Source organism: Perognathus longimembris, chromosome 1 (assembly GCF_023159225.1).
Source record: "Perognathus longimembris pacificus isolate PPM17 chromosome 1, ASM2315922v1, whole genome shotgun sequence".
Taxonomy (NCBI): domain Eukaryota; kingdom Metazoa; phylum Chordata; class Mammalia; order Rodentia; family Heteromyidae; genus Perognathus; species Perognathus longimembris.
The window spans coordinates 42,607,157-42,895,514 of record NC_063161.1 but is presented as its reverse complement, the minus strand read 5'-3'; the positions used below and the strand labels follow the sequence as shown (position 1 = coordinate 42,895,514).

At 36.5% G+C, this 288,358-nt stretch overlaps 1 protein-coding gene and 1 long non-coding RNA gene across 7 annotated transcripts; one reads left to right on the top strand and one right to left on the bottom strand.

Moving 5' to 3' along the window:
• Positions 1–84,262: 84,262 nt before the first annotated feature.
• Positions 84,263–228,167, top strand: Slc16a7 (solute carrier family 16 member 7). 6 transcript variants are annotated; one of them, XM_048360620.1, is made up of 7 exons: positions 84,263–84,369; positions 134,355–134,452; positions 167,471–167,602; positions 172,565–172,807; positions 214,996–215,139; positions 218,615–219,427; positions 221,187–228,167. In XM_048360620.1, exons 4-7 carry the CDS (start codon positions 172,591–172,593, stop codon positions 221,456–221,458), a joined length of 1,446 nt encoding a protein of 481 aa, XP_048216577.1. In that variant the 5' UTR covers positions 84,263–84,369; positions 134,355–134,452; positions 167,471–167,602; positions 172,565–172,590; the 3' UTR covers positions 221,459–228,167. The 6 variants fall into 6 exon arrangements, with proteins under 6 accessions (XP_048216577.1, XP_048216537.1, XP_048216556.1 ...); XM_048360580.1 differs by having other exon boundaries at positions 84,264–84,369; positions 172,561–172,807; XM_048360599.1 differs by lacking the exon at positions 84,263–84,369 and adding an exon at positions 116,359–116,460 and having other exon boundaries at positions 172,561–172,807.
• Positions 228,168–273,691: 45,524 nt separating this feature from the next.
• On the bottom strand, positions 273,692–278,536 carry LOC125354235. Its single transcript, XR_007211468.1, has 3 exons — positions 278,468–278,536; positions 274,730–274,731; positions 273,692–273,729 (listed from the first exon to the last, which is right to left on the bottom strand). It is a non-coding gene; the product is annotated as an uncharacterized LOC125354235 (long non-coding RNA).
• Between the last annotated feature and the right edge of the window lie 9,822 nt (positions 278,537–288,358).

Below are 288,358 nucleotides of genomic sequence, written 5' to 3'. Positions count from 1 at the left end.
CATGGTAACTCATTAGTTCTAATGGAAGTCTTCTTCCATGACTACCCACCTCCAGTAAATACTGAACATACTTTTTTGGAACTTTTTTTTTTTTTTTTTTTTGTGGCCAGTCCTAGGCCGTGAACTCAGGGCCTGAGCACTGTCCCTGGCTTCTTTTTTGCTCAAGGCTAGCACTCTGCCACTTGAGCCACAGTGCCACTTCAGGCCATTTTCTGCATATGTGGTGCTGAGGAATCAAACCCAGGGCCTCATGTATATGAGGCAATCACTCTTGCCACTAGGCCATATTCCCAGCCCCAAACATAATTTTTTTGGAAAATGAGGATCATCAAAGTAAAATATGTATTCTTGGGAATGAAACCATTTTAATATACTCAGGATAATCTTATGCACTGCAGGACACAAATTGGAAATGCTCTCAGACGAAGTGAAAAGATACATGTTTTTTCATTCTCCACAAGAGCCACACAACACATTGTTTCATTAGCTAATAAAGCCTTATGACTTCCAAAAGTAAATTTGAAGAAAATGTCCATGCTCTTGGATTGGGGGAATTCTGGAGTAGCAATGAATCTACTCATTTTGTCAGTATTTATTTTAAAACATTTAATCTATTACAGTGGTGCAGTGTGAGCCAATGAAATCATCCTAGGAGTCAACAACCTAGTCTAGAAGAATATACTTTTCTTTGGATATATACTCTTTAGTAAATATTTGCTCAACTGACTTGATCTAAAAGTTTGGTTGCTCCACAAATGTAGTTATTGCACAAAATTTGGATTTAATTCAAGAAAATGAAACAATTGCTTGGGTCATTAGTTAAGCAAAACAAGTTTGAATTTTGAAAAACATGTCTCCAGAGTACATCTATCAGGAAAAAAAATCTACTAGATAATTGTTCAAGTTGCAAGTTTACTTTTAAACTGATTGGGAAATGCCATTCAAACAAGTTTATATAAAGAAATTACTTTTCTTGTTTTAGGTAAAACTACCTGTTCAACCGTGTGCCGGTGTCTCATGCCTGTAATCCCAGCTACTCAGGAGGTTGAGATCTGAGGATCATGGTTCAAATCCAGCCCAAGCAGAAAGGTTCCCATGAGACTCTTACCTTCAATTAACCACTCCAAAATGGGAAGTGGAGCTGTGACTCAAAGTGGTAGAGCATTAGCCTTGAGCAACAAAAGAGCTCAGGAGCAGTACCCAGACCCTGAATCCAAGCCCCACAACTGACAAAAAAAAAAAAAAATCTGTGGGCAAGTTGTCAAGGCTGGAACTAATTTTGTTTTTATGCCCTTAATGAAGGTAGCATAAGGATACCTTATGTTAAAGAAAAGCCTGTTCGTAATATTATCCTTATTAACTTTTAGAGTTTCAATGGTTTTGAAGATTACATAATTTGAGTTTTAATATGCTGAAACAGGACTCCTTTTGGTTTTGTCCCCTGTATAACCACATGTATATCACAGCGTATCTCTTATTCTCACTTAAGTAAACCCATATGCAAAATACTGCACATGAGAAATGTACAGAGCTGTGCTTTTAAACTTACTCCTTCTTTATAATCTTTATTTTTATTATCTTTAAGCAATTGTACAAAAGGATTTCGAGTCACATCAGTTTGTGAGGATTTATCAGTAGAATAAAAACCATACCAAATACAGATCAAGACAGAGACGCATGATTCCTGTACATATTTAAATAGCCAATGGTTTTTACACACACACACACACACACACACACACACACACACACTAAATAGCCCTATGTGGGTGTAATGCTACCTACTGACCTCTTTTCCCACCCCTGGTGTTTGGCTTAACATTTTGCAGCCAACAACATTGTGAAGAAAATAACGCATCAGATTACTTGTAAAACAAGATGATTCCTTCCTATTTTCCTTTCCCTGATAGTGAGCAATGATATGCTTCAAAGAGTACTTTGCTTGAGAAGAATTAGCAGCACTAAAGTAGAATTGGCATGTTATAATGAAGTCATCTATTTGCTATGCATCAAGGAGTTCACACAGGTTTTCTCATGAAATTCTCAGAATGACCTAATATCCCTCTTCTGTAAACAGGAAAACTCAAGTTCAGAGATGCTCAGTAATTTGATGAAGGTCACACAGCTCCTAGGTGGCAGAGGATGAATTCATTTCTCACCCCCATAGATCTGTGAGTTACTGACAGGTAGAATTGAAGACTAGGAAACAACCCTAGGGAAACCTGTAGGTGAATAACTACATCTGTCAGCAGCTAGGCAAGGTCTTGTTTCAATGACAGACATGATATTTACAGTGAAACTGACCTTTTTGTGTATGTAAGAGATTCAATACAGGATTCCACTTACTAAGGAAGGATATGAAATTGACTGGTGAGATTTGACCTTCTTAGTACTTTCAAGATAAGACCAGAAAATAAGAAAAGGAAATAAGACCTTGAAATTGACAATAAGCTTATTGGAAGCAGGGAGAGAAGTGTCATTGGGACAAAAAACTGTAGAGATGACACATTCTGACTGCCCTTTATGAAGCTTAGAATGCGAGATTTCAGTGGGAAGAGTGAGTTGATTTCACATCAGTGAAGTAGTATCTCACGAAAATTATGCCTAGGTTCAGTAATCCTATGAAATCAGATGTTTCTTGTTACCCAAACTAGAGCTGAGCTGAATGTATAAAAGCCTTTTCTCATAAAATACATAAATTTCAGTTTATAAGCATCTCTGCCCTTGAGTCAACTTCAAATGAACTTAGAATGTAAAATATAAATTCCTTATGTAGAATTCTGGTTTTAAAAACTAGTAATTATTGTGGCCTCAAAATATGGAGCCCACCAATCTGTCCCCTTTCTTCACTTCAGCTGTAAGAGAAAAGAAATCAAGGAAATTCATTGTTTAACTCTGGTTTATGCTTTTGTTATTTTTATGTTTTGTCTACTTGAAGTTTTTTTTTTTTTTTGTGGGTACTGGGGCTTGAACTCAGGGCCTAGGCTCTGTCCCTGAGCCTCTTTGTGCTCAAGGCTAGCACTCAATAACTTGAGCCACAGGGCCACTTCTGGCTTTTTCTAAGTAGTTTACTTGAGATAAGAGTCTCTCCTGGACTTTCCTTCCGGGCAGGATTTGAACCGTGATCCTCAGATCTTGGCCTTCTGAGTAGCTAGGATTACAGGTGTGAGCCATCTGACATTGGAGTTTCTATTCGTCTCATGTTTGAGAGTGAAAGCACACACACACACATACACGCACTCTCTCTCATACACACACATACACATCACACTGCCAAGTAGTCTTTAGAGTCTATCAGACAGATACATGTTGAAATCAATCGGTTCTGTCAGTCAAAGACAAACATTCTCAAGTATTACCTTATCACCCAGAGAAAACCCTATAATTTTCATTGTGGTCTCTTTGCCTCTGATTTTGGATAATCATTAAATTCCATCCATCATGGTAAAATTCATTATGATTTCAAGAAGTAATATTTGCTTTTTTGGAAATAACTGGTAATTGTTACTTTTGAGTCTCATCAGGTTTAACCTACCCAGCTAAGGAAAACGTGATAGTCAAAAATAGAAGTTCATCAAATCGATTTTTGAATTTATAGTTTGCTGAGAAAATTAATTTCCTTATTTCTTTCAATTTAATGAGGAACTGTCAGCTGAGCTCATTTTTAATAAAATGGTCACATAATGTAAAAAATGTAACATGCATTTTCTAAAGGAAGTATTTAAACTAATTTTGGTAATATGTTTTGCATCAAAGAAAATGAATTAGTAAATATAATTAACAATATTTAATGAAATTTGTTCTTACTACTTGTAATGTCTTAAGGAAGAGAAAGAATATTTTATAGAGCATACATCTATTTTATTATGAATAAGTAAGAAATGACACTTATACTAGGGATCATATACTATAAGCCAAGTATTCCCACTAAAAAATGATTCCTTGTATAAAGGCAGTGGGTAGACATTTCAGCAGCATAATTTAGATAAAGCCACGACATTTACTAAGAGGTTCATGCTGAAGGGTTCTCCTGCATGGGTGTTAATTAACAAGAAGTATTTACAAATGACTGCCAGATGTACAACCTTGCTCAAAAGCCATTGCAACTCTATATTAATATATGTGTATCTGTATATATATATGTGTGTGTGTATACATACATACATACATACACACACACACACCTGCAAATGTGTTCTTCCACCCCCTCTTAAACAAAAGCCTGCTTAACTTTTGACTGTGCCAGTCTTGCTCTGGCCCTTATGATGAAGTATTTTTCCAGTAGCTCATGTAATTCTCTTCATTTTGCCTCTGAAAGTTTCCCCTTGCCCCAGCCTCTGTGAACATTCTCACACTGCACACACCTTCACCTTGTAAAGCTCTGTTCTTCATGACGAAATGTCTTAACTGAAGAGAATCTTTCTCTGTATGCTATTTAAGTTGTCTGAAAATATTAAATGCAAAATTCCAGAAATAAGAAATTCATAGCTTAATTGTATACTACTTCACCCCACCTCACAGACTGGGAATCTACCTTTATCTAGCATGTCCATACTGTTTATCCTGGTGGCCTATTAGTTACTTAGTAGTTGTGACAACTATCAAATTAAATGACATGTTATTGAATTGTTGATGTTTTCTCTCTCCCTTCCTCCTTCTCTCCCTCCCTCCTCTCTCCTTTTCTTCTTCCCTTCTTTCCTCCAATCTTCACTCTCTCCCTAACTTGTATTCCTTCTTTTGTTTTCTTTTTGTTAGTGCTGAGTATTGAACTCCAGGGCCTTGTACATATTAGGGACATGCTCTATATTGAGCTACATACAATCTCAGACCATTGTTCCTGTGCTTTTGCTGTATATACCTCTCCCCATTCCATTGAGAATCTAGAAAACAGGTTAGCAAAAGACTATATTAGCATCACCATTTTCAATGAAAGTCTGCCTTTTTTTTTTTTTTGCCAGTCTCGGGCTTGGACTTGGCCTGAGCACTGTCCCTGGCTTTTTTTTTTTTTTTTTTTTGCTCAAGGATTGCACTCTGCCACTTGAGCCACAGCGCCACTTCTGGCTTTTTTTCTGTTTACGTGGTGCTGAGGAATTGAACCCAGGGCTTCATGCATGCTAGGCAAGCACTCTACCCCTAAGCCACATTCCCAGCCCAGGAAGTCTGCCATTTAATCTCATTAAATGTTAATGTCATTAAAAAAAAACACAGAAAAAAACCAGTAGAATGATCTTGAGAGATCACCTCCATTTAGCTTATACAGAGCATAGCATTTGCTGGATTTCAGTATTTTTGCTCATATCACATTTCGTGGGGCAGACACTCTTAGACCCATATTCCTGTATATTGTGGTAAGAATGGCATGTTATGTGGTTCGTATTTTTTTTCCACTTTTTATTTTGAACTTGTCAATATTCTATTGCTCAAATTTACCTTTTTCAAATAAATACTTTTAGAAGAAAAGAAAGTAATTATCAGTGAAAAAAGTGTACAAATAATTAAGGGTACTTTTTTAAATGTTAGAGGAAGAGCATCAGATTAATATACCTGGTGCTTTTCTTTTTTCTCTCTTGGCTTATATTGTCATTGTGCCCTAAAAGACTGAGGGGAAGGAGAGAAAAATTTACTAAGTGATGTTTTCCATTGCCCTCACTTTAATAGTTAATGTCAGCCCACTTCATTCATGCCACAGTAACTCATGTTGTTAACATGGTATGTAGATACTACAAATCCTTTCTAGGCCATAGGCCTCCTTGATTTTCCAGTTCTTATTCATTCCCTGACTTTCTCTTCTCCTTTTAGGTTCTGGTCACATACTCCCAGGTCACAATAAAATTGATTTCCCATGTTTCAATCCCTCTGCCTGTCTGAACACTCAGTACTTCTTCATCCTCTTTCTCCTGGTACAATATTCGTGTTGTTAGAATTGTATTTCTGATTCAGAGAACATGGACTACAAAGCTACACTGTCTGGATTGGAAACCTGGCTTTCAGCTGAGGATCCTGAGCAGTAACTTTACCTCTCTTGTTTACTTACATATAAATGAGAATGATAATAATATGAACCTCACAGGACTGTTTCAAAGAGAAAAGAAGTTAATATTTATGATGTGCTTAGTGTAGAGGCTGGCATGTGACAACTGCAAGAAATGTCTTATAATGAATCAAGATGAAATAGTGCATTAACTTGGTGTGGCTCTTACAAATGAGAAGTAAACACGACATCTGTTTTCAAATAGAAACGCCTGGTTCTTTAAGATAAAATAATGTTATTCTTTGAATTTATATTATTCCACATAAGTCTCTGGAGAGTGGCTTCTCTCTCATTCTTAATATGATGCGTCCAGAAAGTTTTAGACTTAGTCCTGAACAGAAATAAAAAGGAAAATTTATGATTTAGGAGTGTAGGTATCCCCCAAACTGCTTTGAAATGGTAAGAAGTTAGCATTTATGAAAAATCAAGAGGGGCATTTCCTAGGGAAAAGTTTTCCTTTTGTGCATTTGAAAGGCAGGGGAAAGGCTTCTAAATTTACCATGAGAGGAATAAGATACCTAGTTTCAAGCTGATTAACTCCATTTACTATGACATCAGCTTCCTTTGAGGAAGTTACTTTAAATGAACTGTTAGTTCAAATGTCTGAGAGACTATTCTCACCTTCTCTCATAGACTAGATCCGGGTGGAATTGCACTTGCTGTCATTTTGGATGATCTGATGATTTCTGCGGGCTGGAATGTTCTTCATCCCCATGATCTCTGTCTGTATCGCCAAGTTTCTGTTAGGGTCACCTTGACATTTTGTCATTCTTCCAAGTTCAGAAATTATCTCAAGTTTGAAAACCCCTTATACTTCAGATTCACTCAATTAGAATTTATTTTTTGTACATTTCTCATTAATTCCTTTGACTTTCGACCAAATGTTTGAATCCATAAATGTTTTCTTCCCATCTCTCTCTGCTGAGTTTTAATTTTCAATTGAAAGTATTTGTTTTACAAAAATTTCAGACTATTTCTCAAGATACATTCATTTGAGGAAAGAACATCTGTCTTTTATGATTAGCTGGGAAGAAACCGTGCCAATACTGATTTTTTCCATAAAAAGGAAGAAAATATATGTGAACCAAGAGTTTCAGCACGAGCTCTGTAAGATGTGTTTATAGTCAAATGTGAGATTAACACACTGTTGTCCTTTAGAGCTACAAAAAAGAAAGTGCAGGAGGAATGAGAGAACCAAGAGGTCTGATTCTGGCCTTTGGGGAAGACCTGCAAACTGTAGAAAAATGTCAACCTAAAAAGTTACAAGTAAATTCTTCTAAAATATATAAAAGAGAATCATGTGGCCCATGATGCAATCAACTTGGGAACTTTCTTGATAACTTAATGTATAAAGTTTTTTGTATGCAAAAAATAACTGTTGGGGCTGGGGATATAGCCTAGCGGCAAGAGTGCCTGCCTCGGATACACGAGGCCCTAGGTTCGATTCCCCAGCACCACATATACAGAAAACGGCCAGAAGCGGCGCTGTGGCTCAAGTGGCAGAGTGCTAGCCTTGAGCGGGAGGAAGCCAGGGACAGTGCTCAGGCCCTGAGTCCAAGGCCCACGACTGGCAAAAAAAAAAAAAAAAAAAAAACTGTTGAATTCTTTCAAATTTCTCATACACACTTAATATTTTTCTTATAAAAATCTATTTAATTCAAAACAGGTGTTTCCTTCCCTTGATTTATTAAGTGTCCCTGCCTCCAATCCTTCTAGTCCTGTGATTGTCAAATGATAGTCAATTTTCTAACCATAGAGCATCTGATAAGATTTGTGGGTACATTTGTTTTCTTTTGATAAGGTAGTGATGGCTACTGGTACCTACTGATAGAAAGCAAAGATGCTTGTAAACATCTACAATGAATATGCCATCTATCCACAACAGACTTATTCTACCCAAAATGTTACCAGTCCTAAAGTTGAAAACACTTGAATTAGACATGTAAAAGTAGAAAATCAAAGAAGCAAGGCTATTTGTAACTAAGAACTCACACCATATGTGGAAGTTAGATCTAGTTTATAAATATGTATGTATAACATATATAAACTTATACAGGCTCATGTGCATATATCTATATATACACAAAAATATTAACTAAAACACAGTATATTGATACCAGGAAACTGGAATATGGAGTACTGGATGGGGTGAGATCAAGGGGAGAGGAGTGCACAAATGAAGAGAGGAAGGGTAGGAAAAGGTAATTATAGTAGTCAGTATATATATATATATATATATTATATATATATGAATGACAATGGACTAGGATAATGGAGGGAATGGGTGGGGTTGGGAGAGATGGAGAAAAATAATGAAAAGAATTACATTGATCAAGATGCAATGTACTAATAAACTGACTTGCTAGATTCAAACCCCTTATTACAACTACTTAAAGATAGTAGTAGGAACTGGTAATGTGGCTCAAGTGGTAAAGTGCTAGCCTTGAGCACAGAGAGGCTTTGGGGCAGAGCCCAGGCCCTGAGTTCAAGTCCCAGAACTGGCAAAAAGAAATCATAATTAGCTGGGTGCTGGTGGCTCATGCCTATGATCCTAGCTACTCAGAAGGCTGAAATCTGAGGATTGCAGTTCAAAGCCAGCGTGGTCAGGAAAGTTCGTGAGACTCTTATCTCCAAATAACCACCAGAAAACTAGAAGGGGTGCTATGGCTCAAGCAGTGGAGCTCTAGTCTTGAGCTGATGAGCTCAGGGACAGCGCCCAAGCCCAATGACCAAAAAAGAAAAGGTAGCTGTAGTAGCAGTAGTAGAAGTGATAATAATAATATAACTCATATTTCAAAGTGCTTGGAGAAATCTTGATTGCCTTTCTATGGAGCAAAAGAGTCCGAAATTTCAAAATATCTTTACAGAAGGATGACATATTGTACCCACAATTATTTATTCCTCTTAAGATCTTGTTTTTCTGATGTAAGACTGCTCGGGAGGAGAGTATATGGGCTCCACGTGTCTGAAGTGCTTTGTAATGTGGAAGAAGCTCAGTGGTTTAAGGAGTTATTGTAAAGTTAAAAATCTGAGGCATCCTTGCAAAGAGCTCTTTATTGTGTGGTGCTGTTCTTGACTTTGTATATCACTACTCCTGGTTATTGTGTTTAACCTACAGGTCATTCTCTTTCAGAATAATCTTTATCCTTACTTTTATTTTTTAACCTAGTAGTTCTTTGTGGGATTTTCAATACAAAATGTACTGAGGCACTTTAAGTATTAAGCTCTATTTTTCTGAAATGTCAGAGATTGGGCTTCAAATTCCATAGAGATAAGTAAAACCAAGTTATTCTCTGGTGAAGCTTTTTTCTACAGAAGTACTTGCTGGCAGCTGGTAGAGCAGACAGCCACTGTTGGCTCAATCTGATAAAGTCATTTGAAAGGCCTTAGTAACTCCCAATTGTCTGTGGGCCTCTGAATTGTGATTTATTGCAGTCACACTTCCTATTGCTTACACAAGAAACTCACACAAATGGCATTGTGTTTCAGATGGATTTGGACAATCAACTTGGAGGAGCAGATGTCTAAACCTTTGCTTTGCCGATGATAGAAAGCAGAGAATATATAATCATCACAGCCAGAAATAGACATTCTTATTGTTTAGAGACTGGAGAAGTTTTAAGATCAACTGCAGCCTGTATAAGCAGTAAATATAATTATATTGACTGGTCTCAATTTCCTCAAGTTTGGAAACTATCTCCTATATCTGCTACTTCATAGACAGAATATGGACTTTATTGAGGTTTCTGTCCATTAAAATCACATGGGGACAGAGAAAAGAAATGATTCAAGTCTAGTAAAAATTGGTTATTCAAATGGTTACATTTCTTGAGTCTAGGTTTCTGATAAAACTTTGTGAATTAGATTATAAGCATATAAGAATAGTGAAGCCTGACTTATTCTAAATAAAGTTTTCCAAGACATTTCTCTTTTATGAAATCTAAGGCTGCTGAGCATGGGTAATTCACACCTGTAATCTTATCAACTCAAGAGGCTGAGATCTGAGGGCAGACATCTCTGGCAAGAAAGTCTGTGAAACTTATCTTTGATAAACTCCCCTAAAGCTGGAAGCAAAGCCATGGCTCAACTGGTAGAGAGCTACTGTTAAGCAAATAGCTTAAGAAAAGAAAGGTAAAGGACAGAGTCTAGGGTCAACTCCCAGAAGTGTGCATGCACATTCACACAGACACAAAGCAAAGGGAGATTCTCCGGTTTGTCTCTCATAATAGATAGTGAGTGTGTTCACTGAATATTTGTTAAGACAACTCATGTATATGTGAGCCTGACATTTAAGGTAGTCTTTTGTTCCATCTGTTAAATCCATAGAAAATATTCAGTTTTGGAAACTCCTAACTTTTTTATGTCTACCACTTGAAAAGGAAATAAATTAACAGTTAATTTTTTTATCATGGATATAATAAATATTTATTGAATTCCAAAGTAAGTGAAGGCTTCCTTATGTGTGATAAGTTCCAAGAAAACATTTGTAGAGCTGATATCCTTCATGATTTTAATACAATGCATCTAATTTTGACAGTACAATTAGCTATTGCAGGGTTCAATTTAGTTCCTGAGTAGTGTAGACATGTTGATATGACAAAGCCCACATTAATTTTTAGTAACTTCTTTAGATTACATTACATAGTAATAGGGGTGAAGATTTCATTGTTACATTTCCACACACATTTGCACTCTATTCCAATTTCACTCTTATATCACTCTTCCTGTTCCACTTCCCCTCTGTGCCAAAATACTTTCAATATGTCCCATTGTCCTGTGTTCACAGTTGCAAAAAAAAATCTATTTCAACACTATTCAGCTGCCTTCAAAATCCTATCTTCTGAGATGTTCTGGGTATGCTGTGTATGCTTTTCTAGGCCATTCTTCACTCTTGGAGCCATGGATTTGAAGTTAAGCATGGAGGAAAGCCTGTGAAAAACGGAACTAAATGAAACAGAAATGTAGGGCCTGGGAATGTGGCCTAGCGGCAAGAGTGCTTGCCTCATATACATGAAGCACTATGTTTGATTCCTCAGCACCACATATATAGAAAATGCCGGAAGTGGCGCTATGGCTCAAGTTGGCAGAGTGCTAGCCTTGAGCAAAAAGAAGCCAGGGACAGTGCTCAGGCCCTGAGTCCAAGCCCCAGTACTGGCCAAAAAAAAAAAAAAAAAAAAAAAAAAGAAATGGAAGTGGAAACATCTGATAAGGTTATGGTGGCATGATGTATCTTTTGCTTTTAAATGGTGAGTAGGATCAGTCTACAGAAGAGCTCAATAACATGAGAAAAGGGATAGTCATAGACATTCCCTAATATACAACAAAATATTATCGTTAGTTAATAATTAGCAATAAACTTATTCACACCTCGCCTCCAACTTCAGAGAAAGTGGCTTCCCCTTTTCAATTCAAATTCCTTCTTGTGTATTTAATCCCACCCTCTTCAGCCACTTCCACAGCCTTATCACAATTATTCTCTATTAGAATATCATGACATACATTGGAGTACACAACTTCATCAACAGTCCTTAACTGATATTTTCATATGAATACTCATGCGGTCAGCACGTTATATTTATAAATCAACACATTTATGCTGACCTAGCCTCTATCATTCATTATATACTGTTATATTTGGTTTTCAGTTTCATGCAAAGGCATGCATTCTCATGGTGAGCTTGGCATTAACTGTCTGAGAATGAAATCTATTATGGTGCAGGAGTAGACCATTCATTTGTCAGAACTCTGTGTTACATTGAATCTATCATGATTTACTTATCTATCCTACTATTGAGCAATAGGGAATTGTAATCAGCACAAATATTTTAGACATAGTGCTATCATGAATGTTATAATGCAATCTACTTTAAATTGTGATGGTAGGATTGAACTCAGGACCTTCCTTTGGCTAGGCTAGCATTCTATACCATGAGCCACCATCAGAGTCCTTAATTTTATCTGCTTGGTTTTTCTTCCAAGTAGAGCTTCATGCTTTTCCTTAGGTTGACATTAAACTGTGATCCTTCTGCCTCTACCAGCTCTCCCAACCCTAATGTTTGATGTACATACACTTACTTCTGTCTCAGATCTATTCAGAGTGGAATTCATGTGCATGCATACACACATATTTGCATATGTACATATATATGCATTTCCATATGTATATACACACATATATGTGTATAACATATGTGTATATATGTATATAAATGTGTGTGCATATATGTTTGCATACATATATGTATCTATATAAGTATATATAATGATATATGTGGGTTTACACACATATTTATGTAAAAACTACATAAATATATAAATATATATGAATACATACATTTATATAAATATACATGTATAACTATGCAACTAATTATATATACAAATGTGTGTTTCCATATATAGTTATATAGTTTTTACAGTGTGGAACCTTGATCCTTCAGATCTCAGTCTCATTAGTAGTTCAAAGAATTGCAAGTGTCTGAAGCCTGGCTACAATGCAATTTTCTTTATAGTACTTAAGTTAAAAAATATATAGTTTCAAAAGTCAAATCACTTCCACATTTCTTACAATTTGAAGAACAATAGGTCATTCATAAAGAAAATGGGCTTAAATACTTAAGAAAACAACTTAAATGGAGGAAAGGTTTCCTTTGCCTGCAGGTTCAATGGTTTCAGTCCCTGGCTGGTTCTTTCCATTGTGTGGGGTCTGAAGTGAGGTAGATCATCACAGTGTGGAGCATGTGGTGAAGGAGGCTGCTCTCTTCATGATGGCCAGGTAACCATGGAAGAGAGAGGGAGTAGAGTCTCAATATTCCCTACAAGAGCACCTCTGCTGTGACCCAGCGTCTCTTCACTATTGCTGAACTCCTAAAGGTCTCACCAGTTTCCAGCCCCACCATCAGCTGGGCCCAGGCCTTCCACAAAGGAGCCTTTGGGAGATATTTGAAATCCACACCACAACAACGTCTAATATTTATTACATATTAACCAGGTGATTAAGATGTACCAAAAGGCCAGATGCTTGTGTACATATCTGTAGTCTCAGTACTTGGGAGATTAAGAAAAGTGGATCAGAAATTCCAGACAAGCCTGGCCTTCTTCCTATTATATATCAAGACCCTCCCTCTCTCTCTCTTTCACACACACACACACACACACACACACACGTGGAAAACTAAATTATCTAGGGTCAATATCGTCAAAACATATTCATGTCATGGAAATGTTATGATACCCTTTCCTTTAGATAATTAATGTATGATAATAAAAATAATTTTAAATCCTAAGGAAAAAGGACTAAGCTACCTACTCTCAGATTAGGACCTCTATTATGAGATATAGAAGAATTAAGGAGGCCCGTGCTGATGGCACACGGCTGTAATCCTAGGTACTCAAGAGGCTGAGATCTGAAGACTGTGGTTCAAAGCCAGCCTGGGTAGAAAAGTCACCATGAGACTCTTATCTCCAATTAACCCCTCAAAAACTGGAAGTGGAATTGTGGCTCAAAGTAGCCTTGAGCAAAAGAGCTCAGAGACAGTGTCCAGGCCCTGAGTTCAAGCCCCACAACTGAAAAAAAAATTAAGGAAAGTGTCCAGGGTCACAGAGCACATTGAAGGAAAGGCCATTCACCTCAATGGTGGCTCATGATGCTACTCTTTCCTCCCTTTCCTGCTGGATAAACATAAAGTTCACACATGCCGCAGGAAGCCATAACAACAACGTAAAAAGATGGAACCGTTTTCACTATGTCATTTTCTATTACCCAACTGTCATAGGAAACAAGGATGTCCTGATATATTTAAAGCAAATCGAGTCCCCGGTTTTGTTAGTTTTCCTTGAGAAAAGGAGGACAGTCTATCAGATAAAGTGTCAGGAAAGTGGCCTCAAAATACATACTCATCAAAAGAACAGCCTGCCACTTCAACAAGAAAATAATGGTTGCCTTGTAAAAAGCCAGCTGGTAGTAGAGACTTCAAGCATTTGGGAAACAACCCCAGGCAGTTTAGGCAGAAGTGAAAAAAGTTATTTCATATAACATAAAATGACATTTCCACACTGTGTAAGTTTACCCCTAGCCTTCCTGCTTTTATGTCTAGTTAACTTCATTCAGAAAATATTTCATTTTTGTTGTTGTTAATGTTAGTTAACCCCAAATTATATTTATTTCTGATCTTCCCCAAAGGTTCTTAGAATTTCATCTTTGTGTTTCACAGCTTGGAGTGTTCATATTCAAGTTCTTTATAGGGGTTTGAATACTGCTTTTTTTTTCTTTTCTTTTTCAAAAAATTCAAAAGTACATTCCAGTTGAATTTAGAAAAGGCTGCCTTTTGAGGCTTAAACTAGTCAGGCTGGTTTCATGGTAATGGAATTAGGAGATTGTGTGTGTTTGTTGTTTTATCTGTGCTAGAGATAGAACCCAGAGCCTCCCTTATGCTAGGCAAGTATTCTGCCACTGAGCCACATACCCCACTCTGAGCCACACCCTATGCTAATCCAAACCCCACATAGAATCAAATTACAACCTGATACTGTGTTCCAATGAGATCCTCCCTTTGCTATCCTGATCAATTTAGCTTGTTCAGTTCAGCTTGATCACATAATCTCTAGAATATTTAGAAGAGCAATCCAGCTGTAAGGATATTGTTTCAAAACTTCTTTTAAGTATTAAATGTGCTTTAGGAAGTCAGCTCCTGATTGGTTATCCTGCTGGGAGGTTATAGGGAAAGGGGACTACCAAGTTCCCTTTGCCTTTACAAACATTTTACAAGAGTCTTCTCCTGCTAAACTGTTGATCACTCTGTGAGAAGCTAAACTAACGATTGGGTCAGAAATATGGGCATGACCACTGCCCATGTTTGGTTAGACAGCTGGTTCAAGATTAGTTAGTTCCTGGGCCACTAGTAGTGCCTAGCTCCATTCTCTCCAGTTGTCTCTACCTTGCAAACTCAAGAATTTCTTGTTATTCTTCCTACCTGGAGTTTGGAAACAAACCAAAACAAACCACCACCACCACAACAACAAAATAAAAAAGTAGATCAAGCAGTCTTCCAAAAACATTGTATTTTATATCTTGGCAAGAATTTATTTCCTGTTTTTCTCCTGCTTTTGTTATGACAACTCATTCTCAGGATAGATGTTTTGCAATAAGACAAAGGGTCTCCAGGCAGGGAATGTAGCTTAGTGGTAGAGTGCTTGCTTCCCATGCATGAAGCCCTGGGTTCAACTCCTCAGCACCACATTAAAAAAAAAAAAAAAAGAAGTCAGAAGTGGCGCTGTGACTCAAGTGGTAGAGTGCTAATCTTGAGCAAAAAGAAGCCAGAGACAAAGCTCAGGCTCTGAGTCCAAGCCCAGGACTGGCAAAACACACACACACACACACACACACACACACACACACACACACACACACGAAATACAACAACAAAAAACTGTGCTAATTGTTCCCTATGAGGGAAACCATAGGGTCCATGTTTCTTTGTGTCTGGCTCACTTCACTTAGTATAATTTTTTCCAAGTCCTTCCATTTCCTTGCGAATGGGGCAATGTCATTCTTTCTGATAGAGGCATAAAATTCCACTGTGTATGTGTATCAAATTTTCCTAAGTGAAATGAACTCCATGATATGGAAACAACTGTTATATCACTGTTGTAATTGCTTTCAACATGCCTTGTGATACCGTAGCTTTTTTTGTTGATGATCCTCTTGTATCCCCTTCCTGTGGTTGTTCCTGTGCTATCACTGTATCTCATCTGAGTACCCTGGATACTGTATATAGTGGTATTAGAACTAGGGAAGGGAAAGGAAATATAAAAATCGAGAGACAAAGGATAAAAAGACAAACGACTCCAAAAGCAATACTTACAAAGCCATTTGGTGTAAACCAACTGAACAATTCATGGGGGGAGAGGAAAAGGGGAAGAGGGGAGCGGGGAATGAAGGAGGAGGTAACAAGTTGTACAAGAAATGTACACACTGCCTTACGTATGAAACTGTAACCCCTCTGTACATCACTTTGACAATAAATAAATAATTATTTTAAAAAAGATAAAGGGTCTCAAGCTTGAAGTAAAAACATTGCTATTTCCAACAACTTTACACTTCTCACTAACTGGGAGTGAATACTATTTGGTCAGATAAATATTTGTTTATTCTTACTGTAGAGTGTTATCTTTCTTGACTAAGAAGGATAATTATTAAAACATACAACTAAATACAATTTTGAATGTGAGTCACTCGTATGACTAACTATAAGTGCTAAAGATGAGCTAATTAAACTTCTATTTTTTATTTTTATTATTATTTTTTTTTTAAATTTTTTTTTGGTGAGTCCTGGGGCTTGGACTCAGGGCCTGAGCACTGTCCCTGGTTTCCTTTTTGCTCAAGGCTAGCACTCTGCCACTTGAGCCACAGCGCTACCTCTGGCCATTTTCTGTATATGTGGTGCTGGGGAATTGAACCCAGGGCCTCATGTATATGAGGCAAGCTCTCTTGCCACTAGGCCATATCCCCAACCCCTTGTTTCAACTTCTAATTCTACAACCTCCATGACCCAGCCTAGGTCTTTCTTGGCCATTGTAATTATATGATTTAAAATTTGATTGGGATTTAAAGGGTGGAAAAGGAATTGAACCCACTTCTCTTGTTGAGTATACACTAGTACAGGCTGAGTTTTGTCTGTTGTTGCAAAACATTTATGATCCTAACACAGCTTCTGAACATTTCACTTTGCCTGGTTTCTAAAGGAAATAACCGTTTAATATCAAGAGCAATAGTTAATTGTGAAATTCAAATGTTCTGAGCATTTGTGTCTTGAAAGACCTGATTCCTAAGCAAATAAATCTTGGAAGTCATGCTTAAAGAGTCAACTATTTGTATCACTTATTTTAATTGACAAAATGTGTGGTGTACAAGATGGTATTTGAAAATTTGTAAACATCGTTGCATGGCTAAAGTAGGCCATTTGCAATATGCAATATTTAAAATACCTTTCATGTTTCTTGGTGAAAACATGTAAAAATTACACTCTTAGAAATCATGAAGTCAATAATAGGTTATTATTAACTTATTACCATTACACTTAATCCTTTTAAATGAAATTTTCATTTATTTGTATCTTTTGACTAGTATCTTTCTAGTCCTCTATGTCTCAGCCCCTGGTCAACATTGTGGCCACTTCTGCCTCTATGATTTCAACACATATTCTACATATAAGACAGTTCATGAGGTGTTTATCTTCTGGATATCTTATTGGGTAAAATAAATCAACAACATCTTCTGTCTTGGCTTATTTAACTCAATGTACTTTTAAGGTTCATCTCTGTTGTTGCAAATGATAGGATTTTAACAACATTGTTTTCTTTATCAGGTCATCATTCAATATACACTTGGATTGATTCCACACTGTGAATCTTGTGACTAGTGAGTTAAATGAACACAGAAGTGCAAATACTTCTTCAACTAATGCAAATAGGAATTCAGCAGCATGCCAAATACAGAAGCACTGCATTATCTTCAGTTTGAGAATAACTTTGATAGTCCACTCCTATCTGAGCATGAATAACTAGGAATCTTACTGAAAAGATACACACAAGCCATAATAAATAAAGCATAGTAAATGGCCATATAATTTGATATCTGACTTGACTAATAAAAATCCTGAAGTCTTGGTAATGAAAGCCATTTGTTCTTTGATTTCACAGCTCTCAAGAGTTCGAAAATGTTATGGGAGAGTGCCTAAAAGGGTTGAAACTGCAGAGAGACTGTCTGGGGTTGAGTGTTGGTTTCATCTTCACCAATTTCAGATTCCTCATTCTAAAAAAATCTGCTAGTTAGAGGTTTGAACTCAGGGCCTGGGCGCTGTCTCTGAGATTCTTTTGATCAAGGCTGGTGTTCTACTACTTGAGCCACATATCCATGTCATTCTTTTATTAATTTTTTTGGTGGTTATTTGGAGACAAGGGTCTGACAACCTTTTTCTGCCCAGGCTGGCTTTGAATTGCAATCCTCAGATCTCAGCTTCCTTCTGAGTTAGGATTGCAGGCATGAACCACTGGCATGTGGCTTAGTTTCCTCATTTTTACAAGTAGGGAGAATGATGGTGTCTGTTTCCTGGGTTACTGTAAGGATTAGGTAAGCTGCTGTAAGGAAAGTGCTCATCAAAATAAGCATTTGCATTTAATCCTTAACCGTGATATCTTGTTATTCGTTTCCCACTTACTGAGTCTGCAGTAGCCAGATTCTGAGGTATGAAAGGTCACTGTAGCAAGGGACCAGTTCTCAGTGAGTGCCCCTTGCAGCCACAATGATGGATTTACAAACAGCTGCTCATCACAGCAAATGGATAAGAGACCAATGCCAATGAAGTTACATTGAAGACATTGAAGCAGTGATATCCCTGAATCAGAAAACAGAAAGATAGGACAAAAAACAGCTTTACTGTGTGCTTGGTAACAAGTTGGATAAGAAATGTACTCACTGCCTTACGTATGAAATCGTAACACCTCTGTACATCACTTTAACAATAAAGAAATGAAAAAATAAATTAAAAAAGGCAAATGAATAGCTAATTGGACCTCTTGAAATGGATTGAGTCCATACTTTATCAAACTTGCATCTGAATAAGAAAAATTAATACTATAACATCAATTTTACATGTGATAATAAGAAGAGAAGTAAAATAGCCCACTCAGGTTTGGCAAAAAAATCATCCCATGTATGCAACAGGGTCAGGATTTATCAAGAATATTAATGAGACCAAGTTTACTGACAAGTTATGTTTTCCAGATAAGACAAGAAGTATTCCTCTGAAATCATGAAGAAAAGGGAGTTTCAAAACAGCATTTAGGAGAGAGTTTTTAGCCACAAATGCCAGTTTTATCTCAAATAGCTGAAAAATGGAAACACATGCTGGCAACAGAAATAGTGAATCAGTCATTTTGCTAGATGGAGGTCTTCAGCATGCAAAGAAGAGTGCTTAATGCCATATGGAGGGGATTTAATAGGAATTCTGCAATACCTGAGCAAGTATTGTCACCAGATCTGCTAAATGGAGTTACTGATTTTGTTTCTTTCAAGAATGATGATTTAGCTGTGCAATGGTGCTGTCATTGGATCGGATTAATCACAATAATGATTCAACTTTTTGCTAAGGACATTATCATAAATCACTAGAATACAGCCCAAGAGAAAAGGTATCTAGTTAAACTTTCTAAATGTTACAAAATGGTTATCAAGCATGAACTGGTGGAAATAGGCATTATTTTTATTTCAGTTTGGGGAACATATGGAAAAATGATTATTCATTACTGCTGAAGTGATTTAGCAAGCACACACAAACACACTCACACAAACACACACACACACACACACACACCATGCATACACAGAGATGTCTGTGTATCTTGAAAGGTATTGAAAATAATGGTATGCTACAGGACTGATTTCATGGCATTCCTATTACATTTACATGGCCTCAGTTAATTCATTTTAAAAGTAGGTCTTGCTTTCTTATCTACAAAACAGATAATATCTATGAATAAGGTTTTTACAATGTAGCATACTTCGAGTGCTCTCTGTAGCATAAAATAATTCACCTTATTTTTGTTTCCTTCTTTTTCCTCTGCCTGCTAGTTTTTCTCTCTCACTACATTTCTACTTTTTCTTCCTTTTCTTTTTCTATTACTAATCACAAGTTTACCTGGTCAAACAAGCTCCATGTATACCTCTAGGGAGATGTGTGACTTCCTTCATCATCACAGAGCTAATGTTGAACTCAAGGAAATTCTTCCTGTGCAAAAGTTTGACATAACAGTTTGCTCCACTTTTATTCCATGAGACTACTTTTCCTAAGAATCTGCACACCAGTTATAATAATATATTCTCATTGACTGTATAATGTTAGTTGAGAGCTTAATTTTCTTATCATTTAATATAACCCATTGAAACTATTGTGCATAAAATATGGTGTAAAATATTCAATTTGCACCTAATTGTAATCATGCAATCTGCAACATCTACTTTTCTCACAGCAGTATTGTAGAGATTACCTAGAAAAAATTACAAAAAAAATCTGCAAATTCTAATTGCTATTGCATTACTCTTACTGGAAAAGCACAAGAAATATTTGACTAGAATTTTCAGTTCCCAAATAGTTGGTGTTCCAGTTTTTGGTCATATTTTTGGCCATGTTTTTTAGTTGGTCTTTGATCTCTAATGGTAAGTATAATATCTAAATTACTCACTTAGAAGAAGAATAAAGAAAGAAGGCACTTAAATGAAAAGAAGGAAAGAATCCATTAAAAGAAAACCTTAGAGAAATAAGGTATTGAAAACCCTTTCTTATAATGACACAAATGGCATTTACTGAAAATCAAGAGAATGAAGTTAATTTTAATATTCTTAAAATGTCTTCCAATAGTTGCCTTTTTATATAGATAAGATTTGTCTTAGCTTGTTTTCTACTACTGTAATAAAATACCACACACAAGATAACTTATAATAACTGGGTGGTCCAAAAAACAAGTTCTTACCTCTGGTGTCTGGTGATGAGCTTCATGCTACAGTCTCCCATGCTGGAAGGTGTACAAAAGCAAATTTTAAAGAGATAATCTTCCTATATAAGGCCCTTTTATAAAGGCAATCACATCAAATTTAAAAGCCTCTGCACATCAAAATGAAGTTATTAGTATTAGAGATGACCCATCCGGTAGAAAAAAAACATTGTCATGTATTCAACAGACAAAGGAATATACAAAGAGTTAAAAATTAAGCAGCAAAGGAACAAATAATCAAATTAGTAAATGGGCAAATGAATTGAACCAACATTTCTCAGACAAACAAATATAAATGGTTACTGCTACATGAAGAAGTGTTCAACATCTTTAACCATAAGGAAATACAAATCAAAATGACAGTAAGATTCCATCTTACCCTAGTCAGAATGGCAACAGTCAATAGTGACAAGACTGAAAGGGAAAAGGAACCCTCAGGCACTCCTATGAGTACAAACGTGCAGCCATTACGGAAATCAACATGAAAGTTTCTGGACTGAACTTATGGTCTTCCCATACCACTCTTGGCTGTATAACTCAAAGAGAATAAATCAACAAATGAGAATGCACCTGCATAGCCATGTTCATAACAGTTCTTTTCCCACAGCTAAACTGTGGTAGCAGCTGAGGTGTCCACCAATTGATGAATTCATAATAAAATAAAAGGGATTAGGTATGCCTTGCAGTATAGCACAGCCATTGAAATTATCTCATTATCAAATTAGATGGAACTGGAACTCACTCTGCTGGGCAACATAAGCCAAGCTCAAAAAGCCAAATATTAAATGTTCTCATTTGTGGAACATATACCTAAAATGATGATGAAGATGAAGATGGTGATGATAATCATGATGAAGACAGCCATGATAATGGAATATGAAAGAAGTGTTGTCTAAGAGGAGATCAGTGAGAAGTGGAGAGAGAAATGACCACATATTAAGTGAAAGAATCAAAAAGTGTGTGTGTGTGTGTATGTGTGTGTGAGAGAGAGAGAGAAAGAGAGAGAGAGAGAGAGAGAGAACAGCAGCATAAGGAAAATCATCAAATACTGCATATAAGGAGGGAAAGCAGAAGGAGAGGAATGGAAGTATTTTGATAGAGTGGCTACTTTTAAAGTGTACGGTGTACATGCATGAAAAATCACTAGTGATGTCCTCTTATCATACAAATGTATGCACATTCAAAAATAAAATAAATTTAAAACATAAAGACAACTAGTCCTCTCCTGAAGGGGGAGGGGATGGGTTCCATGTGGCCCAGTCTCCTCTCAAACACCCCATTTCTTATTACTACCATTTGGGCAAAATCTAAATTTTATAAAGGGCTCATCTAAACATATCAGATGAGACCTAGTGATGGATCACACTGCAGGTTTCCCTCAGGGGATCAGGAGGAATAGTTTTATTTTATATAAAGAAATTGAGGCTCACAGACGAAAATCACTTGCTCATGTTTAGGAGGGAGATGAATGTCAAGGTAGAGAGGTGAACCCAGATGTTTATTTCTAGAGCCCTGTTCTGAATTTCCTTTATTTTTGTTTAAATGAATATGTTATATTTGTGATGTGAATTTTAATTTTTTTATTGTTGTTAAGTATAGTTATACAAAAGAGGTATCAAGTATCAAAGCAGTTTTTAAGTACAATGCATCTTGATCAGTGTCACTCCCTTCGAGCTTCTCTTCCCCCTGCGACCCACCCCTTCCCTTACTTTATTTTATGGCATATACAATGAATTCTCCCCTCTTTTCCCCATTTCATTTATCTATCACTCTCTCCTTGCCCCCTTTCCCCTCCCGGTTCCACCCCCTACCCCTGCTTTTAGATGTATTCATTTCCTGGTGTGGATTTTGTTGGGCTTTGACCTAGTCCTTCTAAAAGATTATACTATTTGAGCTGTCCATAGAGTCTATTATACTTCAGAGAATTCACTTGTAGCCACTTGCATAAGGCCCATCTTAACATGTTTACTTCTACTGTTACAGGTGCATTATATCTACCTTATTTCTCTGGGCCTGGCTTATTTCACAATATAATTTTCCTCCCAAGTCTTCCCATTTCTTTACAAATGGTAAACTATCATTTTTACATGAAGTTTTGTAGTTTCTTGCAGCAATTACTGAATGAAGTCTTCAACTGGGTTTCTATTTCGCTTGAAAGTTTTGTAAAAGACTGAGTAGGGTTGTGGTACAAACTGATTTTTATTTGTACATGCAGCTTCTTTCTCCCTTCCGTAAAGCATTTAGTTTTTCAATAGATTTGCCCTCTTTGACACTCCATCAGTTTTCTTCTCTGAATGAATCCTAACATACATTCTTTCTTGGTAGAGCATACCTATTGATGAGACCTCCCATTATATTCTGAGCAATATTCATCATTAATGATTCAAATGTGGATGAGTTCCTGGACATGTCTGAGTCATCTCAAGTGCAGGGGCTCAGGAATGCCATGATCATACCAGGGGGGGGGGGGGGGAACAATTCTCTGAAGGATAGCCAAGCTTTGGGTTGATGTCAGCCATGGTTAATAAAGTGAAAGCAGAAAGACAGAATATTTTAAGATAGGAAAGACCTCTTCTTTCTCTCTAAAGAAAAGCTATGTTTTGGGAGATTTTAAGTGTTTTGTTTTCTTTATCTTTAAGTACAGAATAGCAGTTTTCTTCATATGTGTTCTGAATACTGAGTAAAGCACCCCCCCCCCCCCGCCAGATATCTCTGTTCATGTAGAGATATTCTTGGAGGAAAACATAATCAGAGCATTCCTAAATTGCAGACAGGAACCAGGTATCTATTTGTGTTCTAAGGTCATTTTTGTTTGATTCATTGTGTAGCTAACCCTCCTAAAGAAATCAGTGGTACAGAGAATAGAAAGTGTTGTTTTCTCTATCTTCCATATGTGAAAGCAATTTATTTGAGTAGAAGAAATATTGGAAAATAGGGCTCCATTTATAAACAGATTTAGATCTACAGAAGTTATATCATCTGTAAAATTCTTCAGAGGCTGTAAAGACATTGTTATTTCTATAGTCAAACTGAAATATCAGCATTGAAACACTCAGGGAGGGGGATGGCTTAAGAAAACTAATGACAGCTTGCATTGTAGAAGATTAAACATTACATTTTCCATTTATATTTGACATTGAAATTGTATTTCACCTTACTGTAAAACCTTATTAAAACATTGCTAATAAACCTATAGTAATCTACAATTCAGTAATATGGTAGAAACTTCAAATGTGCAACTCAGTGAATTCTTTAATAAAAAATATAATGTTCAGAACTATATAGAGATCTATAAACCAAAATTGAGGTGGATGAAAATAAAAAAGGGAGAAAGATAAATACATTAAGTCATGAGAAAGTTACATTATTTTCAAGTAAATCATAGCTACAAAATATGTGCCAGCACTATTCTCTCCTTTTCTTTTTCTTCTATCCTTCCCCTACACCTTTGCTTCTCAAAGTGAACACCCTTTGTAGATCACAAATCAGTCAGTGCCCCCAGAAGGAGGAAGACAGAGCCGAAATTTAAAAAGGCCACTTCTTTTTCATCAATGCTTAATTGTTCACTATTCAGTTTATTGTACTTCAAAAATTGGGTAAGAAAATGATTTTACCTCAAATTAATTAATTGCATGTCCTTTCATTTGAACATTCAAATTACCACATTCAACGACAATTATAATGCACCCATGAAAAGGGAGCTTTAGAAAAGACATCTTTAAAAGTGTACTCCATAATCTAGTCTCTGTTCATGTTTGATCTTTGCATGAACAGAAAAAATGTTATTAATTGAACCATTTTTGTGACACCAAATAGCTTCCCTTTGCTTTCAATGACAACAGAAGATTAATATGACAATTGTAAAAGCTACAAGTGTTTTAGAGAATTTTCCATTACATGAAGAAGAATCTGTTTTTATCTGTTTGCAGCATAAGTGTAATATTCTATAGTAGATATTAGATACAATGTCAATCCCCACTAGTCTAGAATTTATAGTTGAAATATGTCTAGATTATCTCTTCCTTCTTATAATATTTTAGATATACTAGCCAATTTGAAATCTCAGGTGTACGGATCCTAAGCCACACGGTGGAATCTGTAACTAGTTATATTTTTATCTAATGGTCATTGGTGCTTCTTTTACCTAATAGTAATTACTTTTTCCTTTTTACCTAATAGTAATTGGTACGCCTTGGTTTAGCACTGAAACAACAAATTCAGCAGCCAATAGATGGCACTGGAAGTATTGAAAACATTTTCTTTGTCATTTCTCTTCCACGGAGTACAATTATCTTCAAAAAGCCAATGAAAATGTATGTGGTCAATTAAAAACAAAGGCACACTCAGAATGTCTATGCTGGGAAAACTCAAGTGTTTGATTGTTGCACATGAGTTGAAATGTTCAGCCATGAGAAGCCATGTGCTTGTAGCCCACCACGCTATGACATCCTGGTGTGTCATTCAGAGATGTGTGAGCAGCCCTGGCTAGGGTTTCTTGGGAAGCCTGTGAGCTCACTTGTTAAATGTGATGTCTGCAGAGATTTCATTTGTAAACGATTTTCCTGCTCGTGTGATCCTGTTGGGAAGAGTATTACTGAGAAACATAATCAAGTCTGTAAATTACTCATTGCCACCTGGACTTTTCTAAAGCCAACTTCTTGAGTAACCTCTTCATGCTCCCTAGTAAACAAGCCTGTAAAATGTGCAATGAGTTCACACAGGAGGAAAGAGAAAATGCCTGACAGCACTTCAGCACATACTACGGTAGAAGAGTAATCCATTTATTGGAACTGACAGTGGGTTTGGCTCTACAGACATGGTGAAAAAGACTCATTGTGGTGTTCTATGGGAATACTATGTGGCAATCAAGCCACTGACAGATTTGTCTGTTTTGTTAAGTGAGATTCCATAACAATGTCTTTTTTTTTTTTTAATCAGTCCTGGGCCTTGAATTCAGGACCTGGGCACTATCCCTGAGCTTTTTGTGCTCAAGGCTAGCATTCTGCCACTTGAGCCAGAGTACCACTTCTCGCTTTTTCTGTATATGCCGTGCTGAGGAATTAAACCTGGGGATTCACTCATGCCAGGCAAGCCCTCTACCACTAAGCCACATTCCCAGATGACATGTCTTAATTTTTATTTTTGCAGTTACAAGTGTCTCACAAAGGTAAGGGATATTTTTAGAAAAGAGTTGTCAGCATGATGTAGCATCCAATATTGTAACTATTTCATCTTCGGATCGATTACACTGCTTCGTAGCTCTGTCTTAATACCATTGACAAAGCCATTGGTTACTTTTTAAATATGTTTCAGTTATTGCTTTATGAAAATTCAGCCCCAAAGAAAACTTATACATAGCTAGAGAGAGACCACCCTTCAGTGTATTTGTTTATACATAAAGTAATGAAACATTTGAGTCATAAAAGTGTTACAATACTAAAATTATTTCTTTCATTCACCATGAAAATAAGTGTATATTTCCATATATTTATAGTCACATGTGTGTTTCACAATTATGTCTCTTATATAAGTCCATTTGAAATGAGTCCACATATCTGCAGGGTATAGTACAGTGCCTGCCTCTTTTGGAAGTGCTTACTAACTATAAAAGTTGTACAATAGCAATAAACTGAAATCAATTTACCTGTTTGTATAACTCTCACTTTACTGAAACAATTTTTCATTATTTGATGTTAAGAAATGCTCTACTTAGTATTCCTCTAGTGTCCTAGCAACCAAGGTGTAAAATGTGATTCTATCTATCCCTCATGTCCCCCACCCCTTCTTTTTTGAGGCAGTCATTCTCTATATCCCAGCTAGGCCTGGAACTCACTATGGGGTTCAAGCTGGCCTAGATCTCATAAATTCCCTGCCTTTCCCTATCAACTATTAGGATTACGGGTATGTACCACCATACCTTGTTATATTCCCCTAAATTTACATGACAATTAGATTAAAGTACTGTACAAGGTATCTTTGAATTCCCTTCAACAAGATGAGATGTACTTTTAAAAATATATTTTTATAGTTATTGCATAAGTAATGTACAGAGGAGTTACAGTTACATAAGTGAGGTAATGAGTATATTTCTTTTTGAATTCTTTCCTCTACTCCTTCCCAGTTTTTCCCTTCTCTCCCTAGTCACAAATTGTATAGTTCATTTTCCACACAGTGTCTAGTGAATATCATTGCAGTATCTGTTCACCCTTTGTCCCACCCTTTATGGGCCCCCACCTACTATCTCAAGGACAAATAAACTAACTCCAAGATAAGAGGAAAAGACAAAAAAAAAAAAAAAACAGCAGCAAAACCACCAAAAATCTCTTGTTTCCATTTCTTGGAGTTCATTTCAATAAATATTATTTTATATGATCATATGCATATAGATAATGAGCCTTTGTGATCCACTCCTAAGAAAAACCTCATTTGGTCTCACTGTGGGAATGTCTAGAGAAGTATATAATTTTCATGTCCATATATATACATATATATATATTTTTTACAATCTGGTATGTTAACTGGTAGATTTATAGGCACATTCTAGTTACCATAAATGAGGGAAATCATGCAATCTATGTCTGTCTGGGTTACAACATTGTTTACTATAGCTAAGATATGGAATCAAGCCAGATGTCCCTCAGCAGATGAATGGATCCAAAAAACTGTGATGTAAATACAAAGTGGAATTCTATGCTTCCATCAGAAAAATTGATATTGCCTCATTCATAAAGAAATGGAAAGACTTGAAAAAAATTAAGTGATGTAAGCCAGATCCAGAGAGGTGTTTTTGTGAGCTCTGTAACAGCTGCATTCAAACTAAGGCAATTTATTAATTTACCTAAACATGCTTGAAGTTAACATGTAAAAGGGGTATATAACAGAAGTACCCACAAGTGATGCTAAAAGGCCTGATGAACTTTATAGGGAACCCCCCCCCATGGAACATTATGTTCCTTTTTCCCAATAAAGATGAAACTAGATCACCACTATGCCCTTGTTTTCCAAGTTATGCCAAAAAAAATTAGAGAAAAATACATGGAATTGAAAGGAAGAGTTAAGTGAATATTAGGTGACCATACCACAAGATTATTTATTGAATTGATGAATAAGTGGATGGATCCATAGATGCATGGATGCATGAATGTATTAAAATCTAGACTACCTTGAACTTTGCTAAATTTGGATAACAGGGTATGATTCATGCTGAGGAAAGAAGAAATGTGATTCAAAATGTTTAATATAATCAGCATCAACACAATAAGTGTCAAATGTCAACACTGTGAATCTTTTTCTTATGTGTATGTCAGAGATACTTTCCTGACTACATTTTTATGCATTCAGTCTGTGGCTGATAATCTCCAGGTTTAGTCAAAGCATCAACCAATTATTGGTGCTGACCTTTGATAAGTTATCTAACCTCTCAAATCCTCAGCCATCTTATTAGTGTAATAAGGTATACATCTGCTGGCCAAGTGTGGTGAAGAATGTCTGCAATCACAGCATGTGGGAGGAAGAGGGAGGAAGAGGGTGAGTTCAAAGTCAGCCTCAGTTGCATAGAGAAGAACGGTCTCAAAAACCCCTCAGAATCAAAAGTGAGAAGATCTCACTTCTAATATCAAAACACGCTGATCATAAAAACAATGCAGCTACTATTCAACCACTTGACAGTCCCTCAGTAAATTAAACCTAGGATTGCTGTATGATTCAATAACTCCACTCCTATGTATGTACTCAAAATAATTAAAAACAGATGTTCAAACAACCTGTATAGCTAGTGCTCATAGCAGAATGATGTGCAATAGTTTGAAAAATGAAAACAGCTTCATTATCAGCCAGTTGGTGCATAAAATATGGCATACACACTCACACATATTGGGAGAATTCCTCCTAATAAAAATGAAATATTGCTGCTTGCTATAAGATGTGTGTCTTGAAATCATGCTAAGTGAGAGAAGCCAGGTATAAAGGGCTATGAAAGACATATATTGTAGGAAATGCCCTGGTGCCATAGGCACATCCACAGAGATAGAAAGCAGGTCAGTGGTTGATAGAGGCTGAAGGAGAAAAGACTGGTGAATGACTGTCTAATGGACAGGATTCTTTCTTTTTTGGTTATGAGAAAGTGCTGGAACTGATTTGTATTTCTTTTATGGTCAGTGATGTAGAGCACTTTTTCATATGTCTCTTGGCCATTCTCATTTCCTCATCAGAGAAGTCTCTTTTTAAGTCTTTATACCACTTGTTGAGGGCTATTGGTTCTTTGAGGTTTTGTTTCGGAAGAATTTAATTTTTTTAGTTCTGCATATATTTTAGATATGAGGCTTTTGTCTGTTGTGTGGCTGGTAAAGATCTTTTCCCAATCTGTGGGCTTTCTGTTTATCTTGCGAGCTATGTCCTTTGCCCTGCAGAAGCTCTGCAGTTTGATGCAGTCCCATTTGTCAACATTGAGATTCCATCTCACACCAGTAAGAATGTCCTTTATCAAGAAAACTAACAATAATAAATGTAGGAGGAGATGTGGCCAAAAGGGAATCCTACTTCATTGTTGGTGGGAATATAAACTGGTTCAGCCACTCTGGTAAGCAGTATGGAGATTCCTCAGAAGGCTAAACATAGAGCTCCCCTTTGACCCAGCAGCCCCACTTTTGGGCATCTACCCAAAAGACCACAAACAAGAACACACTAAAGCCACCAGCACAACAATGTTCGTTGCAGCACAGTTTGTCATAGTTAAAATATGGAACCAACCCAGATGCCCGTCAGTAGACGAATTGATCAGGAAAATGTGGTACATATACACAATGGAATTTTATGCCTCTATCAGAAAGAATGACATTGCCCCATTCGTAAGGAAATGGAAGGACTTGGAAAAAATTATACTAAGTGAAGTGAGCCAGACCCAAAGAAACGTGGACTCCCTGGTCTCCCTCATAGGGAATAATTAGCACAGGTTTAGGCTAGTCATAGCAGACGATCACAAGAGCCTAATAGCTATGCCCCTATGAATGCATAAGATAATGCTAAGTGAATCGCTTCTCGGCCTTTTGGCTATGATCAAGTGAAGATAATGCTAAGTGAAATGAACTCCATGTTATGGAAATGAGTGATATATCACTGTTGTAATTATTTTCAACATGCCATGTGACACTGTAGCTTCTATTGTTGATGATCCTCTTGTATCCCCTTCCTGTGATTGTACCTCCACTATCACTGTATCTCATCTAAGTACATTGGAAACTGTATATACTGGTATTAGAACTAGGAAAGTGAAAGGGAATACCAAAATCGAGAGATACAGGATAAAAAGACAAAGAACTCCAAAAGCAATACTTGCAAAACTGTTTGGTGTAAACCAACTGAACAACTTGTGGGGGGAGAGGGAAAAAGGAGGGGGAGGGGGGGATGAGGGAGGAGGTAACAAATAGTACAAGAAATGTATCCAATGCCTAACGTATGAAACTGTAACCTCTCTGTACATCACTTTGACAATAAATAAGAAAAAAAAAAGTTGAAGAAAAAAAAAAAAAGAAAGTGCTGGAACTGGGCAATGGTGATAGACATCCAGCATGAGAAGTATACATAACGCGGCAGAATTATACATTGGAGAAGGGCTAAAACTCCACACACACTGTTAATTGTGTTTTAGATTAAGTGTACAATCAAACAAAGGTAGGTACCAATGACTCATATCTGTAATCCTAGCTACTCAGGGGGCTGAGCTGAGGATTGTGGTTTGAAGCCAGCCTTGGCAGATCTTTCACTGGTATGACCCAAGTAACCTCCTACTAAATTTCCTACCAAAGAAACATCCAGATTCCCTCAAGACTTCTCAAGTAGTTTGATTGCTTTGCTTTTCCATTTTTCAAGTAGATGATCACTTTTCTCAACTATCAGTAGAAGGATGTGTTCTTACCTAAACTATGCGCCCTTTCTGGACTCATTCTCAGTCCTTGGGTGGTTATTAAGTTTGTTCCTCTCCATATTCCTCTGTGATCTCTCTTCCTGTTGCCCTTTTGCTTTGCATTCCAGCCACTGCAGTGCCCAGACAGCCTTAGCCACATGGGGCCTCTGCTTTTCACTTGGGGTTAGGCAACAGTAGTTAGTGAAAGCAAGTGAGAGGTGCAGGGACTCACCCCTCAACAAGATGGACTCATCAGGATGTTTAGTCTTAGCAGAGGCTGCATGTGGGCTCTGGCGTCTTGGAGTTACCCCTCCAGGTCAGTCATCTCAGCTCATTCTCTCTCTATTCCCCAAAGGCCAGGGGCCATATAGGCTTCCCCCTGTTGCAAGTCCTTCAGTCCTCACCTTCCCTTCATGTTCCCTTAACCTTGTACACACATCTATAGCATATCAGCCCTTTCAAATAAGACCTTTGGAAAATGCCCGGAGCAATTCAAATTTCTTGCATTTTCTCTGAGTTCAAACTTCCACTAAACTTAATCCTTGTAGCCCATGATTTCATAGTTTCTGCTTCAGTTGATTTGTACATGCTTGACTCTCATCTCTGTTGAGGATCCCTTTCTCCTCTCTTATTTTTCAAGTTGTCACCTTCTGTGCTGTCTCAACTCTTTCTTCAAAGTGTTGCCTAGAAAATTAACATGGGACTTCTGCTTCATAATTATTTGCATATAAATGCATCTTATTTTATTATTAAATAACAGAAATAAATCATAATGCCCAGATTAATGAATTTATAGAGAACAAACACCCTGTGGCCTCTGCTCATATCCATTCACATCAGCCTCAGAGCTTCCAACACCCGCCTTCCTGTGCCTTCCCTTTTCCCTGAAATAACAAACATATGTTGCAATATTCACTGCCTTGGTTTACTTTAGAATATTGCTCCCAAAGTGTGTGTATATGTATGTACATATGCATGGATAGATAGATAGATAGATGATAGATAGATATAGATAGATAGGTAGATATAGATAGATACATATCAGTGAGGAAAGATTAATGTTGCTAATTTTGAATTTCACACAAAAATCGTTCAGCATCAGAATTTTGTCTCAATAAAATATAAGAATTTTTAATATTCACTAAACATGAGATATTATTGGTTATATGTGTTGCATGTATCTTCTCCTTATCTGTAGGAAATCATTTTATTAAATAATGCCCTTTGTTGAGCAAGAATAGATGATTTTAATGAAACTTACTCATCTCACTTTTTCCTAATTTGGGAGAGTTCTTGTTTGAGAAACTATTTTCTGTCCTCAAATTCCTCAAGATTGCATTTCAAATGTGTTGTTCTCAAGCAGGCTTGTTGAAATTAGAGTGTCCCAATAGGTGAGAGAGAATTTGAGGTATTAATCCAGAACTAGGATATATGAATTGAAAACTTTGAAGATTATAGCATTATTAATAATAAAAACAAGAAATTGTTAAATAATGTATCAGTCCTAGGAATTAATGGAAATGGAATTAAGTGCCCCAGGAGAATGCTGACATGACCAATTTGGTGCTAATGATTTACTAGTAAGTGTATACACTTACTAATAAGGGTGTGTCTGGATTTCCCTTTCTGACCTCATTCAGGCCACTAGCAAATAACAGAACTGGTTGTTGTATGTATTATAACATTCCCTGGAATGTAAGGAAGACATGTGATTGGCCGGCTCACCCACAAGCCCAGCGTTCCCAGACTGCTAGCCACACTGCCCTCAGTCCACGGGCAAGGGCAAGCTGGAGCTAAATTTAAATATGTAGTCATGTTCTTTGATACTTATTCTTGGAGCACTCATTCCAGATTGGTGACTAGCATGTGACTAAGTGGACTGACCTTTCTATAAGATATGCAAATTTTCTCAATTCCTTCTGGTATTGGTTCCATTCATTCCAGTCATCCATCCATCCATTCGTTCATTCACTTACCACTATTAGAACACATTGATATGCTGGACACTATTTAGGTTATTAGGCATATTGTGAATTGAACAGGTATTCTCCATGGATTCATAGGAATAATTGTATAATTGTGTTGGAATAATTGTTAGGCATCTATAACTTTGCTTCATTCTCCTTCGTCTTATAGTCTACAGCCATTATCTTTGCCTTAAAACAGCAAATACTTCAGTAAGTATGGGATAGATTAAGGAAATAAAGGAAATTTTTTTTTTTAAAAAAAAGGGGGGTTGGGGCTGGGAAGGTGGCCTAGCAGTAAAGCACTCGCCTTCCATGAACGAAGCCCTGGGTTCGATTCCTCAGCACTACAATACACTGAAAAAGCCGGAAGTGGCGCTGGCTGTGGCTCAAGTGGTAGAGTCCTAGCCTTGAGCAAAAAGAAGCCAGGGACAGTGCTCAGGCCCTGAGTGCAAGCCGCAGGACTGGCAATTAAAAAAAAGAGATAATTTTGGAAGGGCATTTAAAACTCAGAAGTTTAACTTGCTGGAAGAAAGTTCTAAAAGCTTCTTTTCATCTAGTGTTCACCTGGTGTTTCTTTCCTTTTCTTTCTTTTTTTTTTTTTGATAATTTTTTTTAGGCTTGGAAACTTGTGATACTATGACAACTCTCATAAGACATTCATCTATCCTGTCCCAAGAATGCTAGTACAGCTTTCTTTCCATCAGGGTAGAGAGCCAGCATGTGCTGACTGTGCTCAGGAAGGAAACAGAAGTGGGCATCGTTAGGAAGTATTAACTTACTATTGGTACAAAACACTCTCATTTTTTTTTCCAGCTTGTAGCATGCTTCTGGTGCCTGGAACCCAAATTCCTATCAATTATTCTTCCAATGACCCTTACATTTGACTTGAGTTTGTTAATCTTCTAACCATTATTGATTGTGTTTTAAAGGGAATTAATTTTTTGGTTTAGGAAAAAGAAAATCATGAAGAGAACAAACAAATGGCAAGATAGTGATTTTAATCTGTGAAGCATGGGGATTGCTTTGTCTTTGGAATGAATTTATTGACACCATCTTCTGGATGTGACTATAAATAAATCTAAAATGAGCTGATGTCGAGGTTCTTGCCTATGTAAAAAAATCTGCAAAAGTGAAGAGGATATTTTTCTAAATAAAAGGAGGCTAGGAAAAAATAATGGCATCAACCAGGGCATTTTGTATTCATAAATGGCTTTATGGAATGGCAACAACTTTGTACAACTCCTTTAAGATAATAAAAGTTTTAAAAGTATGTTTTTAAAATGTTCAGAAAAGAAAACTAGCACTTTTCTATGAACTCATTGCTGTGACTTGTGGCCTGTCCCTATGTGAAACCATATGCTCTTAATAATTTTACAGCAAGATTAGTCCCGAAGCTTAGTCCTATGCTCAGAAAAAAAAAAAAAGAGCCTCTCTAGGATGTTTGGGAATGTTTAGTATAGAAGAGAGATTCCAGAAATGTGGGGTACTTGCAGTAGGAATAATAAGAGCAGAAAAGTGGGATAATTTATAGATGAGAATTTTGGCTAAAATGCTCATAATTTTGCAGAAGCAAATATGATGATATGTACGGGCATAGTAGAAAGCTTCCCTTTCCAAATAGAAATCTGACACACAATAGATGCTCTATAAATGTCCCTTTCATGAATGAATCATTATTCATTCATCAAGTCAATGACAATGTTAACCCAGATCATGGCAGACCCTAACTTTTGACTAGCACCCCCAAATATACTGTATGATAATGTAAAATCCTAAGAATGGCATCTGAGGTATAGAAAGTTCTGGAAGTACTGAGTATTAACTACTATACTATTATAATTATTAGTACTACTAGTAGTACCCTGGTTTTGAAAAAAGTGACATTTTAGGATGGGAAAATACAGTCTTTTTGAAGGGAACAAGACATGATCTCAATGTGCTGCATACAGAAAGATCACATGACTATTTAGATGGTATAGTCTGAGAATTCTTGTCTGTGTGCTAAAAGCATGCCGATTTTAACAGGATTGCAGTTACCTATCAGAGAGGATTCCTTCCAGGACCCCTGTGGATTCCCAAACTGGTAGATGTTCAATTTCTTTTTATATGAAATGGAGAAACATTTTGACATCACCTGCATATAACATTCTGGATACTTTAAATCATATCTGGATTAGTTATATTACCCAATATAAAACAAATTATATAAAAAGCTTTCCTATTACTTATGGAAAAAGGACAAAGAAAAAGAGTCAGTATACTTTTAGTAAGGATATAATATTCTACCCAACACTTATAATTTACAGTTAATTGAATCACTGTATATGAAATGTGAAAATATAAAGGGTCAAATTCATCTTGCAGAGTGAATCCATTAGATGTTACATTACATGTTACATGTTACTACCAATAATACATTAACTATTTCACATACTTATTCTGAGGAAAATAATATATATTTTCAATACATGTAGCATACCAGTTTACTTTTTTTGTTTTTTGGTTTTTTGGTTTTTTTTTTTGGCCAGTCCTGGGCCTTGGACTCAGGGTCAGCCTGAGCACTGTCCCTGGCTTCTTCCCGGCTCAAGGCTAGCACTCTGCCACCTGAGCCACAGCGCCCCTTCTGGCCGTTTTCCATATATGTGGTGCTGGGGAATCGAACCGAGAGCTTCATGTGTAGGAGGCAAGCACTCTTGCCACTAGGCCACATTCCCAGTCCACCAGTTTACATTTTAACATTCAAGCGAACAGTTTGCAACAAGCTCTAAAATATCTTCATATAAATAAGAATGTAATTGTCCCTATTAGAGAGGTCCAAGATCAGGCTCAGGGGAATTACTTGATTTGATTGTTGTAGGGAATAGATCTGGGTATGCTGAAATTAAAAATAATGTCCTTCATCAACTCATTTTTTTTTTGTTTGGCAATCAAGAGATTAACAAGTCTGATGTCAAGAATTTGATCTCACTTAAAAAAAAGTCACTCATTCTCCTCTGCTGATTCAGCCAGATAACGAAAAAAAGACACAAAAGAAGATAACATATCTGGTATGAAATATTTGACAATTGACAGTTCCACCTTGTATTAATTAATAATAAAATGATTCATTGGTAAACATATAGCACTTATCTTGTGCCAAGTTCCATTGTCAGAACTGACACAGATCTTGGTACCATCATGGTACCATATTCTAAGAAAACTTTCACTTAGTACTAGCATATCCACTTACTTGTGGAGAAACTAAGACATAAAAACACAGACACAGAATCTAAGTTATAGAAAACAAAATCGCCAGGATTTCCAACCCAAATATTCAACTCCCATGTCCATGAATGAGGTTTACTGGCTAGTTCCTTAGGCCAGGCTCTTGCATAGTATACTCAGTTAATAAGCCATGTGTTTAAGAGCACAATTTTACTGAGAAAGTCATTTTTAGTTAGCTGCATTTTATTTATTTCCATGTGAAGTAATTTGAATGCTGCCTTTAAGTTGTTGTAAGGTGGCCAAAATATATTAAAATACCACAAATCATTTCAAACCACATCAGTAAAGCAAATATTCAGAAAAGCTAGAGTTTTCATCATAGAGTCCTCAAATATAAGGTGACTGAATAAATTACAAATTTTATAACATGAGAGGCCCCTTATTTTATATTACAAGCTCCTGTTCAGAAAACAATGAAAAGCCTTTTTGTAAGGCGCTAAACAACAGATCTCTGATTTTCTCTATGACATTTTATTTTATTTTACTTTTTGCCAGTCCTGGGCTTTGGACTCAGGGCCTGAGCACTGTCCCTGGCTTCTTTTTGCTCAAGGCCACTTGCACTCTGCCACTTGAGCCACAGCGCCACTTCTGGCCATTTTCTACATATGTGGTGCTGGGGAATCGAACCCAGGGCTTCATGTATATGAGGCAATCAGTCTTGCCACTAGGCCATATTCCCAACCTCTCTATGACATTTTAAACCATCTCCCATGGATCAAAACTGGGGAACTGCTCTACTTCTGACATGAGAAGGGAGATAGAATTAAGTTCTATACTCTACAATGTCTAGCCTACAAAGCAGCAGTTTCATATGTGTCAGACTAATAAAATCACATTTACTAAAGAGTAATATCCCTGAGGTGGGATATTTTGTTATCCTGGGTTTTTTTGTGTTTTTTTTTTGGTGTGTGGAGGGGGGAGCTACATTCTCAACAGCATGGAAACAGTGCTTTTGTGCAGTAAATATTGTGGAAGAACCCCGAATAGAAAAGTGAATAACAAAAGTAGATGAACCACAAGATAAATTAACAAATCAAATGAGCAATAAAAATAGTGGTTTAGGTATTTTAAGGACTTCCTATTTAGTCATCACCAAGTTGAGCACTTTAGCACTCTGAGTTGAGTAATGCTATTGAGTAATATTATTATGCACCTAATTGTGCACCTAATACAGTAAATGTGGAGAGAGCCAATTATCTTGAACTCACAAAGCCAGTAATTTGGCCTAGTAAGCAGCTAAGCTTATGTCCTCCTTTACAAAATAGTAACTGTGTGCACTCCTACTTTAGAGTTCTTTACTTTCTGCTTCTTTTTTCTTGTCCTTCCACCATATTTTCCCCCATAGTACTTGAGTTTGACTGAATTCCTTGCACTTGTTTGGCTTGCTTGCTTTCTTGGGTAGTGTTCTATCACTTGGGCCATACCTCCAACTCTGCTTTTTGTTGGCTAGTTAGAGATAACATCTCAGACTTTTCTGCCAGGCCTGGCTTTGAACCATTACCCTCCAGATATCAATTTCCTAAGTAGCTTAGGTTGTAAGTGTGAACCACCAGTGTCCACCTCAGAACTGTGTGTGTGTGTGTGTGTGTGTGTGTAGTGTAGTGTAAGATTTTATCTGCTATTTTGTCATCAATGTCCAAAGTAGTGTTGTTCTCACAATAGAGTCTTGATTGATAAGTAGTCCCTGAACAAATAAAAATGAATTAAGAAATTGCAACTGAGCCCAAGTATATTCTATTCTAGTGCATATCTTTAATTAGTGCATTCTGTCCATGGAACAAAATTATGGAAGTGTCTCACTGCACAGCTTCCCCCTAAGGGACTGAGGATGATTATACAACATTGTCTTTTCTCAGGTTCCTATAGCTGAAGATATGGGAAAAGGATGGCAGTCCCTATTTAGAGACACAATCCTAGGTTTGACAATACAGAATTGAAATTACTGATTAAAGCAGACAGAAGAAATGGAAACACAAGGAAAAAAACTACCCTAAAATTAAAAAAAATCCCTTTTCTTTATTTACAAACTACTTTAATTTAAGCCAAAGAACAAAGAGATTTTCTCTATTACTCTAAACTTATCGGTTGCTGTATCTCATTATTACTCGTGAGACCTCCCTATTATTTCAAAATCTTGAGCTATATGAAGTTAAAATTAGTAAAGGGATTTGAGTCTCTGCATTTCCCAACTGGATTTCTTTTAACCTGAATCATTTGCATGTAGGCTTTCAGGAATGGGATGGTGTAACTTTCATGTTATTTATGAAATGATCAGGTTCCAGTGCTGAATTAATAAGCAGAGTCCATGGTAGACTTAAACAACAGGGCTTTAAAGGTGTCCCAAACAAGTCACAGTGAAGGTAATGTTTTTGCTTAGATTCAACCTGTGTGGCTGTTGGAGGTGAGCTTTTTCTTGTCTAGCATCTATTCACAGGTATCTCAAAGTCCATACTTTCGTATGGCACCTTTCAATAGAATTAATAATGTTTTACTCAGGGCACTGAACTGCCATACGTCTTTATATTTCTTCAGCTGCTACTTTATACATACATTTGTCTGTAGACTGATTCCATAGCAAGAAAACAAAAAAAATGTGAAATCATCCTTATTAAGTTTTTCAAAGTACTCCAGGTCCTGAAAAGATTCATGTAGGGAAAAGTATAAATAAAAATAGACAAGGGCCGGGAATATGGCCTAGTGGCAAGTGTGCTAGCCCTGGGTTCAATTCCTCAGCACCACATATATAGAAAACGGCCAGAAGTGGTGCTGTGGCTCAAATAGCAGAGTGCTAGCCTTGAGCAAAAAGAAGCCAGGGACAGTGCTCAGGCCCTGAGTCCAAGCCCCAGGACTGGCAAAAAAACAAACAAAAAAAAATCACAAAAAAACGAATAGACAAAGCTTCTCCTATTGTTTATATGCTTCCCTAAATTGGTAATACATGGTAATACTGTAACAAATTTCAATTCTGTATCTTATTTTAAAAACAAACACAATGTCAAAAATCCTCCCAGAGATGCCTATTCCTGTGTGTATCTCATTTTCTACCAAGCAGGCCACACATGATCCCTTCCTTTCTTATCTTGGTTAATGGCAACTACGGAGAACTTATTTGCTAAAAGCTTGCTAAAATGATTATAGATCCTCCTTATCAACCTGCTGTATGTCAAATCTTATATCCATTCTTAGAAGCAGCCAAAGGGTGTACCTAGAGTCCCATTCTTGATTTTGGAAGCATGTTTGCCTTTTTTTGCACATAACCTAAAATGCTTTATGTTGTGGAGATACTCTCATAGACTTCTAAAAGTAAAATTGCATACTATCTAGGAAAAAATCATTTCGGTATTTAAAATATAATCTTTTTTAAGAGTTTATAATCTGGTTTAGTGTAATAAAATGTGTTATTTTCTAGGCCAGATAGAACCAAGATCCAACCATCTCTCAGTACTCAACACATTTTTAAGAGAGAGCCAAGCTCTAACATCTCTCTTCTCCACTTTCTCCTGTAAAAAAAAAATGGAGGTTATAGGATTTGACTCCTGAAGCCATTAAATGAGATCATTTGTATAAAGAGTTTGTCATATATTTATTATAATGGAAGCTTTAGATCAATTTTGTTTAGCCCAATAACACTGACACACATCTTTAACTTACAAAGTGAGACAGTAAAATATTCCTGCTCTTTTATTTAATATAAATACCTTGTTTATATTGGAACATTCTCCATAATAGCCAAATGATGGAGTCAATGTAGGTGTGCAAAAATGGTACACATATATATTAGAGTATTATTTGGCCACAAAAATTTAATACCATTCATAGGAAAATGAATGGAACTGACAATCATTGTGTTAGGTGAAATAAGCCAGAGTCAGAAAGATAGAGATGGACTGTTTTTACTCATATGTGGAATCCCGATTTTTTTTTCAAGAAAGATACACAAAAGTAGAGGGAAACTATTTGGAAAGAGGAAAAGGACCAATAAGGGGAGGGAGAGAACAAGAATGAGTAATACAGGGCACATATATTAAACACCTGAGAAAAATAATATTCCCTTAGACAAGGTTAGAGTTTGGCCTCCTTTTCTGTTTCTTCCTCCTTCCATCCTTCTTTCTCTCTCTCCCTGCTCCCTTTCTTTCTTTTCCATTTCCTTGCATCTCTGTCTTTCTTCCATAATACAATTTAGGACTTTGAAAACTATACATAACATTTCAAAGGAACATGAGTGATAGAGTTCTTAATTGACAAAGCCACAGATGACTCATAGAGAGGTGGTGAGAGGGGCTACCCTCTGAAGTTGGTAAGTCCCTGCCTTCTTATCTGACTCCTCACTTTCATAGTAACAAGGCCAGTCTGAATTAGAACATGATCACCACAGGGGTAATTCATAGCTACACACCGTCACTTTGATCCTTTCTTCTGCTTTACAGCCTGGAAATGTCAGTTAGCTGATGTGGAAGGACTCTGGAAATGCTGGTGTAACCTTGATCTCTCCTTTCTCTATCACTCTGTGTTGTCCTTGAAGGTACATTCCATTTCTACATTCCATTTCTAAGGCTATTTGACTCCAAGGGATTTGGGGAGATCATGACTCTAAAGGAGTCATTCTTTCAGTGTGGAAAGGTCTTATCTCAAACCATTTGTTTGTCTGTCAGGAAATGGAGACATTCACCATGGACTCTGTGAGATGCCTTTCTGTTAAATACCATGTTTTTAAAAATTTCCTTTTGATTATACTGCCTCATCTCTCTTTTTTCCTCTTCAAATTGCTCTTTTCAGAGATTCAAAGCAAGCTCATCATGCCATGTTACATTTAATAGTAACATGATATGATGAAAAGTGATGTTCCAAAATTCTAAATCAATAGACTGCATCTATACTTGATTGTTAAAGTTGAACTGGATGCCAAGGCTAATTTTTCATTTAAAATGCTAATATATGGGCAAGTTACAATGAATAGTAATCTTACCAGATCAGAAAATTGTTTCTTTGTAGTATTTATTTCATTTATCATGAGCAAGTTCCAGGATGTAATCAAGATTCATATTTCAGAAAAACTCCAATCTTTTGACCATCTTCCCATTTTTAAAAAAAAGAAATATAAAGAGATGCTAAGATGTGTTGTTTCATAGTGTTTGTGTTTATGCAGGCAATAAGGTTAACTTTTTAATACACTTGTCAGAAAATGAAAAGCATACATAGTTCAGTGTATAAAAAGACAAATCGAAGAGAAGTAAATAGATCTTAAGAAGATTGTGTTATAGTTAGATGAATGAGGCACCACACGTAGTTATTAGAGAGAGAGCTAGCCTTCACACCTGCCCTAAGAGCCCTACATCAAGTGGCGTTTCAACCTGCATAAAAATCACAGGTTTTTCATCTGTCTAGAGCATTTCTTCCTTACACCTAGAGACTGTGACCTCCTCTACATGATAAAACTAATTCTTACCTAAACACCTTCAGACACAGTTTTACCAGCATACATTGTATGAGGAAATATTCACGAGAGAGTAATTATAGGAAGTCAAAGGAATTTTTAAAAACATAATTTCTATACTGATGTACTAGAGGTCTGTAATGCTGAATTTAAGTCTGTAACTCTGAATTTGAAACTTGGCTATCACTAGGACTGGGGCTGCACCCCAACCTGGCCATGGGGGCCAGGTAAATCACTGACTATCTCCTAATACCAATTCCCTCATCTCTGCAAATGACAGTGGTCAATAAGAACTTTTACATCCAATTGTATTATGCTGAATACTTGCAGGAGTTCCACATTCTTCTGCTCTAACTTGGGCTTCTGTAAGAGCAGAGCATGGAGCAGGCCAGCAAAAAAATGGTCCTAAGTGCGACTGAGCTCCAATTAACTAGCAAAAATCTGGGCTAGAGGCTTGGCTCAAGTGGTGAAGCACCAGCCATAAGCAAAAGTGTCAAGCACTTGTGAGATACAAGTACCATGGGAAAGAAAGGACAAGCAAAGTAGTTCATTCACATATTGATTTTTAGTCATACTAGCATAAATTGTGGAACTATTAAATAATATACTCATATAGTCTTGAAGCTACCAAATTATGAGTTTATGATAATAGCAGAAGAAAACTAAGAAATCTTTTCAAACCCTTTAGCTTTTTCAAACACAGATCATAAACATTTCCCCACTTTAAATGCAGACATTTTCTTCTGTGAATATTTCAGATGAGCAATGGTGTTGAACTGGGAGGAGTTTTCCAATTTTTTTTCTGAATATTCTAGGTCTGTTTTCCATCTGTAAAATGAAAACAGGACTTACAAAGGAAAATTGCTTGGTGTTCAAGTTCAAATAGCTTGAAACTCTTTTACCATGTTACTTAGCTAATAATGAAATACTAATGGAAATGTTATTACCCCAAGATATTCTTTCTTTTTCTCTTTTTTATTTTACTCACCTTCGTTTTCTCTTTATTTTCAACCTCTGTCCCAGCCCCTTCCTCCCTCTCTCCCTTGGACTTTCCTTTTCTCTCCTTCTTTCTCTTGCTCTGTGTCCCTCTCCCTCTCTCCCTACCTCTTTCTCTCTCCCGCTGTGCGTCCATGTGCTGGGGTTCAAGCTCAGAGCCATGTGTACTCTTCCACTCAATCATACTCTTCCCCCACAGGATAATTCCTCAAATAAAACTAGAAATTCAAGACTAGAATTTTTTGAAATAATTTTTTTTCAAAACATCTGTTTTTGCTGACATTCTTTACAAAGAATGGAGAAAAGAAAAAGAGGCGAGCATAGTGGTGAACACCCATATTACCAGCACTGAAGAGAAAATGATTCAGGATAATTTCAAGTTCCCAAAGTTACACAACAAGATGATTGACTTAATCTCAGTAAAATATCCCCTAGACACACAAAGGACAGTGTTTGAAAGCTCAGTACTCCATAGAACTTTCAACATCACAGACAGTACTCTCAAGATAGCACTTGATGCTTCCACATTGGTCATTCTTTGGAACCAATGTCCATGCAAGGAGCTATGTTCTAAGTCATTCTTCAAAATTAACAGAAACTAGTTTGTTTTCCAGAAATGCACAAAAATTTTTGGATAATTAATGTGCTTTCCACTCTCAATAAAAGAGCACTCTGATCACATGATGTGTCTAAGGCAGCAACGTTTGTTATTTACTTAGTTGACAAATGTGACTTGACTACTTACTATTCACCAAACACTATTCTACTATGCCTTTGCTCCAGAGAGATTCTAATTTATTGGAGAGGGGTACGATACATAATTAAAATAAATGAGTACACTATAGTATACAACAGGAAGCCCAGTGCTGAGGAGGTGCTCCAGCACTGGTTAAGGGAGCCATCATCGATGTCTTTACTTCCTTCATCTGCCATATATGAGTTGGCCATTATGGAAACAAAAGTTCTTGATACCTTCTTTTCTAGAGGAAGAATACCTTTTCTCCTTGCCTTTACTTGAGATTGCAGAATCCTCAGTAGGTTTTTCATTATTTTTTTCACCCATAATATTTGGGTCACTTACCCATTCTAGGACCAATTATTAACAAGGAAAAGGGAAAAGGAAGTGCCAGGATTGGCTCAGGAAAATGGCCTGGGATTAAATGGATGTCCATGAGCCTTTTTTAATGACTCTATAGTAATATATAAATAATGTACATGTTTTAAATGCAGAAATCATTTTATTTTCACTAAAAATGTTTTTTTCAATATGTTCTCTCAGCAGTCCCTGAAGAGTACAAAAAGTGAGTTAAAGGATTTTATTGGCTTCTGTTATTTAGGATAAGCAAGCATCAAATAGTTCTTTGGAGAAGCATATTTGTGTCTTATTTTATTACAATCTTCCCAGATATTTTTCTTCCAATTTCAATTAATTTGAAAGCAATCTAGGCATAAATTTATAAAGTTATGTCAGATATTCAACTGATTCAGTAATCTATTTCAACTATTAGAATATAGGGAAAATATATTCACAGAAAGGAAGTCATTTAATTTCTAACAAGTAGACCAAAAGACGAATTCATTAAATGCAATCTGATAAACTTGAAATGTGGTTGACTTATAGCTGGAATGAGCAAGTTTTCTCTATTAGAGAGTACATTATTACTTTGTTTACTGAGTCATACTCATTGCAATAGCCAAACACTTGACCATTTTCCTTGCACTCAATTTGGATAAGGAAAGATATTCCTTACTAATAATAATCTATATTTTTAAGTAAACTGCCTAAGTCACATCTAAGCAATGCTGCCATGTTGTTCATTTGTGGCATAAGAAAAAAGAAAGAAATAGTAATGTTATGATACCTAACATTAATTGAATCTTCATGACATACTTGCATAAAATATAATGCAAGGTTCAGCTTTGAGTAACATTCACACTTAGGATTTTAGCAAGTAAGAAGCTAGCTAAATGTGCGTGAATTCTACTAAATGCAGTGTTTCTTTTCAATTCAGTGCTTGATGAGCAAAGGGGCATGTGAGTTCTAGAGATTTCCTCATGCAGATGTCTCTCCTTCAAAGCAATGCACAAACAGCACCTAGGTGAGCTTCTGTGAGTTTCTAAGGCTTGGAAGATACAATATCCTTCTTCTAGCTTTTCATGCCTCAAAAATAGGAGGAGAAAACAGTGGTGTCAATTCTAACAAAGATTATACTTCTAAGTGCTGTTTCCTACCAAGTTGTCATCTTGAAAGGAAAAATTCCTCTTCCAAGAATGCTGTGTGGAATACTTTTTTTCAGAATTCTATGCTCATGTGTTATATAGATATTTCATGTAATTTATAATTCAATAGAAACAGTATTATGAGATGTGGGATACAATAGCTTTTATTTTATTTGGGCTGAACCTCTGAGCCAAAACCTCTACCTATTTCAAAATGAGACTGACTGAGCAAAGCTAACAAAAGAACTGAAAGAATTTTCTCTCACCAGAATTTTGGAGCATAGGAATAAAGCATTGGACATTAGAAGGAGAGCTGACCAGAGTGAGAGCTCCATTCTACCCTCATTAGAGGATGATAGGACCATTAGAATCCTATTTTGGAGCATGGACCTCATGCTTCAAGAGATCAAGTGTCTTCTAGACTTCAAGTGATGCATGGACTCAGTGGTATTCAGATTAAATTCTGAGAAATCTAAAGAGTTGAGCTCTAGCTGTGCTGAAGGCTGGGCACAGTGTTGAAGATGACATGCATTCCCAAATAAAGAATACATGACTATTTCCTGTGCAGTACAAATAGGTCACTTGAGCAACAGAGAAAGTCCGCTGCTGTGTCGGATCCTGCCTGAGAAGGCCTCATGGAGGTGGGAGAAAACTAGAAGAGAACTGTTGGGAGTATTTTCTGGGATGTCTTTGGGCAGAGCAGATGTAAAGGATGATTTAGAACAAAGTCATTCATTTCAGTAATGCAGAATGTCTGTTTCAACTGTCTGCAAAACCTAGAGAGCATGATGCCAGCTCAAAATAATCAAGTAAGAACTTACCTGCTCCTCACCTCCCCTTGTCTCCCAGAGAGAAACTGTAAGGCCAAAAGGATTGGAGAGATAAACAGTAGGCTAAAATAACACTGAAAGCCTACAGCCCCTCCTTTTTTTATTGCTATTATTCCTTCTGACACCGGTGTGTGCTGAAAGTCACAGGGAAGTTAGCTTCACTTCTGAGGTCAAATAATGTATCTTGGTGAAAGAGGCAAAATTCAGGGCCAAGCTTTGGAACCCCCTTTGTACCTATTGGGAAACATGAGACCATTTACATGGCAAGTGTTGATAGGTTTTGTTATTTTTCTGCATCCTCCTTCTTGGTTCTTCTATTAATGTACAATCAAATTGCTACTTCTTTTACCTCTCCTTGGATTTAATGGGAACTGCAGTCTATCATCATATACCCTTACTTTTAGAATGAAAAAAAATACAAGTAGGGAAAGGAACATAATTAGAGAGAGAGAGAGAGAGAGAGAGAGAGAGAGAGAGAGAGAGAGAGAGAGAAAGGGAGGGAGAGAGAGATAGGTGTCAGGGCTCACACCTCTAATCCTAGCTACTCAGGAGGCTGAGATCACAGTTCAAAGCCACCCCAGACAGTAAAGTCCATGAGTCTCTTATCTCCAATTAACTACCAGAAATACAGAGTGGCAGAAATACAGAGTGGCGTTATGGCTCAAAGTGGTAGAGTGCTAACCTTGAGCAAAAAGCTCAGGAACAGTGCCCAGGCCCTAAGTTCAAGCCCCAAGACCACCAAAAAATAAAATAAAAATAAAAAAGAAGATCAAAGAAAAACAACTCTCTAAATACCTCTCTGCCTGTATCCAGATGCCTGCACCACATCTCACACTCTTCTAAACACAATGCCTCTTACTTGTGAGTAAGACGGTCACAGCCCCACTCCAGGACCCTTGCACTAAGAGCCTTCTCTTCCTCCACACATCTGTCTGTACAGCCAATTCTCCCCTCGGCCCTGCCTCACCCTAATGCCATATGGTCTCTTAGACCTGCACTGACCTTTCTTCTTTCTCCCCTCCCTCCAAATTACACTTTGTTCCACACGCAGTAGCTCCAACCCTCCTACCTGGTCCTAATGTTTCTATTTGCTTCCCCCCCCCCATAACATTTACACCTCTCTAACTGTTAACCTTGCATTATATTTATCATTTCTTGCCTCCCTCTGACTAGAACGTAAAGTCCACTGAGCCATGGGTTTGTTGCTGCTTTCCCTCCATCAGAGAGTGCTAGAATATCAATTTGTATGCCCCACCAGACCGTTCACAACTACACTGAATTCCTGGCACTCTGATGTGTTTTTGGTTCTTTCTCTGATTTACTTGCTGGTCATCGGTAATCACCTTGGAAGGGTTCTTCTTTTGTCCATCACTCTTGTCTGAATTTCAGGTAAAAGCCTCTTTGATTTTTTAAAAAAAAAACTCAAGTGACATTTTAAAATATCTCATTTTTAGCATATATGATGCCAGTATAAATGCCATAGATTTACTTATTAATTGTAGCCATTGCTCTCATTATACACATGTAAATGTCCATTAAAATACTGTGTTTCATTGCAATGGATGAATTTTGATCTGTGAGTAAACCCTAGTATATATTAAGCTCGCACTTTTCTAAATTTTGTATATTGATTTCCAATTCCATTTTGTAATTATAATATGGCATGATCAAACATTTGTAACATTTGTATGCAATATATGGGAGCTGATACTGCATAAAGCTCAGAAATAGATGTGTATTTGAGATTGGAATAAAATAAATTTAACATTGTCTATAGCTGTGAAATTCATAACCCTTGGTCTTACTGTGAAAGATATATGGAGGAAATTATCTATTCGAGATTGTTCCCCTGTGGATCCATTTAGTGAAACTTTACTTCCAAGAATCTGTAAAAATGCTAATAACCTACATTTCTTACTAGGTTGGGCCTAGCTCTTTATTTGTTTCTAGCTTTGAGATAACTTTGAATAGGCAATATAGTGTCACCATGGGTAATGAATGATGCATGCATAAAATAGTGACCTTAAAATTGCACATTTCTCTTAAAGGAATCAATTTACACACTGCTGTTGCTTAAATTTTACGAGCAATTATGGATCGTGTCTTTCCTGTACAAATGATAGAAAACTCTGTTTTAACCCACATTAATTTCCATGAAATTATGACTTTGCTTATGTCCATTAACAATGATAAGTTAGCTATGGGATATATAAGTAAACAAAGGCAAAGAGAAAATACAGAAAAATGTAGAGAAAATGCATTTTACTTCAGAAATTACACATTTGGGGGAAAATACAGGAAATCTCAGCAATGTCTGAGGATAATATGAGTAGCGATGTTGGTGGGCTTACCAGTTGTAGGTATACTCAGAACCAGACAGAATATGCTCTGCTGGAAGCTAGAAGGTATTCCATACTTCTCCAACCAGGAAACATTATTATAGTGCCAGTAAATAACTATGCTCAATGTTTATATTCTCTCCTTTTAAATACTTCCAGTTTTAATCTTACAGAACCACAGTTTCATTGGCTGTCATTTTCATTATTTTACTTACAGTGTTTTATGATTCCTGGTGATGAGAGAAAAAACAAAAAAAAATAAAAACAGGAAAAAATTGGGACCAAAAAACATAATGGCTAGTCTAGGAGTTCAATAGCTCAATAGCAATGTACTTATGACCACATAAGATGATGCTAAGCAAGATTAACTACAAGATTTAGAAGTAAATGGTTTACCTTTGTTGTTGTTATTTCAAATGATAGGAAATTATGTCTTTTTCTTTTGTCTTTCTTCCCCATGGCTTTACCCTTGATATCACTATAACTGACTTTGGTACACTGGGCATTGTATATGCATTTATCGGAACTAGGGAAGGGGAACACCACAATGGTGAGATAAAGGTAAAAGACAAATCAATGAATTAGCAATACATACAAGACAATATATTGTAAACCATCTGTACAACTAGGGGAAGAGTGGGAAGGGAACCAGAAAGGGGGGAAAGTGGGAGAAAAATGAAGGAAGAGGTAACAAGTTTGATAAGAAATGTACTCATTACCTTATGTATGAAACTGTAACCCCTCTGTACATTACTTTGACAATAAATAAATAAATATTTTAAAAACATAATGGAAGGGTCACAACCCAGAGCATCTGAGGTGGTGAATAATAGCTCTTCAAGTCTACAGTTAAAAATGGCCTCTAACAAAATTATACTGCAAAAAATATGGGAAAGAAACAGAATGGGAAAAAAAAGTTGAGGAAACAGAGCCTGAAGAATTTCTTGTGGAAAAAGTACTAGATCAACATGTAGTAAATGGGAAGATATTTCCTGAAGTGAAGGGATTTACAGATGCTAGTCAAACTTGGGAACCTGAAGAAAATTTAGATTCTCCACAATTAATTGAAGCATTTCTTAATTCTTTTGTTAGCTTGGTGCTGGCAAAAGAGGCAAATCAGAAGTTTCCTCAGATTGTAATGGCTTTTTATGAAGAGAGACTAACTTGGCATTCTTTCCCAGAAGATGAAGTTCAATAATTGTTTGCATTGTTTATATATATATATATATATATATTTATAGATACATATTAGATATATACTTTATATGTATTATATTTTTAAATATCCATATTCTGTATATTTATTATGTCTAATCTATACATATAAAATTGGACCCTTGCTTTTTAAAATTAATATGGGAAACAATTACATTCTAATGAAAATCAAGTTTGCCATGTTGGTTTTGAAAGTAATTTTGCCTCAATAGCATTGGTTACTTTGACCAAATACTATACACTCTTTATGACATTGCTTCCTTTATCAGAAAAGAATGTTTCTGCATTCTGGAGCTGTTTTGTTTGTTTTTAACATCAGAAAACCTTTTCTTTTTTTTTTCTTTTCTTTTTTTGCCAGTCCTGGGCCTTGGACTCAGGGCCTAAGCACTGTCCCTGGCTTCTTCCCGCTCAAGGCTAGCACTCTGCCACTTGAGCCACAGCGCCGCTTCTGGCCGTTTTCTGTATATGTGGTGCTGGGGAATCGAACCTAGGGCCTCGTGTATCCGAGGCAGGCACTCTTGCCGCTAGGCTATATCCCCAGCCCAGAAAACCTTTTCTTTAACTGCTTTGTTTGAAGGAGCATCCTGAAATTCTTGTGTATACATATGTGTGTAAACATAAAATAATTTGATAAGTAGTGTTTTGTTTTGGAGACTGTATTTGTTTAGAGGTGATGGGCATCAGTCCCAGTCCCTTGAATGTAGTAGGCACATGATGTATCACTGAGTTACATTCATGGCCCTTGATTCTTTGTTTGTTTCTTGAGACAGGGTAACTAGGCAGTTCAGGTTGGCCTTGAAATTGCTAGTAGTCATGCTAGCCTCAAATGTTATGTCCTCCTGCCTCTGTCATCGATATACAAGTGCAATAGGTTTGCAAAATTTCTTGAAAGGAAAATTTTATTGCTACCAACAACATTCCTCACTCAAATGAGAATACGAAGACAAATTTTTATTTCCTTTTTTTTTTTTTTTTTTTTTTTTTTTTTTTTTTTTTTTTTTGGCCAGTCCTGGGCCTTGGACTCAGGGCCTGAGCACCATCCCTGGCTTCTTCCCGCTCAAGGCTAGCAACTCTGCCACCTGAGCCCCAGCGCCCCTTCTGGCCGTTTTCCATATATGTGGTGCTGGGGAATCGAACCAAGAGCTTCATGTGTAGGAGGCAAGCACTCTTGCCACTAGGCCATATTCCCAGCCCCTATTTCCTTTTCTTAAGGTTTTTGTAGTAAGCATTCCTTCACAGGATATTGGAACCTGTATACTAGAAGCTCATGGATCATGGGCTATTTAAGAATGAGCTCATGGAAATGTAAAATGAATTGGTTAGAGATTGAGACTGCTTAGGACCTGCTGGCCTAAATGAATGATTGAACTGATTGGGATTCTTCTTCTTCTTCTTCTCCTTCTCCTTTCTTTTTTTGCCAGTCTTGGGGCTTGAACTCAGGGCCTGACCACTGTCCCTGAACTTCTTATTGCTCAAGGCTAGCACTCTACCAATTGAGCCACAGAGCCACTTCTGGCTTTTTCTATATATGTGGTGCCAAGGAATCAAACCCAGGGTTTCATGCATATGAGGCAAGCACTCTACCACTAGGCCATATTCCCAGCCCCTGTATGGTATTTCATTACACCAACTCATTCTTTACATGTAGGCTTAATTTGGTGCTTGTTTTTTTTTTTTTTTTTTTTTTTCAGTATTGTGTTACCGGTGCAAGAAAGCCAAAAATCAACTTTGTAGTAATCAGAATAATACCCAACTGTATATTGTTTACTTTCTTGTAAACAATAGTGAACAGTGGTCAATACTCTTATGTTCCTTAAAAAAAAATCACAATGGAGATGTGTAGACAAATTTGAATTTCTACTATTAATCTGCTGAAAGAAAAGAACACCCAAAATACTAATGCTTTGAATGCATCTACCTTCCCACTTCCTTTTATCTGGTTTTATAAGAATATCCTGGCTGGGTACCAGTACCTCACACCTATAATCTTAGCTACTCAGGAGGCTGAGAACTGAGGATCACAGTTCAAAGCCAACCTGAGCAGGGAAGTCCGTGAGAATCTTATCTCCAATTAACCACTAGAAAACCTGAATTGATGCTGTGGCTCAGGTGGTAGAGTGGTAGCCTTGAGCTGGAGAGCTCAAGGAAAGCTCCCAGGCCCAGAGTTCAAGCCCCACGACTGATAAAAAAAATACCCCGAAAAGAATTAAATCACGTAACTAGGGAAACTGAGCCAGCTAAACAAAAAATTCAAGCTTATCCCTGACTATATTGTGAGACCCTTGACTCTACTTTCCCCTCTCCAAACAAACAAACAAAAATCTCTTGTCTCTTAAGTGAAGCCAAGGGATATTTTAAATCAATTAGTCATATAAATCATGTTACATGTACATTTTGACATTATGTTGGAAATTTCCTATTTCTTCCACAAAATTCATAAAAGTTTCCAAAGGTAGGGCAATGTTAGATAAATCTTTATTTCACATCTTAACTAAGAAGAAGAGGCTAAGAGTATTCATAACAATATCAATACTAATAACCAACGCTCATTTAACACTGTGTGTAAGGTGCTGAGGCAGTTAATATACAACATTAATTAATCAATTAAAACTGTATAACTTTGTAATATGGCCAATTCTTTTCTTTATTCTTTTCTTGCTGGTGTTGATGCTTGAACTTGGGTCCATTCAATTGTCCTTCTCATTTATTTCTGGTTCTCTACCACTTGATCCAATCCTCCATTTCTGTTTTTTTTTTTGTTGGTTAATTAGATTAGAATCTCAAAAATTCAACTGCCCAGTTCTCAGATCTTACTTACCCTCCTGTGCAGCTAGAATTAGAGGTGTGAGCCACCAATGCCCAGTCTGATGTTGATGATTTTATTACATTAGATTACTGTAGAGAGTAAAATAAAGCAAAATGTGGTCAATTACTGGTGGTGAATTAAGGACCTACGGTTTGAATCTACTTGGTCTAGCTCCAGACTTGAGAATTTTACATTCTTGACAATTCAGATAAGTTAACTTACACTTAATGCAGGCCAACTACATTTATTTTTATTTGTTTATCCTTTCTTGCTCTGATGAGGGGAAAATTATATTCTAGTTTTATAATGTGAACTTACATAACAAAAAATACATAACTTTCAAAGTTACTGAGGAAGATCTAAAAATAGATCCTTTGGAAACAGTAGAAAATGTCAAGGTAAAGTCATTTGTAATATTTTTAAATCAATGAATAATAACAAGAATTAACTAAGTATTATAATAACTACTATATTAATTAAATATTGTAGTAACTATTAATAATAAGTATTAAGTAAAATATGATTTAATTAATTGTCAAAATTAAGAAAAATTCATCTGGAAAACAATGCAATTACAGATTCCCTAAATTCAGCAAGTTACTTTGCAGGTTTGTAGGTTTAATTCTCATTCAGAATCTTCCAAGATTTCCATTTTTTCCCTCTTTGACAACACTGAAATTTGAAGTAAGAGCTTCACACTTACAAAGAAGTTGCTCTACCACTTCAGCCATATCTTAAGCCTTTTTTTCTTCTGAGTATTTCAATTCATTAAGATAATCATCTAAGTCTTATCTATAAGATATCTACTTAGATATTGAAACTATAAACATAAAAAATATATGCCCTATTAGCTTTAGTAAGAGAAAAGAAAATATATTTCAAAATGCTATATAAGTAAACTAAATCAGAGGATATAAATATTCCAAACATTTATATGATGAGTAAAATATGAGAAACAATATCTGATCATACTGTAAAGAGGTATGGATGGATTTATCCACAAATAGAGTGTGAAATTTAAACTCATCTTTTACTAATTTAGACTACTTATTAGTAGTCTCAGTCAATTTTTTTCTGCTTGATGTTTTATGACATGACCCACCCAAGAATTTGGAATTGCATTCAGAATGTTTACCAAGTAAGAACACTTTCTATGCAATAAAAAAGTTTTATTACATAAAATCTTTTATAAGAAGTACAAAGCTGTACCTACCATATGGGGTGGTCATTCCACTTGTAGGTACTGGTCCAGGAAAAAAAAAGCTATAAATGAATATCTGTAAGTTCTCATAGCTCAATAGTCCCAACTGTAAAAAAAATCCCAAATGTCCTCCACAGGTGAATAAACAGATAAATTGAAGTACATTCATAAAACATAGACTTTTTTTCATCAAAGAAAGTCGTGTTTGATTAACCCCAAGTATTATAAAACTATAGATGAAAATAATTATGCAATGAGAAAGAAGAAAAAAGAACAGATACATAGTGATTCCAGCAATACAATTACAGATAATTCCAACTAACTGATAGTTACAGAGAAACTAGACCAATGATTGCTTGACATGAGAAAAACAGACCAGGAGAGATAGATTTTAGAAAAAAGGCCAAGGAAACTTTTGAGATATTGTTCATTTTCTTAATTTTTTTGCACTCATTCATCAAAACATATACAATTTACTCATAGTTTATTGCATGGTAATTATATCCTTCATAAGTCTGATATAATAAAGGAGTTTCCAAGATATATCAATGAGTTACTTAAGATAAACATATAAAAACCTAAAGTGTGGTATAGTTAAATAAAATCAGGGAGAAGAATGAAGACCTCTAACTTTTCTAAAATTGCTTCATATCCAAAAGCAAGAAAACTATTGGCAGAATTTAATCATACCATCAAACATTTTCCTAGAACATTTCAGGTTCATTATAACTTGCTTTCATGATTTAAACCTCCAGTGCCATTAAATGTAGACCAGTACTAATTTATGTATTGATATCTCAGTGACCCAAAAGAATGAATATATTTGAAAATATTTCAGCAAGTCTATGACAGGAGAAGGAAACTGAAGGCAAGAGATCTTTCTCTTTTATTTTAAAGACACTTCCTAACAGGTAGATCAACCCAGTATAAATGTAACCAAATTTATATGAGTTTTTTAGAAATCAGGGGGCATATTTTTCTTACTATGAATTCTTGCATCAAACTACTTTTCTTATTGACTTGGGTATAAAATTTGTATTGCTAGTCCATAATCGAGTGTCATTTTACTTTCCTTACACTGTTAATTTACTTTAGATCTATTATTGAAGCAATCATATTTATTTTCCTTGTTTAGCTTTCATAGTGCCAAAGACTGAATCCTTTAATGGGAAGACAATTAAGGAGTAAACATATTTTTAACAATAAATAAAACATTTCACCTTTCACCTAAAATAACTTCAAATCATTTCCTGTTTTGATCTGAGTTATCAACAAAGATCTAAACGTTCTAGAAAAGGTATTTTTAGTTTTTACCACATCATAGAAATGTAAACTTTCCTTTTATTTTATATTTACAAGAAAAAATTCCACTGCCTAGCTACAGGAAGAAAACATGCTCTGAGAGCAATGAAGTTACCCAGGTCATTTTCAGGGGTTTGCCATAAGCTGTTATCCAGTATCAAATGTTGATGTAGTAAATAGCAGACAAGACTGAGATAACTTGCGAACTAATCGTAGGTAGGTGGAAGAGAGGTAGATAGGTGGGTAGGTAGGTATATAGGATAGATGGATAAAAAGATAGATAGACAGACAGAAGATAGATAGACAGACATATCAAGGCATACAATATTCCTTTTCTGTATCATAAATGAACATTCTTTTATAAAACCTGATAGACCACAACAACTTGATTTCCTACATCATTCTTTAATACTTTATACACATATGCAATGGCTAGCTAGTTCCCTTCCCCAAACTTAAGATTACTTTTGGCATTAACCACATACAGTAAGCACATCTATCTTACACAAATACATAGCAAACCCAGGCTTCATAATTAAACACTAATTCCAAAACAAGAATTCTGGATCAATTTTAAAGTACATTAAACCAGTCCTACTAATTCATGTATTTTTATCATAAATGTCTTAGAATAAAAACAGTTATACCTTCTGAGACTGATTTTAGAACAAAATTAAAATTTGGTTTTAGGTGGGAATAGTAAAATATTATTTCATTTCAGCAACATAATATTTATTTTCCACAGAAAAATAAGAGTACTGTTTTAATAATTGTATTTTATAGATATAATATTTTATTATGACATTTAGTATTTTAGGATTTTTTAAATGATTGTATTTTAATAACTTCTATTTTCACAGATTTAATGTCTCTGGGAGATCTTAAAATTTAACATGGTCCATTATAAATCTTATTTGAGATTTTGAAAGCATACGTTAATTTGATATACCAAAGGTCTTGATATATTGTATTTTCCTGTGATGCTCAGCTGACCTTTAGAAAAGATATCCTGTTTTCTTTCTGGTGTCTTGTCTGATCTTAGCAGTGTGTGTGTGTGTGTGTGTGTGTGTGTGTGTGTGTGTGTGTGTGTGTGAACAAAAGACAAAAAGGCTTTGCACCCTGAATCTCAAGGTGACATTTAAGCCTGACATTCAGCTAGCAAAAGAAGATCTCAGAATTTATTCTTGTCCTGTGGGGATAAGCAAACCATTAATATAAGAAAGTATCAGGCCATTAAGTGCTTTAAACATCAACAATAAAACTTTAAGATCAATGCAAACCCTGACAGGAAGCCGATATAAAAACTGGAGGACAAAAGTGATGTACTTTGAACAGGTAAGTAGCTGCACTCCGTGAATGAGCTGGACCTTGGAGATTGATGGATAACAAATCGAAGCACCGAGACGTTGAGTCCAGTCTCTGTGACTGCAGTTCTTCCAAGATCACAAGACTCTTTACAAATCGAAGCACCGAGACCATTCTACCCTGAAGCCAGTAACAGACTCAAAGTGACAGTAATGTTCACTTTTTTACACTACAGATCTCACAGATGCTTTGTCAAATGATAATCCTAATGACCTAGGAACCAAGAGATTCACAATTGGAACAATATACTCACAGCTTATTTTTTTATATTATTTCAAGAACATATTTTAAATTGTTCAATACAAATATTAAAATGAGAGTTATTTGGTTCTCAATCTTACTGCTAATACACAGACTTTCTGATTTATGGAGAATACGCAGTTTAAATTTAGATCCAATATGTTAGTGTACATTGGGTACCTTGCATGACCAATGTAATAATTGCTAATAAAAACGGGGTACTTGCTATGAGCACTTCATGGACTGATTTAATGTACTACTGCTCATACCCAACCACCTTCCTATATGAACTAAAGCCCAGGTTTTACTGTGTATTTTCTCCAGCCTAGTTGTTGAGCTTTCAGGTAATTTGTGTGTTCTAACAGACATTTCTGTCTGTCCATTACCACTCCTCTAATGATGTTTCTTCTACTACATTTTCTCCACATTTTTCTGCTTTCAAAGACTTTTAAAAATGACTTCCTCCAAGGAGAGTTGTCACTAGACTGTAATATTTGGCAACTTTAACAGAATAGTCATAGATTACAAAAGAATGGGTGAGCTGGTTGTGAATTCAATGTACTTCAGGGTAATAACCAGGAAGACTTGGGCTTCAAACTACCTCAAGCCTTACAGATACACACATCTGTTACTAACTAAATTTGTTTAATGAATAGACACATTAATAGATTGAGTGCTGCCTCTGACACACAAAGAGAGATGTTTTAGAGTCTTACCAGGATGAAGACCCTTTGATTCACATCTCTCTTAAGGAACCTCTGGAAACATTTTACAGGAAAGATTACCTTTCTTTGATAGAGAAAGCAAAACTAAAATCGCAAAGTGTTATGGATTTTCTAAGTATATTCATATAACTAAATCCACTCTGTAAACCTCAAATCTAATTTATTCATTGGCTTTGTCTACTTTGCATTGTGTTTTATGAAAAGCTCTGGTATTATGCTTTTTTAACTCATAGGTTCAGATCATAACAGTAGAAATGAAAAGTAAATGTATAAATGCTCCTTGACAGCATGGGCTGAGAATAGGAAAAATATGAGATATTCAGTCATTATCCTAGAAAGTGACAAGTTAAATTCATTTATTTACATTTATATGTTTTCAGGAAGAGAAATTAATTTGGAAATTGTTATGTTCAGTAGAGGAAGAAGGATTTTTTAGTGATCAATAAAATGGATCTAATTGGAGAAAGCAATATGATAGCATAAGGTGTGGACTAGATTCAAGGGTAATAGAACTCCAGTCAATACACAGATTACCAGGGAGGATAGGACCAGGTAACAAATAAAACAGAAATCAAAGAGTGATAAATGAGTAAAAAAAAGAGCAGGACATGAGGGTGTAATGAGGGAACAAAAGCCATTCATCAAGACATGAATCTGTGGATCAATTTGCCAATAAAAGGGTAACAGCATATAACTGTTTTGAGATTCTGGTTCTTCATCTATGTACTTGGAAAATTCAAACATGGAAGAAGGTGTTCATCTTAAACTAGGTTTAATTATTATGTGCTTAAGTCAAACAGAGATAATAATAGAAATCCCCAGAGCCATGGGCAGTGATGAATGCAGGAATAAGTTCAACTGTCTTTATATTTATTTTTTGAAGAAGGGTGAAGAAAATTGAATCCAGTTTCACAATTTCTATACCGTCACATATAAACATACCTGGAAACTTTAAATTTGTTCTTCCCTTTGCCTCCTCTTGGATGCTTACTAAATATCTTTAAGTTAACATGTTCAGAAAACTCTTCCAACATTTATTCCCTATCTGATCTCACTCAGCAAGTGCTCTACCACCCCTAACTTTCTCCCAACTTGACTCTTCCCTTTCCTCACAGCACTTTATCTGTGTTTTAGTAATTTATGTAAGTTCCACTTAGGAATATGTTGCAAATATGTTGCTTATTTTCTACTGGTGGCAGTGGCCTTGCTTGCTTTTATTTGAATGTCATTATAACACTTACAGATAAAAATCACCAAGATAATGTATTAATTCAAATAAGATTAAGATTGCTTTCCCCATGTAGAGCTCTCTATGGCTTTCTATTGGTGACAGCACTAGAATTTCTACTTGAGCAACTCAGGGAGCAATAATCTGATTAGCAAGGCAAGGTTGTCTAGAGGATTTGAGAAAAAGATGTTAAGGGCACTAACATCACAAGTATTTTCAGTCAAATTTTATATTTATTTGGATGAGGCGAATTATTGGGATGTTGTATTAAACAGGTTCCCAACTGCAGCTATCTGGAATCCTTAAGTATTTTTGTATTGAATTTAAGATAAATGAACCATTACTTTATATAGTTCCCAGGGCACTCTAAGAGCTGGCCTTGCCTTTTTTCCCCACCTAAATGGTTTTTCAAACCAGTCTCCAAGAAGTCCCAATGTTTCATATGTATTCTAGCCCAGTATATTTTTTAACAATCGGTTTGGACTTTGTTTTCAGCATTTTTAATACTTCAAGCATCATCTTGACTGAGGGACTTTCTATGGTCTATCCTGTCTGGCTGAATTTCTTTTTCTTCCCCCGGTGACTGGCTTTCTCTGCCATGTTGTCCACGTTATGGACCACTGCTTTCTCAGAAACATTCTCTGACTTGACTGTACTACTCTCCCATCCTCAGTCTCTATTACACTGCATGTTAGCATTCATCATTTACTTTTGCATTGACTGGTGAATGTTTCTATTCCTCCACAAGAATGTATCCAATGACCAAGAGATTCTGTGTAACAGGTTTGATATCAAATTCCCCCAAATCCAGGACAGTTAACACAAAGTGTTCATAAACTTATACAGAAAATTTTGGAAGAACAAAGGCAAGTGAATACATTTCTATGTACCTGCATACAACACCCAATGTATTTACTTGTCAAGTTTATAAGGTAAATTTAGCTTCCACATGTAAGTGAAAATATGCATTCTTTGTCTCTCTGGGCCAGACTCACTTCATTTAACATAATTTTTCAAGGTTATTTCTTTTTTTGTTGTTTTGTTTTGTCTCTTTTGGGACCTGGGCACTGTCCCTTCACCTGAACGCTAGTGCTCTATGAATACAGCACCACTTACAGTTTTCTAGTGGTTAATTGGAAATAAGAGTCTCATGGACTTTCCTCCTGGGCTTGCTTTGAACCTCAATCCTCAGATCTAAGCTTCCTGAGTAGCTAGGTTTACAGGCATGAGCCACCTGCAGCCGGCTCAGGTCATTGCATTGTTTTTTTTTTTGTTGTTGTTGTTGTTTGTTTTTAACAAATGGTCCAGTATCATTCTTTCTAAAGGGATGAGTAAAATTGCACTGTGGTTAGATGCCACATTTTCTTGATCAATTTGTCCACTGAGGAGCATCTCAGTTGATTCCATACTGTGGCTGTGGTGAACTGTGCTGCAATAAACATAGTTGTGCTGGTGGCTTTACAGTATCCTGATTCGTAATCTTTGGGGCCCAGACGTGGAATTTCTGGATCACAAAGTAGTTTTTAATGTTTGTGAAGATCCTCTACACTGTTTCCAGAGTGTTTGGCCAAGTTTACATTCCTTTGTAATGTAAGTGTATACAAATGTATTAACTGAAATATGGAAAATCAAGGGAGATCTCCATGAAATTCTTATCTCCAATTAATCAACACAAATTGAAAGTGGAGTCCTTGCCTTGAGTTCAAGCCCTGGGACAGGCACCAAAAAGAAAAAAAAAAAACAGAAAGAGCGGAAGAAAAGAAAGGAAAGAAAAGAAAGAAAAAAATAAGAAGTTATATTCTAAAGAATTCAGAGGAGATTGGAAGATCCAAAAATATCAGTTATTTAAATAAGTAGTAGAGAACCAGCTATGAGAGGAAAAACAAAGCCAAGCAACATTGGAAAACCCCAAATTCCAGCCACTTTACCAGCATACATACAAAAAGAAATTGATGAGATGAAAATGTTGAAATATGTAAATGAAATTTTGTTTTAACACTTTGATTTAAAATTTTTATTAAGGAGGATAAGCAACAGTTTTTCTGTAGAAACTATAATAATGTTCCACAATGTGTTTTTAAAATGTTGGGTTTTTCTTAAAGACGAATCATTACCACATGCCACCTGCTGAAAGGTGAATCATCATCTATGCAGTCCACCAGTTAGGTATATTATCTGATTTTTCTCCCAGATGGATAGAAAAAGGAATATTATTTTAAAAGAATCTGGTTCAATAGGTGTTCACTATCGGTTTTATTACAGTATGCACATAAACTTTTATTGAGTAGTTTTCATTGGGAAATAAGTATGTATTAACAGAGACTAGGATATGAAAAATCCACTCAGACTACCTTGAATATAGTGGTAGATATTATTAGACACTTATAAATTGACTCATGTTGACATTCAGGAGCTCAGATTTATTTATTTTAAGTAATAAAATACAACCCCATGAAAGTTTGTTGCAATATAAAGGATTACTTGGAAAAATTTAGTTTCCCTAATTCAAAAAATTTCAATTGAATTAGACTTTCCAGAAGAAATATTCATAAAGCTGCCAGTTTGTGGATGAGAAAGAAGATGTCAATTGTCAGAGAAAGCAAGTATAACATTCCACTTACAGTAACTTCTCTTAAAACCATACTCATAATTTCATATTTCTCATATACACAATTTTTAAAATCCAATCTTGGCAATATATAGGTTAATAAGAGCGGTAGCTCTGTAAGTTTAATAACGGTTAAGTTGGTTTAACTTTGATAAAAGTCAGCAACTTATTTTCTCTGAGATTGCTGTCTATCTACGAAATCATACACATTGATCAATAAAGACTGATTGACAACATATTGGGAGAGGTCCTTATATATTTAAGTATCAGGAAGTAGTGGTGTCCATCCTTTCAATTGTAATTTAGGTGGATACATCCAACGGAGATGTTAGAAAACATTTATTTCCTTTGTAGAGTTTATTCTATTTCAAGTGTGACAAAACTCAGGAGCTAACCTTCTCAAGATCTGAACTGTAATTTGAGAATCATCTTGAAGTATAATTCTCTGAATAAATTGCTTTAGAGTTTTGTATGTTCCTCTTGTTGTGTATAAAATGATAGCATTAGCTGGGCACCAGTGTTTTATACCTGTAATCCTAGATACTCAGGAGGCTGAGATCTAAGGATTGTGGTCTGAAGCCAATCTTGGAAATCCATGTGACTCTTATTTTCAACTAACCACCAAAATAAATGCTGAAGTGGAACTGTGGCTCCAGTGGTAGAGTGCTAGCCTTGAGCAGCAAAAGTTCAGGGACAGTATTCAGGCCCTGAGTTCAAGCCCTAGGATTGGCACAACAAAAGAAAAGAAAGAAAAATAAGAAGTAATATTCTAAAGATTTCAAAGGAGATGGGGAGATCCAAAAAGATCAATTATTTAAATAAACATTGCGTACATAAGATGTCATGTACTTAAGATGTACTTAAGATGTCATAGGAAGCTCTTATAAGCCTTAACACATGGACTTTTAATTTTGTTTTTCCAATCTCAATCTGATTAATATGTTAATATTTATCTGTCTATAACATGAAAAATGCAAGAAGACCCTGGAGCACCTATTTCTGGTGAACACAAAATAATTAATTCACCTTCTGTTATGGAGAAGGACTATTGATTGTAAATAGAATGAGAGACTAAGAAAAAGCAACAACCAGAAAAAAAAGGGTTTAGGATAATCTTACTTGCAATGAACAATGAAAATGAGGAGTGGGGAATCATGATTTCACAAACTGCATTTGGAAGGAAAATTATTTGGAAGAAAAAGCTAGCTACCCAGAACTGACCAGAGAAGGTAAAACACATCAACAAAACCCAAACAAACAAAAAACAGCATAGTAAGAGAACAATCTGCATAGCCTATCTTCTTTTTGAAGGAAAAAATCATAGTATTTTATTTTTGTATATCATATAGTTAATAAATAGAAATGTCATAGCTAGGCACTGGTGGTTCACATCTATAATCCTAGCTACTCAGTAGACTGATAGCTGATCATTGTGATTTGAAGCCAGCCCAGGCAGAAAAGATGAGGCTCTTATCAGTTAGCTACCAAAAAACTGGAAGCAAAGCTATGGCTCACCTAGTGGAGTATCAGCTTTAATGGAAAATGCCAAATGAGAGTGCTAGGCCCCTGAGTTCAAGCAAACCAATAGGAGCAAACAAACAAATAGAAAGGAGAAATGAGGAATGAGTGATCCATTTTAGGTATGTACAACACAAACAAAGTATTTTTTTTTTTTTTTTTTTTTGCCAGTCCTGGGCCTTGGACTCAGGGCCTGAGCACTGTCCCTGGCTTCTTCCCGCTCAAGGCTAGCACTCTGCCACTTGAGCCACAGCGCCGCTTCTGGCCGTTTTCTGTATATGTGGTGCTGGGGAATCGAACCTAGGGCCTCGTGTATCCGAGGCAGGCACTCTTGCCACTAGGCTATATCCCCAGCCCACAAACAAAGTATTTTATTATTGAAAGTATGAACTCTGAGTGAGGATCTGAGGGGCTGAGGTTAAACTACTCTATTCCAAAGCATCCATCTCCATTTCTCTCCACACCCAGGAGTTACTTATGTAAAGAGTTTCCTTTCTGTTGGTTCCCTTCCTTAGTAACTTCATCCTTCCTAGCAATGAAAATTACATTTGTATCATGAGATCTCTCTCTCTCTCTCTCCCTCTTTCTCTCTCCTGCTTGCTTGCTCCCTCTTTCTTACTGTTACATAAATTTCAGTTGCATGCTGGATATTTTCACTTAAAACATCAGCTTTCTATTTCCCCAAAAAGGAATGAATATCTTTTCCATTAAGCTAAAATCCTTTACCAGGCTGATTTTGGCACACAGCCTCATTTCTCATGCAGTAACACAAGTACCGTCTTGAATGGTTCCTTGGCTACTTGCTCTTCTTCCTCCACACTCTCAACCTCATCTTCCCACATATGTACACATCACCATCATTGTTATTGTTTTCTTTTACCATTAGTCCATGAATAATTCTGTTGTCCAAGATACTGTCAAAGTGAATGCCCACTACAGTTGCTACTTAATATTCTCTACTACTCCATAATTCTTCCACTTGTCACTTAGAGAATTTTTAATAGTTGTAGCATATAACACCATAGTTTTAATACCTAGTTTTATGTTTTCTTAACATGTCTGTCTCCACCAGAATACAAATTTCTCAAGGACCAATCATAGACTTCAATTCTCACAACAGTATTAAGTACAATAAATATTTATGAATGGAACACACTTGTCGCATGGCTGCTTGATGTAGATTGATTATGCTTAGAAGCAGGAATTGTTAACCCAGGGCTCATAGATAAAATCTAGCAGCCACTATTTTCCCCAACTCCTGATTAAATGTAGCATTGTTTTTAAACCAGTGAATCATGATAGTACCTGTAGCTCTGACACTCATAAAATCATAGACATTTTCTCATATCAAATTTAAATTGTGGAAGATATATTGAAGTATTTTAACCCCAAACTACTTTGGAAGATAGTAATTATTACCTGAACTGCCGGGCACTGATTGCTCATGCTCCTCATCCTAGCTCCTCAAAAAACTCAGATTTGAGGATTACAATCCCATGCTAGCCCAGGCATCTCCAATGAACCACCCCAAATCCAGAAATGAGGCTGTGACTCAAGTGGTAGTGAGCAAAATAGCTCAGAGACAGAGGCCAGATCTTGATTTCAAGGCCCAGAAGTGGCATGAAATAAGTGGGGGGGGGGGGGGGCAGAGGAGGAGGAGGAGGGAGCGGGGGAGGGGGAGGAGGAGGGGGGAGGAGGAGGAGGAGGAGGGCAAAGAACAAGAAACACAACTTAAAATAAACATCTAGCATCATTCAGTGAAATTTTTTTTTTCACTCATCTCCATGCCTACAACCTAGGAAAGCATTAGCCTTCCAACACCATTTTAACAACAGAAACCCTGAAATCTAGTATCTTTACTTAATGAGAGTAATGTGTGACATTAGCCTGGCATTTAAAATTGGTGTGCATCAGTCTCCTAACACATTAACTAGAAGAAAAGTTCTGAGTTTGTGGTGAATGTGAAAAGAGGTAATGTACATTCAAGCTTTAAACTAAGTCCCAACATGTAATGAGTACTGGCAAAAAAAACTGCTGTTTCCATTATTTGCTCTACCTAATCAAACTTCAATAAATATTTGTTCAGTCATTGATTCCATTATTGAGATTATGTATAGGCCTGACTAGTAAAAAATAAAAAAGTAGAAGAGTCCATACCTACTTAAATTCACAGAAGCATCTTAGAATGTAATTGCAGTAAAATTTGTCTACTTTTGTGTACAATGACTACTTAATCATAGATTTCAAGTTTTAACTTTAAAGAATGACAGTCAATTACCACCCAGTATTTTATTTTGTGCTTATCAAATGATACTTATGAGGAAACACTTAAATAATATCAGATAGGAAAGACACAGGGAAGCTTTATTTGAAAATTTACTCACCGTATTGCAATACTTCTATCTGGAAAGTGAATGATAATTCTACATCACTGACTAAGGCTAATTATATTTTCAAGATAGAAAATTAAAATAAGTATTATGAATAAACACTGAAGCAAATCAATTGAAAAAATGAACTAATTATTAATATTTGCTTATTAGTGACAACATTTCCCCTAAAAACCATGTAGGAGATATTTTCATCCATCCTTATATCATAGAGATTATCAATTGTTCTCCTTGGGTTCTCTTGAGGGAAACAAAAATCCTAAAGATGTTTTGATTCAGTAAAGTAAATAGTGCTGCATACCTGATCTCTTTTTTCAGACTATCAAAAGGTACAATAACACATGACTGCTTATTCTCAAAACTACCCTCTCCTATTACAATGTAGACTACGTTGGAAAACATCACATGAACTACAAAGTGTTGCCATAGTGGAAAAGCAAACATCGGTGTATATTAATGTCTTGAAAGGATTTCCCAGAAGAATTGCCATTGTATCTCACAGTGGGAAATGGATCCAGTACTCTAAATAAATATGAATCTTGCTTTATATCCCACAGCAGATTCGAATATAGTTTCTGTGTAACCTTTGCTTCCATTTTTTCTAATTTATTTATTTTTAAATTTATAAATTAAAAAGGTATATACATATTATGTTTGCCATGATGCCTTGAAAACACACACACACACACACACACACACACACACATACATACCATAGAGTTCTTATTCCAGTTAAGCATCACATATACATCACTTTACACAGTTATCATTTTTATGGTAGGATACTCTTATCATCTACTTTCTTGGCATTCCTAAGAATATATCACTATATGAAAAAGTAGAACAGTGATTATCAAGGGCTAGCTTGTGACTATATTTAGATATGATAAGAAATAAGTCCAAAAGACCTATTGTATAGCATGCTGATGACAGTTAGTGATATGTTCACCTTCATTTTTCAGTCCCTTGCTTTTACTGGAAGCATTTCACAGGAAGATAATCCTGAAGCATTTTCTTACAAAGCATAACATACAGAAGGAAAAATAAGATCAGAGGTAGATAGGGAAATCATTGAGAAGGTTGTTTTAATCATCCCAGTGAAGGTTGACGAGAAAATGAATTAGGACTAATTTCCACTGTCCAAAAATCTTTTTCATCCTTGATAATGTCGTAGCATAAGTTCTAGTAGCAATGGTATACCCTGTTAAATGAACATGCAATGTATTGAGGTGGTAAGTCCATTTCAATGTAAACTTACAGGGAGAAAGTAGGTGATAAACTCTGAAGTACTAGAGTTGAAACATAAATTCATTTGAGTTCATGAGTCTTGGAGCCTCTCTGGTTGCAGAGCTTTTACATGGGGCATGGTTTGATACCCTTACTACAGTAAACTCTGAGAGAGAAGGAGCTAACCTGACTGATTGGAAAAGGCAGGAGGTAAGACCCAGAGCTAGGCAAAGGGGCAGCTAGATTAACACGGCATGTCATTTTAGGGGAGGAACTCTCCATGAGTGAATAGAAAGTACTCCAGAACATGCCTGAGGGTTGCTCTGATGCCACTAAAGTAAGAGTCTGCATGACATCCTATTTACGATTGTAAAAAGTGGTACAGTTTCAAAAGAAAGAAAGCTACACAAGATTGTTTTTTCTTAGAACAGCTACAAGGTTAAAAAAGAAAAAGTTAAACAACAAGAAGAAAACAAAATCAGTGGCTGTCACAGGCTGGGGTTAGAGATAATGGACAGACCTCTTGGTGGTGACTGTAGTGGAGGAGACAGATACATGTGTCAAAATTCAAAAGACAGTACCTGGTGAATTGTTCAAGAAGTGAACTCTACTTGAGAAAGCCCGAGTAACGTATCGTCAGTCAACACGATTCACTTAGAAAGGTGAGCAGCCTGCTGAAAGCAGAACAACTTGCACACGTGACTGATGTCATCCATTTCTAAAAAGGCTAAAATACTGCGCCTGAACTTCGAGATAACTCAGTGTTTAGAAACGGGGAGGAGTCTGAGAACTGTATGCTTAGCTTGATGTTCCTTTCATTGTAGTTTACTGCTGGCTTAATGTTAACTGCGCATGCTTTATGTGCAGGAATTTCCTGTGGTTCTGTGTCTTCGATGTGGATCCAATGACAAAGATAAAAGAGCAGGGCCTAGAAAGCCTTCTCACAGGGTGGTTCCCTCAGAAACAAACAATGGCCCTGGTTTAGTGGGCCAGGTGTTTATTAGAGAAAAAGAGTCAGTAGGGCTGGGTTGAGGCAGAGGTCCAACTGTGACGGAGGTCCATCCATTCACTTGTGATCGAGCTCTGGAGAGAGCACAGGAGATCCGCATGTGCGTCTGTCAATATTTCCTTAACTGATATACACCCTCTCTCCCCCCCCCCCCCACCATCCCTCCACAACTCTGGCTACCTCAGATGTCCAGAACTGGGACAAAAATTGCCAGATCTTACATACCCCTGCCTCATTCAGCAGCTGGGTGCAGATAAAGCAGTTTTCTAGGCCAACAGTTGTGGTTGTGCTGTCTGCCAGAAACATTTCCTACAGCCAGACGTTCCTGGAAGAGATGCTGAGCATTGCACCTTCCAGTCTGTCCCAGCCGGCCGGCCCTCTGTGTTGCCATCTGTTTCTCCATGTATTCTCAGTAATTAGTTCTTAGTGGTGGACCCTGGCAGGCTTGTCTTTCTGAGGAGAAGCAGAGAGGCATATACAGATAATCAACAGCTCTCGAACTGCAACTATGCATGATGCCATAGCTGGAATTCCTAGATAACTTTGTCATTCACTATGGTTTCTGATTTTTTGTTCTTTGTTGGTAGTGGGTCTTGAACTCAGGGCCTAGGTGCTTTGCCTGAGCCTCTTTGTGCTGAAGGCCAGCACTCTACCACTTGAGGCACCGTGCCACACTCAGTATTCATTTATTTATTTATTTGTTTGTTTGTTTATTTATTTATTTATTTACAGTTTCATATGTTAGGCCATGGGTACATTTCTTGCACTATTTGTTACCTCCTCCCTCATTCCCCCCTCATCTCTCCCTCTTTCCCTCTCCCCCATGAGTTGTTCAGTTGGTTTACACCAAATAGTTTTGAAAGTATTGCTTTTGGAGTTGTTTGTCTTTTTAACCTGTGTCTCTCGATTTTGATATTCCCTTTCACTTTCCTAGTTCTAATACCAGTATATACAGTATCCAGGGTACTCAGATGAGACACAATGATAGCATGGGTACAACCACAGGAAGGGGATACAAGAGGATCATCAACAACAGAAGCTACTCTTTCACATGGCATGTTGAAAGTAAAAGTAATTACAACCGCAATATAACAGTCATTTCCATGTCATTGAGTTCATTTTACTTAGCATCATCTTATGCATTCATAAGGGCATAGCTATTGGGCTTTTGTGATCCTCTGCTGTGACTAGCCTATTCCTGTGCTAATTATTCCTTATGAGGGAAACCATAAAGTCCATGTTTCTTTGGGTCTGGCTCATAGTATAATTTTTTCCAAGCTCTTCCATTTCCTTACAAATGGGGCAATGTCATTCTTTCTGATAGAGGCGTAAAACTATATTGTATATATGTATCATTTTTCCTGATCTATTTGTCTACTGAGGGGCATCTGGGTTGGTTTCAAATTCTAGCTATGACAAATTGTGCTGTGATGAACATTGTTGTGTTCGTGGCTTTAGTGTGGTCTTGTTTGTAGTCTTTTGGGTAGATGCCCAAAAGTGGGGCTGCTGGGTCCAAGGGGAGCTCTATGTTTAGCCGTATGAGGCATCTCCATACTGCTTTCCAGCATGGCTGAACCAGCTTACATTTCCACCAACAATAAAGGAGGGTTCCCTTTTGGCCACATCCCCTCCAACAGTTGTTATTGTTAGGTTTCTTGATATGGGACATTCTTACTGTGGTGAGGTGGAATCCCAATGTTGTTTTGATTTGCATTTCTTTTATGGCCTGTGATGTAGAGCACTTTTTCATATGTCTCTTGGCCATCTCGTTTCCTCATCAGTGAAGTCTCTTTTTAAGTCTTTAGCCCACGTGTTGTGGGGGCTGTTGGTTCTTTGCGCTTTTCTTTTAGAGGGCTTTAATTGTTTTAGTTCTGCAAATATTTTAGATATGAGGCCTTTGTCCATTGTATGGCTGGTAAAGATCTTTTCCCAATATGTGGGCTTGCTGTTTATTTTGTAAGCTATTTCTTTTGCCCTGCAGAAGCTCTGCAGTTTGATGCAGTCCCATTTGTCCAACCTTTCTTTGATTTGTAGCCTTTCTGGGCCTTTTTGTCCTGTGCCAAGGAGCCCAACTGTTTTTCCTAGTGCTTCTTTTCGTGTTTTCAGGGTGTCTGTTTTTATTTCGAGGTCTTGGCCCATTTGGAATTGATTTTGTTGCAGGGTGATATATAAGGATGTAGTTTTAGTTTGTTGCAGGTGTTGAACCAGTTTTGCCAGCACCATTTGTTAAAGAGGCTATCTTTCTTCCATCCTATTTTTTTTTAGCTCTTTTATCAAAGATTAAGTAGGCATAGTTCTGTGAGTTAATTTCTCGGTCTTCAATTCTGTTCCATTGGTCTTCAGGCCTGTTCTGGTGCCAATACCAAGCTGTTTTTATTACTTTAGCTTTATAATACAGCTTGAAGTTTTATATTGTAATTCCTCCAGCACTGTTCTTTCTGCTTAGGATTGTTTTTTGCTATTCTAGGTCTTTTATTGTTGCATACGAATTTCTGGATTGCTTCCTCTAGTTCATTAAAAAAATGGTGTTGGGATATTAATGGGTATTGCATTGAATTTGTAGATAGCCTTTGGCAATATTGCCATTTTGATTATATTAATCCTCCCAATCCAGGAGCATGGGAGGTTTATACATTTCCTTATTTCTGCCTTAATTTTTTTTCATGTTTTTAAAGTTCTCATCATAGTGTTTTTTCATTTCTTTGGTTAAGGTTATTCCTAGGTATTTTATGTTTTTTGAGGCAACTGCAAAAGGAGTTGCTTTCCTGATTTCGGCCTCAGTCTTTGGGTCATTGGCATATAGAAAGGCCATTGATTTTGAGGGGTTTATTTTATATCCTGCTGCTTTGCCAAAGTTTTGGGACAGCTCTAGTAGCTTGGGAGTAGAGTCTATGTGATTCTTTAGGTTTTTTGAGGCAACTGCAAAAGGAGTTGCTTTCCTGATTTTGGCCTCAGTCTTTGGGTCATTGGCATATAGTAAGGCCATTGATTTTGAGGGGTTTATTTTATATCCTGCTGCTTTGCCAAAGTTTTGGGTCAGCTCTAGTAGCTTGGGAGTAGAGTCTATGTGGTTCTTTAGGTATGGGATCATGTCATCTGTGAAGAGAGAAAGTTTAACTTTGTTTTTTCCTATTTGGATCCCCTTTATGTTTTCTTCTTGCCTAATTGCTCTGGGTAGGAATTCTAGTACTATGTTGAAGAGGAGAGGAGAGAGTGGACATCCCTGTCTTGCTCCTGATTTTAAAGGGAATGGCTTTAGCTTTTCACTGTTTAGAATTATGCTTACTGTTGGTTTGTCATAGACTGCCTTTATTATATTCAGGAATGTTCCCTGGATTCCCAGTTTTTCCAGGGCTTTTATCATAAATGGGTCCTGGATTTTATCAAATGCCTTTTCCACATCTAGTGATATAATCATATCATTCATTACCTTGGTCCGGCTGATGTGGTGGAGTACATTAATTGACTTGTGTTTATTGAACCAACTTTGCATCCCAGGGATGAATCCAGATTGATGGTGGTGTATGATTTTTTTTGATGACCTGGTAAACTCGATTGGCCAGAATTTTGTTGAGAATTTTTGCATCAATGTTCATCAGGGAAATCAGTCTATAGTTCCCTTTCCTTGATGAGTCCCTGCCTGGTTTTGGGATGAGGGTTATACTGGCATCATAGAATGTGTTTGGTAGTGAACTTTCTCTTTCAATTTCATTGAAGAGTTTGAGAAATATTGGTGTGAGTTTTGTTTTGAAGGCCTTGTAGAATTCTGCTGTGAATCCATCTGGACCTGGGCTTTTCTTGGATGGGAGACTCTTATTGCTGTTTCTATTTCAATGCTGGATATGGGTCTGTTTAGAAGGTTTAAATCTTTGTGGTTGAGTTTGGGGATATCAATTTTTGCTAGGAAATCATCATTTCTTCCAAGTTCTCAAATTTGTTGGCATAAAGTTTACAAAATAGTCCCTTATTGTGTTCTGAATTTTGTTTGTTTCTGTGGTGATGTTACCTGTTTCATCTCTGATCTTGTTTATTTGGGTGTGCTGCCTTCATTTTTTGGTCAGATTTGCTAGGGGTCTGTCTATCTTGTTAATTTTTTCAAAGAACCAACTCTTTGTTTTGTTGATTCTTTCGATGTTTTTTTTTTTTAACTCCAAGTCATTTAATTCTGATTTGATTTTAATTATTTGCTTCTGTCTATTGGCTTGGGTTTGGCTTGTTGTTCTATTTCTAGGAGCTCAAGGTGCTTCCTTAGGTTGTTGAATTGCTGTTTCTTCAGTTTGTTGATCTAGGCACTCAGAGATATAAAATCTCCTCTGAGTACTGGCCTTTGCTGTGCCCCAAAGGAGCTGGTACTTTGTATGCTCATCTTGGTTTAATTCCATAAACATTTGAATTTCTATTCTAATTTCTTCAATGACCCACTGATGGTTCAGCAGTGTATTGTTTAATCTCCATGAATTGTAGGATTTTCTGTGGTGGCTGTTTGAGTGGAGCTCTAATTTTATTCAACTGTGGCCTGAGAGAATGCAGGGAATGATTTGGATACTTCTGAATTTGTACAGATTTTATTTGTGCCCTAAGATGTGATCTATTTTGGAGAATGTTCCATGTGCTGCTGAAAAGAATGTGTATTCTGGTGTTGCTGGATGGAATATTCTGTAGATGTTCGTTAAGTCTAGTTGGTCTATGTAGTTGTTTAGTTCTTTGGTTTCTTTGCTCAGTTTTTGGCATTTTGCTCTGTCCAGAGGTTATTGTGGAGTGTTAAAGTCTCCAACTATCAATGTGTTTGGGTGTATGAGTGTTTTTAGAGTCAGTAGTGTTTGATGAAGTTGGGTGCTCCTGTATTTGGTGTGTAGATATTTAGGATGGTTATATCCTCCTGTAAGAGAAATCCCTTTATTAGTATGTAGTAACCTTCTCTCTCTTCTTACCTTTTTAAATTTGAAGTCAATTTTATCTGATACTAGGATTGCAACTCCAGCCTGCTTATGGGGGCTGTTTGCTTGGTAGATTTTATTCCAGCCTTTCACTTGTAGAATATGTTTGCTTTTGGTGGATAGATGTGTCTCTTGGAGGCAGCAGAAAGATGGATCTTGATTTTTGATCCAACTTGTGAGCCCAAATCTTTTAATTGGAGAATTAAGTCCATTAATGTTGAGAGTTAGGATTGAGAGATGATCATTTGTTGCTTTCATTGTAGCTACCTTGTTAAAAAGCTGTGTCTTCCCAATTCTTGATCTAAATTCTGGTTTTCTATTTAGGGTTCATTTCTCTGTCTGTATTGTGATCTTGATTATTTTCTATGTGTAGTACATCCTTGAGGATTTTCTGTAAAGCTGGTTTGGTGGAGATATACTGTTTCTTTCAGTTTTTTCTTACTGTGGAAGACTTTTCTTTGACCTTCAGCTATGAATGAGAGTTGATATGGTTACAGTATTGTTGGTTGATAGTTATTTTTATTTAGGGTTTGGCATACCTCATTCTAGGCTCTCCTTGCTTTCATGGTCTTTGCTGAGAAGTCTGGTGTAATTCTGTTTGGCTTTCCTCTATATCACACTCAGTTTTTGAGTGGTGAATTGGGAGTCTCACAAGGACTTTTCTGCCTGGGCTAGCTCCAAAACCCGATCTTCAGATCTAACCCTCCTGAGTAGCTAGGATGACAAGTGTGAGCCACCAGTGCCTGGCTCTCCACTGTGATTTTAAAGTTTCCCTTACCTTCAAATACCATCTTTGCTGAGATTATTGGCTTCCTTTGTGGTATGGACCTGATAATGCCTTAGGCCATGCTCACCAGATATTTGTTTTATATGCTTTATATGTTCTATATGTTCAAATATCAAGGCTAAAGAGTGCTTGCCAGTTTTGAAGGCTTTCCCTTAGCCTTCTAACTAGGATAACTTTTGCCTCAAGGACCAACTTGTACTATGGGAGTTTTCCAACTCTGAATAGTGATATTGATTGCATGTCAGTATCCCTTTAAAATTCCTGTGTTATAATTCTACCCCTCAATGTTGGTGGTTTCTTAGAGGTGGGGGTGGTAGGAAGGCAATTAGATTCAGATGAGGAGAAAATGGCTTGGGATTAGTACTATTATGGGCAGAAACCAGAGCTCTCCCATCTTGACCAGGAGAGGATACAGAAGATGACCACCTGCAGCGCCTCACCAAGAACATCACGGTGCAGTCACCCAGGTCTTGGATTTGAAGCCTATAGAACTATGTTGTTTAAGTTGATCAATCTGTAGTGATCTGTCATACCAGCCCAAGCAAACTCAGATAGGTGGTGTTTTAATCTCAATGAGAAAATGAGTAGGTTCACTTTCACAGGGTACTCATGAAGGTGGCCCTGGATAAAAGTGCTTAGAATCCGTGGGCCTGATTTCTGTAAAGGATGCATGTTAACACTTTGAATCTCTAGGCGCCAATGTTAACTCACTCATGCACTGTGTCCATCCATGAGCATAATACAGGTATATTCTCTGTCATAACAAGTAGATGTAGGGTCTGTGGGAAAAGATTATGAAAATCATTTAGGTTGTCTTGATGTTTTTTGGCAGTATTGTGTTTTGGGTTTATAGCTTTGTACTTGATAGGCAAGCAGTCTACTCCTGAGCCATACCTTCAGTCCTTTTCCCATTTATCAACATCATCATTATTGTTTTTGTTAATTTATTATTATTATTTTATTATTGCTGTTCCTTGGGTTTGAACTCAAGGACACGAGCTTTCTTTGTCAAGGCTAGAAGTCTATTACTTGAGCCACAGGTCCGCTCTGAATTTTCAGTGATTAATTGGAGACAAGAATCACATGAACTTTCCTTCTGGGCTGTCTTTGAACCATGATCCTCAGCTCTCAGCCTCATGAGAGCTAGGATTGCAGGCTTAAGACAACTCACATGGCTTATAATCATTATTTTTAAGATCATGTCTGACTTATTGTATTGTTTTAAACTTCTCATAATATTTAGATTGAAAGACACCCTTTTCCTCTAGCTCCAGCTTCTTCTATTGACATGGAGAAGGTTGACTTTTCTGGAACCATGATCCTCCTGCTCAAAATTTTCCCAATAAGTTGAATTATAGGCATGAGCCACTGTCACCTGGCTTAATGGTCTGGCAGGAGTGTGAGTCCTAGGAAGCATCCACCACTGTAATGAAAGTGGTCAACTTAAAAAACTTGGTGTGGGCCTAGAGCCAATAGCTCACATCTGTAATCCTAGCTACCCAGGAGACTGAGATCTTAGGATCAGGGTACAGAGCCAACCTGGGGAAAAAAAGTCCATGTGACTCTTATCTCCCACTTAGAAAAAGCGAGATGTGGCTGTGTGGATCAAGTGGTAAAGCACTTGAGCACAGCCTCAGGTACAACATTCAGGCCCAGAGTTCAACCTCCAGGCCCAGCCAAAAAGAAAACCTGGTGTAGGACTGGAAATGCTAAGACTTTGTGATTGTTTTAAAATGAAGTGATTGCTCTGCCTCACCTCCCAGTAATCCAACTTTGGTTCTTGCTTCTGGTTCAAGATGAGTAGTATCCTTGTTAGCCTCTCATTTGTCTCTCAGTTTCTCATGTCACACTGATCATCTCAAGAATACTGTTGTTCATTCCTCTAAGGATTCTCAGCCAAGCTTCTAGTTCATCTCTATAATTACAGTGTCCTTACTTCCAGTGGTTATAGTTCCTAAAATACATTGGCCTGGGGTTTCATCAGCCCTGTCAGTGAGCCATGGTGTGTGCCAGCCACTCCTCAATCAAGCAGCAGTATCACTGTGAACATCTTAATTATGACTCTCCCTCTCTTTTTTTAAAATGCATTTGTTTTTATGATCTTTAAGTAGTTGTACAAAAGAATTGACATCTAATGAAATACTTTATGAATACAATGCATTTTTCCTTGACATACCCCTTCCCTCACTCTTCTTAATTTTGTAGGATATACATTGAATTCTTGCCTCTGGCGAGCACATTTCTGATGGCTTTGTTAAATGCTGTGCTTTATAAGTCTTCTTGTGGATTATAATTATTTTTATAAAGATGTATTTTTCTGTGAGTATGATTATGGTGATGATGTATGTGTGTGTGTATACCTATATAGTCACATTCTGAGATTTTTTTTAAAAATGCTTTCCATCACCATCTACCATTCGTCAATTCAGACAGTTCTACATTGCTTCCATTGTCAATGTGATGGATTATTTTATGTGTCAATTAGATTAGGTTATGGCGCCAGTTAGTTGTTTGGTTAAATACTAGTCTATAGGTGTTGTTGTGAATGTATATTTTAGGTGTGACCAACATTTTTATCAGTAGACTTTGAATAATACCCAGTGATCTGTGGGTATTAAACTGTAACACTGAGATCTCTCAGGAAAGAAGGAATTCTGCTTCCAGAAAATTGCCTTCAGACTCAAGAATCCAAGCTTGCCCTGGTCTGTTTCAGATTTTCCAACTCCTACATTGTGTAAGCCAGTTCCTTCAAATGAAACTTCTTTTCTACCTCTGCTCATTACTCCTTTTCTCTCCTTGTTACATGCAAGCTCTCTGAGGAAGGAGCTGGTATCAGATGTGACTTCAGGTAGTTGAAGTAGAACTTGAAATTGCTGACATGGGGAGGCTGCCAGATAACCGCACTCTGTAACTGGCCTGGAAGTCCTTTCAGGGGCATCTGGGGAGTCACAGATGTGCCAACCACAGGGCATACAGTTTCAAATACAGGGGATATAACCAAAACAAGATACCTACAGCACATAACTAACTGCCTGTTGCTCATCCTGATCTGAAGACCTGATTTTCCTGGTGGAATAGACCAGATGTTTCTATGATCATTCTAGTACTGGTTTCCAATTAGAGGAAATGGAACAGGAAAAGAGATAAGGACAGAGTGCTATCTTATGACTATTGTTGAGCTATTGCTCAAAGTTCTCTCTCCCTCTCTCTCTCTCTCTCTCTCTCTCTCTCTCTCTCTCTCTCTCTCTCTCTCTCTCTCTCTCTCTCTTTCTCTCTCGCAGTACTAGGGTTTGAGTTCAGGAACCTCTAACCTGAGTCTTCTTTTGTTCTGGTATTTTTTTTTGTAGAATATCACTTCTTTTCCAGGTACATAGCTAAGCCACAATCTGTTTATTGCACGCATCCCATGGTTGGTAAGATGTGTGTGTGTGTGTGTGTGTGTGTGTGTGTGTGTGTGTGTGTGTCTACTTCCTACTGCATCCAGTAATTGGTTGAAAAGGAGATTTACAAGTACTACTCCAAGGCTAACCTTGAATTACAGTCCTAACAGTCTCAGCCTTCTAATTTACCTGTGATTGCATAAATTAACCACCGGTGGTTAGCTTTAGCCTCTTTTCTTTATAAGGCTCAGGTATTTTTATTATAATAACCAAAACCAGACTAAGACAATATAGCAAGTCATATTTTTTTCAAGTGTTCACAACATTTCCAGTTCAACCTGGTTTCAAAAATCTCTTCCCAATTTAGAGGTGGAGCACAATTTCTTTTATTTAACATAGTAGGTAGAACATGCTCCCAAAGGTGTTCACAAATTGATCCTTAAAGCCTGTGACTATGTTGTTAAAGAACAAAATGGAGGTTGAAGATCTAGGGTTAAAGGAGGGAGATTGTCCGTTTTGCCCAATCTAATTAAATGAGCTTCAAAAATTGAGAATTCTCCCCTTTTCCCCATGGGAGACAGAACAAGGACATTCAGGGGAAGCTAGGCCTGAGTCACTCTTGCTCAAGGAGACATGTGATTGAAGAAGTATCCAGTAGTGTCCTTGTTTTCTGGTCTTTCCAGCTGGGGCTGTAGGCATTGTGGGACAGACCAGTAATTCCTGTTCAGCAAACAAATGAGCTTGATAAGACTGTTGTTGGTTTATATGACTATGGTTCTGTTTAGACCAAAATAGTAACTGCAGCAGAAAGGAAGGAGAAAACAAGGTCCTTCAAATAAAAAAAGGGATAACCTTTAAAATCCTATACTTGAGTGGAAAAAGAGATGAAATCATCTCTTAGTTATGGAGAAGAAAGTCATTCTGCAATGATTGAATGACAAAAGATAATACTTTTTCCCCATTACTCAAAAACTGGATCTGTAGCTCCTAAATGACAAATTGTTCTTCTTATAGGCAACCAGAGATATCTATCTTATTTTAATAAGGATACTTGAAGCAAGATGCAATGAGGTGATTAATTTTCCTATAGGAAGCTATTTCTGGATTTTTCCAGTTACCCGATTTGTCTCTTAAGATGATGAATGAAATAAGCTTTCATTATTTTATATTATTTCTGATGGGCTATTCTATTTCCTAAATATGTACATATGTTATATGTAATAATGTCATATTTTATTTTGATTAAGCTTCATAATTTACAAAGCAATTTCTTTTTTATTATCTTTTCAATCCTTCTTAATAGCCAAAGTAGTTTCTATTACTTATGAAGAAAGTAAGACTTAAACATTTTTGTGCTTTTGTCAAAGTACTGTATTATTGAAATGGACAACTAGGCCTAAATTCATCTTTACAGATGCCTAATTTTATAATTATTTCAGAAATTTTTATTGTTTTCTAAGTATAAATCCCACAGGTTTTACTTGTGTATTTTTCAAAACTCAGTTTTAAACCATGCCCACAAAAATATTAGTATTTAAATACTCAAAGATGTTGACGCTAGAAAATAATCTAATTATCCATCAAACTGTGAATTTTTATCTTGTGCTATTTTAGTCACCCAAGATGAAAGGGACAACCTACTGTTACTTATCTACAATCCACAGACAATTTTTAAAAATACATGCAGATCCCAAGAAGCCCAGTACAAAAGAGGACATATCACTCCTTATTTGGCATCCACAAAAGGGTAAACCAATACATTTATGATGATGAAAACCAGATCAGTGATCATTCTGAGATCTGGGCAAGACTGAAGGAAAATGCAGATATGAATTTTCCAGGTAGCAAATTGAAAATGACAATGTGGATATGACAGAAATGAACCCTGAGCCTCATAAAACTAATATTAGTTTCATTGAGCTACTATGAAAATTTCCAACTGTGCCAGAATGAGATTCTCATTATCATCAGTAATTAGTCTGTATTCACTTGTGTGGGAGGTCAAGTTAAGAATCATGTGCAAAGGCTTGTTGTATATGATATAGACCAGTAATGGATATATATGTGTCTTGGTATGGTTCCCCATCCTTGAGATGTATAGGCTCTGGGACTTCCTGATATGTTGGATAGCTACTCCATTGATTAGGTCACAGTATGTGGTACAGTTTTTATTATAGACAGGAGTGTGGCATACTGGACTGTATCACTGATGAGAACAGTACAATTCTCTTCCTAGATTTGAAGAAGTAAGCTGCCATATTGTGAGGGATTTGTGGGAATGAAACCTACAAGTGGCCTCCAGGAACAAGAAGAAACCCTTTGCCACAGATTGCAAAAAACATAAAACAAAAATACACACACACACACACACACACACACACACACACACAAACCCAAGATATAAAAAAAACAATAAAACAGAGATCGCCGTCTTTCAACTACAGGGAAATAAACTTAGCTGACAGGCTTGGAAATCTTGAAAGTAGACTCTGATCTCCAGATGAGAACGCATCTTAACAAATTCATTGTTTTGTTCTATTCTCCTGAGCAAAGAATCAGCAAGACTCCCTCCAGATTCCTAATTTGTGAAATAATAAATGAGAATTCTTTAACTTCCAAAAAATTGTCCAATCAATAGATGCCACTCAATGAAGATAAAGATTGCCCAACTGCCATTAGATGCCATGATGCTAGGCCCATGTTGACAAACGAAGTTCTGATAATTTAAGAAAACACATAACAAAATGCAGATACTGAAAGTGTCCACCATTGTTAGGCTGCAGTTCAAATCACAGCTTTAAAGAACAAAGGCACAAATCAATTAAACTGAAACACACATTATATTTGCAGTAATAGAACAGAATATATCATAAAAACCAACTTATAACCAGGGATAGCTGTCAGTCACTATCATTAAATTCCCAGAAAAAAATTAAGTAGCATGAAGGAATTAACTTGCATTATACAGGGAACAAAAATCTTGGCAGATGGAAAGTTGAGGGGAAAAAACAGTGTAAAATGACTTAACTTTAAGCAAAGAAACAAAGTGTTGCTGAAAACTTATCTCACCAAGAAATGTGCAAGTGAGTGTATTTGTCAGGAAACACTTTTATGACTTGCAAGATATTATGTTAACACTAGCAATAACTAACCCTCCAAGGACATTGTAGGCCTGTGGCAAGTTACACAAAGATTAGAATCTAAGCAGGTAAATCTTTAGTCACATTTCATCAAGTACCTCAATTTATATTGTTTTGCAAAGTATGAGAAGTAAAACTGATTTATAAAAAATTACTTTTAATATTTCCAGAAAGCATATTTATTGGGGGTTTAACAGGACACAAATTCTACATAATTTTTTTCTTTCATCTGTTAAGATTATGTATAAATTGAAGCACTTGAAGTACTTACAAGTATTATAGGATTTTAGAAAGGGAAGCTAATCCTTAAGGTCTCAAATTAAAGCCCTGAAAAGTAAAGAGCCCTCCCAAGAGCAAATGTATAATAAAGGCACTAAAGCCACCTAGGTTCCTAGGTAACTTATTCAGTCATCATGGATTTATTTAATACAAGTCACTAAGTATTAAATAAATACTCTTTTTTTTTTTTTTTTTTTTTTTTTTGGGCCAGTCCTAGGCCGTGAACTCAGGGCCTGAGCACTGTCCCTGGCTTCTTTCTTGCTCAAGGCTAGCACTCTGCCACTTGAGCCACAGTGCCACTTCTGGCCATTTTCTGTATATATGGTGCTGAGGAATCGAACTCAGGGCCTCATGTATACGAGGCAAGGCAAGCACTCTTGGCGCTAGGCCACATTCCCAGCCCCTAAATAAATACTCTTAAGGAACTGGTTATAAGGATCCTGTCTGAGAAGTTTATAGTCTATGATGAAAACTTTAAATCCAAGTTTCTCCCGGCTTTCACAATAATCAGAATATTCAGATGAAGCATGTACACAAGGCTAGAACCTATTCAGCTTCATTTATGCACAATGATAAATGAATTAGAAAATTAGGAAAAGTATGAACAGAGTAGAGAATGAACACATAATCTACTGAGCTATTTGGGGGACTCTAAGAGTTATTTCTTTCAACAGCAACAACAAAAATCCAATTGTTCTAGGTGCCAGTGGTTCACACCTGTCTATAATCCTAGCTACTCAGGACAGAGATATGAGAGCTGAAGTTTTAAACTTTGAAGCCAGCCTTCCTCTTATCCCCAGTCCCATAGCCCCTAAGTGGTAGATTGCATGTTTGAGCACAAAAGCTCAGGGACAGCTACCAGGCCCTGAGTTCAAGCCCCAAGACTGAGCATGTGCACATGCACATGTATACACACACACACACACACACACAATCACACATATACACACACAAATCTACATTTGCTATTGTATAATTTTAATCAACAAACATAGCCTAAAGCCATGCTTAAGCACCATTGACTTAGTCTTTTCAGTGCATTATCTGCATTCCCCCAGATCCTATGTGAGGCTTCCACAGGAGATATTTCCAAAGTAATCCACACAGATCTGCTGAAAATGTAAAGGTATCGGCAGTGCCGAGATGTTGTTGCTTCTTTGTGCAGTCTATGGATGCATGTCAGGGCAATCACATTCACAGCTTCTAGTCAGCTCCAATCTCCATCCCAGTGGGTAACAGCTGGACACAGGTGTACATTTGTTCCCACTCTGGTAGATAGGAGCATTAGGACATTGAGTCTTTTGTCCTCAGTGAAAACAAATCTGTTGTTTCCAGTTTACACATATGCAAGCTTACTTTGGTCTTGCAGTGTATTACTTATACAAAGAACATTACATGAGTTTGGAGGTCATGAGCATATCTATTTAGTTTTATTCTCAAGAGCATTTTAGGGCATTTGACAGACATGTAACATGTCATTGGGGTTTTTATGCCATTATTTTTAAAACTTTATTAAAAAGTATATTGTTAAGAATATGATCTTATGATAAATAAAGTCGAACTAAATTTCAGCATTTTTCTCTTGCACAAAGAGCAGGACAAGCTAAGTGATCTTTCTTCAAATGACTCCATTTTGTAGGTACTGAACTGCAAGAATGGATGGCAGGAGTAAGCCCATGGAGCCTTGACTCCCATTACCTAGAAATTACAGGCCATTTCAACTCACACTCTAGGGCTGACAACTAAACACAAGCTTCCAATATAACTGGGAAGGAAGAAAGAGATATGTGGATAATGGATTGTGTGAGCACCAAGAACCAAACAGTATTGGTTATCTTTTTATTAGACAGAATTTTATTAGACAGAAGATTCCAGAGAAGAAGGTAACAATCTTTTCTGTACGTTTTTAGGGGGTGGTAGTGGACGTCATGCTTGAAAATCAAGTGTTCTACTGCCTGAGCCATGCCTCCTTAGCCCCTTTCTGCTGTGTGTGTGTGTGTGTGTGTGTGTGTGTGTGTGTGTGTGTGTGTGTATCTGTGAGCGTGCATGTGTATCATGTGTATGTGTTGGTTCTGGGGTTTTAACTCAGGATAAGTGCTGTCCCTGAGCTTTTGTGCTCAAGGATTTTGCTCTATTACTTGAGTTACAGTTCTATTTCCAACTTTTTGGTGACTAACTGAAGATAAGAATCTCATGGACTTTCCTACTTTGTCTGGCTTTGAACCTCAATCATTGTTCTCAGCCTTCGTAGTAGTTAGGACTACAGGAGTGAGCCACTGGTGCTTCGCTTCCAGTTATTTTTGAGATATGGTCTCAGTTTTTGTTGGGATCAGCTTGGACTTTGATCTGCTTGTTTGTATTTCCAACAGTAGCTATGTTGGCAGACGCACAACCCTCAAACATTTTTGCCCAGTCTGGCCTAGAATCATGATCCTTGTGATCTTCTCTACCAGCTAAATAGCTAGGATTACAGGTGTGGGCCAGTGGTACTCAAACCACCTTTATTTTCAAATAGCCTAAAAGATTGACAAAGCAGATAAAAATTGGAATCATAAACTGTATTTTATGAGAAACTGTATTTTATAAAGGAAGTTAGAATCAGTCTTTATAGGTTAATAAGGAATCCATGAAATGTTACCAAATTGATGACCTAGTTGCTGGCCCTAACAGGGGAAAACTATTTAGAGAAGTTTGATATAGATTCAGATATAGAAAACAAAAATAGACAGAAAGACATGAGAAGAAAATTTTATCTCTGAGAAGTGAATATGAGATAAAGAATTTGGGAGGAGGGCTGTGGCTATATAGGCACTTGGGATTTTCTATTTTATGTGTCATGTATTTATGTACTTACTAGTTTACTGATTTGTGAAATATGATTTGCTGGAAAGGTAAGTATATCACAATTCTTTGGTTTTTCTTTTTTCCATCATTGTTTCAGTTTATGAACAGAAATCAAGAAGAAAATTTTTCAGAGCATTCCAAATTCCAACAATATTGCTTTCTTACTCATTCAATTGTAATCTCCTTTCATTTCTTAGTACTACTAAAGTCACAAATCATAGGTTAATCAATTGAATGGATTTCTACCTAGGTTGTCTAGAAATGAGTCTTCAGGTACTGTTGAGTTTTAATTGTAGGAAAAACCACGTTTAAACATGCAAACTTGCAGCCAGGTCCTGGTGACTCATGCTTGTAATCCTAGCTACTCAGGAGATCTAAGATAGCTGTTCAAAACCAGCCTGGGCAGGAAAGTCTTTGAGAATCTTGTCTCCAATTAAACTATTCAAAAAAGCTGGAAGTGGCATGGGGCTGTGGCTCAAGTGGTAGTGTGAGTGCTGGTCTTGAGCAAAAAGAAACTCAGAGACAGTACTCAGGCCCTGAGTTCAAGCCTCAAAACTATAAAAAAAAAAATCAACCTTGCTCAAGTATGGAATAATGCTGCCAATAGTGATGGATAACAATAGGATAAGAATAGAAATTGCTCTAAAAAGGAGGGTAGGTATAAACGAAAAATTAAAGAGAAGGAAAAAGGCAAAGGACAGAAATTCAGGAAATGTATCATCTTTGTTCTTCCTTTTTGGAAAGGAAAGAAAAATGATGCATGAGCAGGAACAATATGTCAATGGCAAAGGCTTAAATTTGTGACCTTGAAGTGTGTCTTCATGCTGTTTCTTCCAAAGCTTTACTGGCTGACTTCTTTTTTTTACCATTGAAATGAAATGTTTATAATCATTGTTAGATAGTCTCTCCTTTTGAAATACCTAGAACATCTTATATAAATATTTGCATTTTTTAGGATTAAACACTACAGTTCTTTAAAGACTATGCTGCCCTAGATTTTTGGTCTTTAGAACATGTCTTTGTTCCAAACATTTTGAAGTTATTAATAACCACCATTGTTTCCTCTTATATTATCTTCCAGGTCCTTCATGTGTCATCTGACTTAAATCTTAGGAAAACAAGAAAAAGTTGACATCATTTCTATTTTGCAGCTTTGTGCCTGTCCATGGTCTGGCTTTGGTAAAATAATGTTATTATTTTTCAGGGTAGCTTCTTTATCTCCAGGTAACAATTCAACTTAAAGAATTTTAAAAAACCAAACCAAAACAAAAAGGCCAGGCCTGGAAATCCTGTAATCCTAGCTACTCAGGAGGCTGAGAACTAAGGACCACAGTGTGAAGTCAGACCAAGCAGGAAAATCCATGAGACTCTTATCACCAATTCACCCAAAGGAAAATGGAAGTAGCAGTGTGGCTCAAGTGGTAGAGTAATAGCATTGTGCTGAAGAGCTCAGGGACAGTGCCCAGGTCCAGAGTTCAAGCTCCATGACTAACACCCTGGCCCCCACCCCCCAAAAAAAGAAATTAAAAAAAAAAAGAAGAATTAAATACTGGAGGAAGGGTTGACTACATGTTTATTTCTAGCCCTTCCTCTTTCTAACTTCCCCAAGAAGTGGATTTTAGACAGGGAAAAAAACTAAACCAGTAACGGAGGGAAAAACCATTTTTATCCTCAGTAGTATTATTCATAGTCAAAAAACTGGATCCCTTTTTGAAGAATTTAATTTTAAAGAATTTAATTATCAGAGAAACTAAAATTAAATGGAGTTATTCACAATGGCTTTCTTTTCTTCTTGTTCTTTCCCTTTCAAGGGCTGTTTTGTGTGCTTCTCAATGTGTTTATCTTTACCTGGGCAAGATTTGGTTGAGAATCTTAGTCTCCCCCGCCCCCTCATCAAAAGTCCTTAAATCAACAAGCCTCTCAACCCCTTCCTATCAGCGAGCTCCCATTGAGGGTTTTCTTGTTTCTCTGCATTCTGCACTGAGTCTCTTCCAGAGGTTGCACAACTCCCAGGGCAAGCTGAAGTTACCCCTCACCTGCCTCCTAGGTTAGGCGCCAACGGATTTTGCAAAACACCAAACAAAACGCAAAACACAAAACAAAACGTGTCTGGACCAATGGGGACTAATAGATCTCCCCGGGTCAAAGCTAAAATCCGAAGTGGAGTGCCCTAGCCATCCTTGAGAAAGTGCCGCGGGCATTGACAGCGGCTTGGAGCATGCTCAGTCCGTCTCCCCTCACCCACCCTCCCCTCCCCTTAGCCGCACCCCCCCCCGCCCCCTCCCAACCCCCATTCCAAGCTGAGGCCCCACCCGCTTCTAGCCCGCGCCCAGCCCGCGGTCCTCCTCCCAGACCGCCTCCCCCCAGCACCCCGGCCCAGCGCGCGCTCAGGGGCACCGCCAGCGCGTTCAGCATTCCGCCTCACCCCGCTTCCTCCTCCTTCTCCCTCTCCTCCCCCTTCGCCGCCGCCTCCTTCTCCTCCTCCTCCCCGGGTTGCGGCGGGCGAGGACACGTCAGGGGACATAAATAAATAAATAATTCCATTCACCGGGTGACGGCGTGGTGAACCGGCTGCAGCGCGGGGCGAGGGGGGCAGGAAGTGAAGAACTGCGGCGCCCACCCGGTGCCACAATCAGGTAAAGTAAGCAGCCCCTGGGAGGATGGGGGGTGGCGAAGAGGAGGAGGAGGAGGAGGAGGAAGAGGAGGAGGAGGAGGAGGAGGAGCAGGAGGAGGAGGAGGAGGAGGAGGAGGAAGAAATTGTGCAAGGCATCCAAGCCCCGAGCTGCCTGAAGAACCGCACGCGTGTGGTGGACAAATAATGGGCAGCCTGTGACAGGGGCTGTGGCACGCTTGGCAAATGCGCCCTTATATAGACACGACAAAGCAGCCGCCCTTGACTGCAGCCGCCCGGGTGCTGCTTGCTTGCATGGGCCGCGTGCGCGCGACCCGGGGCGCTGGAGCTGCGAGGGGGGGCGGGGTGGGGGGAGTCCGGGTGTGGTAGGACTGTGGGGTCCCCGGTGGGGCGCGAACCTTTCCTCTGTCCACAGGCCAACAGCTGCCCGCGCTCTCAACCGGGCGCTGGGACTCATTGCTCCACATGGTACTGTCCTCTGCCCTTGGTTCTCGCCGGGCGTGTCCCCAGTGACCCTTCCCCATCATCTCACCAGGGACCTGAGCACTGTGGGTTGGGATCCTTGGCGTAGTAGGTGGACGCGGGATTGCGTGAGAGGGTGTGTAGAGGACAGCTTTTTTATTTTTATTTTTATTTTTTAACAGATGATTTAAAAGGCTGGAAGGAAGGAGAGGATGAAATACTTGGGTGTTGCCTTGCTTCTGTTTTGGTCCACATGAAGCTCGGTGGACGGGGAGGCCGAGTGAAAGGTGGATGCAGGCAAAGCCTACTGTGCAGACCTTGCAAAGCCGGGAAGGGCCTATACTGCCAGGGCTTTTGCGGGGCTTTTATAGGTCCGCTGCGTCACACTTGGGGCATCCTTCCCAGCCAGGTAGTGCTGGTAGCTGAGAGCAGCTCATGTGGGAACTGGGAACTGTCTGCTTTGAAGATGTTATAGTGCATCTTGCCTCTCCATCCTTTTATCACTTCAGCTCTGGGGGCAGATTTCTAAGGTCACCTTTTCTGGGTGGGACCAGGGAAGTAATTTTGCAATCTTTTTTTTCCTTTAGGTAAATTAAAATCAGACAGAGAGAGACAGAGAGAGAGAGAGAGAGAGAGAGACAGGCAGAGAGAGACAGAGACAAACAGAGAGAGACAGAGACACACATACACACACACACACACACAGAGAGAGAGAGAGAGAGAGAGAGCAGGAAATAATGAGCACTGTCCTACACGTGTTTCATTTCCTTTTCTGGAGGTATTCCTTTCTCTCTTGGGTGCAAAAAGAGATGCAGCAGAAGAATAAAAATAGCAGGCAATGTTGGGCATTGCATGAAAAAAAAAAAAGAAGAGACTGGGAAAGAGGAAATCTTAGGCTCAAATGCTTTTTCCTGGCATAATGCTAGGCTTCCTGGCTAAGCCCACGTAAAATTCCCTTGCAAACTTTCAACCTCCAGGCTAGTTTGAATGTGTGTGTGTGTGTCCCTGAACTTAGGAAAGAGTGACTGAAAACTTCCCAGGTGGGTGTGAGCTGACAAGGGCAAAGGAGGGTTGACCAAGGTGACTCATGTTTAGCTCTGATGAAGCAATCCCAGCTCCACTTTCTGAGACTGAGCACATTGCAGAATCACTCCTAAGTGAGAGGGCAATTGAATGAGCTCAGTGAAAGCAACATTGTAACCATAGGCCAACTGGCTGGTGTCTGGTGTAAGATCTCCAGAAGTCAGAAAGCACTTTATTTTGTGCAAATGGTCACATGAACAGTTTGTAGTTAGCTACCATACCTTTTCTCCTGCAGAGTGTTTTAATGCTGAGGAGTGGTTTGAACTTGTAACACCAGTTTCTAATATCCAAATTAGTGCATCTACCTTTAAATTTACTCAGGTTATTTCTAGATACTTAACTCAATTATAGTATTTGGCTTTTATTTTTAGCCTTGAGCCCTCCCAGAACTCCAGTGGGCAAAATTATCTAAAGTTATGCCCCTTAAGGAGAGTTATATTCCCAGAGGTGAAGGCGAAATAAAAGAGTATCTCCCAAATGTGTCATGAATGCTGGATTCGAGCACTAGTTTAGCGTCGATTCATAGCAAAGAAAGGAATTAAATACCTAGTATGGCCAAGACTTCAAGCTGGGTTCTACACTGTTTTCAGGCTGAACTAATTATGAGTAATCAGAGCCTCAGCTTTTCTTATCCATGAAGTAGGATTGGTATGACCCACCCTGAAGTATATTGTGAGGAATCAACCATGAAAAATGTGCAAAATATAAACTAGGTATTTCTGACTCCTACATTGATTCTAGATACTTTATAGGGATTACTAAAATTAATGAATTGAAATCTCAGTCTCCTAGGGTAATCTTTCTTCTATCACCTTTGAATTCTAGTTTTCCATTACCTTTTTACCCTCAAACACTCGCACGCACATACATACACACACACACATTAAAGTGTTCAGCAGTTGTAAAAATGTTTCTAAAATTTACCAACAGGTAGATTTGAGGAAGTCTGTGGCCTCAGAAATTTGTATATTCAGCTTCATTTGTCTGTTGAGGAAGACTGTATCAACAATAACGGAAGATTTTTCTCCCTATTAGGATATTTCTTCTCTGCAGACTGTTTTTGCCAATGAATCAATTTCTAGTTTTTCAGAGAGTAGACTGAGCTACAAGTTTTCTATAGTTTAGAGAGACCATCTCACTCATTCCTCAAAGCCTGAAATATGATAACTTTTTTAAAACATCTCTAAAAACTTCAGCATACTTGTGCCACAGCTTTCTGGCAACACATGAAAACTCTGTGAGGTTCATAGCCATGCTTGCAGAAGAGTGGTTTTGGTACAATGGCATGACTTGCCCTATAGGTATAACCAATGCTTTAGTTCATTTTGTGTTACCTTAACAAAACACGTGTTGCTGGATAACAAATAGAGTCATTTGACTCATGACACTGGCAACTGGAAAGTACAAATAACATGGTGCTGACATCTTCAACAGCATCTCAGTATGGGAGAGAAGTGGAAGAGAAAGTGGTACATTTCAAAGATGTTCAAGCACACAGCAGTGGCTTTGTCTTAGTGGGAGCTAGTCAGTTTCCCACGTGTCCTAATTCACTCTTGTCAATTGGGCACTAATCCTTTAAGAGTGAGATGCTATGCCTCCAAATGTTCCTTAAGGGCCTAGGATATCCCAACACCATTTTGTAGTGGGGATCAAGCAACATCATGGATTTGGGTAGGAACAAGACATATGTACTACCAACTACAGCATGTACTAAGTAATCAGGTTGGGACAGGCACCTGGGCAATCGAATTGGTCTGGCCTTAACCACTACAGAGAGCTTACTGACATCCTTAGAAGAAATTACTTAGGGAAAAGCCATTGTCTACTGCCATTACGATAACATTGAACAACTGATTATAATAAGAAGGAGGTAAAGTGTAATGGAAGCAGATATGGAGGGAAAGAGGAAGAGAAAGAAGCTGTGACTGAGAGAGCTAATTGTCATCTGCCTTAAACTCTGGCTTCAGCCTGAAATCACGAAAGGACTCTGTCTTCAAGGCAGGGTAGTTGAGCATCTTTTGAAGACTCCTTCACTTTGTCTTCATCTCATTATAAATTTATAGTGACCATCTGTGAGGATTAGTTAATTATTTTGAGATGATGACAGATTCACAATACTTGACTAACCTAAACATCAAAAGTGAAATGCTCAATGTGAACAAGGAAAAGAAAAAGGAATGAAGAGAAAGAGGAAAGATGGAAGGAATGAAGGGGTGAAAGAAAAACAAAATAAAGATAAAGAAAGAAAACCGAAAGAAGGAAGGATTAAAGGAAAAAGTCTCTCTGCATTTTCACTTATTGAAGTAATTTGTATCCATTTGAATTGTTTTATAGCTTGATCTGGGTCTCAAACCAGGTATTTCATTTTACCTGGAATTATAATTCATCCTATTCCACATTCTGAGCTGTATTACCTATAAGACGTGAACATCTCAAACTCCTGTGTATCCAGGGATGTGGGAATGGATAAGAAGATACAAATGGAGGAGCTTATAATATCTAGCTTGTCTAAGCTATGATCTTGGACTCTGCCACTTAACTAGTCACTGCAAACTGCAGAACCTTTCTAAATCTTTGATTCTCATTTGTTCAATCAATAATAACCAATGTTGTAATTTGGTTGCAAAGTTTTAAACATGATATTATCTATAAGCTGTACATGCTAGTTCACTAGCAATAATACATAGTAGCTGTTGATAGCATTACATAGTTAACCTTATAGCTTTTAGGTGGTCTGGAAGCCCTTCGAAGTCCCAACTCTCTCATTAGATTATATACTATTACTAAATCGCAGGATAAAGCATGAAGTGGAGTCCTTTTGAGAGGGCATCTGGATGACCTCAAAACTAGATCAAAGTGATTTGGGAACATGTTGGACATCGGTGTACTAATTCTTAGTGGACAACAGATTTTCTTTTTTAAACTCATAAAGCCTCAAATCCATCTTCGCATGACTCGCCTGAGTGGTGAACCTCAAGGCTTCCTGTACCTGCCTGGAAGACCCAAGAGCTTATAGTCGCAGCATGAGATAGTAGTCTAATATGGATCATTGTCTAGAAGAAAAAATAACATTGACCACATTTTTTAAAACAAATAACATGGGAAAGTTCCCCTGAAAGCTGTAATAATCAAGAGTCATGGCAAAGGGGCTGAGGATGGGACATCCTGGTAGAGAATTTGCCTAACATGAGAGAAGCTCTGGCTTTCAGAAGCAGCATTGAAAAAAAGGGGGGAGAGGAAGAAAACACAAACAAAAACAACAAAAGCCTTGGAAAAACATTAGCCACAAGTTGAAGGAATTAAAATTAGATCTAACAATACTAATCTAGCTACAAACAGACAAGTTGTACTTAGGTAGAACAGAGACAATTTCAACGCGTTGACAAAGAATCAGTGTTAGTAATCGATATGCATGTTTTTTCAAAGAATGTTCCTGACCTAATACCATAACTGATTTAATATTTGTTAAAATCCCAAAGGAATTCAGGGAAATCTCAGAGGAATGACAGCTGCAAAATTATCAAAGGAATTTCTTTTGAAATAAAAGATATTCCATGAAGTTTTTAAGTAGTTGTACAAGAATATCTATGTGGTTCAACTACAAAGAAACGGAAGACATTTCTATTAATACTTGATATTAAAACAGATAAAGATTTGTATAAAATGTTGGAAGCTGGGGCTGGGGATATGGCCTAGTGGCAAGAGAGCTTGCCTCTTATACATGAGGCCCTGGGTTTGATTCCCCAGCACCACATAAACAGAAAAGGCCAGAAGTGGCGCTGTGGCTCAAGTGGCAGAGTGCTAGCCTTGAGCAAAAAGAAGCCAGGGACAGTGCTCAGGCCCTGAGTCCAAGTCCCAGGACTGACAAAAAAAAAAAAAAAAAAAAAGGTAGAAAAATGTTGGAAGCTTACTTGAAGCATATGCAATTTCCCTACCTAAGAACACACTGATATATATTTACCCCAAATCAGATCCTCATCAACACTGCTTACTATGTGGAAGAATGGTGTCATAGTCAGTTTTGTGTCACCACAATAAAATACCAGAGGCAGCTGACTTTGAAAGAGAAAGTGTTATTTATTCATTTAGTTATTTTTGCTTACAGTTTCCAAGATGCAAGGATCAGATTCAGGTGGTGGATATCAGCTTGGGATTTGGTGAGAGCGGCAGATAGTGGCATATCATGAGAGTGTATGCAGGAGGAAAGGGTCACAGAGGGAATCCGAGGAGGAAGAGAGACAGACAGACCAGCAGACAGATACACAGACAGACAGACAAACAGACATACTGGGGTCCCATGACCCTCTATAAGGGCATGTCCCACAGTGATTAAAAAACCTTCCCCTAAGTCCTTCCTTCCACTATTGCAGCTATGGGGATCAAACCTTTAATTTATGGATCTTCGTGGGGACTGTAGACATGAAAACCGTTGCAGATGTTTATCTATATGAAGCAATTCCACTCTGAGTAATTGCCTTGAAGTCCCATTCTTTTGGAACTAGATTAGATGTGAATAACAACAAAAATGAAAGACATGCATTTGACAGGTTTCTACAGATGGAAATATATGAACATATGCCTTCTATGACCATGGATTTTCTCAAATTTCACACTCTGAAGTTCTATTCCATTTTTCTCACATATGCCTAAACCTTGTATTCAGTGGGAGAACAGCATTACAAAACAGAGTTTCTCAGCATGTGAGATTAATGCCATTTGTATTTTGGGGGTGAGACCTACCTGTGTTTTCATTATTTAGGGTGGCCTCTTTCATTGCCGGACACATAACTGTCTGACTAATAGTTCAGGCTAGCATAACAAATTATCACAGACTAGATCATTTACAAACAATAGAGGTTGATTCCTTGTAGTTTTGGAGGCTTGATAGAAGCCTGAGATTGGGATATGAGCATGATTGGGTGTGGGTGGGGTCTTATTGTAGGTCAAAGATTTTTGTTTTGTTCTATCTTCTTGTAATGGGAAGAGAGTGACTTGTCTGCCATCCTTTCTAAAGGACGCTAACCCCATTCCCGTGACTGTACTTTATGACCTACTTGCATCTCCAAGGTCCTGACTATCCTATTAATACCATTGCCCAAAGGTAAGGATTTCAAAGTATGAGTGGGTAGCCTTTTCCTCATCATTGTAACCAACAATAAAACGAATAAAACTCTACCTTTTAATACTCTTCATTGTAGGATGAAACTAGAAGTGATGGAAAGGTATGGCCAACGTGATCAGATTGAGAATATTTAAGGAATTATCCTTAGGACCAGAATATCCTCAGATAAAAATTCATTTGTTTTCCTCAAAGAATAATAATCTTGTATGAGACTGGGATACTTATTTGTAAAGTATAGGAAGTGTTAGCATTAATAATAATTATTATATGGTGAATAATGATAGCCTTCTCATTGATCCCATGGTTTCCAAATGTTCCTTTGTTTTAAACTGTCAGCATCTTGTGAAAATGTTGGTGTCTGTGACTACTTGAACTCTTTCTTTGATTTCCCTTTGCTCCTTGTCTTCTTCATTGATGATTTTTGTGGCTCCTACTCCCAGCCCTCCTTTTACCTCCTAATTGGTACAGTGTACCCACTTCTATTTTGGGTTTTTCTTTGGTCTTATTCTGTTGATTGGCATAGCACTCTCTCTCTGGCCTCTAAGTTGCAACACTAGGAGTAACTCTTAAGTCATCCAACCTCCTGACTTTGTAGACATTTTCAGATTTCTGTTTGACAGCTCCCTTTGCTGTGCTGTGGTCGTCTTCAGTACCCTGTGGTCTATTCCTCTGTATCTCTCTTCTTTCTGTGACCTGCATTTATTTAATTGCTTTACCATTATGCTGGTATAGAAGCTTTGGAGACTCCATCTTCCTTTTCTAGCTTTGTGTCTAACCTTCAGTATCTAGGATTTGTCGATTATGTACCAAAAATACACATGTGGTCAGATACATTCACCACAGTATATCTCTCTTTCTGCCTGTGTGTAATCCTAACCAGCTTTTCCCAGCTCAACCGTCACTGCTATCATGCTCACGTCAAACTGAACAGTTCCTTGTTCATCCTTCCTCCATATCTATTTGATTCCTTTCCCATATCATTCATCATGCTATTCTTTCATCACAAAGCTCCCCTGGGCTTCCTGCTATTTCCATTTCTAGTTTTAGCTTCACCTTCTTAGTTGACTTTCCATGCCACATTCATATTTCCTCTGAACCCTCTGGGTAGGTGAAAGGTGTTTTCTAAAATTGTGGTAACATTTCATTCCTAATGTCTTATTCATTTTAAACCTTTAGTTATATTTGCTTTTGTGTAAGTCTTCAGTTTCACCATACACGACACATTACTGGATGGCAGGGATAACAATGCGTTCATATTGATGTGTCCTTTACCAGTTCGGTGGATCCTGAAGTTGCAAGGATTTAGGGAACATCTGAGCCATGTTCTGCTTTCAGCATCTTCAATAAACAGCATCAATGGCTTATTTCAAATTCATACATTCAACTTAAGAAAAGTTCCAACTGTGACTGATTTCTTCTAGTTCTTCCCAGAATGTTTACTCAATTTTCTGGGGTTAAAATAAATTACTTTCTATTTTGAATGATAGCTTATACATATATGTTGATAACTCACATCTTATCTCAATAGACAATCCTTCTTTCCTTCCTTTTTCATTTCTGTGCTACTAATAGGGCTTGAACTCAAGACTTTACAATCTATCTCAGCTTTCTTGCTGCTTGCTGGCATTTTACTCACTGATCCGTGCTTCCAGCTCAGTTTTCAATGCCTTTTTGCTGATGAATTAAAGATAGCATCTCACAGACATTTGTGCCTGAGCTGAAAAGTTCTCAGCCTTTGAGTAGCTAGGATTGTAGGCATGAGTCACTGGTGCTCTGCTGACATCAGTTTTTCTACCTGTGCTTCATGTGATCTGCTTAAATAATGTGCTGAGTCCGTTTTATTTTGGAGGTGTTTAATTTTAGAAAAGTACATAAACATCTAGAATACTTTAGGGGTCACAGTGGATGTAAATATTGGTATCAGTGTTCATGACAGGTGGCCATTGATATAATCTCTTCAGGAAAACTAGATGGTATAGCTCAAGGTGTATATAGTGGTCTGTTTCTGGGGAAATTGGTTATCTTAGCGCTGACCCTTTTTTTTTTCTTTCTTTCTCCATAGCCCTCAGTATAGTGAAATAATTGATGAAAGAACTACAGGAAACAATTTAGGAAAGGTCATGTTAAGTTTTGGTTACAATCAGAGATTAGCCACTCAATACAATTTTCTTCTTTGTAGTAAACCAAGTCAAAGTTACAACAACAAACAAACCATGTGTGTTCATAATAAGTAGGTGTAGGGTTACTAGACTAAAGAAGTGCCTATTAGGCCAAATTATAGTATTCACTTTTGAGTGAAAATAGCTTGCCATTACTGACACTTCTGTATATCAGGCATCATTTTAAGTACTTTAATCTTAAAAACTTTTAGAGGAAGCCTGGTTATTACCCTCTGGTTAGCACATCAAGGTGAAATAGCCTACCTGAGGTTATGTATGTTGTGAATGACGACTTGGTCCAGGTTTTAATCTATTCACCACAATACACCTTTCCCGATTAGCATTTTCAAATAATAATGCTCCAGTAGATTTGGAGACAGTTTACAGGAAGGAAATTTGAGAGATGTTTAAAAATGAGATTATTCAAGGACAATAGATTCCAATCTGTTAAAAATACACAGTAAGCAGAAATGTAAAGCCCCTTCCTTACTAGGAAGTGAGGGAAATATTAACCTCTTAATGCCTCTGAACATAGGGAGGCTAGAAAACCATTACAGAGTCTGAAAGCAGAAGGCCCAGGATACCATTTTAGCTTTGTTACAAAGTGGTCTGGGGTAATGTGTGTGGGAAGGGAAGGACTCCTATGGAAGCCCTGGGCTGTGGATAGAAATGCATGTATGAAACAGCTGAATCTGGAGAATTCGATGTGTAGATGGCAAATCTAAAGTGAAGGTGGAATGTGAAGGAAGCCTCTGACCTATTTTCAACCCAAGAATGCCATTCCTTTACAGCAACACATTCCCCTAATATGATAGGCCAGCAACTTTAAGATGTCCATGACTGTGAATAAAATAGGTAATTCCATTTTAGCCTTTAACTGCTCCAATAGTTATACATTAAATCAAAGCAACTGTCCTTGAGCCAACTTTCAGTAGACTCCAGCTGTCTAGAGGTCTAAAATCATCTCTCTGTAGTCTATATTATTCTATAGTTTCCTGGGTATTCTCTTCCCATTTTCTCTATCTATGTTGCATTTCTCTTGCAAGAGAGATCAGAGACTTTGTAGGTGAGTAGACCTTTATAGAATTTCGACTTAGCTATTTCTGAGCTATTCCACTAAAATCTACCTATAAACATTCAGAGACTAGGTTTTTTTTTTCACTCTGAAAACAACTAGTAAAGGTTTCTTTATGGTTTCTTGTTATTTTTAATCATTTCATTTTCATTTTTATCCTGTCTATATATTGGAGGTTTCAGAAAAATCGTTCTTATTCCTGGGAATTTCCATCCTCTGTGAAAGGATTTCTGTGTTATAAAATAACTTACATAGCCTGAGCCACGTGGGAGGTTCACAAAATAAGCACCATATTCCAGTATGTAAAAATAATGGGGTTTGAGGATATTTAGTACAATATAGATGCTGCAAATTTATGTGCTGAATCTTTCATTTAACTACAATGTTAGTACTTTCAATTGAGAAAATATCCCAAGAAGATTCTGAGATAAGAATTCTTCAGATGTAATAGTCCATATAATCACATTTAAAATGACTATAAAGAGAAAGACAATCATTCCAACGTGACTTAGAGATATTGGCACACATTAAAACACAAAACATATACTGATGTAATTACTGATAACATTTAACTGTCTCCTATGTGTCTGCTCTCTTTCTGTAGAGTATCATTATCATATAAAATAGATTATATTCATTTGCTGACAGGGAGAATAAGGACTCTACCCAGGAGAGCCATCCATTAGACCACCTCAAGAGCCAATGCTTCAATAGCTGTTGGAGGATTTTAGGGATCATGTGGCCAGCAATCAGATGTGGTGTCCCTATATTCAATCAATGTAGCCCAGTAAATAATTACTACTGCTGCATGAGAAAGAGACCTGAACAAAATATGTGTAAGACATCTTTTCTGTCCCTTGTCTCCCCCTGTGCCCAAGAGACTATCATTTCAGAAATATTATGTTTATTTGCACGTATGTTCATTAAATAAAAGCTAATCCAGGGGCTGGGGATATGGCCTAGTGGCAAGAGTGATTGCCTCTGATACACGAAGCCCTGGGTTCGATTCCCCAGCACCACATATACAGAAAACTGCCAGAGGTGGCGCTGTGGCTCAAGTGGCAGAGTGCTAGCCTTGAGCAAAAAAAGAAGCCAGGGACAGTGCTCAGGCCCTGAGTCCAAGGCCCAGGACTGGCAAAAAAAAAAAAAAGAAAAAAAAAAAAAAGCTAATCCAGAGTAGAATTAAGTGTTAAAATAAATAGTGGAGTTATGAAACAACAACCCCTCTGTATAGCACCCTTGTAAGAACAATTTTTAAAAATGCTAACCAAGAAAAAAATAAAGAATATACAGTTTACAGAACAGAAGTTATCAAGACAATTTCAAGCTAGTTTAGCCTGTTGACAAGAACAAAAAAAAGAACAACATTTAGAATAAAGTGTTAAGAGGCCTGCTTATTTTCATATTTTTGTGGCTACTTTCTAGCTATAGGAAAAAGTTGGTACATTGTACTTAAGCCTGCAAAGCTTAAAATATTCTCGTTCACTTTAAAGAACAATATTTGATCTAAGGGTTCAGAAAAGAGATGGTTTGTTCTGTGATGGGGAAATCAAAGGAGGCTTTAGGGAAAGCAATGGAGTTTGTTTTGGAGCTGTGAGGTTGAGCGGCTGATTAAGAGAGGAAGTGATCACTGTAATTACCACAAAACTCAAACCCAGAAACTCCAAGATAAACACAAACGTCTTCAGAATAATATCAATGCACGTAGGTTACATAATATAGTCTCTTTGCCTATGAGTATGTATTTCTAGCATTAATCTAGCACACCCATAAACTTGATGAAAATTTTAAATTAAACTATTTAAATAAAGGTCTTATTTTACTCAACAACTTATGATTCTAAAATGTGGTCCATGTAGAAAAATCATTTGATAAAATTATTTTTTATTGAGAGAGGATTTCATTTTTATTTATCTCATGTTATCAATACTTTTATAAGCTACAGGATTTATGAATATAACAGTGATATCTTCTCTAATTAATGGTTACAATTTAATAAATACTATATACTGTGCACACAACTAAATGCCAGTCTTATCACATTAAACTTACAATAGCGCAGAAAAATTAATTAAAAGCAAAATAATTGGCTTACAAACTACAAAACTAAAAATATTATCCTTACACCAAGAGAGTAAGCCTTTGGAAAGGAGAGCATCTTGTAGCTAAGGCATAGATAGGAATTTACATTTACAAATTCAGAACATATATTTCAATCTCTTCAGCCATGAAACTTGTTTCATTTTTTATATCAAGACATTGTATCATACATTGAAAGTTCCGCCAGCTTTTAGTCCAAATGTTTCTGCAAACTTTTATTAAAGGTATGGTTTCTTTCTGCCTCTGTAAGTTTGTACAAAACATTCTCTCTTTGCTTTCTCTCTTAATGTTTGTGCAACTTTATCTTTTTTCTTCCCTTTCCTGTAGGACTCCCTGATAATGTATAGGGCCTTTTTAATGTGTTATATAGTCTCCTTGTTATGGCAATAAAGTGCATGGATATATTTTCCTAAATTAAGGACTTCTTTTACAGGAAAGTGAAGCAACCAAAGCTAGTACAAGTTCTCTCTTTTAATATATGGGACACATTCCTAGATGCTGTGTGTTTGGGGGGTGGTAAGGGGGGTGCCTAAAACTGAAAAGTCTAGTCTTATAAATACTTGACTTTTTTCTCTGCATATATATGGGATCAACTTTCACCTTTGCACTTAAGAAAGTCTGTCTATGGCTTCTGTTTGTCATATATGAGGTACCAGTATCACCTTTCTTGTATGTTAGGGCCATCATTCAATAAAATAAGGATCATTTGGACACAGATGCTAAATTCTGCCACAGTTGGCTTGATAACCAAGAGGGCCACTAAGTGATGGGGGAACATGTAACAAATACAAAATGGATACTATGGACAAAAGGATAATGTCCTACTTGGGAGAGAGTAGAAAGTAGAGCAGTGTTTCCTTACACAGTGTGCTTAGTTAGAAAGGCACACCATTGGCTGGGAATGTGGCTTAGTGGTAGAGTACTTGCTTACCATGCATGAAGCCTGTGTTCCATTTCTCAGCACCATATAAACAGAAAAAACTGGAAGTGGTGCTGTGGCTCAAGAGGTAGAGTGCTAGCTTTGAGCAAAAAGGAGCCAGGAATGGTGTCCAGGCCATGAGTCTAAGCCCCAGGACTGGCAAAAAATAAAAATAAAATAAAGGAACACTATTTAAAACTTATAAGTTGTTCATTTCTGGAATTTTCCATTTAATACTTTGGGGCTGCAGATTGGTCTGAGTAACTGATGCTTCAGAAAGGGTACCCATGGTGGGGTATGACTGAAAGGAACTTCATTTTGAATTTAAAGAGGCAGATACTGCAGAGTCACTGTTATCTTACTAGTGAATATGACAAAACAACAAGAAAGGAAAAGGTGAATGACTCAAAGGAAGCCATGTAGACTCTAAGAAAGTATAAGAACATCATCCCTTGTGAGCCACATTAATATCTCTGTGGAGAGTAACATGGCCACTGTACCAGGGGGAGAATACTAATTACACAGTAATGACCTCGTATGGCGGATATACAGACATCAGATCTGATGTTCTTATGACATTGATTTGCATTTTAACATTTATTTATAAGTAGTATATACTATTCACTTAAAACAAAATACTTTAGTGAGGAAATATGTGAATATTTCTTGTACTTAGATTTCTTTAAACCAAAAATGTAGTTTAACTAATAACCTCAGTAAGAGATACACATGTATCTATAGGTATATATATACATGTATGTATATATGTATATCATATATGTGTGTGTATGTATAAATATATTTGAAAAGGTTTCCTCAGAATGGAAGACACATTTTCAAATGTCACTCATTTAGAAAATTATGACTGTTCATTAAGTAGTTTAGTATTTATGGTCAACATTGTGCATATTTGGCCTGTAACTTTCACATAGGAGTGAATATTCCATCAAACCTTAAGCTTTTTTACAGTATTTCACTTTTTATGCCTCTTATTATACTAGTTCTTTTTTTTTTTTGAAACAGTAATACTTAATGCATGCTCTGCTACAGATCCAGATAAGGATGTGTAGTCTACAAAATATAAAAATATACTTTTGGGGAGTGGTGCTCTCTGTGTCTAAGGCTCTTACAAATAATTGACAAATTTGGTGCTAGTCATGTGCTTACGATAAGGTCATGAGGCCTTTGAGATATGTCACTCAGAGTCCTGTGACATCTCTGACACCCTGGGCACTGACATCACAATCTGAGATGGACTTTAGTACAGGCTGGCCAGGCATGCTAGGTATACCAAGTCTTTATTTCCCTAATCTCTACCCCATGAGAACTTTTTCTTTGCAACTTTTTCTTTTTCTTTGACTATTACCTTTTGTGACTTTAGAATCTCTCATAAGAGGAATTGTCTGATAGGTTTGAAATCAGGTTTGTGTGGAGAGAGAGAAAGAGAGACATGTCAAAGTTGGCAGAAATTCTTATGGTGAATTTGCTGCCTCTGTGACGTTAACACCAGTGTTGCACTAAAAATGATACCAGCAGATCAGAAGTCAGGCTTCTATTGATAGCTGTCCATGTCCTTCAAGTGTCATTGATAGTGTTGTCATTACACTAGGAATTCCCAAGCCTGACCTTTTGCAAAAACAAACAAAAAACAGCATGCTAACAACATAATGAAGTTTGTATAGCTTCCTACTTTGTAATAGTGGAGACTTTATCCTCCCTGAACACTCCTAAGTACCAGAATGTTCCAAATGGAGCCTGTTGGAGCTGCTAGTTGCTTCATTTTGCACTCTGACCGGGTTACTGCTCCATGACTTAACTGTGTTGGCTCTTGGCATTCACTCTGGCCAGGACCTGGTGAATGTTCTCTGAAATGCCCTTCAGTTTTACTGGAAGGGGAAACTACAAATAACAGTCATGGGAACCTAACAGTTCCCAGAATCCAATCCGACAAAGAAAGCATAAAGGACACCACCAGCATGAGGTCTGAAGTAACCAGCTTGTTCTTTCCCCCCTGGGCCTGTAACCTTTAGGTATAAATAGAGACATCATCTCATTGTGTAGCTAGAACGTCAAGAATTGAACGCACGTATTAAAGTATTTACTGAATTTTGAAGCACCCTGATCAAGCCTAAACAGCATCATTTTTATGGGAATTATTGCCTGTTCTCCCAAACAAGCCTTTATATCCTTTACTTCATCAAAGAAGAAAGCAAATTAGACCACCACAGCAATAAAAAAAATCATTTGTCATATGATTCAGATATTCTGGGTAAACAACTAAAGTTGTGTAAATATACCTCTATTTTCTACCAGTTCTTTAATGAAAGTTATTTCAGAATTGATGGACATTTTAGCTTGTTTTTTTTTAATGAAAAAACTTCAGGTGTTATTTACAAATGTAAAATGAACATTATTATTTGAATTTTAAGGTATGCTATTTGCCTTTAGTCATGAAACTAAAAACCCTTCATCATCTGAAGAGATTGCTTGGCTCTTTTACCAATTACTTAATCAACTGATTGTGAGAGGGAAAATAAGGAATGATGTTTAATAGAGGGAAGAAAGAGAATTAGGTCACTTTTGTGATGAAGAAAAGTGTCATTTGCAGAAGTTCAAGGAACTAACATTTCTAAAGAAAGCCCATTGAAAGACAAGAGCTACAGTATCAATTACTTATTTCCATTGTTTTCTCTAATATTCAATATGACAAAGGTAACTAGAACTCATTTCTGTTATTACCCTTTGAGAGCATATTTTCTAGCATTAAGACATTTAAGAATTAGACCATTAAGACATTTAAGCACTAGTCAATTAAGAATCATATTCTGCTTGAGAAGTTATTTAAGATGAGGAAGGCTTTAAAATTTTGATTTGTTATATATGATGACATAAATATGGTCCTTGGATGGATGGATGATTAACAATCCGTATTTTCCCAGTGAGTAACACTTTGAGTTGCTACTGTGATATGAAAATAAAATCAATTCTGTTTTAAAATATATGACATTAGGCATATTTTCCCTTATAGTGGGAATAAAAACTTTTTTATCTGCTTGTCTTTTTGTTTTATTATTCGTCTTAGTCATGTGACTGTGAGACTAAGTTAGTCCAGGAGATCATTGGGGCTTGAATTCAGGGCTTCATGATCTTGCTTAGCTTGTTTGCTCAAGGCTAAGCTTTCCGAGCCACACCTCTACTTTTGGATTTTATTTTCTAGATCATTAGATGTAACAGTTTGACAGATTTATTTACCTGGGCTGTTTTTTTTTTTTGTTTTTTTTTTAACCAAGATCCTCAGGTATCAGCCTCCTGAAAGCTAGGATTACAGTCCGGAGTCTCTTATACCCATGAGACTATTTGTGAAAGTGAGTATGGTTTCACCCTACTTGCATGAGTTCTGTCATCTGTCTTCTCATCATCACTATGCTCATGTAAAGCTATTTAATCTTGGTGGACAATAGACTTCATGTCCACTCAATACTCAGGCAATGTAAACATTCAAAATTTGCCAGACTTTACATCGACGCCATTTTTTATAGAGAAGTCCATCACATTCAGGTTTTACACAATGTTATTTAGAAGACTTTGCCTTGAAGAAAGACTTTCATCTTTATAGGAAAATTATAAATCTGAAAGTGTATATAAAGCCCTGCACAAAGCTGAGGAGAACTAGAGAGGAGTACCCAGTTTCATGTTTACAATTCTACAAGAGCTCCATGTTAACAGCTGTTTTACCATACATAGCAGACTAGGGGGTTCCCTGTCCCTTTTTTCATAACACAATGATAAACATCATGATAGTATGGTTTATTGGAGTGCTTATATTGATATAATAAACAGTAGTAATAGTAAAATAATAAATGGAGCTATTGAGGTGTAAACTAATGGTAGTGATCTGGAGATTGGCCTAGTGGACCCAAAATAATATGACCTTTACTTTGGCCTTGAACTTAGTAAACATTCATAATGGTTATCCTTTGGGCTGGGAACATGGCTTAGAGTGCTTTCCTTGCTTGCATGAATCACTGGGTTTGATTCCTCAGTATCAAATAAACAGAAAAAGCCGGAAGTGGCACTGTGCTCAAGTGGTAGAGTGCTAGCCTTGAGCAAAAAGAAGCCAGGGACAGTGCCCACGCCCTGAGTTCAAGCCCCCCAGGACTGGCAAAAAAAAAAAAAAAAGTCATAATGCTATCTTCTTTCTTATTGATGAACTCACTCTTTCTACCCGAAGCTCGAGAGTTTCAATGTTAGAAAAAGCTTTTATCTTACCAATGTCTCAGTTTCTCTGAAATGATACATCATACATAAGAGGCATCTTAAAACTTTGCCAGCAGAGGATATTATTACTAAAAGATAGTATTATTTTACTGTTGTTAACCAACTGGTCCACTTTTTCATAATCCTGAGGATTTGTGCCTCACGGGAACACTTAGGATAAATTGCAGAATATTATGAAAAAAGTATTGAAACTATTTCCTGACAGCTGCATCCCAAATTACCTCACCTTGTATTGCCATAGGGCTGCATTTCTTTCTTTCTTTCTTTCTTTTTTTTTTTTTTTTTGGCTAGTCCTGGGCCTTGGACTCAGGGCCTGAGCACTGTCCCTGGCTTCCTTTTTGCTCAAGGCTAGCACTCTGCCACTTGAGCCACAGCACCACTTCTGGCCGTTTTCTGTATATGTGGTGCTGGGGAATCGAACCCAGGGCCTCATGTATACGAGGCAAGCTCTCTTGCCACTAGGCCATATCCCCAGCCCCAGGGCTGCATTTCTTAATGATCAATTATATTTTATTTTATATGTGTTTTTACTAAACAACCCAACATCCTGAAATTATTTTTTCTACCATATTCTAGAACTTTATTTCATGTTCCATACACTCAAACATTTATTAACCATATGACTAACATAAACAGCTATATTATTGTGAATTTGAAAATAAGCTTTACTTAATGCTCTTATGCCAATTATGTGTCAAAATAACCTCACTTTGTCTTGCTAGCTTGACTGAGTCATATCAAATTAACAATGTCGTGTTCAATAATAGATTTAAAATACATAGAGGTCATTCATATTTAAGAAGCATACATAGGTCCTAATTTTTACTTGTTTATTTACTTTTAACCAATCTACTGAAACAGCAGAAGTTATTTTCCTTGTATAATTCTTAGCATCCATGAAGGTCATAAAGATTATACAAAGATAATTTCTTAAGAGTAGAATGTTCTTTTCCAGGCAAAAATTCATGACAGTAGTTTTGCTTTTTGTCACTCATGGGGCTTGGACTTGGGCCTGGGTGCTGCCCCTGAGCTCTTTAGTTCAAGGCTAGTACTCTACCACGTGAGCCACAGGGCCACTTCCTGTCTTCTGGTGGTTAATTGGAGATGAGTCTCATGGACTTTTCTTGTCCAGTTGGCTTTGGACCGTGATCCTCAGATCTCAGCCACTTGAGTAGCTAGGATTACAGGTATGAGCCACCAGCACCCAACTATGACAGTTGTTTTCATTGTTAATTATCTTTGCTCTTAACACACTTACTTTCCATTTTTTTTTCAAATTTTTATTATCAAACTGATGTACAGGGAGGTTACAGTTTCATAAGTTAGGCATTGGATACATTTCTTATACTGTTTCCATTTTTAAGTTATTATGGTACTGGTGTACATAGATTCTTAAGGTCAAGAATCTTTAAAGGGAAGTGACTTCACCATCTCCATTATATCTCTCTATATAATTGCTTTTTTCCTCTGGCTTTGTGTGATTTACTCATGTACTATAAAATTTCAGAATAGATTAATTTTAATTTTAGCAAAAGTGATAATGTTCTATTTGAAAATGTAGATTTTTATGATGATGTGATTTTGCAAGTTATCTGTTCCTGCATCTCCTCATGTCAGATGCATCTAATGTGAGCCTTTATATTTAGAGTGACTTCTTTTTTTTTAATTCAAATTTTTATTATCAAACTGATGTACAGAGAGGTTACAGTTTCATATGTTAGGCATTGGATACATTTCTTGTACTGTTTGTTACCTTGTCCCTCATACCCCCCTCCTTCTCCCCCTTTCCCTTCCCCCCCCCCCACCGGAGGTGTTCAGTTCACTTACACCAAACAGTTTTGCAAGTATTGCTTTTGTAGTTGTTTCTCTTTTTTTACCCTGTGTCTCTCAAATTTGGTATTCCCTTTGAATTTCCTACTTCCAATACCAGTAAACACGGTTTCCAATATACTCAGATAAGATTACAGAGATAGTGTAGGTACAACCACAGGAAGGTGATACAAGAACATCATCAATAATAGAAGCTACAGATACACATAGGACGTTGAAAGTAGTTACAACTGTGATATAACAATTGTTTCCATAACATGGAGTTCATTTCACTTAGCATCATCTTATGTGATCATAAGGGTATAGCTATTGGGCTCTTGTGATCCTCTGCTGTGACTTGCCTAAACCTGTGCTAATTATTCCCAATAAGGGAGACCATAGAGTCCATGTTTCTTTGGGTCTGGCTCACTTCACTTAGTATAATTTTTTCCAAGTCCTTCCATTTCCTTACAAATGGGGCAATGTCATTCTTTCTGATAGAGGCATAAAATTCCATTGTGTATATGTACCACATTTTCCTGATCCATTCGTCTACTGAGGAGCATCTGGGTTGGTTCCAGATTCTCGCTATGACAAACTGTGCTGTGATGAACATTGTTGTGCTGGTGGCATTACTGTGATTTTGTTTGTGGTCTTCTTTAACCTAGATATGCTACCAAGTACTTTGTAGCCCAGTAGACATTTAGCCTTTAATCTGATTTATAAGGCTGGGCCTTTTTCTTTCCAGGGGATATGTGTTCAAACAAAGGAAGAGTTTCATTCCAGATTTGCCTTAGAGACTTAGCTTCAATTTAGTTCCTTGGATTATATTATATGATCTCTCTGTATAAAATTGAATTGTGCTATCTAAGGAACCTGGAGATTATTTAGCCCCAGTTTTTATCCAGTGAGTTAATCCTAATGAATCTGTGAAAAGAAATTATACAGCTTAAATGACAGGGTCCACAGGCAGGCAGCGAAGCTACCACCTCCAAAGGCAGCACATTTCTTCTAAGATGATTTCATTTGTTCCTAAATTTATTTCAATATTATTCCAAAAAGGGAAAGTACTTATGAATTGAATTCTTCATGTTATTTACATTTTTATTAGTCTATGAATTAAACTCATTCATTCCAGAAGGTCAAGCCTTTGACTTTCTATTGACAAGTTATAAGATAATCTTTTCTTAACCACAAAGAGGATGCTATGTGTACGTTACATGATATTTGGCAAAGGAAGTCAGAAGCCAGTGCTGAGGCAGTCTGACCCCTTCTCTGAGTTGGGAGTTAGTGCCTATAATTGGCATGTTTGCAAAGGGGAGGAAAATGAAGCATGTACACAAAACATGCCAAATCTACCCATGAGTTGTGGTTCTTCAGTGTATACTGTCTCTGGCATGATTCAAAATCTGAAAAGGTTATGTTGTACAATTTTTACATATAAATAGGGACTGCTATTTTATTTATATTTATTTCTGCAAATATGTCAAGCACAAGGGTTGGGGTTTGTAGCTCTCAGGTAGCACCTTTATGTTGTGTGTTCAAGGCCCTGGGTTCCATGTCTACTATAAGGGCAAGAAAATGACCAAATATAAGAACCAAGACACTACAGCATTATTTGACTCTAAAAATATTAAGAGTTGGTAAAATAGTAGAGACATTTGAGACTAGTAGTTCTAATCCGAGGTTCCACATTTTAACACTTCTGTATATTCTGAGCACCTAAATTCTTCTAGGCTCCCCGGAGACGAAGAGGGCAGTGGCTTGGTTACCCCTGGCTCTCTCTGCAATTGAGTTCTCTGTTGATACTTCAGGGGCCAGAAAAGGGCAATCTCTGCCTTGTCAATCATAAAAGGTCAAAAGTTGTTTAGCAAGGGAAAAGCAACACAGACCTACTTGTTCATAATTTCATGTGACACAGGTAGCTTTCGTGTTGAAAACGGCAAAGTCAGAGTGAAGTTATTATTTTTATGCATGGGTTTGAAGAATCATGGGTCATCTGTGTAAAAGGGATTGGATAGTAAAAGTGAGCTGTAACAATGATAAATGGAAGGGGAAGAAACTCAGCAAGGCCTTTCTTTTCAGGCTTTTTTTTTCTTGGCCTCTTTAAGCAACATCTATGTCTTCCAGGTATACGACAGATCACTTTCTGAAATGGGAAGATGGGGTCCTTATAAGTTACAATCAAAGTAGGTCAGAAGATATCTTTATGGCATACTCTTAAACAAGACATTGTGGAGGAATTTAGACAAAAATACATTTATAAGCATTTTGACTGGCCTCGAGGTAAAAAAGGTTTCTCTATCTTTCCTTGGGAAGAGGAAATTTCTGTGGCTTTGATGGAGAGGGCATATAGCACAGAGAATGAAAGCCTAAAGACAGGAGAGTTGGGGGGAGGGTTACATAGTAACCATATTTCTGGCTTTCATTTGGGAAAATCATTCTCCAAGCTCCAGCAATGTTGCTTTCCTCCTTCTCTTGTCTTCAACCTACATTGAGTGGATTTTTAATTTCTTTGATCTCAAGATCCTAATCTAAGAAATTGCCCTGATTATTTGCTATTTGGAGCTTTTCTGATTTACGGGAGTCAAGGATACAGATTTGCTGTTGAGATGCAAAACAGGACAGGTCAACTTGGAAATTGTTCACTACTGATTCACTGAAAGAAAAACCTTTCCTCTGATAATTCCATGTAATCATTGAGTTTACAATGAAGTATGTTTATAAAAGATGAAGGCAGCACTAAATGGCTTGGATTAGAATTATTAGCATAAAAGACAAGTGTCTGTGGCATACACTGTCATCCTAGCTACTCAGGAGGCAAAAAACTGGAAAAACTCAGTTCAAAACCAGCCCTGGGAAAAAAGCCCGAGAGACTCCTTTCCCAGTCAACCAGCAGCATGTTGGACTGGAGGCATGGTTCAAGTAGTATAACCAACTGTGAGCAAGAAAGGCTAGAGAGTACAGGAGGCTTGGACTTCAAGCACAGTGGCCAGCACAGTGAACAAAATCATAAAAGCAAAAAGCAAAACTTCAAGGAGGTAGTCATTAACTAAGAGACCTTGCCTAAAGGTTCAGTACTTGTAAAAGTTACAGCATTTCTCTTTGCATTTCCATCAGTCTGTGATAGAGAGGCTCTTCTAACTCCTTCTGAGTGTGTGTGTGTGTGTGTGTGTGTTTTAAAGAATATTTGTACTTTTACTACCATGAGGGCAGTGTTGGATTAGGTGTGTGTCTTCACTTGAAGAACAGAAGACAGCAAACTGACAAGGGAAAATAACTAAGATGCTTGTAGCACAGGAGAAAGCGGAAGGCAAACATTTGTAAAGAAGAAAAGTTGCATGAATAATAAGAATATACATCCACTGGGAAATATAGGAGCCTGATAATCAGAAACAGATAAAATAATGTACAAAGTAACCCCTTGAAAGTGGAAGAAATATTTGTAGTTGTATCATTCATAATATTACTTTTAAAAAATTGTGCTTCAGGCCAGTTGACTTAACGATCTTTTCTTTGCTTTGCTACACACTCCTGACCCATAAATTATATACTCATGACAAACGCAGTCTGGTTTGAGATAGGATATGTAGTTATCTCTTCTTCTGATTCCGGGAAGAGTTGACACTTCCTTAGAATGGAATATCCCATTAACTATTACTGGTGTGGAGGGGCTCATTTTTTGCCTACTTCCCCCAACCCCCATTTTCTCCTTTCAGCTCTAGGAATCAAAACCAAGGACCTATTGCATGCTCCGTAAGTGCTCGGCTGCTCATCTACACCTCTAGGCCTCACTATGTTTCCTAATAACAGGCCTGACACAAGACTTGATGCAAAGGTCTCCAGTATTGTTTTCTGACATCTGAATTTCCATGTTCCTTGGTATAAGGTTTCATATCTGTTACTATTTCTAGGTTGCAGGAACACCCTGTGTGTAGCATCCTTGTTTTGAGCACAGACTCATCCGCATTATAATACTTTTAAAATTCCGTCTACTATTTACTCTTCTATAGGACTCTGCAACCATCAATCAATTTCCATTTGTACCAGAATTGCTAAGCTAGTTATTTCCCTTTCATTCTTAGATGCTAAGGATCTTGAGAGGTGAGCCATTTAGATGATCTAAATACGTATGTTTTTGTTTCAGATTTCAAGAGATAAAAACATTAGCTTTCAAAGATTCACTTTCATTAAAATATGAAGACTTTTGCTGTATAGGAACTAGAAGAATGCATGTTTTTAATCATATTCGACTGTTTAAATGAGGGGGTAGGGAGAAGTGATCTCACAGAACCTGTCTACTCATGTGAATCCAGTGAAGGAAAATTAGCTCTGTTTTAAGGTGCTACATGTTTAGTCCTATTTGCAGTATTTCCTTCTATGTGTGTAGCTCTGTCTTTTGTTCCCACACCACCATCCACTCACACACACTGGCTTCTGTTCCCTGATCTTTTAAAGTGAAATAAATAAGAATCAAATGCTATGATCAGACTATAAAGTGGTCTAAACGTCCTATGTGCCTCCCATGTTCAAAGTAAGGTAATGATAAATTGTTAACCAAGCTAGGAAGGTATCTTTTAATGAAGGATAAGCTAACATTAGATACATTTATTTGATTGCACATTCAAACATTATTATCATCCTACTTACAAGTTGCCTGGCTACTATGTAAGCCACTATAATCGTTCTTCTGGGCTGAAAAAAAAAAAGGTTGTTGACTGCTGACTGCTCTTGTTTTGATTATTTAAAATAGAAAGTAGAAATTTGTCAAGCACTTCAGTTACAAAACGTACTGGTAAAATAAGTCAGATTGGGATTATCTTTTTCTGTTATCAACTAGAATGAAGAACATGATAAAGCTTCTTTTCCATTTTTCTACTCGATTACCATGTATTGTTTATAGGTGTTTTTATATGTCTTATTCCCTGTTATATGTATATATACCTACTATGTACACACATATATGCTATATTTGTAAATATAATATATAATACTCTCTAGATTAAGACTTTCTTTCACATTTTCTATATGATATCTCAACGAATGATTCTGAATTTTAAGAACTGAACCCATCAGTTAATCCCATTATGTTATTTTTTTGGTTGCTTGTAATTTTTTGTTTAGTTTGCTTTATTTCATTTTGTATGTCTTTCCTAACTCTAAGTACATTAAAGATACCATCCTAAATGTCCCTCAAGTAGATTTTCATGAATGAATGGAAATATATTGTATCTGATACTGTCTAACAAAGTAACTAACAGCTAGAGTTGGTATTGAGTTTTGGAAATGTGGATATTGTGAGTGAAGAGCTGAGTTTTTTAAAGTGATTTTAAATTAATTTAAGTTGGATTTTTAAATAGTCTCACGTGGCTATGAAGTATCGTTTCGGTGGCTTAGTAACAGCTTGGTTTTATGACTTGTGGTGATCCATCTGGCTTTCATTTTTTTTTATTTGCATGGTATGAGAGGAAAGTTTAGTGTCATATTTTCCCATATGGGTGACTAGTTGGTCTGGAGCAACAGCTTTTCTGTACTGACCAATGTGTGTGTGTGTGTGTGTGTGTGTGTGTGTCTCCCACATGGTACACACCATATATCCTATGCTTTTGTAAAGTCATCCATCTTGGCAGGCACCAGTAGCTCTCACTGTCAGCACTTGACAGTGCTGCAGGAATATAAAAATACAACCTGTGGATTCACGATTAGTTGGCGTTCTTCACATAGCTGTGAAGCCCAAGTTAGTTCAAATCATCTGCAATTTACAATGTTGGGTAATGCCTCAGGCCTGGGCTGAGAGCAATATAAACTTTTATCTATCTTTTAACACATATTTAAATATTTCCCACATGATAAAAATCTAAGTGATGCTCACTTACAAGGTATTTCAAGGCAAGAAGGAGGAGAAATCTACTGATAGAATCTGATCCATAAAGATATCAGATAACAATTTCCTTTTTGCTACAACACTAAATGACCTCATATGTCTACCATCTAACATCATGCAACTGAATCAATTTCTCCACGTATTACTTCAAATATTCAAGATAGGAAAAAGGAAATTGGCTTAGTGTCATCTGCAGATGGAATAATGTACAGTGCTTAAGAAGTGTACATGAAATGTTAGAGATTTTTGGCTAGATTGGCTGGATTTGAATATGAGCTCAAAATGTCACTGGGTTTATAACCATGGGGAACTTTCTCATGTTTATTTATGGCTCAGTTTGTTCATCTGTAAATGAAATGATAAAGACCAGTATAAAAGTAAAAGGAGGAGTCATGCCTTGGGCATAGCATTTAATCATTTGTAATTACTTATTTTTCCATTAACTTGATGTACCCCCTGGACTTGTTAGCAGTGGCTGAAGTTAGAATTCTGTAATATAAACATGTTTACTGGGCTGGGAATATGGCCTAGTGCTAAAGTGCTTGCCTCGTGTACATGAAGCCCTGGGTTCAATTCCTCAGCACCACATATATAGAAGAAGCTGGGAGTGGCGCTGTGGCTCAAGTGGCAGAGTGCTAGCCTTGAGCAAAAAGAAGCCAGGGACAGTGCTAAGGCCCTGAGGTCAAGCCCCCGGACTGGCAAAAAACAAAACAAAACAAAAAACAAAACATATCTACTTAGGTATGTGCCTTTGGCACCACTGAGAATCAACTAGAAAGATTGAGAGGCTGGGTGTCAGTGGCTCATGTCTATAATTCTAGCTACTCAGGAGGCTGAACTCTGAGGATTGCAGTTTGAAGCCAGCCCATGGCAGGAAAGACTATGAGACTCTTATTTCCAATTAACCACCAGAAAACTGAAGCTCTGTGACTCAGAGTGATAGAGTGCTGTACTTCAGCTTTGGGGACAGCACCCAAGGCCCTCAGTTCAAGTCCCATGACTAACCAAAAAGAAAGAGAACAAAGAAAGGAAGCAATGCTTTTCATTTTCATGAGAAAAAATAGCATAACTTTTCAATGAGCAGAGTGCTCTCACAGATTCATCTCGTTGACCTGATGAGGTCAGTGAGGGGGAACAGTGTTCCAATTCTGTCTGTTTTACAGATGTGTACTACTGAGGCTCAGAGAAGCTGAGTACACCACTAATATTCACCACACAAATACAGCCTAGAGCCAGACACAGAGGCAGGAGTCCAGCATCCATGCTTGAGGGTCTTCCCACTGTTCCACAACACCAATCAAGGCACAGAAACAACCACACTGCTACACCCCATGTGAGAGAACCTTCTGAGCTAGAGTGAGCTTTGAAAAAAAGGTTCTTCACTTTTGGTTAATTTGTCTCTGGGCTATCAGGCTTCCCATTGGTGTCTGCTTGCAGTCAGACTGACTAAGGAGAGAGAGAGAGAGCCAAGTCTGGTAAACACCAAATGGATATCAATTGTTTTAAATCCTTTGCCAACAAATGAGTTTGATTTTCATCTGAAAACTACATTTGAAGAGATAGCACTTAAGCATTAATATGCACCAACAAAAGACATAGCATTTATAAATATTTATAAACATTACTTAATATAATTCTTTTTTTCTTCTCTCTAAAACATGGAGGGAAGTTGTTAAAAGTACTCAACCTTTAAATGCAGTGTGTTTAAATTAATTCCTGTTATTACTTCAGTTTCACAGCTGAGTTGTCCTGTAAATAAAACTTTTCCCCATTAGAAATGAAACCAATCTCCTAGGTCCCCACAGGTCTCTTTTCTTTTACACCATGCCATGCTGCATACATCCACCTGGAACCAAGGGAATTGGTGCACAATTGGTGAATCTAACCAGAAATAATTTCCTGTGGCATTATGTCACAGCTTCAGAAATGTAAACAAAAAAATCATTCATTTTCTTTGCACTAAATTAGAAAATTGTAAAGGAATTCTCTCAGAAGTACACAAAATTTAATAAAGCACGATTAGGATTTCTTCTACTATCTCTATTACTTCTTTAATAAACTACTATCATGTGATAATCTGTATGTATATGTTTGTCTTTAGAACATCTCACTCTCTATCTGTGTGTGTGTGTGTGTGTGTGTGTGTGTGTGTGTGTGTGTGTGCTGTTATTGGGACTTGAATTTAGGACCTGGGTGCTGTCTCTTAGTTTTTGTTTTTTTTTAGTTTTTTTTGCACAAGGCATTTTTGCTCTAGCATTTGAGCTACAGAACTCCATTTCCTGCTTCATGGTAGCTAGTTGTAGATAAGTCTCTCAGACTTATAGTACCACGGTTGGCTCTTAATCACAATTGTCTGATCTCAGCCTTCTGAGTAGCTAGAATTACAGGTGTGAGCCATGGGGCCTGGCAATAATTTGTCTCTTTATATCTGATATTTGTCATTCATTTTTCTAGGGAGAAACTTTAGTTTCTTGTGCAATTTTGTTGTTGTTGTTAACTTTTATGTAATGACAAGATTTTGACACAAGATTTCCAAGGAATTAAGGTTAAATGTAGATGGCTAGCACTATGTTAATGCTTATAGTCCCACTTCTTGTGGAAGAGGATCATGAGTTGAAAGATGAGGCTAGCCTGGGCAAGTTCAATGAGATCATATTTCAGAAATAAATACAAAAACCAAAATGATCTGGGATGGGGGCTCAAAAAATAGAGTATTGTGTGAGCCCCCAGGTTAAACTTCCAACACAGAGGTGATAGACAACAAGGCAAAACTCCAAATAAATGTGAGTTTTGTCCTTTTATGATTTTTTTCTGGATAATTCATCATCTCTATTCAGTTCCCATTTGTTCTTCTACACAGTGCTCCTTTCCTTTTCCTTGGTCTCCATCCCAGATTCCTCCCTTTCTTCCAGTGTCACCCAACAGGGTGTGTTTCTGAAGACTCAGCTTTGTTCTTTCCTCATTTTCAGGGCCACCTCTCCCTGTATTTTTGGGGGGCCCTTTGAGGCTGATGGTTTCCAGGGCTACAGTTCTTGCCCCCAAATGATCTCTCTTAGCTGCAGTCTTGTCTGCCCATGGACACACAATGCTCTATTTACCATGTGCCAGTTTTACAAACCTGTTCATTAATATTCACCCCATCTGCCACATTAGAAACACAGGGTTATTCTTAGCACTTTGGTCAAGCACATTTACATCTTCACTAGACCCAAAAGGCTCTAGATATATCCTTAACTCCAACCTATGTTTTCAATAGAGGTTTCCACTGCTTTAATTGAGATCTTAAATATCTCCCCTCTGAACTACCACAGTCTCTTTTCCCTCACTCTCTCTTTCTTTTGTGATTTTCCATATAACACTTAAATCAGTGCTACTAAAACCCAAATTTTATCAGATCCCTCACACGTTTAAAAACTTGTATTAGCTATACTTGGTTGGCTTTTCTTTGCTTATGCCTTATTATGCCTTGTCAAGCTCCATTTTATATCTTCAGTCATGATTCCTGTCTCTGGCAATCATATATTCAGTATCACATGTATTGTGGTACCAACATGTCCTGGCCCCCATTAAATTAAGCATTTGAATGATCTTCTCTTTATTCCTGAAATGGACAGTTAACCATCTCTTCTGAGTGGTGATCTTTCATGACTCATTCCATTATGAATTTCTCTATGAAACTGAGCCATATTCCTTGAAATGTTTCACAGAAACTTCATCTAATCTTTAACATAGTAAATCATAGTTACCATCTTATATACCTGCCTTCCATATTATGTATTGAGGGGAAAGTGACATTTTTGTATGTTTCTTCCTTCCATCAATAGCTTAGGAACTAGCATATGGTTAGATCTTCAACTCCAAAGTCAATCAATGTACCTAGTACTCAAACCAGGAATCCACATTATTAGCTGAGAAGTAAACATAAAGATTACCATGAAGTCTCAATAGACTTCTCTTATCTTTATGTGCCTCATAAGTTATTTTGTCTGATACGCAAGTGTCTGCACCTACATATTTTTTATTTTAGTCAGTTCATGCTGTTATAAAAAACACAAAATAGGATTTGTGAAAATAAGGTCTATTTACTTTTCAGAGTATTGAAAGCTGAGAAGTCTGAGACAAAGGACAGTTGGTTTTCTGGTGAGAATTTTCCTTCTAGCTTGCACGACAGGGTGAGGGAGAGAGAGAATTAGTCCTCTGATCTCTTCTTTTTTTTATTCAACTTTTTTCTTTATTGTCAAAGTGTGGTACAGAGGGGTTACAGATTCATATGTATGGCAGTGAGTACATTTCTTGTTCAACTTGTTACCTCCTCCCTCATTTTCCCCCCACCTCTGATCTCTTCTTCTGAGACCAATAAATTGATCATGAATCTCTTTCTGGAATTCATTCTAAACCTTATTACATACAACTTATCTGTTTTATAATAGTATCAAACTGAGAGCCAGGATTTAAGCCTGTGAATTCGGGGGTGATATGAACATTCAGTCCGTAGTATTTTTCAGCTGGCAGTACCTGTCTTTCTCCATTTTTACTATCTACAATGGTAGAACAGTGATTGGACAACTCAGTAATCTTTTGTTTTCTCAAATTTTGTTCCCCAAATCTCTGTGACGGCTAAATAATGTATTATGACCAGTATACACATTATGCATCCAACTATTTAAAATTTTAAACTCTGAAGAAATAAGATGAAGCCGAATAAAATACTTTTATGACAAGTGTTTAAGTGGAAGTAGTTGTCTGTGTTTATATTATGGCTCTAATACTGTTGCAATACAGAGCATTTATGAGCAGGTGCCTGTTTAGAGAGTTACTTAAGCTTTAAGTTGTATTATTGTTCCCTGATTTTGCCATATTCTTGACTGTGCAACTTTTGATCCCCCAACTTAATATAGTTTCCTTTACCTCTATCTGTTTATTGATATTGAGCCTATGCTTGAAGGGCAGCTGAAATTTCTTCTCTGTAGTGATTCCTAGGTCAATGAGTCTCGCTGCACTCTTTCCCTGCTAAATTTTCATAGCATACACCAATTGGAAAATATGCTTTTAGAATTGTAGTTTCATACCTTTTAGGCATATAATCTCTTTCAATGAAAGACAGCATGTTTATAACTTTTTATTCCATACATACAATAGACACTGCAGAGTAAACTTTAACCAATATTTGTTGGAAGGAGGAAGCAAGGAGTGAGAAGTTGATTAGCTCTACAGGAGTTCATGGTGGAAACCACCAAACTTCCTTTTATCCCTTCCTTTCCCTCCCCTCCCCATCCTTCCCCTTACTTCTTCTCCCACTTCTCCTCTCTTCCCTTCCCCTCTGAAATTTAGTGTGCCTCACTGAATATCTAGCAGAACAATGGCTCTCTGTTATGGTCAGTTTTTCTTTTTTTTTTTTTTTGGCCAGTCCTGGGCCTTGGACTCAGGGCCTGAGCACTGTCCCTGGCTTCTTTTTTGCTCAAGGCTAGCACTCTGCCACTTGAGCCACAGCGCCGCTTCTGGCCGTTTTCTGTATATGTGGTGCTGGGGAATCGAACCTAGGGCCTCGTGTATCCGAGGCAGGCACTCTTGCCACTAGGCTATCTCCCCAGCCCCTCAGTTTTTCTTGATATGTCATGGTTTCTCTTTGGAAAGCTCATTGTCCAAACCCTGAGAATTGCTACTGCTTGATGCCTAATTGCATCGTTGACTTACTTGTGGAACACTTCTAAAACATAAAGAGATATTCTTTTATGAGGTAAAATATAATCCAGATCATTTTGCAGATGGTAATGGTTATACATAGTTGAAATCTCCTGCTTTAAAAACACTGGCCAGTGTATCCGAGGTGTGAAATTAGTAACAAGCTAAGTCTCTTGGAGGGTGTTTCTACATCATTCAAAGTGTGGTGGCAAAACCTCTTTCATCAGAGTTGGTACAAGTATTTACTGGAACAAGTCTGGAAATAGCTTGGCTCACACTTTGCTTCAGACCAAGTCAGTTCTCTTCGCTCAAATAATATTCAACAAAATGATTCTTAGCACCATGAAGAAGCCTAACAGGAGATCTGTAATCTCAAATTTTGAAAATTATGTTCATGGGAGTATTTTCTCCCAACAATAATTGTATCTTATACAGAGAAAGTTAGAGTTTAATGTTTGCTGGGCACTAGTTAAAGCTTAAACTAATTCCCCGATAAGATTAATGTGAGGAAAAGGAAAGACTTGGAAAAGTGATATTGTGCAAAGTAAGCCAGATGCAAAGAAACAGGTTGCATAGTTTCCTTCATTTATGGTAACTAGGATGTGAAATCTACAAGTAAACACACTAGATGGTAAGAGAAAATAATATACATTGGGACATGATAAATTTTACAGTTGACTAGACATTTACACAGTGAGACTAAAGAAGGATATTCTTAGGAGAGGATCATATAGGCAAAATTGCTGTGTGAATCTGACCATATAAAATAATATTTATCAAAACTGCAGGAAATGGGAACACGAGTTTTTTCTCTCTCTCTGTGTTGCATTGTTTTCATTTCCTTTTGCCTTATTTGTTCAGTTATCTGTATCTGGGAGGTTAAGGGATGGTCACAGCAATGGAGGGACAAAGGGTGAACAAATATAGCAATGGTAGTCACTAGACACTGTTGAAAATGAACTATACAAACTGTGTGTGTGGACGGGAGGGAAAAAAACTAGGAGAGAACTAGGGCAGGGGTGACATTGTTTAAAAGAAATGTCCTCTGTATCTGACTTGCATAACCGTAATCCCTTTGTACATCACCTAAAGCTAGCAAGACTTTGAAAAAAAGATTAACGTGATTAAAATCAATAATTACAGAGCATCCATCGGTTGTCCTTTTTTTGTGGGCCTTTTAACACAGGCAAGACAGATTTAGAAATTTGTATAAGCAATTTTGTTGTGCAAACATTATACACCAGCTAAAATGGCGACAGCATCAATAGAATCACTGGCTGAATATAGGTCCTTCATCAACTGAATGACATCATTAAGAGATGACTACACTAAAAAAACGTATTACTTTGTTTTCATCAGGAGCACATATAGTCACCAAGTATGTAGTTTTTACTGTATTTTGCTTCTAGTTCTTTTTTGAGAATGTTTTGGAATCATTTAGGGTCCAGGGCAAGGTAGAGCCTGATGACAGGCTGCTTTGAACTTGCATCCATGTGATTTCCTCAAGAGTTTGACATAGACTGTAAGTCTATTTCTCTAAGTGTTACTACTGGTAAATGGATTTACCTTTCTTTCTGAAATTGGGTATTAGAACTCCATCAAGGACAGGAAGTTCTCTGCTGTAGAATAGGCCACTGGGAAGGAAATAAAATCCTTTCTGTACATTTTGTTTGCAAGGAGATGTCAAGTTGGTTGTTTGTAAACCTCAAGCATCTGGAATATCAAATCTAAAATAGATGGAGAGGTCTGCTAGGAAAAGGATATTGGCACAGAGCTTAGCAAAGCCTAAAAATTCAATGTTATGTTGTCAATGATGGATCCTATATGAACTATTATGGCTCATGCTGCTACGTATTATTATGTATTGAGTCATTTATGACACATATATGTTTGTTTATGTTGGAGTTTGGGGGAGAAGGAAAAAGAAGGTTAAATAAGCCACTAAACGACTAAGAGACAGAATTGTTTATGTAGGAGTTGAGAGGAGAGGGAATGTTAAGTGAGGAGATAAATTACTGTACTAAGAGAATGCTCTAAACAGAGAGACAGAGCGAGAATGAGAGAGAGACAGACACACAGAGACACAGACAGAGACAGAGATAGAGATGCGACAGTTCGATGGGAGGATATCAGTGGAGGCCATCTTTGCCTGTGAGTGCTAAAGGCTGATGTAAATATGAATGATGCACTGACAGTGGTGCTAAGACCTAAGACAGCAGAGTCCAAGCAGCAAAGGCCTGAATTATTTGAACTTATTCATTGGTTGCATAAGTAAATTAAGCAACTTGAACACTTCACTTTTAGCCACATTAAAAAAAGTGAGATTTTACATGGACATTAAAGGGATGAAGAAAAGAGTCTCCACCATTTTCCACCCTGATTTACCTTACATACATATCACCACATGGGTTTCTCAACTTGAACACGATTGATATCTTGTGCCAGCTCATGTCTTTGGTGAGAGCCATGTAAATTCTAACCCCACAATGAGGCCACCCTGAAAATGAGTGTCTTCTGAGCCCTAGATGATTTTCTTGCCATTAGGCACTCCTCTGTCTGTGAGAAGCTAGTAATATTCTCTCAGTTGTGACATCTGCACATGACTCTACATATTACAAAATGTCAGCCGAGGGACTCATTTGTGCCTGGTTAAGATAATTTAATTGGAATTACTCAGCCCGTTCTTTTTTCATTTGTAAAATACCAAGAGGAACCCCCAGATCTTTGACCTTATTTTTGTCCTTAAAGTTATTACTGAATCCATGTATATGTGAGATTCTAAAGGGAAGACACATTTAGGGAAGAGTTGTGAAGGGAGCTTCTGAGAGTTGAGGGGCTGAAGAATGCTGGCATTGTGGAGGGGACAAGGGCTTGTGTGAGTTACCCATAAGTGAAAATTTTCATCTGCTATTAATAATACTACTATATCTGACTTGGTGGGACTGTGACCAAGACTTTGAAGTGTGTTGTCTTGATCTTCGTAAAAATGTTCAAATAAAACCTATGCTCTATTTTTAGAAAAATCTGCCATCTTCTTGTCAATATTTTATTCTTGATATGGTTGCTATTATTAGTTCTTCCATTCCCTCTTTGACCTATCTTTCTTGTGCTGGGAGGGTCTTGTGGTAGCGTTTGGAAAATTGAAGGCTCCCAGGAATCTGGCAGGTGCATAGTAGACTAATGGACCACTTGTCATCATATCCGGTGTTGTGTACAGATTCCATATGAGGAGTATGATTACTGCAGAGTTCACTCTAGTGTTCAGCCTCTAAAGTGACAGGTGTCCCACCTTCAGTAGTGTACCAGAGAGCACTTTGCTTCATCCTTTTTTGTGACACACCTATCAAAAGCTGGCACAGTCATAACAGATTAAACTGTTGAGATTAATGTCCCAGAAACTTCTGCCAGGCCGTGTGCTGTATTTTGTTTGTGTTCAATGCTTAGTAACCTCTAGTTGTGGTTAATGACACTATTCTGGTTTTGTAAATAGGAGAAGTAGGCATGGTTCACCAGGTTCATGAGCTTGTCCACAGTCACCTATTTTGAAACATGTGCTTTCCCACCCGCCAACTCTGGCATCTGTGATGTTCATTATTACTCCAGGGCTTCCTGGGAAAGGCTTTGTTCATTGTATGGGACACCTGCAGGTGGTGGCGCCATGCTCAGCATGCGTGTTAGAACACTTGGAGATACAAGTGCTAAGCAAATTCCAGTGCTTTTAAGTGTTCTTTATTTTGTCAAGAAGGAAATATTCAAAGACAGTTGTTGAAGCATGATAAGGTAGATGTATTCAATACCGTGGTGGTAAGCACAGAAACCACCACGATGATGTTTTGTTGTGGAGTAGAGAGACTGGGCTCACCTCAAAGAAGTGTTTGCAAGTGTGAATTTGTCATTAAGACGGAAGAGGAGAATAGGTAGCTTAAAAATTTCTAGAGAAAGATCACATGCAAAGGAGATTTTTTGGCTAAACAAACCGAGTAGGATTCTTGCTGAAGACCGGGTAGGGTGATCAGATGATCTGGCAGCACCTGAGGATGAGGAGCCTGAGGAGAATTGTTCTGAGTAAGGCAGATTTCTTGTAAGTAAACTGACTTAGCAGGGCTCTTTTTTAAACATGGATTCAACAAAGGAAATTCATAGAGAGTCTCAGGAGAAGGTCCAGAGACCTGACTAAAGTAGAGCCAAAGGGAGAATCGTTGCCAAATTTTCAGTTTATTCTGGATGGAATATAATGATGACAGGGAAATGAGCAATGATTCCTTTCCTCTGTCCTTTCTTCTTTCTTCCAACATGGAAAAGGGTAGTTAACTGTAAGTTTAGGTCTTGCCTTTTGTGATTCCTGCATTCTTGGGCAGCAGATCTCTTAGGAGACCTGAAACCACCTCTTTAGAAATCCTTTGGCTAGTGCTAGTGGACATTTTATAATACCTCCTGGGAGTTCTTTCCCCTCAACGCGTAAAGCTAGAATATTCTCTCACCCTCATTTATTATTGTCATGGGGCCATTAGCTTTTGCCATTAGAAACTATACTTACACTAAAGGTGTTAAAACTGAATGTATGTGCTCCACATTCTCATTACGTGCTCCTGACCTCTCCCTATAAATCTCAGCTTAGAGTTAGCAGCTTTCTACTTGTTGGCCCTAATTGGAAAGTTCTCTGCTATGTATAGGTATAAAAATGTACTATCAGAGCCCGCATTTCTGCCCCTTATTAACACCTCCTTGTGACTTATATCCTCAATTCTCTTTCCATTGGAAATGCAGCTAAAACAAATTCTCCCATTTTACATACAAAGTGAGTCTGCAGTGAAACAAATCAGGCAATGCAGTAAACAAGAGCAATCCAACCCTTGTCCATTACAGAATATTAAAAGGTCCTTTACTAATTAATTACTTCAACCTGATTTTTTTTACTCAGTATTCCAAAAACATACTCATACAATTTTCAGCAGTTGGAAACTCATTTTACTGTTATAATCCAAGTATCCAGTACATAATAGCAAACTCCATGAAGGGTTTGCAAAGGGCTGTGTTATTATTTCCTAAAACCTCCCTATGCTTCAGATAGAGTCTAGTTTGGAAAGACCATTGCGTAGTCCCATAGCTGTTAAAGCTGATCTTTCAGACTTAATGCATGCATACACCAGAAAAATATTTTGATGAGAAAATGTTCTGGATTTCCCATTAGAGTTGAGGGGCCATACAGAGGGATTTCCCAGGCATCATCCACAATCACAATTTCCTTCATAGAAGGAGGCTATCTATATAGTGTGTTCAGGACCTAGCAAGCATAGAAATGTCCCCATCCTGCTGTACTCATGGTAAATAATGATGCAATGAAAAATCAGCGTTATTCACAATGGTACATCTTAAATGCAGACTTAGGAGAGTATTTGTGAGTTCACCACACATTTGAGTATTTAAACTGTCATCCCACCAATTTCAGTTAAACTCCAATTAAGTTTTAATTAAAGAGTACTTTTTTGGAAAGGTTTGTATAGCATATTCTGGAATGACGTTTCTCATGTTTGTATTTCTTTTTTTTTTTAAATTAAAAGTGAAGTTCAAATGGATGAAACCAAAGCTTTATAAATTCATAGAATGACAACTATGTATGATCAAAGTCATAAATTAGGTAGATTTTTTTATATTTCTAAGTCATTGAATATGAATATTTTCTTCTCTCAGAGGAAATTCTATTCCCTAGCATTAATGCCTAGAAATAATAATACAAAATGTATGGGCAATAGTTTTTTAATGCATTTAAAATTGTTATTACAGAGGTGATATACAGAGGGATTGCAGTTACATAAGTCAGGTAAAGAGTACATTTGTTTTTGAACAATATCATCCCTTCCTTTGCTCTCTCCCAGTTTTTCCATTTCTTCCCCCACCCACAAGTTGTATAGCTCATTTTCAACACAGTGTCTAATGAGTATTACTGCTGCATTTGTTCACCCTTTGTCTCTCCATTTCTGTGCCTCCACCTTACCCACCCAAACACAGGTAAATGAACAAACAAGAAACAAGGAAAAGAAAACAAAAACAGCAACAAAGAGAAAAAAAAACCTTTTCCATTTCCTGGAGTTCATTTTGATACAGATTATTTTATATGAGCAGATGCACATAACTCTTTCCCCTTTGGGGTCCTCTCCTAAGACTATCCTTTTAATGCTAATATGTAGCACACAAGTTTTTCAGTCCAGATAGTATGCGGCTTTTAAACTTGCGAGAAATATGACACACACACACACACACACACACACACACAGATTATATTCTTACATATTTGTACCAGCAGAATTGTAAGGTTGTGGGCAAGTACACCTGACAAGGTAGTACACAATGCTACTTTGGGGTACATACTATGAATCTAAGTACAGGAATTTCAGGTATCTTTTTTCAACATGTTATTCTTAGATCTCAGAACATAAACATTTTTCTAAGTTATTTCTTCAGTATAGTAACTGCAATTAAAAACCTCTTCTACAATAATAGCTTGAAAAAACTGTATAGATTTCTATCAAAAGAAAGACTAAAGTTATAACAGCCATGTTCTTATAATTAACATGGGAATCATGGCAATAATTGTTACTTATATGAACATCAAATTGTAAGATGGATGTAGGTATTTTCATGTGTCTTAATGTACACACAGACTTCTGTCCCTTCTCTAGTGACATCTTAGTTGCTCTGTGCCTGGGTTGCTGGACCTAATCTTCATATCAGTTCCTGATGAAGCAGCTGTGTAGTCCTCTTCAGTTTCTATCTCTCACTGAAAAGACGAGCAGTACACACTGGAGCAAACTTCATAACCCATCTGTCCACCGACTTTGACCTTGAGGAATCCTTTAAAATTATGTTGATTCTATATTCTAAACACTTAAAAAAAAGCAATTTTAGTCCTTAGTTCAGGGATGGAGAGCTAATTTTCCATAGCCTTTTTGTCAGTTTCCATTTATCATGTATTTTGAAAATTGTTTTGTAGTTTAGTTTTTTTATGAAATTTTATACTGATGTTATCCTGTTTTATTTGTCACTTCCATCATTCTCTGTCATGTATGACCATTTATTACAATTTTTAACACAGAAACAGCATGAATCTACATCGTAAGTGATGACTGTAAGATCATCAAAATCATGTTGTACAATTAAATGACTACATGTAAACACAAAACATAACAAACTACAAAGAAAATTTAAAAACAAAACTTTGATAGCCACCTAACACCACATACACAGGAATGTTTCCTTCATCACATAATTTCTGATTGTCAGCTGATATCAACTCAGTAATCTGTGGTTTAACTAAGTTCTAACAATAACAGCCCATAGTGGGTTCAGACCCCACAATTCACAGACTCAGTATAACAGGTGTACCCCTATTTCAGATGCCAGTCACAAGTTTATCTGGTTACCTACAGCTTTTTTGCAACAGCTTCTTTGCAAATCTTTCTTGGTTGGTTTTTAGGACTTTCCCCTCAGGTTTAAGATTGTGTTAATTTAGCTCCCAGATCCCAGAGGAACACTTTATTTACATTTATCTGTTTGGTGAAAGGACACAACTCAGTCCCAGTCAAATGCTACAGATTCATGGTGTACAGTCGATACTCTGGGCAGGCTGCTGTGCCTCCTTCAGGTACAATGCCCTTTCAGTACCTGAGCAGAAGGAAGTAAACTTATTATTTCCTCTGTGCCAAGTTTAAATGGCTGAAGAAAATCAGGAGTGTTGCTGAACACAAAGGAAACATTAGACTTGCACCCTTTCCTAAGCAGACTAGAAGGAAAATTTTGACTTTCAGGTTTTTAATATTTGACCTCAAGGGGCCATTTGGTAATTACAACTTATACATCCTTGAAAATTTTTTTCACAAGTGTCCCTATTTTGCCATTTGAAATAAAATTTTAGGTTAACTTGAATTCTTTGTATTCTGTAAGAAAAGAAAAAGGCCAGAGTTTCACTTTTCCAAACATTGTGATGGTTATTTTTGTTTGCTACAGGAAAAAGAGATTCTGGAAATAATGTAGTGTTATTCCTAAAATAGTCTTGGATTTGACCTATCTAAGTAACAAGAAGATCTGTACTACCACTGACTACTGAAACTGTTTATCATGCCAAGTGTTTACAGTTGTGTATAATTTTTTCACCTATTTCTTTTCTTTGCTACCATTTGATTGACAGATATAATGAAGGTTCTTGGCAGCCCCCATCAAAAACAAGTGCTGCCTTGTGTTAACTACTGAAAATAGCCACCTTCTCTCCTAGCAACCTCAGAAAGAATCTGATACGCCAAAACATCACAAGAAAAATTAAAATAAGACTATTCAGGGACTAAAGTCCTTTCAGGAACTCTTAAAAATAATGTCACATATTTAAATCATCTTATATAACTCCTTTTTATTTTTTAAAGGTTTTTTTTTTTGGTGCTTATTGTGGCTTCAATTCAAGGTCTAGGTACTGTCCCTTAGCTTTTTTTCCTCAAGTCTGATGCTGTATTACTTGAGCTATACTGTCACTTCTGGCTTTTTATTTATTTTTTCTGGTTAATTATAAATAAGAGTCTTAGGACTTTTGGGGGGATCTACTTGGGTTTGGATGGAGAGTATGTTGAACAAAATGATTTCTTGCCTTGATATCACACAAAACTCACTGATGTATTCACATCTGATTTAGAAAAAAAGTGATTGCATTAGTTTCTGGCTCTATTGTTGTAGGCATAATCAGCACAGCAACAAAATTAATCAATTGTGATTTCATTGGCAAAATACCTCCTTTTAAACCTTTCTACTTTGACATTCAAAGGAATTATTTTCATGTGAACTTTTCTTTATTATTCTCTTATCTTTAATTATTTGTACAAAGGAGTTTCAATTCAACAAGACAGATTAGCACACAGATATTTTTGACTTGGGGAGAGTCACTTAACAGTGTCAAATGTCACTGTTCTCTTTCCATTTAGAAAAAACAATTCCACTTTACACTTGGTCCTACAACCCAGGCCCTAACAAACCATTATTGATTGTGCTTTCCAGTTGTTTTCTTTCTTTCTTTTTTTTTTTTTTTTTTTTACAGAGAGCTTTTGCCTTCTTTACCTAGATATCATGCATAAAGCAATTTAACTAGGTTTGGTGACACTTTCCTTTAATCCTAGGTATTTCTGAGACAGAGACTGGGAGAATCAAGGTTCAAGGCTAGCCTGGACACAAAGTTAGTGAGAGCCTCAAACTTAATCTGAGTGTGGTGGTATATCCCTGTAATCTCAGCTCTGTGAGAAGCATAGGTAGGTACATTGTGGTTGAGGCTAGCCCAGACACCAAAAGCATAATATCTTATCTGAGAAACTATTAAGCATAAGAGGTCTAGGGGTGTGATACCTGTCTAACAAATACGAGGGTCCTGAATTCAAATCCAAGTAAAAATCTAGGAGAAAAACTAGTTTAGACTTCATCTTTGTTAAGAAGATACCCAGAAATGGCATTACTCCACACTATGGAATATCAAGATTACATCCATGTCTTCTTAAAACAATGAATATCATCTAACAAAGCAGATGTTTTTGAGTATTGTTTCATACACTGCTAGTTGAAAAATGCCTTTTACTAATGAAAAATTATACTATTGGTTTATATTAATTGGAGCAATCTAAATTAAATACATTTCTTTACATTTTGATATTGGAGACAAACTTTCTGAATTGAGTGAGGAATCTAAAAAGAGTTTCAGAACAAATGTGGTGTCACAGCATTTCTGACAGCAATGAACTTTGTTTTGCTGCTCTACATTGACCTTAAGGCCTATATCCAGAGACCTTGCCATTTTGCTCCATGATCCCAACTTGCCTTTCAAGAATAGTCCAACAATTCTTTTCTCCAGGGTCAATGTCATTCATGCTAGACTGAATAGATAACCCTTGTCCTTATTTTCATTCTGTCAGTATTTATTTCAATTCAGTTTCCACAGTTATTTGATTCTATGTTTATACCTCCCTATTTACCTGTGGGATTTTTATTGCTTTAGAAGTTTATTGTGTTCCTGTTCATAACTCTACTTCCTAGGACCTGGCTTACTGAGCACTTCCTCATTGAATGAATATATGAATGTATGTGAAGAACCAGAGTTCACCATGCAATATGGGTAAAACCTAAAAGGAGGGATACACAATTCAGAAGTGACTAATTTTTCTAACTGTGTTGATAGTAACCAGTGTCACTGAATGTGGGAATATAGGAGATTTGTAGGAACAAAAGCCTGTGACTTAGGTCAGACAATTGACTTAATCATCAATTAATAATTTTTTTTATGGATCAGTTAAGATAGAATGCACATAGTGCTTGTAAAGAGTGTGGGAATAGTGTGCAGACTCACACATACTGAAATTTAATTGAAACTAACTTGTTGAATAGGCTTAAAATAATTGCAAAAATAGACATGGAGCATGTTGGGAAATTCATTGTGATGTCATAAATTATTGATAGGTTATCATTGCTTGCATATGTTCAAAATAGATTTATGTTGACAATTTTTAAAAGCTCTTGGATAATTGAGATTAATATAATTCACTTAAATATTTATAAATGTTACTACGTATCTTATTTAGATGTTGCTCACTTCCACTGACTGTGGTGAGTTCTTCTGCACGTACAACCAGTGAGGCCTACTATAGTATAATTATTCACATATTAAACAGAGGAGATGGAGGGTTAGAAAGTTTAATTCACTTGTCTTTGATCACAGAACTATTAAATACCAAATCTGGCATTAAATCCATCCAATTTGAATTAAAAACTTGTGCTTGGGCTACACTGTTCTATGATTCAAGGAATCTCTAAAATACATGTCAGATTGCTGTGTGGCTTTAAAATGACAAGCATAATCATACACAAATGTAGTTTTTCCTCTAGCCATTTGTTCATTTGCTCACCAAACATTGACTGATCTTCTTTATCCTGTGCTAGATATTCACACATAGTATATCCACTTGCCCTGGTAGAATTTTGAGTTACAGAGACATTTGAAGTATGAATAACTATATAATCACATTTGTTAAGTGCCTTGAAGAAACCCATAAGGCCCTTTGTCAGGTAGATTGAAGAGAAGGGTTCTTAGTGCTTTCTTCTCTGTGAGTATGTGTAACTAGATTTGCAATATAGCTGACTGTAACCCAAGGGTTCTTAACAATAGCAGTAGGTAAGTGGTACCCATACCAGTGTAATCAAGCCAAACAGTTTGAAAACACTAGTCTTCCAGTGCATTTTCATAGTGCACAGGGAATTTTGGTGAACTTGGTAGTTTTGAAAAAGTGAAGAAGTGATTCCATACCAAATTGGGTTTTGAAACTTTACCAAATGCTGCAGCTGTATTCCAGATTGGAAGAATGGTGCTGGAAACATGAGAATGACCTGTATCAGTTCATGCACACACACATCACAGACACAGACACACGCACATGTGCGCGCGTGCACACACACACACACACACACACACACACACAGCACATCTGCCCAGGAGAGGATCGCCATGCTGTGCTGTACAAACAGTAGCTCCTCTTCTGTGCCTCTGAACATGGGATGGGTTTTGAACCAGAAACCTGGGTGGAGTATTTATTAAATTTGGATATTTGGCCTTAGATATTGGAAGCATTTGCTATAAAATAAAAATCATCCTAAAACAGGCTAATTTATTCTATTTAGGATTTGACATACGGGTACTCAGATAAAGTAAACAAAAAGTGCAAACAAAGAAATGTGAAATGTGTAAATGATCACATATGCCCTGGTTTCATTACAATCCAGATGTTAGAAAAAAATTAAATTTCAGCTTCAGAAATTACCTTACCACTTGTATTGTAATTGTCAGAAATAATTAGCATTTGATTGGTAAAAACAAAACAACCCCCCCTCAAAATCAAAGACCTTTTCATGTGATGTTGATTTTCTCTCAAATCAGTATGTAATGTAGATAGATGACTTCGTCCCCCCTTCAAAATCTCTTCATAGACAGAAACCCAGACATTTCCTGAGAGTTGGAGATACTTTTGTAATGATCTGCAAATATGAATGGTTTAGGACTATTTCTGAGCTGTCAGTGAGTGGTTTGAAGTGCTTTTCATGTAGTAAGTGCAATGGTCTATGAGGGATAGAAGTTAAACAAGAAATCCTGGGATATAATTGAGACCCATTTTCTCCCATCCACTGTAGGTATTATGTTTTCCCTATTACTGCCTGTTTTGAAAGCTCCCTGTTATTCATTATTCTCTCATTTTATTGTTTTGGGTGTGACTTTTTTCTCATAGAGGAGGAACTCTTACATTGGTTGGTGGTGTATAAATAGGAACTTACTTAACTGAAAAGTGAGGAAGAAGATTCCTTCATAGACATGGCACCTGGTAAGAGATCAAAAGCATAAGGAGGTGAAATGCTACATGAAATGCATTGGAAGCTCAAATTAGTTGGGTGTTATTGGAGGTTTCATGCAGAGAAAGCAAGTGCCATCTGTGAGGAATAAGGAAGTACAATGGTGCAAAGTCAGATGACAGAACCATCAAAGCTTAGGAAGAAATAGTCCATCATGGAGGGCTTGCTTGATGACTAGGACACAGCTCACCTTGGCTATAGGGACAAGAAGAAAGCAAGCACTAGTGTAGAATCAGAAATGTGCATATGTAACTATGACCTTTATTGGACTTCGTGTCTTATCTGATGTCTTCTTTACTCTGGAAATCAGTCGCCAGGTCCACAGCAACTGGTGACTGAGGATGTTTAGGGACCTTGGAGGCAAGAAGAGATGTTCAAGTGGTAGAAGAAGAAAAGAGGATTCAATATGTGTGAAAATCTAACCAGACATTCCTGAGGTCATGCCTAAAAAGAAATATCAATCTTCACACTCAACCCATTTTCCCCCAGATCTATTCATAGCCCATTCAAAGTTAGGCATTTTAAAGCTTCTTATTCCATGATAACATAGGTACAAATAATTTGGTAATGTTGGCACTTGTTTGCAGATGATTCTCACACTATAACAACCTATAATAAGCTAAGATTATGGTTAGCACATTAGGTATGTTGCCACGTATATGTATTTGTTTCTTTGAAGTATAAATTTTTTTATTATTAGTATTGAGAATTGAACTCATGACCTCTTACTAGGCAAGTATTCTACCACTTGAGCTATGGAGTCTCAAGTCCATAAATATTATTTATGTAGTTTAAAAACAAATTTAGAGCTGGGAGCCGATGGCTCATACCTATAATCCTAGCTACTCAGGAGGCTGAGATCTGAGGCTCATGGTTCAAAGCCATCTCATGCAGACAAGTCCCCATAAGACTCTTATCTCTAATAAACTACTCAAAAGAGCCAGAAGTGGCACTGTGGCTCAAGGGGTAGAGCACTTACCTTGAGCAAAAGAAGCTCAGGGACTGTGCCCAGGCCCAGATTTCAAACCTCAAGATGGGGGGAAATAAAAAAGCAAAAACAATTGTGGGACCCAGTTAAGCAATTGCCGAACGACATTTGTTTACTTTTCTTCTTCTTCTTCTTCTTTTTTTTTTAAGTGGCAGTACTGGTGTTTGAACTCAGCTTTTTGTGCTTGTTGCACAGACACTGTTATAGCCAAGCCATGTCTCTATGCCCTGTTTTTTGCTGGTTATTTTTGAGACAGAATCTTCCTTCTTGCCCAGTCCTGTCCCCTAGGCACCATCATCCTGTGTTAGACTTTCAGTGTAGGTAGGCTAACAGGTACATAGCACCATTTGCAGCTCTTCATTGAGCAAGAGGTCTCTTGAACTTGCTTTTGAGCTGGACTTGAACTACAATCTTCCCAATTGCAGCTTTCCAAGTAGTTAGGGTTACAAGCTTGGAGCAACCAGTGCTTAGCTTGAAGTCCTGATTATCAGTAACATAACTGTCATTTGAGTGATCAGCACTGCAACTGAGAAGAAAGTGTAATGTAAATAAAAGAAAAGTAAAATAAACGTACAGACTCAAAATGAGTGGAAGTTAAATGTATTACAAGGACCCACCATTCCCAAGATACTAGGACAAAGGTTAAACACTGTACAAGCATTGTAAAATACTGTCAAATCACTATGAATGCCGCTAAGTCTTTTTGGAAAGCAACATTTTCATAGTTTATTCTTCCTTTAGATAAGCTAAGATTTGGGAGCCTGAAGAAATTTGACTCCCTGACAGATTATAGAGTCTCCCCTGGAACTTTAACTCCCTTTAGTAAAGGGCCATGGAAAAAAGTCATTTGGACTGCCCTCATACTGGCACTGACTGCTTCTATGAACATCTTAAGGAAGCAGTACGGCAACCATAGATGTTTGTTGCTTATGTTCAGCTCTGGCTTCAGAAGGAAAGCACTAACCTGGCCATGTCTGTTTGAGACAGATTGCATTGATGTGGTGATTTGGCATCGTAAGTCTTGGTGAATTAATTCTACATGACCTTGTAGTTATTCTCAGGCCAAAGTTGGGGGACTTTCTCTGGTGGACCAGTTGAAGGTCTGCTATAGGTACAAAGATAGCTCTTCATTTGCATGAGTGACTATGCCACAACTGGGGCAAACTCAATTTTTCACTTTCTTGAAAGTCTGTTGTAATTGGTGCAAAAACGTTTGCCATACCTATCATCTGGCTAAAAAGGTAGACTGTTCAGTTAACTTTTCAGGACCTCCAGTAGATACCTGCAGAAGTGGCGGCTGTCTAAGTGGAGGTGCGGGGAGGGGAGGGGAGTGAAAAGTCAGCTTAAAGTTCCAGAGAGCATTTGGGGCAGGAAATACCAGGAGCAGGTTTGAGAAGGACAACAGGACTGTGAAGAACTGAACTGGTGAGACTGCAGTCTCTGGTCACTGTCCAAGTTCTAAGGGCTCCATCCCTGTGTGAGTGAGACCTGAATCATTAGCTGCTGTCAGTGGCTGAGGATGTAAGCTTCAGCCTGAGCTTTAAACTTTAGTGGTAGGCCTAAGAGCCAAAAACTTGTCATTGTGGGGCTAAGGGTCCTAGCACCCAGGGTGAGAGAAAGCAGGGCAATAAACTTGCACACTGCCTAGAGCCTTAAGTCTCTGATTTCTAAAGCCTATATTAATAGGTCCACAGCTGTCAGAGTGTGAAGCTTTAAACTTCTGTGTTTCTAGTTCAGCCCTTAGCCCTTAGTTGCTCAGAAATACCAGCACTAGAAAAGCTTTTCCTTACCTACCCATGATTCTTATCCAGGCACAGCCAAAGGGCAATCAACTGATGAGGATTTTCTTTTTTGAGAGAGAGAATAGCCACAGTTGTGTGAGTAATAGGTTGGAAAAGAACGATTGATTAGAGGAAACAGTTAATTCAGCTGATTGCTAAATGTACTTCTTTATTTTAAAAGAGTTATCCCCAAATGTATCTATTAAATATCTACAATATAAAAAGCAATGCTATCTGAGAAACTGACCAAAATTAGTCATTAGATAAGACTTAGGGGTCTCAGCAGCAGGTGTGCTTTAATATCTTTGTTGAATTCAGGAGTGCAAACTTCATGTGAATCCAAAGATGGATTTCAATTGGGATCAGGGTCAATTTCACTTCCAATAGTTGGATGTATATGAGGCTTGTTCTGAAGAGAACCACATAATATTTGTTCAAGTTGCTTCTATAAAAATAATTTTGCTAAAGGATTTGGTATACAATTTAGTGAACGAGAGATGAATGTAGGTGATGATGGCTAACAGATGCTTCTGTTTGTATTTCTCTCTTCACCTGGCCCACAAAGCCTCTCACAGCCACCAGTACCCCTTGCATCATAAGATGATGAATCCAGCAGGGTGGCTTTTCAAGATGTGCTCATTACACAGGCTCTTGCAATGTATTTTGGCTTTGGAGCTCTTTGTGCTTAATATTCCACAAAACACTCAACAAATTGTATTTGTTTTCAATACCTATGGACTTTCTTTCATCTTTGACTTCTTCAATTACAAGAAGAAAGGCAGGCTATTTACGTTTCCATTTCCAAAGATTCTTTGTATCAGTTGTATTGCTTATTAAGGAGCACCACAGAATTTTTTGAAGTTGGTCACAGACCTGGCTGTGAACTGTAACTGTAAAAATGATCCTGTGTTTGCATGCAACAGGCTTTTAATTCTGCTTCCTGACTTTAGGATTTTAACATTAGTTGGATGGATAGTGGGTTTGTTTTGAATGTCTTAGGACATGTGAATCACTCCTCTCATTTAACAGCAAAGGGTATTTTATTGTTTTATTGAGTAAAGCTTTCATATTCTTTAGTATCATGTCAGTCAGCCACTCATCAGCTGATGGAGTTTCACATTTTTCTCCATATCATTAATCATTGACATCAGGTTCCCCTTTTGTACATTTGGGTACTTGCTTTCAAAACAAACATGGGCTGGTGAAGAAGGGAAGGAGGAACATGCGAGAAAATGTTGGAATGCATGGCACTGATTAAGATGCATTGTACTCATAAGCTCACATGTTGAATTGAAACCTCTGTGCAACAACTTAAAGATAATAAAATTTTTTATTAAAAATACAATAGAATAAAGTTGCACTGTAATCATCAATGGACATGTGGAACTGAAACCCATTTATACAACTAATTAAAGATATAAATTACATTAAAAATAAAGTAAGAATATATATTATACTCATAAACTGAAATATTATTTTGAAACCCTTTTGTGCACTTAAAGATACTATATATATTCATATATATATTTAAAGGTGTTTGAGGTATTAATTAGTATTTTATACAAGAAAATTTTCTTAAGCCCTAGCAACCACCGAGAACTTATAAACATGATTGGAATATACTGCGAAATTAAAGGAAAAAACACTTCTCCTAAGAGAATAGATTTTATTTTCTTTCTTCTGAAAATTTGAGTGCAAATTTACATAGTATTAAATATCTTTGTTAGAGTTGCTGGGCTTTCTGAATTAGACTTTTAGTTTGAGAAGACTTGTGTCTAATAATTTAAATATACCAATAAAATTATCTCTATCAGCTGACAGATTTTATTTTACTTTTATCATTGTGTAGATAGTAACCAACCATGTGTACACGTGGATAATATATTTGTACTTGGCTGCCCTTTAACAAATGCCTTTGAAAAATGTTTTATGTATGTCTTGATTAGCATTATTCTGTTCACAAGCTAGGAAACATCAGGAGCCCTGTGGTAGTAACTAACAGTATCAATTAGTTATAAGACATATAGATATAAAAGCTCATGACAACTCAGCTACAAGATATATATTAAAGTAGTGGTATCTAAATAACTGCTCCCCTCTCTCTCTGAAAAGTGGCCATTTCAACCACCTACTACTAGTATTAATTCTTAAGTTACAGAATTAAAAATATACTTCTCTTGCCTGATAATTGGATAAGAGATTATTCATTAACTTCAATTTTCAGAGGCTTAAACATTCCTCAAAGTTTTTTGTTTATCTTTTCTTTCTCTTTATGTTACGCTTTAGTACATTTTCAGTTTGTAGAAATTTTTTAAAGATGATTTAATCTTTGCTTTCACTATTTGTTTTGTAAGGGAATTATAAAATATTTTAAAAATAATTGAAAGTTTTTTTAGACTGTTACTTAGGCATGGGTGTTTCAGAAGGTCAAATATATCAACAGTTGTGCAAGGTGATATTAGTTGAAAGATTGTGCCAAAGCAAATAGCAAACATTTCGTTTATACTACCTCCCTTCAAAAACTCTGTATTTCAAAGACACAGATTACTCTTTATATTTTGGTATGTCAGCTGTTAAGCATGTCTTTAAGGTCTGTTACTGTTTAAAAACATAAAAATGGGAGTTAGGAATGTGGCTTAGTGGTAGGGTGCTTGCATAGCATGCATGAAACCATGGTTTCAATTCCTCAGTACCACATAAAGTGGCACTATGGCTCAAGTGGTAGAGTGCTATCCTTGAGTAAAAATAAGCCAGGGACAGTGCTCAGGCCCCAGGACTGGCCAAAGAAAAACAAAAAAAAAAAACAAAAAAAAAAACAACACCCAAAACCCCCAAAACTTTAAGGGTGTCTGCTTTAATATATAAATTTTACTCACTGTCACATATCAGTAATTTTATAGAATATTTTAATAACAATTCTGAATTGAATTTAATTCTTGCTAGAAGGAGATTCTTTGTATGTAGAATTGATGAGTTATTAAATGTAGACAATTATATATTCATAGTCTACTTAGTGTGGTTTTGGAATAGTTAGGAGGTTATCTATCTGAAGTTCATTCTATGGAAGACTAAGTCAGGTGACTCTGTTCAAATCAGTTCACTACATGAATTCTGCATAAATAACTGATTTTGCCTTCTGTTCTTGCCCCTTTGTCCTTCCCACTTGAAATATATTTAAATAATCTTGCACCACACTATGCCACTTTAACAAATCTGCTCCTCAGTTCTGTTTGAAAGAGAATTATATTGATTTAGTAATGAATGAGGGCTATCATTAAGGTTTTCATATTTAAGTACTTTTTTCTTTTTCAAGCAAGGAATCTGCAGTAATCTAATAATTATTCATTATATAAACAAATATTTTTCACTGCCTTAAGTAATGGCTATTACCATTGATGGTTATTATTGATAATACTGTTATTTTGATGCCAAATGCTGTAATTGGCATTTTAAAAGTATTTATTAACTTATACAATAGTTGCTATTTGGGTTAGATCATTTTTCCCCATCAGGTAGGTGAATAAGCCTAAAAAGTGAGAAGTTCATATTACCAAATAATACATTTTAATTTAACATCCAAACAATACAACATAACATACCATAATTTAACATTCCATAATTTAACATACCAAAAATACATTTTAATTTACTATCTTCTCCTGATGTTTTTGCAATATTGTTAGTTTTTAGAATATCTTACTGAAAAGGTGATTTAGTTTTTAATTAATAAATTACATAGAAATATTATTTTAGGTGGTCATTTCATTAACATATTCATAAGAATAATAAACATATATTCTCCCACTCCCTCTTTCTCTCTCTCTCTCTCACTCTCTCTCTACCTCGTAGATATTATCCTACAAAGAGTGGAGGGAAATGTTACGAAAAGTTAAACAAATAATTATTTAAAAAATCCCAAAGATGCTACACTGAAATAAATCTTTGACGCTGTTGAAATCCTTCTGCATTTTGAGAAATTCGAGATGTGACAGAAAACAGACAGGCACTGATGATATAAATTACTATAGGCAGATGATCTACCTATGTGTAAAGGGGCCTTTGAGTAGAAACTTAGCATTTTGTAGAAGACAGCTATTTCAGTCAGTGCAAATAGTAAGCTCCAACTTAGTAATTAAATTCTTAGATATGGAATCAGAAACTTTTCTTTTATTATTGTTTAGTGTGTATTCACATATTTAGATGGCTGCTCTGTTCTTTGATTTTTTTTAGGAGTCAGTTTTAGGATGTGATGTTTTCCTGTGAAGCCTTAGATAAAAGGATCTGGGAACCAAAGGACTCTAGGACATGCATGCCAATAGAGCTCCTTGGTGAGTACCCTGCGTGTGTGATGGTATTTTCTTCTGATTGAATTTGCTAGGCTGTGCTGGCATGGGTGAGACTTACATGTGAATGCATTATTTGTTTCTTTGGTTTAATTTCCCTTCATCCTAATAGTAGGAAAATTGAGCTGGCTTTTAATACATTAGGTGGTTCCCTTTGGATACAGGGTTTATTGGATGGTTTCTGCTTCTTCCTCACTAAGAGAACAGATTGCATATCTCACAATGTATCTGAAAGCAGATCTTGGCTTTTATGTTTAGTGATTATAACTTGTGCTATCTCCAGGGTTTTTTTTTCCCCCTTAAATTTAGGAAAGTATCTACTGCATAGTACTGTTCTGAGAATTGCTTAGAATAGAACCACACATCATAAGGTCTAAGTAGGCTTCCCTATTATTGTTAGATACAGTCTTTTCTATTGTTATTACTAAGTGGTTGTACAAAAGGATTATACTTCTATAAGTCAGGTTATGAGTGCAATGCTTCTTCATCAGTCACCCCTTCCTTCATTCTCCCCCATTTTCCCCCTCCTATCCCTAACCTCAAGTTACACATTTTGTTTTAAACATATTGTACATGAAATGTAACAACAGCATTTGTTTACCCTTCCTTCCTCTGTTTATGCAGAGAGATATACCCGCTTCCACTAATATATTCTGTAGACTCATTCTCCTTTTATTATTTTTTAATTTTATTCTTTCTTATTTAGATGTAGACAGATAAGCATCCAAAGCATTAGAGTGAATACCTTTGAGGTAGACATTTCTTTGTATATCTAACATAATCAAGTCCTTTTAATTGCATAATTTGTTATGTCCCTTTCTTTTTTTATCATAAAAAGCATATTTTTACATAACTTTCTTCCTTGTCTTCTTGTTATGCCACAGATACATCAATAAAGCAAATGTAGCTTATTCTGGAATAATTTATTTCACAGACTCTACTTTTTTTTTTTTTCCAGCAGTGTTCTATTGTGAGTCTTTAGGTTTCTTTTGAAGTCACCATTCATGCATAAAGTATATTGGTACTAGGCAAAGTAGCACACACTCAAAAAGATTTTTTTTTTTTAAAAAGGGCCCTTCATGGGAAATACTTCGCAAATGACAAAATCCTCATTTGATAACTGCTTTCAAAGACATTGTGTTAGAAGAAGAGTGTCTTTGGTGAACAGATAGAACTTGCTGCATTTGTTGTGTCTGCGGAGGTGTGGGTCTGCTTTAGGCCTGAGGTTTGTACACATATGATGAGCTCTAGACCTTTGTCACAAAAGTTGTATCCTATGCCACAATATAGCAATAAATTCAGTCAACATGTGGTTAAAAGATTCCTGATGTCAGTAGATGAAGAACGTCTATTCAAGACTTTCCAAGTAGAGTAGAGAAGAACCAGATCTTGGAATTAGATAGACTGGTCAGATCTGTTTGCTCTTTTGGGTATACTCAGACGCCAATTAGAGCGTGCCATGATTTCTTCTCCAGTTTTTATTGTGTATTGTCCTTATAGAAGAGGCTGTCTGTGTCTGTCTTTTAACATGCTTTGTGTTCAGTAATGAGAGGGAAAATACATCTAAACAAAACAGGTTAAAATGTCCTTTACTTCAACATCTGAAATGAAAAGGATCTTCCCTCTTGGATTTGGATATTTAAATCACTGGCCTCACAGGCCTATTGTGTATATGGTTAGGAAACAAACACCAGAGACACTCCATGGCTCCTAGTTGAATGGACTTGCTGTTTCCTCTGAAATGTATCTGACATCGCTGTAGTGCCAGCAGTCAACTCCTTCTTTCCTATTTTATAGCCTGACTCTTCCACATTTCACTACTTGGGCATCTCATTTGCCTGGGTATTGCTAATGGTACTGGGTATTTACTCAGTATAGAAAATGAGGACGGTCTTTTCCAAGACACTTAGTTATGGAAATATATAGACTTCCATTGGCCCAGAGGACACACACACGGTATCAGTCTTAGTTGTTTCTGCCCTAATTTTAATCCAGCAACAAAAGTACACAAGAAGGTGTGGAAAGATGAGGTAAGTTATACAGATTTCTTACAATTTAACTGTAACAAGTCTGGCTTGTTAACTAGATATGAATCTATCTTTCACCATAGGAAAGTGCCTGCATGAGAAAAGAGAACTTGTCTTGCTTAGCCTGACATCTCTACTGTAATGGCTTTTTGTGGGCTGGTTACCCACTCAATGTTGGTTAAACTCATTAATTAAACACAAGGGGAAAAATCAGATTTAGTGATCTTCTTGGATTTATCTATTTCATTGCTCACAGAGATGCTAACTGATGAATGTGGCATGTATAGAGAGTCACAAGGGGCCTGTGATTTGAGTTTATCCATAAGCTTAGGCTTTCCCTTTATGTTAAGACAACAGTACAGTGTTGACTAAACCACAATGCATTTCTTCTATAGCAAGGCCATCCCTGGAAAAGCCATGACCCACAACAAACTCACTAGCTTTGGATTTTCCTTGTAGACATAGCAATAAGATGTAGAACAGGTGGATATGTTATTTTAACTGGTGACTCTGCTATTTTAACCAGTGTAAAGCCACCAATTAGGTGACAAGACTGAGTCACAGAGAGATCAGGTAAATTGCTCAAGGTAAGAAATGAGAGTGTAGTTCTGAATGCCAGTCCTCTACACTAGAACAAGTATTTGAAGAGGAATCATCTTTTAGAATAGACTGAAGGAAGACTGCAAACCAGGAGTTATGCTTCAATGTACCAGGAAATGGCTGGTTACCCAGGGGAATGAAGCCCAGCAAGGAAGCTGAGGACAGTCTTTGGGTCATTGGGTCCATGTGCAAAGAGATTCGTATTTTTTGTTTCCTGGAAAGGAAGTCATCAAAAATATACTTTCTACACAAGGAATCCTTCAGAAAGAAATAAATCATTAAAGCCACAGGACTGTTTCAAGCCGTAGAGCATGGTTAGGATACCTGCCAATTGTCTATGCCTTAGGACTTTCCTTTGTTGTTACTTTTTTACATCATCATGTGAATGTTTTATACTTTGCTTTACAATAATAACAAACTGGGTGTGGAAACTCCCTAGTGAGACTGAGATCTGAAGGTCTGTTGTTTCAGGACAACCTGCACCAAAAAGTTCACCACTTTCTCAACCAATAGCTGGAAACAGGCCTGATGTACACCTATGTGCAAGACTGAGATCTGAAAGATTTTGATTTTAAGCCAGTTTGGGCAAAACTCACTGGTAGACGTGGTGGCCTGAGCTTGTTTTCCCAGTTCCTGCAGGAAGTATAAAATAGGATCCCAATCCAGGAGTTGGACCAGAAAAACATCAAGATGCTCTTTGGAAAACAACTTATGGAAAAAGGAGCTGGAAGAGAAAATTAGTGATAGAGTGGTAGAGTGTTTGTCAAATGTGAGGCCCTGAATTCAAACACCTGTACTACCTAAGAAATAAACTAGTAATCATCTAAAAAAGTAACAGGCAAATGCTTCATATAAACACCTTATAAATGACTGAGGAATAAAGTTTACTCATGATAAATGTATATTGGAGAGACAGAAGAATCTTACACACAGGGAGCTATTGGATATGCCAGTTGATTTAAAGTTGTCTTCGATTTTGTTTACTCATGTTGTAATAATGATTAATGCCTTTGTAGTTTTAAGAACCAGGATAAATAATGACTTTTATTTTATAAATGTCAGTAAAAAGCCAAAGCCATAGCAAATTAAAATAGCCATGTAAGTTATCGGTAATAGTAATAGACTGAAACTACATCCTGGATCATGTTTTATAACATACCATATCAAACCCTGGTGTGTATGTGTATGTGTGTGTGTGTGTGTGTGTGTGTGTGTGTGTGTGTGTGCGATGCAGGAAGTTATATACTGAGATTATATCTACCAGGGTATGCTACATTGAAGTCACATGCTACCTGTGGGAATGAAGTGAAAGAGATTTGAGATTTGAGTCCTTTTGGAAGTAACACTTCCTTTCTGGATTGGCCACTTTGATTTTATAGATCAGAGGTGGACGTTGTTGCCGACAGAATTAGTGTTGAATCACTGGCAGAATCTTGGTGCACTTGGAGACTACAGTTGAGTTCCATGATAGCAAGGAGCTGAATGGAATAACTGATGCTGAGCTAGAGAGATAATCCCAAAGCACTCCCTCTGATAGTGTTTCTTCTTGTAACCCAAAATGGGGCAGGATCTTATATTAACTGGGTGACAGCCAGAGAAGTAACATTTGTTTGCTTTTGTTTGTTTTTGTGAGATAGGGTCTTGTTGTACAGCCCAGACTGGCATTGAACTTGAGATTCTCCTGCCTTAGCCTCCTGAATGTTGGGAATACAGGCTTGAACCACCACATCTGACTTAAAGGGTTTTAGATGTTCACTATACTCAAATCATCCTTCCAATAATTTTGCTTGGTTAGTGAGCCACAGTCGATGACTGTTAAATACTTGTATATGTATATGTACCTATTTGTCTACTTGTGAATATGTACAAGTATTGGATACTTACATATACTTATACATACATATGTATATATGCATATATGTGTATATATGTATGTATATATCCATATATGTAAATATATGCATGATATTTTCTTAGCATGTGTTAAAACTTTAAAAGAATTGTTTTATAATACAAATTGGACTGGAAACTTTGTCTCTTAATTTGTATCAAAACTAAACAAATTAGATTCCCTTTTATATCCTAACGCTGAGAGGTGAGCAACTCAGAGAATTAACCTCAGTATTTTTGTCTGCTATAAGGTAAAGTAGTGCTCCATTATAAGTCTAAAAATCAGGCAGTAGAATCAGTCGCTATTGTTCAACAAATATTAAGACTATAGTACTCATTCCAAGAAAATGGGGAACATACCCAGATTAAAAAAACAATGAGATAGAAAATTCCTATCATGTTTGTGAGGCATTTGATAGTTGTAGTTTCTGACAAAGAGCAGTTTCACACCCAAAATATACACCTGAGATTTTTGTTGTTGTTTCTTTGTTCTTTCAAAGTTCTTGGATTTTCTCAGATGCCATTGACACATTCATTCTGCTTTTACCTTGGTAGCCAAAATTTTAAAAACTCTTCAAAATATCAAAAGGGAAATGTGCAAATGCTGCATGAAACTTGGAAGCAATATTGCCAGCAAACAAGAATGACTTGTTAGGTTTCAAATGTAGAATAACTTGTTAAAAAGATACACTTTTGCATCATCAAAATTTCTCTCAAACATATCTATATTGCTTTTCTTTCCTATCACCATAGCAGTGAAGCATTTTAGAACCTAGGATTTTAAGAAATTCTGTTTGCATGATTATAGTTCTGAATTTTTCTCTGGAGAATGTGTAACCTTGGCAAAGGTTAGTCACCTTCAGCCATTTTCTCCCCAGAGCCTGGCAAGCAGATCTGTTTTGCATTTGGCTTTGTTTTTCTCAAAGGTGCATGTAGCCAACACAACTGTTTATCTCACATCCTTCAGAACTTGGTTGCTCTACTTCAATAATATCATTTCCCTTTGCATATCTTTAAGGATCTTATAAAATTATCTTCTGATTAAATAATTTTTACACATTATATACTTCCATATACATAGGTATATTTTTGTTTTTCTTTTCTTATCTAACTTCAAAGTCTCATACAATAATGTAAGTAAGCATAGTAATTATGCAAGTTAGATCTTCATAGAATTAACATTTATAGTTATTAATGTCCTGTTTATTTACTAATGTTGACTATCATTTTTATACCTACAACTGAGCCTTATTGCTGTGATTTTATTATATAAAGTAGCTAATAAAGTAAACATCTATTTTTTAAAATTGCTCTTTTATCTTTTTAAAAATTCACTTGCATTTCCTCCCTGAAATTGGGTGCATCACTTCTCAAAGATTTTCTTCCCAACACATTTCTATTTCCTGGTATTCATTTTGTTAAGTAAAATATTTTTTTAAAGAAACTACTTTGCGTTATATCCATGAGCACAAAGTAAAATTACTTTAATTGAATAATCACTTGTATTGTATAAGTAATTCTAACCCTAGGCAAATGCGATGAACTCTGATGAGTGCCAAAACATCACAGGAGACCTTGATTTAAGCATAGCTGCTACACAGGGCCCCAACAGATAAGGCTCAAATCAAAATGGAATCACTCCTGCTCCTGCAGGGTAATACCCAGGGGTTTTGAGACCTAGTAGTTTCAAGTCACAAAGAAGAAATTAAGCTGCTTATCTGAACTGACAAATCGAGATTAGAGAGATAACAGCTAAATTTCCCAAGCAGTCCCATCTTACTTGGTGTGATCATGAAATTCCATCTTATTTTAATCCTCACATGAAACAGGCAAAGTAAACTAAACTGAGGTCAGCCACCCACTTATTTTCCTAGTGTTCAGTCTCTGGCTCTCCACTTTATGAGGACTGGAACTTTGAAACCATTTTTTTAAACTATATTGTTGTTAGTCCTTTGTTTCTGTTTTTTTCCACTTGTCTCTGTCTATAAAACCAACCTTTTCAGCTCAACCCATCCAAACACTTTTTTTATGGAGTGAAGTGTGGCCTGATGGGAAAATCGAAAATATAACAATTAAGCTCATTAAGCTAAATTGTTGTAATCTGTCCTTTGACACTGGCTACCGGGAGCTCACTAGGTTTCACTGGGATAAAGATGGATTTGAAGCAGTTTCAGAAATGAGGCATCTCATCTTGATTGCCAGGTGTTTTACTACAGAATTGTAAAACCCATAGTACAGTTCCTCTGCTGTGTTCAAACCTCTGTCTGTGTCTAATTTAATATGAGGTAACATTCTCCCTCTGTGTTCATTTTGTTTCAGTTTTAAACACTGTTATAGAAGATAGGAAGCCATTGCCTTTATTAGGTTAAATAAATTAGAACAAATTTCAGGAGCTTATGTTTTTATTGGATTATTATGAACTTTTAGAAATGGAGCATGCTAGCTGGTTATGGTGGCACACGTCTGTAATCTCAGCATTCTTAAGGCTGAAGCAAGAAGATGGTGAATTGGAGGCCAGACTAGGCTATGAAAAAGAGATCCTAACTCAAAACAAAACAACTAAACAACAACAAACCAAAAGCCCACTGCTTCCCTGCCCTACACCAAGAAGTGGAGCTTGTCAACATCTTTAGGGAGCATATTTTACAATTGGCTCTTGCTTAATGTTCAGTTATGACTAATTGCAGCTCTCCTACTGAGGAAATCATATGCCTCTGACACACAAATCACATAAAAGCTAGTCTGTGATTTCATGGTGAGGACTATGAGCCTTGGGTCCTGACAAACCAGAACTGAAATCAAGAGACCAATATTCCCCACTGGTATGACCTAATGTAATTAAATGAAACTCTTAAAGCCTTCGTGTGTTCATACTTAAAATATTTATCTTAATGTCTATCTTACGTGGTTTCGAGACTGAGGTAATAAGTGGCAAATGCCTACCTAGAATATGAGAATCATCCAGTAAATGATAGCTCTTTGTTTCTCCAAAGGTTATTTCATAATTTCTTTAACTATTTAAGGTGGCACTTCTGATCCACCTTCACATTCAGTCTCATATTTTTAGATCAGAGACCTTTTGTAATAGAGGATGTGCATGTATGGAAGGGCCAGACAAGGAGTATAATAAGTATAATAAACATACAGATGAACAGGCAACAAAAGCAGGCAGTGGGCCCCAAGAGATCAACATGTGACCTTGGACCTCTTCATTATCACTCATAACTCTCTGAGTTTTGAAACCTCAGATTTTGCTAAGATTTCACTGACACATTTATCTGTATTGTGTGGTACCTTCCCAGTGTGTTCTAGATGTGGTATGAAAACCACATGATGGAAAATACACTTTAAAATGTGGCTACATCAAATTCAGAGAAAGAAAGTTCAAAGATTAAATTTAGTAATTCAGACTGCCAGACGCAGTCACCTTCTTTGACCCAGGATATAATTTAAGCCAAGTTTACGTTACACTGCAAAAAGTCTGAACTAATTGTGCATGTCAAAGCAAGTTCTTGGAGAAGAGAGAGGGCTACCTTTTCCCTATTTGACAGAAGTGAGAAGGAAGGGCAAAGCAGAGTATCTCTGGAGACATGTGTGCAAGTTTGCTTCTGGCTAAAAGTTAATGATCAATTGCTTCTGTTCTCAGCACTGAGCCCTGGGAAAGTAACAAACTCCAGTTGATTCTCTCTCCTTGCAGGTAACTTTAAAAATGATATGAACTATACCCATGTTAGTTGGATTTTTAGACTGTAGACATGTGACTTTCTTTTCCATTCTTTTAGTATAATCTGATTTCATGTCCTTAAATTTATTGAAAGAAGAGAAAAATCTCTATTAAGTTGTCTCATGAAGTGTACTGAGTTCATGCTAGTGAAAGATTCTGTGCTTGTATTAGAGAAAGGGAATTTTTAAATATTCTTATAAAACTATTGTAGTTCTTAATCCTACTAGCAGAAAGACACACTAATCATAATTATTTGTAATAATTACAATTCCTTATTTAATCTGCCAAGTCTTTGCTAGCAAGGAAAAAAATGCAAGTCTTTAACAGTGAATTTTTAAAATAAGAATGAATCTTTAACCACTAAAATTTTTATTGGTTTTATGTAACAATTAAGACACCTTATTTTTCACATTCTGAATTGTTGTGTTTTATGAATAAGTGTGTATGTAATTTACTGAAAAGTAGTAAAGTACAATTTTTAATTGGGCTTAGACAATTTGATCTTGAAATATTTTGGATAGTATTATGACAAGCTATGGAGTTATATAGTTAAACTTCAGGTGATAGCATTTATTTAATTTCAGTGTAATTAAAGACCTATTCAGGAAATTTTGTATCCCTGTAGCTAGATATGTATGTATCTACTCTGTACATTGGCAGAGCAGAAATAATACATTGCTCCAGCCACTGGATCACTAATTGAATAAATATGTGAGAGTTTTGATTCTTTCTAAAGTGTCTGGCTACTCTGATTTTTACTGGACATGTATCCAAGACCAAGGGAATAGTGTTGGTTGAAGTCATAAAGACAAGGAAACATCACAGACTTATTTTGTTATTTAGCACTACATATGGAGTTTTCAACTTATGTATTTCTGAACTAAAATTAAATGTCAGACAAATGATTGATGATTCTACAATTGAAATTTGGAGCATGTAGGAACCTAGAAGAATATCTGTTTTATGAATGAGGAACTAGATCCAGGGAGCAGAAGTAATTGCAGCTTTGGGGAGCCCTGAGTCTGGAATCAAAGTTTCTATTTACTGAGTAAGGAAAAGAGCCAATAGTTCGCTTGCCACTGTTCATGTTGTTTATGAAAGGGAAATTATATTTTTATTCCTTAATATGTTTACATTTTGATATATTACTTGATATGCACTGGAAGTTAAGGTATAATTGCAGAATATTTTCTGATTCACCCATGTTTTCTTAACTCTATTCTCTCTTTATAGGTGAATTGCTTAGGTATATTTAAGTTCTGTTAATAGAAAGATCTGAGAAGTTCCTAATTTAAAAGGGAATGTTTTGAGTGGCTAAAATTTCACTTCTTTAAAATATGATAGAAATCAAAGTGTGCAAATAAATTAAAAGGATTTTCCACTTAAATTTGAAGCACAATCAGAAGATATTTCTTTGACATGATTAAACAAAAACAAACAACAAAAAGAAAGACTTACGATTTTACCTGTTAAGACTGTGTTTCTATTTGAAGATTGGTTGCTGATTTCTTATTGTATTTTTGATATATATGTCAATTCATCTTTAAGCATTAGGTGATCCTATTCAGAACCTGAATTGTACATATAAATGACAAATAATTGCTTTTGAATATATTCAGTTATCAGTTTTCAATCCAGAGCATGTAAATGAAGTTAGTATCAGAAATTTCTTCTGCTCTGTTGCCCATTATAAGACATCATTCATGAACTGCCAAACGAAATTACCATATATATTAATAAGAGAGTAACCATAGACAGTAATATACACAAATGCAAAGAATTAAGGTTCTCTAAGTGGGAATGCAACAGAGCAGCCATGCTTTCAACTTGAAGGTGAGTAGATATGGCAAAACAGCTCAGTTAGCTGGCAATGTAAATTAAGAGTGTATCACATAACATGTACAAGTCCCTGTTAAGTAAGCTCTAAAAGGAGGCTATAAAAATAATAATGCTTCCCTTACTGGTTTAGTGCGAGTAGAATGTTAATGGAAGACATGATGTGGTAGCTGAAAAATTCTTACCAAAACACTTCTTAAGACTGTCATAACAAAGCACCATAAGCTAGGTGGTTAAAGACAACAGATATTCATTCTTTCTCAGTTGTGGAGTCTTAGAGTCTGAAATCATGATCTTAGCTGGGTTGTACTTTCTAGACAGCTTTGGGGGAGGGAGAAACCTTCCCTTGTCTCTTCAAGATTTGTATTGTTCAAAGCTCTCCTTGACTTCTAGCTTAGGAAAGGAAAAATCTTTTCTAAGCCTCTATCTTTATAGGATATTGTCCTCATGTTTTTCTGACTTTATTTGGCCATCACTTTCTTAAGATTTTTTTTTAATTTTTATTGTCAAACTGATGTACAGAGAGGTTACAGTTTCATACATTAGGCATTGGATACATTTCTTGTACTGTTTGTTACCTCCTCCCTCACTCCCCCCTCCCCCTCTCTTTTCCCTTCCCCCTCCCCCATGAGTTGTTCAGTTAATTTACACCAAACAGTTTTGCAGGTATTGTTTTTGTAGTCGTTTGTCTTTTCTACCGTGTCTCTCGATTTTGGTATTCCCTTTCAGTTTCCTAGTTCTAATACCAGTATACACAGTTTCCAATGTACTCAGATAAGATACAGAGATAGTGCAGGTACACCACAGGAAGGGGATACAAGAAGATCATCAATAATAGAAGCTACGGTTACACATAGCACGTTGAAAGTAGTTAAAGCAGTGATATAACAATCGTTTCCATAACATGGAGTTCATTTCAATTAGTATCATCTTATACGTTCATGGGGTATAGCTATTGGGCTCTTGTGATCCTCTGCTGTGACTTGTGTAAACCTGTGCTAATTATTCCCTATGAGGGAGACCACTGAGTCCATGTTTCTTTGGGTCTGGCTCACTTCACTTAGTATAATTTTTCCCAAGTCCTTCCATTTCCTTACAAATGGGGCAATGCCATTCTTTCTGATAGAGGCATAAAATTCCATTGTGTGTGTATATGTACCACATTTTCCTGATCCATTCGTCTACTGAGGGGCATCTGGATTGGTTCCATATTCTAGCTATGACAAATTGTGCTATGATGAACATTGTTGTTCTGGTGGCTTTAGTGTGTTCTTGTTTGTGGTCTTTTGGGTAGATGCCCAAAAGTGGGGCTGCTGGTTCATAGGGGAGCCTTCTGAGGAATCTCCATACTGCTTGCCAGAGTGGCTGAACCAGTTTAAATTCCCACCAGCAATGACGTAGGGTTCCCTTTTGGCCACATCCCCTCCAACATTTGTTATTGTTAGTTTTCTTGATATAGGACATTCCTACTGGGATGAGATGGAATCTAAATTATCATACAGTAGTAATATGGTGAAGCTGGTGGCTCATATCTGTAATCCTAGTTAGACAGGAGGCTGAGATCTGAGGATGTCAGTTCAAAGTGAGCCAGGACAGGAAAGTCATGAGACTCTTATCTCCAATTGATGACCAGAAAATGGGAAGTGGCACTATGTCTCAAAGTGGTAAAGCAAACATTGCTCAGGGACAGAGACCAGGCCCTGAGTTTAAGCCCCATGACTGATGATGATGATATGAGGCAAGTTCCTGGTGGTAATTCCATATATTCATATGATATACCCTGAAGATGTTCATATTCCTGTATCCTCTCCTTTACATTTTCTTTATTCATCACTGATGAATGTGAAGATGGTCACTATTATTATTATTTTATACTGTATATATTCTTATTATTGTATTACCTTGTTATGCTGAATTCACACACACATATACACACATAACACACACACACAAGAGGGATAGATGGATCATAATAAGGTAGATATATTTTTAATGTTTTGATGCACCTCCATACTGTTCTCTATAGTAGCCATACTCATCTCCAATTAACTCTGAGTTGCTTTTCATCCACAATCTCTTTTCTCATTCTACTTACAGTAAGATATATGTCATTATAATTCTGATTTGTATTAGCTTTTGGCTAATGATACTTTCTAGCTCATTCATTTTTAATTCCTGTATTACCACTCTATGAATAGGTGGATTTATCCATCCTCTTATTAATGCATATTTAATGTGTTTCTGGGGCTGGGAATGTGGCTTAGTGGTAGAGTGCTTGCCTAGCATGCATGAAGCCCTGGGTTCAATTCCTAGGCACCACATAAACAGAAAAAGCCAGGAGTGGTGCTGTGGCTCAAGTGGTAGAATGCTAGACTTGAGCAAAAGAAGCTCTGGGACAGTGCCCAGGCCCCAAGTTCAAGCCCCAGCACTGGCAAAAAAAATAAAGTTTTTCTGTTACTTTTAAACTTTCATACACTGTGCTGCTACTGCTACTTCCTTACATTTCTTCTTGTGCATCAGTGTGAACATCTGGGTGAGAAATTGATGATTTTAATATATGCACACTTTATTCTGCTCTATTTTTAAAGCCCAATAGTGATCCCTTGGTCTCAGATCTTGTACTTTCTAGAAAACTGTAAAATCTTGGTTTTATGCAATGGAGTAGTTCCATGCACTTTTTGATGGAAAGTCCTTCCTGTGTTCTCTGGACTATAGTACAAAAACTATTGTTCCACATAGTTGGGACCTAGTCTTAATGTTTTATCTTCTGAAAAGGGTTGAGGGTGGGAACCACAGGCCTACACCAATACCAAGTTTACAACTATGACAGATATTTTTCATCTTCCACCTCAAATGGACTATTTGAAATCCTTTCAGATACCCAAATGGTAAACATCTGTTTGATCCACAGCTGCTTCCACTCCTGGGCTCCTGTAGTTCATCATTTTACTCTGCTGTGTCCATTCTGTCTCGGTCAGTAAGGATGGTTATTGTTCTTGTCTTTCTCAGTTTTGGTTCATTATTTCATTTGGTTTTCTCCTTTCACATTTCTCATCATCAAATGTGTACAGTAGAGGCATTGCATGGAGTTATAAATTTATGAAAATGTCTTGATCTGTTGGCAGACTAAAACTCAGCAGATGATCAAGTGTGAAATGGTTGGAAGTACTACATTGCCTGATGCAGTAAGATTGATTTGATTTGATTCTAGTTATGTGATTGGCAACAGTAACATTCTTCTGTAAGAATAAAAAACCTACTTGTGTTTTTCTTTAGATGGCAGTCGGAGCCATCTCTGTAACAGACAACTGTACATGTACTTTGCAATAGCCAATGCCTTTAATTCAAATATAGTTTTGGATTTAGTCAGCTATTACAACCAAAGCCATTGATTTCTGCACTGTAATACATAAAAGAATTGAGTTTGCCTTGAGATATATTGTAGCCAAAGACTATTTTATATTGCTTTTATTATTAAATAACTCACAAGACTTCTAACATTTGCAATTCTGGGCAATATAATAGGCAAGCAAGGATGACTTTTGTTGTGTAATACTTCCATTTATAAGGAAACTGACCTGTTGGATAGAATTTTTAGACTGTAGTATCTGGGTATAGAAAAACAATTTCCCCCGAATATTGTGGCAGTTTGGCATAATTAAAGTTGATCTGTTGTTTTTCCTGAAAAAATAACATAAAATAATATTTTCCAGGAAAATAAGATTTGGCTGTTTCTTGAGACTCATTGTAAAATATACGAATCCCATGGAATTAAACAAACTCATACCTAACTCCATAAAGTGATGCCCTGTGTTTTGTAAAGATTATAAAAGTTGTCATTGTTCATCGGCAAAATAAAATGTTTTTCATTAGTAGCTTAATGTATTCCTTATAATATGCCAGAAGTCATGGAGTTGGTGAATAATTGTCTCATAATCCAAAAAGAGATTCACAATCATTAAGGAAACATCAGATTATTTCTTACCTGAAACATTGTATTTAATATTGCCAAGGATTTTTTGAGGATGAAACATTTTTATGTATATATTCTGTATATCTATTGTTATAAGTGACTTCAGTGCACCTGGGACTTGGCTGTGATATTTCTTTGGGCATCATTGACATCTGACTGGCAACGGGGAACCAACTATCTATCTGTGAGTTCTCTACCACTTTTTCTTGGACTTGGGTAACTGCAACCATACTCAGGACATGGGGTATGCAGAGCCGAGTGGACCAATGCACACTTTATTTCAGGAGGGCCAGGGTTTATATACTGTAGGAATAGGGTCAAATAAAGTTCAAACCGAAAGATATACATGGTAAGACAAGACTTATCTAAACATGGTTACATCTGCCAATACATCATAGGATAGACTTATCTAAGCATGGCTACATCTGTCAATACATTATAGGATTAGACTGGTCAAGGCAAGGATATTTTTTCTTCTAACTGCTTGTTTACGCTAAGTTAACTATCTTAGCCATAAAATTCCCCACAGACAGAAAAACCCTCTCCCTGTGTTACTGCGTAAATAAATCTTCCAAGGACCTCTCTTATCAGGGGAGGAATATCTCATGATCAATTGGTTTCTCTTAACCATCAAACACAGAAAATTCCTTAATGGAGGTGTGCCCCCATTGGCCTATTAGTTTGCTAATGGGCTTTGGAAAGTTAGTGCTGAGGCCCAGTCCTCCACAGATCAGAGAATCATTCTCCCACAACTTTCCTTGCCAAGAACCTTTACAGATATTTCTGTTGGATCCTGTGTCTCTTCTCATGTCACTTGAACGAATCATGCTCATTATTCAAGACTCAACCAAAATGTGTTCCTGATTTTGTCATGCTGTATATACTAGCTATTGCCCGAGGCCTTCTCTTCCTGACTAGGTATTGATGAGAAAATTTATGCTTTAAAATGCTTGTTTTAAGATCCATCACATTCATTGTCTTTACTGAGTTAACTTTTCTCCCTGTGCATTCACATTCATCCTACATATGGCATATTGTAGGAGAGGTCCAAAAATGTATTCTTCTCATTTTCCATCTTTTTTTTGGCAGCTGAGATCAGCTGCCTTGAGTAGGAAAAGTTTTCCTTGTTTGTTGTTCTCTCCCATTGTGCACTGTGTGAAGGCATGGACCACATCTTGTTCCATTGTTACACCACTAGTACTAACACACTGCACTTCTTCTATGATGGAGCTGTGAATAACTGTTTCACAATCCAAAGGGAGATTGGAAAACATGAAGGAAATATTGCATAATTTATTTCTTCACTGGATGCAAGGATAGAATGAAGTATTTTTTTCCTGGAGAATTTTAATGATGAAACTTGCTAAGGTGACCAACTATTTGTATTCTAGTACAGAGGGAACTTAGGTTATATATTTACCAGTGTTTACATTTGAAAGTTCTTGTCAAGTAAGGAGAGTAGAGGAGTTTCAGAACGGTGTGGGTGCATACTGTCAGTACAGCAGGATAATTTTTTTTTTACTAGTATATCTGTTTAGATTAGGACAAAACTCCATGGAGTATTTACATCTCTAAATTTTTATAAAAGAGTAGCAAAGGGTGATAGAAATAAGGCAAGGGATCTATGCTCCAAATAAAAAATAAAGAACAGAATCTTAGCAATGATCCCAGTCTGTTGAGAGCTATGGTGGAATCCAACAGCCAATATATAAGTCATTTTTATAATTCATTGAGGAGAACAATGGAAGAAGTGAGATTAATCAAGAGGCATTGTACACATAATTTGATATATGAAGTTGTAACCTCTGTACAACTACTTCATAGTTTTTGTTTGAATCATAGTACAGAGAAAAGGGTCTACTTAGGAAGGCCGTGGCTAAGGTGATATTTAAACATCTGAGATCAGACTTGGATGTGAGAGAACAGAGGATAGATTCCATGTACATTAGAGAGGCAGATAGTTGTAAAATATTAAGACTTAGTTATATTTGTCTCTGGCAGTGGCAATGCCAATCCTCATATCTTACATACAACTAAACAAATCTGAGTCAGCAAGGGTGATGTCAGCAAGACAAGATCACATGTTGTCCATTATACAATGGGCTGTTTTGGATTCCTTTATTTTTTTTTTCTTACTTATTGTGAAAGTGATGTGCAGAGAGGTTACAGTTTCATACGTTAGGCCTTGGGTACATTTCTTGTAGTGTTTGTTACCTCCTCCCTCATTCCCCCCTCCCCCTTTTTCTTTCCCTCCATGAGTTGTTCAGTTGGTTTACACCAAATGGTTTTGCAAGTATTGCTTTTGGAATCATTTGTCTTTTTATCCTTTGTCTCTTGATTTTGATGTTCACTTTCACTTCCCTAGTTCTAATACCAGTATATACAGTATCCAGTATAGTCAGATGAGATACAGTGATAGTGCGAGTACAACCACAGGAAGAGGATACAAGAGGATCATCAACAATAGAAGCTATGGTTTCACATGGCATGTTGAAAGTGATTATAACAGTGATATAACAGTTGTTTCCATAACATGTTTCACTTAGCATCATCTTATACATTCATAGGCTCTTATGATACTCTGCTGTGACTATCTTAAATCTGTGCTAATTATTCCCTGTGAGGGGGAGACCATAGAGTCCATGTTTCTTTGGCTCTGGCTCACTTCACTTAGTATAAGTTTTTCCAGGTCCTTCCATTTCCTTACGAATGGGGCAATGTCATTCTTTCTGATAGAAGCATAGAATTCCATTGTGTATGTGTACCACATTTTCCTGATCCATTCGTCCACTGAGGGGCATTTGGGTTGGTTCCATTTTTTAGCTATGACAAATTGTGCTGCAGTGAACATTGTTGTGCTGGTGGCTTTAGTGTGTTCTTTTTTGTGGTCTTTTGGGTAGATGCCCAAAAGTGGGGCTGCTGGGTCACAGGGGAGCTCTGTGTTTAGCCTTCTGAGGAATCTCCATACTGCTTTCAAGAGTGGCTGAACCAGTTTATATTCCCACCAGCAATGAAGTAGGGTTCCCTTTTGACCACATCCCTTCTAACATTCTTACTAAGGTGAGGTAGAATCTCAATGTTGTTTTGATTTGTATTTCTTTTATGGCCAATGATGTAGAGCACTTTTTTATATGTCTCTTGGCTATTCTCATTTCCTTATCAGAGAAGTCTCTTTTTAAGTCTTTAGCCCACTTATTGAGGGGGCTGTTGGTTCTTTATAGGACAAGAAGGATCCAGACAGATACTTCAGACTTGGCAAGAGAAAACAGCCTCAGATGCACAAATGTTTGCAAGCATGGTCTTATGCATATTTACTGCTTTTCACTCACTGACCACAGTGATATGGACTGAATGTTTATATTCTCTCCAAACTCATCCGAGGAAAAACATAGCTCTCAATAGTGTCTGGATGGAGTGCCTTTGGGAGGTAATTAGCTCTAAGGGTAGGCACCACTCTGATGAGATTAGTGCCTTTCTAAGGGCAGACATCACAGGATGCATTCACTCCTATTATTTTCTTTTTTAAACAATTTTATTTTATTGTAAAGGTGATGTACATAGGGGGTTATAGTTACATAAGTAAGCTCATGAGTACATTTCTTTTCAAACAATCTTACCACCTCCCTTGTTTTCTCCTGCTTTTCCTCCTCTCAGACTCTACTCATCACCCCCAACTTGTAAAGTTCATTCCAATATAGTGTCTTATTATTTTCTTGGACCAAGGAGAGATAACTAAGCACACAGGAAGAGAGTCCTAACCAGAAACCTGTACATGTTAACACCCAGATCTGCCCTTCTAGCCTGCAGAACTGTGAGGCAATAAATTTCCATTGTTTAAGCCGCATGCCCATTGGTGTTTGGTTATGAGAGCTGCAAAAACTACTGTAGTGGGTCATATGGGCAATCTCCAGAGTAAATATAAAAAGAAACTAAAGAGGTAGATATGGGAAAGGGAACATTTGTGACTTATTTTATAATCAACCACATTTGTACCCTAGTCTGGATACATAGGAATATGATGTGACTTTACAAAATTGTAGAGGGATTAAAAATGTACCAAATATGCTTCATTGATATGAAATAGCTATTTCTGTAGGACTGGGGCCTAAACTCAGGACCTCACACTTGCAAGGCATATGTACCACTTGTACTGTGCTTATAGGTATTTTTAAATAAGGTCTCACATTTATCCCCAAGGCTGACCAAGACCATGCTCTCCCTATTATTTTCCCTACATAGCTGGAATGACAGGCACGTACCACCACACCCAGCATTTAATTAACTGAGATGAACTTGAAAACCTTTTTTGCCTGGTCTAACCAGGAAATATGATCCTCTAAAATCTCTGTCTTTTGAAATAGGTAGGATGAAGTGACAGAGCCACCCTGGTTGGCCTTGATATAAAATTGTTTTTTAAAAGCTAGTTCTTCAGAAAAAAGTGACCTGGGGTGAGAGAAGTTCTGATGTTATTCAGTGCTTCTCTACACTATGTGTTACATCCTTACTTACTGAGTGTGTGTGTTTTGTGAGTTTTCCAGACTATCACCTATTTACCTGTGAAACACAATGTAGGGTGAACAGTCATTAAATCCATCTCCACACCCTCTGCTCAAAACTTAAAATTTCTGTTATTCTATTGCCAATTGGCCTTCAGGCAGAGTGTCAACAATTTTATGATGGTAATGGCATGAGTATGTGTACCTGAGTGTCTCTTGGGAGAAAATATAGCTAGTGGTTTTCTTGCCTCTGAAATGATTAAGCTTTACACCTAAAATTGACAGCAGAGTCATTGCCCAGATTGATGTTGTCAGTAACGAACATGCGACAGACTTTGCTTCTGATTTATGATGCATCTAGGAAAAAGCCGTTTACCTCATTCGTCCCTATTTGTACTATGCTCCTCCACTAATTGGATGAAAAAGAATTCAATTTCTTTTATACTGAGGACATGTGCATTTTGAACAGTCTCTAAGTTTTTATTTTTTAAACCACAATTTCAACTGTTGTTCAGCATGCTGATGCAGTTCTGTTCTTTTCTTCTTCAATGTCAAGTAGCTCCTGGTTCTTTGTGTTTTTTTTTTCCATATTGTACTTAATAGTAAACTATGGTTCATGAAATCTATTTAGTAGTTATTGGATTTTTAATACCATCTATTCACTTTGGTACAGCAAACATACTCTTGAAAAAACAATCTCAGGGAAATAGGCATAGCCCCCACTAACTGAACTTGTAATTTCTGGAAAACAGAAGGCTCAGAATCTACATTGGTTATACTGCTCAGGCGAACTTTGAATTATTGCCCTGATATACTTTTTTGAAAAGTTAAATTATGACATAGTGAGGGAGGGAACATAATCCTTCAGAATAAATAAATAACACAAAATCTAATTTCTCCTTTATGTATCTTCATTTACTAGATGTGACTACACATTATATATTTCCTATACCACTTAGATATATTGGATCAATGTAAGAGATTTTTAGCAAGTTAAGAAATGAATTAGTATAATGCATATTTAGAAATCTCCCATCGAATTAAAAATTAATTGGATAATTCAATGGAAGAATTTATTGGTAGGAGTTTGTTCCTACCCTGTTAAATCCCCAGCACAGCTCTCAGAGAGGTATCCAATGGTGCTTGGCATACCAATGGCATACCAGGGGCATTTATAAACTTAACTGGAGCTCATTCCAAACTACACATGTGATCTTCTTCTATCCCTAATTGCTTTAACACAAGATTCTGATCTCCTCAGGACAAATCTCTGCTCACGTGCTCAACCCTGTTATTTCCATTGTATTTTAGTGTCTACGTTCAAAATACCTGCAAGGTTCTAGTTGCTCAATCATGCTCAAGTCTCCCCTTTCTGACTTTGCCCAAGGCTACTGCTCTGTCCTGCCCTTTCTGGATGACTGCAACAGAATTTAGGCAAGCATTGTTCCACTGAGCTACAAACCCCAGCCCATGACTGCAATAGAATCTAACTAGTTTGTCCCCTCTGCCCTCTGTCTTGAGACATCTTCTATACCCTTGCTAAGATACTTTTCTAACATGCAAGCAAACAAAATTATTCCCTTGCTGAGAAAGCAGAATGTAATTTGGAAAGCTTTAAGAAGAAATTTTCTTTTCCTCATTTTATCCTGTTTTCTCACCAGCAATATGTATCCTGGTGTCACCCTGTCTCTTGAACAAACATCCCTAACCATTATTTCATTGTTTCCTATCATCACTCGCAACTCCACCCCAACTAAACACATTCTAGGAGTTAACTTTATTTCTAGGATTCAGTGACTCCAGTCCACTGTGATTATTTTCATCCTTTTACTTTTTTTTTTCCCCCTTTGGTGCCGGCCCTGGGCTTGAACTCAAGAGGGCTGTAACTGTCTCAGAGATTTTTTTGCTCAAGGCTAGCATTCTACCACCTGACTCACATGTCCACTTCCGGTTTTATGGTGGTCAACTGGAAATAAGCATCTTATGGGTTTTCCTACCCAGGCTGGCTTTGAGCTTCCATCCTCAAATCTCAGTCTCCTGAATAGCTAGGATTGCAGATATGACCCGGGGTGCCTGGCAGACATCTGACTTTTTATGCTATAAAAGTACACTTGAGGGCTAGGAATGTGTCCTAGTGGTAGAGTGCTTGCCTAGCATGCACCAAGGCCTGAGTTCAATTCCTTAGACTACATAAACAAAACACACCAGAAATGGTGCTGTGGCTCAAGTGGTAAAGCACTACTAGCATTGAGTAAAAAGAAGCTCAGGGACAGTGCTTAGGCCTTGTGTTCAAGCTCCACGACTGATGATGAAATTAATAAAAAAAAGAATAAAAGAACAGTACACCTGAGTTTAGGTAGTTCATAAAGGATGGAAATTTGTGGTTTACAATGTCAGAGGCTGGGAGGATCCACATCAAGGCATGGGCGTGTGATGCTGGGATTTTCACTGCCTCATGATTTGGCAGAAAGCAATACTTGGTGAAAGAGCAATTGTAAGAGCTCTTCTTTTTCTTCTTGAGTTTAGCAGAATCCTTCTGAGAAGTCAAGAGAGTCTTCATGCATAATTCTTAGCAAATGCATTTGCATGAGGTCCTTTCTGTAGGAGAGGTTTGCTTGAGATGAAGGAAAAAGCTAGAACACTCCTTTCTACTATTCCTAGATTTAACATGTTGTCACTCCACTACTTCTTTGTCTCAGCTTCTGCATGGCTCTCTGTGAAGCAGGATTGTACAAGGTTGGCAGCTGAATGTCACAAAAGCCTGTATTTGCTGGTGGAACAGAAAAGCTCCTTAGGAAAGCACTGGGATGGGGGAAAAGTTGTTCAGCTTGCAGAATTCAGCATAACCCTGAGAGAACAGACTGGCACAGAATGCAATCCCCATCAGTCAGGTGGATCTCTGCTCTGAGGTGGTATGTCTGTGGATGAGTGAAGGCAATGTGGAAAGAAAAATCAAGCTAATAAAGGGATGAGCAAGTAGATAGATTAGTTAGGACCAAGTATCACTGTGGATATCTTAACTTCCTAATTATGGTCCCAACATGGAAGAAAGAGTTCAGTCTTCAGGCCTTTAGAAGAAGGAAAGGAGGAAGAAAACTGAATACACAAGCAAAAGCGATGTTCCTAATGGTTTCATTTCTTGCAGTTTTGTAGGTAAGAGTATGTGTCATTCATTGCTCGAGGACTTCATTTGTTTGTTTGCTTGCTTATGTCTATTTGGCGGAACCACCATCTTGCCTAGCATACTAACAAATAAGTGAAGGGAAATCAGAACATTTGGTACTGTGACTTTGTGCTGATGCCTCCTTCTTGTAGTCTTTCTGAAGAGACAAGCTAGCACAAACCAATGGACTTACTTTTATTACCTTCTGTAGCTCTCATCTAGGTTATATTTAACTCAGGGTTCATTTTGTTCCATTCAGCCCTAATTTCATTGTCAGTGTGACAGACAACAACATTGAATTCTAAATACCAGGCCTTGAAGCTGTGAGTTCCTTGGTGCTTCAATGCCACAATTCTGTAGAGAGGATTTTCAATATTAATTGAGGATGTACATAAAATGTGATTAAAAAAAAGTTCCTATGCAACATGCTACTTTAATACATCTTATTGGTCCTTTATAAGAAATTCTGATAACAAATAGTCCCGACTGGTGTGAGAGTCATAAAATATATAGATGTTTGACAATCTGTTTAAGTGTTTTTTTTTCTCAAATTTTTATTATCAAACTGACTGTTTAAGTGTTTGATAGGCCTTTTTAGTGATATATTTAGTGACTGATTTTGAATGCTATTGAAGATGATATTTTTATTCAAAAAATATAGATAAACATGATTCCTATTTGATTGTTGTATAGCACAAAGTTGTAAGCTGGAATACATACATTAGGCAAGTATGGGAAGCAAGAAAGCTATATAGTTTGTGAGCTGACATATTAATTAAAAAATTTTAATATACAAGAGTATGGTGCTATTTTCACTCTTTTTTAAGAAGTATATTCATGTGATTGATTTGCAACATGGAGCCAAATTATCTCAATTTTATGAAAGCATATTGTTTTAAACAGTGTGAAAATATACTTCAATATTTTAATCTTGAAAAGTGAAAACTATTTACACACACATGGATCAGATTATCTGAGGATCTTCTGTGATAATTTCTATGGAAACTAAATTGTGGTTCAGGAATGGAATAAAACTCTAAGCCCTCACAGGATCTGTGTGTTTATATCAAGGAATTCCTCCAATTATTCTTACCAAAGCACTTTTCTATAAGTTTTTGGTGTTATATATTTATTGGCTATTTATTTTTCCAGTACTGGGTTTTTAACTCAGGCCCTGTGCTGCCTAAGCCTACATGCTCTGTCACTTGAACTATGATGCCTCTACCCCTGTGTTTTGCTGGTTATTTTGGAGATGAGTCTTTCAAAGACTTTCCTGTCCATACCAGTTTTGTACAGTGATCCTCAGTTCTCAGCTTGCTGAGTAGCTAAGATTACAGACATGAACTCCCAGTGCCCAGATCAGTCTATAGTTTAGGGAGCCTGGAAAAAGTGTTTCTCTGTAACATATCTCCTCAACATTTTTGAATGACAGTGGAATTCTTTTTTTCCCTCAGGTAGAGAAAGAAATTTGTGTTTGACATGTTGAGAAACTATACAGGAGGTGATCAGTTTAGTCACTGCTTCAAAGAATAAGAGCACAGGAGGATCTCAGAGAACATTTAATTCTGCCCCATGCTTTAACAAATAAGGAAATTAAGACCCATGTAATTGTCCCTTGACTAAACAGCTATACTTGATCATCATGTATGTGGGAGACATTTCTCTAGTTATCTGTCTTTTATATCACATAAATCAAGTTTCTGACAAGTGGCATCACTTTAATCACTTGGACTTTTAACATTTCCAATACTCACTGTTCATTTCTATCCAGGCTGACAGCATATTTTGTAGAAACATTCTTTTATTTTTAAAAAATATTTGACTACAGGCTAATGCAAATAATCATACCATCAGGTCTGTGGGATACATGACTGCTTATGTATCATTAGTTACAAAAAATGACTTAGTCAGGTCTGCATGGGGCCACACAATTGGTCCCCTCATCTATCCTACCTACAACAAGTATATAAGCTGAAAGTATTTACTGATGTCTGGCTTAATTCTATAAAAGATTTTAAGAAAAGATACCACACACCGCATTTGTTAGACAAGAAGAATATATTTAAGAAACCTATTGAGCCTCATGGTCACAGTAGTTCACAACAACATATCACAGTGGAAAGTTGAAAAAGAAAAGATAAGTGTTCTCATCAGAAAAAAAGATGTTTGTAAGGTGATGGATGCTTGATTTCCCTGTTCCACAATGTATACATATACAAATACAACATATTGTACATGAATAGAGCTTTCATGATTTCTACTTGTCAATTAAAATAAAACCATTATTTAAAACTCCATAAACTCAGAATTTTAAAAAATATGCAGGTCATACTCTTTTAAAAAAAATTACATTTTAATCTTTTCCCTGGCTTAGTAACCTTGTTCTGGGCTTAGTTTTGTTTTCAGGAAGTGTCTTAACTTTAGAATCTTTTATGAGATGGAGGATAAGAAGATAAAAGTAAGCAAAATACGTACAGTTGTTTCTCCTTATCTGTGGATTCTCTTTCTTCTGTGCCCATTACCCAATGCCAACTGTGGCCCCAAAGTAATACATAGAAAGTTCTAGAAATTGGATACCATTTTGTGTAGATGGCTGAAATGTTTTGTTTTTCCGGACCATACTATGTAAGTGTGAGTCATGTCTCTTCCCAAGGAATCTGTCCATGTTCCTTTCCTGTTGGCCACGTGGTGGCCATCTGTGCTATCCCCAGTGCTTGTGTCTAAGGCAGTTCTTTTAAAAATTGTTTATTAGTAGCCCCAAAACACAAGAATAGCCATGGCAATTGGAGTATGCTAGAGGGAAACTGTAAAATGCTTGCTTTACATGAAAGGAGACATCTTCACGCTTGATATGGAAATTTTCTCTTTGTGGATTACTATCACTCAAAAATTCTCCTGTATATTTTCTTTTCTCATTGGCTTGTGATACTGGGGATTGACTCTTGAGCCGCACTCATGTTAGTCAAGTGTTTTACCTCTTGAGCCATGCTCCTAGACTTTTCTGGGGTTGTATTTTATTTTATTTTATTTATTAGAATAAAGTCTCACTAACTTCGCCCACACTGGCCTTGAACTCACTCGCCTCTTATTTCCATCTTTTCAATCGCTGGGATTTTAGGAGTCCGTAAACATGCCCAACTTTCTTTATTCTTAAAGAGAGGATAAACAGTGGGAGAGGGAGCTCTGATATAGAGAGAGTTCTGTACAACACAAGGCCCAAGGCACCCAGTGGAGGGCTTGGAATATATTCCCCAGTGTTAAGTGGGGACAACTTTAATTTTCAGTTGCAACCACAACAAACATGCTATTGGCATATAGATTCTCACAGTAATTGACTTAACATGGCTAATTGCAACCAACTCATGCGTTACTATCCTGTCTCCACATTTCTCTTTCCAGAAACCCAAATACCTTATTACAGAGAAAAAATAGTTTTCAGGATATCACAACCAGACATGAGACCAAATAGTTTGTCAGTAACATGTTGATATTTTCTTAAGCACCTCTGACAGGTTTCACATCAGCAGCTGTTCATCCCTGAGCCATGTCACATGTTTTAGGAATTTTTTTCAATATACCCCCACCTCAGATTTTTTTTCTCCAATAAACAACTCCAACAACTCACAACAACAATGAAGCAACCAGAATAACCGTAGTTATTTACTTCTTCATTCTATTTGAAGGCTGTGTATTAGCAAGCTAATCCTGCAGGACCTAGATAACTTCCAACCAATTTTTCAAAATTTTCAGGAATCTGGGAATTTGTTATCATATTGGAAGTTTTTAATTGGTTTTTAATAAAGTTTTTCACTGTTTTTTAATTCTTTTAAAATATGTTCTAAACATCGCCTATACTATAGTGATTTGCATTCCATTGGCTAAAAGCAATCTGCAGTTAGTAGGTAAGGTCTATAGTGTGAGATGTGTAAATAGACTTCAACCTTTGAACACAAACTATACTTGCCAAATGAACTCACTTATGAAAACCGTTCCCAGCTCTGAGGTCTTGACTTGTGAGTTTTGACTTCATGGTGATATAAAATGGATCATACATTCAGTAGAACCTAAATCTCAGATTTTAATTTTAGATCTTCTCCCCACACTAGTGGTGTGATGGGATAAGGATATTCTCTCAAGAGGCTGGGCAGGAGAAGTGAGTTATAGCTCCCAGCTAGGCACCTAAATCATGAGAATGAATAGTCCACTGAAGTACACTGTGCCTCTAAGTGATGGCTGTTGCTTAGATGCATTACATAGTTTTCGGCTTAATGATATTTCTCTTTATACTAGGTTTTTTGGGATGCAACACCACTGCTTATTTGTGCTAAGAAGAAATAATAATGACTGCATTAGACTATTTTGAATTCCACAGCTCTTCTCTCTTTCTACAGAGGTTCTTTCAAGGTCCCGAGTGATGGTCTGCTTTTTGTGAAACCACTGGATAGTTTCCTGTGGATTTCAGCTTTCATTTCTCCTCCCTATTTTGGAAATTAGCATATCGTTGGGTCTTGAACACATTAGTGGAAGACATAACCGATCAGAAAACCCAGACAAAAACCCCATACCAAGCAAATTAGAATCAGACAATATACAACAGGGGCCGAAGTGGTAGCAATATGGAAATTTGAGTACTTCATAAGTGATAAAGGGTTTGAAGATAGTTAGAAGTATATTTTTAATATTGTTAACACAGTTGTACTAGAGGTTATAATGCCAAAACTCAGGTAATGACTATAATGCATGTAGATCAACATCATCCTTTCCATCATTCTCTCCCATTATTCCTCCCACTCATGCTGACCTTCAAGTTTTTAACTGGCTTCTAATTCTTTTAAGACTTTAGTTCTAGAGTGAGATGTATCCTACAGCTAGATTTTAAATTGTTGAACAAGATTCACATCTGCAAAAATGTTAGCAATAGCTGAAAAATGCATGCTAAAGCATTAGAAACACTATTTATATAGACAACTGGTAACCAGAAAATGTTGTTTGTGTCTTGCTGTATGTTGCTACCTAGAGATGTTCTCAGCACACACTAATAGGTGGATGGATCACCACACATCTTTGGTTATTCATTTAATAATGCTTTACTATTATGTGAGAATGTCAGCATGTCATTTAGGTATTTCTGGAAACAAAACAATATAAAACAAAATAGTGGAAACTATAAAATTTAAGTAAGGCATCTAAATAATACAGATTTTGATGTTGTAGTATTACCCTATCATCAACATTTTGAATCACTTGTCTATTTGTCAAAAACAACCTTTTTTTCAAAGAAGATAAAACCATAATTTGGGAAGCTATGAACATGTGTAATATTAACTTAAAATGGTGCTAGGTAGTAAGATATTATACTGGTATTGTTCCAAATTTGTATAATTAATAGAACACATTTTTCCTCAGGTTTTTTTCAGAATATACCCTAGTTGTTTTCTTTTTATAGATTTTTAAATCACGTATTTGAAAATTGGAGATATTGCTATGTTTTAAGCACCATTTTTTCACTGAAAACTATATAATTTTCATGGCTTTTAAATGTACATATAATTGCCCACCAAGTGGGTGACAGTAAGATTTTTCATCCATTTCAATAGAGGTGGGTGTTTAGATTGCAATTAGTTTCCTCATCTCTGAATATAGTTAATCCAAGGAGTTGGGGCATAGGCCATGAAATTTTGAGACTTTAGCTGATAGCACTGAGTGTCAAAGACAGATGCCATAAATAGAACTGTGCCTGCCCAGGATTTAAAAAAGAGCAATGGTTCATAAGCAATTCTGCTGTTGGGAGGCCATGGGCGTCAATGTTTTATAGAAGATTCTCCTCATGAACTGGAAGACCCAGTCTCTTCTTGCTTCTGGTCAGGTGTATTCATTATACTTATGGTTCTTTCAATCCTGCTCTCAGATTTGGAAACTTCTGGATAATTCTGGTATATTTCTGAATCTTCTCTTTATGATTAGGCGAGCATATGAATATTTTCCTTATTCAATTTTGAAAAGTAAGCATTTAAATGAAAAAATGGAATATATATTCTCTAGCCACATAATCTTCCTAGAAATATAAATAATTTTTTGAATTTCCCCTGTGTCATGCCAATAATAATCGAATCCTTTCAAATTTAGAAAGAATCCAACATTAGAAAAATCTGAGAGAGAACTGAGAAATGGATGATCTAAAATCTCTTAAATATAATTCCAGATTTATCGACATTGGCTGTAGGGTATCATTGAATATTAAAAGTGACGATATTATAAATGTCTTCCCAACAATTACAGAATTCTAAGCATTTTAAAAGAACCACAAACAGCATTTTTGGAGGGAATCAAGGATGTTGACAAGTTGAGATCCAGGCTTTCTGAGCTCCAGTGACTTAAAGATAGATTAACAAGACAAAAATAAACAAATTCAAAAACATACTGTACTTCAGGTATACATGGGTAATAAAATATTAGAGTTGAGTCTGAATTTAGGCTTAAGCACCATACATATCGTCCACTGAATTAAAGAATAAAGGGTATAGAGAGATAAAGGCTATTGTGGAGAGATGCTAGAGACATGTAAGGAAAACCAAGATACGGTTGTTAGGTCGATTCAAGTCCACCGATGTTGATACTGGTGGACTGGGTCTGATTTGGTCTTGTCTGGTGTCATTATCAAAGCAAGGATCCACAGACAAGGAACGCCTTGCCAAAACCATCAGAGTTTATTCAAAGACAAAAATATGCCTTATAGGGGCTGGGGATCTGGCTCAGCTGAAGAGCGCCCGCCTGGCGAGCGCGAGGCCCCGGGTTCGGTCCCTGGTTCCGGAAAAAAAATCATAAAACTATAAAAGACCAAAAAAATATGCCTTATAGGGAGACAACAAGCTCAACTCAAAACCACCGGAGACCCCTGTGGCTTGTGTGGCTTCTCCTTTAATTTTCTGGGGATGGGTTTTTAGGCATATTAAGGTAACATAATTCAAATGATACCGTGAATGTGAATGGGGCAAATGCCCACTTCTGGATTTTTAATCAGATGCATGAGATGTAAATAATGTTTATGAGCTTGCTTAAGTAGAGAAAAACACCTAAGAACCTACTTGAGGTCACTGGTGGGTAAGACTGCCCATGCTTTGGTAAGTGGTTAGAACCAATTATTTCTTCCTCCTCTACAAGCAAGATAAGTGTATATACTTTAAAATACATCGTCTCAATAAAAGGATGGAGGCAGACAAATGGAAAGAGGAATGGTAGGTGAATACACTCGTAAGACCCAATGGATGTATGTCCCGTGAAAAATGGAACTAGGAAACTTAAGAAAGGTATGGCAGGAAGAATACTTACAGAGGTGATATCGATCAAGATGCATTGTACACATAAATAGACATGTTGAATTTAAACATCCTTGTCCAACTGTTTGAAGATAATAGCAAATACATAAGATATTTTCCTACTTATTTGCCTCAATTACTTTTTTTGTTTAGCATAATTTCATCAAATTCCATACACTTCGGTGTATACAGAGCTGCTTCATTCCAAATATTATAGTGTGGGTTTTACTACTGTTTTATGAATATGCAGCAATTAGCCCATTTTATGGTGAACTTCCTGGAACATCTAGTACATATGTTTGCATATAACTGAGCAACTGTGTTTGCAAAGAGATCCTTACAGTGTAATTTCTGGGTCCATGGCTTGTGTAAATGATTCACCAGGACTACTGTACTAGTTTCCCAGGGCAGTTGTATCAAATTACTACAAACTGGGTGTGTTAAGGAAACAGAAATTTAATCTTACCCTTCTTAAGGCCAACTCACAGGCTAGTACTCTTTTAAAGAGACATTGTGGAAGACTTCACTCCAAGCCTCTTTTGGCATCCTGCAGCTGTCATCATTCTTGGTGTTTTGTGTCTTGTGATCATTTGACTTTCCACCTTCCTACCATGATTAGATTACTGTCACTTTTCTGTTTGGTCTCGTCTGTGTGCTGTCTCTAACTTTGCTCTGTTGGGAAGAGCAAGGGAATATGTGATTGCATTTAGGGACTGCCTGAATGATGCAGAATAACCTTATCTCAGTCTTTAATGAATTGCATCCTTTGCTATGTAAGGTAATATTGTTGATTTTGAGTATTGAGACATGGGCATGGCCACCCATTCATGTACCATACTTTTTTAAAAATATACATTTCTAATGGAAAAATGTCAGAGTCTAGAACAACTGATTAGAAGATTCATTTTCAAATCTCCACAATCAAGTATCAGTTCCTATTATTTTTCATAATTTTCCCATCCTAAAGGCATGCGATTAGTTTGACCCTTGTCATCAATTAGAATTCTGGGTCATTTGAAGTACAGTAGCAGTTTATATCTAAATATAGGCTTGATGTTACTGACATTCTGTGGGCCAAGCACTATTGATAAGTTTCTTGTCTAGATGTCAAAGTAAATCAGTCAATGGGATTTAAAAGATGGTCCACTTTGAAGAATAAAATAGCCTCCAGACTAGATTCCAATTTTAATTCAATTACAGGTTGGAAAAGAAAAGATTTGGCTCAATTTAATTTCCCTTGTAAAATTGGGTGAGCTGTCACCTAAATTTAAACAGTGTACATTAATTTGAGCTTGTTCTGTCCCTTTGTTTAAGAAAGAGGTAATAGAGATGAGAAAGATCTGTGGATTATTCTTCCAAGAACATATTAATTCCTTTGTGTGAAAGCATAGGCCAGTGTTTAAGTAGGGTGTGAGAGAAAACCCATGCTTTCATGATAGGGTATCTAGAGATATTTATAGAAAAACCAAGTCTCCTAACTCCTATTTATTTAATCTGAGACTTAGTTTGCTGAGTATATTATTTCTGGACCTCATTTTGAAAGATGAACTTTTACATGGGGTAGACTACTGAGAGGGCTCTGTAGAGCTGAAGCATGATTGTTTACTTTTAGTAAGTCAAAGACAAGATTACTCACAAAGTTTATAAAGGAGCATTCCGATAGTTTGTTCAGTAGAATGAGCAAAAGCTCATCACCGATAGCTCCATTGCTTCTGTGTTCTACATCTTCTTCAAAGCCCAATCAACCTAATTAACCAACTTTTATTGATTCTAGAAGACAAGATGAAGTTCCTAGGTTTCGGTATATGGGCTATTACATAAAGGTTGTTCAGAGTCAATTGAAAACTTGAATCTTTAACAGAGCTCTTTCAGCTCATTCTTCTATTAATGGCATCATCCGTTGACTAAAAAAAGTATAATGGGAAGCACAAATATAAATTAATTAGAATAAGGATGAGTTGTAAAAGACTTCAAAGGATAGCAGTAGTATTTTGAAATCCAAAGAGTAATTATATGAATTCTGATGGAGAAGACAGGCAAGGACATATGTACAAATTGAAGTTTGAATGTTCACCTTTGGAATAAAACTGAAAGAATAATTGTGTAAAGAAAGCACAGCATTCATGTTAGTGTGCTGAATTTGGATTGGTAACAATAGCCCATACAGAAATATGATGCTCATCTTACTGCTTTTGGTTACCTACTGAATATTACATTTTGTAAAACTCATTTTGCACCTCTGATCTTCTATGCTTTTGTGTATAGGATGTCACTTGGGTTTGCACCACTTTCTCTAAGTCCATGGTATAAAAACCAATTAATTGAGTTATTAGGGAAAAAATTGAAATCTTTAAGGCATCATCTTTGTGTTTCATATTCCTGTGATATATAAAGTCCATAACAAAACACATGTAAACTTCTGAAAAACAAAATCAGCAAATATTGTGCATTAATATTGGCTTTGGTAGTTCATAATAAGCTTTGTGCCTACTTGGACTTCAGCTGTGAGTCTCCAAAAGAATTACTGTCCTAAATTAATAGAAATATTTCCAATGTTCTGAAGAACTGTTGTGTGTCTATTTTCAGACACCCTAATTCTAAAACATTATCTTTCATTGTTAAGTCAAAGACTAACATATCATACTTGAAAGAAAATGGACAGTCAGGTGAAGGCACTGTAAAATTTTATAGAACTGTTAGTGAGCATAAAGGAATTTTAGCATTCTAAGAATTTCTCTGGATTACTCTTTTCTCACTCCTAAACTAGTATATGTAAATTATGAGTATGATTAATTCTAGCCTGGGGGAGAGGGGTCAGAATCCAATTTTTAGATGCTTTCCTGTAAGATGAGCCTTAGAGGAAACAGAGGAATGGAAAAACCTTTTTTTTTTTTTTTTTCCATTCATCTGTGTGTGGGCTGGTTTCATGGTGTGTAAATGGAACTGTATTCATGAATTACCCAGCTTAAATTTTTACCACCAAGACTCTTGCAGACACTTAGTTGATAAGTGCTTCTTCTTACTGTTCTGGCTCCAGACCAAGGGGAAGCAAGGAATGTGAATGCTTCATTCTTAACACAAGGAAAAACTTCAATTCCGTTCTTGCCTATTTGTCAGACTATATCTGTGGCTTTCAGGCTCGATTTACTCATTGTTACTCTACATCATTTAGTTTCCCCTGATTCTTCCTACTTGATGCTATGATCACACTTGCTTCATCCTCCAGTATAAACCTCCTTTGATGCAGTAGCTATGTTGTCTTCTCTCAGCACCTCAGAATTGGTGAATTGGTGGTCATGGGCTCAAGACGGTGACTGTTTAGTCCAAATGATTGACTTTTTCTTAGCATTAATCTAGTTAAATGAAGGCTAGATAGAAGAAAATAACCTCTTAGGGCTGGATCTATTTATATATTCAGTGCCATATGGAAATAAAGATAACTGGTGGATTAGAGATTCCACATATTTGCCTGTCACCCAGACATGGCTAGGAAGTTTGGATTCCAAAACAGAAATCCTCTGAAATAAATTTTTCTTTCCTTTTTTTCTTATTGTTAGAACATGCATATTAATGAAAATTGTTCTATTACTTATCTTTTGAACTTCATTTCAGCTGACCATGGATATTTATTTTAATGAATTTTAGTACAAATTAATTAAATAACAGGGTTTGTGTGAAAGCTAATGAATGACAGCAAATTTGCTTACTCATGATGTTAGGATGTGTGACCTGCTTATGTATTTTGTTGAGAAAAATCCAATTTTTCTGTATTTTACATTTTTTCTTATTATACCTTATGCACACATTTCATCATTTGTTACTACAAAAATGGTGGGTTGTTTCAATAAAATGTGGTTCTGTCTACTTTATATCATTATTATATAAGGGTGACAATCAGTGCGATGTATCAAAGCCAGGTGCTCTCTTCAGGCTTGTAGAATTCCATTATACATGTAACCCTTGTCTCTGTTTCTTTAGAGGATTCAAAATCTGCTCTACCTCTCTTCCTTTGTATTGCCTTCGGATGTTACACTTCAATGTGAAGTGAATAGGCTTAACAATTCCACATACAACCCAAAGAAATCTGTTCAAGTGGACATCTGGAAGCAGGTAAAAACTCTATTCTTAACTTTGTTTTTCTTGGCTATGACTGCATATCAAAGGAACAAAGCACAATACTGTCTAATGATATCAAGGATTATAGAATTGTGTTCAGGAAGAATCATGAAGTGTGTGTGTGTGTGTGTGTGTGTGTGTGTGTGTGTGTGTGTGCGTGCACGCTCCTGTGCCTGAATTTGACCTTGACTATTTGTCAACTCAATAATTGAGAATAAAGGGGGGCATAATTTTGGACATGCAGTTTTCTAAGAGCTAACTGGTTTGGATATACTTTTAATCATTAGTTAAGAGATCCTAAAAATGAGACTTCATGGAAAATAAACAAAGTAAGGTAAACAAAAAGTGAAGAAGTATATAAATGGAGACTTGGAACATGCAATTCTATTTAAAATCAAGAAAGTATACCTTAAAATCCAGACAAATGTTCACCTACTGATCATCAATGCTTTTGGTAGCCCAAGGACTGTGCTGAGATTTTTGACAGCTCAGTGGATGATATCTAAATACCATTATGTGACAAAGTCAGAAGACTCATAATCTGATTGTGGAGATGATATATAGAAATACTTTAACTGGAAGTTTCTAGTGCTTTATCTGCTGATACCTATAATTTGGATAGAATTTTGAATTGCTTACAATTTTATGTTGCATGTATTCATGTTTTCAATTAAAACTCTACCCTGATGTTCATTAATTTATATACTGTGTTTTATTAGTGTTAATATTGTGGGCTAATATTTGTCCTTACTGTGTGAATTTATCACATTTTAAGATATTTAAGATCTTGGCAGTGCTTTTTTTTCCCCTCTTATTTATTGTCAAAGTGATGTAGAGAGATTGGCAGTGCTTTGCCTTCTTATTTTACTTATTGTAAAACCTCGAATTCTTTGGCAGCCTACTTAGTACCCTGTTTGCCATTGTTTGTGGGTTCGGTTGCTAATTTTGCTATTTACAGTGGTCTGCATTACTTTTTCTGGAGTGCTAACTTCAAAGGCCCCCAGTGCAAGGAGACTGTGATGTACCATATAGAGAAAATGTTTGTGTTACACAAGCTTCTTTTAGGTTTGAGTTGCACCCCAGTTGACCATCAGTTCAAACCTCATAAATCATTATGTTATATCGAATAGGGTATTTTTAAGCAGTTATACATGTCTTACAAAACTATTAATTGATAAAACTGTGATTAAAATCCTAATCACAGAAACCCAATTCTTTATCTCTTCCATGTCCATTGGTTCAGTATTCACTAATTCAATATTTAGATAACTTTATAGAACATAATTCTCATGAATAATAAGAACCAGCTGAACTCTATAATATCTGATTAGAAAAAAATCAATGTGAATTACATTTCACATGTAAATATGAAAATATAATGTTAACAAAACAACTGCTTCCACTAATACAAATAAATGAATCACATGAGTATATATATAAGCACGTAGTACATAGAATGTATTTTACTTAGGTTCATATGTATTTGTTAAATTGTTATTGAATTTTACCCTGTTGGCCTATACATTTTCTTCTTTAAATGATCAAAATTTTATATTCACTATAAAATGGAAGTATATTTATAGTTACTTCACTGAGAGTGTTAGTTTTAGTTTATATATAGTAATCAAGTTTAGAGATGCATACACCTATACATATGCAAATGCAAACACATATATTTCTACTATAAATAAATGAAGCTAAAGGCTATCATATATTTAGGGGGATTGCTTTTGTTTCTATAATACTGGGGTTTGAACTCTGGTCTTATATTTGCTAGACTGTTGCTCTATGCTTAAGTGGTGCCTTTTTGCCAGTTTGTTTTGGAGATGGAGTCTCTTAAACATTCCTGCCAGGGCTGGCCTCCAACAATTATCCTTGATTGTCAGACTCTTGAGTAGCTAGGGTAGAGCCTGAATCAGTAAAACACTGGCTATTTTTTGGTACAATTTAGATGATGTGGTTAAGAAGAGATGCAATAGCAATGTGGCTATCAGATTCAAAATGCCTGCTGTTAAACTTGGAAGGCAAAAAATCATTGAGCATTTCATCAACTTAGATGAAATAAACCCTTCAGTGTGCAGGTTACTTAGCCAAAGAAAGCAGACACTACTCTTCAGTTAATGTTTTAGCACTACATTTGGAGCTAAGTATTCTTCATGTAAAATTTTCATTTAAGATTAGGCTTTTAGGCTGGGGATATGGCCTAGTGGCAAGAATGCCTGCCTCATATACATGAGGCCCTGGGTTCGATTCCCCAGCACCACATATACAGAAAATGGCCAGAAGTGGCGCTGTGGCTCAAGTGGTAGAGTGCTAGCCTTGAGCAAAAAGAAGCCAGGGACAGTGCTCAGGCCCTGAGTCCAAGGCCCAGGACTGGCCAAAAAAAAAGAAAAAAAAAGATTAGGCTTTTAAAAGTTATAGTTACATTAAATTCAACTTAGAACGTGGAATTTGGTGGAAATGAAAAATCACATATATACTTTCTTTAAAAAAAATCTAATTGTAATCCATGTTAAGGAGCTTTATGTTCAATTATCAATTAAAGAAGGGCAGGACTCTGACAGGTAATATTCGTTTAGGACATAATAGGTCCTACAATTTACTTTACATTGATCCTTCTGTCAGTCTTTGTTATTTTATGAAGTAAATGAAATGACTGTTTTTATAGATAAGAGAACAGATGCCATTCTATTCCCTTATTAAATGCTACAGTGCAGGATCCAATGTGCCAAGCCTTGAATACACTCATGCTTAATCTTCATGGCACAAAGCAAAGCCATTGTAAAATAAAATCAATTTTACATATATAATTCTATATAAAGCCAGAATTTTAGAGGACAGAATGTGGTAGTACAGTGTATGTATCTACAAACTTCCAGATGTTATGTACATATGTGGATGCATATTATATACATGTGTGTAACATGTATGTATGTACTTAAATATCACTTTGATATAAAAGTACTTATATTTTAAGGTGGAGCCTATTTAGATAAGTGATAAAATTCGAATTTATGTGACTTTTGTTAGCATGAACAATTCTTCATTGTGTACTTGCATGGTTGTTTTTCTGTTTGTAAAATGGGAGTTCCAATTTTCAGATCATTAATAAATTAATAAATAGACCCCAATTGATGCTAGGTTTTCTGAAGATGTAATAAAATTAGATTTCTTTAGCTTCTTACAAACATTGTCTTACCAAAAGAAATGCAGTTCTATATTTTCCTCTACATTTCATTAGAAAGATATCTACAAATACAAGAGTGAAATAAGGGAGATATGGACAAAAACTGGTAACTACATGTTGTCACGAACTGAGCAACACAGATGAACTTACGCACAAGACAAAACTCAAAACCAGTGACAAAGCACAAAAATAAACAAGAAGTAAATAGCATCTGTTTGGGGGAGTGTAAAGGGGAACACAAAAATGATGGGACAAAGGGTGAGCAGTGGTACTGGCTAGACACTAAGTTGAAAATGAACTATGCAACTTTTGGGGGACAGGGGTTGGGAGGGGAAAGTGCAAGAAAAGGAGGAAAGAGGTGACACTGTTTAAAGAGAAATGTATTTATTACCTCATGTGTGTAACTATAGCCCCTCGGTGCATACCCTTTATAATAACAATAAAATGTTTGTTTTTTTAACATGCCATGTGAAACCGTACCTTTTGGGGTTTTTTTTTCTTGTCTGTTTGATTGTTTTGTTTACTTTTGTTTCTCTTGTATTACCTTCCTGTGATTGTACCCCTGCTACCACTCATCTGAGTACCCTAAATGCTGTTTATACGGGTACTAGAACTGGAGAAAGGAAAGGAAATATCAAAATTGAGGGACAAAGGACAAAAAGACAAACCATTCCCAAAGCAATACTTATGAAACCATTTGGTATAAACCAACTGCACAACTCTTGGGGGGAGAGGGAAAGGGGGAGGAGGGAGGTCGGGGGAAAATGAAGGAGGAGGTAACAAGTTGAACAAGAAATGTTCTCACTGTCTTACATATGAATCTGTAGCCCTTCTATACCACACTTTGACAATGAAGAAAAAAGTTTAATAAAAAAATAAAAAAGAGGAGGTAAACAAGCAGTATTCCTTTACCAATAGCAAAAATGATTTTAAAGAACCAAGCTGTTTTAAATTTAATACATGTGATTTCAAATATATTGGTGTATGTCATTGCCTTCTTCCATAAGAGAGGATTTATTCCCTTCCTTAAAACCAGCAGTTCGGTGTTCTTAAGGAACACCCAAATGGAAAGTTTCTTTCTCCAATTATGTTCCCCTTCCTCTACCACCACCCCCATCCAGCAAACATCACTGACATTAAGAGAATTACATTGATATAAAAACTACATAAAATCTGTCATTCATACAATGATAGGTTGCACCCATTTTCAAAGTGTATTGTGATGATTGTTGTTCATGTAAACAATGTAATTTCTAATGCTAGAGATTCAGTAAAACAGATCCAGGCAGAATGACTTTAAGCATTCTCAGTTATTAAAAGTGGAAAAATTCTAAAATATTCCTACTGATTTCTTTGTAATTTATCAGATGTAATACCTGTTTTTTAATCTTTGTGTATAAAAGTCTTAGAATCAACATGTTTAGGTTAAGAAAGTATGCATATGTGTATATATGCATATATGTACACATATGTGCATATGTATTTATATATGTTTTATATATACATATGATATATATGTATGATGACAATTCTTTTTTTCTTATACCTGGAGATAAATATGATCTAGCTCTAATTATGAGGTTCGCACTTCAACTTAGATCTAAAAAATCTTAATTTTTCCTTATTGTTTCCTTCTAAAACAAATTAAATACTTTCCATTTTTAATTCATAATAATGGCCAGTTATTTCTTTTGCGTCATTTGTGTAGACTTTTCTGCAGAAGAAATAAGGTTCAACCTTTTTTTTTTTCTTTTATTTTGTGTAGGTAACTTGAGTCGCCAACACAACAGCAGAAATGCCACCACCGCCTACCTCCCCGCCCCTCCACAGCCCTCCGGACGGAGGCTGGGGCTGGGTTGTGGTTGGAGCATCTTTTATCTGCATTGGATTTTCATATGCCTTCCCCAAAGCAGTCACGGTTTTCTTCAAAGACATTCAGGGAATCTTCCACGCATCCTACAGCGAGATTGCGTGGATCTCGTCCATCATGCTGGCCGTTATGTACGCGGGAGGTAAGGGGCTCCAGAAAAATAAAATTCTCCAGTGAGATGTCTCACTTCTGGTGGGACAACATACTCGTTCCACGGGTTTTGCATGCACTGTTCTGAAATGCTACAATTCTGTGTTCGTATTATACAGTCAGTTAAAAAAAAGCAATCGAAGGGGTTGTTAGAATTCAAATGCTTAATGACTTGGTCGCCTGTCATTTTAAGCTATTGATCCCATTTTGATTTTGCATATCATTTTTAAGTGAGGACTTGCTTGTACAAAACCAAATTTGCTACATTATGGGATTCTTATGGTTACCTTGGTTATACTATAGTGTATCCTACCTCACTGAAAATTTATAGGCCCAGAATGAACTTCACTTTCTCCTGAGAATAATGAAGTGTCCGCATATACATTCAAATGTGTGTGTGTGAGAAAAAATTCCTTACTGCCATAAAACTCGTTAGATAATGACATCTTTTGAAGAAAAGGTCATTATTTAAAATATATGTATTTTTTTGCCAATCCAAGCACTGAAACAGGGCCTGGGCACTGTTCCTGGCTTCTTTTTGCTCAAGGCTAGTGCTCTACCACTTGAGCCACAGCGCCACTTCTGACTTTTTCTGTTTATGTAGTGCTGAGGATTTGAATGCAGGCTTCATGCATGCCAGGCCAGCACTCTACTACTAAGCCACATTCCCAGCCCAAGTATATGTATTTTTAAAGTTTTACTTTTCAACTAAGTATGCAACTTCAGAGGACAGTTGTAGACAAAGAAGATAAGAATTAAGTGACAAGCGAGGTGGCACACATCTATAATCCTATTTATTCAGAAGTCATAGAAAGACCATAATTCCTGGCCAAGTGTGAGAAGTGTAAAACCTTATCTGAAAAATAACTGAAGATGAATCGGCCTGCCATCATAGCTGAGGGATGGAGTACCTGTCTAACAAGTACAAGAGCCAAATTCACATGTGAGTATTGAAGGAAAACAAAAAAGAAAAGAATTTAATGATGTCATAAACATGATTAAGATCCATTCCTTTTTTCCTTCAGTGTGTACCAAGTGTACCTTTCAATGACTACACTCAGTCTAACAAAAATTTTGTCATAATTTACAAGATATACACAAGTGATTTAATAAAAGAAAACTCGATTTCAAGAGAATAAGTTCATATTTTGAAGAAAAGTAAAAGTACATTAAGAATATAGAGGCAGGGCTGGGGAATATGGCCTAGTGGCAAGAGTGCTTGCCTTGTATACATGAAGCCTTGGGTTCAATTCCCCAGCACCACATATATAGAAAACGGCCAGAAGTGGCACTATGGCTCAAGTGGCAGAGTGCTAGCCTTGAGCAAAAAGAAGCCAGGGACAGTGCTCAGACCCTGAGACCAAGGCCCCAGGACTGGGAAAACAAAAACAAAACAAGAATATAGAGGCAAGCTTAGTTTCTATGCAATAAGTGAAGTATAGTCTAATAAAGCTGATTTAGATGATTTTTTAAAAGATACATAGGGGCTGGGGATGGGAGTGCCTGCCTCATATACATGAGGCCCTGGGTTCGATTCCCCAGCACCACATATACAGAAAATGGCCAGAAGTGGCGCTGTGGCTCAAGTGGCAGAGTGCTAGCCTTGAGCAAAAAGAAGCCAGGGACAGTGCTCAGGCCCTGTATTCAAGCCCCAGGACTGGCCAAAAAAAAAAAGATATACAACTTTGCTCTTAGTGTATATATTTACGTATATAACATATATTATATCATATATAATATAACATATATTTATATAACATATAACATATATTTATATTTATATAAGGAAGATCTACTGTTTGCATACCATGTGTATTTAAAGGAAAGGATGGGGTAAAATAAATCTTATACTATACTTACTTAACATATTCACAAAGAAGAATTAAATTTAAAATCCTTTTTGATTCGTGAGCAATACAAGCATGGCTCTTATTGCAGAAGATCCAGTGTTTGTGATGATACCTAGCATTTATGGTATTTGCTCAGTCCAGGCTTCCCCTATCAGTACTTTCAATGTGTGAAATGACGCAATCCTCTTAACAACCTGTTCATAATTGCTCTAAGCCCTTTTCCCTGAAGCTGAAAAATAAAGAAACCAAGGTAGCTTTCCTAAGTCAACCAGAGATTGATGGTGGATGTTTACTAGTCGCCATACTGTCTGCCCTTCTGTCATCATCTTTACGTAAGGAGAGTTTCAGAAGCAGAAATAAGCCAGGCCTGCATACCTGATACTATATTCTTTCCTTGTAATGTTCTTCTTTCCTGCTCCCACCAAGGTTTTTGGTTTAGTCACAGAATGATGCAAATATTCAATCCAGAATGGACCCTATGTTCTCTGTGTGGTTGTGTGTTAATGTTAGCTGTTGTGTGCATTTCCACTTTTGTGTATCTTCGAGTTTACATGAAACCAGCATAGCACAGGATTGCTTAAGTTGAACACCTATTTATTTCAGTGTCAAATGCTATTTGTACATGTCAATGACAATTTCTGCCTCTCACATGCTATCTAAGGATCCCTTTTGGACAATTTTAATAGGGAATGTAATATCTATATGACTGTAAAAACTTTCTTCCTTCTGGCAGGATATTTAATAGGAGCACTGGCATAAAGAATGTAGTAACTTTAATTTAATATCATTTTTATTTTTGCAAATATCAACAGATTCACCAAGTACACATTTTCATTTAATTCATACTTTCTTTAAAAATAAATTCTTTTCTCTCTCTCTCTCTCTCTCTCTATATATATATATATATGCATAAAAGCGCAAAAGAAAACTCTTGAAATACAAACCAATGAAACATTAAAAATTAAGCCTTGTGCATGTGCTTATGAATGCAAGCCCTTCCAATTACTATTACTTTATTCCATTTTACCAGAGGGAAAACTAAGGCTCCAGAAGCAAAGTAACTTGTGTGAGGTCCTATTACCAGGTGGGAGAGGATTTCCCATAGAAATGTCTGGGCTCAACTTTTAGGCAGCCCCTTCTTTATCAAAGTTGATTTTCTATTTATCCTTGTACTTAATGTAATTCTCTGTGCTGTTTCCCACTAAGAAAGACCTCAGGAAAGGCTGAGGGTTTCACAGAACCAATCAGCTAAGAAAGTTCCCACTAGAATTGTACACTATGTGCCTGTGAACCTTTGATGACACAGAAATGTGCAGGAAAATTAAAGGAGTCATGGTATTGAACATGCTACTTCAAAATGAATCACTTTGATAAGAAGGATTCTTTGAGCAGAAGGTCATGGAGAAGTAGACTCAAGAAACTCTCTCTGCCTTACCCCATATTCCTATACTAGGATATTAGTTTATGAGAAAGATGTTCTCCATGTGAGAAGGGCAAAACATTCCTCACAGGAGATGATTCAGGATCCTCACTAGCCTGGAGATGGCCCCAGAGAAACCCACCCAGCAATCCCCACCAACAGCCTCTACTAAGTACCAATAGTTTCTGCACAATTTTCAACTCTGCAGACCTACAGTCTTTTACTGTGGTCTTGTCACTTCCAAGGTTTTATTGTTCTTTGTGGAAAATTCAATAAAACCTCAAATGCTAAATCCAAAAAAAAAAAAAGAAAAGAAAAGGAAAAACTCTTGAAATTCATAAATAAAATGGCAGTTTGATAGATACACATATTGGAAAACAATATTTAGGGCAATAGATGAATAAATAACATGCATCTATTTTTAGACAAATAGATATTTTACATCTGGTTGTTCCAAAAAAAAAAAAAAAAGCAATGCTACTACTTGGGAGATGGCTTTAAGAGGAACACTACTCATAGCCAGTCTGGGCCAAAAGTTAGAAAGACCCTATACAAAAGGATAGGGTGGACAGGGTACTTCATAGCTCTAGTTTTGGCGAAGGTAGGAGGATCATAGTCAAGCCTGTCTCAGAGGGAAGAAAAATCACAAGATCCTATTTAAATATAGTGAAAGCATAAAGAGTTGGAAACCTGTTTCAAATGGTAAAGGAGGCCTCAAGGTTAAGCTCCAGGACTGTCTGAGGAGAGAAAAAGATAGCAATCCCAGATATATGACAATACTTAGTTGGTAATAACTGACAATATTAATATCCAAGTGAAATCCAGTAAAGTCTTTGTAACATTTCCCAAAGTCCTCAGTTATCAGGGATGAAACTTTTGCATATTGCCTTGGGCCATCGGGTAAAATCAAGAATTGCAGAAATTCTACCATGCTTTGATATTTTTTCCCTTAAAAAAACAAACACAAAATAAAAAACAACACTTGGCTTTTTCTTGACTATTATATTATTGTTTACATGTAGATCTCACACATTTATATGGCTTACTGGAAATAATACTCATGTATTAGTGTCTATCTTCATAGTCAGATCTTAATTTAAAAAATAATTGGCTCATTCAAAGCTATCCTCTTATTCTTAAGACAGTTTTCTTCAAGACAGTGCAAGTAATACTGTCCAAAACAATATATAAGCTTCAGTTATTCATCTTATTACTGACATTTAAGTGTTTTTTAAAAGAACACTCAGCAGATTTTCTGTGCCTGAATATTAAGTCCTGTTAAAAATATATAGTCCTAGTCTTTATCTCCTACCACCTCTTATCAGAATTGGTACTGAAGGAGTCTAGAAATTTGCATTTTAACAAGCATCTCTGAAAACTCCCTCAATTTATGTATAACACAAGGGTTCTTTAATGTAGAAAAAATCAATATTTGATTAAAATATTTAAATTTTATCTGGTATTTGGAAATTCTCTATTTACAGAGGCTTTGTAGGTTGATCATTATAAAATAAATTTGAAGAATATGGCATTATAAAGCACCTAGTTTAACAGAGAACTGTGATGAATCTCCACCAAGTACTGAATATTCTGTTCAGCATAATGCTAATTGCATTAGCCTCAAGAGCACCTGAGATCTGATACTCTTATTAGAGCTTAGTACTCAAACTATAAATCACTATGGTGGGGTCGCTGAGTGCCTGGCCTGTGATTTCAGGGCTCGAATCTCTGGTAGTAATTAGTTAGCATCTCTGTCTTGGTAGCAAGGTATTATCTCTCTTATTGATGTCTGAGTTAAAAAATGAAACACATAAAAGGTTTGCAGAAGGGGCAGAAAATAATGTAAATTATGTTTATACCTTCATCATACTTTGTTTGAATAGTGACACCAAGTTTCAGCAACCCATCTGGCCACCCATATGGTCTCTTGGAGTTCCAGCAAATTTTAACAACTAGGTCAAGCCATGTGATCACCCTATTCATAAACAGAGCTAAGGAGGGGCAGAAAACCTGCCTCACTGTAAACTGTCCAGAATGTTTAGACAGATAAGGGGATTTGTACTATCAACAGAGAGAAGAGAGGATTTTCTTTTAGTGCAGTCTTTGTTCTGTTGAAGGATGATCCAGGTATGATTAGCTGCACAAGGACCGAATACAATTTGGGGCTGCCAGTCTGTATGAGTTCCTCTTGTGATTTTCTTTCTCTCCCCACCCCCAACCCCCCTTGGAATCTGTGTTGATTGGAAAGAATCCACCATTCTGGAGAGGAAAATCGCCTCTGATCTCTCAGTAACTTTTCCCCCCCCCCAAGGAACTATGGTACAGCATGGTAGGCACTATTGTGGCATTGTTCTGGATTTGAAGTTCTAAAAGATGTACAGCTTCCTAAGTTATTAAAATAGTACTAGTTACAGTTAGGCACTTTCCAGTCACTAGCGGAGCATTATGAATGAGGCTTTGGAAAGCTTTTGTGGACCTTGGATGGATTTTTGAAAACTGAGGGTCGACCTCTTGAATTACTCTGATTAGTTTGTGGAGTGCATACTGAGGGCTATAGAATTTCTGCGGTGCCCATAATTCTACTTCAGCCTCACCTCTCACCTCTTCCAGGAATCAATGAACGAATTGGAAGCTTCAATGGGAGCCAGCTGTGTATGTTCCCAGCATTCTGGGAAAGGAGTGTGCATTCCTGGAAAACAGAGAAGGAATAAAACCATTACGTTTCTCCTCTTTATATGAGAGTCAAAAACATCTGGAAATAAGACAAGAATGGAAATCTAGATAATCAATTAAGGGACTTAGAAAGGGACCTAGTTGGAGCTCTGTGTATATGAGGTGATTTAGTGTCTCTTACTTTTTCCTGTGTGTTCGAAGTGATCCAATGTTCATGTTGATCACATATATAAATATAGAAAACCAGAAATCATTAATAAAGAGCTTAAGGTATCTTTTTACTCTCCTCAATTAGGAGGGAAAGAAAAACATAGTGTAAGTTCAAAGCACTTAAGATTTTATTCAAGCTGGGTATAAGCTGTAACAATTATGGTGAATATAGGAAATGCTAGGTATTTTGGCAATGAACATGGAAAAATTTGTGTAAGATAAACAGCAGATATCTGCTTCTTTGACTGGGGACAAGAAGGGGATTACAGAACCAGCATTTGAAATAAGTCTTTTATAGAGTGAAGTAGGATCTAGAAACTTAAAAAAAATATATTGTCATGATGTACAGAGGGGTTACAGTTACATACATAAGGTAGTGGGTACATTTTTTTCTTGTCAATCTTGTTACCTCCTCCCTCATTTTTCTCCCACTCTCCCTCCTCCTCAGTTCCACTCCCCCAATTGTACAGTTTGTTTACTACATATTGTCTTGTTAGTATTTCATTGGTTCAACTTTTACCCTTTGTGTCACTATTTTGATGTTCCCTTTCCCTTCCATGATGCATATAAACATATATAAATATATAATACCAGGGTACCAAAAATCAAATACAGTGACAACAGGGTCTAAACCATAGGGAAGATAAAGAAAAGAATACGAGGCAAGCACTCTAGCCACTAGGCCATATCCCCAGCCCCAAGAAAAGAATAAAGAAATAATTTTACATAGTGCATTAGAAATAACAACAATAATAAACCGCTTGTTTCTATAACTTGGATTTCATTTTGCTTAGCTTCATCTTATATGATCATGTGTACACAATCATTGAGCTATTTATGATCCTCTGCTAGGACTATCCTAGATACATGCTAATTATTACCAATGAGGGAAATCATAAAGTCTACATTTCTTTGGGTCTGGCTCACTTCACTTAGTATGATTTTTTTCCAACTCTTTCCATTTCCTTACAAAGGGGCAATGTCATTCTTTCTGATACAAGCATTGTGTATATATACCACCATTTCTTGATCCATTCATTTTCTTAGGGGCTAGAAAATTTTTGAAGCCTCCTCTTGCATTTTTTAGTTTAGAACAACCTCCGCTTTCCCCTCTCTCTTTGAAATATGCAAATAGCTGAATTTTAATAACTTCATTTGGAAAGTCCTTGACTATTCAGAGGTTATCATTAACCATCCAAATACCTCATGGGCATCAGGAATATTTAACAAAATACAGGTAAAATATCTATGGAGAGTTACTTTAGCACACTTTTTTTGTGACACTACTTTCTCTAATAAATTAGGTTTTCTCTTGTGCATGATAAAGTTTCTGAAATCTCCATAGGGATAGAATTGAGGAACATTTTGTATTCACTTCTCTTTTAAGTATACATTTCTATAATTTTTAAATTTTTTTCATTTTAATTTTATTGCTAAATTCACTGAATGGGACAACAATTTATATTGAACAACTAAGAGAAGTGTACTTTAAATCTAATTATAAAGAAATGAAATTATTATTTATATTTTTACATGTTATTTATGTTTATGTTTTTGTATTATATTTTTAAATTTCTATGCTTTATATTTGGCAGTATATCCTCAGGGACAAAGTCAGTAGTTGTGCTTAAGAAAACACATCTTACAGAGTATCTTACAGAGTATTTCAAAATAGAATCAAACCTTCTGGAAATTACTAGCTTAAAAAAAAAACTTAGTGTTTGCTGGTGGCTCACACCTTTAAATCTAGCTATTTAGGAAGCCAAGATCTGAGAACTGCAGTTAGAAATGTCTGAGAGACTCTTATCCACAATTAACCAGCAAAAAGTCAGAAGTGTGGCTCAAATGGTAAAGTGCCAGGTATGAGTGAAAAAAAACAATCAAGAATTTGAGGTCCTCATAAAAGAAATGCAAATCAAAACAACATTGAGATTCCATCTCATCCCAGTAAGAATGTCATATATCAAGAAAACTAACAATAACAATTGTTGGAGGGGATGTGGCCAAAAGGGAACCCTACTTCATTGTTGGTGGGAATGTAATCTGGTTCAGCCACTCTGGCAAGCAGTATGGGGATTCCTCAGAAGGCTAAATATAGAACTCCCCTATGACCCAGCAGCCCCACTTTTGGGTATCTATCCAAAAGACCACAAACAAAAGCACAGTAATACCACCAGCACAACAATGTTCATCACAGCGCAATTTGTCATAGTGAGAATCTGGAACCAACCCAGATGCCCCTCAGTAGACGAATGGATCAGGAAAATGTGGTACACATACACATACACAATGGAATTTATTCCTCTATCAGAAAGAATGACATTGTCCCATTTGTAAGGAAATGGAAGGACTTGGAAAAACTTATACTAAGTGAAATGAGCAAGACCCAAAGAAACATGGACTCTATGGTCTCCCTTATTGGGAATAATTAGTACAGGTTTAGGCAAGCCATAGCAGAGCATCACAAGGCCCAATAGCTATACCCTTATGAACACCTAAGATGATGCTAAGTGAAATGAACTCCATGTTATGGAGACAATTGTTATATCACAGTTGTAACTACTTTCAACGTCCCATGTGTATCTGTAGCTTCTATTATTGATGATGTTCTTGTATCACCTTCCTGTGGTTGTACTTACACTATTTCTGTAATCTTATCTGAGTATATTGGAAACCGTGTATACTGGTATTGGAAATAGGAAATTGAAAGGGAATACCAAAATTGAGATACACAGGGTAAAAAAAGAGAAACAACTACAAAAGCAATACTTGCAAAACTGTTTGGTGTAAGTGAACGGAACACCTCAGGGGGGGAAAGGGTAAGGGGGAAGGGGGTATGAGGGACAAGGTAACAAACAGTACAAGAAATGTATCCAATGCCTAACGTATGAAACTGTAACCTCTCTGTACATCAGTATGATAATAAAAATTTGGAAAAAAAAAAGAATTTGAGGCCCTGAGCTCAAGCCCCAGTTCCAGCATACATATAAGAAATTCCATTTTGATATTTCTTTAAAAATTATGTATTTATTTATTTATTTATTTTGAGAAGTGGCACCATGGCATGAGGAGGGTTTAATAATAAAGAGTTTACCATGCTTGGATTCCAATGTTATTACTTACTGGCTGGAAAAATCCTCAACACACCTCTGTCCAGCTCCTTATACACAAGATGTCCGCATTTGTTTCCGCTAATGTCTATTTCTGCAGTCCATTAATTGGGTTTCATCTTTCCTGCTAAAATCCACCGAAGAAGAACCATTCAGAACAATGATATCTTATATCCTAAAGATGGTTATGTGCATATAATATTTCATCATTTAATTTATTTAATCTACTTTGACAATTCAAAACTACCCAAAGATGTAGACAGCATCTGTAAGGTGAAAACTTGGGGAAATGGGTATGAGAAAGGAAGAAAGCAAGAAGGAACTAAGGAAGGGAGGGAGGGGGAGAGGGAGGGAGGAAGGGGAGGAAGGAAGGGGAAGGAAGGAAGAAAGGAAGAAAGGAAGGAAGGAAGAAAGGAAGGAAGGAAGGAAGAAAGGAAGGAAGGAAGAAAGGAAGGAAGGAAGGAAGGAAGGATAAAAAGAAGGAAGGAAGGAAGGAAGGAAAGAAGGAAGGAAAGAATGAAGGATGGATCAGATGCTCAACCTTAAAAATAATTATAGAAATGAGGGGAAAATTGACCCATCTTTCAAATTGCTTTGATTACCTTTTTATATCATTTTTAAAGCACTGTTTAAAATTTAATACTTTGCCTATGTTTTATGTTTAATTTTCAGGGTCCCTTTTACTCTGTATGGTTTGGCATCTTTTTCAATGTAGTGGACTGATGAAAATTGTGTGGTATGGGTATCCTTTGTATTTAGAAGCTGTTATGTTTTTCACCTTTTGCTGAGAATGGCTAAGCCTTGTTCTTGAACAGATGCTAATACAACATGGGCACAAAATGAACACTAGGCTGCATAGCATTATGCAGCCAGAGAGAATTCAAAACAGAGAACCTAAATGAGAAACATGCATTTGTGAGTTTGTTGGAAGTACAGAATAGCTTTTCTAGGAAGACAAACAAATCAGATCTGCCTTTATAGAAAGATGATATCAAATCTAAGAAGAAATATAATAAAAATAATATGAAATTGTGAAAGGTATGAATTACATGAATACATATGCTAACTAAATTAGGCAAGATTAAAATTTCAACAAGAAAGGATATAGAAAAGTAAGTTCAGGAAGAGCCTTAAAAAGACCACTTTTATAACATTAGGTAATAATATTCCATAGAATTTATGATGCTGCTAAAATGAATTAAGCCAAATTTTATAGCAGAATCAAATAATATTTAGAATATTCATTAGTGATAGATCCCGATATAATGGGAAAGATACTTAATACACATTCTGTATAAATCCACTTGTAATGGCGATTGTTATATTGTGAATTTACTAAATAAAATAGCATATTGTTTGTCCAAAGGAATCTTGCACGCAGTTTAGAAGGACGGGTTCATCTGATTTTAAAACTCATCTTTTCTGTTTTAGTGAGAAAATTTTTTCACTACTGTACCTTTTGTTTTCTAGTCCCTTCAGGGTGTTGCCAGCATGCCATCTACATGGCATTCTTGCCAAAAGGCACAGTTTGGAGAGGGCCATCAAACTGTTATTGTTTGCAATTTTCTAACATTATTCATTGCTTGTATATTCCTAATTGAATAAAATATATCATTGTGTCATTTTATTTTTTCCAGAGCACACTTGCAACTTTAGCCTTCTTTTTAAAATGGATCTTCATCTTTTGTTTTGCTAGCAATATATACTTTCTGGGAAGGAAAAGGACTATCCTCGATAGTGAGAAATTGTTTTGTTACTAAAATTACAAGGTTTCATGCCAGATAGAACTAGGAATAACCTATTTAAGTATTTGACATCTCCTTAAACATGTTACATATTGTTTGTGCACTTGTTTTTGTTTTTTTTGGCCAGTCCTGGGCCTTGGACTCAGGGCCTGAGCACTGTCCCTGGCTTCCTTTTGCTCAAGGCTAGCACTCTGCCACTTGAGCCACAGCGCCACTTCTGGCCGCTTTCTGTATATGTGGTGCTGGGGAATTGAACCCAGGGCCTCATGTATACGAGGCAAGCTCTCTTGCCACTAGGCCATATCCCCAGCCTACATATTGTTTGTGAACTTTAGTACCATCTTGATGATATAGGGAAATTATGGATTCCAGCCTCGTTGCATTGTTTTTTAAAATTTTATTTTTAAGTAAACCACATAAAATACTATCATTATCATCATCATCATATCATCATTATCATCATCATCATTATCATCTAATCACCTCTTAATTCTTTGGCTTCTTAGTTCTTGGCCTTTCTTGTCTCACATATTTCTTCCACAGGTGGTCCAGTAGTTTCTGTGTTTGATTTTTTTAAAAAGTAACTACAAATTCTCTTAAATTTCTAGTTTAGGTCACTTGTTGTTTTTTCTGTTTTCACAGAGTTGTTGCTGTTTATTTTCGTGAACTTCCCTGAATTTTTTCTTAATTTTTAAAGGTGATGTGCAGAAGGGTTATAGTTACATACTCAGGTAATGAGTACATTTCTTTTTGAACAGCGTCACCCCCTATTCTTTCCCAGTTTTTCTCCTCCTGTCTCCCCCCAGCCCTCCACCAGGTTGTATAGTTCATTTCCAACATAGTGTCTAGTGGGTTTCACTCCTGAAGTGGTTCAACCTTTGTCCCACCATTTCTGTGTTCCTTTCCTCTCCTTAAATCAAATATATATATATATATACATATACTTATATAAGTATCTATCTATCTATCTATCTATCTATCTATATATATGACAAGTGGTACAGAAATAATAAACAGTGACAGAAGGGAATAAACCAAAGGAAAAAGGAGAGGGGAAAAAAGAACCACAAACAGTACAATTTTTTTTAAACCTCTGGCTTCCATTTCTTGGAGGTCATTTCGATAAGCAACGTTTTTCTCTGAACTTTCTTATAATAAATATGAGTTCTTTATCAAGCAGTTCATGTATGGTTCATTCTGTGTGGTCAGCTACTGGGAGTTATTATGTTCATTTGGATGCATTTATGCCTCTTTGCATTTTCTTGCACTTTGTTGCCTAATGTTGGGGTCTATACATTTAAAGCAATAGGACTGATTCCAGATTTCTCACCCTTCATTTTCCTGGGACATCTCTTCACTGATTAGCCAGTACCAATTCTGGCATCTGAGGGCAGATTTGCTGCGGGAATCCCTGTGTGGCTTGGTGTGGTGTGGAAGCCTGGCAACTGGATCTTCAGCGCAGAACCTAAAGCCTATATCCATTGGGATGGAGTTACTGCCTGGTTCTGCAGACACAGGCCTGGAGCTTGTGTCCACAGAGCAATCTTGGCATCTGGAGCTAGAGGAATTTATCTTAGAGCCTTATTTTATGGAGTTTGGCCTGGCTCAAGGGTTTCATGAAGTTTAGCGCCACTGGAGTGGGCCTAGGCCTTCTAAATATGTGCAACATTTCATCTCTATTTATTTATTTACCATTTCTGCTGATATTACCTAGTCCAAAGTACCAGTGTAGTCTATTATGTAGAATCCCTCTTTTTGGAAATAGCTGCTAGTAAAAATCCCACGATCTGAGTCTAGCTGTGTTCAACATACCTGAGGTTTCTCACCACACCATCAACATCTCTCCTACACTATTTCTTCTCTACTTTGTTCAAGATCCTCCCAGTCTGGGTCATTCTTTTCTAGCTGTGCTCTGAACTTGCTGTTCCTAGAATACACCAGCCACTGTTTAACTTGAAAAGCTTTGCCTAATTATTCCCTTTACCTAGACTAACTTTTCTCCCTCACATTGAGGGCTGACTTGCTTTCTGCCAGAACTTCTTTCAGATATTTACTCAAATTTTACACACCCACAGAGGTAGTTTGGGGCTACTCTAAAATCTCCACACTCTATCCATGCAGTTCTGTCCCTTGTGTTTGTATTATTTATTCCTCCATAACACAGCACTATCTCATTTATTTTTAATGTGCATGATATTTTCCTCTAGAACTATCTCTGATGATAAAACCATCCCATGTGTCTGATTGCCCAATAAAAGTTCAAAACCAGACACCTGAAGCTAATTGAGCACTTACTATGAAGTCGGTTTGTGTAGGTTATTTAATTTTTACTTTATTTCATTTTAAATCATTAATAAAAACACAAAAACTCAGTTGATTAAAGGTTACAACTTTAGGCAGTGCACAGTTGGGAGTGTAAAGTTTCAATTTTACAGATTTCATGAAAGCAGAGATTTAGGGTTATTTCTTTTCACTTTTGTATCTCTTCTAGTAGTTATAGCCTTGAACATAGTAGTTATTTAATAAATACTTTTTAAGGAATGAACAAACAGATCATTATTACCATTATATCTAGGATTCAGACTAAATCGGGCGCTTTCAAGGTGGTATGGCCATAGATTCAATGATTCAGTAAGATACTAACAATCTACGGTTTGATTTGTTGCAAGACTCAATAATGGTGTGATTGCTCAGGATTTAGAAATCAAATTGCTTCAAATTTCCTCTGATGTTCTACTACAAACATATATTGAGTTTCCTGCTATTTGTCAAAATAAAGCTATATATTAATGTAAATGATGAAAAAATTATGGTGCATTGCAAGGAATTCTATCCATGTACGAAGAAACAAAAGTCCCAAATAGTCAATGTGTGGGATAATGTTAACAATAGAGATATGAACAGTTGGGGCTGGGAATATGGCCTAGTGTCAAGAGTACTTGGCTCGTATACATGAAGCTCTAGGTTTGATTCCTCAGCACCACATATATAGAAAAGGCCAGAAGTGGCGCTGTGCCTCATGTTGGCAGAGTGCTAGCTAGCCTTGAGCAAAAAGAAGCCAGGGACAGTGCTCAGGCCCTGAGTTCAAGCCCGAGGACTGTCAAAAAAAAGGAGATATGAACAGTTGTTAGAGAAGTAGGAATAAAAGCCAGCCATAATGATTAAAAGATTCATTAGTAGAAAGGAAAGTAATAAAAACTTCCTGAAGAAGTAGAGATTATTTGAAACGTTTATAATGGGCTGATATTTTGGTATACAAACAACAAAGAAAGCACTTAAAATTAAATCTTTCCTATAGTATAAAGAGTGGACATCTGGGAGAGGGGTGTTGAGCATCAAAGCATTCTGTAATATATCTTTGGTCATCTAAGGTCGGAGTATAAATATAATACTCATGCATTCTGATCATCCTTGGCTTCTTGGTATTACAAACTTCTGAAACAGTATCAGCTTCTTCCCCTGATTCTTATTGCTTTTCTGCCCTTCTGTAGAGAAGACACAATGACAAAATGAATGCACAGTGAATATATAATATATACTGTATACAGAATATGTAGTGAATAGGTACTGCTTAGACAAAATGAATATCGTATAGTTCATGTACACAAATAAGTGTTACTGGGAAGATGAAAAATACTTACGTATACTGTGTACTCTGCATGAATTTGTGGTGCTATGATCTAATCCAGAACCTGGCACATGCTAAACAAGAACTCCATCACTGAACTATATCCCAGCCCTTACAGGACTTTAAGATTGTAGATTCCACCCAACCCCATAAGCAGTCATATATACTTTCCAAGAAAACTCCAGAGCAGAAAAGCCTGGCAGGCATTATTAGCAGACAGCAGCTTTTCTTAAGTTCTGAATGGAATAGAGCTCTAGCATGCATCTCTCCTCCATGGAGGATTGGGTGACAATGGAATGAAAAGTAATGTGAGGAATTGGGGTCACTTTTCACCTTCACAGCAGCCAGGCAGCGTATTGTGTGACTCTGAAAACTGAACGTGTTGCCATAGTTTGAGGAGTTTTCAGTGTGTGTGTGTGTGTGTGTGTGTGTGTGTGTGTGTGTGTAAAAAAACAGGTTAGAGTCTAGGTTTTTATAGAAATTACAGATAAAATGGCATACAACTGAATTTACTAATCTGATGTGTGTTAGTTCCCAAGTAGGTAGACTTTGTGCTGTGGGGCAGACCTGTGTGCAGACTTGCTGAGACCGTTTGGGTGCTTGGATCTGACTTGTTTGCTAGCCTGCATAGCAGGAGTTAAGTTTAAGTATCAGAGTGACTGTATTTAATTTAATGATGCAATATTTTATTAACCAATTATTGACATCAGAATATTTTCATTAAAGGCATAAAATTTGATACATTTAAATATACTTGTATAATTGAAATGCAGGTATTTTAAGCTCTTTTGGAAGATAGCATATTCAAATTTTGAATTTGTACACTGACAAGTGTATCATGTGTATGTTTCTTAGTGGGGGATTTTTTTTTGAGGGGGGTATTCCTGGAGATTGAACTCAGGGCCTGGGTTATGTCCCTAAACCTCTGTGTGCAAGACTCCTGTTTTAAAAAAATAAAAGGCATCAAAGAAGCACAATGATTTGGGGGAATTATTTTAAGAAGGAGGAGGAGCAAAGATGGAGAAACTAATGGAGAACTTGCACCATCTTCAAACCCTGAAGTATATAGATGTGGGATAAGTAACTGAGAAGGGCCTTCAAATGAACTAATTTTGTTATGAACTACCCATGATAGTCAAAAGAGACCCATGATGCCCAGAGCAAAATAAAACCCCAGACCAAACGAGCAACACCCAATAACTCCAGAGTCCCCCATAGAAAAGGTGATGAGTGCAAACAGAGTATTGGGTGGTGGATTTTGTGAAGCATCCTGGGTATAACACAATCACTTCTGGGAGTAACCAGAAGGAACATCAAGTTGCAGCATAGTGGGATAGGCCAGTCAGAAGAGAGTCCACACTCACTTGGGTCTAGTTCTCTGGCTCCAAATATTTTCTGTAAGGCCATGGTGGCACCCCCACTGCATATTTTCTTCTACAGTGGCATAGCATTTCAAAGTATATAACATGCTTCAACCAGTACTAACACATTTGCATTTTTAGTTATTTGTGATTTTGCAGAATGATATGGTCAGCATTTTCCATGTAGCAGAACTGAAATTCAAAAATGTTGCAAGACTGTCAATCAACCAGAGTTCTAGTGAGGAGAGATGCTGTCTGGTCACCCTCAGGCTAGGGATTTGAAGTGTTGGCAATCATGAAAGGTACCCAGATAATGTCTCATTCACTTTTTTTCTGTACTTTTTCAAATTATTGAATTCACAGCATACCAAAGAATTTTGTATTTAAAGTGAATAAAACAAATTCTAGTCTTTATTTATTGGCCAGCTGTGTGACTCTTATGCAAGTTCCATAAACATTTTGAGCCAGAATTCATCATCAGCTCCTAGATCTTTCACAAGTGTTCATGTGGCCCATGACACAAGGGGAAAGGTCTCTGAAAGTGACTGAGTGCTCTTTTAAAGGGCAGACAAATAATTCACGCCACTATAGCACTTGATAACAAGGATTTTGCTCAAAAGAAAGAAAATATGTAAGGTCCAGTCTCAGTTCCACCACTCAGAAGTGATATGATTCCAGCCATCTTGTTGAACTGACGTCAAAATCATTTTATCTGCTATAAAACAATGAATTCTGAGTAGTGTTTCTATCACTAAAATGCAGATATCCATACCTCACAGGTTATTGTGGCAGATCAAATCTGGTAACTAGAAACATGAAGGTCATTAGAGAATAAAAGAGGAAGACCAGCTCTACACATTTGCAGAAAATTCTCATAAACAACTATTAAAATTAAGGATATTTTTAGGGCTCTCAATCCAGATCCGCTGCGTTGGTGATGGTTGAGTGTCCAGGTTCCAGCTTCCAATAAAGACTTGTGCATTTGCGTGGGGAAAAAAAGATATTTTTAGATCTATGTCAGAAAACATAAGATTCCCAAGTCTCCAGGAGTTCTGAGAGTAATAAGCTATGGCACTGTGCACAGGAAGATCACCATGTAAGGCCTTTTTGTCACTTATTAATGGCTCATCTTTATGTCTTTACTATTCTCAGGGAGTTTCCAGCTTCATTCTTCCTCTACCAATTAATCTTTTCTTGGCTGCTTCCTTTTAACAGATTTTATACAATTTCAACTGACATTCTGTATTGACTCCTGCCTTCCTAGATGTTTGGTCACCCCACTTACTACTTTCTTTACACTGACTTCACCCTTGAGTTAAGAACTAATAAACTTCTATCCAGTCATATTACTCACTCCTTGTCAAAAGATATTGTGTTAGACAAAGGATAATTTCTACAAAAGCTGAACGAGAGATCACTTTTAACTATTAAAGCAATGGGCAACTTATTCTCAGTGGTATTTTTTTAAAATCCTGAAGTTGCTCACACAAGGAAGACGCAATTAAGTTTTTGAAATTTTGCTCTGACTTATCTTAGTTGCAAATTGACTGTTGAGCTATAGAAGAAATCAAAAGATGTTGTGGGAGCCTCCAGTTAAAGCCACAAATATACCTACAGTTTCTTTCACATTATCATCGATAATGTGGACATGGGGACTTTGGTTATTTAGATCATTGTCATTATCTCTTCTTTTAATGTCAATACTATTAAGTAGCTGTTACATTAAAAAAATAAAAATGGTAAAAAAAAGCTGGGCACCAGTGGCTCATACCTGCAATCCTAGCTACTCAGAAGGCTTCTGAGGATCATAGTTTGAAACCAACTCAAGAAGAAAAAGTTTGTGAGACTATTCCCCCCAACTAATGAGAAAAAACTGGAAGTAGAGATATGGCTCAAGTGGTAGAACACCAACCTTGAGCCAAAAAGCCAAGCAAGAGCACAAGGCCCTGAGTTCGTGTCTAAGAACTGACATACACAAAAAAATGACCAAAGAGGTTTATAATATACACATACACAAACATATTTTAAATCCTTAAATACGCACCCATAAATTGATGCCTACCCTCTAGCTTCTTAAAATTCAACTTGAAGTTTTCTTTGTAGGACACCAGCATTAAAGCCCAATATGTTGCCAAACTCATCATGAAAGGAATTTAAAACAGATGCAAAACTGAAGTCAAAGTCGTCTTTTATAGCTCATGAATATAATTTGGATATTCCCTTTGTGATTTAGTAGCAAAGAGCGTAGCAGGTATAAATAGTGTACTACTACTACTGGAGTTCTAAAAGTCATTTTGATTTGAGATATACATAACTTCTTTCTCCAAGACATCATTTTTTATATTGGCAGAAAAAAATTTCTTTTGCTATTAGGAACCTCAATAATATTTGTGTCACAAGGAGAATGTGTTACATCTTTCCTAAGGTCAGTATATTTTGTCAAATCGTTTTAATGTTTTCTGGCTAAAGATTATCAATATCACTTCTCTGAGGAAAGGCAGTTCCAGTTATGCCTGATGTAGAAGCATCATTTATACTAAAAATGATGAGGAGCCTGTGGTCTAATGGCCACTAATTTATTTTGAATTTTGATGTATCACAGTCCTTACTATGAAGCTGCTTTTACATCAGTCATGGGATTAAGAGTTCTGTTTGTGGTAAGTTTTATTTATTGATGTCATATGGGGGCAAAGATGCTTATTTCAAGAGAAAAAAAGAAGAAAAAGTCTACAATAATGTGAGATTATGTTAGAAGTCTACAAATTCTTTGTACCAGTTCTCGTACATCATTCATTCTCTGTGCCTTATTATAAATAACCATGGGGAGTGCTTCTAAATGAAAAACTGCAACTCTGCTGGTTTTGTATTTTATCTATGCATCAGTTGGTCCAGCAATATCCCACCTGTTTGGGGAAGACTGTTTTCTTAACAGATAACTAGCATAAGCCTTTTTCAGAGCAAGGAACATATTAAGACTTTTGTCCAGTGGAGATTGCCATCAATTTAAATACTATCCAACATTAATTTAAATGCCAGTGCTTTGGTTGATTGCAGTGTGGGGAATGATGCATTTTAGACTAGTTTATTAGAGTTTCCATAAGTGACTTTTTTATTTTTCTTAGGAATGTATCTCTTAAAATAATGTACTATCTAAAACCTCCCTCTTGTAACTATTAGAATGTTGGTGTTTCTTAATGTCTTGGGCTAGGGTGCAGTGTAGTATGGTATCCTGAGTAAAAGGTCACTTTGAATAGGGTGTTTTCCTAGTCATGTTTTGTTTTATTTTAATACCATGTTGGTTAGAACTCACAATCTTAATTTATTCTCTTGGTACGGCTTCTCCATATAACACAGAGCTAGTATTTCCTCTGTAGCAGAGCAGGCAAAATCACAGATACTTTTCGTGGCTCTTTTTCTGTCTTTTTATGCCAACCTAAGAAGTGAATCAGCTTTTTGGCCTCTCTAGTGGCTTACTGTTCCATCTTGTGTCCAATAGGTCTTTTGTTTAGTGTATTCTCAAAGAGCTGTATGTTGTTCATCCTTTTGATTAGTTATCGCAGATACTGGACTTATAAAATATATGTTCATATCAACTGCTGAACAGATACTTCGCCTATTTTCCCTCAGCACTGACATTTTTTTATTGAACAGCCATGAGATAGGCTCCCCTCAATAAGAGAGGTGACCATGAATTTAAATTATTTAATTATGAATTCTTATCAAACGTGAAGGATTAAGTATTAACAGCAGATGACTAAACCAATTCTAATTAGTAACTGGTGACATTGTCAGAAGTCCTGGAGCCGGGCAGCTTGCTGCTGGCAAGGGAATAAAGAAAGTATTCATGCTGTATTATTATCACCCTTGTAAAGCCAGCAAAGTCAACAATAGGAAGACTTTTACTCTGAAAACAAGTAGGGGGATGAAATCAATTCTCAAACAGTATTTCTCAAACATGATAAATACTGACTTTGTCAAGCTATCCTTTTCAAAGGCTGAAGGGTAGAGCCAGTCAAATGGCTCTTATTAATGTTAAACATGTTGTAGCCCTTATAAATCTCTCCTTTAGTTACTCACTTTTCTCAGTAGTATTCTCCCCTCTCATTTTATTTGTTCCTGTTTGTCTTTAAAGATAGAATATGCCTACACATTTCTCACAAGTATCCTGCTTGGTATTTTTATTTACCATCGCCAAAGTCTGGCATTTGCCAGGTATCTACTCTTATTCTAAAACTACAGCCTCTGTTTCTATATTCTTGCTACTCATTACTGGTGCTTCAACCATTGGCTTGGAATTCATTTTTTACTACCTTATTGAGGACAATGGGCAATCAAACTGACCCATATTACAGCTTTACCTCAAAGGAAAAAGACACTGATGGCTGGTCATAGGTGGAAGACTATAAACATAAAACTCAAATCCCAAGAAATGTATCCTGAAGGACAAAATAATCACTTGAAGGTATCGATCAATTTTTAGAGTAGATTTCTGTTTTTGTATCATCTCCAAACATTTTCTTGCATTAGGTATGGAAGGTAGCCCTTTATATCTGGGAATACTCTGAAAACTTTTATCAACTCCATTTGCATATGTGGAGGAGCAAATCTTTCAGAGATGCAGAGGACAGCTGTCAGAAACTATTCCTTTTTGACTCCTGCTTCTGGGTTGGTCATAGGAATAGTGGCCTTGAACTAAAAGTAGCACAGAAATACTCAGAGAGAAAAGCAAATGGTTTTGTGCATTCCATCAGAAGGAAGAGAAAGGCAAGCTCTCCAGGATCAGCATGCTAACTGCATGAGCTTGGTAACTTTCGGTTACCACCCATCCGTTATACTCAGCTTTGGAGTTCCTTCAAGAAGTAAAAAGTATTGGCTGGAACTTCAGGAAAACCCCAGGGGCTCTCGAGGCCAACCAGTAGCTAAAAAGTTGTGACTTTATGCTATTGATTAGTTGGTTTGCAATTAATTGTCAGATACAGAATGGGGGAAAAGCCTATATAATGTTCATTTCATTACTGTTCAGTCCTTCATAAGGTCTCCAAATACTCTCCTAAGCAAAAGTAAGAAATCACTGTGAAATCTGGGAAATCAAAGGTGTTTCATAACAAAAAGGGGGGATTAAAGGCATGGGAAAACCTCCTAGGCATATTTGATGAGAATCTAGGGAGAGGTCTGTAGCAAGCCCCTATAGTGAGTAACATGTCTAAAAGATAAGCACCAAAGGAAAGAAGCGCAATATGAACAGCTTATAGAAAAATTACTGTTTTTTCCTCAGCATGAACCTCTCTAGCACTGTTTTAGTCTATGATAATCATAAGGCAGAGGAATGACTGTTGTCCTTCTTCAGTGTCCTTATCACAGGGAACATGCATGTTTGGAGATTGCCTGTTTTTCAGATTTTTTTTTTTTTTGCCAGTCCCAGGGCTTGAACTCAAGTCCTGGGAACTGCCTAAGCTTCTGTTGCTCTAGGCTGGTGTGCTACCACTTGACCCATAGCCAAAGTGCAGAATTATTTTTTTACACTCCATAGAACCACTATGTACCACTGATTTTAGATAAATTCCTTCATACATTGTCCAACTTTATCTTTACTTCATCACAAGCATATCATTTATTGAATATTATACAAAGTATCTCTCCACCTAGAGGAAATCAAGTGTATCTGTGTATCATTACATAAGTAGGTGGTTCAGTGACCAGAAGTTACTGTAAGAGGGAGCTCTTCTTTCAAAATTGAGCATTTGTGACCATAGGCCATAGAAATAATGCTTGGGATATCAGAATAATATGTATGAAAACTTTTGCTTTTCTCTTAGTATATGACAAGACTTCACTAAGTGAAGAAAATTCAGGTGCTCAAACTAAATAATGAAGAAGTTAGAGTGATGACTGAGGAATCAGAAGGAAAGGGAAGTTTTCATAAACTATTTGCTTAGGAATTGAAAAACTGTTTTCTTACATTGATAGTTTTGTACTTAAAACACTAGCAAAAGTTTTAGTGAAAAAAATGATCACTTGTCATTTAAATGTGTATGTATTCCTTCAGATATTGTAATAATATCTTCTTGCAGCATGCAATCATATTAAGAGAAAAGGAGAAATATCATAATCTTATTTAATAATGCTTTTCACTTGTAATTTTATGAAGGAAAGTTTCTCTGAATACAGACCTCTTGAAGGCAACAGTCATGACTTCTTGGCTCAGAATCCTTATTCATGGCCTAAAAAATGCTCAGTACGTATATGATAAATAGCTACATGAAGTGGGTTTTTTTGGTTTATATTATAAAAATTTCCTTATTGCTAATTAAATTTAGAATAAAAAGTTTTACTAGCCACACTAAATATATTAGAAAGTACAATACACAGGTATTAACTTAAATGTAGAACAAGTACAGAAAATTTCCAATTATGTGTTAGGTGAGAGGCTTTTAGGTCTGATGGGTTTTGTTGTTGTTGTTGTTGTTGTTTTCTTGGCCTTTTTGCCAGTCCTGGGACTTGAACCTGGGGCACTGTCCTCGAGCTTCTTTTGCTCAAGGCTAGCACTCTACAACTTGAGCCACAGCACCACTTCCAGTTTTTTCTATTTATGTGGTACTGAGGCATCAAAATGAGGGCTTCATGTGTGCTAGGCCTGCACTCTACTACTGAGTCACACTCCCAGCCCTAGCTGATGGAATTTTAATCAAGGCTTAGATTCAAAACGTAGCATTATAATTTATTTGATCATTGGTTGTCCAAGCCTTAATTTTCAATACACAATGAAATTTTAACTTCCTACTTATTAGAGTCATTCTAGGACTAACTATAAGTAATAAATGTAAGCCACTTAGTGAAGGGTTTGTTTGCTAAATTTTGTACTAGAAGGTTTTGGGTATAAGAAATAGAAATGAAATTCTTATGAATTGAGAACAGGGTAAGCCTGAAAGTAGTTGCAGTTCAATTATGTCATTATAAACTTCATCTCTATTATGGATATCATCTTTCGTCTGGATCCTTTAATAACATAGCTTCACGATCAACTTCAGTTAAGCAGTGTTCTTTCCTTTTCATATTTGAAGGGAACCCTCTATTCTAAAAGCCCCAAACAAGTATTTGTCCCTTTTCCTTGGCTGCAATTAGTTTTTGTCTAACCATCCACCTAAAATATCAACTAGAACTGGACATAGAGACCCAAGGCAATCATGGGAGTAGAGTACAGATTCCATCACCTTATCTACTTCAGGAAGGATAATGACAATGGGGATGATAGATAATTGCCTTGTGAATTGATATGAAAGTAGCTGAAGTTCAAGTTCAGAATTAAATTAACATATTCAAAGAATTGATTCCATAGGAATCAAAGAAAAACTTCTGTAGAATTGTTACCAAGTACCCAATGAATGACAAACTGACTCACATGCTGGTAGGTAGACGGAAGGGTCCAAATCAGAGTAATGATGACGCAAATCAGTTCCAATCATGTACACAAATAAGGATGTGGATATTTCTTTCTAGGGGACAAGAAAGAAAGGTGCAAGAACTTGGACATTTTATAGACAGCTGTTAGGAAGCATTACAACCAGAAGAAATTACAGTGAAAGTATAAGAATAGAGTATTTCTCTCTTATTCATTCTACTTCCTCAATGCCTAGATTTATGTCTAAAGCATAGTAGTCACTCAGGTTTTGACGATGTAGTAAATGAATAACCTTCACAAAGACAACAGATCATGAATTTATATAAAAGCCAAAGGATGAGGACAGGAAATGTGATGAATGGAACTTGTCTCATTTTAAAGTAGTTTATCTTTACTCTGAAGCTGATGAGTCAATTAAGGGTTTTAAGAAGGAAAGCTAGAATCAATATTATGCTTGCTGAAGATCACTCTAGTGATCTCTTTGTGTTTAGTAGAAGATGGGATGAATGTCAAGTAAGGAAAGACCAATAGCATAAATAAAAAGAAGAACTACCTACAAGATCTGCTTAGGAATAGAAGTGACAGTACAAGGTAATTAATCTGATGTCAACTTTAGTGAAGACAAGAACTAATCTAGGATGAGGTTCTAGCCCTCTGGTTCGATTGAAAGAACAATGACATTGCTCAGTGAAATGAGGTATATGGAAGCAAGTTTGATTTCAGGGCTGGAATGAAAAGATATCTCTAACAGCTTATTTTAAGACATTTTGGTGGGTCCTATTCTATCATCAGGAAGAGTTCCTGTCTGAAGTTTGGATTTGGGACTGGTATGGTGAAGCGTACAGAAAAGTTGGAGTGTGAGAAGAAGAAATGATTTCACCCTTAAAACCAGGCAGAGTATTAAGACTGCTTGTCAATGTGTTAATGATTCTAGTTATCCTAACAAGAGCATCTTTAGGTATTCCTCGGTTTATCTCCAGCCATACTAACTTTCTCATAGACTTTCCCACTCCCATAAATCTGAAACTGGATGAAAATTATTGTATCTTACCTTCAAAGAATATTTACAAAGTAGACAGGCAAATAATTTGGAGTTATGTGGATGAGCTCCTTCCAAATCTGATTTCCTACAAAGTCAGGAAAACAATGGTGAGTGTTCTTCATGTTTAAAATAAATGATGGTTCATTGGCAAGGATATATGGATACATGTATATGCATACACATAACCACATAGTAATCTAAAAGAAAGACTCTAAAAATCACTATTATTTGAGCAGAAATTACTACAACTATTAGACTCGAAAAATAAAGTCATCATACTGTGTCTGAGAATGAATCAATAACTAAATCATTGTTGAAATGGAACAATGAGATGATCAGTTAATTCAGATATTCAGAGTGTATTTGGAAAGAGCAATTAAGCAGTATGCATAAGTTTTTGTAAGGATTAAACAATATAAAAGGTTTATCTATTTTAATCTAATTAGTTTCAATGATTTAGTGCTAGATTGTATTATTGTTATTCCTGACTCACCACTACAAATTTTGTTTTTTCTGTTTTTGTTGGTCGTGGGGTTTGAACTCAGAGCCTGCCTGGGCACTATCCCTGGGCTCTTTTAGCTCAAGTCTATTGCTCTGCCACTTTGAGCTACAGCATGATTTCTGGTTTTCTGGTTGTTAATTGGAGATAAGAGTCTCATGGACTTTCCTTCTTGAGCTGGCTGTAAACTGTGACTCATGATCTCAGCCTCCTGAGTAGCTAGGATTACAGGCATGAGCCACCAGGACCTGGCTTAGGTCTTGTAACTTTATCTACTCCAGATAGTTCAGAGGAGAACAAAATCCAGGAAGAGAAGAAGAGTGACAGGGGTGAAATGACTAGTTTGCATTGTTTGTTTTGTTTTTACCAGTCTTAGGGTTCAAACTCAGGGCCTGAGCACTGTCCTGGCTTCTTTCTGTTCAAGGCTAGCACTCTACCACTTGAGCCACAATGCCACTCCTGGCTTTTTCTGTATATGTGGTGCTGAGGAATTGAACCTAGGGCGTCATGCACACTAGGCAAGCACTCTATCACTAGGCCATATTCCTAGCTCCTGGTTTGCATTGTTTAGAACAAATAACATCATCTATACGCTCAATCCATTCCTAGATTCTAACAAGAAAATGTGAGTTTCTATACTCAGAGAAGGTGATGAGTAGCCAGTTATATAATTAGAAATCAGTTAAGCAGAGGAGAGGTGACCTGGATGTTGGATGAGGAAATGGAGTGTACATTTTTTTTCAATGTTTGCAAAGCTCTTAACTCACTTGGTCTTCCAAAGATCATGTGAAGTAGTCCATAAATCATTAACAATGAAAACTGAATTACAGACATGCTTATGACTAACATATGTCACTAGATTACCAAATAAGTCTCAGGGTTGAGGCTCTAGGATGCCTCAAAGGGGTTGCACCAGCATGCTTGGATTTGTAATATATAGAGACCTCACCTTCTGTCTGAGCAAGACTATCTACTTTTTGCATTTAGTTTGCACAGTTTGATTCAGAGAAAGCCAATGTATGTGTACATACAAAGTACCATTGTACAAATACAATGATGTATGGCGATGCTTTCTGATCAGTATGTAAAATTATAGGGATTAAGACGACTGCTTAGTGTGCTCAGCATAGTAGCACACATCTGTAATCCAGCAGATAGGAGGATCAAAAGTTTGAGGCAAGACAGGATGAGACCATGTCCAAAAAAAAAATGCTAGAACTCCTCCTTAATTATGAATTCTGTATGAGGCTTTTATACACCTTAAATTAAAAATAAACACCCTGCCATACCATATAATTAATATAGCTAGTAAAAATAAAATTAAAATAAATACACTGCATTATCTCATATATATGTAGAATTGAAAATTGAGTACAAAGATATCGTGTGTTGATTACTTGATGCCAGTGGGGAGAAGGTTTGGGAGGAGTCTGATGCAAGGACACAAAATTTCAAGAAACATGCATATAAGGTAGTGAACATAGTTAAAAACAATGTATTCTTGAAATTTTTACTTAATAGATTTTTAACTGATCACTACAAAATAATGATATGTAATGCCTTTGATTCACTTGATTTAGCTCTTCCACATAGATACATATTTCAAATCAGCATGTCATGACCAATAAATTAATTTTTATTCACATGATAAGAAATAATTCAATTATAGGACCTGATATGTTATATTGTACACTTGTAGTTTAAGAGGGTTATTCTCTTGCTAAACTACTAACCACAAAAATTTGCTTAGGAAAAAACTGGACAGAGAAATGACTTATTGTTAGATTTATTTTTATTGGAGAATAGCCAATTTATTTTCTTTAAGAGGTAATGCAAATTTTCAGTGCTGCTTACTTTACAAGGAGGACTAGTATTGTTGAAATTAAGTTGAAATTTTATAACTTTATACTTACGACTATAGTTATAATTCTATAATTTTGTTTTAAGTGAAGCTAAAACAAAGGCATAACCACACATATAGCAGAGTTAAAAATGAAGCATCAATTCCATCATGATAATTTAGAATATTAGTGGAATAAAATCATGCTTTTTATTATTATCTTGTAGGAAGGGATTTCAATTTAATATGTCAGTTTGTGAATACAGTGCTTCTAGGTCACTGTCAGCCCTTTCATCATTCTCCCCCATCTCCTAGACCCAACCTTCCCATCAATTTACGTGGTTCAGGTTTTGAATATGCATATTGAATATTCTGAGTGCATTTTCCCACCCTTTCTCTCTCCATTTGTTTGTCCTGCTCCCTTTGAATTCATCTCCTTTCCCCCTGAACACATGTTCCAGCTTCTCAGTATTCATTTTGCTAAACTATCAGTTGTTCAAAGGACTAGTACAGTTGGAATCTTCCCCTGAGCATACCACACTTGAGTTAATATGTTTGTGTATATATGCATATGAGCCTGCATATGCTTGCATATATATTTCACATTCATATCTAACTTTCACACATGAGAGAAAATATTTGTTATAGACAGGAAGTAGGGAAGATGAAGAATATACAAACACCCAGTTGACTATGAACATGCACTTATTTGTAAAGAGTGTGTAAACCACTGTCCATACACAGTGGTATTCCTGGGTTTTACAAACTGAATGCATCTCACAACTGCCATGATTATGCATTTTCATTGCAGTGATATTTGCCCATCTCTGGGCTTTTGTGTTTTAAGAGAGGCTTATCATTTATAACTAAATGATCTTGGAGTTATATGTCTGAAAAATAAACACACCTTTGTCAGAGAGCTTAAAGATACTGTTTATTTTAATGAGTGTATTATTTTTTCACTTTCAAAGTTTACTGCCATTTTTAAATAACAGGGCTGTCAGCTCTATCATATAATTTGACATGGAAGATATTTAGGGGTCATTCATTAGTAATTACTTGTCAAGACCCTTCTGGATGGATTTCTTTTACTTAAGGAAAATACATTTTAAAATTAGACATCTACTAATCCACTGTTTCATAGATGTTAGCCATCAATGCTCTTAATTTTGATAGCTTCATGTAAAATGAAATTCCTTCAAAATCATAAAACTAAAAACAACTAATAGTATTTGTGATAAAATATAAAGCTGTTTATGATATGGTACCTAAAACCAATCTACCTTCCTCTTAGACTCTCTGCCACTTTGCTTACATATCAGTGTAAATCTTTCTTCATAAGATACTATTAGAGAGCTGGGAATATGACGGTGGTAAAGTGCTTGCCTAGCTGGCATGAAGCCATGGGTTTGATTCCTCAGTATAACGTAAACAGAAAAAGATGCCTGACGTGGAGCTGTAGCTCAAGTGGTAGAGCGCTAGCCTTGAGCACAGAGAGGCTCAGGGACAGAGCCCAGGCTCTGAGTTCAAGCCCTAGCACTGGCAAAGAAAAAAGAAATAAGAGAGACTATTAGAAGCATTGGGAAGCCATTAAAACTATCCTATTTTCATAAGCTGAGTAAAATTCACTTCATATTTATAAACATTTAAAAATATCTTCACAATAATAAGGCATAGAAAGAAACTTAGTAAGATGTATTCTTAAGGTTTTTAGTTTGTGGAAAATTATTTGCCTGCTTCTTTCAAATTTTATCATTTGCTTTTAGGCTGCAAAGTTTTCATTTTTATTCTAAAATTTGTCCTTAAATTATTGGACAAAAAATATGACACAAACCCAAGAAAAGTTCCTGATTTACTGACAGGCATTAATAGTTTCCTTTCTTATGAATTATGAATTAAGATACAATAGGAAATATTTTGTAGGATAATAAAGGTGTAAATTAGGAAGAAATATTTTAGAATATGTTAATGCTCTGACCTCAACAGAGAGCAATTGTGTATGTAGTAGGTTTAGGATTAAATTATGCAAATATTAACAATACCTTGTCCTTTTAAGGCCGAATTATTTTAGGTCAGTTCTTACAGACTCAGCCTTTTCTTTTGCTTCTTAAATTATGTTGGTGTCTGATACTAGAAAGAGACTGAAATTTGACCATCATTCTTGTTTTCCTAGTGAAGTTAATGAGCAGATAAGAAATCAATGTCATCTGTTCTCAGTGGCCATAGAAATACACACACACACACACACACACACACACACACACACACACACACACACATATTCTTGTGAGAACTCTGTAATGTTTCCAAATTTGTAGCGCACTTTAGTCATGAAACTATGAGGTTTAGAGGCTGGCAAGCATACAGATATTGTAACTCTGCAATACCAAGAATCAAACCCTCCAGGTTTAGGCATGTAGACTGAATTCTGTAAACTTGGTACTCTTATTTACAATGCAGCCAAAAATATATTGTCATCTCCAGGAATGAATTGAGATTCTGTTGCCACTAAAGATTGTGACTTTCTGGGAGAAACAACCAAGAATAGGAAAAACTATTGAAACATCTGAGAAAGTATTGAAAAGCATTCCAGTTTTGTGTAACCTATGTCCACGTACCCACATCCCTAGTCTTTCCTCAGCCTTACGAGGGGGCTGTAGAAGGGCAATGCTTTGTTTTTATGGTAAACTTATACATCATAAAAGGATATGAAGCAAGAAGCAGATAAGCTATTGACGTCTTCATCATCAATTAAATATTGAGTGGTGTGTGGGTTCTCCTGTTAAAGATTAAACCAGTGGGGTTTTCAAATAAGTCATCTTTATATGCTTCCAACTTACCCTCAATTTTAAAACACATTGAACTTTTGACAACATGGTATGAATGGAAAGGTTTCAGGCCCTTAGTAACAGTTTCGTTAAATGGTCCCCTAGTTCTGTGAAATGTATCAAACTAGTAGTTCTGCTGTTGATAAAATGACTATATTTATCCAATAAATTGCTCAGTTTTTGAGTCTTCAAAAAACTTGCACCAGAATTTATCCCATGATAATCAGACTATTTCTTTTACCATGTAGAGGTGGCATTTTTCTTAGGTAAATTCATGAAATGTAGGCCAAAGTGGACACCGTTATGTGTTTCTGGACTGAATGGGTTCCTGCAAAATTTATGGTGTACCCCACATGCCCATATGTCACTATTTGGAAATGCATCCACTTGAAATAATTAAGTGAAAAGAAGTCAAAAAGGCTAGAATCTATATCTCACAGCATTGGTGACTATATGACATACTAGAAGAAATATCTCTAACTCGTTCACTGTGTGTGTGTGTGTGTGTGTGTGTGTGTGTGTGTGTAAGCACACAATGCTGTCACTTACCTAAAAATAAGAGAAAAGGATCTGGATTAAAACTAATCTCCCTGGCTTCTTGATCTTGGGTTTCTCAGCCTCCAGAACCACAAAGAAACAAGTTTCTGTTGTGTTTCAGTTCTGTCTATGGTGTTCTGTTAGGCAACCCCAGCCCCTAGCCAAGGGACACATATGTCTGTGGATGTTTTACAAGTAGAAGCCTTTTCTTATGCTTCCAGTCTGAATGTTTGAACATTTTGGGAAGTAGACATAGTTTATTCATGTGTTTTAAAATGATGCCTACTGAGCTCAAATACTAAAAGCAAAAACAAACAAACAAAAAAAAAAACATAAAACTGGTCCACACTCTCAAACTAATCAAGTAGGTCAGATTTAATTTCATTCAAAAAGTATCTGAATTGATTTTAACTTTTTTTTTTTTTTTTTTTTTTTTTTTTTGGCCAATCCTGGGCCTTGGACTCAGGGCCCGAGCACTGTCCCTGGCTTCTTCCCGCTCAAGGCTAGCACTCTGCCACTTGAGCCACAGCGCCGCTTCTGGCCGTTTTCTGTATATGTGGTGCTGGGGAATCGAACCTAGGGCCTCGGGTATACCGAGGCAGGCACTCTTGCCACTAGGCTATATCCCCAGCCCCATGATTTTAACTTTAAGTGAGACATTTTATTGAATTATTGTTAAAGCACTGAGATGTAAATGATCAAATTTATCTTGGAAAAGCTAAACCAAAATTAAATGAAATTAATCTAACGTGTGTGTGTGTGTGTGTGTGTGTGTGTGTGTTTGCAAAAAGGCTAGAAACAAGAATAAATCTAAGTACTCTCTGATACTTAATTGGAAGCAGTCTGATGAAATATGCTGGTAAGATTATAACTTATTTATGAAATAAAGACATCATAAAAGGCACAATCTTTTAGTCAATATGAGAGAGCTGCTTAAGCAGGTAGAAATAGAAACATCTCACTTTATTAAGATATATATTATCATCATTTCCTATCAATTTAGTGAAGAAACATAACACTGGTCCAAGTATTTTCCATTATACCTATCTTAATAGGAATTTACAAAAATGAAAGTTTAACATGCTATATTAATGCCAATATTTAGTATCAATCATATTCAGAGTACATATTTTATTATATAATTTTATAAAAGAAATTTTCTTTTTAACCTGGTAGTGTAACTGATTCCCAAGTGAAATCATGTAAAATCTTTTGATTGTTTTGGCCATACTGAAGTTTGGATTCAGAGCCTCCTGCCCCAAATGCTCTTTCACTTGAGCCTAGATACCAGCTTTAGGCTTTAGTTTGTCTTTTGGATAGTGTCTCATTTTAACATGGTACAGGCCTTGGAATCCTACCCCTGCCTCAAGCAGAGCACCACCATGCTTTGCTGCAAAATCTTATTCAATGAGTTTATCACAAAAACATGCTACCCTAGAAAAGATTTCCATGACAATGAATGAAATCAACTTCAGTTCTCTGAACCACTCTGGTTGTTTACAGATGCTGCTCTTTCCAACTAATGAGATGTTTCAAGGATGAGCACAGAGAGTCGCTGAAAAGGATTCTTTTAAATTCTAAGACAATCATTTTTAACAAACACTGATTTTTTTTAGTCAGTGCGGTTTACTTTGTTCTCATCAAACTTTCCCTCAAGAAAAATGTTAGGATGGAATAATTGAAAATAGTAAATAAGAAATTCTACTACCTAAATTACAATTATTTATATGGTTTTTGAACGTTCAAGAATAACCCCATATATCCAATGAATAAAATTTGCACTTAGGCCCAAGTCATATGAATAAGACAGAGAAAGTCATGAAGCAACCATAACATTTTACTTCGTTTTGTTGCTTTTTAAATTTTTTTTGTCATTATTAATAATTAAAAAGCACCTAGCTGGGGCACTAGTGGCTCATGCCTGTAATCTTAGCTACTCAGGAGACAGAGATCCAAGGATTACAATTTGAAGCCAGCCTGGACAGGAAAATTTGTGAGACTTACTTTCAATTAACCAGCTAGCAAAAGCCAGGTTCCATTGTTAGAATACCAACCTTGAGTGACAAAGTCAAGCAAGATCCCATGGTCTTGAGTCATGCCTCAATACCAGAAAGAGAAAAGAAAAAAGAGAAAAGAAAAGAAAGAAAGAAAGAAAGAAAGAAAGAAAGAAAGAAAGAAAGAAAGAAAGAAAGAAAGAAAGAAAGAAAAGAAAAGAAAAGAAAACATCTAGCATTCATTATAAACCCACCCATTTTTCTTTTTCTTTTTTCTTTTTTTTTTTTTTTTTTTTGGCCAGTCCTGGGGCTTGGACTCAGGGCCTGAGCACTGTCCCTGGCTTCTTCCCGCTCAAGGCTAGCACTCTGCCACTTGAGCCACAGCGCCACTTCTGGCCGTTTTCTGTATATGTGGTGCTGGGGAATTGAACCCAGGGCCTCATGTACAGGAGGCAAGCACTCTTGCCACTAGGCCATATCCCCAGCTCCCACCCATTTTTCTTTGTCTTGTGGGTCTCAAGTGAATTCTTGAGAAGTAAAGGTAGGAGAGAAAACTCTATGTGACGTTTGAATGAACATGAATGAAATTAAGAGTGAAAATAATTAAATTTCCTAGTACTCATTTTGAATTTCTCACATTTTCTCAAAGCTAGATATGTCTTACTTAATTTGAAACATCTTGAGAATTCCTATTGATGTGTTGTACTCCTCATTCCTCTGCCTCTAATGCCAGGAGCAACACAAATGGGCCTTTTTCATAGCTATCTTAAGGTTAACAATATCAAAGTACAGTTCAAATATCTCATGATGACTGCATGAATCACTCTCATTTCCTATACTCTGGCTTCCACTGGAATAGTGTGCCTGCAAACAACCTTAAGATATAGATAGCTCCAACAACCAAGAAGGTGTTTTTAAACAGTGCTCTTTAGATTATGTTGAATGGATAAGTAGAGTCAGAAACACATTATAAAGGCATAGAATTGTCAAACTGTAAAAGAAAAAAAAAACACCTCACTTATCCAAGTGATTTTTCAGCAGATTGTTCTATCAAGTGAGCCAAATTCTTTCTTGAAATAAGCCATTAGATTTTTTTGAGAACTTTTGTTCATGTTATCACCTGCACCCCTCCCCACAACAAATGTCAATGTGATGGGTATTGATGGCTCACTTGGAGTAGAAAGTGGCGGCCAAGATATGACCCAGGTGATAGGCCTGTTTCCTTTATTTTCTTCTTTTGCTACTTCAGCAAACTACATTTATCCATTTGAAATGAAGCCATACACTACAACACTACCCAAAGAATATCCTTATGCTGTCCTACCCCCATGAAACTAATTTTTGATAAGCAACTAATTTGTTACCTATTATTCATATACTGAAAGGGAATGGACCACATATGTTTCAGAATAATGACATTCACCTGCTTCTCCAGTACAGTTTTGTGTTTCAGGCCATGTTGAATAGTCATGTTTTTTAGAACACGTTCAAGAGAGTGTAGTTTTATCTGTCATGGATAGTGTTAACACTAAAAGAGTAAAAGATCATGGAAGATAGAAAAAGCTGATTTGGTATGTTATTCAATTTATAAATGTACAGACTATTTAAGACTTTTTAAGAAGCATGAGCTTCTTAGGCATTGGGACAACTAGATTTAAAGTAACTTCAAAAAGTATAATAGAATTAATGGTGAGAAGTTTTGGTTGTAGTATATTTTTAATTACTTAGCATATTTTGAATCACTTTTATGAAATTTGAAATATATCTCCTAAAAGTTTTTCAGATTAAAGAATTGTATCTGCACATCATGTAACCCTCTGATTCCTCTACATTATTTTTCTAATCTTTATTGTGAAGGTGATGAATAAGTAAGGTAATGAGTACATTTCTTTTTAAGCACTGTTATCCTGTCCCTTATTTTCTCCCTTACTTCTCCCTACTTTCCTCCTAACCAAGTTGTATAGTTCATTTCCAACATAGTGTAAAATGAATATCATTGTTGCTTTAGTTCATCTTTTGTCCTGCTGTTTCTGTGATTCTCTTTCCCGTCCACAGATCAGATAAACTTATATATAAGACAAAGGGTACAGAAAAGTAAAACAGAAAAAAAATGAAAGAAAGAAGTACATATAGGACATAATAAGAAGCTTTTGTTTCCAATTCTTGAATTTCATGTTGATATGCTTCATTATATATGGTCCTATGCAGTTAGCAATTGGCTATTGAGATTCCCTCCTGGGCATTTATCCAAAGGACCACAAACAAGGCCATACTAAAGCTACCAGCACACACATGTTCATTGCAGCATCATTTACCATTCCTAATCTATGGAATCAAACCAGATTCCCTTAGTAGATTAGTGGATCAAGAAGCTATGGTCTATATATACAATGTATGCTTCCATCAGAAAAAATGACATTACCTCATTTTTAAGGAAATGGAAATACCTTGAAAAAATTATATTAAATGAAGCCAGGCCCAAAGAAATGTTTTGTTTCCCTCATTTGTAATAATGAGAATATATCTATGATATTCTTTTTTTGCCAGTAGTAGGACTTGAACTTAGGTCCTGATGCTCTCACTTAGCTTTTCCATTCAATGATGATGCACTTCTACTTAAACCACACCTCTAGTATGGCGTTTTGTTGGTTAGTTGGAGATAAAAGCTCATTGACTAATCTGCCTAGGCTGGCTTTGAACTATGAAATCCTCCATGCCTCAGCCTCCTAAGTTGCTAGGACTACAAGTGTAAGTCACCAGTGCCTGGCTTATAAACTTACTAGGTAGTCACATAGCCATGTTGAAGCAGTTTAGAAGTACCTACCTGTCTGAAAAAATACTAAGAATATGTGTGCTGTATAAAACAAACTTCTGTAATTTTTGTGTATGTAGTAACACACCTACTTGAAAGCCTTTCAAATAATATTTTGCTTTTTCGCAATATTTCTCAAAGGTAAGTATAGTTTCCCCTTAAAATTCTTGAGGTTTGATTGTGCTTCCCTTGAGAATAATCAAATCTGTGATTGTTCAAGTTCCTCTACTCTTTTTTTTTTTCTTTTACAAATTTCAGCTTCAACTCTGGGCCTAGATGCTGTCCCTAAGCCTTTGTTTTCAAGGATAGTGTTCTACCACTAGACAGCTCCACTTCTGACATTTTTGGTTGTTTTACTGGAGATAAAAGTCTCACAGACTTTCTTGCCTAGGCTGGCTTTGAACTATGATCCTCAGATCGCAGTTGCCCGAAGAGCTAGGATTATAGGTGTGAGTTACCAGCATCAAGCTTCAAGTTCCTTATATAAGGTGGTGCCTATAAAACTATGCACATCCTCCTAAATATTTAACATATCTCAAGGCTATTGAAATTTATAAATAAGTGTTATATTGAATTCTTTAGGGATGAACAAGAAAAATGACTATGTATCAGAACGAATACATTTTTCTTCAAGTAAGCAAAGTAGGGTGAATCTGCAGATACAGAGGGTCAAATGTATGTATATTTTTTAGTAACTCCACATATAGCATTGAGCCAAGTGTTCACTGCACAACACAATCATTCTAGAAAGAGAATCCAATTCTTTTTATTTGGTTTCAGATGTCTCCATAAAACTTAAGACTCCTTAGGGTTGGAGAAACATTTCATGTATGTGCTGCACACGGTATGGGGCTTACCCACCGAATTTTGTTTGCAAGAGTCTCTATGAAGAATCTGATCAGTTTAGAAACAAAGAGTTATGAGCATAGTACATAGTACTTGTCAGCTCTGGAAGATTGTAATAGACAGATGGACTCACCGAATATATTTTGATGCTGTCATTTAAAACTAATTTTGAAGTATGGATAGAAGGTAAGGACATAGCATTGCAAAAACCCCAGTAATGTAGCATTGCTTGGGACTTCATGCAGTATTTTATATACAATAATGGGAGAAAAGTTCCCATGACATAAATATATATTTTACCATCATTTAGAAGGGATCATATTACTTACTAGTTACTTAAAATATGAATTTTCAATCTGTAAATTGTGTTTACTTCACTCAATAGAATATAGTCTTAAGGTTCATTCTGAATTATATATATATATATTTTTTTTTCATTTCAATAATTCCACAGGGATTAAATAATTGCAACATTTAGCTAAGTATAAAGCACCTTAGCGAGTAGGGAACCAGTGGCTGGCTCACCTGTGTAATCTTAGTTAACTCAGAAGGCTGAGATCTGAGGTTTCAAGTTCAAAGACAACCTCAGCAAGATTGTTTGAGAGACTCATCTCCAAGTTGCCACCAGAAAACTGTAAGTGGCACTGTGGCTCAAAGTAGAATGTTTGCCTTGAGCAAAAGAGTGTAGGGACAGCACGTAGGCCACTAGTTCAAGCTACCACCACCAACAACAAAAATTAATTTAAAAAAACAACTTAGAGATATGAGAAGCATTTTAAATATTCTCCTGTGGATCAAAATTAGATCACTCTCTTTAAGAAACATTTCAAGCTTTAGAAGGAAAAGGAGTGGATGCTTACTACCATGTTCTCCAGTACTTCTGTCTCTGTTTGCACCAAGTATATCTAGCATGTTAATACTTTTCCTTGATTTCTTTAATTATTGAAGCTGTATTCAGAATCTTTGTGTGACAGTTTTTCTATACTTGGAAGACTAGTTGACTGTTGAGTCAGCTGTCATGAAGAAATATATTTTGTAGAACTTGCTCAGTTCTAATAAAGGAAAGCAGGACAATTTTATTTTTGTTGTTGTTGGTCATGGGGCTTGAGCTCAGGGCCTGGAGGCTGTCCCTAAGCTCTTTTGCTCAAGGCTTGCACTAAAACACTTTAAAATCATAGCCCCACTTATGGTTTTCTGGTGGCAAACTGAGGATAAGAGTCTCATGGACTTTCCGGCCTAGGCTAGTTTGGAATTGCAATCTTCATATCTCAGTCTCCTGCTAGGATTGCAGGTGTGAGCCACCCCCCTCCCTTCCCTGTCCCCACAGCCAGGGCAATTATTAATGAGAAACCTGCCAACTGAAGATGATTGACCTATTATATCTTCATCCTCTGTAATAGAGAATGAAATCACTGCCTCCTAATTACTGCCTTCATGTTTTTCCCCCCAAATTTAAGATTATACAGGAAGAGAAATTAGGTGAATTTTCAATCCCAGATGCAGTGCAAAGTACACCTCAGGCAAATAAATAATGAAGAGGTGGTCAACTTTTATCCAAATAAAACAATAATTCTTTCCCACTTCAACAACACTTTCTTGGGTAAAAAGAAAACTCTCAATATAGAAAGCTATTCTATCTCAATATAGAAAAGTTCTATGGTAGTAAACACAGGTACATTTCTGTAATTGCAAACAACTGTTTTCTGCCAGTTAGGTTTTTCATCATTTGATTTGACAGGATATTTGAAATACAGAAAATGAAAAATAAATTATAGCACTTTCTCTTTTCTTCGCTTAGTGTTTATGCTATGCATAAAACTTTTTTATAGCTCCAAATGATAGTCAATTCCAATTCTTGGTTTCAGATGTATCAAATACGTTTTATGAAATGTTCATTACATTAAACTCCAAACTTTCTTATAAAATTTATCATGTGCTCTTGCCATATACAGAAGAAAGAAGACCAAACACTGGGAACTCAAGTTTATAAAACAGATAACAGTGTATCAAAGAGATCTATTCATATATGTATAGGCAGTGCATTCTTAAAAGTTTGTTGCAAAGATCATGTGGTTCTGACTGTGTGCAGAAGCCTGCACTTGGCCACAGGAGAGACTGAGAAAGGTCTGAGGCCTCTCAATAATTTGCTTAAGAAGTTCAGAGGACTCAGATAACCTATGTCATTAGCTCTTTGTAACGTCTATGGTTTAGTATAATGAAAGAAAAACAGAAGATATGCTCAGTCAAGGGAAAAATATCCAGAAGAAACCAGTACAATCTCAGCAGAGTCCTTCCACTGGGATCACAACAGAAGGGCTTAATTCCTCCAGCAACCCACTGTGAGAACATATACAAAGTGCTGGCTACCAGCAAGGTAATTAGTAACTCATTGTTTTTATTAATGAGCTAGTTATGGCATTGTACTTTTCCTAGTATATACTAGAAGTTAAAATTTTTGAGCTCCGTTCATGTAAAACAAAGTCATAAGCCACATTGACTTTATAAGGGTCAATAACAGGGAACACATTGATAATAGAAACTTTGGGGCTTTTTGGTATAATTAGCCCCTCTCACCAGTTAGGGAATACTTGGAATGCTTCTGACTTATAAACTTTGCTTTTGAGGCAAGAGATGATCTGGCAAGTCTGTGGATGGCCCTGCTCACAGATGAAGCCGTGTACTACAATTTCATTGATGTGACCCTCATTCTTGACACTAAATTTACGAGGTGGACTGAAACTGTTGACCAGATGAATGAGAAGTATACAAGCCTGTCTGATATTTTGTGATTGCTATGGAAATAAACAAAAATCTTTCTTGCACACCATTTTCTTTTGGGGGTGCTTGACAAGCCAGTAGAACAAAGCACTTTGACAAATGCTACCTTTGTTCTGCTTACGGATGGGCTCAGATATAACTCTCTACAGGTAGTGTGTTTTTATTATGGATATAACTAATGATTAAACATCATGATCATTTGAAAAACACATGCTAAGTAAAATCTTGCAGAATGACTGAATGAAAGAATGGACATGGCTCAGAACTTAGTTAAGGCTCATCAGAAAGAGACACACCCATAAAACTGGTCAAGGCATAATGAAAACATCATATATAAATGGGAGTTTGCTCTTCAGTCTTTATCTGTCTCGTTAATATAAAAGTCTAAGCTGCTAATGGAATGATGAGAGGTGTTAAATAATATTTTTTTAAACTTAATGTTAGGGTGAATACCTTTTCAAGCTGATACTCAGCACTTAGAGATTCTTTGTAAAAGTGTATCTTCTGTTATATCACAACATATAGTTTTATTCTAAACTATTATAAGTTAGAAATGTCTTATGACATTTTGTGAGAATTTAATCTTAAGGGCGAAAGTACTTTGACTACTCCTAATAGATCACTTATGAAGTGATCACATTGGCTAGAAAAGGATTCTATATGAATTACATAAATATATCCTTAAAGTGCATACATCAACTCAAGTATATAACAGAATAAAAGCATTCTTTTAAAATTAGAACTTTCATTACATCTCAGTTAATGGTCCTATAGAAATTAAAAAGCTTTTCTGTCTCCTGAAATCTCTAGACCTGTTTTTTTTCTTTTTTTTTTTAAGTGAGTAATATCAATAGTAAGGAAATAAGCTTTGATGTGGTTATCTTGGCCCACAGATATAATTAATTGCCATATGCTGCAAATAGTACTATGATTCATAGCCCAGGCTCAAGTTTGAATTTATGCAACTTAGGCAATCACATTTATATAGTAATTAATTATGCTTTGTGCCCATTTGTTTGTACTAACTGAAATCACCACATAGAAAATGGAATATGTAATATAAATAAACTCGAGGACATCTCTTTATTAGTCCAAATGATTGATTAATGCCTTCAAATCCATTCTCAGTTTAGTATTTATAATAATATATGTCATAGCTCTTAAAATCCACTTCTCACATTGATCACTTACTTTGCAGGACTGTACTATAATTCACTGAGGATTGTGGTTGGACTTTATTATTTTTTTCTTGTTGTGAATTAACTCTTTACAAAGAGCTTAAGAAATAGAGCATTGAATTGAATTTAGTTCTACTAAATTAAATTGAATGCATTAGGTAATTTTGAGGAAAGGAACAGAGATACAACACTATGAAACTTCCACACTTAAATTTAATAATTAATCAAAGCAAATTTATTATGACTTTTTTCTCACCCAAAGCAATTTGAGTTTAGTTATATGTTTTTAATGACAATAGACATTTCTTAAACCATATGTATATATTACTATTGTACTGATGACTAATATATCTTATTAGCTCTTCAAGGGAGAGTGCTCCATTAGGGGCAGAATTTTGTTCTTTTCACCAATCTTGCACTTTTTTTGATTTTTTTTCCCCCAGACCATTGATTAAGTAGAACTCTTTTTCAAATGGCCTTTTGGTGTATAATTGTGTCTGTTTTGTAATCTGTTCTGAACTTATAGAAAGCTTTCTAAAATTATTAGTAGCTATGTTTGCATGGAAGAATATGAGCATATGAGTGAATGAATTTCTATGTGTTTTAAATATTATCCATGTCAATACTTTCCAAATGCATAGATAGTATTTGATAAAATTTCAAGTTACATTATTAGGTAAAACAGCAGCAACATTTTTTCTAGGTCATGCTAATCTGAGAATTGTGATCTCACCTGGCATTTATTTTTCTTGAAGCAGTAGCTGATGGAGTAATTACAGATGAAATATAATTTTAAGTTACAGAGACAATGTCAAAGCAACCAGTTACACATTGGTAGAGTATATAAAATAATGTGGTGTTTTTTACTGAAGCTCAGATAAGCTTAATTATTAAAATGTTGCACTGCTATTTTATAAAACTTTGACAGGAAAAAAATTGTGCTAAAGTAAGACAATGTTTTTGTTATGTAGAGAGCATTAATTTTATAACACATAGTTTTGTTAGGTTTAATGAAGTATAAATGATTTTAATGATTATTCACCCTTGATTGTTTTAAACTTGCTCACACACACATGCATGCACAAACACACACAGAAATACATACAAATTGGGAAATAATAGGCTAAATAAATTGGGTAAAGCATTTCAAGACTTCTTCCCGCCCAGTGTCTGATTCAGTCCTCAACATTTATCATTCACATATAAAATGTTGTCTTTGCCAGTGAGGTAGCATGTTCTAAAAGAAATTTCATAATTTTAGCTAAACTGTTCCACCTATTCTAAAATGTTTGAAATTGCTACTTTCTTGACTTAACCAGAATTTATCAATAGATTGTTTAGGCAAAAGTCAAGGTTTATTTTCATATGTCTATTTCAAATGCTTTATAAAATGATAGATTACCACTGAAAGGATGACTCATGAACCACACGAGTCCTGGGAAATAATATCTAAACTCAAGCATGCATAGGCTATGATAGCTACCTTACTATCTATGACTGACATATCTTGGGAAAGTCCATCTAATGTATAACATCTTTGTTTCTAAAATAATGTCAAGAGAAAGCAGTGTCTTTGAATATATGAGATACAGTACTTAAAATATCTATTGAATATAATAAGAAATACATTTGGAATTATAATTAATATCATATGTATTATATATGATACATTATTCTAGATAAGGAAGTTATCATTATCATTTATATAGTTCCTAGATATTTGCAGCATAGATTTGTCTTCACTTTAAAATTTGTTTCAGGTAGATTCGCTATCTAATGTTGAGAATCTTTTCCATTAAAATTTGAATGGTGATTGTCATAGCAAGCTATATATTGGAGTCATCTAATTTCATGGACATTCTTATATGATTAGAAATAATCAACCATTGGAAGGCCATTGGAAGACCAAGGCAGAAGAATTTCTTGATGTCTCTGTCTAAACAATATAGTAAGGCTCTGGCTTGCTCCACAATTAAACAAACAATTATAATAATCCAGTGGGATGCTGGTGGCTCAAGCTTGTGATCATAGCGCTCCAGGAGGCTGAGATCTGAAAATTACAGTTCAAAGCCAGCCTGGGCAGGAAAGTCTGTAAAACTCTTACTTATGTCCAATAAACATTTAAAAAAAAAAGTCGGAAGTGCATCTGCGGCTCAAATGACAGAGTGCTAGCCTTGATCAAAATAGCACATGGACAGCACTCAGGCCCAGAACCCACACATCATCATCATCATCATCATCATCATCATCATCATCATCATCCATCAAACCAATTATATGTTAAGTACTGAAAAGTTCTGTTTATGTTTCATGTAAATTAATCTTTTCTTGTGATCATTGAAACATGATTTCTCAGCTTTCAAGATTAATGAATATTGAAGATAAAGGAATGACTTTTCAACTGAAAATTTCTTAATATCTTTTTTTCAGGTCCCATCAGTAGTATTTTGGTGAACAAATATGGCAGCCGGCCAGTGGTGATAGTAGGAGGTCTTTTATGCTGTTTGGGAATGGTGCTGGCTTCTTTCTGTAACAGTGTTATACAGCTTTACCTCACTGTGGGCTTCATAGGAGGTAAGCTATGTTTGGTGTTCAGCTGACTTTCTTTTTCTTTTCTTTCCTTTATTGGCCATGGGGCATGAACTCAGGGCCTGGGTGCTCTCTACCACTTTGAGCCACAGCTCCACTTCAACTTTTCTGGTGGTTAATTGGAAATAAGTATCTCATTGACTTTCCTGCCAAGGCTGGCTTGAAATAGTGATCCTCAGATCTCTGCTTACTGAGTAGCTAGGATAACAGTTATGAGCCACCCGGGCCTGGCTCTTGATCTTCTTAACATTTCTATTTTTCTTAAAGTTTCCTGGAAAGAAGTAACAGATAAATTGTCTTATTTAAATTTAATTTTAAAAGCAATACTACTGTCAACTGTTTAGAAAAATCTAGTACATATAAATAGTACCTATGGTATAGTCAAACATTTCACTTCCAAGTTATCAGATAATTATAGATTATGATATAAAAAGTGAAATGAAAACAGCTCTGTTTTTATTTATTCACTGTTTTTCTGTTTAAGCCAGTTGAAGTAGGATTGTGAACAGATTTCCTAATATAATTTCTTAAAAACAAACTTATTTTTCCTTTTATCTTATTTTAGTGTCTTCTTTAACACCAATAATATATTTAAAATGGTGTGAAAGTGCTATTTTCTAGACATGCTTCTTTAACTTCAACAACAAAAATACACTATTCCTTGAGACAGAAATTGCAAGCTTTATCCTTAGTTTTCCTTGAGTAAAGAATGCTCAATGAGGCTTTTCCTCACTAAACACAAGTGTTTGCAATGCTGTGCTGCCCCTTCATTTTCATTGTCTCATGCACAATATCAATTGACTCAAACTGACATAAAAAGTGTGTATTTTGAAAGCACTATTTTTATTTACCTGCAAAGTAAAATCCATTAAAAATACTACCTTCAAATTTTAAAGAAAAAATTGGAGTTTTGTATATTAAAGTAGTGAAATTTTCCCCAATATCCATGGATGAAAACATAAGTATTTGTGTGTGTGTGTGTGTGTGTGTGTGTGTGTGTGTGTTTTAGTTAAGATCACCCTATCCTTACATGCATTGATGAGAGAGGGAAAAAGAAGATGTATTAAAGTCTACAGTAATCTGGAGAGAGGGCACATTTATTATCAAAGCATTTAGGAGACTGTGACAGAAGAATTGGTGTTGAAAGCCAGAATTCAAGAATAGAAAAAGATGTAATAATAATGATCATTAAAAAAAGATCTTTCCCTTTATTCCCTAACCATATCTCTCTGCCTTTTGAGTATAGCAAGACACTTTTTGATGTTTTAAATGAAAACCTTATGTCTAAGGGTGTCTTGAGTGGCAAGAAAGGCCTTGGTTTTTTGTTGTTTTTTTACAAACATTCCAATCACATTGCATTTGACTTTAAAAACCAGAGCAAGTTTACAAGTAGATGTAGTAGAACATGATTTTACTATCTCTGTACCAGAGGTATCAATAGAATTATTCTACCTATAGTTTCATTTTTGTGGGTCTTGAACGACATGGTACTTGTAGAGGAAAGAGCTACATCAATCTAAGAGGGTTTTTTTTGGTTTTTTTTTTAAGTATGTATATGTAGCTGTCAAATCTGGCTCAGTGTATGCTACCTATGTGACCTTAGGTACATTAGTATCCTAATGTACCTCTGTCCCCTTGTTTAAAATTTGGGGCAAATGACAGTTGCTCTCTTAGGATGTTGAATGATTAATGTATAAAATACTCTGCAGAGTTTCTAGCATTTTGTTATTTATTTTTAAAAATCAGCAAACAATCATCATAATGTTACTTATGTAACATCCTATCTTTCTGGAACTTGCTCCATTTCAGCAACACAGGTTTTTGTTGTCAAGTGGACTGGAGCTGGTAAATCTGAAGTGCTTTGCACAGTAGTACAAATAAACGCATGAGCTAGGGCAGAGTCACATCCACTGATTTCAGGCATTACATTTATTTTACGAAGCCCGAATGTGAAATGGATGGCATCTACTTCTGAATGACAATGAAATGACAACAGAAGGCACAAATTCCAAGTGTCAGAGAAGGGGAGGGGTAAAAGAAAAAGATAAATATAATTTGTGGAAAAAAATATCTTGGTTTTATGTTAGGGTCTTCCCCTTACAAGCTACTTAACTGTAGACTGGTCAGTTTTACTAATTACGCATGTTTTACATCTTGCAGGTTTGGCTGAGGTATGTTTTCAATTCCTTTCTCGGCTTTTAGAGACAGTCTACTCATAAACAAGGTTCATATGAAAGGGCTGGAATAAGGTTAAACTTCTATTCCTTAAAAACTGAAAATTGAATAATGTACCATTTTGCAGAGCGATTTCAATTTAGGTAAATTAGTGAACCAAGAACTCTTTCTGTTCTAGTCCCTAAAATAACAGAATAGTAATTAGGCTCAGGATAAAAAAGAAGCAGCTGATGCAAATCCATTTTATTCAGTTTTAAAGGATTTCATTCATTACTATTGTTAGCTAGTACTGTAGTGAGCTGCAAGATACAATTTGAGTCTAGAAGGCAAAACTCAACACTGCCAAAGAAGTTCATAAATAGTTGGAACTTTGGTTCACACAAGCTATGGGTTTTAAACCCTGGAATGTGTATTTCATGCAGCATTAAGAAAGAAAATCGTAGTTAACAAATGTGTGTCTATATACATATTAGATTTGTAATTTAAGAAATGTAAAGCAAGAATAGTATGAATTTTTAATACTCTTAAAATTATTTTCATAGTTTTGGAATAAATATCTCTGAGAAGATTAAAGATTGCAACAAATTACAACCATTTTGGTCTGGTCACATTTTTTCAGCTGTGCAATTAAAAACATATTCTCAATTTCAAATTTAATTGTTCTTGACAAGGAAGCAAACTATGTCATGAACTAATTTTAATAAACTGATTCCATTAAACTTGTTTATTCTGAGGTAGGGATAATTTGTGACATTAATTGATTTTAATTAATAACTAATGATTTTATCCTCCTTTCCCACCATCCTATGATTTTTTTTTGTCCAGTTGTGAGGCTTGGACTCAGGGCCTGAGCACAGTCCCTGGCTTCTTTTTGCTCAAGGCTAGCACTCTACCGCTTAAGCCACAACACCACCTTCGGCTTTTTCTGTTTATGTGGTGTTGAAGAATCGAACCCAGGGCTTCATGCAGGCAAGGCAAGCACTCTACCACTAAGCCATATTCCCAAAACCTCTATGATTTTTTTATACATTGGTTTTATTCTTAGGCTTTAAATTGAAGGAATATACAAGCATCATATGAGGTGTCCATGTTGAGAACTATCTTAGTTTTTTATAATTATTTTTATACCTGTAATCTTTAAACAAAATCTTTACTCCTTGTAACTCACTGCCTTTGTAGCTCTGCCTAACTCACTTGAACAGATCTATTGAAGATTTGTGTCTTTTTGTGAATGGTATAATATGTTTGTATTTTCTTCCTCTTCCTTTTGTCTTGTTCCTTTTAGGTTTAGGTTTAGCCTTCAACCTGCAACCAGCCTTGACCATAATTGGCAAATACTTCTATATGAAAAGACCCATTGCAAATGGACTGGCCATGGCAGGAAGTCCTGTTTTTTTAAGTACCTTGGCTCCTTTTAATCAGTTCCTTTCTAATACTTATGGTTGGAAAGGAGGCTTCTTGATTTTAGCAGCTATATTTTTGCATGCCTGTGTGGCAGGGGCTCTCATGAGGCCCATTGGTCCCAAACAAACTAAGCCCCCAAATACGATTGATGTAAGCAAAGAAGATCAAAGTATGCAGAAGACCAAAACAAAGAAATCAGCAAGTGAAAAAGTCAACAAGTACTTAGACTTATCCCTTTTTAAGCACAGAGGATTTTTGATATATTTATCTGGAAATGTTATAATGTTTCTGGGATTTTTTGCTCCTGTTATCTTCTTGGCTCCTTATGCTAAAGACAGGGGAATAGACGAGTACTCGGCTGCCTTTTTGCTGTCTGTGATGGCTTTTGTGGATATGTTTGCTCGGCCTCTTGGAGGGTTGATTGCAAATTCCAAATTGGTCCGACCCCGAATCCAGTACTTCTTAAGTTTATCGGTCATGTTCAATGGCATATGTCATCTCCTATGCCCCCTGGCCCAATCCTACACGGCCCTCGTGATCTATGCTGTGTTTTTTGGCTACGGCTTTGGAAGTGTTAGTAGCGTTCTCTTTGAAACGCTCATGGACCTCGTGGGTGCGACCAAGTTTTCCAGTGCTGTAGGATTGACCACCATTATAGAATGTGGCCCCGTTCTGCTTGGTCCTCCAATCGCAGGTAAGAGTACTTCTCAGCAAGCAAAGCAACACCAAGATGTAACCATTCACTAATGTTGACTCCTTTTACAGTGAATCACATGACTTGTATGATACTAGTTACCTGCAAAATGATGGAGAAGATTAATTTCAGATATAATCACTTGTTTTAAAATCTCATACTTATTTGATTGTAGGCCTAACTAGTTTTCATAGTCTGGCTTTATGTAATAAGAGCTTGTGAATCTAAAGGACTTAGAGTGAGATTCATAATTAGTAGCACAATTTCCAAGATCTTTATCCACCTCTGTGGATAAGTAGGTGTCATCGCACTTAAAAAGTGTGCTGATATTGTAGTCTAAAATGATCTTTAAACAATGGAGCCCTGGACAGTGTGCATTGTAAGTGTAACAAGCAACTACTGTAGGAACAGAAACATTAACATTAGAAAAACAAAAATGATGCAATTTTTATTACATTTATGTCTTGTGAATTTGAACAAGCTGATTCCATCCTCCACAGATATAAAGTCTCATTCAAATAGAAAAGTATTGTAAGCAGCTAAATTGAATATGAAGCAATAACTAAGACTCAAGTCAGAATGCTAGAGGGTCTGAACTCAGTATGTGGACTTCCAAGCTCTACATCGGAATCTCTTAGAATGCAGTTGATAAGTAGTACACACATACAGACACAGACACACACACACACAGAGATACACACACACAGACACCGTATATATATGCACCAAATTTTGCACATAATAATTATTAAAATTAAACAAAACTAAGTATTTTCTAGAAATATATACATATACACATATATACACAGTACATATATAAACACACACAGTGCATATATATATATATATATGTGTGTGTGTGTATGTATCTTTTTTCCTTAAGTGGTTATACAAAGGGGTTTCAATTCAATCTAGCAGTTTGTGAGTACAATGTATGTGGATAAATGTCACCACTTTCATCATTCTCCCCTATCTCTTCTAACCTCCTTGCTATAGCAGTAGATTCTTAAATGATCTCAATGGTTAAACAGATCAAACAGGTCTTCTCTGATGATTTTGGCCTCAATATTATTGACACAGTAAAGCAAAAACCTATGATTCCCAAGTAAGCAGCAGGGCATTTAGCCATGATGCTTGGTGAAAGCACTTTACAGAGTAGCAAACAATAGTGCAATGCAGAGAGATCTCCATTACTGTAATAGACTCTGTCATGCACTGACTGTAACAATGGTCCAATGACTTCAAAATGGTGATGGATCATAAGGATCAAAGAAAGTCTTAGGACAAAGTGCTCAGCCTAGTGATAAGTACTGGGCAATCAGTCAACATTAAGCCATATTAGGGATCATATAAATGCCTTTGGGACTTTCTTAAACAATATACTGCTTTCCTCTTTTTGGAAGAGAAAAGGGAGCATGAGAGAGAATAATAGGGTCTAAATAGCTATGCTATAAATGTATCACTGTCTTGACTCATGAATATGAAAATATATTCCATTCTTCTATGTATTTATGAGTACATAGACACACTGATGCCCAATTTTCCATGGTGGTTGTGGAGATTTTTTAAATAAATTGAATGTATTCGTAATGCTGAAGATGCCTAATTATTCTTTACCAAGCATATAGAGGTGTCCAACTCTAGAATATTGTTCCTTGCTCAATTGTAATTTGCTATAAATACAAAATGTGCAAAGTTCATATAAAATCTTTCTCACTTAATGGCTATGCTGTGTTAAGTTATATTCCTTGTCTTACAGGTAAGTTGGTGGATATAACTGGAGACTATAAATACATGTATATTGCCTGCGGGGCCATCGTGTTAATTGCAAGCTTATGGCTACTCATTGGCAATGCCATCAACTACAGACTTCTTGACAAGGAAAGGAAGAAGGAACTGGAAAGGAAGAAGAAAACAAATACTCTTGAGGCCAGAGAGACTGAGCCCTTGAGCAAAGTTCCGCAAGATGAAGTTACTGTCAAAATTTCCCAACCAGGGAATGCTCCCTCAGAAAGAGAAACTAATATCTAGCAAGAGTCACTTCTCTGATTTTACTGTTTATTGGCATTTGCTTTTCTTTTTCAAAATATTGGAAAGGTGTGTGTATGTGTGTGTGTATGTGTGTGAATACAGGAGTAATAAGAGTAGAATTAGCTTTCCCTCAATGACAACTATAAATTCTCTTTTCTTTAAACTTACTTGGGCAGTTCAGTTTTGAGATTATCCACACAAAAAATTCATGTAGTGCATCCTTGCCATTCCTTGTTGCAGGGTGTGGCAGTTAAAAGAATTTGAATGTCTTTCAGTAACTTCCCTTGCTCATTGTAGAAGGAGATCTGGATCCCAAGCCCCTGGGCAATTCATTAGAATTAGGTTTAATCCCATGTAATAAACCTCTTCACAGGTCAGTTTTTAGTTGAGATTAAAAATTTTCAATAGAATTGAGAGGAATTCTTTCTTCATAACACACCCACAGCCCCTCACACCATTACACAGCTACGAAAACAGAATATTTATAAAAGTAAAACAAATGAATTTAAAAAAGAATATTATCATAGTCAATTTTTGGGTAAAACAAAATCAAAGGATACAAAAGAAACACATTTGTATGTTGTTTTACAATGTGGATTTAAAAGCTATGCACATGAATGATAGCAAAAGTGATCCTATTAAAAAGTTTCCAAACATAAGTCTTATTAAAAATAACAAGTAGATCCATTCCTGCACCACTATTTCTGAGCACTTTAGGACTCGATGGACCCACGCACACAATTTCCTTGAGGGTTGTCTTTAGGAATCAGAGCTAAAGACAGACCCCAAGTCATTTTCAGAATTCTTACCTAATTTGCTAGTCAAATGAAAAAGTCTGAATGCATCTAGCACTGAACTGTATCCCTAGATTGGAAAAAGATGATAGTGCTTAATCTTGAAAGTAGTCCCTTAAAAAAAAAAAAAAAACTAGTCTTCTTTCTTTTTTGTTTAACTAGTATTTCTTTAACTAGTCCTCAATCCAGATCCAATGTTGCACTGAAATACCCAAACAGAATAAACTAGAATTAGAGTAGGCAGGTTTATAAATACACCAAATCCTATTTGTTCCCACACATAACAGTGATGCAAGGTTACTGTTACAAGTAGTAATTCATATAAATTCATCTAATGAAGGATGTTCTTTTGAGGGAGTTTAGAGCTCTCTGAGCTTCCTTCCTCCCTTCCCTAGAAAGCAAAAGCAAGAAAACAAACCATGAACAGGCCTTTCCCTCAGCTGCTGAGGATGCCTCCCCTTTGAAGAATGGCAACATTTGAAAATTCTGCCCTCTACTGGTGAGACTCCCTCTGCCTGGGAGTATATCCAGGCTGCAGAGAAAGGCTTCTAGAAATCCTGGCTGTGTGGAGTGGCTGGGATAACAAGCTTCAAATTTCGTAGCCCAGGATAATTTAGTAGTCACTTATTTCTTATCTGCACGAAATTATCTGGAAATTGGAATCTTTCGAAGACTTGACTGTTCTTGGCTTTCAAAGCTTATAAATACCATAAGTAAAATTATAAATATTTATACCTAGGAATCCGAAGTTTAATACTAGGATGAATAAAAAGCACCTCGTGCTTTCTGAAGTGATGTTACGCTTAAGATAGCCAATGAATTCTGCTGTCCATTTTTTTTTCTTTTACTGTATAGTAGAAACAGGTGCTATTCTTATTTCTTATGAGATTGTACCTGGATACCAAACTTTTGCAACAGTTAGTATAAAGGATATTATTTTGATTTATAAAAGTTATGCACTGTCTATGTGGGCTGATATTTAAGAAGCAATATTAAGATATATAACATTTATATAAAATGTAATTTTTTCATTTAACATTTGCTTATTTTGTGTATGAAAGGAGATTTGTAGTTTTCAAATCATAAAAGAAGATGTGCCAATATCATAAGTAAATGAATCAGGAAAATAGGAAGTATATAGTTGTGGATTTAAAAAAAATTGCTTCATTTAGTCTTGAATTAGCTATTTTTATATGATTAGCACTTTTTATTCAGCTCTGACCCAACTTGTCATAAGCAAAGCATTATTGCTGTATACCATCTCTCCAGTCATAACCATTTCAAAAAGAAAATCCTGCATCCTTGGAAAATACATAATACAGACAGCACTAGAAGAAACAAAGAGGGAAGTAAAAGGTATTTTCTGTAGGGCTGTGTCCTGTATACTTGACATTCTCTGCTAGTAGAGGACAAACCAGAGAATGTGTTCTCCCTGAGAGGGAGTTTATTTACTTACAAAGAGGAGTCAATTCAAACTCATTTACATTTCTTTTGCTGCTCTTGGCTTGCTTTCATTAACTCTTCATTTCTAATGTGGATTCTATTAACTTGTTAGAAAAGGAAAATACAGTTGCAAAGCTAAGGATGTGAGGCACAGTACTGCCCAACAGTAGCCCAATATGAATTAACACACATATACACACACATACTAATTCCCACACACAAATGTTGGAAATGCAGCCATACACACTGGAAACAGCAACATAAATCAGGCTCACAATTGCTCCAACGTAATTATAAAGGACTCTACTTCTTTACTCTTCCTACCCATTGCACTTCAGGGAAGATTTCTTGCTTCAATAGAATCCTTCAAATACTGAGAAAACAATATTGACCTAGAGTTTCTGTAATTGTATAGTCACATAAGTAGCAGGAGAAACATAGTTGTAGCTATGTCAGCAATAACTAATGCTGGACATATTTTTTTTCCTTAAATGCAACAGATTTTACACGTTCAAAATACAAAGCCAAACATACCATTAAACTCTGTAAGCTCCATTTCCCATTATGAAATAGCACGAAAGGAATGTTGTCATAAAGTGTCCAAATAATTCATAATCACTAGCTAATTTGCATGTTTGGCTATTTGTGAGCACCCCAGGTTTTTCACTATTGAGTCTTAAATATTCCTTCACAATTTATGAATATGAATTTATGGGTCTACACTTGTCTTGGCCCATCCCCATTCTCTTTCTTGGTTATTTTTGTGTCCAATCAGGCAGTGAGTCTGATGTGCTTCTTTACACATAAAAATCTCAGATAGAATCACATGATTCACATCAGGCTTTCTTAGTTCTAAAATCCAGCAACTTTATGGTACATATTCAGCATCAATAAGTAACACATTTAGCTTTGATATGGTCAATTGTGTACCTTAACAAGTACTTTCAGCTCATCTTCCTCTGGCTATACATGTCAATCAAGAATATTATAAAGATTCAAGCATTATGGCTTGTGCCTCAAACTGCAGCTCTCAGGAGTCTCAGGAAGGAGGATTCTGAGTTCAAGACCATTCTGGGATACTTAGTGAGACCCTGATTAAGGGAGGGCAGAGGGAGAGAAAGAGAGAAAGAGAGAGAGATGTCATATAGAGGTATTAATTTGTGGAAATAATTTATTTACTAGTTGAAACTTAGTTAAAATGCCTTGAAGAATACCCTCTCATACATAGAATATTTCAGACTATTAGTAAAATAAAATAAGAGTAATCAGTATTTGGCTTTAAATGAATGGGGAAAAGGGATGAAAAAGGGAAACTATTACTTTTTTATCACGAATGTTCTCAACATGATATCTTTTAGCATGCAAACCAAAGGTGATGTGAAAGTTATTAATAATATGAGAGAGAGGGAAAACAAACATCAGATGTACTAAGATGCTCAGAAAATCCCCCTGAAATTACAAAATAGTATGGGCCTGCAGCAAAATTTTAACTCAGGTTTATCTAAAAGCAGAAATAACTTCCTTATACACGTGGAAGAGCCCAAAGATGATAAAGATAGAGACACTAAACTATAAGCCCTATATAATAAATAGATTAACTGAAATATGTGTTATAATTTTAGTGTATGTTATAGATTGCATTTGCTATAAATGAATTTAATTTTAAATTACCTGCATTGCTAAACCAATGTAAATTATCCCAAATAATAATAGTTATTAATAGTCATATTGTTTTAATAAAACTTTTTCTTATAAGAATAATCAGATATTTATGTGACACAGGCATAAACATACTTGCCCTAAATTTGGGTTAAAAGAAAGATGTTATTTATATAAGATTCCTATATTGATTATTTATTATTATGCAAAAAATAAGACCTAGAGACTATAATACATTATATTTAAAAATTCAGGCACTGTCCACAATTTTTGGCTTAGCCCATGCTACTGTAAAATGGTTTTGAGGTTTAAAATTGTTTGGCTCATCTAATAACCCATGTTTGTCTTTAATATTCAGTACAATTTTCCCATAAGTCTCATATTTCAAGCTTCTATGAACATCCATATTGTTCTTTGTCTACTTATTCTGTAAAGAAAAACATAATTATGCTTTTGTCTAGACATTAGAATTCCTTAGAATGTATATTCATTATCTCTGTTTAAGAGGTGCACTGGCTTATTCATCCATGATATGTCTGATCTTAATCTTTTTGTGTCTTATAACAATGGCTTAAGTATAGCCAACAGTATGTAATTTTTGACCATGACTACTTATTACAAATACTGGAACCTCTGAAGCTACAATAGGCTTCCTAGCTAGGGAGATGTTTATATGATAAAAGTGTTGTTTTGTTTTTCTTGTCAGTGTAAATTTTCCTCATGCAAGAGAAATGTATCATTGAACGTGAGTCTAAAGAATCTGGAAAAGCCAATAGTCTGATTTTGGCACTTACTCTTCTGAATGTTTCTAATTTTCTTAAAGTGCCTAATGATGTTGAGAAATGGAGCTTGCAACACACACCATTGGCCATTCTCATAAATGCTCAATCTGTGGTGACATCTCAGATACATAATGCCCAGTAAATTTCTCTCATTATAATTGTCTTCAACCCGTGTCAAAATTGTTCATATTAAAGACTAAAATTTTGATTTCTATCACTCATAACAAAAAGGATTTTGAAATCTATGCATTCATATGCATCATTATGTTTGAAAATGCAAAAATGCACTTAGGAGCAGATCCCAATTACCAGCAGTGGATTACAATGCTTATATAATCAAAAGCATATCTTTGTATATAATTTTAAAATTAAGTTTTCTGAGCTCAGATCATTTTTTATAGTTCTGATTTTCTAGTTTGTTCTTTATTCAATCAAAATTAGCTCTTCACAAAGTAGTATTCATCTTTTCTAATACTTTTCCCTCACTTTAATTCATGGAAAGATTGTGAATAACTTACTAATTTTTAGTATTATGAAAGACAACTTTAAAAAAAGTTTCTTCTATAACAGACAAACTCAGCAGATATGGCAGTGAGCTCCTGTACTCCCCGCAGAAGTGAAGTATGTGGGTGATGATTTTCAGGCCTGCCTAGGTTACCTTGTGAGTTCAAGCCCAGCCTGTACTACACAGTGGGGTGCTGTCTCAATAAATCAAGTATTGCCTTTTGCAGAGTGCTTGAATATTTTTAGGCTCAGTACTTCCTCCCTCCCCACCCCCGGCTCCCTCATCTTCCTTACTTTCCTTTTTGGCTATAATTATTTTTTCATTTCATTTTTTTGTAATGTTAGATGAACTTCCTTAAGAACATTTTCATGTAATTATGGAGAATTTTAGTGTAGATGTCATCTTTTTCTCTGTCTTTGATATTATAGTTACATTTTGATTTTCAGCATGATATTAATATTTTTTCCAGTCTTCTCTCATACTTGTTGTGAACATTGATCCAATATCCAAGAGTAATTCAGTAGGCCAATAGTCATTGATTGAAAATGTATTAACATCAAAGGAAATATTTTTTCTTCACTTAATAAAACAGTCATTTTCTTTCATTGTGTTACTTCATTTTTGACAAAATAAGCTAGAAAATCTCAGCATGAACATTACTGAAAGAGAACACTCTAGAAAAGCATTCTATGTTAGCAAAGAGTTCTTTTTTAGAACAAGAATATGATTTTTATCTCACAAGGTTTCAGGATGGAATTTTAAAACATACTTTTGACTGAGACTTTCACTGTGTCTTGTTTTGTTGTTGTTTTACTTTGGTTTTCTTTAATACTTTCATATGACTGTGAAATGAGTTTTTTGCTGGAGGTGTGGCTAGGTAGGTGGCTTGCTAGGCAAGCACGAGGCTTTGAGTTGAGACCCCACTACTACTAAAATAAATGTTTTGCTAGATCAAGTTTATATATGACTTGTTCATTAATGTAATGAAAAGATTTCTGACAGGGTATTTAATTGCTATTTTCTTCTTCTACTCCTTCTTGCAAAGTTAACTGTGATTGTGGATTCAGTGAACGTAGGCCATATAAGTTAGAATGTTGGTGTTCTGGGCAGTAGACACCATTATACCTAAATTCATATCGTCCTGTTTGATATATTCATGTATCAAAATATTTAATTAATTTATTATATTTTCTCAACCCTCTATGCTATATATTGTTTAAATAGCCAAGTTTTCTCACTGCTAGGTCAGACCAAACTAAGGGCTTTGCCTAAACCACATGTCAGTCCTCTGAGTAAATGCAGGGTTGCAGACAGAACCCAGTTCTTTTGACTACTAATATGCTTTTACTCTGTTTCACTGCTTAAACTACTCCATTGGTAATGCTGATCAAACAGAGTGAATAAAATGTTTCTAGAACCACACATGAGATTACTTTGTGCTCTACCAGTGTTCTCCTATGATGCTTTGCAAAAGCACATTTCTAGACTTGATTTGAAAATTATTTTCTGATTCCCAGTGCAGTGTGCAAATAAGAGGCCATAACTAGTAGAATACATGATTTTGCACGTTATAGTATTTTCAAAGTCATTATATCCAAACTAGTACTGTGTTCATAGAAATGTGTCAGTATTCCGTAATCACTTTTCTGCGTACACCTATGCTTTATTTTGAAAGCTGTGTTCATTTCTTAAAGTAAAAAACAAAAGTAAGGTATATTATTGTCATGGTCTGACTTGAAACTCTTTTTTTATGTAAGAATCTGAAGGTGGCTCACCCTTAAATAGGCACTATTTTGATCCACAACAATGCATACCTACTTTGATAGTGAAATAAAGGGAAAGATCATTTTGGAGGATGCTTGATAAATGGTCCAGTCAGTTGATTTTATATCACCTAAATCATGATTCTACTATGTCATTCTTTCTCAAAGTAATAAAAGGTATAAAATAATCCATTTAAATGCTTGCTGGAATCTGCAAATATAAGATAGAACTGTTGTGTTTGCCTTCTAACAGATGAATGTATTTACAGTGTTTGTGATTAGATCTTGATGTATTTATTTATGGAATTGTTTCTAGTACGAAGCAGTTCTGCACTTAGTATATAAGATGTGTAACAAAATAACCAAAAATGAAAAATAGGTGTCATTTTCACACAAATACATATTTCCAGTTAACTAAGTATTATGTAGATGTATTAAAATCAGGAATATATTTTGTTCTTGATCAGTGCGATTGTTCCTGCTTCCTTTTTTCCAGAAAATATATCTAAGCACTGCTGCACTGACTGCTGCTTACCTTTCAGTTCTATGGTGATGTTCTATGGGCAAAACACTGTAGGAAGATATGTACTGTCGACCTGAGTGTCACTACAGAGCTGGTTTCAAAATGTGCTGAATTCCTCTGTGACATGTATTTTGCCTGCAAATTTTGAGTATGTTTTCCAATTCATCTCTTGTTTCCTAGACTGTGAGCTCCTTGTAGAAAAGGAGTTTTTTTAATGTTAGAATAACAACTTCAATGCCTTGCAAAGTTCCAGGCATAGCATGGTTTCTTATTGAAATGAATTTGTGAATTTGCACCATGAAGAGAATACTAAAGCATTCGATGATATAGTATGGAAGTGTACTACAGGAACATCTGTAGCATTTTCGTTATCTAAAACTTAGACTCCATCTTTAAGAATTCAGTTTTTATTTTCTTGAACATTCTATGCAAATGCTGAAAAAAAGCAGCAGCTTAATTTAATGGTACATATCAATTTTCCTTACCAAAATCACAAATGCTCTATTTAGGCTTCCTGGAAATGTTGACAATCATTTTAATGACTACTGGTGCTACTTATTTTCAAATATTTACCTTGATCATAAGTGCTCCTATCTGCTGAGGTGTTTGTTTGTTTTTGGTTTTTTTTTTTGTGGGGGATAGGTTGTGAGTAGTGCAATAAAATTAGAATTTTCTTTTGACTGAATTATGCAATTTAACATTGTCTGTATTCCTTAATACTCTGCAATTACTGTATTTTAATTATTATTCCTTACTGCTTACTAATTTTTATTACAGGCCTGTGCTATTTCTTAGAAAATACATGCATATATATTTCTATAATATGTAAGGAAAAAGCTGTATGGCTTATTAAAATTAAAATAAAGATTATGAATAAATATTCATGTTAAACTTTCAAAATGAAATCTATAGTGCTTTTTTTCTTAAGGACTGTGAAATTCAGTGATATTTATTCCTTGATAATCAAATTGTAATATCTTACACCAGCCCACATGTTAAGGGCACTCCTATCTGAATGCACATAATGGATTAATGTCAATACAAACATTAATGTTAATGTGAAAATATATCTAACCATTCTAACGGCTGAACTGAATGTGTATGGCTTATTTTTTTTCATGATTATAAACATGAATGGTTTTACTCAGATCGAAAGAGCATAGTTCAAAGGGAAGACATTAACTGTAACACAGAAGTTCTTCGAATCACTCATCCCAAACTATTATCCTGTCTTGATTTGCTTTTTTCCCCCCACCAATCCTAGGCATAGGTTCAGGGCCTGGGCACTGCCCCTGGCTTCTTTTTGCTCAAGGCTAGAATTCTACCTCTTGAGCCACAGTGCCATTTTTTACTTGTTCTGTCTAGGTGCTCAGGAATTGAACCCAGGGCTTCATACATGCTAGGCAAGAACTCTACTGCTAAGTCACATTCCCAGCCTCTTGACTTGCTTTTAAAACAAACTTTGCTTTTGGAGCACACTTTAGATTCATAGAAAAATGGAGTCAAAGAAAGGGGCTTTCCCCTATGCCACCTGGCCATTCACTTGCCCAGTCTCTTTATGCCCAACATCCCTCACAAAGATGGTATATTTATTATAATTAACAAGTCTTCCTTGACACACCATCACTTACAGATCACAGTTGTTAAACCAGTATCCACGCTTAGTGATGAGATTCTTCTGGGTTAGGTGGATGTATAGGGGTACAGCTATACCAGGGCAGCATAATAAAGAATGACAGTTTCACTGCTCGAGATCTCCTCTACGTACCACTATTACTCATCGCTACCTCTTTAGCTTTAGTAACATTGCTCATTTCACAATGATTAAGTTAGTCATTTCAGCATATAATATAGTTAGAATTGTAGCCTTTTCAACTAGCTTTTTGCACTTGGCAATATGCATTTGATTTACTTTCATATATTTTATTCATATATTGTCATGGCTCCATAGTTTAAGTCTTTTTAGCACTGACTTAATAGTCTATTATCTGAGTGTGTCAGTTCATTGACTTATTAAAGAACACCCTGGATGCATCCAGTTTTTGGTAGTTATAAATAAAGTTGCAGTGAAAGTTTGGTTTTGTGTAGATGTGAATGACCAGCTCTTTGGCATAAATATTGATGGAGGTCACTGTTGGACTGTAAGGTAAGAGTATATCAAGTTTCTTTGTAAGTACCCCCCACACTCCCAAAGTGAGGTGTCATTTTTCCACTGGGAGAGGATCACCACCAGCATCTGGTGGTGTCTGGGTCTTAGGTTGTGGCTACTTAATACGTATGTAGTCCTCTTTCACTGCTATTTTTATCCTCCCTTGGTGATATCATACAATGTAGAATATTTGTTCCAATACTTTGGGAGGTATCCAAAGTTAATGTTTTAAAATAATCATTAAGTAGTTGAACAGAGATATTACAATTCAACATATCAATGTATGGGCACAATGCATCTTGACCAATGTGACCCCTTTCATAGTTCTTCCTTATCTCTCTCAAATCCACCCACTCCCCTCAATTTTTCTAGTTCTATTTTCATATATACACATATACATACATACATACATACATACATACATACATACATACATACATACATATACTGGGTATTATGACTGTATTCTCTCTTCCTCTTTCCATTCATCTAATCTCTCCCTTTGCCCTTTAGCCTCACCCCACTTGACATTCTGATTTCCAGCTCCTGGTATTCATTAAATTAGCTGTGCAAAATAGACACTCTCTTGGAGTCCTCATCTGAATACATTATACTTTCATTAAGTGTTTGTGTTTGTATACATATGGACCTCTGTATATTCACATATATATTTGTAATTTAGATCTAACTTCCACATATAAAACAAGACATGTCTTTTGTCTTTCTGAGCCTGGTTTACTACACTTAACAAAATCAATTTTAATTGGGTTGTTGCTTCCTTCAAAAATAGAAGTTTTTAATGTAGTTTGGATCACAGATATGCCCTTTCCAAATATTCAATTCCATTTTTTTCTCCTAGTCTGTGAATCTTGCTTTTATTCTCCTGGCATCACTATTTTATGGATGTGAAAATTTTACTTTTCATGAAATTCAATTTGTAATTTTTTTTCTTTTCATGGACTATGCCTCTGATAATTATTTTTATTTGAGAGGAGAGGGACATAGAATTGCTTGGGAAGTATTTAACCAAAGTTCTTAGTTATAAGGCATATGAAGGGTGATAGAATACTTGCTCTTGATTCATATATTTTATTTCATCTCACCCAAAATATACTGTAACTTACTTGGTGACAAGCATCATGATTTAATCCTTCTTTTATATTTCTCAACACTGAGTATGTACTAGACGCCTACACATCTATTTATACTGAGTATTTCTGAATGATTACTAAAACACAGAATTTAGTTTACTCTAGAATATGGGCAGTACAGTTTTTACCAGACTATTGTTTTATTCAACTAGTAGTATAGCTCAGAAAACCATGTACAAAAGAGAAGATCTTGAGTCCAACTATAGTTTATAAATATATAGTCTTTTATTTTTATCTGACATATAGCGCACTCACACTAGCTACATAAAAGGATCTTCTCAGGATTGGCTTAAGTGCAGCTTGATGTACAGGGTTCAAATTAAGATGTAATTAGAACTGATCTTTTCTCCATTGCTTGCATTGATTTCTTCTACACTGAATAAATTCTGTGGTTTCGTGTAGTTGTAAAATGTTTTGCAGTTGTTTTAGTCTTACATATTCAGAAATTCAAGTCCATCTTTACGAGCCTTTGGATTCTCTCCAGTGGGATAAATTCTGGTCAAAAAGTCATTTTTACACTATTCCTTGTGTCTAAGGCAATGCAGGGTTTTGGTCAGAGTGGATTTCACATGCAGTGTGAGATTGGCCTTGAAGTGTGAGATTGGCCTCTCATTGGGAAGAACAATGTACTAGAAATCAAATTTGCTCATTCTCCTAAACATAAACCAAGCCATTTCCTGTTTTGAGATATTATTGAATAGGAAACACAATGAGCTAGGCACTGGTGGCTCAAGCCTTTATTACTAGCCACTCAAGAGGCTGAGATCTAAAGATTGAGGTTCAAAGCCAGTGCAGGCAGATAATACTGAGAATTATCTCCAACTAACAAGCAAAAAGCCAGAAGTGAAGGTGTGACTCAAGTAGCAGAGTATCAGCCTTGAGTGAAAAAGCCAATCAAGCTCAAGTCCCAATAGAAACACAAAATAAAAAAAAAAATAAGTAATACTCAATGAGCTGTCACAGTGTCACATTTGACATTGTGCTTTATTTTTCAAGCTCAATTATAAGAAATCTATTTAAAATAGTTTCCCAATTTTCCTCTTCTTGATTTTTTCATTCTAAAATGAAGTCAATCCAGGGCTATTCTTATTTATTTATTTATTTATTTATTTATTTATTTTTTGCCAGTAATGGGGCTTGGACTCAGGGCCTGAGCACTGTCCCTGGCTTCTTTTTCCTCAAGGCTAGCAATCCTCCACTTGACCCACAGTGCCACTTCTGGCCCTTTCTATATATGTAGTGATGAGGAATCAAACCCAGGGCTTCATGTATACGAGGCAAAGCATTCTGTCACTAGGCCATATTCCAAGCCGCGGGCTATGCTTTTTATACAGTAGAAAACTTGATACTCCAGTAAAGGAAAATACAATTACATTATAAAAATCATTTTATTATTACCACTAGAAAACAAAACACATAAATAAATTCATATTTTTACATGGGGAGAAGAATTGAGTAATTAAATGTTGTCATAACACATTCATAAATGATGCTTTGTAATAGGCAGAATGAAAAGGAAGAAGGTATCTACACTTAGCAATAGTAGTGCAATTTGTAGTAGATAGGACTATTTTCACGCATGTGTTAGATAGATAGAGACAGATAATATAATACATAATATCTATATATTATACTTAATGTATATTTGACCCAAATTTATTTCATTGGAAAGAATCCAAGGACTTGTAAGGATGGACTTGAATTTCTGAATATATAAGACTAAAGCAACTGGGTAACATTTTACAACTCTAAGAAGCTATGGAATTTAATCAGTGTAGAGGAAATCAATACAAGCAATGGAGGAGATAGATAAATAGAATAGATAATAGATGTATATACACATATGCACAGATATCTATATATTTCATATGTCTGAATCCTTTTGGTTGTATTAACTGTTTCAATAGGTCAATTATAAGTAGTTGAATCCCAGTTAATCCAGTTTAAGAGGGAGAAATGCTCTCCAGCAGACACAAGAAAACAGTAAAAAGGAAGGATGGAACAATGTCAGTGACATCAAAACCTGTCTGACATGTTGAAACAACACACTAATATCTACTCTTTTTCAGTGCTTCTCCATATGCAACATCATAGAGAGAGGGATAGAGAAACTGAAAGAAAAAAATGAGACATAGAGAGAGAGAGAGAGAGAGAGAGAGAGAGAGAGAGAGATACTCAAGTTCCAGCATAGACCTCTGCAACAGAAAACCTAGGCATTCTAACATGATCTGCATGCATGTGCACATTATGGCTCCAGCGTTTATAAATCTGGAGGAGTTATCCTCCTTTGGAATATTGATGTCCATCCCCTGGATCAGGCCCTTGAGGCCAGTTCATGGATTGCAATTTTTCTACTTTGTTTCAGGGACTGAGCTTTATTACTAGTAAAGAGGGGAAGAATTTCTGGCATTGGATACGACAATATGCAAGAAATAGATGTTAGTAAAATCTATTTAATTAATTGTCTATTTCTGCTTCCCTGTGGGCCAGAAATGCACACAAGCTTTAGGGTTAATGAGGTCAAAGCTTAAGGGGAATGATCCAGGGGAAACACACACTAGAATCTTTAGGATCCAAATTAATTTCAAATTGTGTTTTCAAAATTGTCAGTACTCTAGTGTCCATTTAATTACTCAGTTTTTTTTTCAATTTCAAATTCTGTTAAATGAGTGCTTAATGTTTTTATGCATATTAAAAGTGACCACGGATTTGTAAAGACTTAGAAAAATCAGTATAAGGGGTTGTTTTGTTGACAAAACATCAGTTCTGAAATTTATCCCAAAGCAACACTTCGAAACCAATTTGCCAAATATTAGCAAATGAACAAAAGTGAACTTTCCATGTAGTGCCATCACATACGGAGGGATTATTAAGTAAATCCTTTGGCTATTTCTTGATGAACTTTAATTTCTAATTGAACTTTGGATAACATTTCCAGTCTCTGTTGTCCTTAACACTTAATTACTAAGAAAGATGGAATGCAGAATATTAGCAATGCTTCTCAAATGGTTTTATTCCAGTGTTCTTTCAGTGTATCCTTTTTCTTCTTGGTGAAGTTTCCTACTTTACCCAGTTAATTTCTTGTTATTGGTATGTATTATAATTACTCTATTTTAATTTATTAGAATCCTTGATTAAAAACATAAACTAAGGAAATTACATCAATGAGCAAACTCTTATCAAGAAGTATCCAACAAAATTCTATTCATACATTTGTATTGTAATGGGCTGAACTTAAATGAAATGGCCTTCATTAGAATTTCTAAGGCAACTGTGAATTTCACAGTGTTTAAAGGAGAATAAAAATGTAAGTACTAGAGATTTATTGCTTATTTGAATGGAAATAAGATAGCACTTTGATTCTCTTGAAGGGGGTACTACCTCACTCTTTGTCCCTCTCTGATGCTTTAACACGTTTTTTTCTTGTTTTCCTAGGTCTCTCCCCACAGCCATCATGCTTGCCTTGGAACTGCAGGGAGGTCTTGTGAAAAAAAACAGTGCTGCCCTTCAGACAAATAGCACTTTATTACTGCAAGTAGACACCACCCAATCATCCTGAGATAGTGTTCAAATATCAACTGAAGCATGTCTTCGAAGGGACCAGCTAATTACACATACCTCTCCCATCTGTCTCTCATACTTCTCCTATTGAAAACTAATGCTCAAGTCAGTACGCAGAAGGAAATGTTGCAGTCACTGAATCTTTTGTCTTACTGTTGTGGTTACTTTCTCTACTGTTGACCAAAGTTTATGTCTGTTTTCAGGAAAGAGAAATGGGTGGTCAAGTCTAGAGGAGTTGAGACTAGACAGCTGGGACTTTTGGCCCTAAGATTCAATACCATTAGAGACCTAATAACTACATTGATAGCTGACAGAAATGTTGCTGAAGTTGCAAAGACCTAAGAAGTGCTTGCTGACATTGAACTCTTTTATATCCCAGAGAATATCTAATTTAATACTTGGTACCTCCCCATTTTCACACTGCAGTTGAGAAGATTGCAACTCAGAAAGATAAAGTACTTGCCCAGGGTCATTGAGAACTGAACGAGCCAAGGTTGGAATCCATTTCTGGACCAGGTAGATACCCAGGTAGATACCCAGTGAACATAAACTGAATGAAATTAAAATTTGGACACGAGGAATGTGTGATTGTAGGGTAAGAACCACTAAACTTTCCTTCAAGTAAATAGGTTATGATATAATTACTTTTGCCACCTTTTTATTTCATAGTATTTTTTCAAAATATTGTATTGTATTGTAATATTTTTAAAATATGTAGTAGCCATTTTGTTTTGAAGCCATCTCATCACTTTGACAAATTAGAAAAATGTGTGTTTAGACTGAGGAAAACTTACCACACGGAGAACAATTGATCGACCCCATCATACTGCAGTGACTGTAAAATAAGATCACTTTAGTTCGTGTGTGTGTGTGTGTCTGTTGTGTACACATGCCTGCGTGTGTGTGTGCTACGCACATTTCTACCTCTGAGCTACAGTCTAGCCCTTCTCATTAGCATCACAGCTATACATATCACATTGTTAATACAATCAAGAAAACCTTGTTTGTTTATAAATAGGATTCTGACAAAATACATCTTCATCTGTACATGTGCTATAAGTTTTTGGATACAAGGACAATGTTCTACTTTGATTCCTATAACAAATTTAGAACATTCGATTCAATACAATTCTGTTCTAATTGTCAAGATCTTAGGCATCTCTCAAAAAAAAAAAACCCCAAATAATTGAATTTACAGATAAATTCAGAAGCAACTTGGGAAAAGGAGAAATCATGACAATTTAATATTTTACCTCTAATTCATTCTAATGATGAAATGATAAGTGGCTATTTAAATAACAACTTCTCATTTCCCCTCAGAGAAAGACACAGGCTGAATTTGCCTAACTGATAGAATTTAGGCCTTTCATTGAGGACAAAAGAGAAAGGGAAGAAAAAGAAAAGAAAAATAACAAGATGAAGAAGATGAGGGACACTGTTAGAGACAAGCTTTATTACTCTAAAGCAGCAGGTCTTGGGCCTGGGGTGGCTGAGGATGAGTTGCAGATGAGAACACAACTGAGACTATTTCCTTTCACTCCTGCTTGTGTCCTTGTGAAAAAAAGGATGGCTGGGAGTGATTAGACATTGACACATTTTCAATCTGTGTGTGAAATTAATTAAGCTGTGAGGGCATTTCTGGAAAGCAACTAAAACAAAATGAGGAATACTTTTCTATCTTTCCTAACATAGAAATGAATTTGTATCACTGTAATACTAAAAGAAGATTTTAGGAAAGTCATCCTGTACTTTATAAGTATATGGTTGGAAAGTGTAGTTTGTCTTCTGAAAAATCATAACTGTTATCAGTGAAAGCTTATAAATGTCTAGAAATATCCTATCCCATTTTGAATCACCAAAGTCTTCTACAGGCCATGGTAAGTATGAAGATCAAATCTGAATCTGCCCAGAGTCCAGGTGCTGTTGCAGTCTAGAGGGTGGAAAACAAAAAAATTCAGAGAAAAAAAATCCGAGGAACTGTTTTGATAGCTACACATTTACAGGATAAATAAGTGACATCTATCAAGAGGCAAGGGATAGGTGCTCTATTAGATTTCTAGGTGTCTATCCCTACATTTGTTTGAGGAATTAAAAATAAATGCACCTTTCAAAGACAAGAGAATTTGGAAAGCCATGACTTTAGCACATAGATATTGAGATATTGTCAGCATTTAAAATGAAGAATTCAAATGGATTTAATTGGAGAACATCATGTTCAGCAATGACAGAGGTCAAGATGGACACAGGTCATGTGTTTTCTCTTAAATGTGAGTTCCAGACCTAAAAGATAGGCATATACATAAACAACAGAGGATCACATAGTCAAAGGTGCACATGAATGCATTTGTGGGGTGTGTGTGTGCACATGAATGCATTTGTGGGGGGGAGTGTGCGGTGTCTGTGTGTGTCTGTGGGCATCTGTGTTTGTGTTTGTGACTCAGTGGATTTGAATGGGGGGGGGGAATGAAAGAGAATGTTAAACATTGAACAATACTAAAATAGAGTCCTTTACCTATAACCATGAACGCAACAATGCAAATGTTGTTGGTGCGATCACTGTTTTTGAGTTTGTCAATTTGATAGGGCTTGAGAAATGCCCAGATTAACTATGCACATTCTGGGGTGTATCTCTGAGGGCTTTCCGGAGAGGAATATCTAAGTTATAAAATCTAACCCAGAATGTCGGTAGAACTGGATTTCTGGATGGGAAAAAAAAGAAGACAGAATACAGACATTCTCAAACACTGTCCTCTTTTCTCTCTCTCCTTTCATTCTCTTTCCTCTGTTTTTCTTTTCTTTCTGGTTGCCCTGACGTAAGAATGCAACTCACGATTGCTTCCTGAATTGCTACCTTGCCACAGGTCCAGATAAACAGAACCAGCCAGAATATACTAAAACCTCAGTCAAATACATTTTCCTCAATTTTTTTTTCCTCAGGTAGCAGATGTCTGATGAACACAATTTTCTTTTCCTGCTTTCTTTTACATTTTCCCAGTTCTCTGCCTTCAGCTTTCTGGAGGAATGACCTCGCAAATAACTTACCTGTACCTACATTTGTGTCTCACGTTCAGTTTACGTGAGAACTCAAACTATACCATTATAATATAACTTGGGAAAGTAAGGCTATGTTTCTAGAAGTATTTGATATAACTCAGTCTCCAGGAAACCAAACAAGGGACAGTGAAGTCCATTTAGTCAGCAGCAATTCAAAGAAGAGTTATATATTATGTAAGTGTGTGTGGCAACTAGCAGGAATTTTAGTGTTGGAGAAAAGTCCATCTGTCATTTTTATTAAGATGTTTATTATTAGACATTCTGCATCTCTCTGTTTTGTGGACCAAATTGATGCGGACTGAACAAAACAACTGTATGAGTCATTTATCTCTTAGTAATGTTTCCATAAGGCACTTCTTGCTTATGTTCCTATTTATAAAGTAATGTGCTCATCATAGGAAATGTGGACACTAAAAAGTATATGAGTTACCTGCAAACTTATCATAGTTTGATATAAGTTTAAAGATGTATGTATTGCACATGTATACTAACTTATTTTAGTTGTGTTAATATAGATCTCAGACTACATTGATGCTTGGTGAATATAAATGGAAAATGCTAAGTCCCAGATGCTTTATGAACATGAAGCTCAAATAAAGTGGCCACTTTCTTCACTACTTATTGAGCAATGACTCCACAAAGCCCCTTAACTTTTGTAACAAGCATGATCATATTTCAATTTAAGAATATAACATAATTTATTTGCTGAATTTTAATCAGGCTTCTTAAACTTTAATTTGTTATTGTTGCATGAACAAATCCAAAATAGGAATAAAAAGTTACAGAAACATTTATGTTTAACAATATTGTCAGATTGTGCTTCTGCACGGTGAAACTAACCACCCTTGTACCAGCTAGCATGGAATGAACTCTCTCACACTTCCCTATATTAGCTTTTGTTAGTTTGATTGAAACAACGGTAGGCCTAGATCTCAAGAAACACATGAATGTAACACTGTAGATAGGTGATTTTAAGAGTGCATTCCTTCTGTTAAAGAAGGAACTTGGAAAAATTGGTGAGATATTCACATGACACTATCTAAACCTGAACTGAGCAATGGGGTCTACATCTAATTAACAAATACTTCTCTAGTTTTTTTTTTGCATGCACATTTTTGGTTGCATAACAAAAAATTTTGTTAAGATTGTGACCCAAAGAGGTGTGATATTTTAATAAGAATCGAAACTTTACCTTAGTAAAGAATAGAACTTGATCATACTCAACACTTGTTTAGCCCTCTGAGTCAAACCCCAGCGCTCCCTCATGAGTAATGCCGTCCTCATTATTATTTCTTTTTCTGCCAGATGGCTTGCTAATTTAAAATCCCTGAAGTGCTAGGTGTTTTATTATAGACAAGCCACTTGTCTGGAAAAAGTAAGACCACAGCCTTTCACACCTTCATGGATGCAGTTAATGAGTTCATATCAACTTTATGAAACTCATTTCACTTACTCTGACTTGAAGAATTTTGCATTCAGGGAGGACAAACATGGATTTCAAATTGCAGAAAATTGTGAGGAGGAACTGCTATGGAACTGAGAGCAAAACTAAGGTCCATATTATTAATAAGACAATGTCCCTCATCAAAGCCTTTATAAATCATGGCCAGTCCATTGACAGAGAATCTTATTTCTCTGCTTTTTCTCTCATCTCTAAATCATACTTTTTGTGGTCCTCAGAACAAAAGCTCTCTACTTCTATCCAGCTGTTGATTGCTGACCATGTAGCCTCCTTGGACTGATCATTTAAGTTTATTCAAGTTATCTATGCTGTCTCTTTCTCATATTCTGTTGAATAAACTCTCTACTTTGCTAAGAAAATTCTACGTGTAGTCTGGCATGTTATGTCTGATCTTGGTGTACCTATTCCTCAAATTTTATGCTCTCTTACAAAGACTTTTACTTCTAGGAATAATATAGTACTTAATCTTGATTGTCAATTTGATTGGACAGAACACTGCCTAAAATATATTAAAGTACACTTCTGGCTGTGTTATGAGGGTGTTCCCAAAGGTAATTGACATGTGGGACAATACCCTAGGAGAAAACAAGGCCATTCTGGTTGCCAGGCAGCACCACCCAATAGGCAAGGGTCCCATGGAATGAAAGGGGAGGAGGAGCTCTCCTCTGCCTGCAGGTCAGACTGTGAACTGCTCTGCTTCCCTCTTCCTGCTGCAAAGGAGAGAAACCTTAGACTTCAGGAACCTATTTAAATCTTTCCTTCTTTAAACCATTTCTTTCTGGTATTTTTCACAGTGACCAAAAGCTGTGACTAACACAAGGTACTGGTGTTTCTTTTGAAGTCTTACAGAATCTGTTTTCTGTACTTCTCAAGGGCATCAGTTTGTCTCATATCTTATTGAAACTCATGTTATACATGAACACTGAGGGGTTAACACAGTATGCATTCATTTCTGACATTTCTTATTGTACTTAGCAGAGAAATTTACAAGATGTAGCTAACTGATGAATTTTTTTGTTATATGTTCACATATTTGGTGGTACTGGAGATTGCACTCAAAGCCTTGCAATTTCTAGGCAGGCAAGCAAGCTACCTCTTGAGCCACGTCTCCAGTGCATTCTTTTTTGTGCTGGTCATTTATAGGTAGCGTCTTGCTTTATGCTCAGGCCAGCCTGATTTTTGCCCCTCCTATTGCTATACCCTGTCACTGAGGACAAAATGCACGCATTACTGCATCCAGCTACTCTACTTCTCCTATAGCTAGGATAACAGAAGTGCACTGCCACAACCAGCCATGGGTTGAGATGGCTTGTGAATGTCTTTTCTCCTTGGGCTATCCTCAAACCTCCACCCCCTTTACAGACTAGAGACACTAATCTGGACCAAAGTGAGTATTTATTTGGGACAACCCTAAGTGTGTTTTCTGAGCAATACTAATTAATATTAGATGACTTATCACAATATAGCATGATGTATGTGACTAATTAAGAACCAGTCCAATAAACATTAGATAATACACTTTCTGGTTGGCACTGGTAATGCATTTTTTTAGCTACAGCTTTCTAATACAGACCTCATTTAGGCTCCTGGATAATTTTAACATGCCAGTTAAAATACATTCTTAGAATAGCTGAGAACAAGGTATGGCATGTACGTGGATATGCTGTTATGAAATTAAAGCATAGTATGTAATTATGTTATGGTGGGTACATGTTAAAAAAAGGTCATGCTTAGAGAATGATGTAGTTTCATTTTAATGCTACTGTTTTCCTTAATTAAGAGTCTCGGGGTTTTTCAGTAATTAGAATGTCTGTATTTCTCGTAAGACATTTTGGGATAAATTCCAGCCTAATTGAAACACCATGTGGACACAAAAGGGTTCATGCTTCTGCTTCCTACATCATTTACATTCTCATCCAAAAACTGTGAAAAATGTTAGGAAGTTTAAAATGTACTCTTATCTATTAAGATTTTAGAAAATTATGGTGCTTAAATATTCGGTCAACAGTTACATACTGGGCAATTTGTATGGGCCAAGCAGTATTTTAAGCAGCAAGATATTTAAATAAAGAAGCCCTTGGGCAAGAGACACTTCCTAGGAAATGACAATTAAAGCTATTTTATAAATTGAAACTTCATGGTGTAGCTGAAAAAATTGGTTTATAATATGCAGATAATTTACAGCACACATTGTGTCAGATTACCAGTAAGATGAATTGTTTGCAACAATGACATGTATCATTATCAGGTCTTTACCAGTGATATGATTTCTGTTCATTTAAACAACATGTAACTTTTCTTACAAGAGTAAATAAGATCTAAATCGGGAAATTTAGTCAATATTATTAAACTCAAGGGAGAACTACAATACTTTGCATAGTTAAAGCCTCATTGGCCCTGATCTTCTGTCATTAAACCCAATTTTGTTTCCTTTTTTTCTTGTTTTCTTTTAAAAGAAAATACTAATTTCTCAGCTCATCTAGCAGAAATTGTGTTCATGGTACATTTACATTGTTAAAGGTATGAAACTTACTCTCCTAGGATTGTTTTTTCCTAATTGATTACATGGCTTCATATTCTTTCCATCTATTTTAATTTAATTTATTTATTTTTGATATACTTCACTTACTCTTGCTAGCCCCAGCTCATTCTTACACTGGTTATGTTTGAGATAGGCTCTCCCTTCCCAAGAAAGGCAAGGTGTTCCAGCAATTTTGTGCTTCTCTTCATATCTGAGACGGCAGGCATGCAATGCATCACCAAACCCAGCTTCACTTGTTGAGATTGTGTATACTTTTCTGACCAGGTTGGTCTAGAACCACTTCCTTCTCTATCTCAGCCTCCCACTGGCTGGGATGACAGGTGTATTCACAATGCTCAGTTGTACTGGGTGAGAAGGGGGTCTCACCTGTGTCCTCAGAGTAACCTCAAACCAGTATACTCCTGAGCCACAGCCTCCCAACTAGGTAGGATTACAGGATTGAGCGATGAGCTTCCAGTTTGTTTATTTTTAAACAACTTTTAAATGAAAACCAAACTTCTTCTATAACATTAAATTTTTCTTTTATTTTACTTCTTTTTGTCTCATTGCTGCCAGTTTTCAAAGAATTAATGACTACATGCTCTATCAATCTGTAAAAAATAAATAAATAAAACTTGAGCTGTGGGATATATTTAGAATTACAGTCACATAGATTCTGTTAATTGATATCACTTGCTTGGGAAAATGTCTGTATTTTAGATGTGTTATAATTTGTAAAATATTTTTTTACTTTATTTTTGTCCATTCCTGGGGCCTGAACTCAGGGCCTGAGCACTGTCCCTGGCTTCTTTCTGCTCACGGCTAGCACTCTACCACTTGAGCCACAGCACCACTTCTGGATTTTTCTATATATGTGGTGCTGAGGAATGGAACCCAGGGCTTCATGTATGTAAAGCAAGCACTCTACCACTAGACCATATTCCTAGCCTAAAATGTTTCTTTAAACCTTCAAAAATCTATGAACTGTAAATCTCAAAGCAGGGGTGAAAATTGGTTAGGAAAGAAATATGTTTTATGTATTTAATTCCTAATTTTACTCTCACTAAAGACACATGTAAATTCAGTGACTGGCTATGTAAGGAATGGACAGTCACTAAACCATAACACTCACCTTGAATAGAGATAACAAAGCATCTAGAGTCTTAATTCCTGCTTTTCTGTAGCTGGAAAGTTCCCTTCCATTGAGTTCTGTCCTGTGACTTATGTTTTTCTCAACATCTAGCTTAGGGCCCACTGTGATGACCTTTCATGAATTAGAATCAATAGCATTTCTGTATGTATATAAATTAGTGGTGTTAGGAGGGAAAAAGTTGTGATTTATATGCAAATCTTTAATGCTAATTTGAGAGGCTAATTTCTCTGTACTTCCTTTCCTCACACAAGGTGCCAACTCTAGTGAGTATCAGAAGCACTAACAGAAGAAATTCCAAGTCTTCTTTCTGTTTGATATTTTTAAGATCCATATAGGCTTACAAATCTTATCAGAGTTCTGTTAATGATGTGTCATTTCCCTTATTTAAAACAAAAAAAAAGTTTTATACTCCAATTTTATTGGAAGAAATAACCAAGCATTTAGGTTATCACTTAGGCAGTTATGAAGAAAATATGGCATAATAAATTTCTACTAAGTGACTGGTTTCAATCAAAAAGAAATATCCTATTTGCAAAGATAGATTTAAATGAACTACGGGTTCTAAATTGATTTTAATTCATATTATTTACCTTATGAATGCTTATTGTATTTGTTCTACAATAAAGCTATTAACATTATTTTAGAAGCAACTGAATGAAAATGTTAGAGGAAATGACATAATATTTTGAACAAAATTAACAGTGACATTGTGACATGATCAAATTCAAGTGGAGGACTAAGTTACAAACTCACTGTGCATATGTGCTTTTCAGTGATTCACGCCTGTAATCCTAGCTACTCAGGAGGCTGAGATCTGAGGATCATGGTTCGAAGCCAGCCCAGGCAGGAAAGTCTGTGAGATTCTTATTTATAATTAACCACCAGTAAACCAGAAGTGGCGCTATGGCTCAAAGTCATAGAACACTAGGCTTGAATTCAAGGACAGTACTCAGGCCACCAGGCCTGCTAGTACAGGCTTGTTATCCAAGTACTGGTGAGGTAGAAGCAGGAAGATGGTAAATTGGAGGCATTCTGGGAAAATAGTGATATCAAGGCTAGCATGAACCACACAGGAAGACCCTGTTTGAATAGAACATAAATATAATGGGTTTACTTTAGTAAGAAGAATGTGCTTGTTTCTAGCTTTCCAGAGTCAAATATATTAAGTGTCCAATAGATCATATTTTCAAATGACATGGGACAATTTCTCTCTTTAATCTTCATGATTGTCTTCTTAGGAATAAATGTGCTCACACACAGAGGAGATACAAACTACAGGAAATCGTTCAGTGCTTTCCTATAAGCGCTGAGTTACTCTCCTTTCCCATCCATAGAGAAGATGTGTTGCGGAAAATCTGAACATCTTGTCTTTTACATATGATTAGACATGTGCAAAACTCTTCTCCAATCATACCTTTAGAGGAGAAAAGTCAAACAGAGACTCATAACTCTCTCATAACTATTATTGTAAAAGTGATTCTTTCAGAAGAGCATGCCCCATTCTGTTCTTTGGTACTCTTAGGAGGTGTTCAATCTTTCCTTACTATCAAGAGCCAAAGGCAGTGGACACTTTTCTGATTTTTCCTTTGCAGCAGGATGGCTAAAACTTCAACTTGATTTTAAATCTAATACTCTTGTCTTATAAATCACAACATTGTCTGACTGGCATGCTGGAGACTTGTTCAATGGGTTCATGGCATTTGTTACACTGATTCCTCTCAGCATTATTTGTTTTCTAGCAATCAGCAAAGGTTACAATTTACTTTTTCAGCTCACACATATGTACACACACACACACACACACACACACATCAGTCAAAATTCTTCTGTCAACTCACAAGTTTCTGAATGTAACCAAAAGCTATGAAGTCTCTTCATGTCAGTTTTTAAAGCACTTCCAAGTCATCAGCCAATAGTTTAACAAAGTTGGTGATTTTTGTACCCTTATCTGGGATTTTGTTGTTGTTCCTAATTTCAATCCTCAGAACTTTTTGACATCAGGAAAAGAATTGGTGCGTGGCAACATTAACATGTAAGAAAGTAGAAACTCTTCATGAACTCAGCCATTGAAGTGGCACCATCAATAGGAAAACCATACCCCTTCATTCACAGCAAACCTTTTATTTACGAAACTTTGCAGATACACGAGTCCTGCTTAATTTTATGCACTTCTCTGCAGTAGACAAAGCTTCCGTATATTTCGCCGTCATTTAAATTTTTCACATATGCTATACAGCTTGACATTTATTGATGAAATCTGTTAACTCACCAACCTGGAGAGAAAGCTGTTGTTTGTCAGTTTATTATATACAACCTTTTCAAGGTGATGTGACATTCCCCCAATACATCATCCTATTTAATGTTTGAAAATAGAACCTGCATCCTGTTGTAGCATTTTCCTCTAATTTTACCTGCTGTTATTACTGGTTTTCTGCTAAGTAAATTTCCAAAACAAGGCTTTAATTCCATTTTTTTGAGATTCCAAAAGTTGCTTAAAATTATCAACACTTTCAGTTCGAAAATGGCTATAAAGTTGGTGATAACATTGTTACCTTTGTAAGGTTTTTTTTTCCCCACATAGACTATGCACAATGGACTAGGAATTTCCAACTCATGTAAAATATTAATGAAAAACTTCCATTGTAAAATCAGGTCAATTTGTGTCCCTTGCCCTGCTAATGCATTGGAATCATTTATAGATATCCCCTTCCTGTGGTTGTACCTGTACTATCTCTGTATCTTATCTAAGTACATTGGAAACCATCTATACTGGTATTAGAGCTAGGAAACTGAAAGGGAATACCAAAATCGCGAGACACAGGGTAAAAAGACAAACGACTACAAAAGCAATACTTGCAAAACTGTTTGGTGTAAATTAACTGAACAACTCATGGGGGGGAAACGGAAAGGGGAGGTGGAGGGGGGAATGAGGGAGGAGATAACAAACAGTACAAGAAATGTATCCAATGCCTTACATATGAAACTGTAACCTCTCTGTACATCAGTTTGATAATAAATTTAAAAAAAAAGAATTTTAATCCTTCATTTTTAACCCCGTCAAAATTTTCTGTAGTTCTTTTCTGTCTTGCCCTGAAAAATATCATATTGGGCAGGTGCTGGTAGCTCATGACCATAATCCTAGCTACTCAATAGGCTGAAATCTGATGACTGCAGTTCAAGTTAGCCCAGTAAGAAAAGTGCACCATATTCTTATCTCTAATTAATCACCAAAGGTGATGGTGTTACTTAAGTGGTAGAAGACCAGCATTGAGTGAAACGAGTCAATTAAGTGTGTGAGACTACATTAGGCTTGAGGGAAACTTGTCTATTGTCCTAGCAATTATTTCTATGTTGCACTAACCATGAGATAAAATTGGCCACAAAAGCCCTCTTGAAAAAATACTGAAAAGCAACAATTGGAAGGAAGGAAAAATTGTTTCTATTCTCAGCACTTTCCAAATTTATATTTTAGTTGTTTTTACCCTAAGTCTAGCAGATAAAATAATAAGAACTCCAATTCCTGAGAAATTTATTGGTGCCTTTTGTCTAAAGGATACACAAATGTATTAACAGGACCAAATGTCTCCCTTTACCGTAAACTCAGATTTGGTGAAATATCTCACCTAATGCTACACTGGAATTTATCCACTTCACCTATTTTAGTTCTCTGTTCACAGAAAAAAAAATCTATCTTTTTGAATGGTGATGTGCACTCTGAAGATTCCAATATCCTGTAGATGTATCTAGGACCAGAGTTAGAGGTAAAGTATCATTGAACATTTGGATGAATTATTATGATAGCAAAATACTGGATGTCTTCTCATCACTCTTCTGCCTGAAGCTCCAGATTCTACATTTCCATATTCTAGAAAAGTTGTGGTGACAAGTCTTACTTGACTATGCCTTTCTGTGGTACCCTGCATGTTTATCTAGGGTGGGAGTCGTGGCTCCGTCCTCCTGTGATATCTCAGACCTCACGACAATTCAGGAAGCATCTGTTCCACTCCCGCACATGTACACTGGGTTGTTGATGAGAAGCCAAACCAGTGATGCTTTCTCTTCACACAACAGAAGGTAAGCTATCGGCACTCAGATGTTAAATAATGCCACACTAAACAATGTTATGCATGAGTGAGAGTTAAAAATAAATGCATATGCTACTTGATGAGGTTTGATTTTTTTTAATAAGCTACACTATGGCAAACATGGACAACTACTGATCTCTTTTTCAGTCTCCCCTAGGTGTATTTATCAAAAAGTAGAAGCTTTCATGTTAAAACTTCAAGCTATAAACTTCTTTTTTCGGCATCAATTCACTCAGATTTGCCCTTTGAAGAACACTAGATTATTTATATTCATTGACATGAGTAAAAGCTGGAATGTCACTTCATATATTTCGCTCTAGCTCTAAACTTACATCTAACTTTTAAAATTAAGATTTTAATAGTTGAACTTTGATGATATTCTGACAAGTTCATTCACAATGGCTCTGCAGAGGTCAAGCAATAACACAAGTAATATCTCGTGTGCTGTGATATTAATTTGCCTAATTGGTTGAAGAAACTTCCATTCAAAGCTGCAGCCTGATAGTAAAATTAGCATCAATAATTGTCATAATAAAGCTTATGTATAAGGAAGTTAACTAAAGGAGACATTTTAACCTTATAGGATGGTAATAAAGAAGGAAATCTTTGTCAGATATTCTGTTTTAATTTTAGCTCCATTTCTTGCCTGCTGGATAAGTTACTGTTCTTTCATCTTCCATGTCTCCCATGTAGGAACAATTAAATACCTTTCTCATTAGGAAGTTTGTGAATTAAATCATCTATATACTCAAAGAAGTTAATCTGATATGTAATTTGCAATTAACTTTTTTCTTCTGGTCTAGGTCAGTCTGTAGAGGAGGGTTAGTATCCCATTAACTCATTTTACCAAATCATGCTTAGCATTGTGGATTTCCTATTGTCAGATTTGTCAATTCATTTCTTTTTGGTTCTCCTCATCCTACAGATACGTAATGTCTTAAAATTCTAATGATTCCAAAGTCCTCCTTAATTCCTGGTGATCAAGATCAGTTCCTACATTAAAGAACACCAACACAGAAAAATACAGTAACAGATTATGATAAGAAGGCTAGTGCTTGATTCTTTAATCAAGGACATTCTGGAACACCCCAGAAGTTAATGTCTGACAACTCCAGGTGTGATACACTGAAAACCATAGCACATCCCACTAATGAAGTCTTGTCCCTGCTCCAGGTGGCTGTGCCTGCCTAGAAGAGCTGAAGTTGCTTCACTTTTTTTTTCTGGCTATTATAAAGGTGACATACAGAAGGGTTAACAATTAAATAAGTCAGGTGATGGGTACATTTATTTTTGAACAGTATCACTCCTTCCCTTATTTTCTCCTGAAGCCCTCCATAAGTCGCATAGTTCATTTTCAACATAATGTCTAGTGAGTATCATTACTGCATTTGTCCACACTTTGTCCCACCATTTCTGTGCTACCCATTACACTCCTTAAAACAGATGAACTTACAAGACAAAAGGTACAGAAATAAAAAGCAGTGACAAAGGAGAAAAGAATAACCAAGTTCTTGTTTCCATATCTTGGAGTTCATTTCAAAAAACATCATTTTATATGAGGATTTGAGTCTTTATGATCCTCTCTAAAGAGTATCCTCCTTCGGTCTCACTATGTGAATGTCTAGAGACCTGTATAATTTATCATGCCCCAGAGTATCTTTGGTCTTTTACCATCCAGTGTATTTAATTGTAGGTTTAGAGGCACATTCTAGTTATGACAAATGAGGGAAACTGTATTAACCTATGTTTCTTTGGGTTTGGTGTTCTGTGTTTAACATAATTTTTTTCCAAGTCTTTCCATTTGCTAATGAATGGTATACTATCATCCTTTCTGATGGAGGTATAAAATTCCATTGTGTATATACAACACATTTCCTTGATCCATTCATCCACTGAGGGGCTTCTGGGTTGGTTCCATATTGTGGCCATGGTAAACAATGCTGTAATGGACATTTTTAAAAATTTTTTCTTTATTGTTAGAGTGAAGTACAGAGGGGTTACAGTTTCATACATAAGCCAGTGAGTACATTTCTTATCCAACTTGTTACCTCCTCCCTCATTTTCCCCCACCTCCCACTTCCCCATCTCCCCCTTCCCACCATAAGATGTACAGTAGGTTTATACCATATAGTTTTATAAGTAGTACAATTGCATTGGTTTGTCTTTTTATCTTTTATCTCTCAATTTTGGTATTCCTTTTCCCTTCCCAAGTTACAATACATGTATATACAATATCCAAGTGACTAAAATCAGTTACAATGATATCAGTGGTAAAACCATGGGAAAGAAATACAAAAAAAAGGAGGGGGCACGGTTTTACATGGCATGTTGAAAATAACAAATAAACATGGTTGTATTGGTAGCTTGTTTGTGGTCTATTGGATAAGTGCCAAGGAGTGGAATTGCTGAGTCAGAGGGAAGCTCTATGTTTAGTCTTTTGAGGAACCTCCATACTGCTTTCCAGAGTGGTTGAACAAGTTTACATTCCCACCAACAGTATAGTAGCATTCCCTTTTGGCCACATCCTTGCCCCCATCTGTATTGTTAGTTTTCTTGATAGTGGCCATTATAACTAGGACGAGGTGGAATCTCAGTCTTGTTTTGATTTACATTTCTTTTGTAACCTGAAATGTTGAACATTTCTTCATGTGTCTATTGGCCATTCTTCCTTCCTTCCTTTCTTCTTTTTCTTCTTCTTCTTCTTCTTCTTCTTCTTCTTCTTCTTCTTCTTCTTCTTCTTCTTCTTCTTCTTCTTCTTCTCCTTCTCCTTCTGTTCTCCTTCTCCTTCTCCTTCTTCTTCCTCGTCTCTCTTTAAGTCTTTAGTCCACTTATTAATTGAGATTTTCTTTGAGAATTTCTTTGAGCTGTTGTTTATAGGGGTTTAACTTTTTGACCTCTATCTATATTTTAGACATGAGGTCCTTATGTAATGCATAGCTAGTAAACATTTCCCAATCTATGGACTCTTGTTAGCTATGTCTTTTTCATGTAGAAACTCTTGTTTGATACAATCTCATTTATATAATTTTTCTTCTTTGATTTATAGTGATTCTGGATCTTTACTTAGGAAGCTTCAACCTGTGATTAGGAGCGCTAATCTTTCCCCCATCCTTACTTGTAATATTTTCATGGGATCTGGCCTTACATTGAAGTCTGTGATCCATTTTGAATGGATACTGGTACAGGGTGATATATAAGGATCTAGATTCAGTTTTCTGCACATATATAGCTAATTATGCCATTTGTTGTAAAGGCTATCTTTCTTCCATACTGTATATTTGGCTCCTTTATCAAATATTAGGTGGCCATAGATCTCTAGGTTCATTTCTGGTTCTTCTATCCTGTTCCATTGGTCTGACCTCTCTTTTTATTTTTAATTTAATGAAATGTACTCCTTTTATTAAATTATAAAACTGCTGTTGCTACATACATCTGTGGAAATAAAATATCAAGTATCTGCTTTTGGAGAGCATATGCTTTTAAACAACAACAAGCTCTCTATTTGACCTCAATATTGGAGTAATATAGGCTTCAAACCTACTTTTAATGAAGTATCATTTAAATGATAATAAATTATTATTATTTTTCTCTGAGTAAAAGAAAGTTATTTTTATTGAGTCTTTGTTCCTTAAGAGAAAGAGGTTTTCCCTTCTCCATTCTCTAATTTACAGGAGAACCTTCTTAGAGAAGTATACTAGTTCAAATTTGGAGAAGTAATGTTATTGCACATTTTGCAATAATTCAACATGTGATCTGATGTTAAAGAACCATACATAGTTTCATAATCCTGCTGGTACTGACATTAGAATTCTTCTTCTTCTTCTTTTTTTTTTTTTTTTTGGCCAGTCCAGGGCCGCGAACTCAGGGCCTGAGCACTGTCCCTGGCTTCTTTTTTGCTCAAGGCTAGCACCCTGCCACTTGAGCCACAGCGCCACTTCTGGCCATTTTCTGTATATGTGGTGCTGGGGAATCGAACCCAGGGCCTCATGTATAGGAGGCAAGCACTCTTGCCACTAGGCCATATTCCCAGCCCCTAGAATTATTTTTCTTTAAAAAAAACAACCTTCTCCAGTTGGTTTCTTTTCTTCGTTGTACTAAGTTATACACAAAGATGAGAAAGAAAGATTTTCTCCTGTACTTCTTAGTACAATTAAGAAATTTTGATGTGTGTGTGGGTGTGTGTGCCCGCGTGAATTTGCGCATGCTCTCTTTTTGCTCAAGGCTAAAATCCTTTGATTTAAGTCATACTTCCACTTCCAGTTTTTTGTGGTGGTTAATTAGAGACAGTCTCACAGACTTTCCTGTCCAGATTGGCTTTGAACTACAATCCTCAGATCTCAGAAACTAGAATTATAGGCATAAGTTCCCAATGGCTGTCCTCAATGATGGTTTTCTAAATTTATAAATTTTAAGTAATTTTCCATTTAAAAATAACAAGAGAGATGAGATAGCTACATGTATAGACACCTATCTTTAAATACTATATCTAACCATCTGTTCACAAATAGAAGTTAGGACTAGAATTCCAAATAGAAGCTGGGATTGGCAGTGGCCAGGGAGAATGAATGGGTTAGGGAATGGGTACTTAGCTACAGTTTGCTAGGAACAAGCAATTCTGGTGTGTTCTGCATAGTAATGTCCTATAGTACATTTCAAATGTTTCAGGAAAAACAGGTCTTAAGGGGCTGGGGATATAGCCTAGTGGCAAGAGTGCCTGCCTCGGATACACGAGGCCCTAGGTTCGATTCCCCAGCACCACATATACAGAAAACGGCCAGAAGCGGCGCTGTGGCTCAAGTGGCAGAGTGCTAGCCTTGAGCGGGAAGAAGCCAGGGACAGTGCTCAGGCCCTGAGTCCAAGGCCCAGGACTGGCAAAAAAAAAAAAAAAAAAAAAAAAACAGGTCTTAAAATTTGTCATCATATCAGGAAAATATGGTACATATACACAATGGAATTTTATGCCTCTATCAGAAAGAATGGCATTGCCCCATTCGTAAGGAAATGGAAGGACTTGGAAAAAATTATACTAAGTGAAGTGAGCCAGACCCAAAGAAACATGGACTCTATGGTTTCCCTCATAGGGAATAATTAACACAGGTTTAGGCTAGTCACAGCAGAGGATCACAAGAGCCCAATAACTATGCACTTATGAATGCATAAGATGATGCTAAGTGAAATGAACTCCATGTTATGGAAACAAGTGTTATATCGCTGTTGTAATTACTTTCAATATGCCATGTGAAACCGTAGCTTCTTTTGTTGATGAGCCTCTTGTATCCCTTCCTGTGGTTGTACCCGTGCTATCACTGTATCTCATCTGGGTACCCTGGATACTGTATATAATGGTATTAGAACTAGGGAAGTGAATGGTAATATCAAAATCGAGAGACAAAGGATAAAAAGACAAATGACTCCAAAAGCAATACTTGCAAAACCATTTGGTGTAAACCAACTGAACAACTCATGGTGATAGAGGGAAAGGAGGAGGGAGAGGAGGGAATGAAGGAGGAGGTAACTAACAGTACAAGAAATGTACCCATGGCTTAACGTAGGAACTGTAACTTCTCTGTACATCACTTTGACAATAAATAAGTAATTTAAAAAAATTTGTCATTGGGGCTGGGGATATGGCCTAGTGGCAAGAGTGCCTGCCTCGTATACATGAGGCCCTGGGTTCGATTCCCCAGCACCACATATACAGAAAATGGCCAGAAGTGGCGCTGCGGCTCAAGTGGCAGAGTGCTAGCCTTGAGCAAAAAGGAAGCCAGGGGCAGTGCTCAGGCCCTGAGTCCAAGCCCCAGGACTGGCCAAAAAAAAAAAAAAAAAAAAAATTGTCATTATAAAGAAATAATAAATGCTAAGGAGATAAATTTGTCAACTTAATTTAAACACCATTCTCTGTCTCTTGATATATACATATACATAGTTGAAAAAGTACATGATGCTTAATTGTTATGTCCAGTTTTTATTACTTTAAGACACAGTTAAAATGAAATTACACATTTAAAAATGGCCATTTAAGACAAGAATCTTGTATTTCCAGTAATTGTAATAATTCTAGTGTTACTTTTGTGCTAATAGCAAAGGAAAAACAATGCATGTCATGCACTATGCATTATTTTTGCTGAATGAACAAGAAGAAAATTGATTGCTTTGTCTACTTTGTTTATTTGTTATTGTGTTTCTTGCCACAGGGAAAATCCTTCCCCAGCCTTCATTAATGATGAAATGTAGTTGGATTTATTAGACCCTTCGGCCTTCCAAAAATGCCTGGGAGAGGACAAACCAGGAGTTGGGCACTATGCTGACATACAATCATGTCAATGTGGGGAATCATTTGAGTGTTTCCTTTTACACACAAATCCACTTGTCATGTCATGTAACATTTCTTCAGCTGGTGACTCTAATTTGTGGGCTACTGTACCTTTGTGGAGTCTGTCATTGTATTTTGTAGGGCATTTTGTATTTTGTTTCATCCCTTAACTTTTTTATTTATATCATCTCTATTGGAAAAGTTTGCAGTATTTGTGAATATCTCTTCAGTGGAATACATTGCTACTATATGTCCAGTTATCCCCCCTAGACATACAATCCATTCAGCCAAACTCAATTTCAGTACTTCACTCCTTACCAAGAAATCCTCAAGAGGATCACAAGAGCCAAACTAAATATACCTCATGTGATAAGATTGGAGCACTGGTATTATCTTTCCAAAGAGATATGTTAAAGCTTGGCTTGTAATTAACAGTATATACAGTTTATGATTTATTTTCCCTTCAACATTCTAGGAACTTTGACTCATTTCTAACTTAAAAAATTTAAGACATTAAAATTTTTCTCTGTCTTCATTTTTGTTTAAAAATTCAATTTTAAGAAATTGTGAAGCAAGTATCTGGCAAAGACACTATTTACTTTTAACTGACGAGTTCTCACATTAGAAGTTGAACATTTCATTATTTTATATTTAATTTTTAACATGTCGACAATAATGTTCCTTTCTTCCCACTTTGGATAAAGAACAGAAATTTGATATTCATCCAACTTAAATTGATTCTTGCAGGATGTTTGTTTCTCAAGAATCCTTAGTCAAGAATTGCAGCTTTATTCTTTATCCTATCTCTCTTCTATATCCTTTCAATCTAGGATAAACCTCCAGCATGTTCATATGAATTGCCTTCTATAACAAATCACTCTCGTGACTTGGTGAATTTTCAGCATAAGCATTTTCCATGATGCTCTAAATTTTTATATTAAAGTTCCTAATCTGGTTTTCTAGTTCACAGTCTTACTGACTAGCTACCTTTATGCAGGAAGCTGCTTTTAACTTTGTCTTTTGCTTAACTCCGAGGTTTTTTTCCTTCTTATCAAAGACACTTAATTTGCTGACTTGATTTCTCATGATTTGTTTTCCTAAACAAGTCACTATATAAAGGTCAACAGTGAGATTCTAAAATCCTGAAATTGAGCACAACATTTAATGTGTCTCTTTTTCTCTGATTTGGAGATACAATAAAACTCAGCTTCGAGGTAAGATGCAAGACTATTTTACTTTCTCTATGGAACAAATGTATTTGCTAAGAGCTTGAGACATAAATGTTTTTGCTCTCCAAATGAATTGTAGATAGACAGAGTTTCTCCATTTTACCATGTTTCCAGACAAAAAAGAATAGATATTTCTTTTTATAAAGTATTTAAGATAAAAAGATTAAGGGCTCAGAAGAAATGATATATGAACCATCTTTAGACTTTCTTTAGGCCAGTGATGGCCACTACAATCATAAAACAGGCTGCTTGGCACTGGCAGGCCATTATGCTTAAGTCTTGATCCAGAGAGACCATTTTGAGAATTAAAGTACAGTCCATTTTCAGTGACTGTTGATTACTCTGCTGTGCTGTTGGGGACTTCCAATTACAGTGCCAGCTAGCAGTCACACTCTAATTCACTGGGCCTTGCCCTTAGGCCTGTCTGGTTCTCTCGACAAGCCACTAAACAGTCGCTAACATAGCTTTAGGTCACTTATTGTTCCCAAATAGATTTAAACCAAACACATAGAACCAGCGTCAATTGTCAAGGGAAATGTCTATTACTCTAGATGAAAAAAAAAATAAAAATGTACAAAATACATCCTTATGGTCAATGGAAATACAAAGGTGTTTTAACATATCAGAAACTAGAATTATTCTAGGAAGAGAATTATTACACTTTCAAATTTATTTACATGTGTTCCTTGGTTTGATTTTCCCTAGGGAGATTGATAGAGTGGAAAGAAATGAAAATGGTTATTTGCTTAGTTGAATGTCTCTCATGAAAACCTTACTTATCTGTTATTTCTCAAGTAGTCTTTGTCCCTCCACACCTTATGTTTTTTTTTCTCACATATTCTTCATGATTTACTGTATTCACACCCATTTCTTCCTTCCTCCTGACGATTTTGCTAAACTTTTCTCCCTTTATTGCAGTATTCCTTTAAAATATATTTTGTGGTAGAAAATATCTAAGGCAGAGATAGCTTGGTCTGTCTTCCAGTTAGGATAGAGCAATGAGTGTGCTAAATAGCATTTTGTCTTATTAATTTTTTAAACCTCATTTTAGTTCACTGCAGTTACTATTATTCCATTTGACACACAAGGAAAGAGAGGCACAGAGAAAAGAAGTCCAAGCCTACAGCTGAGAGTGGCAGAGGTAGGATTTAGCATCGGAATTCTTGCCCATAACCACCACACCAACCTAATAACCAATGATGTCTATCTCATAGATGATCAATCAATAAATATTCATTTTATTCCAGCATTCTTTCCTCTTTCTGTCTCTGTTTTCATTAGGTATTAGATGCTGAAAAGAGAAGCACTGAAAATAGAAGTATCCTATAATCAACAATACCACTCTTGGGCATTTATAGCAATGATTAAAGGTCAGGATACAATTAGGACCCTTGCATACCCATGTTTATTGCGGCCCTATTCGAGATAGCTAAGTTATGGAAATAGCCCAGCTTGCCCTGAAATGCATAAATAGATCAAGCAAATATATATATATATATAATAAACATATATATGTGTGTGTATGTACACACAAACAAAACATTTTCTTATATAATATATGTGTATATATTCATCAGGAAGAATAATACTATGTTAATTTGTCATTAGTCATTTACAGAGAAATGGATGGATCTGGTAAAAATTATGTTGGGTAAATTAAGTAAGGCTCAGAGAAACTAAGGGTACATGTTTTCTCTCATATATGAAAGTTAGATCTAAAATATAATCATATAATAAAACAAAAGAGACAGGTTCATATGCACATATACACAATTACCATGACTCAAGTCTAGTGTATACAGGATTAGATTTTATTACTGTAACTCCTTTGACCAGTTAATATTCAGTTTAACAAAATAAATGCCAGGAAGCAGAACCATGTTTTGTCTGAAAGAAACTGAAGGGGAGGCAAAGGGTAGACAAATAGAGAGAGGAATGGTGGGTGAATAAGCATAGTATTTAACCTATGTATGTGAAAATGGAGCTAGGTAACTTGAGGGGATGGGAAAGGTTAGGAATGAGGATGAATAATAATGGAAGAGGTGACACTAATCAAGATATATTGTACATGTAAACTGATATGTGAAATTAAAACCCCTCTGTACAACTACATGGAGGTAATAAAACATAAATAAAATGATTCCTTCATTATTTTTAACCAACTTGAATAATACTGCAATTTGCCTGTGTACTAAGCACTTTGCTCATGCTAGGGATGGCATAGTGACTCAGGCAAATGGGAACAGGAGTTATCATGTCATACTCATAGAATTTCTGTTCTTATGAAGAACATTCATGGAGTAATATCTTCCTCTTCTAGCAGATTAGCCATGCATGCTGCATACTCCAGTTAGGATACAAGCTGTATAAAATTGGTCATGTGACTTATAGAAATGAGATGGGGATAATGATAATCTTTGGCTCTTAGAGCTGTGGAATCACAAATGAGTTAATTGATATAAAGCAACTAACCATTTTTGGCATCTATTTAAAATGTCATCACTCTATTACTGTTCATCTTTGCTGCTCACCCTGTTCCAGCCTCTGACCTGTTCCTATATGATATCCCCAGTAATTATTTGTTGAATTCATGGCCACAAAAAAAGAGGTGTTACTCCAAGACTGGTAGAGATAATGTTATTTTGAAAGCTTCTTGTGCTTCACAAATTTGCTTTGATTTTTATTTCTTTTAGTTCTTAATACTGAATACAGTTCTTACATTTGCCAAGCTCTGCCTTTGGCCCTTAAAAAGTGAGCTTTCATCATTAGTCAACTAATGAATAAGAATTCAGACATTGCTGGAAAGACTTGAACTCAAAAAGCAAAAAAGGTTATTCTGTTCATTGTAATGAACCTATTTATATGAGAATAGATGACTATGTCTTTGGTGTGAAGTCTGATTTTTTTAACTAGTTTCTTGAATTTTATCCTTTTTATTTCTTTTACATAAGTCTGGATTGTACTCTTTCTTATTATTCTGTTTGAAGAAGGATCCTTTTTTCCTCCTTAAGATCCAAGAAAAACATGGCTTTGGATTTGTCTTTGTTGTAAGCAAGATCATATTGTCCTTGTCAGAGAATGAAAGGGTATAGTGAGACCTTTAAACTAGACTTAAACTGGTTACTTTTACAAAGTCAGCAAAATTGAAGGGATTCACTGTACAATTTCTACCTAAATCCTAAGTAGAGGTGTCTATGGCATGGTAAGTTCTCAAAGCACCAATTAAAACTGTTCTGTTAGTGGTTTGTGACTATAAAAGATTCAAACTAGATTTAATCACAATATGAATCCGTTCCCTTTTTTTGTTTGTTTGTTTGGTAGCTTGATTTTTGGGTCTGGGTGCTGTCCCTAAGCTCTTTAGCTCAAGGCTAGTACTCTACCACTTGAGCCACAGAGCCACTTCTGGTTTTCTGGTGGTTAATTGGAGATAGGAGTCTTACGGGATTTTCGTGCCTGGGCTGGCTTTGAACTGTGATCCTCAGATCTCAGCTTCCTGAGTAGTTAGGATTACAGGCATGAACCACCTGTGCCCACCTAAGATCAAATATTTTAAAGAGACTTTTAAGTTGTCTGTACATAGCATATTTGAAGCTAGGTTTGCTGAAACAAAACAAAAATAAAACAATACAGTGCATCTGTCTTAATAAATAGACTCTAAAGAAGTCTTTCTTTTTGGTTCTAAAACAAAAAACCACAATGGTACCAATTGAAATGGCTGAAATTTTAGTTTTCTTTTGTATAAATATCTGAAAATATACTGGTGTACAATTCAAACTAAAACCGAATTCAAAAGATTGTTTTAAAGCCAAAATCATGACTTCAGTGGCATTTCATATTTTCTTTTTTACTCCTTGATGATAATGAAGCCAGAATGTCTCTTCTTGGTTCTATATTTCTGCTTCATTAGCAAATCATAGAAAACCAAGCAACACATAGAATCTTCTTTTCTTTTTTTTTTTTTTTTGCCAGTGATGGGGCTTGGACTCAGGGCCTAAGCACTGTCCCTGGCTTCTTTTTGCTCAAGGCTAGCACTCTACCACTATATTTCTGCTTCATTAACAAATCATAGAAAACTAAGCAACACATGGAATTTTTAAAAAATTTTTTGTGCCAGTCATGAGGCTTGGACTCAGGGCCTGAGCACTGCCCTGGCTTCTTTTTGCTTAAGGCTAAAATTCTACCACTTGAACTACAGTGATACTCCTGGTTTTTCTGTTTATGTAGTGCTGAGGAATCAAACACAGGACTTCAGGCATGCAAGGCAAGCAGCACTCTATCACTAAGCCATATTCCCATCACCAACACATAGAATCCTGATCCAGCTTCATGGCTACAGAGAGCTAGTGGGAGAGTTTGTTTACTATTATTCATACTTAATTTCTGTTGATGCTTCAAATTTGGCTGAATTAGATGCTATTTTAATTGAGCTGGAGATTCCAGTTTTGTATGGGTTTTGTTTCCCCTAGTGAAGGAAAAATTAGAATCTTCTATTTATAATCTAGGTTTACTCTCCAGTGGCTTTATTGCATTTATCCTTTATAAACCCCAACCGAACCTCAATTATATTGATAACTAAATGGAAGTCAGAGACTCTGGTGATGAAGAAATGAAGGACAGAGAATGTAAGCCAATGTCCATGAGAAACGAGTGCAAAGGTTTCTTGCATATGGCCTCTGAAAATCTGGAATGTTTTCATCCTTGGACACAGCAATGAGCAGGAACAGCAACAGCACTGACATGACTAAATCACCAGTGACATTTTATTTGTTATAACCTATTGCTCTATTTTCTTTTATCACCTTTAAAACAAGCACATGTGTTCAATCTTAGAAATAGAAACTACGTAATCTGATTGCTGGCCATTGTTTGACAGGTGAGTTGGGAAGAGCAAAGCTTGGGTGTTGTATGATGTTGAGCTTTATCACATATTCTCTTCAAGAGATCATGGGAAGAGCCCTCCCTCTCTATGAGAGTAAGTTTTATAACAAGTAAAAAAAAATGTTCCAAAAATGTTGCCTAAAATAGGTAGTATTTAATAGTATTTCTTCATACCATTTTTCTAGGTCATCTTACATATGAGTCTTTTTAGACCATCCAATGAAATCTTAGGGGTTTTTTTTGTTTGATTATTTTGCATTTTATTCTTTAATTCTTGTATTAGTTTTCTTTTTCACATTATTTTATTTTTTTTATTTTTGTTTTCTTCTTTTTTCATTGTATAAGTGATATACAAAGGGTACAATTATATAAGTCAAGCAGTGAAGACACTTCTTTTTTGAACAGTGTCATTTTCTCTCAGTTTTTCCCTCCCCACTCCCCTCCCTACCAAGTCTGTTTAGTTTTTTTTTTTTTTTTTAAGGTTATTCCTAGGTATTTTATGTTTGTTTTTTTTCTCAAATTTTTATTATCAAACTGACGTACAGAGAGGTTACAGTATCATACGTTGGGCATTGGATACATTTCTTGTACTGTTTGTTGCCTTGTCCCTCATGCCCCCCTCCCTCCCCCCCTTTCCCTCCCCCCCCCCAGGTGTTCAGTTCACTTACACCAAACAGTTTTGCAAGTATTGCTTTTGTAGTTATTTCTCTTTTTTTTACCCTGTGTCTCTCGAATTTGGTATTCCCTTTGAATTTCCTACTTCCAATACCAGTAAACACGGTTTCCAATATACTCAGATAAGATTACAGGGATAGTGTAGGTACAAACATAGGAAGGTGATACAAGAACATCATCAATAATAGAAACTACACATTCACATAGGACGTTGAAAGTAGTTATAACTGTGATATATCACTTGTTTCCATTTAGTTTTTAAAACACTTTTATTTCAATAATGAGACAGGAGACTATCAGATTGAACAAATAGGTAGCATAATATAACTAAAACACGGTAAAAGCAAATTTTATAGTTTAAATTAATTTCTCTGCATCTTCTTTCCACTATTGGATGTACTAGAACAGTTATTATAAGTAGTAGGTCTTATTAATGAAATCTTTACTTATGTCGAGCCTTTTGCTGAATACTTTGTGTGGATATATATAATTTGAAGGTAAATATATTTTGTCTCCTTTACTTTTTATTTATTGTACTTTATTGCTGATGCCAGTCCTGGGGCTTCAACTCAGGGCCTGCACCTGTTCTTGAGATTCTGTGCTCAAGGCTAGTGTTCTACCACTTGGGTCATAGCTCCATTTGGGGGGAGTTTTTTGGTGGTTAATTGGAGATAACAGTCTCAAATACTTTCTTAGCTGGGCTGGCTTTGAACTGCAATCCTCAGATCACAGCCTTTTGAGTAGCTAGGATTATAGGCATTAGCCATGAGTATCAGCTTATGTTCTTTTTCCTCTTTCTTTTTCTCTTTTTTAAATAATTGAGGGAACAGATGCTTGGAGAAGTTAGCCTATCTGCTCAAGGTCATACATTAAGAAAATAGAGTGGAGTGGAGAAAGTGGAGTGGTGCAGTACACCTATAATCCTAGCTACTCACAAGACTGAGATCTGAGAATCATAGTTCAAAGCCAGCCCAGGCAGGAAAGCCCACAAAACTTTAACCTTCAATTAACCACCAGAAATCTAAAAGCACAACTGTGGCTCAAAGTAGTAGGGTACTAGCCTTGAGCACAAAGCTCAGGGTTAGTGCACAGACCTTTAGTACAAGCCCCAAACTGACAAAAAGAAAAGAGACGAATGGATACATAGGACTCTAGACATATGTTTCTGTAGACATATTTTAAAACAGATGACTTTTCTTATCAGACTACTCTGGTAACTTGTGAAGAAGACTTTTAAACACTGTAAAATTGCCAAAGTAATGATGAAATTGTAAATTCTGTGGTCATAAATACTTTGACTCCATCAACAGTAAAAGTAGTTCTGACCCATTAAAGTAGCAAAAGAAAGTTATGAAAGCAAATATTGGGTCACTTACAGTCAATATTAAGACAGAGTCAAGAACAGTGAAACCAGCAAGGCGAGGATGGGGCTCTCCTGTGTGTGAGCCCCTGGATTACCCAGCTGGGGACCTGAGCCTTCTGTAGTGAGTATGGTGGCACACTTCAATGAGCCCTAGAGAAAGTGAGCATTGGCTCTGAAACTGCCACTACTGACTTCCGCTCTGGTTTATAGGTGCTCTTCTCCTCCACCTTGGTCTCTGAGAGATTTTAGGCAGCATTCAGGGAGATTAAAAAGGCCAGCTCTTTATCAAGCAGTTTCTGATGCTCTTGTCTATGACGGAATCCTATCTAATCCATTCTCAAAGAGAGGAGAGAGTTGAGGATTCTCAGAAACAATTATCTCTCGTGAAAAGGACAAATATCAACTCCATAAGCAATGATGATCACATGACCCAACTCTTTTACTTTAAATTGTGCTTATCAATCCTGTTCGGAATATACTTGGCAGAGGCTAGAGTTTGAAAGAGGACAAGTTAATAATAAATGTACAAAAATGATTCTGAAGAATTCTTTTTCACAGACTTCATGTATATAATTTTTTGTTAGTGTTTTTTATATAACCTAATAATTTTGGAAAACTTTGTGAGTCAATATCAGCAACGAATCCCAAAATATGGATGAGTAATATTCATAAGGCAATTATGTTATGTACTAGTCATTCAAGTGACTCATGAGATTCCAAGAGTTTAAGTATTAGTGACAAAGGAGTCAGTAAAAATAGAGAGAGCAATAGAGAAAGTTATTTTAAATGAATTGTAATATATGCACATCTGAAATACCCTGCTGAAACCTTTTTGAAGACTTAATTAACAAATTTTTAAATATTGGGAGGTGGGTGGTGATGGAGGGTGACTAGAGAGAAGGAATAAGAATGAATATGGTCAAAGTCATCTCTCTGTATATATAAAAGCAGAACAGTTGAAAATGTTTTATGATTTTGGTAAGGGAGGTGTATTTGATCAAAATACATTGCCTACATGTATGGAAATACCCAAACAAAGCTATCTTATACAAGTAATGTACTCTAATAAAAATTTTAGGAAAAATATTGGTTCTCCTATCCCAATACCATGACTTTTCAAATAAGCTCCCCATAAAGATTTAAACATATAATTTTTAAAAATCTCTTTTCTAGATAATGACAAAACAAAATGCTCATTTATCTTTGCATGTAATCTACCATGTATCAAACTAGATGCTTCTTGAGTTAAGTAGACAAATTTTTCCAACATACCTCTTTTACTCTAAAGGTTCTATACTCAACTTTTAAAGTTCTAATCATCTCATTATCATTGCGGTTAATATTACTATAAAGTGAGCATAGGAGACAAGAATGACAGCTCTTCCCAAATGCAGTGTGATTAGTTTAGTGGCTCATGTAGGAATGGATCAGGTAATATAGAAGAGAGTAAAAGGCATTCCTCTGAAACAGAGAGTGAAATATGCAACATTAATTAACCCGGTGATACCCCAGGTTCCTTGCCCAATGGTAGTTGCTTCAAGTGTGACTGGGGACAAGAAGTTGTGTGGGATTCATCCCAAAGTCAAGGGGAAGCCATTGATGTGTTTAAGAGAAGGCACACCTTATTGGAAAGACTCTGTGCACAGTCATTTAAAGGACAGTTTAGAAGGTAAAACAGGGACGAGGAAACGTCCCAAGGAAAATTTTGTATTGAGAAGACTATACAGATACATTTGTAGGTTCTCACTGATAGAACCTGTTTATTCCTTAGCTCTGGTGACAAGTGAAAAATAAACCTGAAGAGAATTCCAAATATGGTTGTATTGCAGGGCATTACTTCAGTGCCTGGGTTTTGGTCTTTGCAGCATTGACCTCTGAGATATCGAGTTCCCGTTATGTTATGCGATTGCTCTAAGAGCCACAGATCTCTGGACTACAAGGCTCTTATTTGTCTCCTAGTACTTTATGGAGTTCTCTGATCTTGGAAAGCTGGTGGCACATATGATCTGATTGTCTTTTTGTTGACTTACATGATCGTTTTACTAGCCTTGAATTTCCCTATAGGTCTATTTTGTTAGAAGTCAAAAATCAAATTTCAGGCCTGGTGACAGTGGCTCATACCTATAATCCTAGCTAATTAAGCTGAATTTTGGCTCAAAATAATTGAGGTTCAAAGCTAGTCCAGACAAGAAAATCCATGAGAAACTTAACTCCAATTGACCACCAAAAGCTGAAGTACAGCTATGGTTCAAGGAGTACAGCACCAGCCTTGAGCAGAAAAGCCAAAGTACAGAACCGGGACACACACACCCCTGCCCCCACAAAGCAGATCTCTGGCCTTTTGTTGTTTGAGCCCTGCTTCTGCTTTGCACAATGAATTTGTGAAAATTACATTCTGTCCTACATAGAATTTTTAGCTTATCTAATGACCATCCCTCCCTTCAGCCTTTCAAAGAAACATATCCATTAAAAAAATGTCCCAACTGGTCTTTACAACTATATTTTTATTAAAGAATAAGAATGAGACAACAGAGGTAAGTTACTATCTAGCACATTTTCAGAAACAGTATTTTGCTTGTATAAGTATAGTCTGCAGAATTGTAAAGCTATTATAAAAAATAATGAAGTACCATTACCATCATCTCCAGTAGGCAAGCACCTTGGAGATGAAGAAGAAGAAAAAAAAACCACCTAAAACCTGTAGTTTCTAGAGAGAAGAATGTATCTTCTTATGTTGATGAGACTTTCCTTGAGTTATTGACCATAGATGCAGATAAAACATTGCAGTGCATTTACCAGCTATTAGAAAGTAAATACAAATTATCCTATAATTCACTGTAGGCTTTTCCAGCCAGGTCATTTTTAATCCCTCCATTTTCATGTCACCAGAATATTCTGGGCAAGAGCCAGGATTTTCTTGGTGCTCAAATGCAATTATTGCCAGGTGTTTTTGTTTCATTTATAAAACAATAGAAAGGTTTAAGAATACTTCTTGTTGGAGAAGTAAATCTAACAAACATCTCAAAAGAAGCAAATGCTTTGTTTCTATTGTGTTGTTCACAGGTATGAACTATACTATTATACCTGTTCATTGTTAAGTATCCTGGTCATTCCCACCAGTGGGAGCAAAAGTCTCAGCAAAGGTATGAATGAGCTGGATGAGACAGGTGCATGGAGTAAGTGAAGTGGAGCAAAGTTTGGCTGGAAGGCCCCTCGGAAACACAAAATGTTAAGACTTTGTAAGAACAAAATGCCCCTAGCAAAATGTACAATTATCCTTAGACTTAGCTTAGCTTTTCTTCTTTGCTTTTGCACACTGTCCTTGAGCTTCTTTTGCTCAAGGCTAGCACTCTACCACTTAAGCTACATAATTTCAGTTTTTTTTCTGGGTAGTTTATCAGCGATAAAAGTCACATAGACTTTCCTGCCCAGGGCTAGAACTCTTTTCTTTACTTTTTTTCTCAAGTTTTGATCTCAAGTTTTGCTGAGTTTTATTGAGAGTATTCATATAACATGTAAGCTCACCATTTAAAGTGTATAATTCAGTATTGATGTTATTGTTGTATATATTCATAGAGTTGTCAAATGATGATATGATTTTTAGACTGTTACAACAACACCAAAAAGAAATCTCATACCCATAGGCAATCGTTTCTCACTTTTTACCCCTTCATAAATCGATAGACATTTGGATTGTTTCCACATTTTAGCAATTATGTGTAGTACTTTTATGTAAGCATTTATGTACATGTTTTGGTGAACATATGTATTTTAACTTCTCTTTGTGACATGTCTTGGCACACGATGACTGAGTCAACATGGTAACTCAATGTCTATTCCCCCTCCCCCCCCGGCCCCAATCCCTGGGCTTGAACTCAAGGCCTGAGCACTGTCCTTGGTTTCCTTTTGCTGAAAGCTAGCCCTCTACCACTTGAGCCACAGTACCACTTCCAGCTTCTTCTCTTCATGTGGTGCTGAGGAGTGGAACCCAGGGTTTCATGAATGCTAGACAAGCATTGTACCGCTAAGCCACATTCCCAGCCCTCAATGTCTACCAGTTTTTGAGACAGTGACAAATCATTTTCTTTTATAATTCTATTGAGAATGCAGGAAGGGTTCAGGTCTACATTCTTACCAGCATTTAGGAGGGTGATTTTCTTTTTTTTACTTTGATAATACCACTTTTTTAAAGTCATAACTGTGTTTTCTACCTTAGCTATTGGAGCTATTAGAAAGTTGTACATTGTTATGGCATGTGCTTTTTGGTCATTTGCACTTTTTTTTTTGGAAAGTGTGTGTTCAGATCATTTTAGCTGTTTCAAATTTGAGTTTATTATTTTTTATTATTGAGATGTTAGTGTTCTTTATGTATTCTGAGTATTAGTCAGACACAATTAGAAAATCATTTCTCTTTTTCTGTGCCTTTCTTTTCCCTTTATAAATTGAAGTATATTTGTCACAAAAACTATAGATGGTATATAATTGGATGATACATTTTGAAAGAATCTCCAAAATCAAGTTATTTGGCATATTTACTAAATGACATTATTTCTACTACCTGAGTGGTGAGAATAGTTACCCTTAGTGGCAAATATACAAGGAAATATTTGGAAACGGTCCTGCAATTGTCCTCCCATCCCTGATACTCACTTAGCTTGTGTAACTGATACTTTACACAATTTGACTAACTTTACCTAGTTTCCCCAAACTAAGTCTTTGCTAACTACCTATCAACTCTATACTTCTAAAAGTACATTGGAGTTCATATAGGGTTATGATTATGCAATTTTTGTCTTTCTGCGTGAGACTTATTTCCTCTAGCATAAAGGCCTCACCCAAATTCATTCATATTACTGAAAATTGCAGGATTTCCTTCCTTCAAAAAACCCATGAAAATTTATTTATCAATCTGTCTATCCATGTATATACCCCATCTTTTCTTTACTCTTTCAGCAATCAGTTGATTCCAACCTTGTTAAGTCCAAACCTTGACTACTGTGAATAACACAGGAGAATGCAGATATATCTCTTTGAAAATCTAATTGGAATTTAGTGGTATTGATAAATGATAAGGTAGTTCAATTTTTTTGGTTTGTTTTCTTGGAGTAAGTTTGAAGCCTGAGGCTTGCACTTGTAGGATGTGCTCCTGAGCCATGCCTCCAGTCTTGCTTTTTGCTGTTTACTTTGGAAACAGAGTCTCACAATTGTCTTCCACAACCCCTGGATAGCTTCAATCTGTATTCCTCCAGACCCAGACACTAGCCTTCAGAACAGCTAAGATTACAGAGTGAGCCACTGGGGCCTAGACAGTAGTTTAATTTCTAATTTTAGGAATAACTTGCAAACTGTTATCCATGGTAGCTATAAAATTTATATCCTCCCCCCAACAATATGCAAAGATTTCCCTTGAACCACTTTTTGTCTTTCTGATAACAGCCATTCTAACAGGTATGAGATGATATTTCATCTTGGTTTTGTTGTTGGTGGTGGTGGTCACGGGGCTTGAACTCATGGCCTGGGCACTGTCCCTAAGCTCTTCAGCTCAAGGCTAGTTCTCTAACACTTGTGCCACCATTTCTGGTTTTCTGGTAGTTAACTGGAGATAAGAATCTCCCAGACTTTACTGCCCAGGGTGGCTTTGAATCTTGATCCTCAGATCCCAGCCTCCTGAGTATTTAGGATTATGGGTGTGAGCCACCGGCTTCATTTAGGTTTTGATTTGTACTATTTTGATGAGTAGTTTGGATGACTACCCTTTCATATTGCTGTTGGTCATGCTGTTTTCTATTGAGAAGTATCTATTAAGGTCAGTTGCCTATCTTAATTACTTTCATTTTATTATCTTGCTACTGAAATATAATTCTTTATTTGGGATATTGATCTCCTATCAGATGTATAATTTGTAAATGTTTCTTCTATTTGGTAGGTTGCCTTTGCACTCTAGAAATATTTTCTTGTGCAGAGGATTTTTAATTTAATATAATTTTATGCAATTGTTGCCTATGACTTTACTTTCATATCAAAGATTCATTGCCCAATAAATGTCAAAGTGTTTCTTTTTTATATTTTCCTCTAGTAGTTTTATGACTTTAGGCCTCAAGTTTAACTCTTCAATCCATTTTGAGTTGATTTTTGTATATGGTATAAAATGAGGGTGCAATTTTATTCTTCTACATTCAGATACCAGTCATTTTTATTGAATAAACTATTATTTTCCCTGTTTTGTGTTCATGGTAACCTTGTTAAAAGTCAACTGACTGTCAATATATTAATTTATTTCTGAAGCATCTATTCTGCTGTATTGGTCCCTATCTATGCTTATGCCAGCATCATATTATACAAATGAGGAAACAGAGACTGAGAAAGCTGGTGTAATTTGCAATTGGAAAAGTCAGGTAATGCACTCAATTCTCACTCTATATTTCACACTCTTAATCTTGTTAGTAACTCACACATGTGCAGGGGACCTAACTTTTCATCATCTACTCACAAGGTCAATATTTCTAGCAGCTTCTGTCTTAAGTCAACATGCTGTGTCAGATAATTTATAAGTAGAATATTTTGGTCATTAAATACAAGAGGAACCTAGAAAACTACTGCAAAATTTCTTCGCTTTACTCCTCTTATTTCACATCACAAGATTTAGAACTTAATTAATTTAATTATTCATCAAAATTTGCCTTGAGATTTTGTATTAATTTCTTTTTTTTCTATGCTGTGGCTATCTCTTCTGCAAGGTTAAGAACCATAAATAGGGTAAGTAGTATGTCTTTTTCAAGTTGACATTGGCTAATTTAACAGTATTATTCACTAGTAAAGGGAAGCTCAAGTAATTTTTGTAGCCATCTTTATATGAATAGAAAAATATTTATCCACATACTAGAAGCCATTTGTCCTTCATCTGAACTTGAATAAGACACAATTTTTTGAAACACAGTTGTACTGAAATGGAAATGATGATCTGAGTGGGTTATCTTAGGCAAATCATGTATTACTATTTTGAAATGATTTTTCTTATATATACAAATTTAATATTATTTGCTCTAGTTTCTCCTTCTATTGCATTTGATGCCATATTGAATGACAATACAATTTACCCAGCTAATGTAGTCAGTTTGATGCAGGTCCTCACCTAAACACTGGCACCTAGGCTGTTCATAATTCCAATAGACTCTGTCTCTGCCTACGTTATCGCCTCTTTGCCCCTATTTCTACTTGGGTTGACTCAGATATACTCAGGTGCTGTCTGTATTATATCAATTGTCTCTACCTGAAAATTTTCCTTACATAGCTTCTTCAAAACAGTTTGAGTCTGGTCTTTCAATACTTACCCATTACAATCAGAAAAATACTGGCTAGGCCTATCTTAGCATTCAGACCTTTGTGATCTGATTTCTACCTTTTTCCATCTTTGTGACCATTACTTGGAATGGATATTCTTTTCAGGAAAGAACTATGGCTGTCAGACCCTCTCCTCTAATACCTGACAGGTATTTAACCTCCATACTTAGCAGTCACTACAGAACATCTTTCAACCCTTCAGTAGAAGCTTCACCAGACCTGTTCATTACTAAGCAAAAGATCACTTGTTCTAAGCAGGCTTGGCCTTGGATTTTCATTCAAATGCATCAGATATATGCTTTGTATCACTGCTCATGATTGTGCTCCACTGAGATCCTCATTTTATTGACTGCTTCTCCCAGTTGATTTCTTAGAGGGAAAGTTTCTGGTTTCAACCCTTGTCCTGGCAGTGATCAGGCAATATGTATAAACTAGAATAATTAGGACTGAATAGACAAATTAACAAATTACTTGTCACACAAAAGATAATGAAACAGATTGTTTCTATTAAAAAATGAAATACTTTGCCCTCCACTCAAAGCAGTCAATTAAGATGTCTAATTCTTCTTAATATTACTGACACATAGTAAGCACTCTAAATCTATTGAAAATATTTTGTGAGATGACACGCTTATGGAATTGCTATGTGAGATGGCAATACTGAAAACATTGCTGACACCAGACTTGCTTAAAAAAAACTTTTCAGTAAAGTTAAGGGACAGTAATGATTTTTTTTTTCTGGAGCATCTTTTTTAACTGCAAGAAACGGTTAATTGATTGCCACTGCCACCGCTGAGGCCGCAGCTGGAATTTCTGAGAGTGATCAACGTCCCTGTTACAGAGGGCAACCAACTCCTCAAGCCTCAGCGAACCATACAGCCAGCTCCACCCAGAAGAAGGCCTCCTTGCCCAGGTGGGAGGATCTTTCCCCGGGGCTGTGCTCATAGACTCAGGCAAAAACAGCCACAGGTGCCCTGCCCCATACCTCTGCGTGGCCCAGGATTTCTAAAATCAAACCAAAAGCAGTGGCAAGCAGATACTAGCTGCACGAAACAAACAGATGGGGGAAGCAAGGATTCCCGAGTCTGATCAATGTCCCATTACAGAGGGCACACAACTCCTACAAGCAAGCCCCAGTGAACCCCACAGCCAGCTATGCCCAAGAGAAGTTCTCCCCACCTAGGTGGGAGGAACTTCCCTGGGGTCAGCTGCTTTCAGTCCTAGGTAAAAAAATCCAGAGGTGCCCCAACTTGCTGCAGTACAGCCAGCAGCATGAGCTAAAAAAGCTGCCATCCTGCAGGAGATGGGAAGATCCACGGTTCCCGAGAATGTTCAGAATCACCCAGGTACAGAAGGCATCCAACTCCTATCTGCAAGCTGGGCAAACCACTAGAATTTAACTAACAAGGGAGGAGGGTAGCAGTGACCCACCCCATGCAAACGGAAAGCAAATCAAACCAGCCAAGCCACAGGAAAACAGACTGTAGACCATTGCAAGGAAACCAGGGGATGGAAAGAAGTCACCCAAACAAGGAAGACTCCTATTCTAGTCAGTTGTTTGTAAGTTCGTATTGTTTTTTATTTTCTCTTTTTTCCTTTCTTTTTTTTTTGCCCTTTTTTCTTTCTTTATTTTTCTTGTTGCATTTTTTCCGTAAAATTACTTTTGTTTGACTAACAGCTTTTCTGTTTTTTGTTGACCTTCTGTCATGTATCATTTTAATCTTGTTCTTTCTTCTTATTCTACTCTTTTCCACCTTTGCAGTTCACTGAAACCAAGTCAAAATCATCATTCCCCCATTCCTTTTACACCATTCTCTTCACTAACCTTAACTTAGCCTCATAAGTTTACTTCCAGGAACTCCAGAATACATTGATCAATGGTTATTGTCAGGTTGGATAGAGGGTATCCTTGTTCAATCTGAGTGAGTCAAAGGGGTTCATAGAGCAATCCCATCAGCTTAAAAAGAACCAAATGTAAAAGCAAACTTGTTTATGGTTATATCTGTATATAATTTAGTTACTGAATACAGGGCTCAAGGTTAGTTTTTATCTTAAAATTGTATTTTGCGGGAATATTAAATCTGTGTTTATAATCAAAACAGAGAGGGAAGTTACTTGTCTATGATTGAGAACCTCTAAGACTTGTATAACAAAATGTGGCAAAGTTTGTTTTGGGTCTTAAATTGTGCTCATGGGTCCTTGTAGATTTGCATTCCCAGTCAAAATGGGCAGAAGAAACGCAAGAAAGATGGAAAGTCAGGGACTCTCATCTCCCACACAAAATAAGCAGGAAATAGAGCAGTCAATCAAAGACCTAGAGGAGAGTCTTCGAAATGCTCTACAAACTCTGCTGATAAAAATGATAAATGGAAAGTTTGAGTTTCTTCAGACAAGTAATCTATAGCATGAGGAGGCGAGCCAAAGATTAATATGTGAATGTGATGAAGTCAACTATAAACTAATAGAGGAATACATGGCTTCCACAAACAGAAAGATAAACAAACTCCAACAGAAGGAAAAAGAGCCTCATGAAAAGATAGCTACTCAGCTAAACAATTTGAGAGGTAGCATCTAGAACCAAATTAGTGAAGTAAGGAAGTCCATACAGGACCTAAGAGAAAACTATAGCAAAGACATGGAAGCCGTCAAGAAAAACCAGACAGAGAAGGGAGATAAGAAACAAAGTAACTATACTGTGGAGCAGACTGGATGATGCAGAGGATTGCATCCCAGAAATTGAAGATTCCTTAGACTTTATGGAAAAAAAATTACACAAAACCAATCCAATAAAGAAAACAGAACATTCCAGGAGCTCCAAGATACAACCAGGAAGCCAAACCTAAGATTAATATGCATTGAGGAAAACCTAGAGAAAAACATTAAGGAAATAGTCAATTTGTTTAACAGAATATGAGCAGAGAACTTCCCAAATACACAGAAGGATAGGCCCATCCAGATACAAGAAGCATTTAGAATCCCAAATAGACCAGACCAGAATAGGACATCACACTGATACATTGTAATCCAAACAGGATCAATAGAGAAGCTGGGAATATGGCCTAGTGGCAAGAGTGCTTGCCTCATATACATGAGACCCTGTGTTCGATTCATCAGCACCACATATATAGAAAAGGCCAGCAATGGTGTAATGGCTCAAGTGGCAGAGTGCTAGCCTTGAGCAAAAAGAAGCCAGGGAGAGTGTGCTCAGATCCTGAGTCCAAGGCCCCAGGATTGGCAAAAAAAAAAAAAAAAAAAAAAAAATCCAACAAAACAAAACAAACAAAAAAACCACACACACAAAAACCCCAAGAACAATACACAAATAGAAAGATAAATGAACTTCAAGAGTCAAATGAAAAGATAGCTACCCAGCTTAAAGATTTGAGAGACAACACTCTAAACCAAATTAATGAAGTTAATGAAGTAAAGAAGTCCATACAGGATGTAAGAAATGACATGGAAATCATCAGGAAAGACCAGTCAGAATAAAAAGAGATTAGAAATCAAGTAGCTAGCCTACAGTCCCGAGTAACTGAAGCAGAGGATCAAAACTCAGGAGCTAAAGATTCCCTAGAATTTATGGAGAAAGATAAAAAATCAATACAAATCCAGTCCAATCAACAAAACAGATTGCTACAGGAGATTCAAGACAAGATCAGGAAGCACAATCTAAGAATAATAGGTATTGAGGAAAACTTGGGGAAAGAAGTTAATGGGATAGGCAACGTATTTAACAAAATATTAGGTGAGAAGTTCCCAAATATCCAGAAGGAAAGGCCTATATAGATACAAAAAGCATTTAGAACCCCAAACCGACCAGACCAGAATAGGACATCCCACCGACACATTGTGATCAAAACAGGATCACTAGAGTACATGGAAAGAATCCTTAAAGCTGTTAGGGAGAAGAAAACAATCACATATAAAGGAAAAGCAATCAGAATTACCCCAGACTTCTCAGCAGAGACCATGAAAGCAAGGAGAGCCTGGAATGAGGTATACCAAACACTAAATAAAAATAACTACCAACCAAGAATAGTGTACCCAGCTAAACTCTCATTCAAAGCAGAAGGTCAAATAAGGAAAAACTGAAACAATATATCGCCACCAAACCAGCTTTGCAAAAAATCCTTAAAGACGTATTATACAGGAAAATAATCAAGATCACAATACAGACAGAGAAATGAACCCTAAATAGTAAACATCAGATCAAGAAATGGGAAGACACAGCTTTTAACAAGATAGTGACAATGAAAGGAACAAATGATCATCTCTCAATCCTAACTCTCAACATTAATGGACTTAATTCGCCAATCAAACTACATAGGCTCATAAGTTGGATCAAAAACCAAGATCCATCTTTCTGCTGCCTCCAAGAGACACATCTATCAAAAAAAAGTAAACATCTTCTAAAAGTGAAAGGCTGAAATCAAATCTGTCAAGCAAATGGCCCCGATAAGCAGGCTGGATTTGCAATTCTAGTATCAGACAAAATTGATTTCAAATTAAAAAAGGTAAGAAGAGACAAAGAAAGTTACTACATACTAGTAAAGGGATCTCTCCTACAGGAAGAAATAACCATCCAAAATATCTACACATGAAATGCAGGAGCACCCAACTTCATCAAATGAAAATACTGACTCTAAAAACACTCATAGACCCAAACACATTGATAGTTGGGGACTTTAACACTCCACTATCACCTCTGGACAGATCAAGATGCCAAAAACTGAACAAAGAAACCACAGAACTAAATATTTGCATAGACCAACTAGACTTAACCGACTTCTACAGAATATTCCACCCAGCAACAACAGAATACACATTCTTCTCCATAGCACATGGAACATTCTCCAAAATAGATCACATCTTAGGGCACAAAGAAAATCTGTACAAATTCAGAAGTATCAAAACCATTCCCTGCATTCTCTCAGACCACAATGGAATGAAATTAGAGTGCTCTACTCAAACAGCCACCACAAAAAATCCTACAATTCATGAAGACTAAACAACACACTGCTGAACCATCAGTGGGTCATTGAAGAAATTAAAACGGAAATTCAAATGTTTATGGAATTCAACCAAGATGAGGACACAAAGAACCAGCTCCTTTGGGACACAGCAAAGGCAGTACTCAGAGGAAAATTTATATCTCTGAGTGCATATACCAACAAACTGAAGAAACAGCAACTCAATCATTTAAGGAAGCACCTTAATTTCCTTGAAAGAGAACAACAAGCCAAACCCCAAGTCAATAGATGGAAGCAAACATTAAAATTAAATCAGAATTAAATCAATTAGAGATGAAAAAAACCATCGAAAGAATCAACAAAACAAAGAGTTGGTTCTTTGACAAAATCAACAAGATAGACAGAGCCCTGGCAAACTTGACCAAAAAACGAAGGCAGCACACTCAATTAAACAAGATAAGAGATGAAACAGGTAATATCACCAAAGAAATAACCGAAGTTCAGAAAATAATAAGGGACAATGTTGCAAAAATTTTGCCAAAAAATTCGAGACCTTCGAAGAAATGGATGATTTCCTCGAAAAAATTGATATCCCCAAACTGAACCATGAATGTTTAAACCTTCTAAACAGACCCATATCCAGTATTGAAATAGAAATGGCACTAAATGATCTCCAATCCAAGAAAAGCCCAGGTCCAGACGTATTCACAGCAGAATTCTACAAGGCCTTCAAAACAGAACTCATACCAATATTTCTCAAACTTTTCAATGAAATTGAAAGAGAACGTTCACTAACAGACACATTCTATGAAGCCAGCATAACCCACATCCCCAAACCAGGCAGGGACTCATCATGGAAAGAAGACTATAGACCGAATTCCCTGATGAACATAGACGCAAAAATTCTCAACAAAATTCTGGCCAATCGACTTCAACAGGTCATCTAAAAAATCATACACCACGATCAAACGGGATTCATCCCAGGGATGCAAAGTTGGTTTAATATACACAAGTCAAATAATGTAATCCACCACATCAACTGGAGCAAGGTAAAGAACCACATTTTATCTCTGGATGCAGAAAAAGCGTTTGATAAAATCCAGCACCCATTTATGCTAAAGCCTGGAAAAACTGGGATTCCAGGGAACATTCCTGAATATAATCAAGGCCGTTTATGACAAACCAACAGCAAGTATAACTCTAAATGGTGAAAAACTAAAGCCATTCCCTTTAAAATCAGGAACAAGGCAGGGATGTCTACTCTCTCCCCTGCTCTTCAACACAGTACTAGAATTCCTAGCCAGAGCAATTAGGCAAGAATAAAATATAAAGGGGATCCAATTAGGAAAAGATGAAGTTAAACTTTCTCTCTTCGCAGATGACATGATCCAATACCTAAAGAATCCCATAGAATCTACACCCAAGCTACTAGAGCTGATCCAAAACTTTGGCAAAGTTGTAGGATATAAAATAAACCCTCAAAAATCAACAGCCTTTCTCTATGCTAACGACCCAAAGACCGAGGCTGAAATCAAGGCAATAGCATCAAAAAAACATAAAGTACCTAGGAATAACCTTAACCAAAGAAGTGAAAGACCTCTATGATGAGAACTTTACAAACATGAAAAATGAAATTAAGGCAGAACTAAGGAAATGGAAAAACCTCCCATGCTCCTGGATTGGGAGGATTAATATAATCAAAATGGCAATACTGCCAAAGGCTATATACATATTCCATGCAATACCCATTAATATCCCAACACCATTTTTTAATGAAATAGAGGAAGCAATCCAGAAATTCATATGGAACAATAAAAGACCTAGAATAGCAAAAACAATCCTAAGCAGAAAGAATATTGCTGGAGGAATTACAATACCGAACTTCAAGCTGTATTATTAAGCTATAGTAATAAAAACAGCTTGGTATTGGCACCGGAACAGGCCTGAAGACCAATGGAACAGAATTGAAGACTCAGAAATGAACCCACAGAACTATGCCTACTTAATCTTTGATAAAGGACCTAAAACAATAGCTTGGAAGAACGATAGTCTCTTTAACAAATGGTTCTGGCAAAACTGGCTCAACACATGCAACAAACTAAAACTAGATCCTTATATATTACCCTGCACCAAAATCAACTCCAAATGGATTAAAGACCTTGAAGTCAAAACAGACACCCTAAAAACACTAAAGGAAGGAGTAGGAGAATCACTTGGGCTCCTTGGCTCAGGACGGAACTTCCTTAACAAAGACCCAGAAAGGCTCCAAATCAAAGAAAGGTTGGACAAATGGGAGTGCATCAAACTGCAGAGCTTCTGCATGGTGAAGGACATAGCTCGCAAGATAAACAGAAAGCCCACAGACTGGGAGAAGATCTTTACTGGCCATTCAACGGACAAAGGCCTCATATCTAAAATATATGCAGAACTAAAAAAATTACCTTCCTCCAAACAAAACCACAAAAAACCAATAGCCCCCTCATCAAGTGGGCTAAAGATTTACAAAGTGACTTCTCTGATGAGGAAATTAGTATGGCCAAGAGAAATATGAAAAAGTGCTCTACATCACTGGCCATAAAAGAAATGCAAATCAAAACAACATTGAGATTCCATCTCACCCCAGTAAGAATGTCCTATATCAAGAAAACCAACAATAACAATTGTTGGAGGGGATGTGGCCAAAAGTGAACCCTACTTCATTGTTGGTGAGAATGTAAACTGGTTCAGCCACTCTGGCAAGCAGTATGGAGATTCCTCAGAAGGCTAAATATAGAACTCCCCTATGACCCAGCAGCCCCACTCTTGGGGCCAAAAGAACACAAACAAAATCACAGTAAAGCCACCAGCAAACCAATGCTCATCGCAATGCAATTTGTCATAGCTAGAAACTGGAACCAACCCTGATGCCCCTCAGTAGACGAATGGATTAGGAAAATGTGGTACATATACACAATGGAATTTTATGCCTCTATCAGAAGGAATGACATTGCCCCATTTGTAAGTAAATGGAAGGACTTGGAAAAAATTATACTAAGTGAAGTGTGCCAGACCCAAAGAAACATGGACTCTATGGTCTCCCTTAATGGGAATAATTAGTACAGGTTTAGGTAAGTCACAGCAGAGGACAACAAGAGCCCAGTAGCTATACCCTTATGAACACATAAGATGATGCTAAGTGAAATGAACTCCATGTAATGGAAACGATTGTTATATCACAGTTGTAACTACTTTCAACGTCTCATGTGTATCTGTAGCTTCTATTATTGATGGTGTTCTTGTATTGCCTTCCTGTGGTTGTACCTACACTATCTCTGTAATCTTATCTGAGTATATTGGAAACCTTGTATACTAGTATTAGATTTAGGAAATTGAAAGGGAATACCAAAATTGAGAGACACATGGTAAAAAAAACAAAAAAAAACCAACTACAAAAGCAATTCGTGCCAAACTGTTTGGTGTAAGTGAACTGAACACCTCATGGGGGAAAGGGAAAGGGGGAGGGGGAGGGGGCACGAGGGTCGAGGTAACAAACAGTATAAGTAATGTATCCAATGCCTATCGTATGAAACTGTAACCTCTCTGTACATCAGTTTGATAATAAATTTTGAAAAAAAAAAACAAAACCCAGGAACAACAGAGACCAAGGAAAAACTCTTCAAAGCTGCTAGGGAGAAGAAAACAATCACATATAAAGGAAAACCAATCAGAATTACTCCCAATTTCTGAGCAGAAACCACGAAAGCAAGGAGAGCCTGGAATAAGGTATCCCACACCCTAAACAAAAATAACTAAGAATACTGTACCCAGCTAAACTCTCATTCATTGCTGAAGATCAAATCCACTATCCTATAACTCATGGTGACTGAACAACACATTGCTGAACCACCAGTGGATCATTAACAAAATTAGAAGCAAATTCAAATATTTATGGCATTAAACCAAGATGAGCACACATAGTACCAGCTCCTTTGGGACACAGAAAAGGCAGTATTTAGAGGAAAAATTATTTCTCTGAGTGCCTACATCAACTGGAGAAATATCAATTCAACAACTTAAATAAGCACCTTAAGCTCCTTGAAAGAGAACAACAAGCCAAACCCCAAGCCAATAGACAGAAGCAAATAATTAAAATTAAATAAAAAATAAATTACTTAGAGTAAGAAAAAACACAGAAAGAAAAAAATGAGTTGCTTCTTTGAAAAAATTAACAAGATAGATGGACCACTAGAAAACCTGACCAAAAAATGAAGATAGCACACCCAAATAAACATGACATGATCCGACATGAAACAGGAAATATCACCACAGAAACAACCAAGATTCAGAATATAATAAGGGAATATTTTGAAAATCTATATGCTAATAAATTTGAGAATCTGGAAGAAATGAAGGAATTTCTATCAAAAATTTATATCCCCAAACTTAATCATAAATATTTAAACTAGCTAAATAGAAACTGTAATAAGAGATCTTCCATCCAAGAAAAGCCCAGATCCAGATCGATTCATAGTGGAATACTATAAGAATTTCAAAACAGAATTCACATCATTTTTTTCACAGTCTTCAATGAAATTGAAAGTGACAGTTCACTGCTAAACACATTTTATGATGCCAGTATAACCCTTATCCCCAAACCAGACAAAGACTCATCAAAGAAGAATGATAGACCCATTTCTTTGATTAACATATATAAAAAATTTGTATATGCAAAAATTCCCAACCAAATTCTGGCCGATCAACTTCAACAAGTCACCAAAACGTCAATAAGTCATCAAAAAATAAATAAATCATACACTATGATCAAATTCTGACCAATCAACTTCAGCAAGTCATCAAACTTCAATAAAACTTCAACAAGTCATCAAAAAAAATCATATACTATGATCAAACTAGACTCACTGCAGGGATGAAAAGCTGGTTCAATATATGCAAATCAAGTAATGTAATCAACCACTTCAACAGGAGTAAGGTCAAGAATCACATGGTTATATCTCTGGATGCAGAAAAAGCATTTGATAAAATCCAGCACCCATTTATGATAAGAGCCTTGGAGAAACTAGGATTCCAGGGAACATTCCAGAATATAATAAAGACTGTCTATGACAAACCCACAATGAGCATTATACTTAACAGTGAAAAGCTAAAGCCAATTCCTTTAAAATCAGGAGCAAGACCATGATGTTTGCTCTCTCCTCTCCTCTTCAACATAGTACTAGAAATCCTAGAGAGAGTAATAAGGCAGAGGTAGCCATAAAGGGGATCAAAATAGGAAAAGAGGAAGTTTAGCTCTCTCTCTCTCTCTCTCTCTCTCTCTCTCTCTCTCTCTCTCTCTCTCTTTGCAAACAACATAGATCCTGTATCTAAAAAAACCCCATGGACTCTACTCCCAAGATACTTGAGCTGATCCAAAACTTTGGCAAACTAGCAGGATATAAAATAAATCCTCAAAAATCAATGGCTTTTACATATGCCAACAACCTGAAGAGTGAGGCTGAAATTAGGAAAGCAATTCCTTTTGCAATAGCGCCCCCAAACACAAAATATTTAGGAATAACCTTACCCAAAGAAGTAAAGATCTCTATGATGAGAATTTTTAAAACCCGAAAAAGGAAATTAAGGCAGAATTCAGGAAATGGAAAAACCTCCCACACTCCTGGAGTGGGAGGATTAACCTTGTGAAAATAGCAATATTACCAAAGGCTATCTACAAATCCAATGCAATAGCTCAGCATCAATAGCTCAACACCATTCTTCAATGAAATAGAGGAAGCAATCCAGAAATTTATTTGGAACAATGAAAGACCCAGAATAGCAAAAACAATCCTAAGTAGAAAGAACAGTGCTAGAAGCATTTCAATACCAAACTTCAAGCTGTATTACAAAGCTATAGTAATAAAAAAAGGCTGGTATTGGCACAAGAACAGGCCTGAGTACCAATGGAACACAACTGAAGACCCAGAAATGAACCCGCAGACCTATGGCTATCTAATCTTTGACAAAGGAGCTAAAAAGATGGAAGAAAGAAACAATGGCCCCCTCCACAAATGAAGGAGACTTCTCTGAAGAGGAAAAGGGAACGGCCAAGAGGCATATGAAAAAATGCTCTACATCACTGGCCATAAAAGAAATGCAAATCAAAACAACACTGAGATTCCACCTCACCCCAGTAAGAATGTCCATTATTAGGAAAACTAATAATAACAAATGCTGGAGGGGATTTGGCCAAATGGGAACCCTATTATATTGTTGGTGGGAGTGTAAACTTGTTCAGCCACTCTGGAAAGTGGTATGGAGGTTCCTCAGATGGCTAAATATAGAGTTCCCCTACGACCCAGCAGCCTCACTTTTGGGCATCTACCCAAAAGATCATGAGCAAGACCTCACTAAAGCCACTGGCACAACCATACTCATTACATCATTACTAAAATATGGAACCAACCCAGATGCCCCTCAGCATATGAGTGGATCAAGAAAATGTGGTACATATACACAATGGAATTCTATGCCTGAATCAGAATGAATCATACTGCCCCATTTGTAAGGAAATGGAAAGACTTGGAAAAAATCATACTAAGTGAAGTGAGCGAGACCCAAAGAAACATGGACGGTATGGTTTCCCTCAGGGAATAATTAGTACATCTCTAAGATAGACATAGCAGAAGAGCTAAGGAAATAAATGGCATATCATTGCTGTAGTTAATTTCAACATACCATGTGAAACTGTACCTTTGCTCTCTTGTACTCCCTTCCTATAGTTTTACTCCTGCTATTACTCTAACTGATTTAAGTACCCTGGATAATGTATACACATGTACTGGAGGATAAAAAGACAAACCATTCCAAAAGCAATACTTAGAAAACCAATTGGTGTAAACCAACTGTATAAATCATGGGAGGGAGGGTGAGAAAAGGGGAGGAGGAAGGCAGGTAAAAATGAGGGAAGAGGTAACAAGTTGAATAAGAAATGTACTCACTGCCTTACATATGAAACTGTAACCCCTCTGTACTTCACTTTGACAATAAAGAAAAAAAAAACAACAAAAAAAAGAGGAAACTGTAATTTACACAGAAAGTAGAGATACAAGTAAAACTGAAGAATTGTTTTGACCTTTGTGGATGAATGGTATGAGAAAGCCATTCTAATACTTGAACTTTGGTGCGTGCATTTGTACATTAAAGTAAGTGATAAAAAGTAAAAATTACTGTAGTACTTGTATGCTTATCTCTTATGGTGTTTCCAATTTAAGGGCATATTCAAAGAACATAATATTATCTATTCTGTTTAAAATTGTTTGGTTTATTTTGGAAGTTTACTATTAGTAGATTTAGTAAGAACAGTACATTTCAGTATGGAATATATTTGGGGAAAGCAGTGATTATGCAATTATTATATACTTTGGAAGTTTTCAAAGAATACCTCTTAACCCGAAGTTATCACAATGATGAGTTGTAGCTTCATATCATGTTTAAATATATGATGAAAATAAGGTTCTAATAAGATATCCACATTAATTCTAATAAAATAAAGGAGATACTGTATCAAATTCTTCTTTGTGAGACAAAAATCTTTGAGACTAACAAGAGGATATGTATGTCATAATTAATGTTAATAAGCATTTAAATAGTTTATATTGGCTATATACACTTAAGTTATCTAAGTATGTCTTTTAAAAGTGGAGAAATTGCATGTATTTCCTTCAACAGAAATGTGATTGTTTTGTTCCTAGCTAGATCCTGGTGGAACACATACCAGTTCAATTCTATCTCGGAACATAATGAAAGTTGAGCTAGAATCCGTTTAATGGGTCACAATACTGAATGAGAAGAGTCCACTTGAGCTATAAGACTGAACTAGACTGGTCACCATAATTTTCACTAAAAAAAGATGATGGAGAACAAATGCATACAATACAAGCCATTTGAGAGAAAATCAGGTCTTAACTGTAGCTGCATTTTCCCCCTATGTAATGTGGCCTTACAAAATGATTTCAAATCAAAATTGAAAAGACTGATAGAAAAAAATCAATAACTTCTATTCAATTGGTTAAAAGAACTTTGATCTATTTCACAACACAAGTGGAACTACTATATCCAGATAGAGTTATTTTTATTTGGTGACAGGAGAGATACATAGATACTGGACAACCTTTTCCAGTTTGAATAAGGGAAGGTCTGTTTTTGTGGTTTTGCTCCTCTTCTTTTTCTCCTTCCATGTTTATTTTTTTTCTCTCTCCACCAAGTTGGCTTCTCTTTCTATTTTCTTTGTAATCTTGCTCTTTGCACATTACTATGCCTGAGCCAATTTGGTGTCCGCAATGCAAGTGGGACTGCTTATCTCAGGGAGAGGAACTTTGCCCCACGGAACTGTTCTGGTCAGATAAGAAGACAGCTGATGACTGGACAGGACACACATGGCTTTGTTCCCTCTTGGACTCCACAGAGCAGCAGGAAGCCAGCCACCTGATGATTGAACAGGGAGCCACAGCCAATAATGGAAGTAAGGGATGTTTGGCAGTAGGTAAACATTGCAGTGACTCTAAACTTACATATGTTTTGCTGGAGTTGATCATTCTGTCACTGTTTTTTTCTCTTTGGCTACTCTTCAGCATATTCCTAAAGGATTCACAGTGGCAGCTGAATAAGTGCGGTGTTGTGAACCTGGACTTGGAAGACACCAGTCTTCTTCAGCAGGTCCTCATGCATTCACCCATTAGCAGCACCTCTCCCACAGTGTGCTATTGCTATTCTTTTTTGAAAACAAAACAACAACAATAACAAACAAAAGATACAGCTTATGGCTTGATGTATTTTAAATACTTTGTAGCTGCAAGTTTCGCTGAAAGGAGACTGCCACGTGGTTCAGGTAGAAACGAGTTTATTAGGGGAGAAAGCAAACTCGACCTGCAGGAGATGGAGGCATGCAGAGAGAGAAGAGAAGAGAGGAACTTATGGTTGAGAGAGATTCTATAGGCAAAGGCGGGGTGATGGGACCACAGTGGATCTGGAAATGATCTCAGAGCCTGGGGAACCTCTCACTGTCTGAGGGAGGCATGACCAGGGAGCCTGGGGTCCTTTGCTGACTCACAGTCAGGTGATTAATAGGTGATTGGCAGTTATAGGTGATTACTGGTTTGAGACAGGTGATTTCCGGTAAGGGTGTTGTCCTATTCTTCCTGAAGAGGAGGGGGGAGGGGGCTGTTCTCCTGACAGACCTAACAATGGCCAATAGGGCTTTTCAAAAATGATAAGTTAAATACTAATGTTTCATTCTTGTATAGGTATGTACGGAGCTTGATTAGTAAGGTATTTTTTGTAGCTCTTTGCCAATGAAAGATGACCCTGCAGCTCTGTGCAGATGTGGTCAAACCTGCTAATCACTGGCCCTGGCCTGTCACATCACTGTTTGCATATATAGAACTTAGCTTACAAACAAATGAAGTCATCTCTTCTAGCTGCCTGCTATTAAAATTCTTTCAATGTCCCCTTGGAATTCAGTTATTGTCATAGGAAGACCAAGCATATAAAAAGTCCCAGACAGGATTTTATTTTTTAAGTGAGGATTTTCTGAATAGAAACCACATCAGTAGACCTATTGTTGGGATGGTTTCAACAGATTTGATACTTCTAATCTGTGTGTGCATGGGAATCACCCAGAGGGTTTGCTGCATATTCTGATTCAGATGGGAGGTAGTGGAGGCCTAGGAATATTCTAAGGTCAGGATGAAGCTCTGGTCCAGGGCAACACTTCTGGAAGTGCCTTATATTGATGAGGGAATTAGCATTTCCATGCCTCAGCCCCCACAGGGATATGCCTCATGATCTGCTCCACTGTAGTTTTTCTTTTCTTTTGAAGCAATCATGGACATCTAGGATCTTGATTCTTTCTCATCTCCTGGGCATCATTTTATAACTAGAAGACATGTCTCAGGTTGTTTTTCTAAGTTCATAATCTATTCTCATCTTCCTTTCCCTGGCATTTCTGGGATATTTTATAGTGATTCATTTTCTTCAGATAATGTGTTGGATTTTTTTTTTTTTACCCTCAGAGGAAATCAGACATGCCCTTTGAAATGGACTAGGCTATGTGAACTTGTTAGTGGCTCTCTTTTGAATGCTCAGCAGGAACAGAGACAGAACTAATCAATGTGTCTGACTAAATGGAACTTCACATCTCCTGTCCCAATTCTGCTCATCATGACGGTTAGGTGACATTAGAGATTCTGATTTTAATTTTGGCTTGTCACTTCAAGCCTCTGCTGCTGTCTGAGATGGCAAACTACTGTGTGTAAGGACATAATGATTCCCTTAATCCTCCTTTTCTCCCTGTATAGTCATGGAAATAAAGTCTAATAAAGTCACTTATGTTACTTTGGAACCATTGTTGAGGATGTGTGCAGCAGACCTAGTCTGTCTCTGGAGGTTGGTATTTGACAATTTTGAGTTGTATCCTGGCCCTTGTCATTTTGTTCAAGGAATTAATTATTGGCTCCATGTAATTTGAAGAGTGACACTTCTAGGACAGGAGGATAGTAAGAAATGTGTTTGTAGGATACTTTGAAAGTATCCAAACTAAGTAGATTTAAAGACCTTTGAGGGAAATAATCATAGCATTTTCTTTAACTATCAATGCATCTGAATGATGCAATACCTTCAAAGCACAGACATGCATACTTTTAATGAATGATAATAACATAATCACTAGGAAAGAAAGCTCTGAGATAATGTGTGATCCTTAGAAATTTAACATCTTGGAAATAGTTTTAATCCTAACAAACAAACACTAATGATAACCAATCTCTTTTCAACTTACTCATGGCCCAGATAAGACAAACATCCAAGGAGTTTTCTTTCTTTTATGCAGAAAAATTATATTAATATTTTCCAGTTTCCCCAAAGTCTCATTACTAAATGAAATTTTATACCAGTGTAATATATATATATATATGTGTGTGTGTGTGTGTGTGTGTAATATATATATATGCATATACACAATACAGGATAATTTGACATGCAAAACCATTGTAAAATGATTATTACAACCAAGCGCATGAACATATCCATTACTTCACACAATTATCTTTTACATGAGTGGTTAAGATATTTAAGATCTCCTCATTGTAAGGTGCAAATACATAATATATTGTTATTTACTACAGACACTGAACTGTTTTTTCGGCCTCTGAAACTGATCTTTCTTATAAATGTAAGTTTTTAGTCTTTGACTAAGACCTTCCCATTTTTCACCCACCACTCATGATAATATTTTAACGTTAAAGTTGTTTCTATAGTACTGTGAACCTGAGATTATCCAAATTTCAGCGTAAACTCCCTCCTCCTCTCTATGAAGACTTTAAAGATAGCAATAAAAAAAAGAAGTAAACAGTTTGCAACACTTAGGAAAATATCAATAGAACATTTTTGAAAACAAGACTACTATCAAGGACTACCAATGCAAGACAACGAGAGTACATGTGTGAGCAACCACACACATACAACACACAAAGATACTCCCAGTCATGCACTTTTATTGAAAAAAAGGTAGGAGAAATGGCTTATCAGCCCATTTCATTCTTGTGGGATCATCAACTAGTTTACTTACAGAAATTGAGATGGCGCTGACAGTCTTAGGTGATAGAGTATTATGAAACCAACACTGCACATGCAACGTCATTGACCAAACATTAGCATGTCACGCGCATAAACAAATACATACAAGCACACCCCATACACACATAAACACACATTATTCTTGTATCTGTCAAATAATCCATGTGTTCAATCTGTGCAGGTAGCATTATCCTTATTATGTGAATGATAACACTACAAAATAGAGAGATTAATTCATTAATTTGTGGTTTCCCACAGATATGTCACTTTCCCCTAATTACTAATGAGCATTTGCAGAAAGGAACTCAAAGATTCCAAACACCCTTGCTTGGATCACTTGCAATACAGAGCCTCAAATACAACAAATGGTTATTTTAAGAATTTGAGGGAGGGGGGTATGAGGGACAAGGTAACAAACAGTACAAGAAATGTATCCAATGCCTAACATATGAAACTGTAAACTCTCTGTACATCAGTTTGATAATAAAAATTTGAATAAAAAAAGAATTTGATAGTGTTACTATATAAGCAATATGAAAATAATCATTAGAACATATTTTAAGTTTCAATTTCCCTATATTACAAGATTAGAGTTTACTTTTATTGTGTATTTTATAACAGGCTACCCTAAGCCTTTACAGTATCTGGGGGTCTTTGCAAGTTTTGGTGGTTGTTTTTTTGTTTGTGCCAGAAGTAGAGTTTGAACTCAGGGCCTATGCTCTTACTTGGCTTTCTTGACCAATATTGGTGCTTTACCACTTGAGCCACATCTCTACTTTTATCTTTTTATTAGCTAGTTGGGGATAAGTTTCTTGAATTTATCTGCCGAGGCTGGCTTCAAACCTTTATCCTCAGATTTCAGTCTGTGGAGTAGCTAAGATTGCAGTGTGAGCCACTCATGCTCAGCTTCTGAAGTTTTTATTCTGTCTTTGTTGTTCCTTCTTCAAAAATTCACTTTCAGTGGCTTAGCAATAGAGTGCTTGCTTAGCATGCATGAAGCCCTGGCTTCGATTCCTCAGAACCACATAAACAGAATAGCCAGAAGTGGTGTTGTGGCTCAAGAGGTAGATTGCTAACCTTGAAAAAGAAGCCAGGGACAGTGCCCAGGCCATGAGCCAAGGCTCCAGAACTGGCAAAATAAAATTCACTTTCAAATGTTGACTTTTGTTCTTGATTCCCACCATAAGCATCACTCTGTTTTTCACCTTCCATGTACACATTCCATAGCTTGTTTATCATGAGCAGTCCCTTCCATTCATAGAGTCCAGCATCAAAGTCACTCCTTTGTAAATGCTTTCCACACTCTTATCCTCTTCTTTTGCCCTAGATAATTGCCTTGAACATTTTTTTTTCAGTTCAGGATAGAACCGAGGCATAGGCTAAGCAGATGCTCTACCACTAAGTTGCAATCCCAACCCTATGTTAAAAATCTAACAGCATGTCATCAAATTTCACCAATACTTTTTATGACAAATGAAAAAAATATTTTTATCATGACCAACTCTGAAAAGCACATCTGATATAACTTTTACCTTTACCTGTGCATGTGATCTTATTTTCTACAATTCCCTCTTCAAAATATGCTTTAAGGACACTAAGCTTTTTCAATTTCAAGTTTTCTGAGAAGGAAAACTCATTGCTTCTTCAGGACCTAACGTTTCCCTCTGCCTGGATTGTTATTCTCAACTTCTTTTTTATGACCAAATTCTTCTCCATTCAAGTCTCTCCTCAGCTGTGTCTCCCTCAGAGAAGTCTCTTCTGCCACCTTGTCTCTCCACCATGTAACCTTTGTCACATCTACCAATGCCATTTTCTTTGTAGAGTATCCTCAGTTGAAATGATTCTGTAAGATTTCTTTCCTTCTAATTCTTATGTGTGCCAGCAGATACATAAACTACTCTCTAGTTCATTAGCTTATC

What these genes read in the sequence shown, in the direction of transcription:
- Slc16a7 (XM_048360620.1), top strand. Translation starts at nt 172,591, where the DNA reads ATGCCACCACCGCCTACCTCCCCGCCCCTCCACAGCCCTCCGGACGGA. An exon ending in CACTGTGGGCTTCATAGGAG is followed by an intron (nt 215,140 to 218,614) that starts GTAAGCTATGTT and finishes TGTTCCTTTTAG; the next exon opens with GTTTAGGTTTAGCCTTCAAC. An exon ending in GCTTGGTCCTCCAATCGCAG is followed by an intron (nt 219,428 to 221,186) that starts GTAAGAGTACTT and finishes CTTGTCTTACAG; the next exon opens with GTAAGTTGGTGGATATAACT.